At 39.9% G+C, this 282,465-nt stretch overlaps 2 protein-coding genes, 2 non-coding genes and 1 pseudogene across 5 annotated transcripts; 2 read left to right on the forward strand and 3 right to left on the reverse strand.

The window, feature by feature from the left end:
- Positions 1-14,550: 14,550 nt before the first annotated feature.
- Positions 14,551-14,612, reverse strand: LOC138388004 (U7 small nuclear RNA). The gene has a single exon (XR_011234032.1). It is a non-coding gene; the product is annotated as a U7 small nuclear RNA (small nuclear RNA).
- Positions 14,613-14,872: 260 nt separating this feature from the next.
- On the reverse strand, positions 14,873-14,928 carry LOC138387949 (U6 spliceosomal RNA; annotated as a pseudogene).
- An 8,385-nt stretch (positions 14,929-23,313) lies between these two features.
- Positions 23,314-222,162, forward strand: LRP2 (LDL receptor related protein 2). Its single transcript, XM_069471622.1, has 79 exons — positions 23,314-23,392; positions 60,538-60,645; positions 62,340-62,462; positions 69,242-69,358; positions 82,921-83,031; positions 83,369-83,482; positions 84,659-84,775; positions 86,014-86,166; positions 87,613-87,732; positions 94,267-94,395; positions 96,087-96,256; positions 97,020-97,243; positions 98,989-99,195; positions 101,369-101,571; positions 103,927-104,067; positions 105,532-105,735; positions 111,147-111,339; positions 112,910-113,035; positions 114,251-114,381; positions 116,889-117,026; positions 117,399-117,680; positions 118,836-119,078; positions 120,294-120,413; positions 120,518-120,634; positions 121,036-121,413; positions 122,594-122,842; positions 123,999-124,210; positions 125,006-125,190; positions 126,213-126,441; positions 127,720-127,897; positions 129,482-129,610; positions 134,461-134,627; positions 135,589-135,732; positions 140,269-140,378; positions 144,511-144,688; positions 145,758-145,971; positions 147,104-147,343; positions 150,057-150,245; positions 152,005-152,925; positions 153,043-153,208; positions 153,558-153,716; positions 155,550-155,836; positions 156,572-156,775; positions 157,597-157,839; positions 159,792-159,917; positions 161,297-161,416; positions 164,514-164,645; positions 165,996-166,197; positions 169,733-170,028; positions 171,867-172,383; positions 174,160-174,312; positions 174,778-174,948; positions 178,069-178,292; positions 179,649-179,826; positions 180,841-181,037; positions 181,759-182,004; positions 182,717-182,845; positions 183,792-183,911; positions 185,117-185,233; positions 185,964-186,080; positions 187,486-187,623; positions 189,546-189,668; positions 191,153-191,281; positions 196,414-196,545; positions 197,509-197,640; positions 199,342-199,485; positions 200,914-201,079; positions 202,675-202,803; positions 206,843-207,063; positions 207,842-208,018; positions 210,840-210,959; positions 212,907-212,997; positions 213,833-213,900; positions 214,078-214,198; positions 214,726-214,855; positions 216,011-216,112; positions 217,770-217,877; positions 221,747-221,818; positions 222,001-222,162. The coding sequence occupies exons 1-79, from the start codon at positions 23,314-23,316 to the stop codon at positions 222,160-222,162; spliced, it is 13,962 nt and encodes a 4,653-aa protein (XP_069327723.1).
- Positions 222,163-247,027: 24,865 nt separating this feature from the next.
- LOC138387996 (U7 small nuclear RNA) lies at positions 247,028-247,089 on the forward strand. The gene has a single exon (XR_011234028.1). It is a non-coding gene; the product is annotated as a U7 small nuclear RNA (small nuclear RNA).
- Positions 247,090-248,167: 1,078 nt separating this feature from the next.
- DHRS9 (dehydrogenase/reductase 9) lies at positions 248,168-265,498 on the reverse strand. 2 transcript variants are annotated; one of them, XM_069471645.1, is made up of 5 exons: positions 265,352-265,498; positions 257,966-258,343; positions 256,213-256,471; positions 252,874-253,037; positions 248,168-248,793 (listed from the first exon to the last, which is right to left on the reverse strand). In XM_069471645.1, exons 2-5 carry the CDS (start codon positions 258,276-258,278, stop codon positions 248,567-248,569), a joined length of 963 nt encoding a protein of 320 aa, XP_069327746.1. In that variant the 5' UTR covers positions 258,279-258,343; positions 265,352-265,498; the 3' UTR covers positions 248,168-248,566. The 2 variants fall into 2 exon arrangements, with proteins under 2 accessions (XP_069327746.1, XP_069327736.1); XM_069471635.1 differs by lacking the exon at positions 265,352-265,498 and adding an exon at positions 258,711-258,756.
- Between the last annotated feature and the right edge of the window lie 16,967 nt (positions 265,499-282,465).

Genomic DNA, 282,465 nt, shown 5'->3' on the forward strand with positions numbered 1-282,465 from the left:
TGAACTGACTTTTTTTCCCTAACAAGGACTTGTGGACGTTGCCCCTTTCTTTTACTGTGCTGTCTAGAAAGTCATTTACTTGCACCTAAACCAAAAGACAGGAGTGTTGAATGTCTCCTTTTTTCTCTCAAACTATGGGTCACACAGTTTAGCCTGCTCAGTGTTGTCCCATGTAATGTTTTTAAAAAAGCAATTATATTTATGGCCAACATTTAAAAATTGGGATGTTTCTCATAAAAATCCAGATTTCTGTCTTCTGTTACAAGATTAGGAGAACCGGTGAACTGGGATTAACTTCTCCCAGGACAATAACTGGCTGAGGCTGAGCAGTAGCCAAGTTACACGCTGTGGAACAATGTGAGTTTTTTTCTTCTATATGATCCATATTAACTCATTTGTGTTACCAGCCAGGCCCCTGTGGGTCTTTGAGTTTGGACTCCGGTTTAAGGCAGGGCTTGGGTTGGGTGAGATAAGACTTTTAAAGGAGCAAAAGAGTTTTGATGCTGTTGTTCAGAAAGTTAGAAGGACCCTAGAGCTTCATGGTCAAGAGTGTAAACTTCAAATCAGACAGGTTTGGGGTCAGTCCCCGTTCTGCCAATTCCCACCTTTTGGAACTTGGGGCAAATTGCTTAAATGTTCTTAAGCAGCTTCATCTTGTGTAATTTAAGCTATTAACAGCTCCCTCAGAGGGTTGTTATGGGGAGTATCAGACAGTGATTATTTCCAGTACAAAAAGTTTCATTAATTAAGAGATCTCTTAGCTACTTTTAAGAAATTGTTTATAGAACATTTACTAAAATTTTGAGAAGGGAAGTACATTTGTATATTTTAGACACTCATCTAAATGTTATCTATATTATCTGATTAGCTATAATCAATTAAGTAACTCAAGATTGTCCTTCTTAGTCTTGGAGTCAAAAATTTTTTTTTTGAGACAGAGTCTCGCTGTGTTGCCTGGGCTAGAGTGCTGTGGTGTCAGCCTAGCTCACAGTAACCTCAAACTCCTGGGCTCAAGCAATCCTACTGCCTCAGCCTCCTGAGTAGTTGGGACTACAGGAATGGGCCATCATGCCCGGCTAATTTTTTTTCTATATATATTTTTAGTTGTCCAGATAATTTCTTTCTATTTTTTAGTAGAGACAGGGTCTTGCTCTTGCTCAGGCTGGTTTCCAACTCCTGAGCTCAAGTGATCCTCCCGCCTCGGCCTCCCAGAGTGCTAGGATTACAGTCGTGAGCCACCTCGCCCGACCCCTTTCAATATAATTTTTCCAAGAGAGTCACAGCAGTGGCTTTCAGGCTGAATAAAGTCTCTTACATTGTTTGGCTAGATTTCTGCATTTACTATAAACATGCTTAAAAGTCACGGGACCTTCAGAGGTCATCCCTACAGTGGATAGTAAGAAAAATGTTAAAACAAACAAACAAACAAACAAACACCACAAGAAAGTATTAAGAATCCTTTGTTATGCTGGCAAACAATTGCAAGACAAAGAGAAGCAAAAACAAACAAAAAAAAAAGTAAGAATAGAGTAAAAAGTAAAAAAAAAAAAAAAAAAAGAATCCTTTGTGTGTGGGTCAAAAATAGGGTGAAATCAATTTCCCCAGACTAGAAAAATAGACCTGACCTAAAAAAAAAAAACCCTTTCATAGGTACATATTTTATAAATGAAACTCATAACAAAGCCAACAGGAATCTTACCAATAATTGTTTGAAAATTCAACCTGCTTCAAATCCTTCCTTTAATATCCTGTCTGCACAGCCCTATGAGGTTACTAATATTGTCTAAGCATCCCCCAAATCACAGTTCTCCACTGGCTGCACATTGGAATCACCTGGGAGATTTAAAAAATTAATACTTCTCAGGCCTTACTCCCAGAGACTCTGATTTAGTTGGTGTAGGGTGAAGCTTCTGCTCCATGGTCTTATGTTAGCATTGGGTGTCTGCGTGCGGAGGGAAGGTAAATTTTAAAAGAGCAGAGGCTTGTCCATGGGTCTGTCTCCTTTTCCTGACATTCATAAAACTACTTTTGCTGGCTGCAATAAACTGAGCCTTCATTTACTGGAGTGCAAAAGAGACAGATGATGGTGGGGCAAGTGGTCAGTCAACACTCCAGCAAGGCAAGGCAGGTCCATGCTAACTCTGTCTAAGGATATCTATAATAGCATAAGAAATATGTGAAGCACTCTTTACACTCTACACAGTACATCTCATTTTGCCATAACAAAAATTTTTGGGATGGATGTTATTATTATTATTCCCATGTTGTGGGGGAGTAAAAGAATCTATAATAGCTATGAATTTTTCCATAACAATTTGCCTCTTTGTTTTGATTTTTTAAAATAAAATTGAATCTGCCTCTGAATTTCAATTTGTCAAGGTTGACAAACAATTAAATATAAATCATCCACCTGCCATTGGCTTGCACAAGAACCCTGCCCTTATGGACATGGTGGGGAGAGCTAGGTCTTTGAATCATAGTGGTCACCATTGTCAATCCATTCCTTCCACTACTTGATGCCCCTATTATGTCCTGGTCCTTCACTGTTTGGCTCCAGGTAGACCACAGAGGTAGCCTTCACCAAGGTCATCTCTAACTTCTACAAGTTTGGCTATGGAAAGCCTCATTGTTATTCCCAAGGCTCGGGTCCATCCGTGTGCCCAGCCCCACCTTTCACATCCAGAGCACTGCGAGGAAGCTGGTGTAGGCTTCCCTGGCCCAGAACCTCGTTCCACTCTGCCAGTACTGCAAGGATCCAACTATACTTGAGAGTCCAGGGGAATAAAGCTTCCTTGGAAGCATAGAAGCTTTAACATTATTTCCTTGGATGGGCTGGGCTTTTCCAAAAGAATGTTTAGGAAATGCACAAAACACTGTTATCTCTTCTAGGGCAAAGGAACCCAAAACTCAAAACAAAGACCTGGCTGTATTTTTTAAATAGAAATCTTGAAATAGCATTCGTTTTCTTTTTTGTTGCTGAGTTTATGGCAGCCCAAAAGACACAAATTATTTATAATTTATTCTGATGTAGTGCTAGAAAGCTTTTAAAGCAAGTGAGACTGCTTTCTGGGAGGTTTCTCTTTTCATCAGAATTAATCCATTAACCCAAATGGATCTTTGACAGTTCATAAGTCCAGAAAAAAAAAAATGACACATTCACTGAAGAAGTTTGAAATGATGCTATATTAGGTCTCTGATAAGTAAGTATAAAACCTCAATCTTTAATGAAGCTCCTTTGAAACAGTTGGCTTTTTATGGACAATTCTTTAACAAATCTCCCCTGCCTGCTTTTTAGTTTTATTTTTATGAGACTTTTTGAGTATTAACAGTTAGTGGCCTCTGTCATTGATTCTTATTCAAATAGCCACATATCTAGTTTTTGAGCCAGAGGAATATCAGCTTAGTCACCAAGAGCTTAGAGATTTTGGGACCCTTGGAAGATCTGAGGGCATGTATGGTCCCACTCTCTGTTGTGCAGACCCCCGCTTTAAATATAATATAATTCAGATGGCCTCTAGCTTGACTATCCAGTAATAGATAGATAACTCTAATAATAGACTTCTAGTCTGTTCATCCTTCTTGCAAATTAAAAGTGTAGACCTTTGGAGTAAAAAAAAAAAAAAAAAAAAAGTGTAGACCTTTCCTGAGGCTGAAGTTATTACGTCTCACAGAGGACTCCATGGGGTTGGATGAATGGTGGTAAGAAAGAAAGTCCACAGAAATGGAAGTTTATACTATATGGTGAGACATGTGGAGTCACTAACATAATGGACCCTAGAGAAGACTGAGGACTCCTTGACAGGAAGAGAAGAGTGAGTACCTTGATTTTCTAAAGGCTTATCTGTTGAAGCCATTGATAATAACTAATACTTACAAAAACCCTATGGGGTAAGCACTATTACTATTCCCATTTCATAAATGAAGAGACTGAGTCACAGGGAGGTTATAAACCAAGGTTGTGTTGCCAAGGTTACAAAGCTGGGGTAGTTGAGTTGGGGTTGGAAGTTAGGTAGTGTAGCTCTTGATTGTGATGGTTGTCTGTGATAGGCTCATTGGCTTTATTATTGGAAGGATCTGGAGGAACATGTTGAAAATATCATCTTTCTATAACACCAGCAGGGCCCCCTGTAAAGTGCTGCCCAGCCCCAGCACTGGCAGAGTTGCACAGACAAGCTGGCCCATGAAGCCCTGTACACTTGATGTGCACAAAGGTAGCAGCAAGAGGTAAATATTGCCTTTTCTAACCTCCTTCATGGTTTATCAAGTAAAACAGTTACCTTAATCGTCTCAGGGTCCAAGGGTTGGAACTTTGCTTTTTCCCTAAGAGATGATTTTCTGGGAAGGTTCTTAACTAAGAAAAACACCTTGGCAAAGGGGTAAAAAATTGACTACTTTGTGACCATCAAACTGGAGGGGCGGCTCTCGACCTTTGGATTACTGACACAGTTCATCTACTTTGGCAGTCATGTAGGATTTCTGGAAACTAGCGCATTTTTATTAACTGTCTTTTAAGCCACCAGACATGCAGATCACAGACTTAACATACTAAAATACGATTATAATCCTAGCACTCTGGGAGGCCAAGGCAGGTGGATCATTTTCAGTTCGGGAGTTGGAGACCAGCCTGAGCAAGAGTGAGACCCCGTCTCTACTAAAAATAGAAAGAAATTATATGGACAACCAAAAATATATATAGAAAAAATTAGCCAGGCATGGTGGCACATGCCTGTAGTCCCAGCTACCCGGGAGGCTGAGGTAGGAGGATCGCTTGAGCCCAGGAGTCTGAGGTTGCTGTGAGCTAGGCTGACGCCACGGCACTCTAGCCTGAGCAACAGAGTGAGGCTCTGTCTCAAAAAAAAAAAAAAAAAAAATTTAAATAAAAAAATACGATTATAAAATGGTGGGCATTTTTTGGGTAAAGTGGAACATCTGAAGAAAAAAATCAGAGGTTCATATCCATTTTATTCAAACCACCCATAGTGTGGCTATCAACCAATCCAATCTAAGTACATCCTATTCTCAGACTATAGAATTTTCAATGTGCTTCGTTCTAAAAATTCCTAGAATGCATGGAATTCCAGATGATAGTGTTGAGTGAGAATTAAAGTGCTACCATATTTAACATTTGGTGTTTGTAATTATTAATAATTTGTAGCGTGCAATAAAGAGGGAGCAACAACTGGGCTATTTACATTCTTTGCTCCCAATAATTCCTTTCGACTGTAGAGTTGGGATGTCTTATGCCCAGAGCCTTTTCTGCCTTATACTTTTCCTTCTTCTTTCTCTATGCAAACTCTCCTCTTTGTTTAAAATCTTCTTTTCTGAATTGTCACTTACTGAAACTCTCTTTATTCTTCAAGGACCAGCTTCATGATGCCTTCTTTGATCACTCTGTTCACTGTAGGCCCCCAACACTCAGCACAGGGTGGGCGTCACTGACGTGGTGTTTACTGCATCCTCCCTGAATTTGCTGTTATTTACATATGCATTTCACTTCACCTTCTAGATTAGGGCTTTTTGTGTAAACAGCCTAATGGTAAATATTTCAGGCTGTGTGGACTATATGGTCTCTGTTGTATAATAAGTATTCAACTTTGCTGTTGTAGCGTGAAAGCAGCCACAGTCAGTGCGTAAATGAATTGGTGTAGCTGCGCTCTAATAAAATTTGATATATAGACATTGAAATTTGAATTTCATACAATTTTAAAATGTCATGAAATATCAATCTTTTGCTTTGTTGCAATCACGTAACATTGTAAAAACTATCCTTAGCTCGTCCGCTGTATAAAACAGGCAGTTGGTGGATTTGGCCCCATAGTTTGCTGAATTCTATTTTAAGATTATTAGTTCCTGGAAGGCAAGAACCACATATGAGACAACTTTGTGTCTACCCCTTACAATGCCTACCACAAAACCTTTCATTTCATAGCCAAGTCAATTGTTATTTGTTGAATTGATATGGGATAAAAAGAAGACACACCCACATCATTGAAAAAAATCAGAAAACTTGAGTTTTCATTTATTTTCTTATTTTTCAACTATATACAAGGAAGTTTGGAGAAATAAACAAAAGTAATGGATTTTGCTTGTGCCACTTTATATGAACAGAGTCAACCCATTGAAATACTATTGCCACTTAAAGAGCTTAATGGATAAGGTAGTCATCCTTGCACCTGGATGTTTACCAAAAAACCTCCTGAGTTCATTTGGAGTATAAATGTTTTAAATTACACATTTGCTTTTGAAAAGTGGGTGAGTATGGGTTTGTCTTAGTTTGCAGGAAAAAAGTAAGAAATTCTGAAGCCCATAAGGAGGACAAAAACATGAGAAGTTTCGAATGTACTTTTTAGTCTATGTTGATTGCCAAATAGATCCTCTACAAAAAGAAAGTAGGGTAAAGCTGGCTGTCTACTGTTGACTTCCATTTTATTTTTTGTTGTTGTTTGAATTGTTTTGATTGTGTTAAAGTATATCTAACATAAAAGTTCCCATTTTAAAATATGCAATTCAGTGGCATTAAGTACATTCACCGTGTTGTGCAATCATCACCAGTATTCATCTTCAATTTTTTTTCTCATCCCAAATCGAAACTACACACCCATTAAGCAATAATTTCCCATTTTTCCTTCCTTGCAGACCCTGGTAACCACCATTCTATTTTCTGTCTATTCTAGATATTTTATACATTGCCTAGTCTAGATATCTTATATATAAGTACAATCATATTTGTTCTTTTGTGTCTGACATTTCACTTAGCATAATGTTTTCAAGGTTTACCCATGTTGTAGCATGTATAAGAGCTTCATTCATTTTATGGCTGAATAATATTTCAAGTATGTAATATACCACATTTTTTTATCCATTCATCATGGACATGGGTTATTTCCACCTTTTGGCAATTGTGAATAATACTGAAATGAACTGCAGTGTACAAGAATTTGAGTCTCTGTTTTCGATTCTTTTGCATATATTCCTAGAAGTTAAATTGCTAGATCGTGTCGTAGTTTATGTTTAACATTTTGAGAAATCACCAAACAGTTTTCCACAGGGGCTGCACCATTTTACATTCCTACCAGCAATGCACAAAAGTTACAATCTCTCCACATCTGGCCAACAAATATTTTCTGGTTTTAATTCACTATTATATGATCATCCTAATGTATGTGGCAGGAGGTCTTGTTCTGTTGCCCAGGCTGGAGTGCAGTGGCGTGATCATAGCCCATCACAATCTCGAACTTCTGGGCTCAAGCAATCCTTAGCCTCCTGAGTACCTAGGATTACAGGCATATGCCACCACACTCGGCTAACTAAAAAAAAATTTTTTTTTGGAGAGATGGAGTGTCACTATGTTGCCCAGGCTGGTCTTGAACTCCTGGCCTCAAGCAATCCTCCCACCTCAGCCTCTTCTTTTTCAAGGTTGTTTTGACTATTTGGAGTCCCTTGCAATATGAATTTTAGGATTGGCTTTTGCCTTTCTGCAAAATATGTCATAGGAATTTTGATAGGGATTACATGGAATCTGAGGATTGCTTTGGGGAGTATTGTCATCTTAATAATATTAAGTCTTCTCTAGGAGTTCAAGACCAACCTGAGCACTATAGCAGATTCCATCACTACAAAAAATAGAACAATTAGCTGGGCGTGGTGATGCATGCCTATAGTCTCAGCTACTCGGGAGGCTGAGGAAAATAGGATCCCTTGAGCCCAGGAGTTTGAGGTTTCAGTGAGCTATGATTATGCCACTGCACTCTAACCTGGGCAACAGAGTGAGACTCTGTCTCAAAAAAAAAAAAAAAAAAGTCCTCTAATCCATGAACACAGAATGTCTTTCCATTTTATTTGTGTTGTATTTAATTTTTTTCAACAATGTTTTGTAGTTTTCAGTGTAAAAGTTTTTGTCTCCTTGGTTAAATTTTTTTTTGTCAGTACATTTGTGAATTTTGTCAAATGCTTTGTCTGCATCAATTAGATGATCATGTTGTTTTTTCCCCCCGTCATTTTATTAATGTGGTCTATTATATTGATTGACTTTTGTATGTTAAGCCACACTTCCATTCTGGGGATAAATCTCACTTGGTCATGGTGTGTAATCCTTTTAATGTGCTGTTGAATTCAGTTTGCTATTATTCTGTTGAGGATTTTTCTGCCTATATTCATAAGTGATATTAGCCTGTAATTTTCTTTTCTTATAGTTTAAGATGGCTTTGGTATCAGGGTAATGCTAGGTTCACAGATTGAGTTAGGAAATGTTCTCTCCTCTTCAATTTTTTGGAAGAGTTTGAGAATGATTGGTGTTAATTTTTCTTTAAATGTTGGTAGAATTCACAAGTGAAGGCTGAAATTGTCTTTGTTGAGAGATTTTAAATTATGAATTCAATCTCTTTTACTTGTTATAGATTTATTCAGATTTTGTATTTCTTCTTGAGTTGATTTTGGTAGTTAGTATGCTTCTAACAATTTTTCCATTTCATTCATTGCATTTTTTTCCAGGTCTAGGAAATCTACCAAATTTAGCAAGAAGCTAAAATGACCATAATATATAAAAGCCATTGCTTTAGGAGTCTCAAAGTGCTCTAATAATGTTAAAACAATCTCTTGAATAGGTAGGGAAATTTTGGACTAAGTAATATTCCCAGTGTATAAATATTTAGGGTGTTTTTAGGTTGCCATTTTACAGAACTACCATTTTCTAAGACCTTAACTTTTGGTGGTCTGTTAAGTATCTAGTAAATACTTTTATCAATGGAATATTTTTTGAGGGAATCTATAATATTTGTCTCCAAAAATATATTCAAGATAAGAACTTGGATATAAATAATATGTGGCAAACATATTGTGGATAGATAAAAATACCTATTACATAAGGTTGTTGACAACTATGATGCACTAAGTAAATGATTTTTATTATGTTCCTCCTTCCTCATTTTCAGCCATGTGAATTATTTATCTTTCAATATTCAGCTTATGGATATTTTTTTCTCCAATCTTTCTTTTTTCCTCCTATAGGAGAGTTAAGTGTTCCCTCTGTATGCTCCTATAATACTCTGTGAATACATTGATTATACTATTTATCAGGCTGTATTGTTTAATAGGTCATAAATCCTCAAAAAAGGGGGCAAATTTTTATTCATCTCTCTAACTTCAGTGCCTGCCACATAGATAGTCGGTAAATATATACAGGCTAAATGTAGGGCCAAACAACTTTAACCATCTTAAAAGTCCTTTCTAGCTTGCTTTCAGGACTTATTTATGTATTCTGTGAAAACCCATGTCTTTATGCCTTATGAAAGTTTTGTCAAAAATTTTTTTTTTCTGGGGCCGGGCGTGGTGGCTCACGCCTATAATCCTAGCACTCTGGGAGGCCGAGGTGGGAGGATCGCTCGAGGTCAGGAGTTCAAGACTAGTCTGAGCAAGAGCGAGACCTCGTCTCTACTAAAAATAGAAAGAAATTATATGGCCAACTAAAAAAATATAGAGAAAAAATTAGCCGGGCATGGTGGTGCATGCCTGTAATCCCAGCTACTCGGGAGGCTGAGGCAGGAGGATTGCTTGATCTCAGGAGTTTGAGGTTGCTGTGAGCTAGGCTGATGCCGTGGCACTCTAGCCTGGGCAACAGAGTGAGATTCTGTCTCAAAAAAAAAAAAAAAAAAATTTTTTTCTGAAAGAAATAAAGGATTTTTTATGATGAATATATAAAATGTACATACAATTAGAATGAAAGTTATAACACCCAAGCAAATGTATTAAAAACCCCAGATTCTTTACTTATTCTGAGATTGCTAATACAGTCTTTCTACTTCCTGTTAAAAGTGTGTTTCTGAAGGATCATAGGCCAGAGCATGCCTATATGTGTGGGTCCTTGGTGACTGCCATTTGTTGTTGCTATGAATTATGGAGTCAGGACAGGCATAAAATAGATGAAGAGGGTTAAGGGGGTTCTGTTACCAAGATCAGTTGTAGTCTATTGAGAATTAAATTCAGAACTTATATTTTTACTGTTCACATTGGTTTGCGTTCACTATAATGTGTCTATTGCTGAAGACTAGGGTCAATCTGTTATCTAATGGGAAAAAGAATACTCTCACCCTTTTCCTCCATTAAGGTGCCCCATATTTCATCTTAGGTGAGATTTAAATGACTTACATGTGACTTACAGAAAAATGACAAAAATTAGTAAAGTGAAGATGTTATCTTAAGGAGAAAATGTCAAGCCTATGGATCTTGTAAGAGAAGCTCTATAGTGTCATAAAATGTCAACCCAGGGACTTTGGGGAAGGGCTTATTTTTGTTTCCTTAGGGTCCTGGAAAAGTCAATTTCTGCAGTAATTTCTATTGCAGTGCAAAAACAAACACACAAACAAACAAACAAAAGAACAACAAAATAAAAAACCCAGTAGGAACATATTAAGAACCCCAGTTTAACTGCCAGAATATCTGTATTTGGGTTCTGGCTGTTTCACCAACTTGTTGGTGACTTTAGGAAATTCCCTAAATGATCTTGAGAGTAAGAGTAGGATAGATGATCAAACAAACTTTGGAAACTATATGATGGACTCTAAATGTAATTTAATTGTTTTCTTTTTTCATAAACAGAACAAGTATTCATTGTAGATAATTTAAACAATATAGAAAAGCTTTAAAAAATCATCCCAAATTCCACCATTTGGAGCTAAACTCTTATTGTTTCAGTGACCATTCTTTCATAGTGGAGCTCAGTCTTGGCCTCGATCTCATGCGCCTTTCTCCCTCTCTCCACACATAGACACCCCCACCCCCACCCCATTTAACAGAGTAGTGCACATAATACATGCTACTTTGGAAAATGATTTTTTAAAAGCATTATTATGAAGAGAAAATAATGTTTAATGTTTATAAAAAGCTAACCCTTTAAATTAATTTCTTTTTTTTCTTTTCTTTTTTAGAGATGGGTCTCATTGGAGTGCCGTGGCATGATCACAGCTCACTGCAGCCTTGAACTCCTGGGCTCAAGTGATCCTGCTGTCTCAGCCTCCCAAGACGGGACTACAGGTGCACACCACTGTGCCTGGCTAAATTTTTGTAGAAACAGGGTCTCTATGTTGCCCAGGCTGGTCTTAAACTCCTGGGCTCAAGCAATCCTTCTACCTCAGGCTCCCGAAGTGCTAGGATAACAGGCATGAGCACCATGCCCAGCCACCCTTTAAATTTCCAATAACTGAAATGACATGGCAAGAAAATTAGAGCCAATTTACAAATAAGGATTTTATAAGAAATAAACAAAGTTTTTAAAATTTTAATTTATAAAGTTCTAGTCTTAATACCCTTTCTCTTCTTTTATAACTGAGGCAATTGTCTAATTGCTGGTTGAAATAACTACATGAACAAGAAGGGATAATAGGGAGAAGTCTTCCCATGGCTGGTGAGTGAAGACAGGAAGCCAGATGAAAACCAGCCAACTCAGGCAGAGGAGGCAAAGGCACTCAGGTATGGAAAGTAGCCTTATCTTAATCTGCCCACTCAAAGGGGCTGTGCTAGAAGAAAAGAATTTGCAGGGCTCTTTTCTAAAACCTGTGTCATGAAGTATCTCCAGTTTTCCAATTTGAGAAATAGTAAGGATTTTCATTATAAAGAGTCACATAAGCAGTAGATCAGTTTTAAAGAATGAATTGTGGAGCTACTTGGTTAAAAAGTTTTCTGTCAATTTACTCACAATTACCATGGTCTGTGAGGACAGATGGCAGGAGGACCCATGTTCCTCTGTTACCCACCCTCCTAAACACTGTTAATGGTACATGGTATTTTATTTTTACTCTAATTTAAAGATCTTTTCTATGTAGCATGATTTGCCTTTCAAGTTGGGGTATTTCTAGGGTGAAATATTACTGTAAAGTTGTCACCTTTATGTTGATAGAATGTACAAATTCTATGATATATTATCCAAATGTTGTCTTGCAATATATTCAAATATAGCAGTTTTTTTTTTTTTGACATATATTTGTTACTAAAGAGGTTCTTTTTTGGGGGGTGGTGTGGTGGACAGTTTTGCTCTGTTGCCTGGGCTAGAGTGCCATGACATCAGCCTAGCTCACAGCAACCTCAAACTCCTGGGCTAAAGCAATTCTCCTGTCTCAGCTTCCCCAAGTAGCTGGGACTACACCACAAGTGCACGGAGACGAGGTCTCACTCTTGCTCAGAGCTGGTCTCGAACTCCTGAGTTCAAGTGATCCTCCTGCCTCAGCCTTCCAGAGTGCTAGGACTGTAGATGTGAGCCACCGCGCCTGGCCTCAAGAAATTTCAAATTTGTGAGTTACATTACTAAAATAAAGTGGAAACTAAGATGTTAAAAGGATTAATCAGAGCTTTAAGTAGTGTCATGATGCTGGTGAGATAAACACTGGAGTTCAGAGTCTACGAAGGAGGAGGAGCAGTCCATGTTTTCTACTGAGATACCCGAGGGATTATACCTGAGTAGAAAGGATGAACAGGAAATAGTTCAGTTCTCTGAAAGACTGAAATCTAGTCTTAAGACAACTCATTCTGATTGGGTCAAGGATTGATCTCTTTTCTAACTGCCTGCTGGAAGGAAAATAAATACTCTTTGGAGAAGATAGCATCATCCACGGCTTAGGTGGTTTTTCATATTCAATGTAAATTATTCAATTAAAATTTGCCAGGCATACCAGAACCTAGGACGAAAGGACTGAAAATAAAGACAAATAACAGACACAGACAATCTATATCTTAGAGTTTAAAATAATCATGATTGACATATTCAAGAAAATAGATGACAAAATGGGAGAATTTCACAAGAGTGCTGAGCTCTTTAAAATATATTTGAATAGAAATTCTGGAACTGAAAATATAATGACTGAAATAAAAAATTAATATAGATGGATTTGATAGTATTTTAATATACAAAATCCCAAGTGAGTAGAAAGAAGGACATAATAAAAGAGAAGATATCAATCAATATAAAACAAAAATGTAATTGATTGAAAACAAACCCCAAGTCAGTTCTTTCAAAAGACCGACAACACTGATGATATTTATAAAGATAAAAGAGAAATGGCAGCAAATAACCAATATAGCAATGAAAAGAGTGATAAGGTTGGACACGGTGGCTGATGCCTGTAATCCTAGCACCTTGGGCGGCTGAATTGGGAGGATCGTTTGAGCCCAGGAGTTTGAGACCAGCCTGGGTAACATAGTGAGACCCTGTCTCCACAAAAAATGAAAAAATTAGCTGGATGTGGTGGTGTGTGCCTGTAGTCCCAGCTACTTGGGAGGTTGAGGCAGGAGGATCTCTTGAGCCCAGGAGTTTGATGTTGCAATGAGCTATCATGATGCTCCACTGTACTTTAGCCTGGGCAACAGAGTGAGACCCTGACTCAAAAAAAAAAAAAAAAAAAAAAGAAAAAGAAAAAGTAAAAGAAAAAGGAACGCCAGAGGGATAATACTATAAATCATGTAGATTCCAAAAAGATAACATGTAACAGAAAAATTTATGGCACTGTATTTGAAATTTTGGGTGAAATGGAAAAATTCCTAGAAAAGCACAAATGTTCAAAACTGACATAAGAAGCAATAGAAAAACCAGCCTTTTGGTGGCATGTTGATTACATTGGACCCTTTCCATATGGAGGGAGAAGTGATTTGTCTTTACTAGAATCAACAGATATTCTGAGTATGTGTTTGCCTTCACAAGCAACTCACTTATAGTGAAAGAGGTGTAAACCTAGGTGTATGTACCTCATAATTAGAAATAGCCACTTAAATAAAACAATGGAATGATAAATTTTCATTTAAATCACCAGTTCAAAAACAAAACTGTGGGTGTCCTCTAGGATGTGGTATATGATGGTCTGTCTTCAAGAAGTGGAAGAGAGATTGGTGCCTCTCGCCATCAGCTCAGGAATTTGGTTACTACTCCTGCCATTTTAGGCTCTGCTGGATTAGAAGTCCTGATTCCTAAGTGAAGTGATTCCACTAGTAACAGTACCACAAAACATTAAGGGAAGACAATTGCCTGGCAAGTTGGCTCCTCATATGGGCTTCACCTCACCTTAGACTGGAAGCATTATGCTTCAGTTGCCCGTGGGATATACTTTCCTTTTCTGCCCAAGTGTGTCTCCATTGCTGTAGACAGTGGTGGGCTCAATAAGCACACATGCATACCCCAGGATACAGAGAAGCTAATGTCCTGAAGATAACTCTTAACCAACAGAGAATGGGAACTGATGAGCAAATACTTCTGGTTGATCTTCAGGTGGACAATTCTGAGAAGCATTCTTAGAACTAAGTACCATGAATATAGCACTCCTATCTAGTTTCTCCTCCTTCCCTATCTCACTGTATCTGGTCCTTCACTATTGCTCTTTGGTATTATTTCCCAAATAAATGACATCCACCCAAGTCTTTATAGCATGGATCTGCTTTCAGGGAAAATACAAGCTTCGATACTCTGGAGCTGATAAGACTGAGATCAAATTCCAGGCCTGCTACTAACTAGCTGTGTGACCTTGGGAAAAGTCTCTTAAATTCTCTGGGCTTAGTTTCTTTTTTTGGAGGGGGGGAGGTCTTCTGGTGAGGACTGGAAAACCTATTAGACAAATTCTAAAAGTGCTGTAACACTTGGGCTTAGTTTCCTAATCTGTAAAATAGGAGTTATCATGGTAACTACTTCATTGGGTTGCTATGAGGAGTAAATAAGTTGATATTCATGAAGCACTTTGAACTGTGTCTAACACATAGTATTAATAACTGGGTCTATTTTTTTTTTTTTTTTACTTCGTTGTCTGTCCCAACTTGTCCTAATAACTGGGTCTAACACCACATAAGTGTTAGCTCTAACTGTGTTTGCAGATCATTTTTCTGTTTTCTTTATTTATTTAATTGCTAATCTTCTCTGTATAGTTCCAATTTTAGTATATGTGCTGCCAAAGCAAGCACTGCAGATCATTTTTCTATTGCAGTACTCAATTTTTTATTAATTTCTGAGAACTTTTCTGAGTAAATATTAACCCTTTTTTGGTCATTGGTATAAAAACTATTTTCTCAGCTTGTCTTTCAACACCACACTGTTCATTGTGTTTTTTGCCTTACAAAAATCATTTGATTTTTACATAGACAAAACTAACAATCCTTTCCATTCTTGATTATAGCCTTGCTTAGGCAGGCTTTCCCATCCTAAGATTATAAGATAAAATGTTTCCCCAGGCAATTCATTACAAACAAGATCTCTCCATTACACTACTTAGCTGGAATTTTGTTTGCTGTCAGTAAGTAAGTATATCCATGTAAGAATCTTAGCTCATGTCTGGCATATAGTGAATGTTCAGTAAATTTTGGTTATTGTGTTCATGCTTCATAGAATGAAGAATAAAAGAAGACCTTGGCTGATTCTATGACTGGGCAGGAAATATACAAGATGAACCTGGAGAAAGTAAGGAAGTGTTTAAAAACAAAATAAAAGAACAACACAAAAACCCCACAATGATGAAGGTGTGTCAAGGGACATAGGAGCCAACTGAAAGATCTCCCAATGGCCAAGGCGGGAACAATTTGGGCAACAGAATAATGTACTATTGGGTTATAACTCAAACTAAAATAAATGTCCACAATTCTGTATTGATATAAATAAATGATTGAACAAATAAATAAACGGGAACAGACCGACAAATCTATCCATGCAGGGGAATTCCCTCATTGTGCTCTCAAGGAGGTGGAGCATAACTCTCCAGTTCTTAAGTGTGGCCTGTACAGAGCGACTTCCTTATGAAGGGTACAGAATGAAAAGGAAGAAAAAGGAGTGACTGTTCGGTGGAGAAACCTGACAAACACTACTTCAGCCAGGTGATCAAGGTTGACATCAATTTGTCAGAAGTCATGTTGATTATATGTACCCTTGATACAATGTAAGGAGAATGGCACTTTATCTCTGTGATTTTGCCCCCAAACCCTGTAAGCCCAGTCTAATGAAGAAAACACAAGCCAAATCCCAAGTGAGGGACATTATACAAACCACCTGACCACTTCTTTCCAAAGCTGTCAAGGTCATCAAAAAATAAGTAAATAAATAAAAGCAACAAAAGGGCAATATCCAAGAACTGTCACAGCCAAGAGGAGCCTAAGGAGACATGATGACTAAATGTAATGTGGTGTCCTGGATGGGATCCTGGACCAGAAAAAGGACATAAGGTAAAAACTAACAAAATCTGAATAAACCATGTACTCTAGTTAATAATCATGTATCAATTATGGCTCATTAATTATAACAAAGATACCATACTAATGTAAGATGTTAATAAAAGGCTAAATTTGGTGTGGAATATATGGGAATTCTCTATAATTTTTTAGTAAATCTATTCCACAATTAAAAATGTTATTTACAAAAGAAGACCTCAAGGAGTATCGAGTTTATTGGGGGAGACATGAATGTAATCAAATAATTTATTCCAGCTGGTGACAATCCTAATGAAGGTAAGTGTTTGGTGGGATAGAATTACAGAAAAGACAGAGGCTCTCTGGGAGAGATGGAGGAGGTTTTACCATCAAAGAGGAAACACTTGAGCTGGGGCTTGAGTTAAAAATAGCAGTTGGTCAACCAGAGAGGAGAGGGGAAAGAAGTACTTTTCTTGTTTGGTTTATATTTAAGTATCACTGAAGCGCAGAAACACACATGTGCCTTCTCCATTTTAAAATGCTTTTCAGCATGCTTCACCTTTGTCTGTTTCTTTTGACTGGACTTTGATCTATAGAATTATAGTTCTTTGCCATTGTATTGTCCAGTTATTAGAAAGAGGAAATTATCAGAAGTGGTTTTTTTTTTAGTGGGTTTTATGATTTTTTTTCTTGATCTAAAAGTCTGAAATACAACTGAAAGATTTTATTATCAAAATCTTAAAGATTTGATTATTGTATTTCAGGGTTTCTTCACCTTGCACTATTGAAATTTGGGGGCAGATAATTTTTTGTCCTGTGCATTGTAGGATGTTTAGCAGCATCCATGGCCACTTCCCACTAGATGACAGTAGAACCCCTCAGTTGTGACAGTCAAAAATGTCTCTGAATATTGCCAAATGTCCCCTAGGGACATTAGAGAAACACTGTTCTATTTCAACTCACATTGCACAGTTAGTTGTAGACCCTATAGGCAAGTATTACTCAGAAGAAATTCAAACTCTGAGATACCCTGAGGATGATTCTCCTGGTACTCAAGATCTCAAGATCTTTTCAGCATAAGTTGTATCCTGTAAGGTCCGTGAAATATTTAGATTCTGACTTGGGTGAAATGCCAGAAGCCAAATGCGGAGTTTATGCTGTTTCATTTCATTCGTTCATTGACAGACATTTACTGAGGGCCTGCCATATATCTGGTCCTATGCCAGGTTCTGGGAATTTGGTGGTGAACAAGACAGACTTAGCTCTTTAGACAGGGAATGTGGCTGAATTCTGGTGCATGTCCCCACACCTGTGAACGCTGAAGACTAGACTTACACGTAATGGTGACTTGAGGTAATTGTCCACATTGCTTTTACTCAAAGGATCATATACAGATCCTGACTTTATATAGTTGTTTTCTGTGTGCATATACTACTCCTTATCACATTACCTTTCTACAACCTCCAGCCCTTTCACAATCTCTGAGATAAGAGAGGAACCCTGGGACTGATGGAATCATATTGGTCTTCTGGCCCTCAAGACTCATTATCTAGCCAGGTGTTTCCACTGACCTTTACCTGCAGAAATTGCTCTTAGGAGAGAGGAATTTAAAAACAGTGAGGCTGACCATTTTGACCCTGTTATTGTATTGCTAGCCTTCTTCACTGTGCACTATGATGTCTTCCTGCACAGGTTCTTGACTTTAGTGCTGGTGGTACTGGCCTGATGGGAACATTTGTGCCTGCCTTAGCCCCAGGTGACTCCCAGGACTTCCTGCGATGGTGTCTTCAAGCCTGAAATTTCTTTTCAGGAAAAGTCCTAATTTTATTTAACTTTTTTCAATCAGTGAGACTTGTTAGAATCTCTGTGTTTCTTTAAACCTTTGCCAAGACTTTTCATGTGACTTTACTTGCAAATCAAAAGGATTCCCTTGTAATATTTGTAACTGGTGTCTTCATTTTTAGTGTGCAAAATATGGCTGCTGTACTGATTGTCCCTTTAGGTCTTGCTGTGGTTTTCCTGGCCCTGGCTACAGACCAGGAACATGCAGCTAACTTATGGCCCAGAAACTGGTCCTGAGGCTGGCAAGTCCAGAGTTATTTAAAAAATAAAAGGGCTTTAAGATTTTAAAAATAAGTGTCATAATACTGGGGCTGCCTAGTAGGTGAGATGCCTTATGATGTCTTTTTGGCATTTTTTGATGGTTTCAGTCTAGCTGCATTTTGCAAGGGGCAGAGATCCACTCAAGCTCACTCAAGCAAAAGGGGAATTTTTGTAAGGATATACTAGATTAGTATGTAGACCTGGAGAGCTGTTGGGAACTTAGGCAGCTCTGTGAATCTCTGCCTCTTTCTCTTAACTACCTTCATCTCATCTTCAAGGCTGGGAAAGCACATTTGAGGAACCAAGTGGAGGCCAGTGTGGCCGAACTGTCATGTAAGGTTTGAGAGAGTTTTGGATTTTATTGCAGAAAAATTGGAAAACTATTGAAGGGTTGTAATCAGACAAGTGATATGGTGTACATAATAGCTGCAAAAAAAATCATTCTATCTGCAGAGGGAGAAGAGCTTTGAGAAGGCCATAAGTACTCAACAAGTGCAGCAAGTGCTGGGTTGAGGGAGGTAAAGAGAGTTATGAGGGCATATCTGATTTTCCCAATAAAGTCCTTTCTAGTTCAAGATCCACCCTAGGGTCACCTACTGTTTTTAGTGGTCATATCTCTAAACAGGTTCCTCAGCCTTTCTTTGTCTTTTATGACCTTGCCATTTTTCAAGAAGAGAGAATATTCTTCAAATACTATACTTCAATACTAGAATGTTCCTCAGTTTGGACAGACTAAAAAATGAGAAAATGTTGGTTTTTCTGATGTTTTCTCATGATTAGATTCAGGTTATGTGTTTTTGTCAGTAGTACCACAGAAGTGCTAGTATATCCTTCAGAGTGTGTCATATCAGGAGGCACATGATGTCAATTTGTCTCATATTAGCTTTGATTGTTATGTTAACTTTGAGTCTTTGGTCAATGTGGTGTCTGTTATATTTACCACGTTTCTAGCTTCTATAGACTTAATGCTTTAACATCTGTCCTGCATGCATATGCCAGATGCACCTTGTTCTGGACAACCTGTTAATATGCCTCAGTCACCTTGCCTTGAACTCCTGCCTGTTTTTCAAATACAGATCAGTCAATCCTAAACCTGCTTACTCTGCCTTGTCTGTTCCTTCCCATGGAAACCACAGTAAAGGAGCTTGCCCCACCGTTCTCCTCTTTCCCTCTGCGTCCCTGCATGGTCCCCTGTGGCATGATGTGTATCCCATCTCTTGGAATCTGTGAGTATAATAAACTATATATTCAATGGCAGTTGTTTCCTGATCTGTTGACCTTACCACACTTAAAAAAAAAACTTATTAAAACATCTGCCAGATTTCACTGCTTAAAGTCACTTTCCCCCTTTTTTAATTAATAAGTAATTTGTGGTGAGATACCTCAATTTTTTTTGACTGAGATTCATATGAGAAATAAATTTTACATGGTGACACAGTGTATCACACACACTGAAACAGTAGTTTTATGAAGCAATACATAGCCTTTCCATATGAAATTTATTTTAGTTTCTATTCTGTTCTATTTCATTTGAATGTAATTCTTGCCCTGACCTCCTAAATTGATTTCATAATCCTCTAATGGGAAATGACCATTATTTGAAAGCAAAGCACTAGTCTTATAAATATCACTTTGAATCATATGGTTGCAGAATGGAAAAATGGGAGGGTGCAAAACTGATAGCAAGGAGCCTGTTATAAGGCTCTCGATATAAGTCAGGTGAGAGAGGTTGGTGGCTACTGACAATGAAGTTGAGAAAAGTGGGAGGATATGAGAGAGAAGTGAGTGGATCGAGGAATTTGAGTTAGTAGAATTTCATGATTGATTGCATATGGGGGTGAAGAAAAGAGGGAGGAGTCAAGAATGGCATAAATTTTGGCTTGGCCTCTGGGGTGGACAGTAGAAGCTTTATGGTTCAGGCTCCATCCTTTTGAGTTTGAGGTCTTAGGAGATTGTATTAGAGCCATTCAGGGGGCAGTTGGCTCTATAGCACTCAGGAGGAAAATCTGGGTTGGATTTACAGCAAGCTGAAGTTGGATTTTACTCAAGGAGATTTTACAATTTAATACCAACTGCAGGAAGTTGGTTCAGGATAAGAACAAATATTCCCTGGAAATGTTTCCAGTAATTTGGTGTTGAGATGAGTAAAATAATATAAAAAAGCAAAAAATAAATCAAGGAAGTCAATTAACACACATTTACTAGAATGAATTTCACTTTTCAGCATTTTCCTCTATGCCTTTTGGTTGACTACTCTGAAAAGTCCTATGTACATATCTGGAGAGAGAAACGTGAAAAATAAAGAAATTGTCCATTTGCATTACTGAGAAACAATGCTGGCTTAAATCGCAGCTGAATTCACCTGGGCTTTTCCAGATGCTGGTCTATGGATTTAATCCCTCAAATCTAACAACAGGCATTCTCAGGCATAGATGTGGGAGATAAACACATGCACGGTGGAGGGGTTTTCAAGTGTCACGAATTTAGGATTGCATTGAGAAAATGGGTTTTCTAGTGGGAAAGTGTGCGAGTCTATATGCATAGTGTTGAGAATGATGGACCAAGTTCCATTAGTGGTCCCCTCCCTCCCGTTCTCTCTCCCTCCTTTCCCCCCTTCTTCTGCGTTATTCTGGGATTAACGGCGGGGTCGGCCCTATACACAAATGCAGCTGGCTAGTACGGTCAGCCTGAGCCCTGCTGTGCAACCACGTCAGGAATTCCAGTAAGTTGGCAACACTGGAGCACAAAGACAACAACAATGAGGAAAACCCTTCAGTGCAGAAAGGAATGTTTGGAGCCCCAGCTGCTACAGTGAAAGGACACTCTCTCTCTCTCTCTCTCTCTCTCACACACACACACACACACACACACACACACACACACGCTCGCGCCTGCGCGCCCACGCGCACCCGGGAAGGAGCCCAGCCCCTCCCGCACACTCGGTCCTCCCTCCCGCCCGGGCGCGCGCGCCTCCCCGCCGCTCGCGGCGGCTCTTTGTAGCTCGGAGGTGCGGGGACGTTCTTTGACTGTGCAGTGCTGCCCCAGCGGGCGTCGGGCCGGCCTGACCCCGGCGCGGTCTCGTACCATCGCCCCGGCCGCCTGGAACCGGCATAAATCACCCGCGAAGACTGAAGGGCAGCATCGCGCCCCCTCGCCCCTTCTCTCCTCCCACCTGGGTCATCCCCTTCACTCCCCAGCTCCCAACCTCCCCACCTCCGGTCCCCAATCCTGCCTCCACCTCAGCGCAGCACATCGCCAAACACTGCAGGGAGATAGAGTTCCTGTGACTTTGGCCAAAGCACAGACCTACAGATTTCCCAATCCAGAAATCTCGAAAAGAAAGCCACGAAATCTCTCCCGTCTTTTCCCACAACCCTACTTTTTCAAAGTCTAAGTTGTTTCTTTCTGTATCTATTTCTCTCTTTTTGTCTTTGGAAAGTAGCACTTATCTTGTCCCTCCTCCCCACCCCCCAACGCTGCACCAACCACTAAAACCCACCGAAGCTTCGCAATCTGGACCGTTGAGGTCAGCAGAGCCCCAGACGGTCGGGACTCCGGAGAGATCGGGCTGGCAGTAACTGGCAGTTTCTCGCCCTAGGCGAGGGAGGCAGCGGGACCCTGCCCAGGGACCACGTGCATACAGGGCTTCGCCTCCTTGAGCTACTCGTCTTAAGGAAAGCGCTCCAGACTCCTTGGGTCAGGACCCGACGCCTGAGGCCGGCCTTCGAGCTGGTTCCGAGGCCGGGGCAGGAGATTACGGGACAACCTCAGGCCCGGAAACAGCCCCTCCTCATGCAGGGCTCCCAGTTGCATCAACATTCCTTTTTTCTGTGGACTCTGGTGTCACATACGGACAGAGGACCGTGCGCTGGGAGCGCGTGTAAGTTTCACTCGCAGTGCTCTTGGGGGCCAGGCCCCCGCCAGCCGGTCCAACGCGGCCCTAAAGAAGGGACCCGCGGGCTTCTCTGAACCCCTTGTGTTGCTCCCTCTTATAAAGGGTCAGTGTCACCACCGAGAAGACGTTCATTCCTTTTAATTTTTCTCAAAATGAACAAACTTGTAAGAAGCTCTACACCTGTAGATATGGTGCTTAAGAAAAGCTAAACAAGGATCCAACTCCCCAGTGATCCAACTCTCTCTCTAATTTGTAAAAACACGGAGCACTTCCTTCTCAGCAGCTGGTACCCTATTAGGGGAAACCAGGGGAGCCCAGAGAGTTCAGGCCAGGAGTGAGTGCCACAGATCTCTCCAGCAGGCTCTTTATCCCTACCCTTCCCCTTCCTCTTTCCTGTCCCTTCTCTTCCTTTCTCTTTCCTTCTTTTCTTATCTGTCTTGCTTTTCTTTCCTTTTCCATTTTTTATTTTTTCTTCCTCTTTTCTACTGTCAACTTTTCTCCCTCTCCATTCCTTTCCACTGCTCATTTAGTTTCTAAGACGATGCCGGTGGCAGATTTCGCCGTCAGCCGCCTAGTCGGCTTCTGTGCCGGGCAAATCCTGCGGAAAGGTGAGGGCAGCGCGTGTCCGCGTGCGTGTGGCAGTGAGAGTGTGCGCGTGTGAGTGTGCCTGGACGTGTGCGAGAAAGAGGGCCTGTGTATGTCGGTGTTCAAGCGTAGCTGTGGCATGTGCGCGCGTGTGTGACTGAGGAGTGTTTGAACGTGTGAGACTGTGTCAGTTTGTGTGACAGTAAGGAGTGTGTGCGCCTGTATGAGTACGTGTGAGTGTGGGCGCGCGTGTGGAGTGTGCTGAGTGAGCGCGCGTGTGCTCCAGGGCCCACTCCTCCCGGCGCTGCAAAGTTCAGGGGGCGGGCCGGGCGGCAAGGGGCCTGCCCTGCTGGATTCCCGCATGCTAGTTCCGGGGCGGTCGGGTCTAAAGGGCTTTATGCACTGTCTGGAGGGTGGGGACTGGCGCGGGTAGAAAACGGGATGCCTCGGGCGCGGGGGCAGGCTTTCTGCCACTAGGAGCGGGCCGAGACGCACACCTAAAGGAGCGCTCGCGAGCCAAGGCTGTCGGTGCGGCGCGACGCGCGCCCACTCCCGGGGAAGGAACGGCGAGGCCGGGGACCGTCGCAGGGATGGAGCGCGGGTCGGCGGCGGTGGCGTGCACGCTGCTGCTGGCACTCGCCGCCTGCCTGGCTCCGGCCAGTGGCCAAGGTAAAGGCCTGCCGGCCGCGGAGCGCCGAACTTCCTGGGCCGTGGCAGGGTCGGATCCGCGGGATGGCGGAGGGGAGCGTGGCCCGGGAGGGGCCAGGGCAAGGCGGCGGCGCCGAACCTGCTCCCCCTGGGGCGCTCAGGTTGCCCCGCGAGCGGCGAGCGGCAGCGCCCCTCAGCCCGCCCGGGAACTGAGCAGCCGCAAACTTGAGAAAGCAGCCCCGCCGGTTTCGGTGACAGCGCACCCCACGGGAACTCTTTCTTTGTTCCCACGGGCGTTTGTCCCGACCCTTCTGAAAAGCACTTGCTGTACGAACCGGGAAAATGAGGTTCTCCCCTCCGGTCTCCAGTCTGCTCTCTCCCACGGATTTCTTCCGTCCGGGGCTGTGGGGTCCCGGGCGCTGCTCCGAGCGCAGCTGTCCACCTGCAGCGCCCCGCCGGGGAGAGCCCTGTGCGCGCCCGGGGCCACGGGCCAGGGCACCCCCCTCCCCCGCCATCACCGGCGAAACTTGGTCCCGCGGTGACCCCCGAGAGACCGCATCTCATGATACAGATCGTTTACGAGCCAAGATAAGCCTGGGAGGTTGGATTGGCGGAGAGAGGGGTTGTTAATACCGGAGTATTTTTTTGAAGGGTTTCCCTTTCCAGCCGGGAGGTGGGGGGCTTTTGTGTGGATGAATGGGGCCCGTCAGACTTTTGGGGCTCGAATGCATAAAGTTTCTGGTGTGAAGTGCTTTAAACTTCACTCACGTTGTCGGAGAGTTTATGTTTTTACAGAAACAGAGACGAGGGAAAGAGGGAGGAAGAAGCGGAGAGAATAAAAACAGTAAGAGGGGAAGAGGAGAGGGAAAGACGAGCAAGTAGAGAGGGACGGGGAGAGGAAGGGAGAGCGAGCGAGTTTAGAGAGAGAGATCGAGTGAGCACGGGGTGGGGAGGGGAGGGGAGGGAGAGAGACCCCAGAGATGAATGAGAAGGGCGAGGCGGCGGCTGGAGAACCGGCGAGCTCTCTCCCTGGCTTTGCGTTGCTAGGTAGCGGCCGGGAGCTGCGTGTGACCGACCACCAGACAGACAGAGCGGACGCTGCTGCCACCGCGGGGACTAATCTGTCTGTGGGGACGGGAGAGTCCCCCCTGCTCCTTCCCTCTCTCCGACAACCTAATTGTCCTACAATGAAAATGAAACACCTATTGTTGTAGGATTAGCCAAAGCAATAAATTGATTTTCCTGGATCACATATTGGAGTTGACGAGTGGGGACTGCGGAAGCCCCTATTTATGGAGGAGAGGGGGAGGGCTTGTGGATGGGCCGTGGCATGTATTCAAATGGTTAATCTGCTTTCTTTCCTCAATTCTTAGCGTAAGCTCCTTAGAGAGAATCCAGTAAGTATACAGCAACTCCTAGCAGCACCCATTTCAGACTTCCTGGGAAGTTTGGAAACGCTAACAAACCCCACTGGTCTTGCAAAAAATCTTTGGAAAGGGAGGGGAGGCAGGGGGAGGCCGTTAACAATTCTTCCTTTGAACACCTTTTCTCAGTGTCTGTAACGCAGAAAGTTTATTATTATTGTGGAGAGTTTGCACAGTGCTTCGGGTTATATATATCTCATGTCCTAAATAAAGCGATAGGATTTATTATATGTTTTGGTCAGTGCCTGGCAAAAGGAAATCTTGCCTTGATTCATCTACAAATGTCCCTGTACAGCCAGAACAGATATTCTCTTTCCTGGGCTGAGAGTTTAGTCACTAAATAACCAGTACCTACTCTTCTCGGTAGTTTCTTCCGTCCATCTTCTATTCTAGGATAATAATATAATAATATGTATGTTAATAGCAACATATTATATACTTATATAATGTTATATTTATATAGGTGGCAGGCCCTGTTCTAAGCATTTTACTTAATGACTCAATTAATTTTCATAATATCCATTTGAAGTAAGTACTCTTAATATCCCTATTTTACAGATAGAAAAATGGAGGCACAGAGCTTAAGTATTTGCTCAAGGTCTTAGCATTAAAGTGGCAGACCCAAAAGATTCTAAATCTAGAGGTCTTAATTTAACTGATACAGTATGTGGCTCTTTGTGTTTCTCTTTTTTTGGACTGAAAATATCATGTCTCCTAAGTTACTATCTGTGTGTGAGGTTACTAAAGACGCTGAGGGGCATTTTCCAAGTCTTTATGGTTTAAGATAAAATCCACTTGCTACTTTATAACTGTGGATGTTTTGTCAGAATTTCTTTTCAGGTTTCTGAGACCTGGACCCAAGTCTCTTCATTTCCGTTTTCCTAAGATCATTTTTAGATTATTGTTCTCTGAATATGCTTAGCCTGGTAGGTTGAGGTTGTTTCTGGATTCCTGTTGTAATTATATCCTGACTTATATGAAGTAAAGTATGATGACATTGTAAATGCCTTTATTAGCACATTTTAGGTAGGACCCCCTGTGAACTTTGCATCACTAGAAATTGGAAAATAACTCTGTTGTATGGATAGTCTTTTTTTTTTTTTTTTTTTTTTTTTTAGAATTTACCACTTCTGTAGTTAAAAATTATTTGCATTTTCCTTATATTTTGTGTAATGTTTTTCAAGAAAAAATTTGGGAGAGTCTGAACTCTGGAGTCAAGCTTCTGGGTTCCAACAATGGCTTCACCACTTCCTAATTGTGTGAGCTTGAAGAAGTCATCTAACTTTGCATAGCTCAGATTGTTTACCGTGTCTCTAATTATCATGTCAATTGCAATATTGAGAGACCCTATCTCATGGTATTTAGTGAACATAAAGAAATAAGATATGTAAAGTGCTTATGATGATGTAGACAATGAAAATAAATTAATAGTTATTTTTATTATATTTATCAACACAGAAAGTAACATTTTTTTTGTTTACTATTTATATTTCCAATTTTCAAATGTCCATAGGAAAATCTTCTTAAAGCATTTTTCACTTATAGTTCTTTATGAATTCCCAGATCCCAGGGAAACTAGGATTTGATGGTTTTTTTCTTTTAGAGATAGGGTCTCACTCTGTAGCCCAGGTTGAAGTGCAGAAGCCTAGGACTACAGGCACACGCCACGAGGTCCAGCTAATATTTCTATTTTTTGTAGAGGCAGGGTCTTGCTATGTTGTCCAGGTTGGTCTTGAACTTTGGCCTTAAGTGATTTTTTTTTTTTTTTTTTTTACCTCAGCCTCCTAAAGTGCTGGGATTACAGGCGTGAGCCACCAGGACTGGCCGTAGTTAGGTTTTTTTGAGAAAATAGTATTGACCTGAAACAAAGGTATATTATTTATTTATTTTTTTTTTTTTGAGACACAGTCTCACTCTGTTGGCCGGGCTAGAGTGCCGTGGCATCAAGCTCATAGCAACCTCAAACTCATGAGCTTAAGCACTCCTTCTGCCTCAGCCTCCTGAGTAGCTGGGACTACTGGCATGCGCCACCATGCCTGGCTAATTTTTTGCTATATATATTTTTAGCTGTACAGCTAATTTCTTTCTATTTTTAGTAGAGACAGGGTCTCACTCTTGCTCAGGCTGGTCTCGAACTCCTGACCTGGAGCGATCCTCCCGCTTCGGCCTCCCAGAGTGCTAGGATTACAGGCGTAAACCACCGCGCCCGGCCAACATAGATATATTCTTTAACCCAATAAAATTCGGTAATGTCCTTAAGAGTTAGTATCTGCTTTTATGACAATTACATCTTCACATGAAGTTTATGTATTTAACAGGATTGTGGGAGCAATAACAAACATGAAACATTTTTGTTCCATCACACGTCTGGTACCTCGCTGCTGCTTTTATTTCATAGCACTTGGCTTCTCTCTCTTTGCTTGAAAAAGTTCTTTTCCAGTCTTTATAGGGCTCCTGCATGAACACCATGCGCCTGGTATGTGAAACTTAGAATTTTTACAGCTAGAGGGGAACCTTAGCTATCAACTAGTCTGCTTGCATTATTTTACAGATAAGCAGTTAGCCCAGGAGGGGGCGATGTCGGGGTGGGGGGATTTAAGGAGTGAAAGGGAGGGGAGTTAAGTGCCTTGCCTAAGGGCATATGGCCTGTGATAGAGCTAAGATATGAATTTGCAATTGACCATTTTTAGATACATGTCCTCTGAATGTCCCCAACCTCTTTGGTTGAGGAAATTTCTAGATTCCTTTTGGCCTATCTCGACTTATCAGATGAGGCACAGTATGATGAATAGATAAATCTTTAAATATAAATTGGATGGGTCTCCAGTCCCAGTCCAAAGAGGAATCTTGTGATAGGTTAATACAGTCATGCACCATATGCTTTCGGCTTGGGTTTTGTGGTGCAGTCTGTTATAGGACTAGGTTTTTAGTCTTTTATTTATTTATTTATTTATTTTTTGACAAAAAGTCTCACTTTTTTGCCCTGGCTAGAGTGCCGTGGCATCAGCCTAGCTCACAGCAACCTCAAACTCCTGGGCTCAAGCAATGCTTCTGCCTCAGTCTCCCGAGTAGCTGGGACTATAGGCATGCACCACTATGCCCAGCTAATTTTTTCTGTATATTTTTAGTTGTCCAGACAATTTCTTTCTATTTTTTCAGTAGAGACAGGGTCTCAATCTTGCTCAGGCTGGTAGGTTTTTAGTCTTATTCAAGGTACTTATTAGGTCATGGTTAATTGTTGTCCATGTTCTCTAGGCAGCTACTCTAAGAACATTGACAGGTTTTTAAATTCTTTTAATTAAGATTTTTTATCATTTTAAAATAATAATATCAAGAACCTAGATGTATTTCCTGTGTGAATAGAAGCAAGCACATTGTCATATTGGCTTTGGGATTTCTATTAAGTCATACTAGCTAGGGTAAGTTGAAAGTAGACCGTGCTTACACAAGATTGTTGAATTGATAGGAAAGAGATTCTCAAGGTTAACTGCATGAATATAGAGCAACTAAAAATGTATTAACTGTGAAGCCCCATTCTAGTACGAGGAAAATGAGTTTGACGGATTCTTCTTTGGTATAACTCAATGGTTATATCATATCTTACTAACTTTATGCTCTTGAGGAATTTTTATTAGACCACGCTCTAACCAACTGAGCTAACCAGCTGCCTGTAGGAATTTTTAAAAATTGTTACCACTATGATGTATTCCACATTTATTTTATTTTTCCATAAGTATTTGTTAAGTGTCTGCAGTGTGCTGGTGAGTCAATAGTATCAATACTACAGAAAGATTAAGGAGGATGAGAACTGAAAAGAGGAGTCTAGATTTCACAATTAAAAGGGACTGCAGTTTTGCCTTTAAGATTCTGAGATAGTCATTCACTAGTTCCTAATAACCCTGCCCAGGATCTCGCTAGCATTAGAAATATTTGACATGTTTTAGTACAGAGTTTTGGGATGCTTCAAAAGTGATCTGATTGGTAGCTTTAAAATATCAAGAACATTTCTTTGGGGCTTCATATGTTTGTTTCCAACGCAAATGTTTCCTAAGTAATTTCTTTTTTTTTTTTTTTTTTGAGACAGAGTCTTGCTCTGTTGCCTTGGTTATAGTGCCCTGGCGTAAGCCTAGCTCACAGCAACCTCAAACTCCTGGGCTCAAGTGATCCTCCTGCCCCAGCCTCCTAAGTAGCTGGGACTGTAGGCATGAGTGATGATGCCAAGCTAATTTTTCTATTTTTAGTTGCCCAGCTAATTTTTTCTATTTTTAGTAGACATGGGGTCTCGCTCTTGCACAGGCTGGTCTTGAACTCCTGAGCTCAAGCGATCCTCCCACGTTGGCCTCCCAGAGTGCTAGGATTACAGGTGTGAGCCATCATGCCCGGCCTCTAAGTAATTTCTTGACAATTACAGCATCAGAGACAAAGTGGGAGGAGCTTGAGATTTTGGAGTTAGAGGATCTGGGTTTAGTTCCAAGCTCTGCCATTTATTATCTGGGAAAACCAGTACTACATCTTCTGCGTGTTGTGGGTCAGTTTTCTTATCTGTAAAATGGGCACATATTGAACCTCACAGGGCGGTTATGCAGGTTAAATGAGGCAATCAGTGTGAAATGTTTGGTAAACTCTGAAGTCTCATATAGATTTATATTCATCATTATTACCTTCTTCAAGAATTTGACTTTCCAAATTTGAGGGGAGGAAGATATTGTAGTATCTTGGTATCTTCTTCAAAGTAGTTCTGTGAATGATGTTCCTGTGCATGTTGGTATATCCTTTTAGAGGCTGTAACAAATTTACATAGTATTCAGGACTCAGGTTTGTAACTGAAAGAAATCTAAGTTAAATTGGATGAAGCTAAAAAGGAAATTTATTGAAATACATAGTTGAAAAGACACAGACATTAGGTCGAGGTTCCCTTTTTTTCTAGGCAGAAATAGTCAAATATCAGCATTTCTGAGATGACTCCATTCTTAAACCCATTCTCCTCTGGTGTTGTAAAATGGCTGTCAGCAGCTCTGGAGCCACATCCTAATGTGTCATGTCTACTAGGAAAGAGCAAAAGCTTTTATCTTCACTGCTCCCCAGCAAAAGTCTCAGTTATATCTCATGGGCTCTGCTTAGGTCATAAGCTCATTGGAGAACCATTGAGTATCTCGGGTCATGAAGTGTCCCCATGTCTTGGGCTTGAGTTACATTCTCTGTCCTTGAGGTCATGTACTCAGGATGGACCCATACAGAGGGAAATTGGGTAAGGCTACCAGGAGAATGGTGAACAGATGCTAGGCTGCAAAAATAACATGTGTCCATTACACCTTATCAGATAAAATTGAGTGATGATGTTATTTTCATTTTATATGTGAATATAGGCTATAGAAATTTCACAAGAGCTGGCAGTTCTGGGATAACTCACAGAATTGAAGGGAGAAAAGTATTGGAAACATCAAGATAAAAGATTTTGTGTTCGTGTGATCACACTGCAACTTTTAAGTTTAGAAGGAGAACAGGAGAAAGAAGGGCTTCTGGAAGATGTTTGGAGCCTAAAGTTTTTCTTCTTTGGAGCAGACCTTTGTGATAGACAAGAAAGTTCTGGAAAATGAACTGAAAGCTCAGAGTGCAGGAACTCTTGAGTCCATTGTAGGTTTCGATTTTTCTTTCTTTCTTTCTTTCTTTCTTTTTTTTTTTTTTGAGACAGAGTCTCACTCTGTTGCCCAGGCTAGAGTGCCGTGGCATCAGCCTAGCTCACAGCAACCTCAGACTCCTGGGCTAAAGCAATCCTCCTGGCTCAGCCTCCTGAGTAGCTGGGACTACAGGCATGGCCACCATGCCAGCCTAATTTTTCTATATATATTTTTAGCTGTCCATATAATTTCTTTCTATTTTTTGTAGAGACGGGGTCTCGCTCTTGCTCAGGCTGGTCTCGAACTCCTGACCTCAAGTGATCCTCCCACCTTGGCCTCCCAGAGTGCTAGGATTACAGGCGTGAGCCACTGCACCCGGCCAGAATTTGATTTTTCTACGAATATTAAGCTCTTGTCCTTTTCTAACTTACTTCACTGCCTTGTTCATGTTGCTAAGACTTTGTCCCTTTTCCAAGCACTAGTCCTCGGCTGTGAGGATGGGGTAGAGAGAAAGAGTGAAGAGTTTGGAGATGGGTTAAGATGCCTTCCATGGAGACAGAACACATCTTGGTGCCTATCTGTGAGTCCCTAGCTCTTCTCCTAGGGACTTCTTCCATAAGTGGTAGCATAGATATCTTTCACACCTTACTGAATTACTTCAGAAATGCCAAATATATGCACTTTATGCTGATGGTTACTTTGTTCATCTTTCTTTCTTTTTTTTTTTTTTGCTTGCTTGCCTGCCCGCCTGCCTGCCTGCCTGCCTGCCTGCCCGCCCGCCCGCTTGCTTGCTTGCTTGCTTGCTTTCTTTCTTTCTTTCTTTCTTTCTTTCTTTCTTTCTTTCTTTCTTTCTTTCTTTCTTTTTGAGACAGAGTCTCACTCTGTCTTCTGGGCTAGAGTGTGGTGGTGTCAGCCTAACTCACAGCAACCTCAAATTCCTGGGCTCAAGCAATCCTCCTGCCTCAGCCTCCCGAGTAGCTGGGACTACAGGCATGCACCACCATGCTTGGCTAAATTTTTCTATTTTTAGTAGAGATGGAGTCTTGCTCTTGCTCAGGCTGGTCTTGAGCGACAGAGCTCAAGCAATCCTCCCAACTGGGCTTCCCAGGGTGCTAGAGTTACCAGCATGAGCCATCGTGCCTAGCCTAAGATGGTTAATTTTCATATTAGGGCACTTCTGATTTAGGACAGCACTGAAACACAATGCATGGAAACACAAGTGTCTCCCAGAAAATGACAGATTAGACAATTTGAAGTTGCACGTTGAAATCTCAATACTTCTGGTCATTAGCCCTCAGGTCATGCCTGACCCCAGGGTTATTGCAAACAGTGAGAAATGAATGAAAAGAGGAAATGTAATTACCATTCTGTGCATTGAAAAGTTAAGCCACTGTTACCATGGATACAATGGCTTGTTTATTGTCCAGACCTTGAGATCCAAATTTGTCAGCAATACCCAACGTCTCCTTTAAGTTTATATACCATCAGCCAATAACACATGAAGATTCCCAGTAACTTTGAAAATAAGCCTTTCCTCACTGATCTACTTATTCACATTAAGTAACAACATACCTACTTTTGAGGGCTCAATGGGTGTTGAGGAAACCTGAAAAAAGAGAAAAAGAAAAGTAGCTACAATTCTGTTACGCCAGACTTTCTAGAATTCCCAAATAAAAACACCCTACCTTATAGTGTCAGACATTTGCATGTCACTTTGGGCCCCATTCTTTGGTTTTTGTCTCATTAACAAGGTAAAACTTTTCTGAGTAAAGGCTGAAAAAATCAAAATCCTTTATTTCATAGGGAGATCCTTAAATAAAGTTGTATTTAAGAATGGAAGTATTTTATCTGAAATATGGCAATCTTACCCGCATTTTAATTTCACTAAAGGGGAGGAGGAAAATGCTAGCATGTACTTTCCACACTGGTTTAATTTTGACATAGGGAAGGGTGTGGAGGATACTTTTTGTTGCAAGAAACAAGAAACAGAAAACCCAGCTCAAACTGGCTTAAACAATAACGGGTATTTATTGGCTCATGTAAGTAGAAAATCCTGAGGCAGAGTGGGGTTCGGGTGAGGTGCAGTCAGGGCTCCAGTTCCCTTTCTTTTTGTTTTCCCTGACCCTGCTCCCATGGAGGGTTCACCTTTGTTTTCAGTCTGGATTTCCATATGGTTGTAATATGGCTGCCAGGGCAAATGGGGCTACATGTTTCCTTGACCATCTGTAGGGGGAAATTCAACTTTGAGAAGGTTCCAGTTATATTCTCAACAGCATTATCTTATCACAATAACTTACAAAATATTGTAATTTGTAAGGACCCTGGATGGAAGTTAGCTAGCTCCCCAAACTTAGCATATGATCATATCATCAATCAACTGGGAAGCTTTAAAAATGGAGTCTTAGGTCAACACCCATACTTACTAAATCAGGGCTATGGGAATCTCTATTTTTGAGAGTTTCCAGGTGATTCTAAGGGTCAAACAATTTGGGGACAACTAATCTAGGTAACCCCTTTTACTTTTTAGTTTGTAAACTGAGACTTAGAGATGAACTGACTTGCCATTGCACATTCCTTCAGTGGCATTTCAGCAAATTCTGTTAGATCTAGTTTTTCTTTTGGATGAGAGTGTTACAGGTAGCTACAACAAAAAGGAAAACTAGTATGTCTGAGTGTGACATGAAATACTGGCCCCATTCCTGCCCATCTCCTTTCCTGGCCAGTATGACAGGTCCTTAATCCCTCCCTATATGTGTCACTGTTTGTGTCTTAATTGTATTCTTTGCTCTTTCCCTAGACACCCTTGAAGCCCTTCCTCCAACACTGAGAACCTCAGATTCACTGAGGTGAACAACTGTTGGAGGTCTGATCCTTTCTCACCCAAGTCAGGAATTCATCTCAGAGCATCCCAACAGAGCCATCAATTCCATGGTTGGAATGGGAGAATTGAAAAACTTTATATTCTAACTCCAGCTCCTTTTTGGCCTGACTGGGACTTACAGTTCATTGATCCTACTACCTCTTCACTGCCTTCAAATCCCTCCTGTATTTACTTCCTCATCTTACATTGTATGGCCCCTCATTAATATCACTTCCTTGCATACACCCTCAGCAGCCTGGCTCCTTTATCTTGCTCTGTTGTGCTCTGCAAAACCCCATTCCTGGTTAATTGTAATTCTCCACGTCTGCATCTCTATAGCTAAACACAGCAGGAGAAAAACACAAAACTATGCTGACTAGTCTTGCTTTAAATTCATGCAGCTAATCTCAAGCTTAGGACTTGCTTCCTAGCTAGTCCATTCCCTTTCCTGCTTCCTTACATCTTCTCTTTCCTCAAACCTCTGACATCATGGGCTCAGATGTTGAATTTGCTTTTTATAAATGTGAAAATAGAAGCAACCAGAAGAGAACTCCACAAGCTCCCATAACTCAGCCATCATCACTTGCACTTCAGCCTCTACAGTCTATCTGTCCTCTTGCTGCTCTGGAAGCACTTTCCATACTCCAACCAGTTCTTTCATGTCCTTGATCCCATTCCCTCTCACCTCTCAGCAAGTGCCTTTACAAAATTCTCTCTTTTCCTCACATTCCTTTCTAGCTTTCACCCTATTTTTTCTGTTCCTCTTTACAGTAAAATTCTTTGACTAAAATTCATCTATATCCACTGTAATTTCTTTCCAAGTTTCCTCAAATCCATGCCATTCAGATTTTTGCCCCCATCACTGACAGATAATTCTTTTGTCAAAGTAACTTTTGGCCTCCGTGCTGTTAAATCCAGCAATCCATTCTCAGTCCTGGTCTTATTTAACTGATTAGCAGCTCCAGACACAGTGTATCCTGTCGTACTCCATGAAACACTTAATTAGGTTTCCAAGAAACAAATTCTCCTCGTTTCCTTCCTTCTGGCCTTTTCTTGGTATCTCCTTGGGATCTCATGCTAGCTGCTGTCTCCCTGACCTCTTTTCATCTCTAGCTACTCTACTTCCTTGGTGGCCTCCTTCCGGAACGGCCCTCTTTGAAGAGGGGAGTGGTTTCCCTACTCAGGGAGGTGGCATCGACTGGTGGAAAGAGCATTATATGTCAAGTCAGGACATTTGTGGGTCTTGTTCTTGAAGAATGAAGGGAAAATGGGCCAAACCAAAGAGGGCCCCAAACTGCTGAAAAATGCCCATGGCCACTTGTCTCCTGGGCACAGCCTTTCTCATTTCAGTCCCCATTCTTTTGAGGACTCCATATGTACCATCTGTATGCTGACAACTTTCAAATTTATGAATCTAATCCAGACCACTACCCTAAACTCCATACCCGTATATCCACCTGGCTGTCCAATAGTCATCTCAGACTTAACATGTCCAAAATTGAACTGATTTTCATGAATGCCCCAAACCTGCTTTCCCTGTGGAGTTCTTCATCTCAGTAAATGGCTGCTCCCATCCTTGCTTAGGCTCCAAACCTTGGATTTTGACTTTTCTTTTTCTTTTCTACCCCATGTCTAATTCATCCAAAAATCTAATTGTTTTGATCTTTAAAATATATCTAAAGTCCAATCACTTTTCATCATCTTCGCCTCTGCCACACTGATTCAAGTGACCACTGTCTCTTGCCTGGATTATTTAATGGCTTCCTTAGTGGTCACCCTGCTTCCCTCTGTCCCACTTTTGTCTGTTCTCAACACAGTAGCTGTAGCAACCCATTTAGAGCATCAGTCAGATCATGGCATTCTGCTCCAGAAGCTCTCGTGGTCTCTGTCACACACAGGTTGGTTGTCCAGAAACAAACAGAGGTGGAGCTTGGAGTACAAGATATTAAGATCAATGCTCGTGCAGGGAAAGGGAGAATGGGCAGAAGAAAAAGTTGAACTTGACAAAGCCTTGGTCAACCCTGTGGAAGCTCTGGAGTAAGAGTTGCCTGTCAGAGTGTCCTGTGTCAGACTGAAATGGCCTTGCTTAGTCACTGGTTGTGGCCTGCTCTGGGAAGGACATGACTTTGGATAGGTGGCTTTCTGCAGCTGAGGCAGACCCCAAGGGAGCTGAATGCAGGGAGAAAGTTCTTCCTTGCAGCTGGTCCTACCTTGAAGGGGAATTGAAGTGTTGCATCTCCAGGTGTATCACTGTTTCCCATCTCATGAAGAGTCCAAGTTCAAGTCCTCACAATGCTCTATAAGATCCTAACCATCTGACCTCCATATTACCTCCCTGACCTCATCTCCGCCTCCTCTCTCTGCTCACTGTACTACAGCCACCGTGACATCCTTGCTTCCCCCAACACAGTGAGCACTTTCAGGTCTGTGCCCGAGCCTTCTCCCTCCTGAGATCATGCATGACTTACTGCCTCACCTCCTGCAGGTCTGGGCTCATAGGTCACCTTCTCAGTGTGGCCTTCTCTGATTCTTTCCTGATTTCCTCTTTCCTGATTTTCTTTCTCCACTGCACTTATCACTATCTGACATAAGGCATATAACTTAATTAGTTGTTTGTTTATTTACTTATTGTCTTCTTTTCCCTAAGATGTAAATTACATGAGGGCAGGGATTTTCATATCTTATTCATTGCTTTATCCTTAGTGTCCAGAATAGGGCTAAATAAATAAAGTTGAATGAATGAATGGATAGATGCCACCATGGGTACTAAGAAGGGGCATCCTCAGCTCATCACCATGGCCCTGGAACTGCCAGCCCTTAATTCCCCCAGGCTTCTGGAGGCCCCGTCAAAGTCCTGATGTAGAAAAAAGAAAATTGCTGTCTCTATCAAAGCAAGCGGCTTAGCAACGCTGTTTCTCTCCGTTTGATTTCCCCTTTTTCTCCACCTCAGTGCCCCCCTTCCCCGCCCCACTGGTGATTCCCAGTGTGTTTGAGAGTAGCTGATTCTGCATCAGTCTTTTTAACTTCCATCCCAGACACTTGGTTACCCTGTGAGAATTCCCCTGTACATACAGAATGGGTCATTCTGCTATTTTTAGGACAGATTTGATACAGTAGCTTTTACAAAAAGATAAGCCAAAGTTTTTAGCCCTTATGTTAGTGGACTGTCATTCTGTATTTAAACAGAACACAAAAGAAAGCTGTCTGAGCCCACGGCACAGTGAAAACAGCCTGGATCAGACAAAAGGCCCTCTTTGAAGAGGGGAGTGGTTTCCCAACTCAGGGAGGCGGCTTGGACTATGGTGGAAAGAACATCACATGTCAAGTCAAGACATTCATGGGTCTTGTTCCTGATGAATGAAGGAAAAATGGGCCCAACCAAAGAGGGCCCCAGACTGCTGAAAAATGCCCATGGCCACTTGTCCTCTGGGCACAGCCTTTCTCATCTTAGTCTCCATTCTTTTTAGGACTCCATATATAACAAATAGGTTAGAGGCAGGGGAATGACTGCATTCCATGTGTGGGTGGGTAGAGAAGTTGGGGGAATGAGTTTAAAAATAATGACTAAAATTTTCTCAGCGCTTTCTGTGTACCTGGCATTGGCCTAAGTGCTTTACAGATATTAGTTTACCTACTTCTTTAACAGTGCAATTTTTATGGAGGTAATTTGCACAAAACCATTCAGTTAATAAGTGGCAGAACTAAGGTCTGCACCCAGAGCCCTCATTTTTACATGTTGTTACTGTGGTTAGGTAGGAGCAAGCAGAAGATAGTTCCTCTGAACGTAATCAAACAAAGCCTCATTCAATGGTTCATTGTGATGAAGCGACTTCATTTTAGAGGCTGGTACATCTGCAGCCCGACTCCTGGACATTTTTGTACTACTTTTGGAAGTTCATTCATTCATTTAATACATGTTGATTGAGGCCTTGTCATGCTTCAGGCCTGTTGTAACTAGGTACAACAAAGCATAGAGGGGGTCCCTTGACATAGCTCTGTCCAAAACAGCTTAGCGTTGGACAGGGTGCATTTCAACTTTAACCTAGTCTTGCCTGCAGGGTTTCTCCTATGCTGCCATTCCATTATCTGGGAACATTCTTTTCTCTATAATTACATGTCTTTTAATTCAAAGGACTGTTACCTAATCAGAGAATTCTCTTCTAACTTCGCATCAGGGAGGGAAGTGATATATAGATTTTTTTTAAAGGTTGTTGTTGCTTAATATTGATGGAAAAATTCCCAAGTTCTTTTATTCAAAGTACTTGAAGAAAATAATGAACAACAAAATGAGAGCTGAGTTTCTTTATATCCCAGAAGACACTGCCCTTGCAGAGATGAAGAAGATACTTCCTGTGTGGTGGGTGTGCTTAAAGGTCTCTTGGCCCCAAAGTATCTCTCAGTGTGGCCAAAGATGTCTGCTCTGTCTTCATGGAAGCCATTTCTTCAGAGTAAGACATTGTTTCCCTCTGAAATTCCAGTTACAATGCGGAAATATTTACTCCTGCAAAGTATTAATAAGTTAGTTGAAATAATAATGCACAGTAAATGTTTGTAGAAGAAACCAACTTCCTTTTCTGGGAAAAAAAGATATTAGTGCTTATACTTTTTCCTAGGATGGTTTCATGGGGAGTTTCTCCTGTGATGTGTTAAGTGGGCCTCAAAGATAGTACTTCTAACCCTCTAGTATGGCTTTCTTCCCTCTAGTTAGCTTGACTGAATTAGGTTTGTTAGAACAAATGGAGAGGTTGGCCTTAAGCAACAAGTTGTAAGGCTCCATCAATCATTCCTTAGGGATTTATCGAGGCCTAGTAAGTTTGAGAAAAGGCTCTTAGATTTGAATGTACATGGAAGTTATAATTTTTCTATACCATAATGATTACTGTTATTTTATAATTAAATTAAATTAAATTGAATTTTATTTTTTGAGTCAAGGCCTTACTCTGTCACCTAGGCTAGAGTGCAGTGGCATCATCATAGCTCACTGCAACCTCAAACTCCTGGGCTCAAGTGAGCTTCCTGCTTCAGCCTCCTGAGTAGCTGGGACTATAGCCCCACACCACCATGTCTGACTAATTTTTTTATTTTTTGTAGAGACAGGGTCTCACTATGTTGTTTAGGCTGGACTCAAACTCCAAGGCTCAAGCGATCCTCCTGCTTCGGCCTCCAGAGTAACTGGGTCTATAGGCACATGCCATGGTGCCTGGCTCTGTTTTTCTTTAAGTTAGTGCGTAATATAAAAAGAAATTGCAAATGAATAAAATCAAATACACACATGTCCCAAGTGAATTGCTAAATGGTTAATTTTTATGTACCAAAATTCTGAATTCTTTTTCCAGGTCACTTCTGACACACAAATTTACTTCTTCCCTAATATTTGGTGCAGTGAGGTGTTGAAAGAATTTGCTAAGTAATCATTGAATACTGAGATTCTGGTGAAAAACAAGATACATGGTTTAAAGATTGAATGTACTAACTAGAAGACAGTGAAAGTTAGATGCTTCTTGCTGTAAATAATTAAACTCAACAGTGCAGGCAGGAGAGAACATGGCACCAAGAGGGACTTGAGCTAAGAAGGATCATATTGTATTGAACATTTTCACTTCCCTGTAAAGGAAATCAAAAGGGTCTTTAATAATTGTTGCTGGTCGTGAATATGTACAAGAAAATCCCACTGTAATCCAGATTTATTTTTCAAGCATTTTGCAGGGATTGAAGGAATGAGAAAGGGAAGGGAAGAAGGATGGAGTTTTATTAAAGCCCTAGTACTCTATCCTTTTATGAGGTCTAAGTGTGACTTGTCATTGTGACCTGGGATTTTGGTTTCCTCGGGCCTTCCTGGTCTATGGGCTCATTGGTAGATCAAAGACAATGGGCTTTATTGTGTTTTAAGGGAAGTAGTGGTTCTACTAATTGAGAACTGGATCAAAAAAAGACACATAGGATATATTTCTGATCTTCTCTAACAGTACTTATTTTTTTAACCATCCCCATTTTTCTTTTGAGGCAGGGGCAAGTGGTTGGCCTTAACTTTTCTATCTGTAAAAAAGAGAATAAGATTTTAGAGTTCTCATAGGGGTGGGTTTTGAGTATTGGCATTGATGAAGTGCTTTATTTTAAAAATTAACATAGGCTAAAATTGGTGTGTGTGTGTGTGCATTTCTGTAAATTTTAATACATGTATATATTTGTATAACCACCACCACAATCAGGATTAGAACAGTTCAATCACCCCCTAAAAACTCTCCTGTGTTATTCCTTTGGAGTCACACCCTCTCAATAAAGTGTTTTTTAAGTTTCTTTTTTGAAAATTCACTTTCCCAGATGAAAGTCTCAATTGCTTTTCATTTGTTCATTTTTATTCAAGAAGTGTTTCTTGCTGATTTTTGAAGTAATTCAAAATGACAGGAAGGGTAAGGTTGCAAAGCTGCCTTTCCTTTATTATAATGGAGGGGAAAAACCTTGGAAAGATGGCATCTCTTTGAGTATAGCCAAACAAGAAAAAAATCTCTCCAAACTTGGCTTGTTGCTAGATTGGAGTCTACAGAGAAAACACACTCAAGAAATCTCCCTTGAAGAGGAGGACAGAGGTTTATTTTTTATTTAACGATTTACCCCTTGACACCTGGGAAATGATTAGTTGATGTTTTCAAAGAAGATTAAGTCACTGTGGTTAATTAACCGTAGTAATCAGGTGACTTAAATCAATTAACTCCTTGTTAACAATTTCCATCAATTTTGTAAATAAATGACTAAAACAGTAAATTGTACTGTTAAGATTAAAGGCTATTTATTTTATTGATGAAAAATTAGAGATTGTCTCCTTCTCGTCTCCTCCCCTCCATCACCCTTACTCTCAATAACAAGCCAGTTTTAGTTTGAAAGTTACACACCAGGGTAACTTTTAATATATGGTTTTAAGGAAGAGTCAGGCTTAAGGACACCTTTGCTCCGTCATCTCAGCACATTTTGAAAGAATGATTTAGGGAAGTGAACCTTAATAAGTAAGTGTGTACAGAGTAACACTAAGGGAGAACAGGGGTAGTAAGTAATGCTGAAACGCATTCTAGGATAAGCTTTTGTTATTGCCATTTAATGTTTTGTTTTCTTTCTTTTTTCTAAGTTAAGACTTGATGAGGGATATAATAAAATGAAACAAGGTTTGGCTCTTAGCTAAAAATAAACTTTAATGGATATGTTACATGTTGCGTTTAGAGGGAATTTAACAAAATACTGAGATCTATTGATTGGATTCATCGGTAAAGCTTGATTGCATTTTAACAATCTCATACAAGTATATAATTAAAATGTTGTTACTTTTTAGAATCTTTATAATTGAAAATTCTCTTCCCTGCTTACATGACTTTATCATGTCCTGGTCTCCAGTGAAATGTGAGCTGGCACATGACAAAACTTTATCCCATACCCTCAAATAATGCCACTGTACTTTCTGAGGATTTACATTATAGGACGGGTTATATAGGGTTGTTTAGGGCTGTCTCAAGAAGGAATATTTGGCCTCTCAAATAACTTTTGAGGAGTCAGTGTTAATAAATATTTACATATTTGTAAAGATTCTATGCTAAAATCACATTTTATAAAGAGAAAATTCCTACAGTTTCCTTTAGGTATGAAAGGTAGCTTAAATTATGGGAATGAGCTGAAGCCAGTGATGCAAATTTAAACCTGTGGCTGCCAAGCTAAACTCCGGGCTCTTCCTACTATATAGAAACTTCCTGCCCATGCCTCATTGCCCCTTCCCCACTTGCCCAAGGACAGCCCAGCAGGGTCTACCCTGGACATCCTTAACCTTTGGTGGAAACCTTTCTGGTACCGGGACAGCCTGGAGTTTGGAGATTTAGCTCGCTGCTTTCCAGATGGGTACCTCTGGGCCGCTTGACTTCTCTGAGTTTCAGTTTACTGGACTATACGATAGGTGTTAGTAAATTCTACCTCACAGGTTCCTGGGAATATTTAAAGGACACTGTGAACATTCAAGGTCTTGGCACTTGGTGAGCATTCTGTAAACGTTTGGCCCCACAGGGAACCTGGCACTAAATCTTTCATAGTTGACCAGCTTGTGGTTAGGTCAGTACAGCAGAGCAGCCACCATGCTGTGGCTTTTTGAAATAAAGAAACCACTTGTCAAATTCTCTATCCATAGAAATTGCTGGGGAAAAATACAGCTTTTTTAAGGAGATGAAACGACCAGACAAGGAAATGCTAGAAGACAGGCCTTGTAACCTTCCTCTCTACCCCCAAGAAGTTTGGGCCTTCACCTCCCTGGTGTTGAAGGCACAGATCCAAATGTCAAGTTGCTGAGAAGTTCAAACTTCTCGGTGGACCTGGTATTTCCATTTTATGTGCTCTGTGTACATGCTTCCTGTAAACTCGGTTTTATGCAGAGCTCACTGATGATGTGTCTGTAACTCTGAGAACAAGAATGATGGAAGCGCAGAGGTCAGGTGCGTCTTCTGGTCAAGGAAAAGGAGCTCCATAGGGAAGGGTACACTCTAGTTGATTTTGTGAGAGGTTTTGGGCAGAACATGTTAGAATCACAGTCGATGAAGGGTTATTTCTCTTATAAGAGCTCCCTATTATTTAATGAAACTACAGAAAAGTCAGTGAGAAGTTCAATAGGTGAGCAAGCTATCACGCTAGATTTGGGTAATAATCATGGTTAAAGTGATCATTAATGTGTTTGTTCCACAAACATTTACCAAAAGCCTATTTTGTCAGGAACTGGTTTTACAAAGACGAATAAGACATGTAAATAAACAATTGTGCCGCAGGGCGAGAGGTGCCATCACAGAGGCTTGGGAGCGTGGCAGAGGGAATGGTGGAGTTAGGGAGGCCTGAGGGAGCCGGGGAAGATGGCACAGATTTGCCACTGGAGTCTTGAAGGAAGGTGTGTTGCGGGAGATGGAGCTGGGAGAGTGGGTGGTAGAGGATTTTGTATGTCAAGCTAAGAAGTTTCATGCCTGTGAAGAAATGTAAGCTGGGGAGCACAATGATCAGACTTTCATTTTATAAAGATAATACTTGCTGCAATGAGGAAAAGCAGATCAACCCGTGAAGTCAGGGATTACTGGAATTATCTGGGTGACCCCTGATGAGGGTCGAACTAAACTCGTGCACCTGGAGGTGATGAGAAGGGGTGAGAGTCACCACGGAATGTGGAGAAAGCTTTTACGTGTTGATGTTTTTGATAATTCTCATTGTTTGTTTTACAAGTTGATATGTTTTATTTATAGGAATATTAGACATGTCTTTTCAATGTACATATGTTACATTCACAAAGACTCAATGGTATATTCTTAAATCCTCTCGTCTGAAAAGGTTCTAGCATATTGACTGTCTGGATCAATGGTACGTGACATTTTCTTTTGTTTAGTTCATTGATTCCTAGTTGGTTCAGCGCCCTTAAGGAGCATCTGGAAATGCGTAGGGGCATTTTTGGTTGTCACAATGCCTGAGTTTCACTACTAGCTTTTAGAGGGCAGAGGACAGGAATGCTAAACCCGTTGCAATACACAGGACAGTCCCACACTACAAAGAATTGTCCAGGCCCAAATGCCAGTAGTACCTCTGTTGAGGGCCCGTTTTGGTTGATAGGAAGTGAACAGAGAGGCAGGAAGGGATCACACTAGTTATAAGAACTGTTGTTTACTGAAACTTCCTATATGCCTGGTGTACAGTCACCCTAACTATAGCACTCAGTCCCTGTGACAGCCCAGGGGGGTGGGTAGTATTACTGTCCCCTTTTTACCCATGAGCAAACTGAGGCAGAGTAGAAAGTTTGGCTTAAGGCCTTGCATACTTAACTCTAATGCTCCATTATTTCTACATGCTTTATTCGCTTGATTCTGTAACTTTTACTGAGTATATGTACTCAATTTAATAAATTAATCAATTAAAAGAGGAAAAGGAAAACTACATTTCCTTTGTGCATTTATAGTTCTTTAAATATCAGGCTATAGCTCTTGGAAACATTTTTGCCAGTGCAGGAGAACATTGGCAAGTTGTCACCTCCAAGTGGTTTTTTTAAAAGATGGAAAATGTTTGATGACATTTGTTTAATATTAGCTTTGTGGATTGGGAGAAACTTTCATTTGATGGAAAAACAGTTGGTGCCCCATAAATGCCTGGGGAATTGAATTGACTCCAAGGAGGCACTCAGTGGCTTTAAAGGGTGTCATAAATCTTGCAAATTTGTTTTTTTACTTCACATAAAAGGGAATCTGCCTCAAGCACGGTCTTGTAATTTGAAGACATGTGTCAGTGACATTGGATCAAGAACCTGGGCCTCTTTCTTGGACATGCCTTGCATTTTCCTACCTCTGTGCTAGTTCCAGTCTGTTCCCTCTGGGAGGCAGCCCCTCTCCTCAGACCCACACAGTTGTTCCTTAAATATCCCTTCCTCTGTAGGTCCTTTCTTGGTCTCTACTACATGTTATCTGAACAGCACTTATCATCATACCATGAATTATAATTATTTATGTATGTATTTTATCTCTTTCTCTACAATAGGACCACTGATGCTAAGGGTCATGCCTGCCTCCTCTGGTCTCCTGTGTCTGGCATAGTGCCATGCATAAGCAGGAACTCAAGAAATCTTTGTTTAATGGAAAATTAAAAGAACAACATGAGTTATAGTAAAGCAACTGCATCACTTAGGGGAGATAATAGGCATGCTCTACTCTGGCCTGCTGTTGCAAAGAGAATTTCATTTGGCTTGAACAAGATAAATGCTTATTTCTCTCTTACCTAACCAGCAGTAGAAGGCTGGTTGTGTACTCCATAGGATCATTAGGGACTCAGGCACCTATATTCCTGCCCCACTAACCTCTGCTGGTGGTTTCCTTTCCTAAGGTCACCTCATTGACCCAAATGGCTGCTACTGCCATAGCCATTCCTTCTCCATGCCAGATGGTGGGATTGGAGGAGAAAGAAGGGCATGTTTTGTCTCTCTAAAGGAGACTTCAGGGTGGGTGCGGTGGCTCACATCTGTAATCCTAGCACTCTGGGAGGCCAAGGTGGGAGGGTCGCTTGAGACCAGGAGTTTGAGGTTGCAGTGAGCTATGATGATGCCACTGCACTCTAGCTGGGGAGACAGAGGAGGACCCTGTCTCAAAAAAAAAAAAAAAAAAAAAAAAAAAAGACTTCATAGAAGCCCTACATGACACTACTGCTTGCATTTGATCTCGTCAACCAAGACTTAGTAAGTCGTATAACCACATGTAGCTGAAGTTTGGGAAATGCAGCTTTGTAGCTGAATACATTGTTTACCTGAATAACACTGGGATTCTGTTACTGCAGAGGAAGGGGGAGGTGAATGTGACTGCATGCTACCACTGGTCCTGGCCACACATGTTCGGGTGACACTGGGCATCTTTTATTCAGCTTTGAGTACCACATTTTTGGAGAGACATAGAAAATGTGAAATAAGTTTGGAGGAGAGAAACAAGAATGATGAGAGAACTGGAAACAATGTTACGGGGGAATGATGGGAAGACTGGGGAGGTTTCTTTTGAAGCATAAAAGAGTAAGGGGAACATCGTTAGCTCTCTTCTCAGATATTTGAGGGACTGTCACAGCAGAAGGATAAAACTTGTTCTAAATGACTCCAAGAAATAGGAAGGAAATTGTAGGTATATAGCATGCACCAAAAGAATGCTGGAATTTGACGTTAAGGCCTCTTAACCTTTGACCTTTTATAGTATAGATGTATACCATGTAGATGCATCCTTGAGTCTGATTTTGAGATTAGAAATATTGCTTATTCTCTGGTTTCTTCATATTGGAATCCCTTTACTCAAGGGTGATGATATTATTAACAGCCTACATTTTGAAAACCTTGTGGGACTTTTCCTTTTGTGAGAAGTGGTCTCTATGTTTCTTCCATGGTTGGTGTTTTTCAAAATGTCATCAAGTCAGAAAGAATTCCCAAACTTAGCAGGGAGAAGTGAGGACAATTGTTAAATTATAGACACTAATATCAGGGTTTAGGAATTCCATATTAACCGAGTGATTCAATAAATATTGTCACTATCAACTTCTTTGCGTTAAGATAGTTGTGTTTAGGCAACCAGTTAATGCTATTTAGTTAAACATAATTCTTTTTTATTATTACTAAACTTTTTAAACACCCTTGAAATGTGAATGTTGAAAATGTCTTAAAAACAGAGCTATTATATTATCAGCCAGAGAAATAATCTAGCAAAGAGTTAATTTTTTTCACTAAGTAGTGGTATGTTTTTGAAAGTGCATGGAATGTGTGAACCAAGTTCCATTTTACTTTTTTTTCTTTTTTAGTAGAGATGGGGTCTCATTTTGTTACCTAGGCTGGAACTCCTGGGCCCCAGTGATCCTCCTGCCTCAGCCTCCCAAGTAGCTGGGACCATAGGCGCGTGTCACCTTGCCCAGCTAATTTTTAAATTTTTTGTGGAGACGAGGTCTTACTATGTTGCCCAGGCTAGTCTTGAACTCCTGGCCTCAAGTGATGCCTCCCATCTTGGACTCCCAAAATCCTGGCATTACGGATGAGAGCCACAATGCCTGGCCTAAGTCCTATTTTTCTACTTCAGTTTTATTTTGAATACAGACATGTTTTCCTTTTGTGAACCTCAGTTATACTTTATATATAGTTAGGAAGACAGTATAATTTAAAATGAAAGTGATAAGTTAGTAATATTACTCAAATTTCTGTATTAAATCAGCTTTTTGGGGAATAAGCTATCATTATAATTAGGTTACTTAAAAAGGTTCTCAAATTGAGCTGCAGATTATGAATATAGAAGAGCTAAAGTATGAGCAAATATGTAATATATGAAACAGAAAAATAACTGTTCAAAGGGAGACAATATTTAGAGTTTAAAGGATCAGAAAATACTTGCCCCAAAGTAGTAACAATAGCTATGATGTGCCAGGCCCATATTCTTCACTCTATCTTCACAGTAACATTATAAGAAGGAGCTCTTATCTCCATTTTTAAATGAGGAAACTGAGGCACAGAAATTAAAATAACTGCCAGAGTTAGTAAGAAGTGGAGCTATGGTTTGAACCCAGGGATTACAACTACAGGGACTTAACTCTGAAAAGTTACTTGACTTCTAAGCAGTTTTCCCATCCTCTTCGCCTTCCTGGCCCCACTGTCATTGTATAGTAAACTATCCGTAGTATGCAGACATCTGCTTACTGAAACTTTGCCTCTTAACCTTCTGTGGAAAAGCTGTTGGCTTTTAGTCATGCTGGGCTGAATGGAAGAAGGAAAATACTCTTATATGTGAAGAAATAATGATTTCATATGTAGCAGCAGTTGAATTGACAGGGGGCAAATTTACTGAAATGTCTTGAGTTAATCCAGTGATGGTGAACAAATGCACGGCCAAATGAGCACTCTATAAAGTGCTCCTTTAGGAATGAATATCAAGCCCATTCCTTGGTCAGTAGGCCTGGTAACACTGGGCTTCCTTGTGTATATGTGTACATGTGTGTGAGTGTACACGCATACATACACATATAGTCCACTTTGGGTGGAAATGGTGAATCCTGTATTTCCAGTAGAAGGAGTTCCTTGAGTTACAAACAGTAGAGTAAGGGGTTTCAGTTTATGAAAGAACCCCAACTGCAGTGTTTCAGTAAATCATGTTCATTTGTTAGTTGATTCTTTTGAGGCCTTTGGGGTCATTGCTTTTGCAGTATTTTCTTATGGCCTTTTTCTTTAGTCCATGTGAATCTAAAACACATTACACTGATCCAGAGATGTCACCAAATTCTCTTGGAAAGTCCTTTGACTATATTTTCAACTGGCCTGTGCTTTTATGGAAAAATGCTATCACACTGCTGATGCGGTTTCTGGCTTCAATAAAGATGGCCTTGTACACGTACCACAACCTGTGTGGCACGATAGTAGGAGCCCTGATAAGATACTCTGTTGCCCTACAGTCTGCTCCATCAAGCCGGTGAGGAAGGTATTTGGGCATTAGGAATGCCTCAGATGCCACAATTAGAAAATTCATTCCTTTGAGGGCTTCCTATTTTTCTGCTGAAAGTGCAAATACCCATGGAAGGCTTTAAAAATCACTTAACCCTCCCTGTGAATACGTTCACTTGGGAGCAGAGTTTGGGGGTCAGGCTCACGAGCCATGAACACCCTGGCTATGTTGTGGAGAGTCAAGGGAGAGAGAAGGAAAGGATTTTTAGACAGCGGTTGGGGAAATGAGGTGGAGGTGGGAACATTTAAATAGATAAGGCTCTAATCACCTCATTCCTGGGCTATCAGAGCAGCCTTTTAAGTTTAAGTTGCTTTTCCCCGGTTTGTAACTTTACCTAACAACATTAGTGAGGTGTTGAGTGTTCATAGTAAACAGAGTGAACATAACTCTTCTCAGAAAAAAGCTGGCTTACTTTAGTTTCTTGGTTTCCAGGAAGGAGATGGAATGGTTGTGTTGGCTTTCTTGAAGACAACCAAAATGTTGTGGGCAAGAGAGCTTGTTTCCTTGTTACCTGATAATTGTTATTCTGCCTCTCTAAGAGCGCAAAGATGAATGGTTGACCCTTCAATACATGTTTGTTAGACTGAATTGAGTTTGAAGTGTTTGCTGTGTGCAGTGGAGAATACTTAAGAGGGTGGTAAGATCTCTCTGTTAACTTACCAGGTAAGCATAGAGGTGAGGTCATGGCAACTGGATATTTCATGCCTTCCTTTGGAGGGGCTGGATGTATAAGTTTACGGAAATCTATTCTCATTCAACCAGAAGTAAGGTAACTTGAGATAATAAAGTTTTCCTTTGAATGTATTGTAAGGGCATTATCACATTATTTTAGTCAAACAATATTTTTGCATTTGTTGCATTTTTCTATTATATGAGAGAAAGTTTAGAGAACTAGGATAATGAATATTTTTAATGCTTTTAGGAAGAATTTGAAATTTAATTCTCTTAAACCCAGGAGCTGGAGAATCTCTGAACTTTCTAAATGAAAAACTTTTTAACTTAGTTTCAGTTGATTAAAATCATGAATTTCTTTATGTCCTCAAGTCCATGCCTTGTGTCAGGGCGTGAGCTGAGGTCAATAGGAATGCCTTTATGATTACAGAAAGAAAATCATGTCTAAGTTTAATGTGCAGTCTAATGATTTGAGGTCCACTCTGGGAAAGCCTTTATATTTATCACCAATTTTTTTGTTGTTGGAATTATATACTTACAGTATTTCACATAAAACTCTAGAAGATCACCTGAGATAGACTGATTTATAATAGACAAAATAATAAAAATGCTCATTGTAGGACAATAGAAAAATGCATAAATAAGAAAATAGGAAATTGTTGGTAGGCTTGTTTTGGCTCCAGCTTGACCTGTGTTTGCTAGAATAAATCTTGCCCTTGACCCAAGACTGGGCCAGTGGATACTTTGTTCATGGGCAAGAGGTAAGGCAACCGCCAGCATCTTTGCTGTCAGTGCTGAGCCTCCTGCCAAGCAAGGTGGCTTAGATTTTGAAAGTTGTCTGTCAGTCAGATGGGAGGGGAACAACTCTTAGAAGTCAGAGTTGGATGAAGGATGTGAATGCCTGGAGGGAGGGCTGTGCTTCAGGCATTGTGCTAGTGGTTTACAGGGACCTCTTTAATCCTCATCATAACCTGATTTTGTAGCTCAGAAATTTAGTAGGTAAGAAAACTGTGTACTGTATCAGTTGAAATCCAAGTTCATGAAGCCAAGTCAGTTAAATAACAAATATTTATTGAGTGAAGCTTCAATAGTGCATAAGATGAACAGTTCCTGACCTCATGGAACTGTTTGGAATGATAATAGGGACAGAGTCATTGCTATTGCCAGGGTTGAAAGGCCATGTGTCTCCTGGCTCTTAGGCCAGTATTTTTTCCATTGATATCTTCTTATTTTAGCCCTTATTGAAAAATCTGAAGTGCGTACTGAATTTAATTTAAATTTTATTTAATTATTACAATTCTATAAAAAGAAAAAGAAAAAATTATTATGATGCTCACGGACCCATATTCTAAGTATCAGCTCATTCTTTCATTAGCTAATTCAAGACTGTAACTTACTCAATTCCAGAATTGAGATGGCCACTGAAAACTTTTTTGACTAAATCTCTAATACCAGTTTATTTTCTTTAATTGCCTTTTAAAAAAGTGTGATATAAACAAAATTCCAGTAAGCAAATGGTTTTAATTATTTGTGTGTCAGTTAGTAGAGATTTTGTTGTCTGTATTTTCTGATATATTTTATTACTATGAAGCCATTACTTTTTTCCTAGCATTAAATTTCTAAGATTCTATTTTAATGCATGGTTAAAAATTTATAATAGTGACAATAGGTTTTCATTTTAATTACTTATGGTAGTTTTTTTTTAATTTCTTTTCTTTTTTTCTGTTTTTACAATTCTGTACTAAAGCCAATACTTATGGTACTTAAAACACAGATTAGGCAAAATCTTAGGAAATACACTCTACCTTTTTTCTTTCTGTTTCTGACAATTATTGCAGAGAAACTTATAATTTTATTTATGCTGCTATTAATATTGGGACATTATACATTCACCATATAGGCAGAAACCTGAATATCAGTTTATTACACATAGATATCAGTTGGTGACAATACAATATTGTTGATTCTGTGTCAATAAGCTATTGAGTTGTTTCAGGTCATCACAATCACATTATAACATGAAGTGATGACATTTATAGAGCCTGGAAGTGATTTGGAGACCTATAAATGCCATTTGAGCCCAGGCATAACAAACCAGGGCCAAAGGACTCCTGGTGCAATAGATAACCTGCTGGTCAGTCATGTTCTGAAGTTCTTTTGTTCAGTCTGTTAAAATCAATGTAGTAGAGGAGACACAGGAAATTTAGTATCAGTCTACCACGAGAGTCTTTGCAAATATGAGAGGTCCTATTTTATAGATTCACAAGTTAACAAAATCACTTTTACCTTTGCCTCTGTATAGGGAAATTAAAATCATTATTATGCTATGTTAGCAAACTGATTATAATAAAAATTACAAGTTTTGATTTGTGGAATCAGATGTACTCTTGTAGCATCTCTCCTTTCCCCCCTTTTTTGGTACAGAATGGTCTTTGCTCCAGAGTAATTCTGGATATAAATGCAAAGTTTTAGCGGTCCTGCCCTTAACTGAATTAGCAGAGAATGACCTGAGCATACAAATAGGCTCCGAAGGATGTATTGACTTCCTAGAGTCTCACTGGCTGCCCATGTAGGACAGCTTTGAAGAGAATTGTTGAATTGTTGATTAGATTGAAAGAAATAATGACTCTAAGTAAGCAGGTTTCATTATATAAGTTCACAAATCATCAAGATCTCTTTATCGTCTTTTGGAAATCATCTTGGCTTTACACATACATTCTAACATCACATTGTTCATTTATTAAGAGTCAGCTGGGTTCTAGGGGGTGCTGTGACAGGCACTGGGAATATAGAGGTCTTCATTCCTGCCCTTAGGAGCTCACAGTTTAGCATAATGCTCTGTTCATGATAGAATCGTCAAATTCCTATCATCTTATTATCATCCTTTTTTTGGTCACTTAGTATCATCTGTTCTTCTGTTCTTTATATTTCACGTATCAGGTCACCGTGGGAGCATTTTGAATTTCTGCTTATATTAATAAAATCCTTTCCAAGGCATAACTTGTCATAGAAAGGAAAAAATATAAAAATGTTGTGTAAAACATCAACAAAACCAATTTTTAAAAATAGGAATGACATAATACATTTTTAATAAAAAGGTTGACTTCAGTTTACTAGATGACTAATTGTCAGTACTTATTGCCCAAGAAAATGCTTTTAAACTTATTGTTGGAAATCTTTTGGCATTCTTGCTGCACAGTATTTCTTAATAGTTTAAGAAAATTCTTACTTTGTTAGCAGAAGCCATACATGCCCATAACTAAATAATCAAGGTTGAGTTATGCATGTGTGTGCACCTCAACTGTACATTTAACAAATGAACTGTTGACAAAGCTTGCTGTTTGTGTGAGTAACAATGTAATGATCCCCACCATTACCATAATCATAAACATTCCTGATCAGGGTCGTCATCAGAGTTGCTTAATGATGTTGAAGCATTGGTTGTAAAGTAATCTCTACTTTTCCGAGAATGTACACATTTAGAATGAGAGGTTATTTAGTTCCTAGCAAATTGGTGGCTAATAAACTGGTTCATTTAGCAATTACATAGTGGTTCAGTCTGGATTTGGGCCACAGTTAAATAAGGATGAGTAGCCAGTTTGTACCAAAGTGAAGTTAAGGTGCAAGATGCCAGGTGTTTAAATGCTTTCCTTTAAACAAAGAATAAGGTGCAACATACGAGGTCTCATTAAATTTAGTGTCTTGGACACTGATTGTTAACCTTGACATCTCCTTTTAGCTCTCTCTCTCTTCTTCTCTATCCTTTTTTCTTTTTCTCCCTCTCTATGTCTGCCTCTTCTCCCTCTTTTCATGTCTTTAGAGCTTGTTGTAACTATTGTGATAGTCAAGAACTAAATAACATGGAATTAGGGAGAAGGAATAGCAAGGTGTTTATATGATTCAGTCAAGAAGATCCATTTAGTAGTTAATTTAGCCTATGACTATGGTGAATTAACAAATCCACCAATTGAGAGTCAATTTCTATTCCTGCTGCTTTTGTAATAATTTGCAGTATCAAGCTATTGTTCATTTGATAAGCTGGTAGTCTAATCTAATTATTAAGATGACCAAAATAAAAGTGATGCTTGCAACGTTAACACATCCTTATCAGTTTGATTTATAGTTCAACATTTGGTCGTAATTAATCAGAAAAACCCTGGCTTGATGCTGTCTATAAATACTGTCTTTACATTGAGAACTGGTCTGTCACACCATTTAAAAGCCTTAAGCAGGAAAGCTGCCTTCCTGGAGATGTGTGTAACCACTTGTTTCTCATGAGTGTCAATGTAATTTTTAGTGTTTGACTCCATTCAACCATTTTCCAATAATTTATATTGTTAATCAAGAAGCCATATATAGGAATCCTTTGGGTGATTGGGATTGGAAATCAGTTCTTAAATGGGGAGTGATTTATAGTTTTTTACAGGGTATATTAAATCATTAGCTGCTGAAGGGCATTTTACTCTTAAGTACTTTGATTCATTGGGTACGTATTTACCTAGGCAGACAGACTATCTTAAATTTTCTTCTGATTGGATACTATTGTTTTCAACATCCTGTAAGTGTAGCTCTTTTGCCATTAAAAATGTAAATAAACAGTTAATTCCTAGAAGGGGTGGGGGGGAGAGCAGGAGAGAAGAAGGTCTTGGGCTTAGTTTTCCTCTGTGTATAGAGCAGTACCTCTATAGGAACCTCAGTCCTAGCTGGTAGAGAAAGCACCGTGTGAATTATGTGGAGGAAGTACAGAAAAGAGTACTACAGATGCAGTTTCAGTGTTTCATTTCTGCCTAGTAGGAAGTTTTCATTGCTGAGTGTTCTTGGTAAAAACTTGGAGATTCTTTGGAATGTTTTGGGCACTTAAGTGACTGCCAATTTATATTTTTATTTTTTGTGAGTGCATGTGGCAGGGTGTGGGGAGAGGACATTTGAAGAAATTATTTTTTTTCCTGATAATTAACCAGATGGGAAAAGTTTGCACCATAAAACAGGTGTGTTTATGAATTTGTTTTCCAGGGTAATGATCTTTTGCATTAATGAAGAACTGCTCGAGAATTTTAGATGTTCGCTTGTTTTTTTCTGGAGTGGCCTCCCTCCCCTTGGACGGGTAAGCCCGTGGACGCAGTGTGGAGCATTCCAGGGTGAAGCAGGCCTCCCTGGAACTTAGATTCTTTATCACACTCCCAGGGGAGTTCAAGCTGCTGGTACCAGCAGCTGCAGCGTGATATTGCCCAATCCCCGGTCTTCTTATTGATGGGTGAGAAGGAGTCGGATTGCTGTTTAAGAAATTTTATTATCTTTAGAAGGAAAGGATTTATTATAGGGGTTTTCTTCGATGATCTCTTTCATGTGGGTTAAGATGCTTTGAGCTCTGACAGTCTGAGCCGCTTAGAGATTCTATGTTGTTTTCTCCTGAGGGTGGTACTGCCACTCTCAAGGGGTCTTTGCACATGTATGGAAGTGTTTTTTGTTTTCACAATGGTGGGGCACTTTGCCCTGGACAGTTCCAAGATGAGTAATTGTCTCACCCTAAATGCTAATAGCATCTTCTCAAGAACCTCTGAGAAATGTGTGGCTTTGTTTATAATGCTCTAGTGCTGATTGACAGCCTGGTTGTAGGCAGGCCGGTGCTCACTGGAAAATAAGTGGGATGTAAGGGACTGTGGGCAAGGGGAGAAAGGCCAGTATCTAGTGTTTAAATGGAAATGGAGAAAAGTAGCTCTGTTATAAATGGTGCTAACTTAAATTTCTCATTTCTCAGAATTGAGAGGCTACTCTAACAGTGCATCCCGTTCTGTTAGCTTTTGGTCATTGAAAAGATACTTTATTTTAATTACTAAGCAAATAGTTAAGTAATCTTTGAGATCAACTGACTATCTTGAGAGCTGACTGAGTTCTGTGGGCTGGACACTCAGGCATGTTCAGCTTGGAGAGGATGGGGGGGAATGGTCACTAGGACGTTGTTGGTGATGCCCTGTGGAACCTGTTGGCAATTTTTCCTGCAAGTGGAGCTGCTTTGGCTCAGGTCTGAGGCAACTGGAGGGGCTGCAAGGTGAGATCCATCTCTGCTAGCAGCCTCTTGGTGAACCACCCACCAGCCTGCTCACTGGGCTTGTGCTCTGGGGGAGGTTCTAGGGATTAAAGTGAGCTCCAAGCTTTTCTCATGGCCAAAGCATGTGTGCTAGTTCTGGCTTGCACCTGTCCAGAACAACCTTTAGTTTTAACACAGTTATTGGCACAAGTGATCACTCTCACACCCACTTGATATTGTCACTGTTGCTTGGCACTCAAGGCTCTTTTTCCGGCCGGGCGCGGTGGCTCACGCCTGTAATCCTAGCACTCTGGGAGGCCGAGGCGGGTGGATTGCTCAAGGTCAGGAGTTCGAGACCAGCCTGAGCGAGACCCCGTCTCTACTAAAAATAGAAACACATTATATGGACACCTAAAAATCTATATAGAAAAAATTAGCCGGGCATAGTGGCGCATGCCTGTAGTCCCAGCTACTCGGGAGGCTGAGGCAGTAGGATCGCTTGAGCCCAGGAGTTTGAGGTTGCTGTGAGCTAAGCTGACGCCACGGCACTCACTCTAGCCTGGGCAACAAAGTGAGACTCTGTCTCAACAAAAAAAAAAAAAAAAAAAAAAAAAAAAGGCTCTTTTTCCTCCATCTTCCTAGCCTTGTTGTCTACCATGCTCCAAGAGGTTTCCTCTGCTTGGACCATGGAGGCCTGATCATTAGACACCCATGCTGGGCTTCTGTCCAGTTGTTTCATCCCTACACACAAGGCCTGGTCCCCCTGTTCACCCACCCAAATCCTGCTCATCCACAAAGACCCAGTGTAGCCCTATTCTTCTTCATGAATACTTCTCTGATCACTCCAGTTTACAGTGTTATTTTTTTCCCCCAAGGCCAGTTGTACCTTCTCAGGTAGACCAAGTGCTTGGAAAGACCAGTATGTGTAATATATAAAGATGATCTAGCAGGGAAACAGGATTTGCCATAGAAATTACCTTACTCTGTTAACTTTGGACAGTGTACCATTGACTACCACTTGTCTTTCTCTTCTAAGAAGAGAATTCATGGAAGGGAAAAGAAACTCATATAAGGAAAGGATAAAAGAATGAAACTGGTATTAATGTAATTCAACATTTTTTTTTGCCTATTTGAAACCAGCTTTGGAATCAGATTGCCTGAGTGTGAATCCCTGCTTCACTATCTACTAGCTGTGAGATTTGGTCAAGTCTCATTTTCCTCATCTATGAAATGGGCCTGTTAATACTATCGTACAAGGTTGTTGTGAAGATAAGCAAGATAATGAATGCACGGAAGACATTTAAAATACTGCAGGCAGGTTCTAGGTGAACAAATGCTGTCATTTGTTTTGTGGGAAGTGGCATGATGGAAAGAATAGAATCATACAGGTCTTGGGTCTGAATCAGACTTTGACATTTTCTACCTTTGTGGCCCTGGGGAAAGTTAGTTAATGTCACTGAGGCTCAGTTTCCCCTCTATTACATAAGTATAAATCTCACTTCTTATAGTTCTAAGAGGATCCCATGGATGTAAGGCTTTATGTATTGTCTAATGCATAGTATGTGATCAATAAATAGCAAATAGTCTTGTTGCATGGGCATTTAATATATAATGTGTAAGTAACTTTTGCCCCCAATAAACTTGTAAGCTCCATGAGTGAAAAGATCATATCTTATCTTTCTTTTTTCTTCTGCAAACCCTGGACAATGTTTTGCGCATAGCAGTTAAGAAGTTTTTTTGTGGCTTTAGTGAATCTGGAATCGTATTTTTTTGGTCCTTTTTTTTTTCAGTTGTACTTAAATGATGTATCTACATGACAATGCGTCGTAAATATCAGAAGTATGTTTATCAATACCAAAGGAATCAAAATTAAGTACAGAAAGAAGTGAAGCAAAAATTATGGATAAATTAAGGAATTGCCTCTTAAATTTGTTTTTTTGAATTCAGTGAAGGTAGGACTATTAAAATGTGATTTAGTTGTACACATTTTTAAAAGGAGCACATGTACCTTCTCAGGTAGACCAAGTGTTTGGAAGGACTAGTATATATTAAGAGGATCTAGCAGGGAAATAGGATTTGCCATAGAAATTACCTTACTCTGTTAACTTTGGACAATGTTCCATTGACTACCACTTGCCTTTCTTTTCTAAGAAGAGAATTCATGGAAGGGAAAAGAAACTTTTATAAGGAAAGGGTAAAAGAGTGAAACTTATTAATATGATTCAACATTTTTCTCTTTGTTTTTTTTTAAGACTCCTGGATATTCCTCTTATTTCAAATTATTCCAGGTTTCATTTTTCTGTCTATGGATTTGAGATTATAAATTCCTATTTAAAGTCTCATTGTTTGCTCTGGTAGTTTTATATATCTCTGATATATAATGCTCTCAAGAGACTGAGTTTTACAGAGAAGAATCTTCCTTACCTGATGTACTCGTACGTGCATTAGCTATCCCACGCGTGCCCAGTGCTGTGCCAGAGGCCATAAATGGGGTGTTCTCAGTTCACTGATAGTCCCTGCTCTGGAAAACAGACAAAGGACTTCTTCCCTCCTCTGGGCACTGTTACTCTAGTATCTTATCTTAACACATTCTTAGTCCAACACTTACACCACGAAGCTTGGGATATGACTCTGAAGAAAGGATTACTCTTTTTTTTTTTGGTCCCCCTAGCCCTGGTCTATATAAGGTTGGAAAACAAGTTTATCCCTATGCCTTAATATACATTTTCCTGAGGAGATCGAAACCCTTTCTTTAAAATTTTCTGCGTTGCTTTTTTGTTGCAATTTTTCCTAAGCCCAAGAATTTTCCACAAGTAGACTACTCTTTCTTCCCCGACTCCAGTATGTGAGCTATATGGATTCCATACCAACCCAATTAATGGACTCAATTAATGTTATAGCAACTTTGGAAAAGAATCAAATTTTTACATTCATTCTTGCGTTTAGTGGAATAAACGTTTTTATTTTTTGGCCAAAGGGAACATAGAGCAGTGGTCAATGAAGCACGGATGCTGGAACCAACTCTGTTGGCTTCAAATCTTTGCTTTGCACATATTTGCTATTGGATGTTGGGCAAGTTACTGAACTGCTCTGTGCCTCAATTTCTTTATTTATAAAATGTTCAGAATAATGGTATCTGTCTCATAGGGTTGTCATGAGGATTAAATGAGCTAATGTTGGCGAAACAGGATGGTATTTTTTTCATCTTTGCACCATCTATTCTGATTCATGGGAAAGGCAGGGGGTAGCGCTGGGAAGATGTGGTTCTGATGGTTCCTTTTCAATAACTGGCTGGTTCTTAACAAAAAGTTTTTATTTCAGTATGGATTATTATGTTTTCTTCCTTGTTTTTTATTAGAGGAAAAATGTTTTAAATTACATAAGTGATTGTTTGCCATATTACCTCTTGGTTAAAACTGGATCGGCTGACTATGGGTGTTTAGAGACTCTGTTGATGTTGAACAAAGTTTTAAAGCTTGTTCTACAAAAGGGAGAAAAAAATCTACATTTTTTTCCTACCTTGAATTCTGTAGGTAGGTGGCTCCACTGTATGAAATTATCCCCCCATTTTTTTGGTTTTTCTTCAAATAATTAAACAATAAAGCACAGATAAAATCCAGTAACCTTTGGAGGGCTTTTAAGTAAAGGCTACTTAATTAAAACAGAAAATAAAGTGCATATAGACCAGTTGAAGTCAGGGGCACCTGCAATCATTATCAGATCTAACCTAGACCTTTTCGCTAGCAGTTTGTTTTGAGACAACGCATATTCTCTTTATAACAGAATGAATGACAAGCTTTTGACTCCAGTGAAGCATTTTGGCTAATTGCTGGCAGGTCACCCAGCAATGATAAAGTATCAGTTTGTTTTTTCTGGAGAGATATTTCTAAACAATAGTCATCTGGGAGTTATAACAGACATGGAAGTTACTATTGAAAAGGTGAATTTGACAAATGAATTATCATGGATCTGTTGATAAATTGAGTACATTGACTTTGATATATTACTTTAGATAATGGAGTGATTGGGAAATCAAATGTGAAAATCTCTACCTATAAAATGTTACTTAATTGCAACATTTCCCCATCAGTTTCATTTTTTGTATGATTTTAAACAATTGACTTTGAAGTGTTTTAAAAAATGACTTTGGGGTCTCTATATTTTGTGCTTTTCGTGATGTATTTAACTGGTTTTTAGCAAAAACAAAAAAAAAAACCCCTCAATTTGACTTGCAATAAGTTGCTTAAGAAATAGCATTAAGTATGCATATTTTCAAAGCAGGCAGTATATTGTTCTCAGAATTTTCTTCTAAATACTCAGTTTCTAAATTTATGCTTTTCTTTTTCCCATAGCAATATGAAACACTGTAAGTGGTCTGTTCTTTATGATTGTTATAATTTTTCAGCCAGAAATTATTAGAAACTAAGAGAGACACATGCACTGAACTTATAAATGTATTACATTGGATTACTAACAATAGACCTAATTGATAAAAGTGATTTACTATATGTTGTGTTAATAGCTAAACCTCCAAAGCCCCTAATCTCCCATGGAAATATTGCTTTGTAGAACGAAATCCAATGAGAAGTTCTGGGATTCCAGAGTGAATTTGTACATTCCTTAGGGGCATTTTTGCAAGGGAGGTTGTTGTGTTTTAAAGGTAGTTGATAAGAGACCTGCACCACCAACCCCAGACCTGCACCACCAACCACCATCATGCATTAGTCTATAGAAGGTATTTGGGTGTACGTACTCCTGTACCACTCGGTACCACCATTTAGCCAAGGGAAGTTTCTGACCATTTGCAGCATACATTATAAATCAGGATGTCACTACCAGACAATCAGATTTGAACATTCCATGAACAAAGTAGCCTATATACCCTAGGAATAGATCACTTAACTATGTTTATGTCATGCTGTTGATATGCTGCATTTACACAAGTCACGATAGCACATTGTTTATTTATTTTAGGATTAGGTAATTGATTTGTATATTTACCTAATTTGGGGTTAATTAGCCAAAAAAGTGCTTAAATCCATGGGGAAAATACAATTATTCTTCCAACCCCGAAAATTGCTCCTTTATTGTTTGGTTTGTGAAAGAATAATTCTGAGTCTTCTCCAAGTTGGGCTGGTGTTGGCCTCTCTTAAAAAATTTCCTACTTGGCACATAATGCTTGGGAATGTCACTGGCCAGATATTTGGGGGAGCTTGGAGGATTTCCAACTGCCAAATTAGTCCCCTCAGGAGACCCAGGAAAATCACAAGATATATTTGTGCAATGAAATGAACTTGTTGAAGTTTATTCTCCTTATAGTATCACTAGGGGATATCACTGCCACTTGGGAATGTGGCAACCTTTGGTGCCAAGTTTGTACACTCCGGTTGGCTGCAGAGATTTTTTTTCTTTTTGACTCTTTTGTTTGAAAAAATTTGTTTGCAGAGATGAGCTTAAAGATCTGGTAACTTAGAAATTAGTTTCAAAAAATAAATGCCAAAATATTGGTCTGAATCTAAGAATGAAGGACCATAACTTGCTATCTAGGACTTAGTAATAAAAAGTCACTTCAAACAAATACAGGGTGGGGAACTCAAAAAAGCACAGTCAAGCAAATGAAAAGTTACTCATGATGTTATTAATCAGAAATAACCACTGTTAACATTCTGGTCTTTTTTTTTACACTTCTCTTTCTTTTTTGCATATGTTGTTAAGTAAAAACTTGCATCCTTGTCTTTGTTACATTATATTATAAACATTTCTCCAAATATTTAGAATTTCTGCATATGCATTTTCTTAAGTTCCTGGTATGTCAATATATAGATATAAGAAAATTTAACCCCTTTCTTATTATTGGACATTTAGGAGGTTTGCAGTTTCCTTTGTTATAAATAATGCTGTGATAAAAATTTTTGTACTACATACATCTTTGTCTAGTTCTCTGGCTAATTCCTTAGGGAAAAAAACCCTAGAAGTAAAAGTACTAAGTCAAAGAATAAACATTTTTAAAAAGCAAGATACATGTCAAATTGCTTTCCAAATCAGTTACCTCAAGGTACACTGTAATCAACTTTGTACGAAAATAATCTTCTTCCTGCAGACTTCCAAACACATTTTTGTTTTGAAGAGATGAGTTCTCGCTCTGCCCCAGAGCATTGTCAAAGCTCACTGCAGCCTTGAACTCTTGTGTTCAAGTGATCCTCCCACTTCAGCCTCCTGAGTTGCTGGGATTATAGGCGTGTGCCATCATGCCTGGCTAATTTAAAATTTTTTTTTTTTTTTTTTTTTTTTTGTGGAGACACGGTCTCTCTATGTTGCCCAGGCTGGTCTTGAACTCCTGGCCTCAAGTGATCCTCCCACCTCAGCCTCCCAAAGTGCTAGGCATAAGCCACATCACCTAGCCAAAACAAATATTTTTGTAGTATCATTATGAAAATGTTTTCCTAATTTTATAAATAATTTTCATTCCTTTGATTACTTAATTAGTCAAATAATTTTTCATTTTTATCAAAAATTTGTGAAATTTCTGTGTGGCATTTTTTAAAAATGTCTTTCTATTGCTTGTTACAGGATGTAACAGTCAGCAGTTTCGCTGTGGAAATGGAAATTGTATCCCGGCAGCCTGGAGGTGTGATGGGACCAATGACTGCTTGGATGACTCGGATGAAAGTGGCTGCCGTAAGTGAGGAGGGGACAGGCTAAGCTCTATTTTGAAGGACATAAGTGTTTCGTGGTGATTTCAGCTATAACAAAGAGAAGAGCTGCCCCTTTAGGGATAGATCCAGGCCTGAGCCCAAGTCTTTTGAGATCTGTGTGGTTGAATACAGAACTGATGGTGTTAGTAGTTGTTTTAACTCCTTCTGAGATAGGGGTTCAATTCACATCAGTTTCTGTCTCACCCTTATCCCTTGACTATGGCCTTGATATGAAATAAATGATCTGTAAACAAATTTGGTGCAATTTTCTGAAGCTTCTATTTCTGATACTCACTCTGTAAATTTTGTGCACCACCAAGAACAAACAAAATTTAAATAATTATAAAATCACTTGCACATACATTTGTTCATTTTGTTCTTTTATCAGTATTCTGAGGTAGGTTTCAGATTCAGAAACTGAGATGTAGAGAAGTTAAGTCATTTATCAAAGGCCTCACAGTTGGTGAATCAATGCACAAATCCCAGCCCTAAGTCCATTGCTTTTCCCAACTTGCCATTGGTAATCAATCATACCATCATAATTGTACTCATTCTGATAGGTGAACAGAGGAGGGTTATCATCCAAACACCAGAAAACAGCTGAAAAAATTAATTTCATTTTGTATTCGTGGCCATCACATGGCACACCAGAACAGTAAAACTTGGGTGTATTGTTTAGATGATGATGCATTTGAAAGTGGGAGACTGGGTAAGGAATAGGTCCTGTACGGTGCTTCTAAAGCTTTCATGCACAAATAGATCACCTGGATGCTTATTAAAGTGCAAATTTTGATTCCATATGTTTGAGGTGTGACCTTAGATTCTGCATTTCTACTAGCTTCCAGTTGATGCAGATGCTGCTAGTTTGTGGAGCACTTTGAGCAAAGGAGTAGCTACATTTGTAGAGACATGATCACGTGCTATTTGCTTCCTTAGGGCTCATTGAGTTCATTTTTGGTTAAACAATAGGAGCAAAAAGGCAAGAATTCTGGGATAAAGGAATAAATGAACAGTTATACCAACAACTATTCAGAGATTATTCCCTATTTTACATTTTATTGACCTATAACATTAATCACAACAATAATACCAATGACAATAGTGATAGCAACTGATATTACATGACACTTTCACATTTGTTATTTAACTTATTTTTTACAACAAACCATGAGATAAGTGTAGTCCTCATTTTATGATGCATGCATTGCGGTTCAGAGAACCTACCAAAGATCCTAAAGCTAGCAAATTATGGAAATAATAATTATTTGTTTCTGGGTCTTCTTTTCTAAATCTCATGGATTTTCCAGTTCATCATGATGCTTTACTATTAGTTATTACAAAAAAATAATTTGACAGTAACTCATGGTTAATTTTTACTTACATTAAAATTTTAATTTAATATTTTTGTTGTAAATTTGTATGTATGTGTGTTTGGGCTGTTGTTTTATTCTCTGTTTTTATACTGCTTTGGATTATCAGTTTGTTGTGATACCATTGCTGAGATTATTTGGCAGTACACTCTGATTAAGTCTACAGACTCTAGTATAATGGTTGTTTACTATTTGCCTTCAAATAAATTGAGCGGGAGTTGACATACATTCTTCTGAAACAAGCATTGCTTGCTGGTATAATGGGGTGAATGCTTGCCACAATGAGTCCTTTTTTGGTTTCTTTTAGCTCCTACATCCTGCCATACTGGCTACTTCAAATGTCAGAATAGTGGGAGTTGCATCCCTGACTCCTGGGTGTGTGATGAAGATCAGGACTGTGACGATGGCTCAGATGAACGTCAGAATTGCCGTAAGTGTTTGGAGACACCTAAAACCCCACCTGTCACAAACACGTTACACACAATGGGATGATTCTTTATAAATGCAGAGTGGGGCCTTAAATGACAAGGGAACCTATCTATGCCAGTAATCTTGTTCAGGGGTTGGATGATATTGAAAGTGTGAATGTACTGAAGAAATATAAATATACCCCAGCAATTTGGAAATGGCATAGGTTCCCAGTCTTTAATTTAGATTATGTTGTACTCAAGAAAGAAACAAAACATTGATTGTATGTAAAAGTGGGGGGTCTTCATTTGTGTGGTTGGCAGTTGGATGAGTCCTTCTGCTCTTGTATATTTTGCATTCACATCTTTCACCCCTTCCATCCCAGTACTAATTAGACTCGCCTCTTTTTGATTGAGTGGAAGTAGGTAGATCTGTTGGAAGCATTCTTGGTTGTTAACTTCAGTGACTGCTTCTACATCCACCATAGGATGAACTGCAGCCAGAAATAAAATGGTAGCAATGAAGTGGACCTTAGCAACTGCTGCATTCCTGGACATTGAGGGGGTCTGGGACAGTAACCTGGAAGAAACCCTTAAATTCTAATTTCTTTGGGATCAAACTAGAAAAGAGTGTTTTATTCATTCATTCATTCATTCATTCTTTTTATATTCTGACCCAGTCCCATCCCTTCTCTCATCTTTCTCCAACAGTGTTTTAAAGCTTTTGAAAATAATTTTAGGTAAGACAGCAATCTTGGGTAAACATGAGATGACATGAGTGAGCAATTTGTCTATCATGTGTATCATTCCATTGCTTTCTCTGTTAAGGATATTTGTATAATTTAAAATCATTCTTGTATCAATGTGGATGTTTTTGGCTGCAAAGAAAGAAAAACACAACTCAAAACAGTTAAACAAAAAGGAGATTTATTATCTCACATCATAAGAAGCCTGACTGTAGGATTGTTGTAGGGTTGATTAATTCCAAGCTCAATCATCTTATCCAAGTTTTCCCCACTTTTCTGCTTTGCGAAATTTATCCTATTGACTTTTCTTGATTGCATAAAGGCTGCTGCAGTCTTGAATTTTACATCCCCACAATGCAACTTTGAACATCTAAAAGAGAGAATATTAATATCCTTCCCCCATTTTTTTTTTAAATATATAAAACCAAAACCCAAACAAACAAAAAAACCCGACCTCCAAAAACCTTTCCACAAGTCTAGGCTGGACCCAGGTGGACCCAGGTGGATGCTGGAGAAAAGATACCAGGCTGGAATGAATGGGTCGGGCTCTGGACCCCAGTTGCCCTCTGGAAGAGTCTGACTCTGACCCGTATGGCATTCATCTTTGAGATTCACCACACTCTGCTTCATTAAACACACGTTAGACAGATTATGGACATTTATCCTCACTCTGTGCCAGTTTTAAGATGTTAGCCGAGATCCTATTAGCATTTTCACATAGTCATTGTTCACCAAGATCAAAGAAAAACAGACTTTTTTTTTTTTTGAGAGAGTCTGGTGCTGTTGCCCAGGCTAGAGTGCTGTGGCGTCACCCTAGCTCACAGCAACGTCAAATTCCTGGGCTCAAGCAATCCTTCAGCCTCAGCCTCCCGAGTAGCTGGGACTACAGGCATGTGCCAGCACACCTGGCTAATTTTTTCTATATATTTTTAGTTGTCCAGCTAATTTCTTTCTATTTTTAGTAGAGACGGGATCTCGCTCTTGCTGAGCCTGGTCTTGAACTCCTGAGCTCAAATGATCCTCCCGCCTCGGCTTCCCAGAGTGCTAGGATTACAGGCATGAGCCACCGTGCCCGGCCTAGAAACAGATGTTTTTGATGGCTGCTTCATATGGAAACTCATTTAGTCTTTAGATGCTGACACTGGAAATTCCATGGCCTTCAAGTGGCTCCTGGATGTGTTTGTAAAAGACTGGGAATTTCGCTCAGGACTTTTGAGTTCAATATAGAGTGTGAACTCTGTTCAGTTGGGCCAATGGATGCTAAGGGTCTTTCGAGAAAGAGAATAGAAATTTTCAAAATGCCTGTGAATTTGGCTTTGGTTTAAATCTACAATAAAGTCTGTGTAAATAAATAGCCATCAAGGACGGCTGTGGGGTCTGCCAGCAACAGAGGGATGGTGATCGTTGGGGAAAGGTGGTTAAGGGGAAACCAGCCAGCTATGTAGGACTGTGGAGGGTGTTGATGGTGACAAATGGCAGTCCTCAGGAAGACGTGGACAGACCACACAGGGGCATGGCATATCCAGATCAGGTCCAATTATGAGTCAGGATTTGAGGTGGAGTGACAAAAGCGGACGGCCACATCTGGAAGAGGGAGATGGGGGTGGTGGTTCAGAAGTACTGCAGGGAGGAAGGAAAAGTGCCAGGCACAGTAGGGGGCTGGAAGAAATCCTTCTTTCTAGGAAATCTTTCTGGCTGGGCTCTCAAAGGTCCTAGGGGGAAAGGTGGGGTGACCTGAAGAAAGCAGGTGCTCAGGCGGAACAGAATGGGGCTAGATTGTGAGTTTCTGGAGACCAGTGACTGCTTTATTCAGCTTTGCATCCCCAAGGTCTGGCGTTCTGTCCAGCAGTGAGTAGGTTCTTAATAAGTAGATTCTGAATGCATGAATGATGGGTTATTCATATTTTGGTTAGATAGGCTGCTTTGGTTGCATTTCCCCTTACTCCCCACACAGTGGGAAGAAAGCTGATCTTATTGTTATTAGAAATGATCCTCTGGCGAATGGTGGAACCACTAAGAGCAACTGTTTGGGAAAAGAGACTGGAGATAAGTTTATAGTAGTTATTTAACAGCAATGTTACGTACCATTTTAAATGAGTATGGATTTCATAAGGCAATTCTGATATTTTTAATAATAAAAATTCTTTATTATATATCCTTTAACTACATACAAAATATGCTACCACTATGCTCATCAAGGTCACCAGAGAACTACTGATTGCCAAACCCGATGGGCACTTTTCCTTCGTCATTATACTGGATGGACCTTTCTTTTGCACTTGACTCTGGTGGTCACCCCCTCCTCTCTGACACTACTCTCTTTTCACCGTGACTCCCAACTGTCCCTGCTCTCTTCTTAACTGCTTTAGTCATTCCATTTTATTTTCTTCTTCTACTCAGCCCTTGAGTATTGGTGTTGCTCAGAACCCTGGCCTGAGCAGTACACCCTCTCAGGATAATCTGCCATTCCCTTGATTTCAGTAACCTGTGGGCTGATGAGACTCAAGTCTATGCTTAGAACCCAGATTTCTTGCCCACACTCAGTCTTGTGTATTCAGCTGCCTGTTGTATTCACCTGTTGGCTGCTGAATATACAAGAGGCATCTCCAAGGTGCCTAAAACTCAAGGTGCTCCAATTGAAAATAATCATCTTCCCCCTTACACTGGCTTCTCTTTCTACATTTGCTTGTCTACATGTTTTACCTTATTAGTAGAAATAGCATTTATCCCACCATAAGGTATTGGGAGAAAATCCAAAATCAGTCTCAAACTATCAGAAATAGGCAGATTGAGGCTCTTTTACTTGTTAAACTAGAATTTCATAAAACATATTTCATAATGAAAGTATTTTATTAGATGAAAAAGAAAGATTGCTGCAAATGACATGAAAGATATAATCAATTAGCATGAGAAGGATGTCACAATCCCCCAGGCACCCTCCCTAGAAACTTGGAAATCATTCTTGATTCTTTCCTCTCCTTCACTGCCCACATTTAATCACCAACTCCTGCCTATTTGTGATATAAACATTTCCAAAGGTCATCCCTTCTTTTCCGTTTATGCTCCCACTGCCAACATCCCTTATCTGGTGCCAACATCCCTCGTCTGGACTGGCCTCCCTGGCTCATCCTGCACCTCCCGGGGCTCTCCCTGACACCTATGCTGATCTGTCTCAGAGCCTCGGGTAGCTCTCTGTCATCTCCAGGAGAAAGTTCCCACTACCTAACCCAGTTTACAGTGGCCTCCAAGATGTGGCTGGTGCTTCCCCCCATGTCTGTCACTTTCCTTTCCTGCCTTAAAAAAAAAAAGAAAGAAAGAAAGAAAGAAAGAAAAAGAAAGCATAGAAAAAAAAAAGCATTTAACCTACAGAAGAAGAAATTTTTAGATTGTGGTGGATGACCCATAACTGATGGAATTACAATTTACTGTGTTATACCAGATTGCCCCTTGGAGAGCCACTGATTTTAGAGCTTCCAAACATACAGATCAGTTAGGTTTTGCTCAAACAAAAGTAACCGTTAGACTTAATGATGGTAACTTTCTCTGACCCCCCTGAGGGCAAAGACTGTTTAATGTGAACTGTAGCACATAAAATAAAGCATCATATGTGGAAAAAACAAACAAACAAACAAACAAAAAACAAAAAAACCTGTCCCTTTGGGGTACAGCAGTGCTTACAGTTCCCTTGGGCATACCATGCTGCGTCCCAGCCTCCTGCCTCTAGGCATGCTGCCTGAATGCTCACTGCTTGCTGCTGGACAATCCTGTCCTTTTGGCCTCCCTGACTGCTACTTCTCCTCTAAGACCCAGGAGAGGTGTCACCCCGTCAAGTAAACTGTCCTGTCCATACTCTTATCCCAGAGTGAATTAGGCGCCTCTCCTTGATGTTTCTATAATTCCTGGGTGTCTATAATCCACTTTCATAGGTGTTTTTTAGTTATTTCTTAAAGTCTCCCCCAAAAGACTGTTTGCTCCTTGAAGGTGGGGATTGTGCCTTTTTCATCGTAAGATTCCCACGTTGGTATACTCTGTGGTACATAGTAGGCCCTCAATAGATGTTTGTGTAATGAATGAATAAATGGATCCCAGCATTAGATTGGCTGATAGGACTATATAATCTTAATTTATTCTTTGTCTATGTTTCAATGAGTTTTTTTTTTTTTTTTTTTGAGACAGAATCTCACTCTGTTGCCCCGGCTAGAGTGAGTGCCATGGCGTCAGCCTAGCTCACAGCAACCTCAAACTCCTGGGCTCAAGCGATCCTACTGCCTCAGCCTCCCGAGTAGCTGGGACCACAGGCATGCACCACCATGCCCGGCTAATTTTTTCTATATATATTTTTAGCTGTCCATATAATTTCTTTCTATTTTTAGTAGAGATGGGGTCTCGCTCTTGCTCAGGCTGGTCTCGAACTCCTGAGCTCAAACGATCCGCCCACCTCGGCCTCCCAGAGTGCTAGGATTGCAGGCGTGAGCCACCGCGCCCGGCCTTCAATGAGTTTTTAATTGCTCCTTCATAAACTCTTTGAAATCTTAAGCACAAAATAAAGAATTATTTGGGCTTGGCTTTAAGAAGAAAGCTGAGGTAGTTGAAATAATATTGGCCCCTGATTTCGTTTCTTTTCTTATTTTGTTTAAAACTACTCATGACTTGCCTTTTCAGGAATAAAAGAAAGTTCTTTAATTTTATGTGGAAATTGGCAATATATACTTAAATAAATTATATGGAAATTCAATCAGGAAGTATTAATATTTTTAACCTTATTCAGATAAAATTTCATCTCTGCTATGGGCAGAATTCAGACATTTAAATGTCTTCTAGAAAAATCTATTTATTCTGCCTTAACTAATATAAGTAAAATTTAACCCACAGATATAAGGTAGTAGGAGAAAATATGAAATCATATTGTCAACATGTCAGAAATAGGCTGACTAGAAAAATTTTGTTTTCTGTTCAAGAATTACATGACACATTCAAAATGAAATCATTTTATTGAACAGAAGGAAGGAACAAAGTGACATGAAAGATATAATCAATTAAGCATGGAGAAGGATAGTAATTATGGTTTTACGTCTTATCACATAATCTTTATAGATTTGAATTTTAAAGTACCAGCTCTGAAGCAATCATTGTCTACTTGTCTTTTAAGAAGGCTTTTCTTGCTAAATTCTGATGACACATCCCTTAACAGACATCTAATTTTATCAGAAAACCAAGTTTTGCTGAACCTAAGTATGTTTACTATGTAGAAATGTAGGAAGCACTATAAAAATTCAAGGGGAAACTTTTTTCTTCCATTAGAGGATTATATTCTTTTTTATAGGATCATATTTTCCCCAAATGGTTTTCTTTTTATATGGACATGTTCTAAAAAATCCCATGGTAAGATAATGTTACTATGTCATGGTAATTCTTGCCTCAGATTTATAAAATGGATTTTACATCATGCTTGTGTGCATCAATTCATTTGATTTCATCTGTTTTATCCAGAGGCAAACTTAATAAACTGCTGATGCTGTGTTTTCACCTATACGAATCAACATAGGATAAAATCAAGTTAGCTTAAAACTTTTTTTTCTGTTTATAAAATCGACACATGGTCAGTGTAGACAGTTTGTATACTATAGGAAATTATATAGAAAAAATTAAATTACTCATATTCCCACCACTCCGCTCTTAACCACTTGGTATATTTCCTTCTTGATTATATAAGGATTTCCATGAGGGGAACCTTACTGACCCTCGGTTAATACCTGTATCTACAAAATTTTTATTTCATTCATCCACAGCTTTCCAATATATATTGTACTCTTAACACACGTTGATGATGTAATTGTCTACACTAACATGGTTGAGTGTTGATGGTATTCTGTGGACATTTTGATAATATTATACTTTGGCAATGTAAGCTCAGCTTGGTGGCAGCTGGGTACTTGACCGTGTGTTCCCATGAACTTTATGCTTTCCAATATCCTCATTAATATTTGGTAAATGCCAATAGATTAGTCTGTGTCTGCCAGTAATTATGAATTAAGTAATATTTTTCCCTTTCATAGCTGGGACAACATGCTCGAGTCATCAAATGACATGCTCCGACGGTCAGTGTATCCCAAAAGAATACAGGTGTGACCACGTCACAGACTGCTCAGATGGAACTGACGAGAAAGACTGCCGTGAGTCTATTTCAGTCTTTGCACTGTATTTGGTTTCACCCTTGTCCCTTTGGCATTTTAATCAATTTGTTAGATTTGTTGATGGACAGAAATGCCTACAATACACCTCTTGTTATTGAAATCTCTTGGCAGATTCTTTTGTGGATTAGGGGTGATGTTCTGATAGGAGTCTATTTTTAATGAGACATTGTAAGTGTGTTCTGCCTTAGCACATCAAGTTTCTGTACTTCGTGAAGTAAGAAACTTTTAACATTAACAGAGAATCCAAAAAGATTATTGAATATATTGAGTATGGAATCCAGTTTGGTCAATTTTAACTTTTATTACACTGCTATGGCAAGTTTCTAGGTCAAATTTCTCATTAGTTTTTCTGCTCTGGTGGACTCAACATTTTCCGGATTACCTTTGGAAAAGTGTTACACTTTGAAAAGGTTTTCCCTGTAATGGCAGCATACTGTATCAGTTTGTAACTGTGCATCAAAAGATAAGGCATATAAGTCACAATACTTCATGTATAATGTATAAATATTACCCTACCGAAATAAGAAAGTACAATCATGGTACATTATGTATAGCAAATAAGTAAAGAGTAATCGGTCTGTCTTGAGGTTTAATAGGCTTAGCAAGAATATACGAATTAGTTGGCTGGGTCAGTCCTATAGTCCTGCAGTCCCTAAACCCCAGACCGTGGCCTAGTACCTGTCCTTGGCCGGTTAGGAAATGGGCCCATATGACCACCTGAGCTCTGCACCACCTCCCCTCAACCCATGACACCACACCTCCTCACCCTCGGCCTGTGGAAGAATTGTCTTCCTTGAAACCAGTCCCTGGTGCCAAAAAAGTTGGGGACTGCTGCTATAGTCCCTGTATCTGTCTTTTTTTAATTTTATTTTTGAGACAGTATTTCACTTTGTTGCTGAGCTTGGAGTGCAGTAGCACAATCATGGCTCACTGTAACCTCCAACTCCTGGGCTCAAGAGATCCTCTTGCTTCAGCCTCCTGAGTAGCTGGGACTACAGGTGTGTGCCACCATGCCCAGCTAATTAAGAATTTTTTTTTTTTTTTGTAAGCAAAGGGTCTGTTGCTCAGGCTGGTCTTGAACTCCTGGTCTCAAGCGATCTTCCCGCCTCAGCTTCCTGAAATACTGGAATTACAGATGTGAGCCACTGTGGCTGGCCTAATTCTGCCTTTAATCTCAGACATACACAGTGTCTCTTTTATGAATTTATCTAGGACTGCCTTGTTTTTAATTCATTTTTTTCCTGACACTCCTTTTAGCATACTACACTTCGTAAGTTTACTATGTGCTTCATAGAGGTACATTGATCGCTTAATGATGGGGACTTGTTCTTAGGCAATTTTGTTGTGCGACATCAGAGTGTACTTACACAAACTAGATGGTGTAGCCTACTACACACCTGGGCTATATGGTGCAGCCTATGGCTCTTAGGCTACAAAACCGGAACAGCATGTTATTGTACCGAATACTATGGGTAATTGGAACACAATGTAAGTATTTGAGTATCTAAACATAGAAAAGGTATAGAAAAGATATTGTATTATAATCTTATGGGACCACTGTTGTATATGTTGTTCATCGTTGACCAAAATATCGATTATACAGTGCATGACTGTACTTTTTTTCTCTTAAATTTATATTTCAAACTTCAAGGAGTTATTCCGGTATTGTAATAATTGGTTAACAGATTTTGTGTACCTTAGAAACCCTGATCATAAACTTTTCAGTTATTATGTTTCCAACTGGAGATTTAAGTTTTAGTCTGTTGTCATGGGACACCTCCTCTACTGTTTGATAATTTTGCTTTAATTTTAGTTCTCTGGGCTATCCCTAAATTCTTTCCTTTGAGCCAAATGGTATATTCTGTTCTTTTTGATGAAAAACTTCTTCTGTAAATGTTGATAAACTTCCCAATATGGTGCCATGCCCAGGGTAGGAGCTAACATAAATTGATTATGATGAACAAATTGTTCCTGTTTACTATACTGTTAAGACTGTACTGTTAATGGAAGAAATACTTGTATGTGGGAGAAGGAAAGACCTGTGCCTAAACAGGCCCAGAGTCACCCTGTAGCCATACTGCCATTACATGGCACATTTTTAAAAAATGACATTCTCCTCCAATGCTTTCTCCCCTCACATGTTATTTTTCTTTGAGAGAAGGGTCTGTGCTATTTTTCTTTGTCTCCCATTCCCTAGCAGAGTTCTTGATACAGTTCTGTTTTGGTATAATTTCCATCTTAACTGTTCACTTTTGAAAGAGATTATGATGTCTCCAATTTGGTTTTCCTTCACTTTGGAAATCATGCAGAGAATTTAGACTCAACACTGGCAAGTTTAGAGATGATAGCGTGTGTCTGGATGCCACAAAATAGCAAGTTCACAAGTCAAGGATACTCCGTTTAGTACTTTGTAAAGCAAACAGTAGGTTCCTCATTCATTGAGACAAATGAAGAAAATATATATATATTTTTTGAGACAGTCTTACTCTGTTGCCCGGGCTAGAGTGAGTGCCGTGGCATCAGCCTAGCTCACAGCAACCTCAAACTCCTGGGCTCAAGCCATCCTCCTGCCTCAGCCTCCCGAGTAGCTGGAACTACAGGCACGCGCCATCATGCCCAGCTAATTTTTCTATATATATTTTAGCTGTCCATATATTTTCTTTCTATTTTTAGTAGAGAGGGGGTCTTGCTCTTGCTCAGGCTGGTCTCAATAATAAATCATATCTTATGTTTTGTAGCATCTTCTAAATTTCAGAGCATTGTATAAATTCTAGTTGCTACTCTTAGGTTCGTCAATGAGAACAATAAGGTAGGCATAATTATACTCTCTTATAAATAAAGAACCTAAAACTTCAAAGGGTAGAGTGACTTGTTCAAGGTTGTAGGGCAGAGGTAGGGTTTAACCCGTCTTCTGGTTCCAAGTGTAGTGATTGCTCTTCATGAAGGACTTTATTTACAGAAGGGGAAAGTCCCACCTTGTGCAAGTGTAAGAGAGCACCAGAGGCCTGTGCCACCAGCCAACAGTCTGTGTCTTTATCCCTTATTTACAAGTGGATAAAAATGAGCGCTTTATTGCAAATGCAATGGGACTGAAGGAAATGCTGCTTTGGGGGAAAAAAAAAGGCAGCTGAAACAGACTGTTTGGATTTTTTCCATGTGAACACCCTGCAGCCAAGTCTAAAGTCACTGGTACAACTGCCTCATAACTTTGCCAACGGATCTTCCAGAAAAAAACCTGGCAAGATACAAGCATGCAAGTAGCTGTTATAAAAAGGAACGAAGGAAAGGAAGTGAGTTCTATAGATCATCTGGGCAGGAATTTTTAATCATTTTTTTATTAAAATATTTTTTTAGGTACAAGTAATTGATGAAATAAGAGTTCATTAAGGAAAGAGAGCCAGATTTCTAGCTCATTGCTTCTGGAATCATACAAGTCATGATCCCTTCAGGGCACATTTTGGCCCTAAATGAATGTCACACGTTAGAGTTTGCAACGAGACAGCCTTTCTTATTTCCCTCTACCTTGTTTACTTATTGCTATGTTTTATTTATGGCAGAGGGTGAAAAACAAATCTCAAAAATCAGAGGAATGGGGCGAGGGGAGGGGATGGGTGCACACCTACATGATGAGTGTGATGTGCACTGTCTAGGGAATGGACACAATTGAAGCTCAGACTCGGGGGGATGGGGAGGCATGGGCAATATATATAGCCTGAACTTTTGTACCCCCATAATGAGCTGAAAAACAAAACAAAACAAAACAAAAAAATCAGAGGAAATTAAGAAAAGAATCTTCATGCTTCCTGGTTAGTGCTTTGGTCTGCTCCCAGCCAGATACATACAAGAAGGAAATGAATGGCCTGGATCAAAGTCCTTAGAAAGTGCCAGTATGCAGCACTGGTGTGGGGTGTGCATTTTGTTTTCTCTCTTTGTTTCAAGCTTTGTTTAAAGCTCTTGTGAAAGTGGGAAAGGGAATTATCATTCACCCAACACCAATCACTGTCTTAGGCACTTCTCACATCAGTGCTGCTAGGTAAGTGTGGTGACCATCTCCTCTTCACAGAGATTGTAGAGATTACCAAGAAGCAACAGGGGAGAAGCCAAGATTTTAATCCAGGTCTAAAGTGTATGTGATGCTCTCAAAATACTTTTCTATAGCAATGGAGGATTTTTTTTTTTTTTGAGACAGGGTCTCTCTCTCTCTCTCTCTGTCACCCAGGCTAGAGTACAGTGACGTCTTCATAGCTCACTGCAACCTCAAACTCCTGGCCTCAAGCAATCCTCCCAAAGTGCTGGGATCACAGGTCTGAGCCACCGTGCCTCTCCAGTAATGGAAGTTTATAAAGTATTTTTGCCTAAAGTTTATTTAGCTGTTTTATTATTTTTAAATATTATTGCTTAAAGGTTTTTATTATGGAAGTTTTTAACATATACTGAAGCAGAGTGAATTGTGTAGTGAATGCCTTCATACTCATTGTTCAGTTATCAATTATCAACTCATAGCTAATTTTGTTTTACCTACATCCCTTTACTCTCCCCCCATTATTTTGAAATAGTTCTTAAACATTGTATAATTTAATCTGTAAATATTTTAGTATTTATCTCTAAAATATATGGTCTAAAACATAACCACAATATCATTATCACACCTGAAAATTTAAAAACTTTAAAAAAATAATCAGACATCCAGTCACTTTTTATAATTCCCTAATTGTCTTATTATTACTTTTTATAGTTTGATTATGTAAATCAAAATCCAAATAAAATCTTTATGTTTGAGTCAGTTGATTTGTCTCGTAAACCTTTCAATTTGTAGGGTCTTTAAAAAAATTTTTTTGTGCTTTACCCCTTGCAATCTATTTGTCAAAAAAACTGGGCTGGGCCGGGTGCGATGGCTCATGCCTGTAATCCTAGCACTTGAGAGGCCGAGGCAGGTGGATCGTTTGAGCTCAGGAGTTCGAGACCAGCCTCAGCAAGGGCGAGACCCCCCGTCTCTACTAAAAATACAAAGAAATTAGCTGGACAACTAAAAATATATAGAAAAAATTAGCCGGGCATGGTGGCACATGCCTGTAGTCCCAGCTACTCGGGAGGCTGAGGCAGGAGGATTGCTTGAGCCCAGGAGTTTGAGGTTGCTGTGAGCTAGGCTGATGCCACAGCACTCTAGCCTGGGCAACAGAGTGAGACTCCGTCTCAAAAAAACAAAAACAAACAAACAAAAAAACCAGGCCGGCGTACTCATGCCTATAATCTTAGCACTTTGGGAGGCCAAGGCTGGAGGATCGCTTGAGGCCAGAGGATTACTTGAGGTCAGGAGTTTGAGACTGGCCTGAATAAGATTGAGACCCCGTCTCTACTGAAAATAGAAAAAATTAGACAGGTGTAGTGTTGTGCACCTGTAGTCTCAACTACTCAGGAGGCTAAGGCAGGGGGATTGCTTGAGCCCAGGAGTTTGAGGTTGCAGTAAGACATATGATGCCACTGCACTCTAGCCCAGGCAACAGTGAGACCCTGTCTCAAAACAAAACAAAACCCACACTGGAATTCATATGAGCAAGAAACGGTTATTGTAGTAGCCCTTGAGCTTTGTGGCATTTATCAGTTGAGGCACCTACCTACTTGTCACACACTGTCCTTTTGGGATGCTACCACTTATGCCAGCCCCTCCTCCATTTCTCCATCCTGTGCTGATCCGTAAGAACTCTTGGGATCTTTTACCCATGATCTCCTCTAATGCTTCTCATTTCCAAACTCCTCCTCTCTTCAGTGATTTGATTAATAATAAGGTAGAATTTATGTTTAAAAAAAAAACCAAACCAAAACAACAACCCAGGTTGCTCATCTTGGAGTTTCCTACAGTCTGGATTTTGCTCACTGTATCCCCTGATGTCCTTTAACATGTTCTCTGTTCTTTGTATTTCCTGGAAATTAGTAGCTAGATCTAGAGAGGGTTTTTGAACATTTGGGGCTGGACAATTCTTTCTTGTAGGGAGGAGGCTGTCTTGTGCATTGTAGAATGTCTAACAGTATCCTTGCCTCTATCCACTAAACACCAGAAGCACTTTCCAGTTGTGACAAAGTCTCCAGACATTGTCAAATGTCCTCTGGGAGTAAAATCATCCTACCCCTCTTTAGTTGGGAGGAGGAATGGGGATGGCAAGAATACTTTCTATATAAACCTGTATATCTCTATTGGTAGGCACATAATGTCTAGCTGTTTCTTTGTGATGTTAGCAGCCATTGATGGTCATTGCTGAGATCCATTTAGTTATAGTGGTACTTAGCTATTTTAAATGTCACTTTAGATACATTAGCAGCTGTTGTTAGTTGCTTTAAATTAGACTGTTTCCACATGATCAAGGATTAAGTGAGGCTTGGCCAGAAATCACCTTCATGAGACATGACACTTTCTCCTATTGTTTCCAAAGTCGTGTTGCATGGAAATCATTACTTGTGGACAAACTTAGAATCAGCCTATGAATGCGACTTTTGTTTTGCTGTTTCTCAGAAATCAGGTTGTCTATAGGAATGGGTCTTAATATATTAGGCACCTGGAAACCATCTGAATATAGCAATAGATGTTGGAAAAGCTCCAAAGAAGGACTTTATTTTTTCCTTCCCAATATTTGGATCAGGGAGCTTGACCCTGTAGTTTGTAGTCCGGCCTGTTGGACCAGATGCCTGGGTTATAGTCTCTACCCTTTCAAGCCTCTAAAATCAAGACATTGAGCTCTAAGACAGAGCACCTTGTGTCCATTCCAGGCATTCCTTTACAGAACAAAGAGTGGTGTGTAAGAGTCTTCTCAAGGAGGCAGGGAGAGAGGAGGTGAGAGAATGGACGAGATGGTGAGGGAGGCAAGGGTATTAAGGTCCCAATGAAAAGATTATTTTTGAGATATATTGTGACAGATTCTTATTGCATTTGGTCTTTTTGTCTGCTGTGTCCTTATGTGCATAAGGTATTTTTGGGTATTCTACAGCTTAAGAAATATTTCTGAATATATATATACACACATATTTTAAAAATTTGTGAAATAAGTAAAAGCTCATTTTTTCCCTAAGTTATTTTATTATTCAATCTGGCCATCTATAAAACAGCACCTGATATTAAACAGCTTGTCAATTAATTTTTTTTTTTTTAAGAAACAGAGAGATTCAAAACTGTAGTCCATTTTACTTCTAATGGGATTAGCATCAAGGAAAAACCACTCATGCAGAGTCTAAGATAAACATCAGAACAATGCCCCAATTATGGGTCATTCAATTAATATATTGAAGTGACTTTCAGTTGTTCAAAAATAGTACAGCTTTTTTTTTTCCCCTGTGAAGTAAAAAGATTATTTTGTTTTATTGACTACCCTGTTAGAATGATTTTGGTGCGAGTAAAACTATTGCTAATTATCGTTGGTTTGCAGCACTTCTCTTTTGTTACTTAGGAATGCCGAAGAAAGGGTCAAATCCCTGTTACAATGAAGGCTTTCTTGCTGGTAATCAGCAGTATTTGGTCTGCTTGCAACTGGGCCTGCTTTGTCCCTGAAGTTTTATTTCTATTGACTTTCTGTTCTTTAGAATTTAAACATTTTCCTTTATATCTCTAACTGCTGAACCTCCAACTGGGGGAGCAGTTCGAAGGGAATACAGAAGATGGCTAACATCATTCTATGGCCGTGGGGGCTCACAAAGATCATGTTCTTCACACGCAGCTCCACGTTTAAGCTGCCCGATGGGCCTTGCCTCTACTATCCTCTCCCTACTTGAAGACAGAAAGAAGCAATGGAAGACCCTCCAAGGACCCCATCTGACATGTCACATCACAGACCTTTGTAGGATTCCCACGATTGAGATGGGATTCAGAGCCCTGAGATCTGCAGGAAAGGGAGAAAAATCTCTTTTATTTAGTCTTCATCATCCAAGTATATTATAAATATCCACCATCTTTAAAAAGATCCCTGTCGGCTGTTAGTTACTTGGCTCCCTTTGATAACAAAGTTTCACAGAGTTGTCTTTAAAGACTGTTGCCACTTACTCTCCTCCTTTCTTTCTTGAACCCTCTGAAAACAGTCCTTCCTCTCCACAAATCCCCTGAAAACGTTCTTGTCAATGCCACCAATGATTGCCATTGGGCTAAACCTAATGGTTCTTCTTCAGATATCACCCTATCATGGAACTGCTCCCTGCTGTCACTCTTTATTATTTTACTCTGCTCTATTTTTGTAACATTTTTTCCTATGGGACATTTACTTTAACATCTGTCTTGCCACTCTTCCACACAGAATATAAGTTTCATGAGAGCAGGGATTTCATTTCATTGCTTTATATTTAGTACCTAGCACATCTATAGGTGTGCAGTAATTATTTTTGAATGAATTGTTTAAGAAAAAGCTGTGGGAATTTCTACTTCACTTGCAATTTTGTTTTCCTTCTTATTCCATTCTTAGCACAATATCTAGGAAGTCAGATTTTAATAAATATGTGTTGAATAGAATGGAATTCTAACTGCCAGGAAGGCAGCACTCTGTAGAATAACTGGTTCCTAGCAGACTGACATTCACCCAGCAGTGCTTTGCTGATAACTACTCAAATGACCTGGGGCCAGGTCTCCGGCAGGGGTGCTGAGCCACACCATTTCTAGTGATTGCGAAGTGGCCACTCTCATAATCCTGGGGTGCAGCTTGTCTTCCTGTCTCTTTGCCAGCTTGTTCTGCCTAGGAGGTTCCCTGGGAATAATCCTAAGGAAGAGAGGGGAAGGAGACCAAGGTGTTGTGTGGCCCTAAATGCAAACACGTGGCCCCATAACTCCTAGTTAGAACCAGTACCACTAGATAAGGTGCACATTATAAACATCTGTTCACCCACAAGAAGGCATTTTACTTCTTTGCACTATTCCTTGGAACATTTCAGGTACATTTTTCCTTCTGGTTGCTCACTTTTGTATTAGAGCTTGTGTGAGATTTATTATTATTGTTTTTTAGGAATTTAGAACTATGATACCTCCCTTGCCATTTTTGGGACTAGCCCTGCATATGGGAAGACAGAGGTGCTATAGACCCAGAATCCTCGGTGCAGCCTTCCATTAGGAATGTGCCTGTTGGAGACCAGAGGAAGGCTGGTCTCCGTCAGGCACTTGGTCTCCATCAGGCACATTTCTTTTTCTTGACTTACTTATCTATTTATTTGTCCATCAGGCACATTTTTAATTTAGGTCTAAGATCCGGTCACTGCAGAGAGAGACCAGATAGGAATTTGGGGCTTAAGACCCAGCTAGTACAAAAGGGAGAGGGGTAAGGAAAATTAGATAATGTAACGTGTTTCCCTTTTTGGCTTTGGCTTCCAGAAAGCTGCTCAGACCAAACTTGAGGTTAGTTTGATTCTACTAGCCCTTGGCGGGGTGACCATATTTTCTTTCTCTTTCCAAGGTGCTGAATTTCTATTTTATAAATCTGATTATGTATAGCTTTTTATTAAAGCCACTTCAAATTATTTCTGGAAAGAGGCGGGAAACACCCCTCTGTTGTTCTCTTACATATGACTGCTGTCCCTCGGAGCTAGTCCATGGTGGCAGCCACTTCCGGGACTTGAAATTGACCAGGAGTGGGGGTGTGAGGAATGGGGGTGGTCTCTGCTACTCTATGGTCTGGTTTTTGGTATTGACTGTCTTGTTTATTCTGGTACTCATTCTGGAAAGCTACGTTTGCTAGCATAGGATTTCCTAGAATTCCTAGATTATATGAGATTAAAGTCCTTTGTAGAATATGTCATAAATTGTGGGAACCTAGAGTTGGCTTCACTTCTCCCTACTTCTGAAAGTGGATGGGAAACTGACTGGAAGAAAGAAACCCTTTTTCCCCCTCCGTTGGGTTACTTCGTTCTCTTTTCATACTCTCTTAAAATTTTTCTAGTCCCATTTCATTCAATTTCATTCTTTTGTAATTTTTCACTTCTTTCTATTACTCAGTCTGAAGCCTATAAATGGTAGTTATATCTATTGTAGTGGTTAATAACATGGGTTGTGGAGCCAGAGTGCTTGAATTTGTATTCTGGCTATTCAACTTTACCAGTCACCTGACCTTTTTCAAATTCCTTAGCCTCTCTGTGCCTCAGGCTCTTCATCTATAAAATGGGAATAATCATGGTATCTACTTCATGGGGTTGTGATAAGAATGAAATGATTTTATACATATTGAGTACTTTGACATGTTCTGGCACATAGTATTCAATATATGTTATTGATAAAGATGATGAAGATTACTGTTTCCTTAACTTGTGAGTAGGACTCACAAGAAAGTGCTGGTGGCCAAACTCGTAAACTTTTTCTGGCCAATCATTGCTTTGACTGGATTAACCTGTCTTGGAGCCAGAGTGAGCAATATAGAGTAACTTACAAAAGATGACTCTAAGACCTTGAAAAGTTCCAGGTTTCTGGGCTCAGCTTGGTATTAGTAACTTTTTGTTTTATTTTTCCCAATATTGGCTTAAGTTTCTTAAACTACCTTTGAAGACGCCTTCTCTTTCTCTATAATAATTTGTCTTCATTTCTATGTTCATTTTGGCCATTTTGTCAAATTGTGAGAATAAAACATATTTACAGTCTTCGTATCAAGACAGTAAAGAATAGTGTCTTATATTATATTTGTATTTACAATGCTGTAAATGATTTCTATTCTGGGAGGTCTACAAAGTCCTCCAACTACTTTCTACACCTTCCTCCCCAATAATGTAAACAGAACTATAGCATGAAGCTTTCTTGCTCCAAACCAAATTATGAGCAGGAAAAAATTTTTTAAATCTTGTGTGCATATTTCGGGGCAGCTCCCAATGGAGCAAACCTGAACATATATCATTTGGAACTGGGAAAAAATAAAGAAGGGATAAGGAAGGAGTGGTATGAAGAAGGGTATTCTCACATTTTTGTTTTGGATAAGGCTTAAAGGTCTAGGGCTTACTTAATAGATATTTGTTGATCTTCCACTAAAACAAAGCTCAGAAGGAAGAGTTTTCTTGGTGTTCTGGTATATGGTCTCTTCCCATATTACACTTTCCCTATACTTAAAGTCATGCAGGACATTTCAACCACATGATTGATTTGCTCAATGGGAAAACATTTTTAAGGTTAGACTCAGGCTTGTCAAGCAAATAAACTGAAAAATGAGATTTTAGATATCTCCCAATTGGGAGCTCAAAGGATTGTGCCTTCCTGTTTTCTGGGGATAGATTAAAACTCATTAATTAACATCTTTAGCAAGAGAAGTAGAATGCATTCATTTCTTCCTTTGCTCAGTGTGAGCAATTTGAACCTGTTCTGTGTTGGCCTCCATAGGGGGAGAACCACTTCGAAACAGATTTCTGAATATTTTCAGTATTTAGTGGAGCTCCGTGTGATCTTTCCTGTGAGTACGCACCTCAGCTTAAACATGCACAGAAAAGATCAGAAGGTGTGCAGGGGCTGAGGGGGGTCCTCTGCAGATTGAGGGAGATTCATTATCAGTGTGGATGGAGACAAGAAAGCTGTTCATTCGTCATTCCAAGTGTTGAACCGCTGACCTCTGGCCATCGCAATACCTTCTCTGATGACATCAAGCTGTCCTTGTTGTTTGTTAGGGGAATGAACCATGCCAGTAAACTTTTAGTCATGTCAGTGGATACTCACCTTAAATGAGATTATAGCGATTCAAGCCCAAATACATTTTCCTCCTGAAAGGTAGCTTATCTATTGCAAAGAGCTGGATTTTTCTATGATTTTTTTTTTCTCCTACTTGCTACTGTTAAAAGGCTAGATGACAGGCTGACTTTAAAAGGTGTCCAGCACACAGGGGGAGGGAATTGCTGGCTGGCCTCACCTGGCCTTTTGCATCTCTTGAAGGAGGAATTAATAAACAGAGTTGTGTGACCAATTTGAAGGCACATTTGTAAGGAATACCATCTCAATGATGAAAAGATCAGTAACCCTAAGCACTGGTTTATTTTTTGGACTATTAAAAAATAAAATAAAGTTCAGAAAAAATTTAAAATTTTAGTCAGCTATTTAAAAATACCTTCCATTTTAATATATGATTGACTATATGTAACTTTTAGCAATTTGGATATTTAAGGACACTTCATAGACTGGTTTTGAACTTCTGCAGCTGAGAAGATTTAGGCTGATTCCTTTATACAAAAAAATAGAAAAAAATCATTTGAGAGTCCATCTTTTTAAATGTGTGCGTGTCAACATGGCACAAGTTTAATATAGTTTCAGCACAGAATTTTGTGCGCTGCTTCTACTTGAAAAGACTTTGAGATTATTCAAAGAATTATCTTAAGTATCTTTATGTGTCTGTAATACCTCAAATTGGGTTCTTGAATGCAAAATTGAGCCTCAAAGTGGGACTGTGGTGTCTGGTCTTTGAAATCTTAACTAAGACATACCTTTTCCTTGGTTCAAAAAGAAATCTGAAGACAATCTGAGAATCACTATGAAAACAATGTTTATTGAAAAAGTCACACCAAGGAATATATCACACTTGTAAGAAGGAGGGCATTCAAAGACCATAAAAAGCAGAAGTTCAGAATATTTTTGAAAGCTGAATGAATTAAAATATTCACCTGTGATTTAATGACTTATTAGCAATCTTGAACATTTCTTGAGTACAGTGAGTAATGTCCCAGTCCCTGTATGAAGTGTTGGGGATTCTAAAATGAGTGAGACAGGATCTGTGATCTCGGGAGCTTCCACTATGCCATGAGAGAAACAGATAAACAGCCAATAGAATAAAGCCTACAGTTAGGAGTCATGAGGGATACGTGTTCTGAGTCTGGAGAAGCACAGAGGAGGGACAGACAGTATGTTATTCCTGTAAGGGACATCTTGATTTCCCTTTAGAAAACCAGGTCCAGATAAGAGCAATGAGATGACCGTATGTACATAATGTGGCAACAATAATGTGTGCTTGTAGAGCACACTATACTTACCCTGTGCAGCAGATTATCCAAATGTGTGGATAAGGAGGTGGTGACATAGAACCAGCAGCTCGAGTCAGAATAAATAGCTGCTGAGTGGCACCGCTGGACTCAGGCCCAGGTGTCCTGACCTCCAGGCCTGTTTTCTTCCTCCTCCTCCAGTGAAGGACATGGCCCTTCATTTCCCAAAGCATGTGTGGTGGTACTTTAGTTTCCTGGGATGTTCTTTGTGTTATATAAAAGAAGGTTCCATCCTGAATTAAATTAAGTTCTTTCTCTTCTTCAGCTGTCAGCTGAAAAGTCACTTCTTCAGGGGAGACTTCCCTGGCCCCCCAGCCCCCCTGTGCAGTCTCACAGCCCTGTGTACTTTCCACATTCGCACTTAACTCAGTTTGTAATTTGCCATTTGTGTCATTATTTGATTACTGACTCTGTGCCCTATCCAACTGTAATCTCCATCAGGCCAGGGACCGTGTCCCTTTTGTGTACCAATATATGCTCAGCATTTAGTGCCTAGCATATAGTAGTTACCCAAGAAATGTTTGCTGAAGGAAATTTAAAGTTTGTTTGCTATTTCTGTTCTGTTCTTTTTTTTTTTTTCATAGAATACCCAGTATGTGAGCAGCGTACTTGTGATAATGGAGCCTGCTATAACATTAGTCAGAGGTGTGACTGGATAGTTGATTGCAGAGACAACTCTGATGAAGAAAATTGCAGTAAGTAATGTGCACGAGATGGGCGGTGGTGTGCTGAAGCTGGTTTATACTGGCTTGGGAGAGCCAGTTATACACATTTGTTCCCAAGTTCATGTTCAGTGAATTCACATTGGTAATTTCAAGTCAGCCACTGGTGGTAGAACTTACACCATGAAAACTGGCATACAGTACAGACCAGGGCTTTTTTGTTCCAGGAGGACAGGTCTTTATGTACCAGCACACCACTGCCTAATCAGAATCTCTTTTTAAACTTGAGATAGAATCTTCCTATGAGATTAAATGGCTACAATGGAGTTAAATTCTCTCTTTTCTTTCCTTTCTTAACCTTGTGTCCCAGCTGAGGTATGTTTGCACAACGAGTTTCCGTGTGACGATGGAGAATGTATCCCAAAGGGCTATGTCTGCGACCATGAGCCTGACTGTGAAGACGGCAGTGATGAACATTCTTGCAGTACGGTGATTTCTTTATGCTAGGTCATATTGTTAGGAATGTTTTTGTTTTTGTTTTCCCACCAATGTACCACTTTTTTCAAAGAAAAGAGTTACTATGCTTGATGGCAGATGGAGCCAGAAGATCATTTAGGAGCCATGACATGAGTCTTTGTGGTATTGCTGGACCTGGGCTCTTTTATCTTACAAGAATTTGTGCAGAGTTGAAAAGTTGCTGATGGACAGTGTGCATTCTTTCCTTAGGGTCCAGGGTGTGTTCTATCACTGGACTTTCAAATTACCTGTATCTCAGGAATGGGTCTGGTAACTTTGATAGCCGAGTGAGAGAGTGGCTTGAAAGGGAAAGGAGGGTCCCTAGCAGCAGTGGGTCTAACTCTCCTCTTTGAAACTGCTACCACATTAAAGTTGAAGAGTCAGGGAAGTTTCAGTGTGACATAGGTGGCTTTTGTCACCTCCACTTCTTCTCTGACCCTACTTTTACTTCCATGCTGTTGCATGTAGTGCAGTCTGCCTCTCTTATTGGTGCCATGTCTCGACTCTTTTTTGGAATGTGTAAAGTTAGAAGACTCCATGAGGGTTTTACCAATTCCAGTAAGTTGGCAGCTTTTTTGTGATCTTTTATTTACTGGAATGTGTCATTTTTCTCCACACCTGTTTTGATTGGTTCATACCCATGCCTTAGGGTGGTGGTAAATATTTTCAATATCACCCCAATTTTCTGTGAGCTGTGCCATTTCCATTCTGGAACCTGGGCTTATTTCAGTGACTGTATTAAAGAGAATGTGACATTGTGGAATGGCTGACTCAGAATCATTTGGTCCTAGATTAGCAATTACAGTGCTTGTGGTAAAAGAAGAGAATGTTGGCCATCGGCATGTCTGTAGCATCTTAATTCAGTCTGCGGTCTCTGTTCTGTGTCAACCTATTGCATACCATTTTCTTTTTAATCTTGAGAAACAGAGACTGACACCTGAGTTCATTTCCTGGACCTAAAGCTTCTGGTATCCTCTCCTCCTCTTTCTCTTCCTCCTTTTTGTCATTTTTGCCAAGATATTTAAGGGATTAAATTGACATAGAAAGTTCAGTTTCTAGGAGCTCTGTTTGGGCAGTAAGGTGAGCACTTTGATTTTTTCCAAGTGATTTGTGTCTTTGGAGTGCAGCTGTTGTTTCCTTCCAGACTATCAGACCTGCAGTGGGAACCAGTTCACTTGCTCCAATGGCGAATGCATTCATCAAAACTGGGTCTGTGACGGAGACAGCGACTGTAGGGACGGTGGAGATGAAGACGGATGTGGTAAGGAGGGGAAGAGATTCCTATTGAAAAGTGTTTTCTTAAAGTGTTTCCCAGGACTTGCTTTTCCTCCTTTCTTTTTCAGAAATTTTGTGTGACAAGCAAGCCTCCAGGTTGGCTGGAGTTTAAGGAGTTGTTTAGGCACTTAGTGGGCAAGGACGAAGGAGATTATTCTACTAGCTTTTCCTAAAAAGATCCCGAACTCAAATATGTTGTAGATTAAAGTATCATTAAGGCAAAATAGGTAGGACCGTCCCCCGTCTGTATCCCACTCTGATGTTCCCCCTTTAAGACTGCCTATTTTAATTGGATTTACATATGTAAGAACAACAGGCTGGGCAATAAGGAAAAATAGGGGAAAGTGTGATTTGTCTTAGATCTTATAACCTTTAAAAATGACTTGGAACTTTGGTAACAGTTCAGGTTTTTTTTTTTGGGGGGTTTTATTTTGTCTTTTTTTAAATTTTATTTTGATTTTCAAATGAGTCACTGACATGCAGTGGTGAAAGAGAGGCCACATTGGGAACATATGGGATGGAGCTAGGGATTGGTAGGTGTAGGAGAGGCTACCATCCAGGGAAGTGTTTAAAGATTCTGAGAAGGAAATTGCCAGCAATATCCACCCCTTCACACTGCTGATACCACCAGCAGTACCACCAGCAGTTCAGGGGTCACTGACACCCACACCCTAAAGAAAGTTGCCTTCACCATTCCGGTCCCAGATAGAACAAGGGAGATGCTTGTTCCACTGGTTTTATGTTTTGGTGTTCCAGGAAGTAGTCTTCCTATATTTGGGTTATGGTTTTTCATAAACTATTGACATTTCACTAAATAAACAAAACAAATCAAACAACCCAAACACAAACTCAGGAGTCCTGGAGTTACCTTTATGGTTCAAGTCCTATAATTCAGGATTTAGATAACCGAATTTTCTCCTAGAGGGTTATGAATCTAGTTTGTTGACCATTCAGGCCAGTATCTGCTTCTTATTCTTATTACCTGGCTGAGGGCTGCCTCCCAGAAAGACTGGAATAATTCCATTGTGCCACTCCTTAGAATCTCAATAAAAGGATAAAGGTAGGGTTAGAAACTACTAGTTTATTGTAAAATGTAAGTCATTTGTAGATTTCTGTTGCCTACTTGGTCTATGTCCTCTCTTAACCATTGATTAAAACAGAGCTGGCTCTACCTCTCATGTGGCCTATAACTCTCTCTTTCTCTCTCTTTTTTTCCCTCCACAGAAAGCAGCCCTCATCATTTTCACAAATGTCCCCCAAGACATTGGGTTTGTCCAGGGTCGGGGCAATGCATCTCAATTTATAAAGTTTGTGATGGGGTTTCAGATTGTCCGAGAGGAGAAGATGAAAATAGTACCACTACTGGAAGATACTGTGGTGAGTATGGAAATCTGGGTAGCTTTCAGATACAGATATTTCTGTTTTCTAGGACAGATTCTCAAATACAGTGTTTTATCAGTTGGCATTTGCATAACAAACTGCCTCAAGAGTTAGTGGTTTAAACCAACAAACATTTACTATTTCTCACAGTTCTTTGGGTTGGCTAGATAGTTCCGCTGGCCTCTATTAGCTCACTCACATGTCAGGATGTTGCAATAAAAGCTTGGGCCAGCCCTGGCTTGTTTGCACAGTGGTAGCAAAAGCAAACCTTAGTGCTCAAGCACTTCTAAGGCTCTGTTATGTCATGTTTGCTAACGTCGTATTGGCCAAAGCAAATCACTTGGCCAGGCCCGGAATGGATTGAAGAAGTAGACTCCATCTCCTAATGGAAGGAGCTTAAAAATCTGTGGCAACCCTCCCATGCCCCCACCTCCGATACACACACAGGGAGAATTATTTCATTGACAATTTTGATGGCTCTAAAGGTGTTCCGGAGATTTTATTTCCTGGCTTACACTTATGCAAAAAGGCGTTGTCTGGCAATACTTAAAAAAAAAAAAAAATGCTTCTGGTTCCTGAGTTATGTACTTTTGAGTTATTCTCCAATGATAAAATTGAAGTAGCCATGAACAGTGTTATTTGATGATGTCCTGTCTGACCACACTCATTTATAAGGAAACTGACTAGAATTAGGTTTTTTTTCTTTTTTGTGGCTGTAGAATATTCCCCCACCATCATTCCATCAATTCTGTGGACAACTGACTATCTTGTAAGGGAATACAATTTACGACCCTGATTTCATTAGTAGTACACTCTCTGTCCAGAGTAGTGGTTGCCTAGAAGTGCCCATGTAACTGTTGTCCCCAAGGTTATTTTTTGTTTCCTTGACAAAACTTGAACATAATATTTAAATATGCAGAGACTAATATGGCATTCCTCCTCCCTCCCTATTTCATTTGGGAGTCATTTTAAAGAAGCTTGAAAAATTAGCAAGAGATATGTAGTCATAGCACAAAATTTAGAAAATAAAAATTAGCAGAAATAAAAAAATATAGTCACCTGAAATGCCATCACTTGAAGCTAACCACAGTTAACACTTTTAGGGTATATTCTTGGGCCAGTCACTTGGGAGTTCTTAGCCCTTTTATTATGTAGACACAAAGGCAGACCTATGACCTGATTTTTTTTTTTCATAAATAACACTTATAATGACTTACACTTTCACAGAGTTATAACTTTGGAAAAGAGTTTTCTTTTTCTTTTCTAAAATATGTGTTGAGCTTTTATTGCATAATATTGTAGTGAGGTTTGAATGGTGACAGATTTTTCTGTACCTCTACTACATGCCTGCACAGCTTTTACTTATGGAAAAAAAAGCTATTAGGTAAACCAGTCCTGTCCAGAGGTCACCATTCATTTAACAGAGTTCTTTTCTCTGTTTAGGTATTAGTATGTGTTCTACCTTGAACTGTGAGCACCAGTGCCACAAGACACCATATGGAGGGGCGTGTTTTTGTCCTCCAGGTTTTATCATCAACCGCAATGACAGCCGTACTTGTGTTGGTAAGTGACTGGTGGGGCTACTGGTCTTTCATCATGGTGCATTGATGGGTTCCGTAATCTGTGACATCAAAGAGCGTCGTGCACTTGTGGATAGGAGTGATGATCTGGCCTAATAAAGAGCAACACGGTCCTCACAGAAAACCTGGAAAATAAGAAATTTTAACTCTGAGGAGCTTTTGTGTGGTGCACAAGGCAAAAGAGTGGTTCTGTGATGTGTGAGTTGACCAGCTACGCGCGGAACCTATCCACAACCTGATGATGGAAGTCATCATTTTGTGTTTTCTTTTTATGTATTTGGAATCAGGGTCGGTACAGCCACACTGGTTACTAAATACCAAAGACTTCCATGAGGTTAGTAGATAGCTGCTGCTTTGAGCCCATCGAGCACCCCTACCCTGCTCCCCTGGCCTCTTCTCCAGGATGCACAAACATCCGCAGGATGCAGCAACTAAAGAGTTGTACCTGGCACAGTGGAGGATCACCAGGTCACTGCTTGGGTGACTATACTAGTGGGTCCTTGCCTGTGTTGTGCTGGCCGTTCATTCCACTGGTTTTTACTTCTACTTGGAACTAATGTTCAAGACAAGCAAATTCTTTATCATGATTCTGCCAGCTGATGGCTGGTATTGAACTAGACTCCAGTGCACCAAATATTTCCCCACATTTTGACTTATAAAAATGATTTCTCCCACTGGGAGATTTTTGATTCTGGTGCCAGCTTTACTTCCCACTGTGATGAGAATGGGGCCTTACCAAGGGAGAATTAGACATGGTCAAGTATCGTCAGTTTTCATTTTCTTAGAATTTGAACAGTGAATTTTTAATGTTCTGATTTCTTTTTTCTTCTTTCCGATTTTTAATACACAAATAACAAACATATTAACACAAAGATTTCATAAAAACTTTGTTTTTCTTAGTGTTGGGAAAAGGCATCTGGGAGGAAATTGAAACTATTCATTAAAATTTGTTTGGTAGTCATCTATGGATTTCTATAGATGATTCAGAATTTTCTCAGAATATTTGTATTCTTTTGCTATTCCTTAGAAATTTGAGATTTGTCAGGGCATTCTGGATAAAAACAAACATCACATGCATAAGAAGTATTTTCAGAAAAGTATTTCTTCTGAAATAATTTCTAAAATATTAATATAATTTGGCAAAAAGTATTGAATTTGGATAAACCTAATGAAGTTATTCAGTCCTTAGTCTTAGCTCATGGGCTTCCAGCATATCTATACTTTATCAAATATAGATGATCTTAATAACTACTCATAGCCAGAAAAACATTTTGGTACTAGAAATAAATTCTGGTTTGCAAATTAAACTTGGAATTCTTTTTTTTTTTTTTTTTTTTTTGGAGACAAGAGTCTCACTCTGTTGCCCAGGCTAGAGTGCTGTGGCATCAGCCTAGCTCACAGCAACCTCAAACTCCTGGGCTCAAGCAATCCTACTGCCTCAGCCTCCCCAGTGGCTGGGACTACAGGCATGCCCCACCATGCCCGGCTAATTTTTTGTGTATATATATATATATATATACACATTTTTTCTTTTTTTTTGAGACAGAGTCTCTCTCTGTTGCCTAGGCTAGAGTGAGTGCCGTGGCATCAGCCTAGCTCACAGCAACCTCAAACTCCTGGGCTCAAGCAATCCTACTGCCTCAGCCTCCCCAGTGGCTGGGACTACAGGCATGCCCCACCATGCCCGGCTAATTTTTTGTATATATATATATATATATATATATATACACACACACACATTTTTTCTTTTTTTTTGAGACAGAGTCTCTCTCTGTTGCCTAGGCTAGAGTGAGTGCCGTGGCATCAGCCTAGCTCACAGCAACCTCAAACTCCTGAGCTCAAGGGATCCTCCTGTCTCAGCTTCCCAAGTAGCTGGGACTACAGACATGCACAACCATGCCTGGCTAATTTTTTTTCTATATATATTTTTAGCTGTCCAATAATTTCTTTCTATTTTTAGTAGAGATGGGGTCTCATTCTTGCTCAGGCTGGTCTCGAACTCCTGAGCTCAAACGATCCGCCCACCTCGGCCTCCCAGAGTGCTAGGATTACAGGCGCGAGCCACCGCGCCCGGCCATATTTTTTTTTTTGAGACAGAGTCTCACTTTGTTGCCCGGGCTAGAGTGAGTGCCATGGCGTCAGCCTAGCTAACAGCAACCTCAAACTCCTGGGCTCAAGCGATCCTCCTGCCTCAGCCTCCCGAGTAGCTGGGACTACAGGTACGCGCCACTATGCCCGGCTAATTTTTTCTATATATATTTTAGTTGTCTATATAATTTCTTTCTATTTTTAGTAGAGACAGGGTCTCGCTCTTGTTCAGGCTGGTCTCGAACTCCTGACCTTGAGCGATCCACCCGCCTCGGCCTCCCAGAGTGCTAGGATTACAGGCGTGAGCCACCGCGCCCGGCCTGATATATATATTTTTAGTTGTCCATATAATTTCTATCTATTTGTAGTAGAGACGGGGTCTCACTCTTGCTTAGGCTGGTCTCAAACTCCTGAGCTCAAACGATCCACCCACCTCGGGCCTCCCAGAGTGCTAGGATTACAGATGTGAGCCAGCGCGCCCGGCATAAACTTGGAATTCTTGAGAACGATAATAGTGGGATTCAGTACCTGTCAAATGCCTGGAAAAACTGGATTTTTATATCTTGATAAAGCAGTCCAATCAAGGTTGTCCTTATGGTATTCTAAGTAGGTAATTTTAGGTTTTTTAACATCAGGACCATATCCTAAAGTTTGCCCATGATGTAATTGCTCCTCTTAAGTAACTGTATTTCACAAGGTATGTTAAGATTGAGATACAAGTCACCCTAGGAAATCCTGGAGACTGAGAGAGAACTCTGAATTATTTAAGAAAGCTTCCAAATTTCTAATCATTTCAAAACATTTTACAAATAAAATGTTATGGTCTGCAACTAACATTAGATTACAGGACACTTTTTGTGTTTTATTATTGTTATGATGATTATCATTACCTTAGGGATGCACTCAGGTCATTTACTAATACCTTTCACACAAATGTCCTTACTTGCTAGGCTGTGACTTTGGAGTCCCTGTCTGTGCTTCCTGGCATCCCTGCAAAGGCTGGTGCTCCTCTGTGGGTGTGAGGCTGCCTCTTTGTCTTTGGCAAATGTCAGGCTCCTCTGTCCCCCTTTACTGCACCCAGCTGCCAATCCTATCTCCAGCCTTTCAGTTCTCTAGGCATTTCCTTTTTCTCTTAGCAGAAAAGGAATTCCAAGGGAAATACCAGAAGCCATGTTCTCAGTATTACATCAGCTTTTCTCTCTTTTTCCTTTCTTAACCCTAAAGAGGAGTTGGGGCTGAGCTGTCTTGCAGTTGAAACTTGACAGGCTATGAAGTCTTTTCAGTAAAAGTGATGTGTTCTTCCAGAATTCCCAGTTCAGTCTTGTGATGCCCTGCAACTTGTTCTCTGTCTTTTTTCCCACCCTTAATCCCAGATAGCACATATTCCATCTTTTCGAGTATATAAGTCCTGATCAGCTTTGGGTTATACTTCCAAGTGTCTGGGGCTTCTTAAATGTCAGAGGTTCAGGCCACTTCAATTTTTTGCTGCTCCCTTAAGAAGTGAAAGGCTGTCATAACAAAGTTCTTGATTTATAAAATTTTACATTGAACCTATTAATGAATGTAATACAGAAAATTGCAATATTATACAAAAGATAATTTCAGGATGTAGAAAAACACATTTGGCTTATATCACATTGGAAGTAGTGTGGTCCAATATTGGCGACTAGTTTTAAGTTCCACAATGACATCTCCTTTCAATCCCCACGGTATGTTTCTGGGGCGTTAGTACCAACAACCTCATTTGGAGATTATCTCAGAAGTCTGCATTTGAGGGCCTTTGTGAATATGAGGCTCCCTGCCACCTGCCAAGACCTTTTCTGTGACCTTCCCTGTCCTTCAAGAATGTGTCATTTGCTCCTGAGTTTTGAAGCTGGGTTAACATTTATTTCACATTTGTGTCGAAGAAATCTATATTTTGCTCTCTTTGTAAAGAGAACTTAAATGCATGACATTATGAAACCAGTTACTCTTGTTTCAGCTGAGCAGAAATTTTAGGGGGAATTGTTTTGGTTTGCTCTCTCAAACATTTCAATTCAAAAACTACTCTCTGCATGAATGTAACCCTCTGCACGGCTGACTCATTACAGAGCTTCAGGTATTCCAAACCGATGCAACATTTGTTGTCTAAGACAGGGCTCCACAGGGAACACCTGGGTGGTAATGAGGAATAGCACTGAATAATCCTGACATGAAATCTTTGTCTTTCTACCATTCATCTGCCTCTGGTAGTCTTGACCTGGCGGTGGAACCTCTGCAGCGTGCTGAAGCAGTTTACCAGGAGCATTGTTTCTGATTGACAGGACATGCTGTTTGTTGACAGAATGACATCGTGGTGCAGAGTGAGGGCAGGGAGGTCATTCAGCTTGGTGGGGTTTCACACAGCCAGATGGATCAGAGGGTATCGAAGGGCATCTAAGCTAAAAGGGAGTTTTGGAGTATTTGTTGGTAGGAGGAGACAAAGAATAAAAAGGAAAGAAAAATGGGTAAAGGTACTAGAGTGAAAGGGGGCTTATAATGTAGTGTTTCAGTGTTTGATATGGTTTCTACTATCTTTTCTACTTTCACAAAAGTCCTCAATTCCACTTTCATTTTGCTTGTCTTCACTTTGGCTGATTATGGATATTAATTAGTCTTCATTTTTCTCCATAGTGATCTAAAGCATACAATCTTATTCGGTCATTACAAGTGACAGTGATTTTATATATTCATTTGGATCTTTAAAGCACTTGTAGCACAGGTGATAGGAAGGGCATTTGTGTCCAAGAATTCCTAGTTATGACTTTTCCACCCTTAATTTCCTTCTGGTTGACATCAAAACTCCTGCTCCCAGAGTTACTCCATACCCTTGGTATAGTCTCATGGAACTTGCATTCAAAATGAGGTCATGACATTCTGCGTGTTTGAGGGAGAATGTCCTGTACTTCCATCCCTACTGAGGCGAAGCCTTAGGTGCAGCTTTCTCAGGGCTGAGGTGAGGGCACAGAAGAGATTTCATCAACTGGTGCAGTTTATACCCACATGGTCTTTTACCTGGTCATGTCCAGATTAGATTGTTTTTCTGTGATTAGTCACAAAGAAAGATATGCTGGCTCATGTTATGTTTGGCCTGGAGGAAAAACTGAAACCATTAGTTTGATCCCAGAATCTTCTTGGGCTTTTCTAGTTGGGGCGTCATGGCATGGTGGGCCACCTAGCAGGGGTGGCCAAACCCAATTCAAAACTCTGACCGTTGCTGCAAATGTAATCAAACTCTAGAAGTCTGGAGAATTCTAGACCTGGGCTGCAATGGTTTCAGAAATTATAATCTACTGAAGAATTTGCTGAAGCCAGAGGGCATGGGAACCCTGTTGGTTTAGATGTATGATTATGAATTCACGCAGTGTTGTGCCATCCTCCCAGAGAAGAGAGCTGGGTAGGGATGATGGAGAGTAGATGTGGACTTGGATCAGTGTACCAAGGGTAGGTCAATTTCTGCACCCCTTAAGCCTTACAGTCTTTAAGAAAGACCCCTTTTATATATTGTTGTGTTCTCCCCACCCACCATGTTATATTGTTTATATCAATTATATTGAAACTCTTTTTCACACAGTAGAACTGGGCCTTTTCTGGGAATGAAATGCCATGCCATGTAAGGGACTTTCAATAAACATTTATTAAATGAATGAATAATAAGTAGAAGAGAGGAAATTTTTCATGTTTTGAAAATAATTTCAACTTAATTTTGCTTATGATTTTTTGACATCAGAGGAAAGACAGCTGGGCAAATAGATCTTTCCAAACACTTTATTGCCGTCAGACTTATGCCTTCTTGAGGGCCTGAGTACAAGGCAGGTCTTACTTTATTCTGAGGTAGTGCTGTCCAGTGGAACTTTCTGCAGTGGTGTAAATGTTCTATATCTTCGCTCTCCAATATGGTAACCACTAGACATATGTGGCTATTGAGCACTTGAAATATGGCAAGTGTGACTGGGAAACTGAATTATTAATTTTATTTTATTTTGATTAATCTATATATACATTTAGGTAGGTGCAGGGGGTTAGTGGCTTCCATATTGGAAAGCACAGTGTTAAAGGGAAGATTTACACCAAAATTCATTTATTTTGTAAGCCAACATTAATAAATGAAATGCAATACCACAAGGCTATAAATTCAAGCAGTGTTGTGCAATCTTCTGTAAAGTTATCCTTCATGTAGATTTAAAAATATGGTTTAAATGCTCTTTTCCCTTGACTGAAGATGGCTGTTCTGAACTCCTATTTTTTATCATATGCCTAGAACCTGGGCCTATTTCCAGAGGGTGCTTATTTAGACATTAACAACACCATATTCTTGGCCATCTTATCCAGGACTTTTGTCATGCTCAAGAAATGCTGGTAAACATGAAATATATAAAATACATAAAAATGTGTGTTTCCCATGTGGCAGAGTTTGATGATTGCCAGATATGGGGAATTTGTGACCAGAAGTGTGAAAACCGACTTGGCCGTCACCGGTGCCTCTGTGAAGAAGGATATATCTTGGAGCATGAGCGGAATTGTAAAGCTAATTATTCCTGTGAGTAAATTTTGGACACCTCTACCTCTGAACAGTAAACTTCTAATATCTTCCTTCCATGGCTGATGACAAAAGAATTAATCAGCATTTATGCTGGTGGCAGGGTTTTATCATCACAAATCAGGAATGGTCCCTGCTGCCAGGGAGAATGGATCAACATTAATTTCATACTTTGATTATTAAGGACCAATTTGTGTGTTAATGGTGACCACTATTAATATTTTTTATGGGTTGCTTATTTGCTTTGGCCTAAGCTGTTACGTCATTCACATTTAATTGTGAAATAAATGTTACGCCTACATTTGACTGACTTGGTCATTTAACTTTTGATTAATTTACCTACCACAAAACTAGGGGACAACCATCTATAGAAATAATTTTGGCATTGTTCCTGCAAAACTTAGGGGTGTTTCAAAACACACACGCTAAATTTGTATTAAAATTTGTGTGAATGCCCTCATTCTGGGTATTCTGTTGGAATCAATCTAAGGGTACTGCAATACAGAAAAGTTATAGGGAAAATCTACTAAAAAAAGATGAGCTCTCCAAAGCATTTTGTCATTGTGCATTTCTGGGTAAGAAGGGCTCAATTTAACTCCTTTTTTCCAATTTTTATTTCACACTTGATTTTGAAGTGCCTTTGGTGCCTCCTGAAACTTAACTGCTCCCATGATTGATGAATGGCCCATTTTCTAGTTGTTTTCACATAGAAATACCTGCTTTGCTGTGTACTAACTGTATAGTTGATTTTTAACAATTCATTTTATTTATTTTTGAATAGACAATAGAGTCATATGTTGAAAAATTTTAGATTATAAGAAGATATATAGTAAAATGTCTCCCTCCATTCCTATTCCCCTCTGCTTGGTTTCCACTTCCTCTTTCTCATGGATAATTGCTATTTCTTTATTTCAATTCTAGAGATTTTTAAATGCATAAATAAGAATGTACAAATATAGATATTTAATGCTATTTTTACATATGTGGTAGTAAACTATGTGCACAGTTCTACCTCTTGCTAATGTCACTTAACATATTTTCAAGAGCTTTCCATATCAGTATATAAAGCTCTTCCTTTGTTCTTTTTTAATAATGGCATAATATTCCAGTTTTCAGGTATTTGTAATTTATTTAACTAGTCCCCTATGGATGGACTTTTATATCATTTCTTATCTTTTGCTATTGCAAATAAGACTGAATAGATAACCTTATTCCTGTGTCATTTTGCATACTTGTGAGTATATAGACAGAGCAGATGTGGAACCACCATTGCCATGTTTTAAATGTGTTCTGTGTTTAACAAAGTCTAAAGTTGCACATGGAGGTAAGGTGCCCGTGTCATCAAGGAGTCTTGAAAATACCTGATGTATTCTCCTCAATGTCATTGAAAGTACTGGATTGGCAGTCAGGACTCGAATTCTTGCCAAACTCTTCTTAGCTTACTGTGTGATTTTTGAACACCTCGTTGAGCATCTTTTGTGCCTCAATTTGTCTTTTGTAACTCAATTCGTCTTTTGTAAAATGTGTAGAATGAGAGCTATCTGCCTGCCCCAGAGGTTTTAACATGTTAAAATCAGGCAAGATAACACAGAAGATAGCGTTGGAAAAAGCAGCAAGCATATCAGTTGTAAGATACTTCAGCATCCTTGCCCACTCTAAGGAGTGGTAACACCTTCCTTCTTCACATTTAGTTAGCGAGGCCTCCATTATCTTCTCCAATGGTCGGGATTTGCTAATTGGTGATATTCATGGAAGGAGCTTCCGGAACCTAGTAGAGTCTCAGAATCGTGGAATGGCTGTGGGTGTGGATTTCCACTATCGCCTGCACCGAGTCTTTTGGACAGACACCGTTCGACATAAGGTAAATAGAGATTTCAGGAGTGTAGCTTGGGAGCTGAATAGAACTCCAAGCACAAAGTGTTGATAGTTTTTCATTTTTGGGGGGAGTAGAGGGGAAAGTTCCTTTGTTTTCTAACAAAAAAGGCCCTTGAGATATTTTATGTTAATCAGCACCTTTTCCATGCTATACTATTACATGAGACCTATTAAACAAAGCAGTCTATTATATGGATTAGCCTTGAGCAACTTTTAATTTTATTCGAAATGGAGTCCAAAAGCTTAATTAAAAGAAATAGTAGACATTTTTTCAAAACTGGATAGATATTTGGTAGTAATTTTTGAAACTTGATCATTTTAAAATGTAAAAGTATTCTGCTTTCCTGGGTGATAAAAATCAGATTTTTACCTGCGTCTTCTAAATGGAACTGTAATTGAGGATTGGATAACAAATATTGACAGGATTTTGTTTAACAGCCAAAATTTTATTACACTGTCTGATTTGGAAAGTGTGATTGATTTAACTTCAACTTTGAGAAATGCAATGGAGATTTTTGAAACATAAATTTTAGAGATGCTTAAAGAGTTACGGAATTTTATTTATTTCTTCCTCTTACATTTTCTTGTGCCGTAAATAAAATTCTAATTTAGTTAAATGATAACTTGTGTAAAATTTCTAGAAGTTGAGAATTTGGATTATTAGCAATTCTGATTTGATTACAGCTAAAAATCAAAACAAACCACACAGTTATGCTTAAGAAGTATAATAATTTTGGTTTTTCTTTCAGGTTTTTTCAGTTGACATTAATGGTTTAAATATCCAAGAAGTTCTGAATGTTTCTGTTGACTCTCCGGAGAACCTGGCTGTGGACTGGATTAACGATAAGCTCTATCTGGTGGAGACCAAGGTCAACCGCATCGATATGGCAAATTTGGATGGAAGCTACCGGGTTACCCTCATAACTGAAAACTTGGGGCATCCTAGAGGACTTGCCCTGGACCCAACTGTTGGGTAAGTGATGTGAAAACATACTGATTCCTGTATTTTTAGTTTTCTCTCTGCCCCTATATATTGACCATGGGATTGATTGAAGGTTAATTCTGATTTCTTTTAGGCTTTGTATTTTAGAACCCATGTTTATATTATATCCTTATTCATAGAAGCTTTAATTAGTTAATTAATTCATTAATTTTGAGGCAGGGTTTTGCTCTGTTGCCCAGGCTGGAGTACAGTGGCACAATGATAGCTCACTGCAGGCTCAAACTCCTGGGCTCAAGCAATCCTTCTGCCTTAGTCTCCCAAGTAGCTAGGATTATAGGCATGCACCACTGTGCCTGGCTAATTTTTTTATTTTTGTAGAGACAGGGTCTCCCTATGTTGTCGAGGCTGGTCTCCAACTCCTGGTCTCAAGTGATCTTCCTGTCTTAGCCTCCCAAAGTGCTGGGGTTACAGGTGGGAGCTACCACGCCTGGCAATAGAAGCTTTTAAGGAGTTGGTTAAATATAATTGCATTTGAGAATATGTAATCCAAACACAACTACTGTGCTAAAAATACTTGATGTTTTTGGGATATGAATTTTATTCTTAGTGTTTGCCACATTGGCCTAGCCAAGAGATTGGATTCTATGTTCTGACTCAATCTAATAATATTATTACAACAAAACATTACATATGTTTCACCATTATTAAGATGAGCACTGTAACATTAATTAGCAGTAAAGTTTTTTAAGGAGGGGAATGGAAGTTAGAATGATTCCTTTTAGTGCTTTCTTGTTACAGACTAGGGTTGAGATATCAATGCCCATATCTTGTTACGAGTTGTTTGGCGTGAATCAACCCAGCAAAACTAGTATAGTGCTCTTCTTTAAGTTTAAATGCAAATTTTCCTGTTCGCCACATTTGAGAAGAGTTATAGGAGACTTAGCTTTCTTCTAGAATTTCACAGTTGAATCTTAGGACCCTTGAACGTACTTTAGGCTACCTTAGTTTTGGTGAATGATGATTATTCAGTTCTACTTCATTGTATCACCTGTCTTTCCTTCAAAATGATGGTGATGTTCTCTGGGCTGTGCCTCAGAATGGCAAATTGAGGAGGGAAATGGCTTCATAGCTTATTTTAAAAGATATTTGTAAGTTTCCATGGGTGTGAAAAAGAGAAGCAGCAGGCACGGTGGCTCGTGCCCGTAATCCTAGCATTCTGGGAGGCTCAGGTGGGAAGATTGCTTGAGCTCAGGAGTTTGAGGTTGCAGTGAACTATGATGATGCCACTGCTGTATAGCCAGGCTGACAGAGTGAGACTCTGTCTCAAAAGAAAAAAAAAAAAAAGAGAGGAAGCAAAAGACAGATAAAGGAAACACAGGATAAGTTCAGGATGTGAATGTGAATTTGTGTTTTTAAGATAGGGTCTTGCTATGTTTCCCAGGCTGGCCTCCAACTCAGGTGCTCCTGCCTCAACCTCCTGAGTAGTTGGAACCACAGGGATGCACCACCACAGCCGACGGAATATGAATGTTTTCACCATGTTAATGCATTTTAGTAGTTGCTATTTGTTCTTGTTGACTCTCCTGCTTGGCCCCCATAGTCTCTGTTTGTTTAAAAATACTTTTTAATTTCCCTGTTGTTTTATACCCCCAGGGTCCTCTAATGAGCTGGAGAAAATTTCCATTGATCCAAACATACTATTGATAAAAAAAAAATATTTTCCAGGAAGACTTGTAAAATAACAGATTCTCTCATCTTTTGTGTTTCTTCTGTAGTTACTTATTTTTCTCTGATTGGGGGAGCCTTTCTGGGGAACCTAAGCTGGAAAGGGCTTTCATGGATGGCAGCAACCGTAAAGACTTGGTGAAAACAAAGCTGGGATGGCCCGCCGGTATAACTCTGGATATGATGGCACAGCGTGTTTACTGGGTCGACTCCCGGTTTGATTACATTGAAACCGTAACTTATGATGGCATTCAGAGGTATGAACTATGTTTTATGGCTTTACACGTTTGGGGGAAAGTGCATAAAATGGCGAGGGATACCAAAGGACCAAACTTAAAATATCACTTTGTTGGTTGACATGATAGCTTGAAATGACCATTGTATTGACATTTGCACGAAGTGACCTGCTCTGAGTTTAAACTTTTCTTGAGTTCTATAATGACACTCATTAAACATTACCTCAAATGTTCGTTCTTTGATTTCTCCTCTCCAACCCCGTCTCCAGTCCCAGATGAAGCACATTATCTTCTTTCACTCCTGAGTCTATTTTTCTCTAGGTCCTTTATGCTTTATTTCTCAAGACCACTTTGCCTTTTAGTTTTCTAACTTTACCCAATAAATAAAATAAGTTTTATTATGTATTTGATGTTATCCACTGGGAATTAATTGGATTTTACTCTACTCTTACATATTTCAAATTTCAGAGAGAAATTCTTTGTATTGTATTTTTACCTAGCATACTTCAAAGGTACTTAAACAACAGTATTTCAATGTAGAATATGGTGTAGTTTTTTCTTCATCTTCTTAGTCTGATTAGAGCTAACTACCAGTTAGCTAACTATTTTAGATCCTCTCCTTTTGGTATTTTCAAAAATTGGGTAAAACACGTCCTTCAAATTTTGACCAGGAAAAATTACTCTTTATGGATTCAGCAAATAAGCTGACCAATTTAATTTTTCTAAATGACTTGATCTTATTATTTTCTCAATGAAAACAATATTATAGTTTTGTTTTCTCTTGTATCTCTGTTTTGTAAGGACGATATCACAGTTTGTTACTGGATTATATATCCTTAGAGCAACCTCTGCTTGGTTAAATGAAGTGATTGGGTATTAATACTATGATTTCTGTCAATGAAACTGGTTTCCATATGAATATGAATTAATTTTATTAAAAAATTTAGTCCATCATATAAGCCCAATTTTTTTTCTCTTTCAGTGGGGTATTTTGGCATTATGTTATATAGTCTCAGTATTTTTATGCTAAGGTTAAAGCAAAGCATAAAACATAAAAATCAGTGTCGTGTCAAAAAGATATGAGTGGTTTGCTGGCTGTGAAGAAACTTCAAAGAAGTATTAAAGCTCAGGAGTTAAGCTGAAATCATAAAGTCATTGCCTCTTGCTTTGCCAGCAGGTGGCATTCAGGATTCTGGAATTTACGAACTGAAAAAGAAAACCATTCTTTAATCTTAATGTACCATGGCATTATTGAGTGTTTCAAAGTGTGCACTAACTGGCCACCTTAGGTTTCTTTGTTTTCTCCCCGTCAATGTGTTTCTCAGCTTTAGTATCTTCAAATCTTTTCTCAGAGCTCTGTTGTGCTTTTTAGTTTTCAGGGGCTGCTGAGATTTTTCCTTGAGAACTTTTTTATTATGCCAAAAGAAAGAAAATAAAAGTTTTTCCTCATGAACCATCCTCTATGTCACTGTATTTGTGTGTTTAACGGAATCATTGTCCATGTGGCTGTAGTCATGGCAGGTGTCGTTGATTTCTTGCCCTTGCTTAGTGCCTTTTGCTTCTGTTTTCTTCCAGTTTAAGTAGCTCTGAGCACTCTGCGCTTCCACTACCAGTGTGATCAGTTGACAGTTTCATCAAGCAGATACATAAGAGTGGTAGCACTGCTTTTTGCTGTCTTCACAGTGACATCAGGAACTGATCTGGGTGTTCGCTGTGGGTTGAACTCTCTACCACTCACTGTCCTACTCCCTAATTGCTGAGAGGTGGTCAGTGGCACAGTGGGAAGTAATTGTTGAAGGCATTTCCACCAGATTTCCAAACCCTTGTTACACTCTTTCACCCATGAAGTTCAAAACTCTGTTTCACAGCTTAGGCTTTTTATATGTGGAGCAACCTTAAAGGAATGAAGAGCAAATGAGAAAACGGTAATTTCCAGAAAGGTCTAGGACAAACTGAAGTACTGGGACTAGGATTAGAATTTAACTCCCTAGGGTCTTTTTCAAGAGACAACATGAAAATTCTTCTATTAAATGTAGATGGAAATACACACACATTTGCATATATTCTATTTAATATATTTCTAGCAAGAAATTATTTAGCTTTTTCAGCATTTACTTGAACTAACTATACCTTTAATCATAACAAAGCAAAACAAACAAAAAATTGAATAATATATCCATATCTTTTGTAACAGGAAGACAGTAGTTCATGGAGGCTCACTTGCTCCTCATCCCTTTGGAATAAGCTTGTTTGAAGGTCACGTGTTCTTTACTGATTGGACAAAGATGGCGGTGATGAAGGCGAATAAATTCACGGATACCAACCCACAAGTGTACTACCGCGCTTCCCTGAGGCCCTATGGAGTGACCGTTTACCATGTCCTCAAACAGCCCTATGGTAAGCCTCAGAACAGTGGGAACCGTGCTTGTTACCAGACTTGGTATTAATATTAATAGAAAGGTTTTCTTAAAGTTATGGAAGTTAATAATGAGGGATCTCATGAAATTTGGATGGTGTTCTCAAATATACAAAGGGTTATCTAGAACGTTAAACTCTCTGAAATTGGCTCTGCAGATCATTGGGACTCTGGAGAAATGGATGTATTTCAGAGTTAAAATGCCAAAACTAGAGGATTTTAGAGATTTATTTAGGGAATATTTATTGGTATCTGCAATGTTCCAGGTCTTGTCTAGATGCTGGGGGTATAGCAGCAAACAAACCAAACCAAAATGCCTATCCTCATTCTACTGAGAAAAAATCTTCTATTTCAAACTTCTGATATTATAGTTAAGGAAACTGAGGGCCAATAGAAGAAAATGAGATGTCTAAGTGCTCATTTTAGGTAGTGTCAGAGCCATTTTTTTCCTTTTCTGTTGCATATATAGGGTACTTGTCCTTTGGTTTCTATTAGGTGTGTCACATGACAACTGGGTTTGATGTCTCTCTGGCTGGTCTCTTATTAAAGAAAAGAAATATTTAGATACAGACACTATTTAGTCTTCTGTTATTTTACAATAAGTTTTATTTGTGTTTCCAGGTTATAGATTAAGCTTTGATGCGTATATCTGGACTGCATATGGCTCTTTTCTGTATTTTCTTGTAGATCAAAGAAAAGAAATATGATAAACTAGATTATGTTGGTAGAAAGCTTAATATTGGTGAGCAGTAATTTAGAGAAAGACAGATTTGCTTTAAAATGCTCATGTTAAGTGATGGGTCTGTTTAGGATGGAGAAGACTATAAAGTAATTAGGTAAATTAAGAAAAAATACCTAATCTTTAGAACTGATACACTCAGATGAATATCCTACAGTGTCATCCTAGGAAAATATATACTTATCTGAAAATATTTTGGAAATATCTATTTGGGATAGTTTTTTATTTTATTTTATTTTATTTTATTTTATTTTGAGACAGAAGGTCACTCTGTTGCCTGGGGTATAGTGCAGTGGCATCCTCAACCTCAACTTCCTGGGTTTAAATGATCTGCTTGTCTCAGCCTTCTGAGTAGCTGGGACTATAGGCACACACCATCACATCCGCCTAATTTTTTTATTTTTTGTAGAGATGGGGTGGGCTGAGGGTGTCTTGCTATGTTGCCCAGGCTGGTCTCAAACTTCTGGCCTCAAGTGCTCCTTCCATCTTGGCCTTCCAAAGTGCTAGGATTTCAGGCATGAGCCACTGTGCCTGGCCTATTTGGAATAGTTTTTAGACTTAATTCACAAGCTACTAAATTCATACCTGCCCTTACTCAGTTAAATCATCCGAATTACTATTTCAGTTATTTGGCTCAGAATGATATGTCTGTTGTTTTCCCAGGTCAATCCACCTGAGAAGGTGAAGAGAATATTTTAAAGAATATTTGAAAGGCTAACAAAACAATTTCAAAAGCAGATATAAAATTTTTAGCTGTGGCAGCCTTGTGTGCAGTGTACAGTGAGCTTCCTGAGGTCACTACTTTGAGGGTGGCCTTTGGAAGTATAAAGTGGTTTGCATTGCAGACATGTATGATTTTGGAATTAGATCCGGATTTGAATCCTATTTTAGCCATTTAGCTGCTGAATAATCTTGGGAAAGTTGTCTAACCTTTGAAGCCTTCATTTCCTCTTCTGTAAAACTGGGAGAGTAATACTTACCTCTTAGAGCTATTGGTTGTTAAGTTGGCTTATTTACAAAGTAAGCATTCAGTGAGTAATGTTTACTTATTATTGGGGAGAAAGAACTCCATAGTTATCCAGGTGTAGGAGTCCCGTTTTTTGCTGCCATCAGTTTGAGAGTGGATGGGAGAGTAGCAGTGAAATTGGGAGGGTTGGCGCAGGCAGATGTGGATGTACACAGTAGTAACTAGTAGTGGTGTCTCCAGCGAGTTGCAAATCCATTACTCTATTTCTTTTTTAAAAACTTATTTCTTAAAAAAAAAAAAAAAAAAAAAAAAAAGAACTCTGTCACCCAGGCTGGAGTGCAGTGGCACAATCATAGCTCACTGCAGGCTGAAACTCTTGGGCTCAAACAATTCTCCTTCCTCAGCCTCCTGAGTAGCTGGGACTACAGGAATGTGCCATCATGCCTGGCTAATTTTTTCTATTTGTAGTAGAGACAGGATCTTGCTCTGGCTCAGGCTGTTCTCGAACTCCTGAGCTCAAGCAATCCTCCTGCCTCGGCCTCCCAGAGTGCTAGGATCACAGGGGTGAGCCACCGTGCCTGGCCTATACATTTCTAATTGCAATTTATCCCTGTGCATTTTTTCCTCCAGTTAATAATCCATGTAACGATCTCAATGGGGGCTGTGAGCAGATCTGTGTCCTCAGCCACAGAACAGATAATGATGGTTTGGGTTACCGCTGCAAGTGCACATTTGGCTTCCAGCTGGATACAGATGGGCGCCACTGCGTTGGTAAGAAATGTTTTGGACTTTTTTGACAGGCAGCACAGGTGTGTTTGTGTTCCTTCCTTTACCCAGACTAACTGTTGCTCTTGGACTGGGCCAGCTCCCTGTCTGACATCTTCACAGCAAATAAGCTTTCTGTAGCCCATGGGTGTCTTCTTGGTAGGCACCACTTCCTTTATATTCAAAGCTGTGTCTGAAGATGTCCTTTAGGACTTTCCTTTAATTCCACATTGAGGGTTTTCTTGACTCCCTTTCCTCTTTGTTTCCTGAAACCGTTTCCCCTATTAACTATGATCTCAAAATTCCATATGATTGAATTTTGAGCTCCTTTCTATACTATGTATAGCTTTTTCACTTTCAATGTTAGCCTTAACTTTGGAGGAAAGGGCTGTACTTCTCATGGTTTCTGATTTCTCCTAGACCACAACTCATGCCCCTTTGGGCCAGGTAATCACATCTTAATCCCAACTGGTTTTTGTGCTATATTCCAAAGTAAACTCCTGAGCATTTGGGTGGCTCAATTCCTCATCTAGTTTTTCACCTTTCAGTTCAAACTTTATTTATGTCTATCTGCCTCTGTGCTCCTGGTTTCATTCTTCCCTTGAAGTTTCCTTTCTTCCTGTTTGGTTGCCTACACATCTATTCCTACTCAGGCCATTGCCTGGCCCCCAGCTGATGATGAGATGCATTCCTACAATATATTTCTCTTATTTTCACTTGTACTCCTCTCATTTTTATGCCTTTGACAAATTTTTGCTTCCCAGATGTTACTGTTTCTGGCTTAGTTTTATTCTAACTTATTTTAACGCACACAGATTTTTTTACTTTGTTAGGTAATCTTAGATTCAGAAAAATCAGGCTCATTTTAAGAAAAACCATGTACTTATAACTATTACAGCAAGAGTACATAGTCTAACAATTTTGCTTTTAAATTCTTTCCTGCAATTTTTACCTTTGTCTTGGGCATCCTTCCTCTATCTTTTTGATTTCCTGACATTCATTCCTACCCTCCCTTCCCTTCTTTCACTTCTTTATTTCTTTCTATTTCTGGTTGCTGTTAATTCTTCTCCTCTTCCTGCTCTTGATACCTCAAAAACTGCAGTAGGATTCTTGGTGTAGATCTTTATACAAAAGTTAATCTAAGTTGAGAATTTTGATGGAATTGCAGTGGAGTTTAGTTAATACTATTTTAGAAATTAAGCACAGAGACATCATTTTTTTCTATAAATAAATGTTAGAGATAAATTTGTAGGAAGAAGATTCTAATACTGTATCACCTTCATAGTTACTTATCTTTTTCTTCCCCTCCATTATGTCCAGCTATGTTTTCCACTCATTTCTTTTTTATGTTTCAGAATTATATTTCACAATTGTAAAGTTTGCTTTATGGATGTCTAAGTGATTTCTCTGGAGTTTGTGGGGAGGACAAGAACCATGCTGTGGCTGACTGCTCTGTCTGTCTTCCCACAGCTATTCGGAGCTTCCTGATCTTTTCATTCCAATCAGCTGTTCGTGGGATCCCATTCACCTTGTCTACTCAGGAAGATGTCATGGTTCCAGTGACCGGGAGTCCTTCTAACTTTGTTGGGATTGATTTTGATGCCCAGAATAGCACTATCTTTTATTCAGATATATCAAAACACATGATTTTTAAACAGAAGATTGACGGCACAGGTAAGAGAGAGAGAGAGAGAGAGAGAGAGAGAGACTGTGTGTGTGTGTGTGTGAGGGCTTGTTTTACCTGTTTTCAATAATAATACTAATAATTTCCTCAGTAAAACTTTGTATCCACTTCTTAAGCAGTCTTGACTAAGCTTCCTAAATACTTTTATATTGGGAAAAGTAACCTATTGCTTTTTTTATGAATTAAGTTAAAACAAACTTTTCTTTATCTTCTAAATAAGTTATAAATCAGGATTATTTTAACAATGACAAATATTAACATAAAAGAAATGTGAAGCGTATGGAAGCCATTAATAGATTAATTACGTAGAAGCTGTTCTGCACACTCAAGCAGCCAGATTGATTCCATGGGATGACCTCTCCTTCCGGATGCTGGACTGCCTAAATGCCACTGATGGGCTTGGAATAATAATGAAATTGGTAGGCAGTATAACATAGCAACCAAGAGGGCCTGCTTAGGAGCTAAACAGCCTGGTTTTCAAACCTGGCTTCCCACAATTCCTAGCTGTGTAACCTTGGGCAAGTTATCTAATTTCTTTATGCCTCAAATTCCTAATCTGTAAAATAGGAATAATGATCCAGGTAATATTAATACATAGCTCATAAGTCGTTGAGGGAATTTTAGGCTAGTACAGGTAAAGCACCTAGAATAATGGCTGGAAAATAGTAACTATTCAGTAAATGTTAGCTATCATTATAGCTGCTATCAATAAAAAACCATATTACTCCCCTTTGGTCTTCCCCAACACAGACATGCTCTCTGGAGCTCATTGCTCACCACTCTCTTAGTTGTTTCTTGTATTGTTTGTCTCCACGTTTCTAAATGCTTCACTTATACTATTTCTTAAGTTATCATCTTAGATGTTTACTTCCTTGTTATAGATGAGCATTTTGTTCTCTTACGTTCCTTCCTCTCCCCCAACTCTTTCTTCCCTCTCTCTATTCTCCCTAAAAAGCTAGATTGCAATTTTTGATTAAATTAATACTAAGTGTTTATATTATTAATATAATATAGATATAAATATTGGTCACTGCTTAGCCAAGTAGTATTCTATATGACACATCTTGACAAGTTTTGATTTTTTTCTGGAGTTAACAATTGCTGCATATTCATTTAGTTACTTTTCTATATACTTTTCTATATACTTGGTGCACAGGTCTTGTCTTCAGACTTCCCTTTGTCATCTTCCTGTGCTGCATCTCCTGCTTGTGACAGGCCATTTATTTCTCTTTCTAGATTTATTTCTTCATTTTCTGACACACATTATATAATATTAATAGCTTCCTAAGGAGGGTAAGTAGGGTGGTATATATTTTGAGTCTTTGAATGTCTGAAAGTATTTTGTTTTGTTCTCCATCTTGACAGTTTGGCTGGGTATAAAGTTTTAGATTGCAGATTAATTTACCTTAGAAATCTGAAGACATTGCTCCAGCGAGTTCTAGCATCCAGTGTCGTTCTGAGTACTATTTCTATGTGTATGAGCTTTTTTGGGTTGCTACTATTGCTGTTTTGTTTTCATTTTCCTCTAGATACTTTTAGGATTTTTTGTCATCCCTTTAATCTTGAGATTTATGTCCTATTCTGGGAAATTTTCATGCCTCTGTTTTTTTTTCCTATTCTCTGTTTCTGTAATTCTTAAAGTTAAATGTTAGATTAATCACCTATTTTTTCTTATCTTTTCTAAATAAAAAATTTTAAAAATTCATGACAACCTATGGCATCCTCTAGTTTTAATCTTTACCATTTTGTTCTACTTTCTGTGAGATTATTTTGCGCTTTAGTTTTCAGCCTTTCTATTCAATTTTTAATTCAGTTTACATTATTTTCAATTTTGAAGAGCCTTTTGTTCTCTAATTATTCCATTTTTCATAACCTATAATTTCATAAATTGAATATCTTATTTCTCTGAAGATATTAATTACATTAAATAAAACCCTTTGTGTCTGTTTTCTTTCAATTTCTTTTTCCTTTTGGTTTGTTTTCAACTTTCTCTTTTGTGATGGAGGCTTTCTCCAAATGTTTGTGACCCTTGCTTGGTACTGAGGGTGAGGCTACAAAAACCTGACCGGAAGGTCTGCACGGTGGGTGGGCCTCATCAGCTGGCGCTTGAGGTGGTCGGCGGCTTTGTTGTTGAAGAGCTGCGCAGTGCCAGTGAGTCATTTCTGGAGATTCAATTTCTGCTTAGTAGATGCCTCCATTCTCCTTCTTCAGGTAGGGGGCAAGATGCGGGGAGCTGGCAGTCTATGTTCTGAGAGCGGGGCCGATGCAAAGGAGCTGAGGGCTCTTCTGTTCAGTGTTCATGCGATCCCCCTCTACACAGTCCTGTGTCCGTCTCGGTTCTCGGTTATGCATTGTGCCCCGAGCCCACAGCCTTTCTGCTTCAGTTCCTCCAGAGAAGATCATCTCTGGTCCCTTAGAGGAGATAGGCAGAGGGGAGTGACATGATGCTCAGGATCTGGGAATGACCTGAGGGTTTGCTCTTTATTCTTTTTTTTTTTTTAATTTCGTCTTATTATTACGGGGGATACAATTTCAGGTTACATACGTTGCCCATGTACCGCCTGTCCCCCCAAGTCAAAGCTCCAGGCGTGTCCGTTAACTAAGCCCCTCAGTCCCTGACCCCGGCCTTTCTCAGAAGCAGCTGCCTCTGGACGTGAACCAGCTGAGGCTGCTGCGTGTGTGGGTGTGTGTCTCCCGTCTGCTGGTGCTTCCTTTGTAGTGTTCTCCCCCCCGTTAGGGAGTTACCAGTCCTCCAGTCCCTTACTCCTTTGTGGAAATTGCTCATCTGCTCTTCTTTTACTGTCATGTAAGTAGAGGTTGGGAGGAAGAGGAGATAAACATGTGTGGTGGGTCAATCTGCTATTGAACCAGAATTTATCTTTTTTGAAGAGTAGAATTAGGTCCACGGAGCCTGGAGAAGTCCAGTCAAGCTTAGTTCTCAGCAAGAGGCAGTATTTGGTTTCTCAGCTGCACGCAGGCTAAGTCTCTGTAGGTGCTGCCACAGGTCAGCTTCGTTTTGTTCTGTGGATTGCAATTCTCATCATCTTCTTGATCCATTTCGAGTCCACATGCTAAGCGAGTTACCTTTTAAAATATTCTTATAGTAAGTGGTTAAAGTCGCCATGCTGTGGTGAAGGAGTCATTACATTGTTCCGTTTCTCAAATGAGTACACAGTATATGCAGAAAATGAGTTGTCAGGAATCAAAGACAAGATTACAAACGAAGCCATAGGGAATCGTTTTCTATCAATTATCCCTTTTCTTCTCCAACTTCTCTTCTTGCACTGACTGTCATCAGGTGTGCTAAAGCCTCTCCCATTTAAAAAAAAATGCAACCCACCCTCGACTCATGTTCCGCTCTAGTGACAACCTCTCTCTCCTTCATTTAGTGGACAAGCTCCTTGAAAGATTGATCTGCACTTTCCTGTCCCCTCTCCCATGCTTCTTGCTGATTCCTCACCTCTTTGCAATCCACCTGCCACCTCACTGACACCCCTCCCATCCCAGTCACCTCCAGTCTCTTTGTTGCTGAGCTAAATCACGCTTTTCAGGCCTTGCCTTTGGCACTTTGGTCATCTTCTTCTCAAAAATACCTTCTTCCATGACAGCGCATTCCTGGATCTCTTTCTGTTTCTTTACCATTTTTTCTAGTACTCCCTGGAGGTCTTTTCTCCTTTGCCTGTCCTATAAATAACTGTCACTCTGGTGTTCAACATTGGTTCTTTCCTTCTTCTGTATGTCTACGTGGACACCTCCATCCCATTTCTCACACAGTGAGTCACAAGTGTGACCATTCTCTCTTTCCTTGGTGACCCTGTCACCTGGTGGTCACTGTGAACTACTCTCTCTGCTTTAGCTTCTTTCATTGACTCCTTAACCTCCAGCCATGCTTCCAGAACACGTGCAGTTCTCAATCTGTCTCCCTGTCCACGTCTCACACCTCCACTTTGCCATGTGCGGCACAGGGAGTCTGTGCTGTCATAGCATCCTATGCAACCTCCATCCTAGCACCCATCACTCTTTCACTTTTGTCACTTGGCCTAATGGCCTCCTCCTCTCTCACCACCTCATTATAAATTACATTGAGGGCAGTGTCCACACTTCTTCCTAGATGCTTTACTTTTCTTTGACTCAGTTCCCTCATCTGTAAAATAGGGACAATAATAATGCCTACTCCATTGAGTGGCTGTGAGGATGGATGAATCCATGTTAAGTACTTGGTCCAGTTTCTGGCTCATAGTAAGTGTTCATTTAATATAAGCTATACTTATTAATGCTATTGGAAATATTATGTTTTCTAAATATGTAGTAGATTGTCTAGTACATAGAGGACTTTCTTTTCACAATTTTCTTTTTTTTCCTCTTTTTTTTTTTTTATCTGTGCTAGTTTAACTTTAATTCACAGCTAGGGTAGGAATGGCTGAGTGAAGACAAGTAAAGAGATGATGAGCCACTGTATGACTTTTTTTTTCCAACAAAAGTTTATTCTTAAATGTACAATAGGCTCCAAGACAATACTTCATTTTAGCTATAGGTGGCAAAAGATGTCATGGCAGGGAATATAGATGTTTAAATAGGGATCCAGGGCCACCATCGCCTCCGGTACGAAGAACAGCTTACTTGCTGCCAGATTTCTTAATTTCACTTGTGGCCAGGAGGCCCTTCCCCATGGCCTTGGTTTTTAGCTCCTTGAGTTTCTCCTGCTCCTCTTTTTGTTTCTGCTTGTCTTCCAAAGGCTCTTTTCACAATTTTCTGAAAAAATGAATGGAAAAAGTGCTAGAATTTTTTTTTCCAACTGTAAGAGAGGTGTGATTGTTTATTTTGATTCAGATTTTCTTTTAATGAAAAAAAGAAAAAAGAGAGGAAAAAGGCACAACAATTCCAAAAAGAGGAGAATGATCTTTTTCTCCTGTACCCAGTTCTGATTTCCTTTCTGGTATCTTTGCTGGTCTTTTCCAAACTTGGCAACTTTGTGGCTGTTGATGAGAGGGTTGGGCAGTGATACCTCAGGGCTGCCCTGCGGTCGTACCTGGTGGTGTCAGCTTATCAGAGCCGTCTCTGGGTGGTAGTAGGTGAACTCAGGTATCTCCTCTTCAGATGTTCCGCAATGAGAAATCTTTTCCTGGAAGGTTGAACGAGGGAGTAAATCTGGGCCATACCATTGCTGGTCCTAGTTATCAGTATTATATCTATTCTTCAAGATCCAAGGTTTGGGGAATGGGTAGATTCTAGGTTTATCTCATGCTGTTGCTCAGCAGTTCACAATTTTTAAAAAAAGATTTCCATGTGTTACTGAAATATGTTCTTAACTCAGCTACAAACTTTAAATATACAGTAGTAGGAAAATGTATGTCATATAAAATATGCTTAGTTGAAACCATGTCCCTATATTAACTTATAGGAAGAGAAACTCTGGTAGCTAACAGGGTGCAAACTGTTGAAAGCTTGGCCTTCGATTGGATTTCAAGAAATCTCTATTGGACAGACTCTCAGTTCAAGACTGTCAGTGTCATGAAGCTAGGGGATAAATGGAGACGCACAATAGTTCGGTATTTAAATAACCCACGAGCAGTCGTCGTTCATCCTCTTGCTGGGTAAGTGTGTTCGTATTTTCCTAAGAACCTGAAACGTTTTTGTCTTTTACAGTCACTGAAAAGTGATGCCGTAAGGCTTTGGCAAGTTCAGCATATATAAGATTGAACTGTATAAGTTGAAATCACCTTAAATTTTATCCCTTTATGATAAACTTCAGTCATCACTTTATCTTTTTCAAAAAACTTTATTCTGGGGGAGAGGGATAAAAAATAGTAATAATAAAAAAAGACTTTCTTCTAAGTTTTGGTTTTCCTAGTCTTCACTGATGTGTGTGTGTGTGCATGTGTGTTTCCACAATTGCAGAGGACCAAACAATATGATACAGATTTAGCAGGGAAGGACTCAAATTCTTTCCCTGCTTTAATGTGTTGATAGAAAGTTTAGCAAAACTTGCTTAATGATTCAGTACTTTTCAGAGAAAAAAGTTTTTCAGACCAAAGTTTCCTGTCCTACCATTCTATAATTGGTGGGGCCAGATAAGAAAAGATGACATAGTTCATAGTATTCTTTTTTGGTTCTTACATCTTGTATTTAAATATGTTTAATAGCTAACATGCTTGTTTAGAACAAGCCTGAGCTATGAGATTGTATTTGAATGGAATAACTAAAAAGATGGCTAGTAATTCACTGAAACCCAATTCACTCAGAGCACATAGTGAGCACTTTACATATATAATCTCATCTACTCCCAAAACTAGTTTGTGAAGGAGGTATGTATAATACGCATTTTCAAGATAATGAATCTGAATCTCCGTAAGGTAAAGTGACTGTGGATGGGCCCAAAACTATTAAGAAACAGTCAGTATTCAAATGCAGGCCTGACTCTGATGACTGTGTGCCTGACACAGTCTTTTTGCAGCCCCTAGAGTGTCTGCTCTTTGTAACATGAATTAAAAAAACATATTTTAAAACTGACATTATTGATAAGAAATTCTATTGCCCTATAGAGAGTTAAACAGTTGATTTTCTAATGAATGTATCTTAACCCAAATCTTTGGTGTTTGGTTTTGAAAAGGTGTTAAATTCCTTTCCTAATGACTCATTCATTTGAAGTGATGTAAAGTAATTACATTTCAGAAAGTTACATTTTGGAAAAGATTAATTTTGATTCTTAGCTTTTTCTCACTCCTCAGAATGTAAAAAAATATCTTGGTAAGATATTGTTTAATCTAGAGAGAAAGAGAGAGATTAAAATCTGTTTTCTTGCTCATGGTTTATTATTTGATTTCAGCAACATGGAATATTTAATATGTAACCTGAATTGTGTCTTTCTAAATAATGTATTGGGTGAAAATGGTTTTATGTCCTAAAGTCTAGGACAGTGGTTCTCTGCTCTGGATGCCCATTTTAATGCCATTTGTATTTGTGACTTTGGTTGCATGTTAATAACGGAACTTTTAACTAAGAGTTAGATCAGTTATATGTATACTAATTTTGCTAAGCTCAATAGCAAACACAGAAAATGAAATTAATTGCAGTCTCTAGAGAATCTGTGTTTGTGCTAAATCTCTCTACGTCATGTCATTTGTCTTAATGCTAACATCCTTGATTTATTACCTCTTTTTCTAGGTATATATTCTTCACTGATTGGTTCCGTCCTGCTAAAATTATGAGAGCATGGAGTGATGGATCTCATCTTTTGCCTATAGTAAACACTACTCTTGGATGGCCCAATGGCTTAGCCATCGACTGGGGGTAAGTGGGAACCATCTGTATTCCTGAGTTCCCTCTTACTGTGGAACACACATAGGACAGGTTGGGTTATATGATGGAGGAAGGAAACTGGTATGCTTGCCCTCAGAAATTTTTTAATCACTAACTATTAATGGGAGAAGGATGTTGAACATTATTTTCACACAAAGAGCACAAATATAGTTCGCCAGCTACTGCTGGTAGGAAAGCTAATGCATTTATGAATACTCTGAAGAAATTACTAGAAGAAGCAGAATGACAGGGTTAAGTCAAGCTGAAGGAGGTGGGTCCCAAACCCCATTAAAAGTACCCCACTGATTTGATGAAAGGCAGGCTGTATGTCTTGAGTATAGTCAATCTGTGGAGTCAATCAACAAATACACAGTTGCTTATATGTACTTTGGGAGAATTTTTAAAGTATAAGATATAGTTCTCAAGAACTTGGTGATTTATCTAGGAATATAGGAAAAGGAATAGGGTAAATAAGCTTATAAATATGATAATGGAAAAATAATTTATGGGAGAGAAAAAGAGAAGAAATGTATTTAACCTTTTAAACATAAATTACTACCAATATTTTTCTTTTTTTTCTTTCTTTTTTTTTTTTTTTTTGAGACAGAGTCTCACTTTGTTGCCCAGGCTAGAGTGAGTGCCATGGCGTCAGCCTAGCTCACAGCAACCTCAAAACTCCTGAGCTCAAGGGATCCTCCTGTCTCAGCCTCCCGAGTAGTTGGGACTACAGACATGCGCCACTATGCCCGGCTAATTTTTTTTCTATATATATTTTTAGCTGTCCATATAATTTCTTTCTATTTTTAGTAGAGGTGGGGTCTCGCTCTTGCTCAGGCTGGTCTCGAACTCCTGAGCTCAAACGATCCGCCCACCTCGGCCTCCCAGAGTGCTAGGATTACAGGCGTGAGCCACCGTGCCCGGCCTATTTTTCTTAATTTGTTGATTTCACAAGGAGAAAAATAAAACTCCTAACTCAGAGACAGCAATATTTCAAGTTTGCAAAGACAATTAATTGAAAGCCACATCATGAAAGTAGCTGTATCTTTCTGGGGGGCATAAAGCTGTTAAATTTGTAATGAATATATATTAAATTTAAAAAACTTTTTTTATTAAATGCGTCAACTGAGCCTACAGTTTTTGAATGGCTTCAGTGTAAAAGATGCTGTGCGAGTTTGTGGATAACAGATAACTGTTTTATTGTTTTAGTGCTTCACGATTGTACTGGATAGATGCCTTTTTTGATAGAATTGAGCACAGCAACTTTGATGGTTTAGATAGAAAAAGACTGGGGCACATACCGCAGATGACACATCCATTTGGACTTACGATCTTTAAAGGTATGTTTTGAAGCTATAAAAATATATGTTGTTTTCATACTTTGCAAGTTGCAATAGTAAACTTATCCTCATTTGGCATTCTCACACTTTCAGAAAAGCTAGTCACTTTAAAATAAAAATTATTAAAATGGTGCTGTTATATATAGACAAAACATTCGGTTGGTTGATGGAGTATTTCACTTTTAGAGTGTTGTTTTTCTTTTGAACACATTTAGATAATACTATTGACAATTTACATGGGTCTAGCACTTTGTAGATTACACATACACAATTCAACATCCCGAGTACTCAGTTATATACGTATCACATGAAGAAATAGTATATTATTGCCTTCATTTTGAAGAATAAAATAGCAAGAGCTGTTTATAGTAACTGTTGTATCATTTTATTGTTCTCTGGTGTGCCCAAGAATCCCATCAGAATCCTTGTGTAAAAATGGTTATGCATATTCATCAGCTATATATTCACTAATGACCGTTAAGCTTTTTAGTTAAAATGTTGGATTACTGTCATCATCTTTGTTATACAGAAAGTGTTAGGTTCTGGCTTATGAAGAACAGCAAGACATAATTGTTTTTTCAAAAACCTTTCCAAATAATTTCATGCTACTAGTAAAGATTGCTGGGAAGCATGGAATGCTGGGAAGCTGCAATCACATGATCACAGCTAGTGCTTGCTTCCCCTTTAAGTATAGGCACACCACTGTGAGTTTGAGTTGCTGGGAATAAGAATGTAATCCGGCACCATGAAACAGGTGGTTTGTTTAGGCTTGAAAATGGGGTCTCTGAAAATGGTTGGGTAGCTTGTATGCTGCATAAAAGTGCCAGGACAAGAGGGTGAGGAGAGACTGTTTTGCTTGGTAAACCATAATTAGTCCAGTTAGAGGGGTCACTTTTTGTATAGGGCTACCAAAGGACCTATGTCTGTGATAGTTGTGTCCCTGGTTGAAACCTCCTACTTTGATTATTAGCATAGTACTTTTTTAAAAAGCTAGACATTGAGTATAAATCAAAGATGTTCTCATACACATCGAGTGTGGAATGAATAGTTAGTAAGAATATTGCATATTCCATCCTGCTATCTGTTTATCTGTGGAGGAGTGTGTGGTATTTAAAAATGTTTTTAAAATGCTCTTCTGAGATTTTTCATGAGTTAATTATAAATACTCTACCCCCCACCCCCCACGAATTTACTCCCTTTTCACTAATGATGTCAGACACACACTATTTGCTGTCACATAGAAACATTATAAGAATGTTAAATTTTCTGTTACTCTGTGCTGGAATGTTTTGGGATTGAACAAAAATGCAGTTTCAGTACGTTTTGGTTTCATCAGTATGAAAAAAAAAATTGAATTCATACCCCCTGAAAGCAACACAGCATTCCCCTAATAATAATTATAATAACAATAATAATGATTGTAATAATAAGTTTCTTTCAACTCTTGCCTTTCATTGTGAATTTCTTGTGGAAAGTTCTTTTATTGTTCAACACCATAGAAATTATGCACATTTTTACTGAAGATCTGTATGTAACACATATGACAGAAACTTTTATTGAAGTCGTTATCTATTTAAGTTTATTAAGAGACCATCATGAGTAGTGGAACTGAGATTGCCAGTCTGTAGAGATAAAATATAGTGAGTCCAATTATTGAATAGTCATTGATTAGACCACAGATAAGGAAAACCAGTCTAATGAAAAAATTTGTCACATCTTAAGCATTTTCTGACTAATTGTGATTTCTAGTTAGTTAAACTATTGTTAAAGAGAAAATCCATTACTCCCCTGATTCGGTCATTAGTGTAAAGTGGACATGAGTAAATTTTTGCTGTTTTAAATCTTACATTGCCTCTCTCTTACCATTTTGAGAAGCATGAACATTAGTGTGGTTGTAGGTGTATGTACACTTGTGTTGACATTTTTTATTGATCCCCAATCATATACTGAAAGTTCCTTTTTGGACTAGACATATAATTTTCCTTCTCAATAACTTCTCATTAAAGTTGAGTATTAAAAAAATTTGTGTTCTCATTAAGACATAGTATATGGAATGTTTTTCCTGGAAGGGATCTTGGAGATGATTTAGTCTATTTCCTTCAAACAGTTAAATATTTGCCTGAGAGCACTCAACAGGTTAATTCTTTAGTTGGGATAAGAGTTCAGACTTACGAGGTCTCATCTCACACTCTATAGAAGAATCCTAAGATTCTTATTTTTATTACTACCTATGGAAGACTAAATCTAACTGTTACTAAATGCCATCGTGAAACTCCATATATGCCTGCCTGAACTTGAACACTGGTATTATTAAAACATGGGCTTCCAAAGAGCATTTCTAGAGAGTATCATGTTATGGAAAATGGTTATAGAAACGTATTGGAGATATTTATGGGATAAGATTCTCACATTTGCAAGAAGCATTACAAACCTATTGCATTTTCCCAAGTGATTTATTTATAAATGAGTTGCAACTGAAAATACTCATCACCCATGTTTCTTCTTAGAGCATATATTTTTTACTGATTGGAGACTCGATGCTATTGTTCAAGTCAGGAAAACAGATGGTGGAGATGTCACAGTTATCCGAAGTGGCATCAGTCATCCACTGCATGTGAAATCATACGATGTCAACATCCAGATTGGTGAGTGGGATTACCAAGTTTTTTAAATATGGGTGTATTTATTTGATATAATGGCTCTTCTTCTCTTTAAGTACTTATTTGATATAGCTTCTGGTAGTCTTATATTCTTTTTCCCACATAATATAATAGTGTAAGACCCTAAATCTCTGTTCAACACTGCTAACCCTAAAAGTGTTGTCAGGAAAAACACATTTTTACGACTGTATCTAAATGGAATGTTATGTTTGGCAGGTTGATTTCTAAGAGGAAGCTACTTTTTAGTATTGGGTCTGAAAAATGTTTTTTTCCGTTTGTCTTTCTTCACAAATCAAACCTGTGATCAACCTCATGGGAAGGTACATAATTTACTACCTTGGTGCTTTGCTTTTGCAGGCTCTAACTCCTGCAATCAACCCACCCATCCCAATGGTGACTGCAGCCACTTCTGCTTCCCAGTGCCAAATTTCCAGCGAGTGTGTGGGTGCCCCTATGGAATGAGGCTGGCTTCCAATCACTTGACATGCGAGGGGGACGCAACCAATGAGCCACCCACGGATGGGTGTGGCTCATTTTCCTTCTCCTGTAGCAATGGCAGATGCGTGCCCAGTTACTACCGCTGTGATGGATACGATGACTGTCATGATAACAGTGATGAGCTTCAGTGTAACACACTTAGTAAGTAGCTATGCACTGGAGATATTTTCTGGAATGAATAGAGTTCTATTGGTGGTCATTTAAAAGAGTAAATAAAAGCTTGGATTATTTATATAGAAAAAATATCTTTTAGAATTTTATATTTTTAACAAGTACTCCAAAGACTTTTAGAAAGCTAAGCAATAAGTCTCATTCATAATGGTACAGATGGTTTCTAGCATCGATTTAGACTATTTTCAACAAAGTTTCTTTTTAACATCGGATGTTTGGAACAATACAGTCATTACGTGTTGGCAAGCTCCTTAAAAAGTTGAATCAAAATAAATTGGACATAGTCTTGAGTATCTGAGAAAATAGTATCACAGAATAGGTACTTGCAGTCATAGTCTTTGAAAATCTCCTGTGTTAGATTCATTTTCTCCCCATTTTGGAGTAAAATAAATTAAGGATGAAATGGTAGTCTTAACCTTTACATTCTTCTTTTCATGGTGATCAAGTCTAGTAAATGCTATTGCAGAAAGCAGAAGTATTACATTAATATGTAAAAGAATAAAGGTAGAGGACAGTTGAAATCTCAGAAGTCTCTATCAAGGTGAGATTAATAGTGATAATACATGTCTTTTTATAGAGAAAAAATAACAGATTTCAAAAATGAAAGGCCCACTTGTACATTTTTCTGAAATTTCTAAAATTTCCAACTTTTTACATATTTTCTTCTTGTTTCTAAGAACACATATTTTTACCTGAATATTTTATCTATTTGTGTTTTTAATATGACACATTGTCAAGGTTTCTGTAGTCTGGACTTGAAATTGTGATTGGCGGGAATTACAGCTTAGAAGTTAAAGATGAGATTTAGACTCACTCCAGCTACAGCTTGAATCTTAGGCAGATTCTTCAATCTCTCAGAGCCTCAATTTCCTTATCTGTAAAATATAGATAATTATATGTACTTCATTAGTGTTCTTGTGAGGATTTAGAAAAGTGCCTGATATACGATCAATGCTAAATAAATGTCAGGCAATAATGATGATGATGATGATGGCATCACTTGATGCACATTTCTCCTTATTTTGTGTAATGCTCCCTCTGAAAAAGGAAAAGAACCGGGCCTTTCCAATGCTTAAAAAGGCTGTAAAAACAAATGGCTTCATGACTAGTTTGTTCCTGTTATAGATCAAACCTGTTCACCTTCGGCGTTCCCCTGTGGCCATGGAGGAGGGTGCATCCCTCAACACTGGCGCTGTGACAAACGCAACGACTGTGTGGATGGCAGTGATGAGCAGAACTGCCCCACAGAAGAACCGTTTTCCTGCCCTGAGTCCTACTACACCTGTGATAATAACAAATGTGTCCCAAGGCACTGGCTCTGCGACACAGACAATGATTGTGGGGATGGATCTGATGAGAAGAACTGCCGTAAGTTTTGAACTGGTGTCTCTTGTTTGATCAGCCTAGTAAATAGATTTGAACCACCAAATGGCCATATAATCTTTCTTCTAAGGCTCACTCAATTTTCATTGCATTTTAGGCTCTTCTATTCCACCTGTCAGTCTTTGTATCAATAGACATGTGCCTGCACATGGGGCTCTTAGAGCCCTCCTGCAAATATGGAGTTCTATGGAAGCAAAACAAGGACTGTCTCTGATGCCAAACATCCAGATAGAAACTGAAAAAACAAAAATCCCTCAACAATCTATTCAGATACTTAAAACAATTTTTTTAAAAAAATATAGAAACATCCAGACACTTGGCTATTGGTTTTTCTTTTCCTTTGATGCAGGCAAAAAGGCAACAGAATAAAGAGGCACAGAAAACCAAAATTTCCATTAATCTTACCGACCTGCTTTTCATCTTGCTACCGGTTCTGATTGCCTTTAGGTGGTTGTTTATTTTCATGTATTCATTATTCGATAATAGTTTAAGGTGGAACAAAGTTCCCTGGACTAAGTTCTAGCCCTAGTTGCATGACTAGGCAAGTTACTTCTTCTGGATTAGATGATCTCGAAGATCCCTTCCAAGATCCCTTCTATTTTTCACATTCTATAAGCCTCTAATGTAACTTCATGTTGCCGATGGGGCAGCCAGCACCTCTGACTCCAATTCTGTGGTCTTTATTTAATATAACTTCATGTTGCGGATGGGGCAGACAGCACTTCTGAGTCCAAGGCTGTGGTCTTAACAGCAAGGTAGGACCCTGGTTTTTAAAATTGTTCCGTTTACACTTTGGATTAAATCCAGTCTTCGTGATCTGTCTACATGCGGTTGCTCCTAGGCATGTGGGTCGTGCCGCCTGCTTGGTTTTGGTCTAGAGTCATGGACTTCATGGTATTCATGAGATGTAGTCAGTCCCAGTCAAAACACATGATCCTCACTTTCTAAATGTAGTCTATTTTTCAAGGTATAATCACAGTTTCTGACTCTGCCCTGTAATCTTTTTATTCCTGATTCGAAAAACTATCCTAGGTTTGTTTTCTTGCTGGGCTGACTTTGACGATGTGGCTGTTTTAAAAGAATTTTGAACACGTGTACAACTGAGATAACTTACGTAGCTACTTAGCCTTTTTCTGTTTGGCTCTGGTACACATTGAACAAGAAATAAACTTGTTTGGTTTTGTTTTTGGATGGCATTAGAATGGACAGAGACATGCCAACCTAGTCAGTTTACTTGCCCTGACCATCGATGTATTCACGTATCTCTTGTCTGTGACGGGGATAAGGACTGTGCTGATGGATCCGATGAGGTTGGTTGTGGTAAGTGCATTGCTTTGTTTTTATTCATGATGTTTAGAAAAATCTCAATGTCTGGTCATTTTTCCCCTGAGCTAATTTCTGACGCTTTTCTGTTTCATTCTTAGTATTAAACTGCACTGCTTCTCAATTCAAGTGTGCAAATGGGCATAAATGTATTCGCTACATAAATCGCTGTGATGGTGTTTTTGACTGCAGTGACAACTCTGATGAGGCGGGCTGTCGTAAGTATCACATCCCCAGCGTGTTTCAGATAAAGGGGCCATGTCATTTTTACCAGTCTTGATATCAGCACAAATTTTCTCTAACTCAGACAAACTGGGGGAAAGACAGCCTGAATTGCAAAATATTCTCAAAATGTGCATTGCATGCAGTGTTGAACATACAGTAATACTTGACTAGTACTTAGGTGGTTGTGAGATCTATTAGTTAGCCACATAGAAATATTTCTATGTACCACAATATGGGAGAAGAACCTATATTATTTTAGCCTTCAATATTAATTTTGTCATAGTCATTATTATAAACCTACTATTGATCCAAAGTCATTTGCTCTGACTCTAGACTCTAAAAGGGATTATTAATTGCACTCACAAGCTCATTTTTTCTCATGCTTTTCTTCTAGCAACCAGACCTCCTGGGATGTGCCACTCTCATGAATTTCAGTGCCAAGAAGATGGTTCATGCATCCCAAACACTTGGGAGTGTGATAGGATTTCAGACTGCCCCTCCGGGTCTGATGAACACAATGGCTGTGTCCTCACGACCTGCCCTTCAACTCATTTCCTCTGTGACAATGGAAACTGCATCTACAAGGAGTGGCTCTGTGATGAGGACAATGACTGCGGGGATAGGAGTGATGAGAAGGACTGCCCTACTGAGGCCTTTCACTGTCTCGGTTGGCAGTGGCAGTGTCCCGGCCATAACATCTGTGTGAATCTGAGTGCAGTGTGTAACAACGTTTTTGACTGCCCCAATGGGACAGATGAGTCCCCACTTTGCAGTAAGTTTCCTGACCGTAGTTTAATGGCCATAAACTCATTTTGAGCAGTAGTCTCGTGTGTATAACCATTGTCACAGTCACTGTATAGCTTTTTAGGAAGGAATTTCAGTTCCTCTATGCATTCAAATCTGTGTAGGGATAACCATAATTGAACTCAAATAAATCACCACTGGATAATACTTCTCATTAAATCCTTTGCACTTGATTATGTGTTTTTTTTTTTTTTTTACTTCTTTTTATGTCATTGTTTAGAAAAATGAGGCCATTAGATTGTCAGATTAAATTTGGTTTTGTTGGTAATGTGCTCATTAATTTTTCTAACTTTAATATTTTCTAATTTCAATCTGAATTGCCACAAAACAAATGAAGTCTGGGGATTTGTGTTTGCTGTGATTAAAATGCTGTGATTGGCATGTAATCCTAATTACTGTCCTTTCTTTCTTTCCTCTTTAATCAATGCTCACTCTCAGATGAACCCCAGCCAGGTATGATTGTGAAGTATTTTAGATTCTTACCATTTCGTATGTGTTATGTTTGTTCTGAAAATGTCCTAACTAATTTGACTTACTTCCCCTTGTAGTGCATGTTCTGTATTATGACTCTTATAAATAAGTTAGGGTACACATGGAAATAGGGTATTTTCCTCCCCAGCCTTGTGAACTGTCTTTGGGTGGCATCAGGCATTGCTATTTTGGCTCTGACAGTAAGGCATGATGGTATGTTAGTGGATCTGTGCCCTTTAATGTTCTAATTACCTTTCCCCTTCCATTTATTCAGTTTCATAGATCTTCTAGCCTTTTCTCTTAGATGTTTGTCACATCTTTCAAGAATTTCAGAGTAAGCAAGTGAGAAGCATGCTTTATCAATGACAATTTTATTTCTTAATGTCAACAATATTTCCCCAAGATTTCCTCATTGCACTAAATGGAGTTATACTAGCGGGTTGTAGTGAAGAAGGTGTCCAAGTCTAATGGATATGAAGGATGGTAAATCCTCAGGCCAGTCAGAACAGGCACTGCACAGCCTGTGGAACTCATCCAAGTGAATGCTGCTCTTAGCTCTTGTCTGGGCATCACATTGAAGGTGGCACGAGTCTACATGATGAATATTACATCAGAGTAAATCAAAGAAGCAAAGTTTCCTGACTTTTTCTTTTCACGATTCCCTTTCTTTTTTCTAGATGAGGACAGCTGTTCACATTTCAATGGTGGTTGTACTCATCAGTGTGTTCAAGAGCCCTTTGGGGCTAAATGCGTATGTCCATTGGGATACTTACTTGCCAATGATTCTAAGACCTGTGAAGACATAGATGAATGTGATATTCCGGGCTCTTGTAGCCAGCACTGTTACAATATGAGAGGTTCTTTCCGATGCTCATGTGATAAAGAGTACATGTTAGAAAGTGACGGGAAGACTTGCAAAGTTACAGGTAATTAATGCACTTGAAAGTGAACTAACCCCAGCCAGTTTAACAGCACACACCAGAGCATAAGATCAAATGTCCCATGTAGGCATTTGACAATGTTTATTAGGAGTCAGATTGATTTGAATCCTGGACAGGTTATGAAACCTCTTTAAACCTCAATTTCTTGTGAAGATGAAATGAGGTAATATATATTAAGATATTGGTGTATTTCAGAGAATAGAGGTTAAAACATGTATAGGTAGAAGATGATATTCTTGTTATTTAAAATAATATCAAAATGGTTTTCATTATATATTATTTAAAAATTATTTCTATATTATATTTAATCATCTTTACATAATGCTTAATGAATTCAATTTATACTATATGAAAGTGATTATATTATGTATTAGGATATTGCTTTGGCTGCTTTCAAAATAACCAAATAAAGGAGGCTAAAACAAAATAGCAAGTTTTTTTTTTTTTTTTTTTTAATAAGTAGGAGTGTGGATGTTAGTCCAGGGGATAGAGCTTGTCTGTTACCCTTATCACGTGGCTTCCATCAAGGGATCCATCACTGTTACTCTGGTCTTTGCCTTCTCTCAGAAAGTAGGAAAGGGAAATAGAAAGTGGATTGGCAAGAAGCTTCCTTTTAAGAATGTGACCTGGAATTTAATTTCTACTCACATCCTACTGGTCAGAACTTAGTCATGTGGTCACACCAAGCTTTAATGGAGGCAGAGAAATGTCTCTAGCTGGTGGTCCATGTGCCAAGCTAAAATCTGGCATGCTTTATTACTGAAAAGAAAATAAGGAGAGGGAATATTGGGAGATAATTAGAACTCTGTGACACAGTTGAGTGCCTCAGGGAAAACTGCTGTCAAGAAGCCTACAGTGTAGTAAGAAAGATATGCAAAGCATAAAAATATAGTAAAAGGAAGAATATAAGTATAGTTCACTACAAACTGGCATTTAGACATGTATTGAAGTATAATTCAAGAAAGGAAGTCTATTTTAAATACTCATGAAAATCAGCTACCTATTAAGGTTAAGAACGAAGTGATTACAATCATTTTTATGGGGCTTCCCCCCACCCCTGCCCCCTCTGAATATTTCAGAAATGCTTTAATTGTGTTTTCTCCCAGCATCATTGACATTTTTGCATTTTGTTCTTGGACAGGATCTGAAAGTCTGCTGTTACTTGTGGCCAGTGAGAACAAAATTGTTGCCGACAATATTACCTCCCATGTCCACAATATCTATCCATTGGTCCAGGATGGTTCTCACATTATAGCAGTGGATTTTGATTCAGTTAGTGGTCGTATCTTTTGGTCTGACGCGAATCAGCGTAAAACCTGGAGTGCATTTCAAAATGGAACGGACAGAAGAGTAGTAAGTACATTTCTGCTGACCTTTGGTCCTGACTAGTTCCCCTGTTTTGGGTTTATTTGCTGTTATTCACCAGTGAGAGAGAGTCCTGTCTCATCCTGGGTAGTTCTCATATCTTCTTCTGGACCACGTTATGTCCAAGAGGCCTGGATGTTCATCACTCCTAATTTTTGGGTGTTTTAGAGAAGAGTGGCCCTGAAGGCAGATTCATGATTCTGAATTTCAGGTCATGTGATGCAGAGACTTCACAATGTCTCTGAGGTCCCTTTTGGAGTTTTTTCTAGTGGATGTGAGCAGAAGAAAATGCAGGAGAGTGAAGGCGTTGCTTTTCTTAACTTTAATTTAGTTATAGTTCTCAATCCATGTCTCAAGTTTCAGTTTCTGGACCCCTGCTAGTTATGCTTCCTCTGCTTCTTACAACTTTATTTTGTAATTGTTGATGCTTAATCAATAGAGATAGTTTTCTTGGCATGCAAACACACTATAAAGTTACATAAGATTGCCAGCTTAATGAATGGATAGAGTTTTGTTTAATTGCAAACCCTTTTGAATCCAAAATGAAACTACACACTAATCCAACAATAGAGTTATTTTAAGAATATTCAATGCTACAAAATCTTGTTTACTTTTCCCAGAAAATGCTACTGTATGCTAGCTACATGGGAAGATAAAATTTCCTAATCCCTATAATTAATTATCGGACAAGTTCAATAGCTTACTCTAGATTTTCATATAATTTTCATGTTTGCTTTCATTTATTCTCTTTAGAATTCACCCTTTATTCACTTTTGTCTTTAGGTATTTGACAGTAGTGTTGTCCTGACTGAAACTCTTGCAGTAGATTGGGTAGGTCGTAATCTTTACTGGACAGACTATGCTCTGGAAACAATTGAAGTCTCTAAAATTGATGGGAGCCACAGGACTGTGCTGATTAGTAAAAACATCACAAATCCAAGGGGACTAGCATTAGATCCCAGAATGAAGTAAGACTTTTTTTAAATTTTTAAAATTATGTTGTCTTGGCATGGTTATAATGTGGGAAAAACAACAATAACATGATGTAGCTGATATGCATATTGCTGATATGCAAAATTTGAAATGATCTTTTGTTTAAACGTGGTAGGCTTCCAACTGGTTGTTGCTATTCCTCCTTTATCTGAATAGTTTTCTTTATAAAACACATAAGAGAAATTGATTATTTATTTTAAGACCACATTGCTTTATTCGCTTGGCAATACAATTATTGAAATGATTATTGTATCATTATAAAATTAAGTTTCTAATTAATGCATGCAGTAATATTGCATAGATGGGCCAGTTTGCTGTAACTCTTATATCTCATGGTTTTACAACAAAAGAGCTGGATTTTTCTGTTTCAGTTTCATTTTGTTTACTAGAGCTCCCTTTGAAGTTATATAAGAAAGAAAATATTTGCCTGCTGGTTCTAAGGGGAAGAAAGAGAAATTCTCTCCTGTGTTTAGAAACCTTTGAGGGTTTCCTTCCTTGAATTTGCTTAGATTCTATAACTTAGATTCTTTTCTGCAGGCTGGTAAATTGGGCAAGTTATATTGGATGTGATGCTGGCTTCTAGCTACTGTAAAGTATTACACACCAGTGAAATTTATGGTGAATCTCTAATGAAGAATAAATTGATTCCCTTATCTAAAACATGACAGCTTAGAAAAACAAGGACAGAAGGATTTTTCTTGATCAAACTATTTGTTGACTGTACACAAATATGAATTGGCATTGAGACATTTCAGTGTCATAATGTACTGCATGTTTTATGAACATTCTAAAAACATCCAGATGGCTTGTGATTGCATTATGATTACAGTTTTACTTTGTGATACTCAGAAGAAATAATAAACTCTATGTGGATATTCTGAATTGGGGATAATTTATTTTAAGCAGATCATAAACAGGACGTTGTATTATTTAAAGTGACAGTATTTTTCATATTGAAATATGTCCCCTGCGATTGGTAATTCCTTTCTTTTCACAGTGAACATGTATTGTTCTGGTCTGACTGGGGCCAAAACCCTCATATTGAGCGAGCCAGCATGGATGGCACTTCACGAACTGTCATTGTCCAGGACAAGATCTACTGGCCCAGTGGCTTGACTATTGACTACCCCAACAGACTGCTCTACTTCATGGATGCCCATCTTGATTACATAGACTTTTGTGATTATAATGGACACCATCGGAGGCAGGTGATGGCCAGTAATTTGGTAAGTTGGTAGTGAGGACAACCAAATGAAAACTACTCCTAGCACTCTGGGAGGCCAAGGCGGGAGGATCGCTCGAGGTCGGGAGTTTGAGACCAGTCTGAGCAAGAGTTAGACCCTGTGTCTACTGAAAATAGTAAGAAATTAGCTGGACAACTAAAAATATATAGAAAAAATTAGCCGGGCATGGTGGCGCATGCCTGTAGTCCCAGCTACTCAGGAGGCTGAGGCAGGAGGATTGCTTGAGCCCAGGAGTTTGAGGTTGCTGTGAGCTAGGCTGATGCCACATCACTCTAGCCCAGGCAACAGAGTGAGACTCCATCTAAAAAAAAAAAAAAAAAAAAAAAAAAAAAAAAAACTACAGTAGTGGATAGGTAGAAAGTAGATGAGTATCAAGAAAGCTAAGAAATTAATTTTTGTGTCATAGACATTATCAGGTCAGTCTAGGACATACCAACAACAGTGAGGAGCCACCTATCCTCTATTACTAATAGAAAAATAAATATTTTTATTCCAGTTCCTGGTCAGATTGTGTCATGTCCAGGAAGGATTAATATTATAGGTTGTGTGATGTGGTTGAGCTGTAGATGTGATTCTGTTGCTTCTGTACCTTTAAAAATTGCATTAAGCAAAATATACATTTAATTTTTTTTATTCAGTAAGTTCTGTTGAATTTATGTTCACAAGTGGGAAAATGCAGAAAATGTGCATTTTACCAAAGAGCTGTTGTTGACTTTGATTTAAAATTGACCTTGTTTATAGTTCCTGGGACTTGAAGAGACCCTGGGAGGGCCTCCCTACCTTCAGGAAATAAGCACCTAAACTGTAACAGATTGGTGTGAATCAGAGAGTGGCCGAACAAAAGGTTGGAAACAGCCTTGGACAAGGAGTGGTCGGAATGGGGTGTGAGCTGGGGTTTGGCGGAATGAGGAACCTCTAACTAAGTTCTCTAGTTGCATCTAACCTCTGACTAATAGGTGATGCAGATACGTCACCTTACTTTCTGTGCTGTAGTTTTTCGTTTGTAAAATGGATGCCCAATTACCAGGGTAAACATGAAGAGTAAATGACAGGTGTATGTGAAAGTACTTTGAGTGCAATCATGGGATATAGGACAATGGGAAAATTTTTGCCTCTTTCTTGCACAGTGACTTCCCTGTGTTTTTATTAAATAATGACATGCTAAAGGAGACCATCTTCTTGAGGAGACATCCTGTTTGACTGGGTCCACCTTGGCTTCTATTTCTGGGTGAGGGCTCAGTGTTCCATTCTGCCTCACAGGTTCTGCGGCATTCCTATGCCCTAACTCTCTTCGAGGATTTCGTGTACTGGACTACCGGTGCTACTCAAAAGGTTATGCAAGCCAACAAGTGGCATGGGGGCAACCAGTCAGTTATAATGTACAATGTCTACCGGCCCCTTGGGATTGTTGCGGTTCATCCTTCGAAACAACCAAGTTGTAAGTGATACAGAGATATTACCTGCCTGGGAATAGCTTGGAAACATTTATTCTGGGAATGCTAAGTGCACACTATTGCAAACTCATTTGTTTGGGCAATAAATTTTCCTTTTTCCCTTACCGCCCTACTCCAGCCTTTCCCCAGTCCTAACATTGCCATTACTTTTATTTACCATGGAAAGCAAACCTTGGATGTAACAATAGCACATCTGCATTTTGTCATTTTCTTCAGCAGTTGGCTAGTGCCTCTGACTTTTCTGAGTCTCAATTTCCTCAGTTGACAAACATAATATAGACCAGATAGTACCTTAGATGCTCCTATTGCTACCCCTCTGTGGTTTAAAGCAGCTTATTTTTAGGACTCATTTATTATGCACCATTACCCTGTACGTGCTCTGCTATGGGCCCCCTGAGCCATCCTAAAGTGTGTGGTGTGGCGATGTAAAGATTTGGCCTTAGTAGTGTTCTTTCTAGTGGGAGGGAGTGGTAAATCACTTAATCTTCCCTTAGTCTTCTCTCCTCAAAACTCTCCTATCATCTTTTATCACACTTCAGAATCTGGCTCCTTCTACTTCCCTGATCTCTTTTCCCTCTTATTCCCACTGCATCGGACTTCACTGTGGTCTGGAAGCACACCGGCTGACTTCCCATCTCTGAACTTCTGTATTGGCTCTTCCCTCTGTCTAGAACATCTCTCTTCCAGATCTCTGCATGAGTCTCTCCTTCATGGCATTTAGGATTCTGCCCAAATGTCACTTTCTCAGAGAGGCCCTCCTGAAATTGCCTTACCTAAAATAGCTACCCCTCATGATTCTTTTGCTCTTTACCCTGAGGTCCTGAAATCAGACACACACGCACATTCTCTCTCTCCCTCTCTCTCTGAGTGTAGTTCTGTCTCTTTTTGCTAGAGTATATACTCCACTTTTATAGCATCCTCTGTGCTTAGCATGGTGTTTAATATGTAGTGAATACTTAATAATTTGTGGATGAATGAAGGGATTGTATGTAATAAGAATATATAGGATCTAGGGAATACCCTGTGAACATGGTAAGGGGATGTTAAGAGCATGTGTACAGGGTCCCTCTTTTCAAGGAGCACAGACACATGGAGATGTCGTCAGGAGAAAAATAAAAGATTATTATCTAACCCAAACCTGGGCAACACGAAGTAAATGCCAAGGTCACACAGCAAACACACAACTTTGATTTAATGCAAAAAGACCTCTTTTAGGTCAGACAAGGAGACATATTATTTAGCATCATATTTCTATTACTAAATTCTGGATTGCTCAGTGGCTGTTTGTTCATAATCCAGTTATAGATTGGATTGATCTGTGACCTTGGGTAAGTCATTCCTCTCTCTTGTGCCTCTTAGGAATTGTATGCTGAAAGCATAATTTTAGGGCTGGGTAAAGTAGTTTAAGGAAGACAAAACAAAAGAAAACAACGGAGGTGACTTAAAGTACTTGAGTCTCCAAATATTGTGGGCTTACAGGAGGACGCTAAGAGCATGACTGTGTTTTAATTTTAACGCAGGAGATTTTCCACTCACCAGTGCTTACTTCTCTTCTCTTTCTCATATAGCCGTGAATCCATGTGCCTCAGCCCACTGCAGCCATCTGTGCCTGCTTTCCTCACAGGGGCCTAATTTTTACTCCTGCGCTTGTCCTTCAGGATGGAAGCTCTCTCATGATTCTGTGAACTGCTTGAGAGGTACAGTACGCTCCTTCAGTGTGCTCCGAAGATGGAGCTTGTCATAGTTTGTGCCAAGCAGCAAAAACGCTAAACCCGCTCGCGACTGAGCGCGTGCTGTGTTCCTTTCGATTGCGCAGGTGTCTGTGGAAGGTGTGCATGTGGGGCGGTTTGACTGAGTGCCTCAGTTGTAACATAGTTTCTGTATGCAGAACTAATGTTGTCTGTGCATGTCACTAGACAATCTGTGCCTCATATTTTCATTCACCTGGCTGCAGTTAGACATTGCTGACCAGCTATGGTAGTGGGAAGTTCCACAAAAAGTTCTCAATATTTGTGTGCGCTTCATTTTTTCATGTCTATTGCCTTATTTTTATTCTCATAACCAATAGTCAGTGATGAGTGTTCTGGCCTGGGTCTTCTGACTTAAAGTGTGATACTTTAAGAAGGAGAGCTGTCTCTGTATGAGATATTTTGTGGTTATTTGAGCAATTTAATCGTCATTTCATCCTAGAGACATTTTACTGGGTCAATTGTAGAGCATGTGGAGAATTATACCAAGTACATTAGGGAGTAAGAAAGGAAGGAAAAGATGCTATTTCTTTTGGAGTGTGTATTTGTGTATAATAAACCCTTCTTAAAAATCTCCATTGATCAAAAATCTAGCAATTCACTCTAAACCCAAGTTTCTTTCATTTCTCAGTGAAGAGGATTGAATGTGTTTTGATGCTGATAAAAATACCTGTAGGCAAGTTAAAATGAAATGTTTAATGATCTCATATTCTGAAATTAAGAGATAATAGAGTACTAATCTAGAGGGAAATTTAGTTTTCAAGTGGGAAATATATACTGTTTCTATAGTGTTTACAGATTATAAACACTATAAACACTTCAGATATAGGCTTACTGAAAATCAAATTCGATCAGCATGTAATGTTGTGCAATGATACTTTCATGATGAAAGATTTTAATTATTTGTAATGCTTACAAAGGGATTGGCATTTGCCATTCTTCCTCAGAGACCTATTATGAACCTAATCTTTGTTGACATTGTTTAATTTAGTATGTCCTTAGAGTCTTTCAGGAGAAGATTAAACTGGATTATAGACGTCTTGGATACAAAGCATTCATTCACTGCTCAAAGATTATTGAACTGTGCATTGGGGATTGCTGTAATCAATATTACTATCTGATGATGATTGATAAGTGTTAATTCTAAATAGTGTCTTTTGTTGTTTCACAAATAATTCCACTAGTGGTTTTTCCATGGGTTGAATTCTCTCAGGTGGAACTTTTGCAGTATTTCCCAGTTGAATTCTGAGCACCAGTTGGGTAACTGAGTGCCAATATACGCTACCTAAAAAAAGGTTACACATTTTTTCCCAACAAGAAGTTTAGAAGAGTTTTTAACATTTATAGATGCAAACATTTTACTTGATTTAATTGTCCAATAGCCTTTAAAATGGTGTGTACTAACTGTCTGGAATATATTTGGAAGTGCTTGTATGATACAGTTAAGGGAAAAAAGCAGAATTGTCCAATATCAGCTTTATAAAAACATGCAGTCAAAAAGTGGAAGAAAACACAGACAAATGCCAACAGTAGTTACAGTTGGGATAAGGATGAGATATTTCTACATTTTTCTAATGTTATACAATTTTAAAATGAGAGCTTTCTCTGTATGAAACATTATTTTTATTCTTGAGAAAACATGTTCCCCATAATGCCAGAGCCAAATAAACAAAACTTGAGCCAAACATCTCCTCAGCACCCCCTAAAATAACATCAAATACAATATAGGTTTCTGACTCAGTCTAAGGGACGAAGGTGCTTGCTTCAGTGATTATGTATGAAATAAGAAGAAAACACTCCTTTCCCTTATTCCAAGAAAGGGTGCAGTGCAGGTCAGTTATGACTTAAGGGTGGCCTAGGCTGGGGGGCAGGGGTTGGTCATAGATGTTGCCCTTTAATTACTACATTGATCTCTCATTCCTGGCTATAGTCTGTTTATTTCTCTGCTCTGCTAACACTAATGTTAATGGGATTATGACATGAAAAATAGAAAAGGTGATCTTTAATTTCAAAAGACTGAGACACACTGAGCTAGGACAGCTTAACTGTCACCTCCTCCTGAATGCCTTTCCATCCAACTCTAGATGCTTCTGTGCCTACTCCATGCCATTATCATAGTGAATTGTAAGGACCTGATGCCCGGTCTTGCCCTCTAGATGCTAAGTCCCTTGAAGGTAAAGCCTCTGCCTGATTCCTAGATGTATGCTTATTGCCTATGACACTTTGTGGCACACGATGTCACTCAGTGAATATTTAGTGAACGACAAGCTCTGCAATATCTATTTTTGCTCCTTCCCCAGTCTTCTGTTTTTCACCCATTTGCTTCTTAGAAAGGTGTACAGTGTCATAAAATCAGTTCTCATTTTTGCTTTCTCATATAGCACTTTTCATGCACCCTCCTGTGCTACCTGTTGTCTTGCTGGTCCTTCCAGGGCTCCTTTGTCATCACCCCCCACTGTGGCTCTCACACTTTCAGCCAGTGCAACATTCAGTGATATGCTGCTCTCTGGTCTGTTGCCTGCAAATGCTCATTGGTGGTAACCTTCTCAAAATACACCAGCAGCGATCAGATAAAGGGCCTGAGACCATCCCCAGGATGCAGGAATGGACAAGGAAGAAGTAGAGCTGGGTGGTGCATGAGGGAAGAGCTCATCAGAGGAATCAGGAAGGCCCGTGTATGATGGATGAGAAATGTAAAGTTTTTAGATCCTAAACAATGCTTTGGTTGAGGATTAACTCCAATTAGGCAAAAGGAAGATTACTCATTAAAGAAGGCAGTATCAGGTTTTGAATGAGTAAAATTTCAAGCTCCCCTATAAAATGGGGAAATAGTTCCTGTTTTTACTGAAGCAATCGGCATTTATAACATATAATCAATAAATAATTAAAAATCATCTCCATGTAATTTCACGGTACATCTGAAACTCATAGTGTTCATTTTTTATTATTGCAATGAAACGAAATGAAACGAATGGTAAGTTGATAACCAGTAAGTAGTACCTGGCCTGCACTTTTTGCACAGTAGTAATGAAGAATATAGATTTTGGAGTCCAAGAGATCTGGCTGTGTGACCTTGATTAAATTGCTTAATTTCTTTGTGTCTCATTTGCATGTTGGGGAGATAACTATGTAACAACCAGGATTAGGAAGCTTCAGGAGATAAATTAAGTGAAATAATATTTACCTGGTGCATGCTGTATGGCACATATTCTCAATAAATAAGGAGTGATTATTATGGCAGTTGTAGTTGTCCAGAAGTAAGGCAGTGTGGAGCAGTTGAGAGAGCAAGGGCTTGGAATTTCATGGCCCTGGGTCCATCCTGTAATAAATTGTTCCTGCAGAAGTCATATAGTGCCTGCAAGTCTCATTTGCCCCAGCTGCAAACAACCTTGTCAGCTTGTTTTTTTTTCTTTTTTTTTTCTATTTTTTTTTTTATTTTTTTTATTTTTTTTCTTTAATTTTTCCTGGGTTTGTGCAATCCAATGCAGGCTTGTTGTGAAAGACTGGATGCTATATGTTGTAGTACTTGATAAAATATAAACCATTAATAGTTGCAAAATTTACGTTAAATTAAATTTAAATTTGTGTTAGGTTAATAAATGCTGAGTTATTTGTCAGTAATAAAAATGACAGGAACAAGGAAAAGTTAATGAGATGTGAAAATAAATAAAGTTGTCAAAGTCATCCTGCTGAGGATGTAAAGCTTCCCAGATTATCAAAATAGTGAAAACATCATTTTTATCTCATGAAAGTTATGCAATGATTCATCTTTTTATACTTTGTCTTGATATGTGATATCTTATATTGTATCTTAATAACACAAAAGTTATATTGAAAAGTTTTCCTTTACTCAGAGAAGAGTTTTAAAATAAAACTCCACTCTTGAATTTCGTTAATTTAAATGTTTTGATCATGGGACTACAGACAGGATAAAGATTAAATTATTTTTGAAAAAGGTACTTATCTATTAAGGAGGCTAAATGAACTAATAGTTTAAGTGGGATATTATGGGGATGTTTAAGTTGCATTGTGTAGATATTTTTGAGAACTTTAGAAGACATTATTTACATACTCACTTATACATCCATCTGTTTATTGTCATGTGGTCATCCATTTAGTTAGCAAATATTTATTAGGCAGCTATTTTATGCCAGACTCTGTACCAGGCCCTGGGGGCACACCAGTGAGCAAACTAGATACAATCATTGCCTTTTGGAAGTGAGAATCTAGTGGGGAAGACAGATACTAGTTAAATAACAATTGATGGGATTATAAATTGTATTTATTAAAGTTTCTAGGCAGCGCTTTATGGTGTTGTTTATTTTCTGAATGTGTTTAAAACTAGTAAACTGCTGTTCACCAAGAATAGTCTAAAAGTTTTCTTTCAGTTTTTTCCTTTTTTTTTGGAAAACCCAACTCTCCTTTCCTCGAGTTCAGTATTAGTGAGGTTTGTCTGTGTGTAGAAATGGAAGAACTTCCTGACTGTGAAGTTTAGCGAACATGGATGGTATATCCATGTAAGTAAAGAACTGATGAAAAGTAAGAAATGCCAATCTGCCTTGGAAAAATCCAGACAGTATCATATGTGGGGTTGGAGGTCTTGTGACTCAGCAACCCACTAAAACCCTATGGAAGACCCGTGATTGCCTGATGAAATATCTACTATACATGTATTTATCACTACAAGGCTGCAATGGCATTTCAGCCTGTACAATGGTAACAATCTACTACCTTCCTTTACTCTAAATGTCTTGGAATAGTGGGATACAATTTTGACTGACATTCTGCTACTTTCACAGATGATCAACCTTTCCTAATAACTGTAAGACAGCGTATAATTTTTGGAATCTCCCTTAATCCTGATGTGAAGAGCAATGATGCCATGGTCCCCATAGCAGGGATACAGAATGGTTATGATGTTGACTTTGATGAATCAGAGCAATTCATCTATTGGGTTGAGAATCCAGTAAGTTCTGAATAACATCGAAGTATATAATTTATTCTTGAAGAGCCTGTCTGCACTGATAACCTCTTATAAACAAACTTTTGTTGGGTGGGTAAAAGGGAAATAGTCCAGAAATGTTTTTTGGTCCAACGACGGATGTAAATGTGAACTTGGCCTGGAGCAAAGATCAAAAAACTCTTTAGCTTTAGAACAATAAACAAACTTAAGCTATCTGTATTATTTATTCATTCAGCAAGTATGTAATTAGTGCCTGTAATTTGCCCTGCATGGGACTCCCTGCTCCTAACTGCAGAATACATGCCAAGAAGCAGCAGTCACAAAGCTTGCCCAAGATGAGTTTTAAGCTAATAGAAAATATCAGACTAACAGGAAAATGACCATAATGCAAGACAAAAGTAGTAGGTCCCTAAGGGAATTCCAGGAAAGCATTTGATGTGGCTGCTGGGCTTTGTTCAGAATCTGCCTCCAGGGTAAGAATAAACACTCCTCCAATTCCCTTCGTTTGGGACCTTTTCTTCCCCCTTCCAGGGATGAGGAAAAGGCAAGGAGAATATAAATGAGGAAGAAAGGAAAGATTTTTGTGTTTGACGTTTTTCACCCTTCTGCAAAATATACTCCTGGCTTCTGATCCACATCTGTGACTTGGGTTTTGGTTTTTTTTTTTTTGTTTGTTTTTTTTTTTTTATGATTCTTATGCCTGTGGTTGTTAAGAAATATCTCTGTAGTCAATACCAAAGGTAGCCTGAATGGTAAGCTTTGTGTATTCCTGTGACACACTTAAAAATCGGTGTTTTTAAAATGTTGCTGGTGTTAGCATCGTGCACGTTGAGTCTACCCAACAGTGCTCAACCTTTGTTTGCTAAAGAAACGCAGCAGCTGGCGGTAGCCACCATGAAGCAAGTGCTTTTATGCAGAAGCTGTGATCTTGAAGCACCTCCCCTCCTCCTGTCTTTCTTCCCAGGGTGAAATTCACAGAGTGAAGACAGACGGCACCAACAGGACCGAGTTTTCTTCTATATCTATGTTGGGCTCTTCTACGACCCTGGCCTTAGATTGGGTATCAAGAAACCTTTATTCCACCAACCGCGGAACTCGGTCAATCGAGGTAATGATTCCATAGTACTATTTACACACATGCTGGTTTGAGGTTCATATAAAACCTATTCTCAGCAAATGCTCTCATGGATTTTGGGATTATTTTTGAGCAAGAAGCAGAAGGTAAGAGATGTTAGTGTTAACTGTCAAGGTGTCTGAAGCTAAGAAGGAAAACCACCTTAAAAATGAATTCTTGAAACTTGCTGCTGCCTTATTGTGTTGCCTCCTAATTATCAATACCACCTTGTTCCTATAAAACTACAAAAATACTACAAAAGTATTTTAGGTAATTTATAAAATAATACATAGGAAAATAAGTAAGAAATTATGTAAGGTATTCAACATGAAGGGAAGATTATGGTAGGCAGAAATTTTCATTATTTTCCCTCATCTAATCATTATTTCAGTTCTCAACCAAATGTATAAGTTACCTCTGTTCTTAGATGAAAACATTTTTATGACTGCAATATAGTTTTTCTAACAGTGAAACAGAAAGTAGAAACATGATTCTAATTTCATTGATACTCTCCTCTTTGAGATAAGTGTTCTTTTTACTCTAATTCCCAGAAGAAATTCTAGATGAGATGCAAGTATGAAATCACATGGAGAAAGTAAATCAGAGGTAACTTGATTAATATGGGTTTGCTCCACTATGGGACAAGGATAAAACATGTAAGGGATTATTAATTCATAATAATTTTGAAAGTGAAACCTCCTAAAACAAGGAGAGGGTTTTGTGAGAGGGACAGTAAAGCCCTGTAGAGTGACAATCCACTGCTTTAGGTGGGCACCAGCACATAAGCTGGTTGTTCTTTGGGACATTCAGGCAGATAGATCCTGAAGATGAAGAAGGTACACAGAAGCCTGGTGGCTGATTTAGAGTGGTTTCCACAGGAGGAGCTCACACTGGAACAGGTGCTTTACAAGGGTCTTTCACAAACAAGACGCCATTTCATCTTCACAACATTCCTCAGTAGCCTACTCACGATGAGAGGGAATTTGCAAGATACACAAATGCTAACTCACGGAGTACCTGAAACTAGGTAGAATTGTCAGGTGTTAACACTGAGGCTGACCCGTGGAGGCTGATCTGGTTCAAGCCCTTATTTTTTTATGTAAGAAACTGAGGCCCACAGAAGCTAAGAAATTGGCTTAAATGGTCAGCTTCACTGCCCTTATTCCTGGCCAGTGTTCCCTCTTTGCTCTGTTATAAACTGGTTTGACCCTCTTTGACAGGGGCAGAAGATGTTTTTCATAATTTCAACTAAAAATATCATCCTCCCATCAAAACATAGGCAATAGTTGCTGCCTAAGACCTTTAATACCAAACTCACATCTCTGTAGAGTCCCTTCAGTGCAAAGCAGCCCTAATTCCAAATGACCGTTAATATGTTCTCATACTGTCTCTTAGTCTCTTGCTTGGTAAATGGGGTTTTTTTGTTTTAACTTGATAGTTTTCAAAATTAGAAAACATGTCTTACCGTCAGTGTTGGGTACAGTGAAAAGGCAGCCAGGTGGAAACTGAGCGTGTATATATGGGTATGTACTGGTAAGGCCACTTTAAGCACATAAGCCACCAGTCTGCATTTGTGCCTCCATACAATGTCATCCAGAGAAAAGATAATTAGATTTCAAGCTCAAAGACCTGGCTTTGTGTCTGCCCATTTTATTCCTTCATTTAACAAGCACCAGTAAATGCTTTCTATGGATCAGTCCCATGGTGGGTCCTGGATATTCAAAGATGAATAAAACATATTTCTGTCTTTAAGTCGCTCACACATCTGAGAGACAGACATATAAACAAATACCTGTGCTCCAGTGTGATAAGAATGGTAAGAGCAGTGCCTAGAAAGTGCTAGTGATTTGGGGCAGAGGTAAAAATGAGGGAAGGTTGAGAATGCAGGCTTCCCACTAGTGGGTATTTGTGAGCAGAGTCTTGAAGGCTGACTAATAAGTCCCCCCTTATCTGAGGGTTTTGCTGTCTGAGGTTTCAGTTACCTGCAGTCAATTGTGGTCTGAAAATACAGTACAGTAAGAGATTTTGAGAGAGAGAGAGAGACCACATTCGCAAAACTTCTGTTACGGTATATTATCCTTGTTCTATTTTATGATTGGTTATTGTTTATAAATTAAACTTGATCATAGGTGTGTATGCACAGAGAAAAAACAGTATATACAGAGTTAGTTCAGTACTATCTGAGGTTTCAGGCATCCCAGGGGGCTTGGAACATATCCCCCATGGATAAGGGGGGACTGCTGTATTTATTTCTGCCAGATAAATAAGTAGGGAAAAGGTATCCCAGGCAGAGAAAAACACTTGAATAAAGTTCCTGAAATATGGAAATGCATTTTGTGACTGTGGAAAGCATTGTATTTTGTATTTTCTACACTCACGAGCTACTTGACCTTGGACAAATTACTTAACTTCTCGGAGCCTCTGCTTTCTTATCTGTAAAATGGGATTAGTAGCTCAGTAAGTAAAAAAAAGTACATCGTACTGAGGTGTCCTTTAAATACAGAGCACTGTTTCCCTCAAATTATCAGTATATTTAGATTATCCATAAAAGACCTATGGGAATAATGATCCAAGGGTAAATTGCCCTCTTAATGTTTTACTGGTTTTTCTACTAGGTGATATAAATTGTAGACAATTCTTCCAGGTGATTTCTAGATTAATTAAGAAAATAGGAATAGTGTCCACTCACTGTTTTCCTGTATAATATTCCTACCAGCGTAAGAGTAATTCACATTTAATTCCTTGAAAATAAAATCCACTTTAAAATAAAAGAGAAACATTGAAGAAATTGTTTTCCACTAGGGGTAGCTGTGTGCCCATTCACTAAAAGAAATTTTGTAGCTGAAATGTGAAGCCTGCTGAGTGGCTGTGTGTCAGCAAGAGCTTAGTACATTCCAGAAAACAAGGAAAGGAACTTTCCTTTCAACCAAAGAGATCCTTAGGCTTAGGAAAAGGAGAAAGCTTGTAGCAGAAAGAGGCAAATCAAAAAAAGAAAAATTATCTTATTCCAAGTGGGAGTGAAAGGTGCCAGAAAGGCTGGCTGTGGTGGCTCATGCCTGTAATCCTAGCAGCCTGGGAGGCTGAGGCAGGAGGATCGCTTGAGCTCAGGAGTTCAAGACCAGCCTGAGCAAGAGTGAGAGAGACCCTGGCTCTACTGAAAAAATAGAAAAATTAGCTGGAGTCATGGCAAGCGCCGGTAGTCCCATTTGGGAGGCTGAGGCAGGGCAGGATCTCTTGAACACAGGAGTTTGAGGTTGTAGTGAGCTGGGATGACACCACTGCTCTCTACTTGGGGCAGCAGAGTGAGACTCTTGTCTCAAAAAAAAAAAAAAAAAAAGCACCAGACAGGCAGGAGAGAGAAAAATTTAGAGAGAAGATATGTAGAGAAGAAGGTTGTATATGTGTGTATGAGAGAGAGAGAGAGAAAAACACAGACACAGATACACAAATAATCTATTTGCATTGAACTGTAATTTTATAGATAAACCTTAATGCAAATGAACAGGCATTTTTCTGATATCTTATTATTTGTGTCTTTGTCTCAGGAGCATATTGAAATAGCCTCATTCCTATAAAAAACTTGCCCCTTGTCCAATAAGCCATATTTCTATGTGCTGTATCAGGGTCCTGTTAACACTGTGATTATTATAATAATAATTACAGATAGATAATTGGGAAAGCCATAAACCTCTTTAGGCCTGTTTTTCATCATCTGTAATACAGACATAGTAATGGTGTCCACGTCACAGAATTATTTGTGAGGATTAAACACAACAATGCTTAGTCTAATGTCTGGGACATAGTAAGTGACCAATAAAAAAAAAGGAGACATTTATTGAGCACAGTTGTGCTGGGTGCTGTGCTAAGTGCTTTCTCTGTATTACCTCTTAGTCCTGTGAGCTCTAGGCAGAAGGCACCACTATCACCCACACTGTACTGATAAAACTTAAGTTTCGAGTGGTGACTTTAGTTGCCTCAGGACATACAGTGAGGACCTGGCAGGGAGGAGATTTGAACTCATGTGTCAACAACTCAGGTTGTTGACTTCGAGCAAAATTCGCTGTAACCCTGAGTGAATTTGTACAGTTTTGATGAACTGTGTTGGCAGTGATGGGTCCACTGAGTGCCGTGGCCTAGCGGGTGGGGTGCAGGAAGGCTAAGGGGTTCCCATTTGTCTTCTGGGGGTTTTCTCTTAGTTTTTTCTGGGGGCATTTTTTGCAGTTTCTTCAGGCAGTGTATCTGTTTGAATCTTTCTTTTATCTGTAAAATTCTTCTCTCCTGAAATTTTAGCTGAATTGGAAATAGGAATTTGGGAGGTGATTTTGCTTTTCTTACTCTTATTTTCTATTGAGCTGATTTCCTCATAGCCCTGAAATGCAATTAGAGATTATCTGCATCTCATGCAAACTCCCTCTCATTCATCCCTAATCGTGCTTTGGAATTTGTTGTGCATGTAAGTTCACCTTCACCTCAGCTTTCTTTGTTTCCCCATTATGAAAGTCAATTCTAATAAGTGATTTTATGCTATAGGTCACAACACTCCGGGGAAATATCAGGTACAGAAAGACACTGATCACCAATGATGGAACAACTCTTGGAGCTGGCTCTCCGGTTGGCATAACTGTTGATCCCGTTCGTGGGTGAGTGTTCGTAGTGGCATGTGTCTTCTATGCAGCACCGTTCTTGTTAATGCTGTGATCTGATACAATGGAATATTTCAAGCTTAGGACATTTTCTTATTTCACATGTCAACATTTGTAAAATATCAATCTCAGTGAGAAAGAGAAATAGCTCTGAGCTGTATTTAATGTGAAAGATATAATTTGCATCTTGCTTTATGTTCTTCAATGTAATAACACTGGACTTAAATTTAATTCCAAACAAGCTAGAATTTCAGGAAATTTAAAATAGAATTATAAGAATGAGGCCATGTGCGGTGGCTCTCAGCTGTATTACGAGCACTTTGGTAGGCTGAGTTGGGAGGATTGCTTGCAGCCAGAAGTTTGAGACTAGCCTGGGCAACATAGGGAGACCCCATCTCTACAAAATATTAAAAACTTAGCCAGGCGTGGTGGCACATGCCTATGGTCCTGGCTACTTGGGAGACTGAGGCAAGAGGATTGCTTGAGCCCAGGATTTTGGTGTTGCAATAAGCTACAATGACACCACTGCACTCCAACCTGGGTGACAGAGCAACTCTATCTGAAAAACAAAATTATAAGAATGGACATTATATTCTGACTTTGAAAAGACACAGGAAGCTCTTAGGGAGGATATAACATTTGCAGATAAACCTTGAAGGATGAGAAGACGTCCAGTAGGTGGAGAATGGGTTGGAACCAGGGAGGGGTACTGGAGGCCAGGGGAGCAGTGAGGGAACAGAAGCGTGGTGGTGTTGAGCACGACTGTGATGCCTGTGGAGAGGATCCGAACCAGAGGCTCTGAGTAGGGGCAGTTGACAAGATGGGAGATATAGCAGCTAAGGTCATTTGGGGACAAATCTTGGAGGATCTTTAATGTCATGCTGAGGAGTTGGACTTTATTCATTGGAGTAATACGGAGCCAGCAGGGAATTTTGAGGAAGGGAATAATAAAACCAAATCTGTATCTCAGAAAGTTTGGTCAGGATTCGAATGGAGAGAGGCAATAAGCAGGGAGCCAGTTAGGAGAAAATGGTCTTAATGGATATAGGCTAGCGTCCTCTGGTCTGTTTGATCAGCTATTCATTTTGTTGAACTACTATACTGTATTATAAACCAGAATAATAAATTGTAAAATAAGAGCATTCATTTTTTTTTTTTTAAAAAGAGATTGTCATGTCATTCCAGGTGGATTTTGACTTTCTGTTTGAAAGTCATTAGATTCTTAGGCTTGGAAGGGAATTGAAGGAATAATTTTTATGAGCTCTCTGCTTTAAATAAGGATGACATGCAAACCAAATCCAATTCTTAAAGGGTACACAAAGCAAAAGTTCCATCCTATTCTTGCTGGCTCGTCCTAGTTTTCAGTTATTCTTTCTAGAAGAAGGAACATCTTAGATTTAAAGTTCCACTTTTGAAACTTAGGGTTGCTCACTATTCATTTTTCATTCAAGACATTTCTTTATTGTGCTTCTGTTGTTGGGTGGTGTATTAGTTAAGATAGGTTAACTGTTGAAGCAAATAACCTGAAAATATGTAATGGCTCAAAGAAAATAGAAATTTTTATTTGTCTTTCATATGGGTATAGGGTTTGGCCAGAGGATGGGAGGAAGTTTTACTCTACATAGTCATTTGGGGACCCAGGCTGATGGGGGCTCTGCTATCTTCAGTAGGAGGCTTCTGAGGTCATTCTGAGTGTCAACATATTTTGAGTGGTAAAGAGAAGAGCATTCAGGAATTTTCTGGGAAGTTTTGATGGGGCTAGGCCTAAAAATAGTCCACACCACATCTGCTCACATTCCTTAAGCTAGAATTCAGTCACATGACCACAACTAATTGCAAGGAAGGACATGCAGTCCAGCTTTTTACCCAGAAAGAAGAGGTAGACATTGATTTTGGCATGTGGAAGCATTCTTTTTCATGGAGCCACAGTGGGCAATTTAGGGGGTGGATACAATGATGATTAAAGATCCAACTTGTAACCTCAAGAATTTATACCTTAGTAAAAAGGATAAACCCTAGGTATGAATAACAATAGTACAGGTTCATATATGCTTAAGAGCTATAAAGGAGTCTTAAAAAACTGGGATGATAGTGCTACAGAGAGAAGACTTTTCAGCTTGGTGGAAGTGATGTCATTTGGACTGGATCTTAAAGCATACACAGAATTTCACAAGGCAGAGCTGGCTTTGAAGATACCACCCATGATACGATGATAGGAAAGTCAAGAGCAAAGGGGTAGAAAAATAAGGGTTTGTTCAAGTAACTAAGAGCAGCCCCATTAGGCTGGGAGGCAAATGAAGAGCTTAGAATTTTGTCAGAGGAGGTAGGAGGAGAAACAGGACAGAGACTTGTGGATATAATGTCTTGGATGCTCAGTAGAGAGAAAGTCTTGAGAAAGCTGTGATCAATGCTAGGGAACCAGTTGCTGCAGAAAAGTATCTCTGTAGATGATCACTAATAAGGGGTTGAGACAATTATAGAGTCTCTGGTGACATTTGAGAGAAGATGTTCAGTAGAGATAGAAGAAGCTAAAGAGTGAAAGGAAGATGACGAAATGTGACTACTCTTTTAATTGAAAAGTTAGGGAAAGATAAACTTGTAGATCAAAATGTAACAGAAAAATACCTTTTAGAATAGGGAAATCCGAGCATATTTTTAGGAGCAGATGAAAGATCAATGATGAGGAAATAATTGATTGAGTGTGAAAGTTATGGAGAAGGAATTAGAAATTTATGAAGAAATAGGAAAAATTTGAATGAGCCGATTTGGGGAACATTAAATAAAGTCAGCTGGGGATGAGAATGCTCAGCTAAGATTAGGGAACTTACCTTTTTAGTGAACTCAGAATTCACAAGAGTTTTGTGCTATGTGCAGCAAACACTTGGTTGCCTGGAATGGGAGAAGAGAAAGAAAAAACACAGCAGGAACTCAGGGTTGGAGATTAGCAAGTTATGCACGGTGGGAACCCACAGGAATAAATAAGAATATTATTGAAATGGTTACATATGGTATGATGTCCAGATATAGAGGGATTGGTGGTTTGGGAGCTCAGGCAGGATTTTAGGGCAAAGAACAACTTTAATAGGAAAAATAAAATTGGAGCAAGGAAGAGATGGGAGACTTTGGTCAAAGCAAAGAATTTCAAAGTTTGAGAACTTAGAGGCAGAGAAGGTTAGAGTTAAAGATGAAGTTCGTGGGAAGAGTGTGTTGATTTGGTGGTGGAAGAGGTATATGAATAAAGACTATTTGAATTAAGGAGTTTGAGGACTTTTGAGAAAAGAGAGTAGAAGGATTGTCTATTGAAGCTGTAGCAGGAGGGGAGATCAAAGGGAATTAAAACTTGTCTTCAAGTCTAGAAGTTATACCTTTAGTGGAAATGGAAAGCAGCTCTTTGTACGTTTTAATGAATTTTCATATATCGTGGACTGGGCAATGCTGTGCGGTGATTTATGGTTCATGTGTACATATGTATTGAGTACAGTTCATTGGTATCACTTTGAAATAGAAAGGAAAAAATAAGTCATACATATCCCCTGTCAGCTTGCTAATGGGATTCCACTCTCTTAGTGAGGTGTTACTCATTATTTCTCCTACTTTCTGCATTAGTTTTCAAAACTCTGCATTTTTCATCACAGAAATCAGGTTAGGTCATTAAGCAGCAGGTCTTGTGGTTGCTGGTGATTTGGAGAAGAATTAAATAAGAGATCTGATAAGTGAACAAGGAGGTACTTGACAACTTTTCACATTGGCTTTGGCCTTCCCAGTGTAATCAGAATATGTGATTCTCTGAAGACGTTGCTGCAGGCTTATTCTTTGTAACATGTTTCCCACATGTCTGACCAAACTAGAGGTTCAGCCGCCAGTGGAAACCCGAGCTTCTTGTTTAGACACCATTTAAAATGGTCTCTACCCCAATAATGACTAGGAAATAGATGTTGACAGAACACTGGTTAAGTTCTCCTCCACATTGTATGCAACAAGGCATTGATGTTTCAGACTTTGTGTATTGGATGAGAAGCATCTTGAAGACAAGAAATACAAATTTTTGTTTAAATGTTTACCTTATAAATGTAATTCACTCTAATCCACCTTCTGTTTTGTTAAATGCTGATGTTTCTCATGGTTGTAGGAAACTGTACTGGTCAGACCAAGGAACTGATGGTGGGGTTCCTGCCAAGATTGCAAGTGCTAACATGGATGGCACATCTTTAAAAATTCTCTTCACTGGGAACCTTGAACACCTGGAGTTTATTACCCTTGACATCGAGGAGCAGAAACTCTACTGGGCGGTCACTGGAACAGGAGCGGTACGAGCACTCTTTCGGTCTTTTGGTCTTTACCGCTGAGCTTGTGTGATTGATACTCAGTGTTCTGAGTTGTCTGGCAGTGGTTCTTGAACAATCTTACTTGGCAACATGTACCGATGTTTTATTGCCGTTTCTCCAATAACTTCTCTCCCTTGAGCAAATCTCGCTGTAGTTGAAGTCCAGTTCTTTATAGCACATGCACAGTTCCCTGTAGTGGAACTACAGAGGAGTAGCTCACAACATTCAGCTAAACTGGTCCCGGTCACCCCTCTTTCGGCAGCTCCCCTCCAAATGCATTTCCCTATGCCGTAGCCTTCTGGAACTTCGGTCTGTTTCTAGGGCATAACACACTCTTGGAACCGCTGGGTTCCCTTGTCGAGGGAGGCGTGATGCCAAACCTTGCTTGTCTCTTTCACCAGGACGCAGCTCAGATGCTGGCACAGGGGAGGCACTTGAGACAGGTTTTTGGAGTGAAATTAAACCAGCTACATCTACATTTTGTTTTCCTTCCAGAAGAAGACTACTTGTCATTTCCTTCAGGAACTTTATTCTTGTGAATTCTTTTCTAGTTTACTGAAGTCATTTGGACTAAAGTTTGTTACGTGTTCTAATATAACAGCGCCATCCTTGGCCCACTTCCAGCCTTGCTGTCTTCTGTGATTGTGTGGGGCATCTTTCCTATCCTCATTACAGAAATTGTTGGTCAGGATGTTAAACTCAGGGTCAGTCAGCTCCTGTGTAATGGGCTACACTCACACATTTAAGTATATCCTTGCCGAGACTATCACATGCAAGGACTAGTGGTTTAGTTCCTTTTTCTTCACCATGCCATCTGAGTAAGTCAACCGACTGACTTGAGCTCTATCTTCCTTATCAGTGAAAGGGGCATAATATTTTCTCCGTGTAGTTGTATTTTCCTATCAAATCAGAGAATAGGTACAGAAAAATCTCTGTAAAGGAGGGAGTGATATGTAAATGTGAGGTATTATAATTACGAGACTATTAGTTTTAAAATGTTCTCTTCTTTCACTACGAATCAGTAAAACTAACGAAACTTCTGATTCTTTAGATTGAAAGAGGAAATGTGGACGGAACAGGTCGAATGATCCTGGTACACCAACTTTCCCACCCCCGGGGAATTGCAGTCTTTGGTTCCTTCCTTTATTATGCTGATGCACAGTTCGAGGTCATTGAAAGAGTTGAGAAGGCTACTGGGGCCAACAAAGTAGTCTTGAGAGACAATGTTCCAAATCTGAGGGGACTTCGAGTTTATCACAGACGCAGTAAGTATTTGTCACTGAAACACATTCATGGATGTATAATGCACATTCACACAGCTACACACATCTATAAGCACACACCCACACACAGTCCCATGTACACACACATGCATACAAACTGAAATTACCCCAAATATTTTTGAAAACAATAAGCACGTCTTAAGCAAGATTAAGTGTCAAAGGCTGATCCGGCATCGGAAAGGCCAGATTCAGAGTAAGTTTATTTTCTTTCTTTTCCCAGCACTTTTAATTCCTAACTTTGCTTTTGCTTCAGAGCACTCCCTGACATATGATCTACTTGTTTGTTTGTTGTCTGTGTTGCTTATTAGAATATAACCTGCATACAGGCAGGCATTTTGTCTGTCTTGTTTATTGCTCCATACCTAGTAACAGGAATAGTGCCTGGCACAGAGTAAGTGTTCAGGAAGTATCTGCTGGACATGTGCTAACAGGATAGGATTTTTAATCTTAAAAGGAATACTTTTGGATGTTGCCTCTTTCAACATGGTATTCTTTCAAAGGTGATCTAACTTTTGCTTTGCCCCCTTAAATTAGCATTATGATATAGGAATTGTTTTTTTACAGTGTTGACATATTTTACAGCTTTTAGTCTCGAACCAAAGATTATCAATTTGTTTCCTGTCCTATAACCTAGATTTGTCACTTGGTATTTATTTTTATTGCATGTGAAAAAAGACATGTTATAAAAATTAGTATCTTTATTCTTATAAAGAATATTCTTTCAATATTCTTATTTTATATACTTTAAAACAAATGTCTATCACATTGTTGATCATGTAATTAGAGTGATATAATTTTAAGTGCATAGGTCAAGAGGGCAAAAATGAACAGATTTGTATACTGACCTCCCAAATCCTTGCATGATTTTCAGAACAAAAACAACTGAAGCCCCATTCTCTATTATAAAATAATTAGGGTACTGTTTTAATACTGTTAAGTGTTATTGTATAGGCTCTAGTCTCTCTAACATAGTTTTTAGTTTGTTAACTCAGCTACGAAATGTTTGTTATTAATTTTTGTAATGAATTATTTGGCAACCAAATTTTAAAAATTTGAGATGGAGTGGCAAGTAGGTAGGGTCAAAAGTTACAAACTGATTTTTGGTTTCATTTAGATGCTGCCGAATCCTCAAATGGCTGTAGCAACAACATGAATGCCTGTCAGCAGATTTGCCTGCCTGTGCCAGGGGGATTGTTCTCCTGCGCCTGTGCCACTGGATTTAAACTCAATCCTGATCATCGGACCTGCTCTCCATATAAATCTTTCATTGTTGTTTCAACGCTGTCTGCAATCAGAGGCTTTAGCTTGACAGTGTCAGATCATTCAGAAGCCATGGTGCCAGTGGCAGGCGAAGGTATGCCAACTCCAATAAAAGTGGGATTTGACTCCAGCTGGTGCTAAGTTGAAATCCTTTGTGTCATGAAAGCATTTCTTCATGTTTGACTTCAGCAAATAATGAGGCTTGTCTTTGTCTTTAAATCAACTGGCTCAGCTTAAAGTGGTTCTCAAACTTTAGTGTGCATTCAAATCACCTGGAGGGGTCGTTACACCACAGCTGGAGACCCCATCCCCAGATTTTTCTCATTTAGTAGTCTGGGCTAGGGCTAGAGAATCTGCATTTCTATTATAACAAATTCCCAGGGTGATGTTGCTGGCCCACAGGCCACACTGAGAACCACAGGCCTTGAGCAATGTAGAATGTGGCATGAGTTTGCAAGAAGTGTTACAGAGTTGGTGTTCAAAAGAACTGTGTTCTGACTGTTCAGTGTAGATTTAGGGTGGAAGGTGTACTACTAGTTAATATAGTAATGCCATAGTCCATATTTGGGGAATTGAAGTAAGAGTTCATAGTATTGCTGTCTCATTAATAATCATATTTGTGCAGCACTTTATGCTTATGAACTGTGAGTATATAAAATGATAACTTGCTTCCTAGATGAACCAAAGTTTTTAGGTATATGTTACCCTAAGAGGAACTAAGAGTTTTCTAGCATCACAACGAGTATGTCACAAGCTAAAGACAGAGAAAAAAAGAAAGAAACAGAGAGAGAGAGAGAAAGGAAGGAAAGAAGGAAAGAAGGAAGGAAGGAAGCAGAAAGGAAAGAAAAAAGGATGAAGGTATTGAAGGGATGGAAGGGATGGTCAGAAGAGTCAGAAATGAATCTGGAGAAAGGAGTCGGCTTCTAGCACCATACGTGCTTCTGCTTGATGGGCATATTAATATTTACATGTACTCATTACTCATCTTTATTTTTCCATACCTAAAAAGTTATGGATCTAAGTTATCATTTTGTAAAGATACTAAAAATTCAGTGTTTTTTTCCTCCCAACTTTTTATTTGAAAAATTTTCAAACCTGGAAAAGTTGAAAGGTACAGCAAACATTTTTATATCCTTCACCAAGATTTGATAATTGTTAACATTTTGCTATATTTTAGCTCTCAATCTGTGTATACATACACACTTATTTTTTTTTTTTTTTTTTTTTTTTGAGACAGAGTCTCTCTCTGTTGCCCAGGCTAGAGTGAGTGCCGTGGCGTCTGCCTAGCTCACAGCAACCTCAAACTCCTGAGCTCAAGCGATCCTCCTGTCTCAGCCTCCCGAGTAGCTGGGACTACAGGCATGCACCACCATGCCCGGCTAATTTTTTCTATATATATATTTTTAGCTGTCCATATAATTTCTTCCTATTTTTAGTAGAGATGGGGTCTCGCTCTTGCTCAGGCTGGTCTCGAACTCCTGAGCTCAAATGATCCGCCCACCTCGGCCTCCCAGAGTGCTGGGATTACAGGCGTGAGCCACCACGCCCGGCCCACACTTATTTTTTATGAATCTTTTGAAAATGAGTTTCAGATATCATGACACTTTACCCCTTCATACTTTAGTACACAGCTCCGAAGGGCATCATCATCTAATATTCATATGCGTATTTCTCCAGTTGGTCTCAGAATGTTTTAGTTAGCTGTTGTTTTGTTCTAGCCAAGATCTAATCAGGATCCATGCGTTGTATTGGGAACATCTCTTTAGTTTCTTCTAATCTGGAGTAGTCACCCCTAGCTTTTTGTTTCAAAGAGGCAGACCTGTTGTCTTTTAGACTCCCACACTGAGACTTTGAGTATTTCCTCACAGTGTCATTCAACCTTTCGGTTTATACCCTGCATTTCCCATGAAATGGAAGTTAGGGCCAGTTGTTTGTTAGATAAAGGTTAAACACATTTGGCAAGAATACTTCATACGTGATGATGCTATGTACTTGATACAGAATCTTATCAGAAGGAACATAATGTCAGCTTGTCTTGCTCTTAGTGATGTTTGAGTTTGATCACTTGGTTAAGGTGGTCACTGCTAAATCCTTGCTTTGTAAAGGTATATTTTTCCCTTTTTTAATTTGTATGAAATCTGTGGAGTCACACTTTGGTCCTGAAAATATCTTGCTTCCCAAGCACCTTTATCCACTGGTTTTAGCAGCCATTGATAATCTTTGTCTGAAATGATTCTTTAATTGGGGGTTGCAAAATGGTGATTTTCTTATTCTATCATTCCTTCTACATTTATTAGATGATATTCTTTTATAAGGGAAAACTCTCCTTTTTCCCCAATTTATCTTTTAAGAAAATTTATTATTGTGGACTCAAGTTTTTATTTTTCAAATTCAGTGTGTTACAATCAATTACTCTTTTGGTGTTCCAATTGATCCATTTGGCCAGGGAGAGACTCTTCATTTGGCCGCCTGTATGCTTCTGACTCGTTCACATCCGTGTTTGAGTGCTTCCTTGCTTCTGTGTACATAAGCTGTTCCATGCTCACTTGGCACCTTACTAGCCCAAACCTACAATCCACCATTTCTCCCAGGAGCCAGAGGTCCTTATTGTGGGAAATGGCATTTAGAAACCAGGATCTGGGTGGTAGTGTGCTCATTGCATCTGGGAAGAAAAAGAGTTTTATTTTGTAATGGGAAGATGGTCAGAGCAGGGGGTTGGGAATGAGGGTTTCAGAGGAAGTTCAGACATATGAAAGTTCTAGTTCCAGCCAGAGCATTGTTTAATGATCTTTCCTTATTCGTTCCAGGACGAAATGCACTGCATGTGGATGTTGATGTGTCTTCTGGCTTTATTTACTGGTGTGATTTTAGTGTGTATGTTACGGCTGATAATGCAATTCGTAGAATTAAACCAGATGGGTCATCTTTGACAAACGTCGTCACACAGGGGATAGGAGAAAATGGAGTACGGGGTATTGCAGTGGATTGGGTAGCAGGTACGTAAGCTGTATAGTGATTTTATTGTGTTATCATCTCTGTTGTCTTATTTTATGCTAGAAAGTTTAACTTAACTGCATGTGTCATAGATTTGTTTTTCTAGACAATTATTGAGATCATTTAAGATAATTTGAATTGTACATTTAGATTAAGCCATGTGTCTATTGAATAAATGATAAGGTGTTTCACTGACAAATTCATAACTGATTAATTATTTTCTTCTATTATTAACATAATGAAAACTATAGGCAAAAATAGCTAAAAATATTAAATTTTGTGGATTTTCTTTCTACTCTTAGATTTGCACACTTTCTCTATCAGTAGTTATAGTGAAATGCCTGACCCAATACTGCATTAACTTAGTTGTATTGATTCATGGACACAAGCTTGAACTACCACTCATTTTTAATGACACATTGGGAGAAAAATGTATTATAATTTTTGGAATGTAATCTAATTCTATATAAAACAGTTATTGTATGTTATCAAGCTTGGTAAGTAGGCATCTCTTAGAAATATTAACATGTATTATGAAATCTAGATATTGTAGAAGAGTTTATTATTGCAAAATGTAAATATGGTAGTATGGCTAAATAAGGCTTTAATTGGATTTCCAAACCCCATTCCTGATTACACATTTACTATTTCTGAGGGTATAGATAAAGCAGAGGTCAGCACACTATGACCTGTGGGTCAAAGGCAGCCCATTGCCTATTTTTGTAAATAAAATTTTATTGGATCACAGCTATGCCCTTTTGTTTATGTACTGTCTATGGCTGCTTTCATATTACAATGGCGGAGTTGGGTACTTGTGAAAAAAAATGTATGCTCTGCAAAGCCTAAAATATTTACTGTCTGGCCCTTTACACAAAATGTTTGCCAACCCTGAATTAAAGGATTGGAAATGAATATATATATGTGTATATATATAGTGTTCTCTCTATGTGTGTGTATGTGTATATTATATATATGTAGCAAGTAGAATTAAGTTATGAAAAAAATGTATCAGTAACATTTCATATTGGCCTGATTTCTCTAGAGGTGTTTTGAGTCAGATATAGGAACAAAATATGTAGGCCTTGGTAGCAGTATTGATAGTTCAACAACATACTTTCAACTACATGGAATGAATAATTTTGGATCAGTCTCTATTCAGTATACCATTTTCATACCATTATCTTTGTAGTCTAGCATTTATATTGTGCTATCATGCCCAAAGGGAAATGGACTTTTGTTTTGGTGACTTTTAGAAGGTCCACGGAATGAAAATGTCTAGAATGTCTTGTCTTAGAAAGACTAGAGAAGAACCTCATGTCAATCTTAAACTCAAAGAGCATTTGATAACATCACTGCAATCTCAGATTGTGCCAGCTCTCCCTCTTTGCTACTTTCATCAAGTTATGCTATGATAATGTATATTTAGAGTCTTTGGAGTAAACATTTAGTGCTTCAGGTAGAAGAAGAAGGACATTCTGGAAAATATTTCAGTAGAACAAAGGCTATGAGATTTTCTATGAATTATAATCTACTTTAAAAGTTGAAGATAGGCACATTCTGTTTAAATTTGAAGAAGCAATCTCTTTAGTTCCTAAGACTATTTATCTAAGCCTAAACTGAGGCTTTTATTTATCACCTTGGAAAAGACAAAGTATAGAGACCAAACTTCAACCTTACATATTTTGTGCTGAATTTCAAAAGGTATCCCCTTTTTTCTTCTTGGTTTTCCATCCATTAGTGTGCTCTTTCATTTTCCCGTAGGAAATCTTTATTTCACCAATGCCTTTGTGTCTGAAACATTAATAGAAGTTCTTCGGATCAACACTACCTACCGCCGTGTTCTCCTTAGAGTCACAGTGGATATGCCTAGGCATATTGTTGTAGACCCCAAGAACAGATACCTCTTCTGGGCTGACTATGGGCAAAAGCCAAAGATTGAACGTTCTTTTCTTGACTGTACCAATAGAACTGTGCTTGTGTCAGAGGGCATTGTCACACCACGGGGCTTGGCAGTGGACCATAGCAATGGCTACGTTTATTGGGTTGATGATTCTTTAGATATGATCTCAAGAATTCATTTTGATGGACAGGAATCTGAAATGATTCGTTATGGCAGTAATTACCCAACTCCTTATGGCATCACTGTTTTTGGAAATTATATCATATGGGTGGATAGGAATTTGAAGAAAATCTTCCAAGCTAGCAAGGAACCAGAGAACACAGAAGCACCAATAGTGATAAGAGACAATATCGACTGGCTAAGAGATGTGACCATCTTTGACAAACAAGTCCAGCCCCGGTCACCAGCAGAGGTCAACAACAACCCTTGCTTGGAAAATAATGGTGGATGTTCCCATTTCTGCTTTGCTCTACCTGGACTGCACACCCCAAAATGTGGCTGTGCCTTTGGAACTCTGGAAAGTGATGGCAAGAGCTGCACCATTTCGACAGAAAATTTCCTTGCCTTTGCCTTGGCTGATTCCTTGAGAAGCTTACATTTGGACCCTGAAAACCATATCCCACCTTTCCAGGCAATAAATGTGGGAAGAACTATCATGACTTTAGACTATGACAGCATAAATGATAGAATCTACTTCGCAAAAAATGTAAACCTTGACCGTGGCCAGATTTCCTATGTCAGCCTGTCTTCAGAGATGCATACCCCAACTGTCATTGCTTCAGGTAAGTACACTCCAGGTGCTGCTTGTCTTAGAAATAGACACAATGGGGTCAGCACACACAGATGACTGCATTTTGAGACTCTAATGCCTTTGTGTGTGTCTGCTGGTGTGTGTCCAGATATAGGAACTGCTGGTGGCATTGCCTTTGACTGGATCAATAGAAGAGTTTATTATACTGACTACATCAACCGGACGGTTAATTCCATGGCTGAAGATGGGACTAAGTGGACTGTGATAGCCCGTGCTTCAAAACCAAGAGCAATTGCGTTAGATCCTTGCCGAGGGTATGCCATCATCTTCTTTATTGTATTTCTGTCTGCTTATTTCTGGAAAGAATGGGGCCTGAAATTATTTTATGTTCATAGAGAGACAATGTTTTATGGCTATAGATTCAAGGGTGAAAGAGTATTGAGTGATTTTACCTGGGAAGGAGGGTGCAGTACATATGTCACTCTGACTCAGTAAATCCCTTTTGGGCCAGTTGTGTGGGTGGGAATGCAGTAGGGTTTCTTTTGCCTTATTAATGGCAATTTGCAATTAAAGCATGCTGCCTTTTTTTTTTTTTTTTTTAAAGTAATGAGGTCTGTGAGGTTCATTGTGGTGAATTAAATATGATTCCTCTTTTATGGCTAGGCACCTATACTGGTCTGACTGGCAGATTAATGCCAAAATCGAGAGAGCCACACTGGGAGGAAACTTCCGGGTACCCATTGTGAACAGCAGCCTGATGTGGCCCAGTGCGCTGACCCTGGACTATGAGGAGGGCCTTCTTTATTGGGTGGATTTTGGTCGGTACGTGTCTTTGATTACTCATGTAGATGTTGATGAGAAGAGTTTTCCTCCCATTTCCAAAGAAGAGGGATTTGCGTAATGTAATGAAAATATAATATGCCAGATAGACTTTGCTAAAATGTAGAATCACACTTTTAGGAACTATGTTATATTCTTGCTTGGTGAACATACCTGTGAAAATTTATCTATATCATAAATTGAATAATTATGAACTGAAAGACATCTAAAGATGCATTACTAAGTACATTTATAATTTTAACCATAATTACAAATGCATTTACTCAATTTATAATTACAAATGTAGGACAGGTGCGGTGGCTCACCCCTGTAATCCTAGCACTCTGGGAGGCTGAGGCGGGTGGATCGTTTGAGCTCAGGAGTTTGAGACCAGCCTGAGCAAGAGTTAGACCCTGTCTCTACTAAAAATAGAAAGAAATGATCTGGCCAACTAAAAATATATATATAGAAAAAAATTAGCCGGGCATGGTGGCGCATGCCTGTAGTCCCAGCTACTAAGGAGGCTGAGGCAGAGAATTGCTTGAACCCAGGAGTTTGAGGTTGCTGTGACCTAGGCTGATGCTATGGCACTCTAGCCCTGGCAAAAGAGCAAGACTCTGTCTCCAAAAAAAAAAAAAAATTACAAATGTAATTACCCAATTTATAGTCTGCAGGACCTAGGTAACTACCATAAAATTTGAATGACTTTTATACGTTTTTATTTATTTATATTTTTAAGAGACAGGGTCTCACTGTGTTATCCACGCTAGAGTGCAGTGGCACAATCATAACTCACTGCAACCTCCAGTTCCTGGGCTCAAGCAATCGTCCGGCTTTGGCCTCTTGAGTAGCTGAGACTACAGGCACACGCCACCATGCTCAGCTAATTATATTTATTTTTAATTATTTTAGTAGAGATGAGGTCTCACTATGTTGTCCAGGCTGGTCTCAATCTTCTTGCCTCAGTTGATCCTTTTGCCTTGGCCTCCCAAAGTGCAGGAATTACAGGAGTAAGCCATTGCACCTGGCCTGAATGACTTTTAAATGCACACTGATATTAAGTTTTTTCTGAGCTTTAGCATTCAATGTCTTTTGAAAAATGCTTTTCTGTAGTCTTTTTTGGTTATCTTTTCAAATAGACTCCTCTCAAGCAAGCTTCTCAGCAAATTTCTTAATATTTTTCTTTTGTCAACTCTAATTTTGTATGTAACTTTTCCAAGTAATGCCAGAATGTCACACATTCCAGTCATCCTAAGGGATTTTTTTTTAAAAATTATGATTGGTGTCTACATGTCAGGAATCTTAACTTTTCTTGCTTATTTCCCCATAATTTTGGTCTTGTGATGCTGTGCAGCTAACATCCTGATCTTTTTGTTATTCTCTCATTTGAAACAAAGCAGTGATGCTTTGTTTCTAAACTGGGGTCATTCTAGGGAAACACCTCTAGTTACTCAATAAATGTCAGATCCAAAAAGTTACTAAAGGAGTGAAATGGAAAGGTAATTAACATTTATAGAGAGTCTACTCTGTGCCCAACACTGAGTTCCGTGCATTACATGGATCATTTCATAGTGTTCTCCTATTTCTAATGTCAACCTGATTTCTTTTGTAGGATTACCATTAATATTTGGAGGTCAATGATTTATATATGCCATTATTTGATAAGCAAACAAGCCCTCTCATCACCAGAAGAAACATTTCTAGCTGTCGTATGCCTCACTGGAAAAGAAAATTGGGGGCTTGTATAAAGCAATGGTTAGGCCCAGGATTGGGCTGCCAGTTGAGAAACTTATTCATTCTAGATTTCAGCCTTTTAAAAATTTTTTTTTATTTTAGGCAGAGGATTGAACGCAGCACTCTAACAGGCACGCAGCGCGAAGTCATTGTCAGCACAGCTTATTATAGTTTAGGCTTGGCTCTCTATGGCCAGTACATTTACTGGACTGAAGTGGTCACAAAAAAAATGTACCGAGTTAACAAATATGATGGGTCAGGTCAGATTGCAATGACCATGAAGTTTTCTGCCCCGCCTACGGGTATCAGCGTTGTGAAGAACAAGCAACAGCAATGCAGCAATCCTTGTGATCGGTTTAATGGGGGCTGCAGTCACATCTGTGCACCAGGTAAGGCATTGACCGTGAAGATTAAAACGTGGAAAATGATGATCTTGGTAACAACTGGTAAGGAAGGCTGAAGGAATATTCGGTTCTAACAGGAGGAAAGAAATCCAAATCCTCCTTGTTTTCAGGATAATTTATAAAATAGATATGGGGTTGTATTTTGAGAGGAAGGCTTTGACAGGTTTCTATTCTATTCAATATAGAGCCTTTTATGAAGGCATTTTAAATTCCTCCTTGGTGGTTGTATAAAGCAAGATAAGAGATTTGTCTGCCCGTCTTCATGAGTTGAGTAGGAATTCCATCAATGAGCTTACCTTCCTTAGAAAGGGGTTTAACTTTTCTGCTTAGAAGGTATTATGTATAGCTTGAAATATTTCCAGTGATATCTGAGGTTGTGATCTTGTGTGTATCGTGGTGTATTTTACAGTAAATTCATGGGAAGATGTGCCTTTTGATATCATTGCTTTGCAAATTTTGCTCAGAAGAGAGATTCGTTGCTATTTCAGATGCGAAATAGTTGTTTAAAGATTAGAGTGAGTTAGAACATTTGTTAGAAATTGGTGGTTACTTTTCTTGATGGGAAAATGACTCAGAACATAGTTTAAAGGTTAATGGGCAGAATTTCCATGGCTTGTCTTAGCATTTAACGTGGAAGCCATTGTAGGTGTTATTCTAGAGGAGACAATGTAATGATTGCTATGCTAATCTTTTGCTTCTTCTGGGCTTACTTTTCTTCAGGTCCAAATGGTGCCGAGTGCCAGTGTCCACACGAGGGCAACTGGTATCTGGCCAACAACAATAAGCACTGCATCGTGGACAATGGTGCACGATGCAGTGAATCCCATTTCACCTGTGCCAACGGACACTGCATCGTGGAAGAGTGGAAATGTGATGGCGAGGATGACTGTGGTGATGGCAGTGACGAGGCGGAACGTGTCTGTGGTGAGCTGGGCTCGGCACTTTTGTGAGGAGCTAATGACATCTTTATGCCATGTTTTTGGTACAGATCCTGCTGTGTGTAAATGGGCTTTAAATTTGTGCCTAAGCATCTTATTAGAGCTGAAAAACATTTACTCTGATAATCCAAACTGCATTTTTTTTTTTAACGCCTTGCTCTGTCACCCTGGGTAGAGTGCAGTAGCATCATCATAGCTCACAGCAGCCTCAAACTCCTGGGCTCAAGGGAGCCTTCTGCCGCAGCCTCCCAGAGTGCTAGGATTACAGGCATGAGCCATTGCACCCTGGCCTGCATTTCTGTTAAATTATCTCTGTAGTGGTTAAGAACAAAAGCACTGGATTAAACTAGTTATTCCATTTACAGTCCGTATAGCCCTGGGAAAGTTACTTAGCCTTCCAATCCTCAGCTTCCATCTGGACAGAGTGAGTAAAGCACAGTGGACTCAGGGAGTTCTGAGTTTAGTTACCTTTTTCCAACAGACAACTATAGGAGCCAGGAGTTTTTATTTTCTCCAATTAAAACTGTATTTGCATGCTTTTCTGTGATTGAGAGAAATTGAGATTATAGAGAAACAGAGTGACTGATTTCTGCTTAAATACTTCATTTATTTAAAGAAGGTATGAACATATTTTGCTTAATCAAACTAATTCAAAGTGTTATCTCACTTTGCATGCAGTTCGATTTGCAACTGTTTTTGCCTGGAAAGGTAAACACAATGTGTCCATTTTATTTAATTGTATCTTTTTAGAAGTTAGGATAATGCTTTAATGAAGGGGGATTTTTCAATATTTTTTCCTTTTCTTAGCACTTCACACCTGCTCGCCGACAGCCTTCACCTGTGCCAATGGGCGATGTGTCCAATACCGTTATCGCTGTGATTACTTCAATGACTGTGGTGACGGCAGTGACGAGGAAGAGTGCCGGTTCAGGGACTGTAACGCCACCACAGAATTTACTTGCAATAACAGAAGGTGCATACCTCTTGAGTTTGTCTGCAATGACAGAGACGACTGCCACGACAATAACACCTCAGATGAGAAAAACTGCCGTAAGTTTATCTCAAATGCTTGTTGTGCTTTTGGGTCTGAAGTCTTAGATCATGGGAGATGAAATTTTTATATAAAAACAAAGGCTTTAAATTAATTATTTATCTAAAATATCAATTTTCTTTTACTATGTTCTACTAAATGATTTTACAAACAACTCTACCTAACATTTGAATTATTCATTTAAACTAATGGGTCTATACAACCGTTGAATATTTTAACCTTGAGTATTTTGTCCTTGGCTTGTATATCTGCTAGATTAAAAAATTCTCTTGATAAAATTTTTGATTATTTTAAAGCCTTGGCAATAGTTACTGACAAATGATTGTATAAATGCATTGTGGTTAATGTTTGTTGTGCAAAAAGCTATATAATACTGTGTTGATCAAAATAGTTTTTCTCTTTAGTTTTTCTGGTAAATAGCTTTTTAATTAATTGATTTTTCCAAACTTTCTGGGATTTGTACCTTAGCATCTTGGGAAAACAAAAGAGTGGATTTAGCCACTTATCCAAGGAGACCTCGTTTTGTGGTATTTAGAAATTACAGTGTTGGGTGCTCATTCCTATCTGACTTTCATTAATTCTAGGCCTTTCCCAATGGTCAGAGCTAGGAAATACAGTTTTTAAAGAAAAAAATAAATTTACATTGATATTTCCGATTTAAATTTAAGATTACATGTTGTTTAATTTTTAGATTTTATAATCACATCTCTTCTCATGCTTAAAATTTTGGGTCCTAATGACATTACCATAGTTATTTGTTTTATTCTACAGTAATTTCAAAATGCCTATAATAATTTTAAATTATTATGACCACACAGATAATACTATTAATAATACTCAATGCAAGGTTCTTGTTTTTAGATTACGTCCCCCTACAGATATGCAGTCAAAATACAGGTTTTAAAGAATTCGAATGTTTTTCCCTGTAGGGTTATGCTATCAACTTGATACACAGTTGCTTTCATTTGTTACTTTTTCCAATTATAATTTTTTTTCCATTTTTATTTCATTGAATTTTATTTGTACAAAATAATGTACATGTTTCCAAAGTTAAAACTATATGACAGAAGTACATATCCTAGGTCACATGCCTGCCCCTGGTCTGTTCCAGAATGTTGTTAGGGAGCACCTACAGCCCAGGGTTCCAGGACTCTTTCCATTTCTGAAGTAGGAGGGCAGGACTTGTGGGTTACCGACCTACAAGGGCCACATCATAGTGGGAGATAATTCCTCTAAAAGGCATTTGGGTTTTTGTTATAAAGGGGGAATAGAAAACAGGTGAAAAGAAAAGAAAAGAAAAGAATTAAAAAAAAACTATACAACAGGTGCGTTTGCAGAAGTCTTTCCTCTTTTCCTCTCCTCTCTGCTCCCTCCATGCTCTTCTCAGTCTGTCTAGAGGGGTAACAATTTTATTCGTTTATTTCCATTGTTTTTAGTAGAAACTTCTCTGTCTCTTTCTCTCTCGCTACACACATACACACAATTGTACACGCACTCATATCATCCTTTTTCTTACACAAAAGATAACTTAGTGTTTTGAATCTTGCTTTCCTACCATTAACCATGTATCCTGGAGATAATACTCTGATTACTTATCAATATATAGAGATCTTTTTATTCCTTTAGCAGCCACGTATTAGTCCATTGTGTGGACATGTCAGTTTATTTACCCAAAAGTTGGGACTCTTGTTGTTATCATTAATTAATGAAATCAGATGATTAAAGTTACAAAGCAGCCCCCATCTCCCCCCACCCCCTGTATCAGTTGGAGACATCTCTTTTTGCTATAGAACCTATAGGTCCTGGATCCTGCCTCACTGATAGCAAGATCTATGAAAATGCCTCCCTTCCAGGGCTTTGAGTTCTGCAATAGATTTGTTAGCACAGACATTGTTTGCCATACATATTTGGTGGATATGTTCTCAGTGATTATCTTATTGTCTTTTTCAAGCTGATCGCACTTGCCAGCCTGGATACACAAAATGTCAGGGTACAAATATTTGTATTTCTCGCCTTTACTTGTGTGACGGAGACAATGACTGTGGAGATATGAGTGATGAAAACCCTACTTATTGCAGTGAGTAAGATAAAACTACCTCTTTCAGTCATGCCAGAGATGCACGTCTTGGGCTAACACAAAGATGTATAGCATGGGTATTTGGGCTATTTTCAATTGTCATCTCAAATTGACCTTGTAAGTAGATGCAGTAGGCAATTGCTTTAGGATGTGACTGCAGGGTTATGAGAGATTCCTTCTCTCTGTTCCCTGGCTGGAATTCCCAGACCCCAAATATTTCTTCCAGAGATCTGCTATACTCGGAGACTCTAGGCAGAATCTGCCTTAAGCCCTTATAATTTACTCCTAATATCATTGTAGTAGCCATTAGGAACTGAAAATTTAAGAAACCTCTATTTGGTTTATTCAGACAATTTCCTATATTTATAGCTCAAATGAAAAGGCCTTTATTAAGCTTGATAATTTTGAGACTATTAGTGTAAATAGATGCATAAGTTAAGAATTTAGTAATTGCTCTTCCCTGTTAAGGATATGTGTAATTAAACTCTGATCACTGGTCCCTTCCCAAGGAAACCAAATGGCACGACAGTAATTTGTCACCAGGCCAGGCTACAGTCCAAGAAGAGGAATCTGTTGTAATAACAGCAGCGTGAGGAAGCAGAATTCAGGTTGCAGTGATGAGATAGGGTTAGGCAGATTGGAGTTATTGCAGACCTTTCAGGGACCTCTGCTTCCCTATCCATTTCCCCCTGGCAAATCATCAGATACTGTGAGGCAGAACTAGAGAGCCTTAGAGACCAGAATAATTACAAGACTTGATTCAGGTTTGTACTTGTGTAACAATTTAGAAAATACGTATGACCAGGGCTCCCTAAGGTTACTTGAGGAAAGAATCAATGTTCAAACATAAACAGAGTCCCTCATTTGCTCAAATAAAAGTACCATATTATAAGGATGAACAAGAGGAAAACTTTGCTACCTCTCTAGAATCATGGTCTAACATGGCTAAAAAGTTGTGTGTGAGGTGTGCTCAGATATGGTCATACTATTGTTTTTGCTTTTAATTATTATTTCAATATAATTTATTTATTTAATTTTATATTATAGTGGGAAAAATAAAATCAAGACTACTTATACATAATTTGCAATTTCATTTATCATAATGATAGCTCTTCAGTATTTCTAACAAGTACATTTTATTTTTTGGATTTCTTGAATCCAGAAAAAATTCCTGGAATTGGGGCAGTATTGCCTTCCTTCTTGCTCCTGTATTCCTCCCTCCCCACAGAAAGCTCACACAAAAGTCCATTTTCCAGCCTCACTCTTCCTCCCTTGGTGACTATTATCTAGTTCGGAGATACAGGCAGATAGATTGTTAAGACTGATGAGGACACACTGTGTGTTTTGTTCATGGATTTTATCTTCTTTCTCTCCTGCAGACATGCACACGTGCAGGAGCTCTGAGTTCCAGTGCACATCTAGGCGCTGTATTCCTCACTTCTGGGTCTGTGATCAAGAAAGAGATTGTTCTGATGGCTCTGACGAACCTGCCTCTTGCGGTAAGAGAATAAGCAAGCATGGAAAGCATTATGATGCAGCTACACAAGCTCAGTCTCTCCCAACCACTTCAAATGCAGATTAGTGTTGCACTCACTGCCCCAGCTCTCAGCTGGGTTGCTGAAACCACTCAGCAGACATTTATTAAAGACCTGTTAGTGCAGGGTACTGTGTGGGGAGATGATCAGGATATGGAAGTTGCTGATCGATGCTGATGAAATGATATTATGTTGGTGATACAGCCAATACAGTGCCTGGCTGATGTTAGTTGACTCTCAGTTGGAATTTCTGTATTTGTCTGAGTTGTAAGACTATTGGAGAATGCAAAAGTGATTGGAATCATCACATACACGGGGAACGGGCATATTACGGGCACCCATCCTCTTTCTGTTGTCTCTGTGCCAGCTTATGAAGTGAAATCCCATGGCCATCTGAGCTTCCCAAGAAGTTCCAGGGGCCCTCTTGTTATACTCCTGGATGCAGTTGTGCCCCGTTTGTATTTGGAGGCTGCTCTTTACTTTTGCAAATTCTAATCTGCAAGGGCAGTCTGGAAAGTATCCAGCCATTGTTAATGTAATGAGAATGGTTACATGGCTGGATACTTTCTGGACAGCCTTTACATATCCATGCACACTTTTTTACATTGTTGTAAAAATATAAAGGTACAATTTTCTTCATTGATTTTTTTTATCTGTCAATAAATCATATTGCTATGTAGGGGTCAGAAAATTATGGCTGTGGGCCAATTGCCCATCTTTATAGGTAAAATTTTATTAGAATGCAGCCACGTATAGTCTATGGCTGCTTTGGTGAAATGTCAAGTAGGTGGGATAGAGAACATATGGCCTGTAAGCCTAAAATATTTACTATCTAGTTAAGAAGTTTGTTCACCCTTGTTATGTAGTCTTCATATTCCTTTTTAATGACTACAATATTCCAATGAGTGGTTACATTATCATTGAGTTAACTGCATCTATTATTAAGCATTAGGTTGCTTTTATTTTATTCCTCTATTATAAATATTGCTGCTGTAAATATCATATATAAAGTGTTTTATTTTAGGAATATTTTCTTAGGACCATTATTCTAGTTTTGTAGCTGAAATCAAACTGTTTTCTATTCCTGTTTTTCCTCAGGTTTAAATTCTGTGGCTAATAGTTGGAGAGTGGTATTTAGAGCTCTCCATTAGGTTCTTTTTCCCCAAACTGAAAGTTTTGTAGAAAGCAAATGGCACATAGAGTTTTGAGGGTGTGTAAAGGAAATAATAACTGTGAAGTGAGTAGAATAGTGTTAGAGATTCATTCAAATAAATGAATTATTGGTTTAAATATACAAAGAATGAATACAAATTTCCAAACTTCTCCATGGCAACCAAAGTCATAATAATAGCAATTAGAACTAATTGCCTGACATATTTAAATAAAAAATAAACAGAGAACCTATATATGAATACATTTGCATTGTAGTAATTCAAGCAATAACATGTGCAAGTGTGTGTGTATGTGTGTGTGTATATATATGTATATATGTATGTGTGTGTATATATATTTGAGACAGGGTCTGGCTTTGTCGCCCAAGCTAGAGTGCAGTGGTGTCATCATAGCTCACCGCAACCTCAAACTCCTAGGCTCCAGTGATCCTCTTGCCTCAACCTCCTGAGTAGCTGGGACTACAGGCGTGTGCCACCATGTCTGGCTAATTTTCCTTTTTTTTTTGTAGAGACAAGTTCACATTCTTGCTAAGGTTAGTCTTGAACTCCTGGCCTCAAGCAATCCTCCCACCTCGCTTGCCAAAGTGCTAGGATTACAGGTGTGAGCCACCAGGCCTGGCCCACAGAAGTATATTTTAAAGGAATAAGATGTATACAAAAAAGTAAAATTCACATTTCTTCATCCTTCTCCAATTCCCTCACTCCTCAAAGATAATCAGAATTAAGGATGGATGTGAATTCTCCTTACCTTTAGCTATATATTGTGATATATAGTTTTTAAAAACACAAATGCAACCTTATTGTACATATTTTTCTGCAATTAGCCCCCCATTTTTTTTTAGCTTAATAACATCTTATCAGCATGTCAGAAAATACAGTCCTACCTCATTCCTTTGCATTGCCAAAGGCTCTGCCAACTGCATCTAAAATATGGATGTTCCGTGTGTTTTTATCGTTTTCCTAACTATTGGACATTTAGATTGTTTCCATTTTTTCACTATGAAAAATAATGCTGGAACGAACATCCTTTTAGAAACCTCTTTGTGCATATGTGGGACGATTCTTATAGACTAGATTTCTATAAGTGGTTCTTCTGTGTCAACGGGGATATGTCTCTTCAAAAAGTCTGGCTCAATGTACACACCTTTCATTCTAGCTTCTGAAAGGGCCTGTTTCTCCTTACTGTTATTGTGCTATGTCTTTAACAGCTACGGTTAAATTTTCTTTTGTCTGGGCTAATTTCTGGGAACCCTGGGTTTTTGGGCCTATGACAACTTGATTAGTTAAATAGGAACATGTGGGGTTAGGATTAAAGGATTTCGATTAGTGATGGCTAATTTACAGTAGAAGAGTGACTTACTTTAATTCAATAAATACTTATTAAACACCTATGTTCTAGGCACTTTGGGGCTGCATCAGTGAGTGAGAGAAAGATCTCTGTCCACATGGAGCTAAATATTCTAATAAGGGGAGACAGGCAGCAAATAGGTAAATTGTATAGTGTGTTGAAAGTAGAGATGGTTGCACAAAACAAAATGGTTTTGGATGAAAAGTAGATTTTATTAATAAAATAGAAACATGTGAAATAGTAGGTAATTTATATCATCCCTGGGGAAAAGACTGTTATTTCTCTCCCATACCCAATGCAAGGGAATATTGAATCTCATCCTAGTCACCAAAGATAATTAAGGCTTTGCACTGTCAGTCAACTAATTTTACCTCCAATCATCGGTCACTGGTACGAGTATCACTGGAGGACCTGCCCTACGTGTGTACAACTAGGTAATGCTCTGTCTCTAGTTTTCTAGACAACCCATGTATGGCCAGCTTCCTTCCAGATTCCTTGACTACAAACCACTCTTCACTGAGTGTGCTTTTTATCTTTTCAGGGCACCCTGAGCGAACCTGCCTAAGCGATGAGTTCATGTGTGATGGTGGGAGGTGCATCCCAAGAGACTGGATCTGTGATGGTGATAATGACTGTGGGGATATGAGTGATGAAGATAGAAGGCACCAATGTGGTAAGTGAAGCTGACAACTCCTCTACAGAGTCACATTCCAGGGAAACATAGCACAGTTGCTTTTCTGTGTTTGGAGAGTCTGATGGCAGACAGCTCTTTAATTGAATGGACACTGGCAGAATGTCACTTTTATTTCTTCTCTCTGGAATTGTTTGATATCATCCAGTTAAATGCTTTAGAATGATAAAAAATGACTTTATATTTGCTTTCTTTCTTCTGTGTTTGGCTAATGGAAATGTCCTACATTTCAAGAATAAATAAAGAGAACATGGTTGGTCACTCTTAATAGTAGCTTTAACAGTGAAACAGTTAACTGTGCTCAGTTTCATCTGTCACCTTAAAGCTGTTATGGGGGGTTGCTATTCCTCTTCAGTGGATTATGGAACACCATTTCCGTTACCAACAGAGTATGGAATTCTTAGCTAAGGTGTCTTAAAAGAGTCATTCCATGATAGGACAATAAAATCAATGGCTCCCAATGTTTGCCTTTGATGGTAGCCTCATGTGTTGTTACTTGGTGATGGTCCATAGTGCTGCATATGCTCTATCCACTGAAATGGATGGGTAGTGGTTGCACATACATGGTTCATATTATGTACTTTTCTTCCACCTCCTCTTACCAAGGACATCCCTCCTTCTTTTGTCTCCTATGCACCTGCAATGAGATTGGATAAAATACCTTTTCTTATTCTTTGTGGGCATTAATGATTCTATGTCACATCTCATCTCTTTCCTCACAGCATCATGGTTTCTGACAACTCTTGTTGACATATGCCTCTCTTATGTACCCTAATTCTGCTTGGGGTGGTAGCTATAATGTAGTTGAAAAAGCACTGAATTTGGAGGGAGCCAGGTTTGAAACCCTAGCTCTTTCTCCTTCTAATTCTTTGACGTTCAGCCATCTAGCCGTTTTGAGCTTCAGTTTTCTCATCTGTAGAATTGTTGTAAAAATACCTTTCTCACTTTGTGTTTGTGTGATTAGACTTTGTAAACTAAAAAATGTTACCAAAATTTAAGGCATTTGGTATCCAATTAACAAAATTGGAGTAGTTTTCTGAAGCTCTAGAGGGAAAAAATATGATCTTACATTAATTTTATGGAAAGCTAAATGAGGTGTTTTATTATGTTGATTTCTCACTTTGAAAAAGCGTAGGTCCAAAGCAATTAAAATGGAACTTTTGGGAGGTATTTTTATTATGATCTGTTATTACCATAGCAATGTGATTTGTTTACCCATTTTCCTTTCATTTCCTTTTCATCCCTCAGAATGTTAAATAACATAAAGCAAGAGAATTGACTGCTACACTGAGCTCTCATATGGTTTTTGATTCCTGTGTGCTTTGGTTTCAGAGAATCAGAACTGCTCGAGTTCCGAGTTTTTCTGTGCGAATAGCAGACCTCCGGCCAGGAAATGCATTCCCCAAGCTTGGGTCTGTGACGGTGACGCGGACTGTTCCGACGCCTACGATGAACGTCAGAACTGCACGCATGGGCCCTGCTCTGAAAACGAGTTCACCTGTAGTTATGGACTGTGCATCCCGAGCTCCTTCAGGTGAGTGGTCCATGCGGGCAGGTCTGACTTATCTGTTAGGCACAGTAGCCACAGTGCCTAGGGCCCATGATGCTTCTGGTGGCCTATGAAAATGTTTGGATTCCTTTTAAAATCAAAAGAAAAAAAAAAGAACTTTTAGGTCAAAGGAAGTATTTTAATATATAGTATTAATATATCTGGCTTTATACCAATGTAGTCATTCAATATAATTCTTAATATTTTTCATGGAGGAAGCGGCCCAAGAAGACATAAATGCCTAGAGCTTATGGAAGGCTTAGTGTGGCCTTACACAGAGGGCCCCGGAGGTGGATAGAGTGGGCTGCATATAAGAAAATTCTTTCTTAAGCTGGTGACCTTCTTAGTTTTCCATTTGGAGTAGAGACATGGGTACAAGAAATATTCCATTTGCCTCTCTCTGCTATAAGAAAAGTAGCAGTTCAAGCATGATGATAAATAGAGCTTAGGCTCAGGATCAAGGAGACAACAGGGAGAAGCAGGTGGGGTGAACTGAGACATATGTTCCAATGAAGGGTGCAAGCGTTGTTCAGTATCATGCAGGAGAGCCAGATGTTCTGGTGCTTTGTTTTTTGAGAAATGTTGGAAATGTGGATTTTGATATGAAATATTATGATTTTAAATGCTGGCAACAAGTTTTAAAATTTTTTAAGCACTGTATGTGTCAAACAGATTCAGCTCACAGGCTGCCAGTTTGAGGGAGCTCTCCTGCAATGTTCTGCTGTTTGATTCCTTACCTCTTTCTTCAAATGGACCACTTCAAATGGTTTCTATGCTTTCTTAATGCCCGAGCTTCTCACCTCGACTTTATAAATGTTTGGATATAGAGGGAGACAGAGAAGGAGAATGATCTGTAAGTTTCAATCCTGCTAGACTGGAAGAATAGTAAGAGCATTCACAAAATTAAGGGAGCTCAGAAAGAAGTTTTCTGCAGTGGGAAGTGAATTCAATGTAGTAGGACTTCCTAGGTGAAAGTATGTCTTAGGCATTTGGACACGTGAAATTGAAGCTAAGAAGAGATATCGCATGTGCCAAGGACTGTCAAAGGACCCACAGGCATGCTGAAAGCAACAGGACCTGTCAGCTACAGCCTGCCAGCAAAGAAGATGGGAAGAGAGTATGAAGCAAGCGCAAGAGCAGAGCAGCAGAAGCTGGGCCATTTACTTTAGGGGCAGGCAGCCCATGAGCAGGTGCTGAGGTACCACTGGAATACAGTGTGGTGTAGAACTGGGTGATTGTGGTGTGGTCCTGAGGAAGGAAGAGGAGGCTAAGTCGTGTTCTATGAAGGCTGCAAAAGGAGCAGGGACTCAGCATTATGACCAAAAAAGGACAGTGATTAAAGAAGTTTAAAGATTAAAGAAGTGATCAAAGATTAAAATGTTACCAAGAAAATGTCCTCTGTGGAGTGACTCACGACCTGATGAGGCCTGAGCAGACAGGGCAGAGAGGTAGAGTTTGTGCACTGACAGTCCAAAGGTGCCCAGGAGCTGGGGCTGTCTCCTGGCATACTCAAGTTGCATTTGAATATGCTTTGTCTGTGTTTAACTAATATGGATGTGAGCTGCAGATTTATATTTTTGTAGTGAAAGTGAATAATCCTTTATGTATGTTTTCTCCCTACCTGCTCAAGAGTTCTATCATGTTATACTTCTATTTAGTTTTTCTGAATTCGGTAAATAGTTGAAACCATTAATCTTAGATATCAATATATTCTGAAAACCTAGGCATAGACTCTGGGAACTAGACCTGGTCTTAATTTCGATCAAACTCTAGGTTAGATCTCATTGCTCCCTTTCTGAGCTTTCTGAGTTCTGCCTTCATCATTACTATGATCTCAGAGCTGCCTTACCCCTGCCCGACCAGACTTTTACTGACGTCATTCATCTTTTCTTTTCTTTCTTTTTTTTTTCTCTTTCCTCCCCCCCTTTCCTTATATCTGTCTCTCTTCTTTTCCCCTGAGCTTTCCGCATTGCTTTTGCCAAGGGCTATGGCAGAAGAGGAAAAAAAAATACTGTTTGTATGGAAACCTGACCTATAGGGGTTTAAATAACCCAAATTCTGTGTCTCTGAAGTGGCCACCAGCCTTCACTAAGTGAGTGTGCTGTTAGCGCGTGTCCTCTTGCTTGCTTGGCAGAACGTGTGCTCCCCCATTTGGTTCAGTGGGACAGGAGATCATTTTTCCTGTTGACTTTTTTCTCCTGGCTCATTACTGATGCTGCTAAAAAAAAAAAAAAAAAAAAAAAAACAAAACATGGGTGATATGACTGAGTGGCGAGCAATTCTCTGCAATACTGCCATGCAATTGTGCCTGAAAGTTTGGTGATTTCCTTGCCTAATTGACTTTTTTTCCCCTTTGGGCTGGATCTAAATTAGAGTAAGGAAAGCATTGGTGTCTCAAATCTTTTGGAAATGAGTTAAATAGCTCCCAGGAGACTGAGTGGGGCTGAACCAGCTTGCTTTGACCATAGCTTTGTTTATAGTTATGTGCACATATTTTGGTGTACGTCATGTTGACAATGCCCTGGGTTTAGGGATGGCAGTGCTGGTGAGACCTGGTGTAGGTCAGTTGTAAAACTGACCACACTCACCTTTGATGCCTTAACATGTTGTAATGCTCTATGTCCCACTCGTATGCCCTCTATGGTAAATTGTTCCATGAATTGTCAAGTTAATGCTTGTCCATCCTTAGCCAAGATTTGTTTATACTTTAGATGAGTTTTGTTTCTGTCAGCAGGTCACCCTTCAGTCATCCTGAGTTTTATTTATGGGATCTTGGAATAATGTAGAGAAGACAGACCAGTTTGGCTCACAGAATTTCAAGGAACTGTATTGTCCTGATGATGCCTGGGAATGTGGGGTCCTAAGATAGCTTCTAGTACTATAACGTGCGTCCTTCCTTTGCCAATATTCCATGCTAATCTACTAGTTTGCGCTCCTTCCCATCACTGTAACTCACAACAGATGGCAGGAATATTATAATGAAAGATGGAATAAGACTGCCAGTGCAAACATTATTCCAATGGAAGATATCTGTTGTTAGAGGACACATGCAACAATCTTATCATTTCTAATATAAAGCACTCACCCTGTGAGTTTCCACTTGGGTGTGGACACTTCTATCATATGGTTACCTAGAATATGGCTAGTGCCTAAGCTGTCTCATTAACTGACGAAGAGATCTGATGTACACCAAAATTGCCAAAGTTGTATTTAATTAGTTTATCAACTAGGGGAAAAAATGAGTGCAATTATTTCTAGTAGCTCTAGCACATTTCTAATGGTAGCACCAGGACCTGGGAAAGTTGTGTGGAATGCTAAATGTTGAATTCCACTAGAGCTTGGGACTAGTGGGGTAGGTGTAGATTCTGGGGGAGAGAGGAATAAAGACACTGGTGATCTTGTTATTGAAATGGTTGACCTGGCATCCAGCTGGATAGAGAAGGAAGTGAAGCCCCAAGTGAGGGATAGTTGAGGTTTGTTGTCAACCCCCCCAAGAGTGGTACTGGGTCTCCCAACACAGGTGTGACCGGCGCAACGACTGCGGTGACTACAGTGATGAGAGGGACTGCTCGTACCCGACCTGCCAAGCGCAGCAGTTCACTTGTCAGAACGGGCGCTGCATTTCTCAGGACTTCGTCTGTGATGGTGACAATGACTGTGGGGATGGCTCTGATGAGCTGGAGCACTTGTGTCACACCCCGGAAGCCACGTGCCCCCCTCATCAGTTCAAGTGCGACAACGGGCACTGCATCGAGATGGGGAAACTCTGCAACCACCTAGATGACTGTTTGGACAACAGCGACGAGAAAGGCTGTGGTGAGTATAATGGAAGATTTAGGAAAAGGAAAAAGGGGAGACTGAATGTGGATCCTGAACCCCTTACCACTTATCAAGACTTCCCCATCTGTCTTCTAACTAGAAAGTTACCAGAAAATTACTATTGCTGGTATAGCAAAAGGCAAGGATTTTTTGGTACATCAGATAGGTATGCAAACATTTTTGGACTAATTCTTTGGTTAGTCTGTCACTAGCGAGAACAAAAGGTGAACAAATATTCAGGTCATCATTTAACATCATTGCCAAATAAGGTGCCCAAGAATCTAGAGAACGGCACTGATTCCCTTTGAATCCTTGGGATGACTTGTTACCCGAAGCCTCCCTGTGCTAGGACTCCTTAACCTGTTCTTCATTTTCTTCCTCGGGTGATTGAATGGGAGAGTTTTAATCTCTCTCTCACCCCAGTCACCACAAGGAAAGCAGTTGTGAATTTATAATACAGGTACTGTTTGCTTAGCACCGTCTTGACCTCCGTAATATTGGCAATTCATGCTTTGTGGTGTTTAATCCTTGCCACCATTATTTCGTGTATGTTGTCATTGTCTCCATAATAAAAATTTAAGTACTTGAGGGAGAGACCATATGTTTTTATTTATTCCACTGGTTCCTTGTCATCAGCGCCCATTAAATTCACCCTAATTGACCCAGAAGTGCATGGTGGTTTCTGTTCTTATAGGAAAGATCAGACTTCCATGAAACAACATTAAAAATCAAATGCTAGACAGAGAAACTCAGACAGACAGTGCTATGGAAATTGAGAGAAAGGAATATGTATGTATAATATTTAAAAAATCATGTAAAAACTGGTTATTTGCTCTACTACACGGAAAACTTCCATAAGTTTCTACCAAAGTTTCAAAAACAATAAATAAATTAAGAAATATAATATGATTACTTATACTATTCATTTATAAAAAAATTATAGAGAACTTTCTTATATTTAGTCCTAATTAAAATAGATTTTCATTAGGTTTTAATTTTGCTTTATCTAAACTATAGGAATTAAATTCTTACTTCTACATAATTCAAATTTAAATTTTTAGTTTGTAGAGAAACTGATCTCATTAGGTTTCTTTCAAACCTACTAAACCTCCACTCTTACAACCAGAAGGATTCCTAGTGATCTTGTAAACTCTCTTCCTTTTGCGAATAATAAGACTGTAGCCCATAGATGTGAAATGAAATGTAAACTAGTGGCAGAAGTAGGCCTGATATTTGGATCATGGATTTTGCAGTGCATGAGGTAATGTTTAACCTATTGCTCTTTGCTGAGTAGAGAATTAATAAGAACATGCTCTCTTCCTGCTGTAGGTAGTTTTGGGTCAGCTTGGCCATGTGTCTGAGGACCAGCCAGAGGTTCACCTAGTGTTGTATTGCACCTGGTGTTGAGCTCATGCCATCTGGTGAGAGGCAAATGTGTGCATCTCTTTGCAGCTCTGTGCTCAGTGATGTCACTCTGAAAGCTTGAGATTGGCCATGGTGTGAATCGTCACACCACTGAAATGGAAGATGCTACAAATCAGAGCATTTTCTTTTCCGTCAAAGACCTGTTTTACCAGCACACTGGCTAGGCTCTTTTCTTCTCCTCTTCTTTCTCCACTCTCCTGTATTAGTTGTTAAAGCCACTGGTGAAGAGAGGAACTTGAAAAATAGAGACTTCTGAATAATCTCCAGCCTTTGGAAATCACCATGGTCTGTTTTCTTTTAGCATGAGTCATTAAGAACTGGCACTGTCCAGTAGCAATATTGACTTCGACCATTATGGTGGGTGGGTTGCTGATATTTTAGGCTCTCTGATAACTGCCTTTTATCCACAGGCATTAACGAGTGCAATGACCCTTCAATCAGTGGCTGCGATCACAACTGCACAGACACCCTCACCAGTTTCTATTGTTCCTGTCGTCCTGGTTATAAGCTTATGTCTGACAAGCGGACTTGTGTTGATATTGATGAATGCAAGGAGACGCCCTTTGTCTGTAGCCAGAAGTGTGAGAACGTAATAGGCTCCTACATCTGTAAGTGTGGCCCAGGCTACATCCGAGAACCAGATGGAAAGACCTGCCGGCAGAACAGTAACATCAGTCCCTATCTCATATTCAGCAACCGTTACTATTTGAGAAACCTAACTACAGATGGCTACTCTTACTCCCTCATTTTGCAAGGACTGGGCAATGCTGTGGCACTAGATTTTGACCGAGTAGAAAAGAGATTGTACTGGATTGATGCAGAGAGGAAAGTCATTGAGAGAATGTTTCTGAATAAGACAAGCAGGGAGACAGTCATAAGCCACAGACTACCAGGCGCAGAAAGTCTGGCTGTAGACTGGGTTGCCAGGTAAGAAAACACTGATGAGCTTTTTAAAAGTTAAAATAAGAAAATTGGAACCATGATTTCGTCTTGATAGGAAATTAATCTTTTCAACTTGGGTTAATATGCGGGTGCACTTAATGCTTCTGCATGCTTTTTTTCTGCTTTGTATTTAATACTCAGATGGGATACCATAGAACTTAAATCTAGTTATTTATAGTATTCTTTTTATGGAGAGAGGCATCACAGGGGAGGAAAGAGCTCCGTTACTGCTGGCCATTCAGGTAACTAGAGATGATATTGAGGGATGACTCATGCATTCACTGGTGCATTCAGTCATTCAAAACTTCTTCCTGAGGCTGTGTATGGTGGCTCACGCTTATAATCCTAGCACTCTGGAAGCCAAGGTGGGAGGATCACTTGAGGCCAGGAGTTCAAGACCAGCCTGGGCAATACCGTGAGACCCTATCTCTAAAAAGGAAGAAATAAATAAATAAATAAATTAGTCAGAAATTTTGGTAAGCACCTTAAGTCCCAGCTACTGAGGAAGCTGAAGCAGAAGAATCCTTCAAGCCCAGGAGTTTGAGGCTGCATTGAGCTATGATGACACCACTGCACTGTACTCAGGGCAACAGAATGAGATTCTGTCTCAACAAAACAAAACAAAAAAAGTCCTTTGTCTAGGGCCTGGCATTTAGTAAGTGGTCAATACATAGCTACTATTATTGCTGCTATTCTTAGCCTCTACAGTGATGGAATCTAAGTTTGTAGCCATCTAATTACTCAAGATTTACTCAGGTGAATTCACTGGCAGGGCGTGTACATTTGTGCATACTCATTCCCTCTTCGTCAGGCCTGGAATAATGCTACTGTCCTAACAGTTAAATATTCAGATACCCAGCATGGTTGGATCAGGGCTCACCTCTTGCAGAGAGACATTGAAGCCTTTCAGAAGGGAAATCCTTCTCCTTCCAGTTGGAATCGATTATCAGATCCTACATGACCGTCTCATTATAGGGGCATTGAACCCTTTGTAAAGTTATGGATACTTTAAGACTCTGGTGGAACCCAGAGATCCCTTGCTGGATAAGAGCATTTATATATTTACACTGTCACAATTATATATTAGTTTTAGAGGGTTCACAGGCTTCGTTGATGTCAAATAAGGACCTGAGGTTAAGAACACTTGCCTTATAGAAAATAAATGGATTTTATTGACTAGCAATATATTTAGAACTGAAATATCTTTGAGGTAGGAGTGTCTAACAGATTCTAATATATTTCTAAAATTTCTTAAGTTTAAGTAAAACATGTCACAGGGTAAGAAACTCACTTTGACAGCCTTGTCTGACAGAGCCAGGGATGGGGACTTTCTCTTTACCTTAAGGATGTCATAATTCAGAATTCCTTTGGGCAGTATCAATGAGACACTTAGACAAATCTGTTTCTTGACTCTACCATTTAAACTGAAATTCATGAGACACATTTCTGCTTCCCTGTTCCTCTAAGCTTTTGCATTACCTGGAGAGGATTCTTTATGCTGCATGAAGAAAGTAAAACCAGACTCCTGGTGTGAGGTGTGGCCCCAGAATTTCCTAGGTGACAGCACCTTAAAGTGGGGATTGCAGCACACACTCCTGCATCTTCTGTTGCCTCATTGCAGGAAGGCTAACTTCCTGTTTCCCCCTGCCTGGGGAAAGGTGTCTGTGTGATTCTCATGTAGCGTGGGTAGGAAATCGGGTGGCTAAACAGGTACCATTTCACAGAGTGACCATGTTGGTAACTCCTGGCTCTCCATTTTAGAAAGCTCTATTGGTTGGATGCCTACCTGGATGGCCTCTTTGTCTCTGACCTCAATGGTCAACACCGCCGCAGCCTGGCCCGCCACTGCGTGGATGCCAACAACACCTTCTGCTTTGATCGTCCCAGAGGAATTGCTCTTCACCCCCAATATGGGTATTGTCTCTCTGTGATCCCGGGCTTTTCTTTCGTGCCCTTATACTGTTCATGTAGCTATCTCAAGGCTGCTTTTCCTTCCTGGTAAATGGTTTAGTGTAATGGGTAAAAGCCTGGCTTCCTCAGATGATATGCATCAGCTATTCTGCTGCCTTTGCTGTGACACACCTTTTCACTTTTCAAGTCATGGTGTTTTGGCTGCATACAAAGAAAACTGTGGTTTCAAAAGACCCACTTCTTTACTGGACTTTCCATGTCAAAGCCACAGTTAGTCATGTTCATTCTTGAGCATTTTCTGTACATTGTCCCCTTTCCTCTTTTAGATTACTTCCTACTGGTTCTCTTTCCTTTCTGAGAGTCTCTGTAGAATGTAAACTCCATTTCTTTAAATAGAGAAAAGTTGTGTCTTTTGGCTACTGACTTCTTTGGGCATCAGGGACTGACCCTTTATGTTTGCTCCAACAGGTACGTCTATTGGGCAGACTGGACTCGCCGCGCATACATTGCGAGAATAGGCATGGATGGAACAAATAAGTCTGTGATTATCTCTACCAAGATAGCGTGGCCCAATGGCATCACCATTGATTACACCAATGATCTACTGTACTGGACAGATGCCCACCTGGATTACATCGAGTACGTACAGAGAAAAGAATAAAAAAATGGGTAGCTATTAACTCCAAACCTCAGGGCTTATGCTTCCAGTCTATTAGTCCCATGCATCCTCTAACTGGCCTGTGTACTGGAAGTCACTCCAAAGTCACTTCTAACTAAAACTCCTGGGCTGTATAATATGGTGCAATATAGAGAAAGTGTGAATTTTAAAGTCATACGGATCAGGGTATGGCCTGGTGCTTTCCCTTATTATTATTTTTTTCATCTAGAAAATGGGGCTAATAATCTCTTCCCTATGGTAGTCAGCTTAGCAGTCAACTCATCTTAATTTTCTTATCTCTTTACTTCATTCTCCCTTCCCAAATATATGATCAAATATATGATTAATAGATTTTAGTGTTTGAGAAAGAGAAAATAGCAAAAGTGTTGGTAAGAATTTCCCTAAAATATTTTGGTGCATCTGTGGTTAAGTACAAGGTAGTGTTTTATGAAGCAGTAGAGTCTGTTTGCATAAATTCAATATGATAATGCATTCACATCTTTCTGGTGATAGGATAATTTTTAAAAGTATGTTAAATATACTATTCAATGAAAAAGTTGTTGTAAAAATGATAATATATTTTATTAATCAACCAGTACATGTTTATTTTGGGGCATTGCTAGTTATGGCTTAATTGGACCATAGTAATGTCTTCTGGGAAGCATTTATGAATGCATATCCCGGTACAGCCTATTGTGTTCAAATGCATAGAAGTACCGTTAGTTCAGTAGAACTATTTCAAAGGCTTTTAGAAATTCTGCCATTTTATTACACTTATTTTTCTGCCAAAGTCACTGTAGAAAGTTTTGAAGTTCTCTAACCCTATACTTTTTTGGAACATGCCACTGAGAAAGAAGGAATACCTGGCACACAATGCTAGTACTCTTTCTTCCTGTGTTCATAGCAGACATGGTTAATCCTACAACTCTCTTTTGTTGAATTGGTTCATTTGATATACTAAGGTAGCCCTTAGCAATCTCACTGCAGAATTTACCATGGCAGATACAAACTCACTCTTAGGGTAGAGACCAACTTTTGTCAGAATCAGCAGAATATTACAAATTTCTTCTAGTTTATTTGTATCATTTTAATGTGATACACTAATAGTGAGACCCTCAGCCCTTCCCCAATGTGTGTTATCCTCTCTTGAAAGGAGTATCAAAGAGCTGAGTTAGCTTCCCATACAATTTCATATTGAATTAGAATTATCAAGATGTTTAAAGAAGCTTCAACAACTTCCTCTTTGGACTTTCATTGTTCTTTGAGTCTTGTAGACTATTCTTGGTTTTGAAAGCTTAGTAGGTTTAACTGAAATGGACAGTGTACATATAGACAGTGCTTTTGAAAGCATTAGAGGCAAGAAAATTTTCTAGCTGCTTAATATTCTGTTCACTTATTGATAAGATCTGATCCAGATTGTTTGCATAGCTGGATTCTAAAATTCAGGCAGTTAAGTTTCAGTCTAAAAGTAAAATCATAATATTGGGCACTGCAACCCGGGAATGAATGATCCTTTGATATTCATGTACCCATGTTGACTTGACCACCTCTTGGAGAGGTAGCAATGCGTTCAGAAATATATTTCACAGGCCAGGTGCAGTGCTCACACCTGTAATCCTAGCATTCTGGGAGGCCGAGGCAGGCGAATTGTTTGAGCTCAGGAGTTCGAGACCAGTCTGAGCGAGAGCAAGACTCCGTCTCTACCAAAAATAGAAAGAAATGATTTGGACAGCTAAAAATATATATAGAAAAAAATTAGCTGGGCATGGTGGCGCATGCCTGTAGTCCCAGCTACTCAGGAGGCTGAGACAGAAGGATTGCTTAAGCCCAGGAGTTTGAGGTTGCTGTGAGCTAGGCTGATGCCACGGCAATCTAACCAGGGCAAAAGAGAGAGACTCTGTCAAAAAAAAAAAAAAAAAAAGAAGCATATTGCACAGAATACATAAAGCAATACACTTTTATAGAGCATCCAACTACTTCCTTATACCTCTTGGGATGCACTGACATATCATTAGAGCTGTGCCTGTGGTTCTACTCTTTACAAAAAATAATCATAGAGGTGTCTGAGATCTCTACACAGATCATGCAAGGACTGGAAGGGAAGGTCTCAGGACTACTTTCTGGTCTACGATTTTAAAAAAGACAGTTGGTGACTAAATTCTGGTCATTTACCTGCATTCTTAGCAACAGAGGCCAAGCAAGTCTTCGCGTTTTCCTATGGCTTCTATAAGTTAGCATAAATTATGATGTTTTGGGAAATATTTTTAACATCACATAGCTAACATTATCAAGTTTCTTAGTTGCCTAGCTCATTCTACCTTTTGTTTGAGTTTTAGGTTATGTTCCAAAACTTTTAAATATTAAAATGTCAGTATTTTAGAAATGACTTCTGACGTAGACTTGTAGTAATGAGACATTAGGACTTGGAAATTTGGTTGTGGATGTTCTGTATCGTCTTGAAATCAGAGAACCATCCCTGGAGGTTTATTCATCTGGAAAAGTGTTCGTTAATAGTGCCCATGGCATGACTAATAATAAACATGCTGCTGGTGTATGCAAAGTTAACTCTCTGTAGGCCTGTAAGTTGTGTTCCCCTCAGGTTGTACTGAGAACGCACCTATCCTAGAATAGCTCCTCTCCTGAAATCTTCATAAGAAGTTGGCATTCCAGCTCTATATTGCTATCCTCTGCTTTATTCCAGTGACTTAGGAAACAAGAATGGTGTTCACCCCACGATTTCAGAAGGGTGCTTATTGGAGAACATCAGCATAAGCACTTATAAACCTTCAACAGCCATACTAGCTGCATCTGCAGGAAAGCAGCTGTGGTTAGGAATTAGAGATTGTTGAAACTCCTGTGGCTACTCCTATGCATTTTGAGCACCCTTTCAACTTTTGCGTCTTTTGTTCAGTTAAAATAAATCCTTTAAGTTTAGGTTTTGTTTTAATTAAAGACTAGGAGTTTTGGGGAGGATCTGAACTTCAGTTATCTCTAGGAGGTAGAATTTTATTAATTGATTTGTTCATTCATTTGTCCTGAAAGTCATTAGAGGAGAGCGGTTGTCTTCTTCATCGAGTGACTATTTCCTCCTACTGCCACAGGTACTCCGATTTGGAGGGCCACCATCGACACACGGTGTATGATGGGACACTGCCGCACCCCTTTGCTGTTACCATTTTTGAAGACACTATTTACTGGACAGATTGGAATACAAGGACAGTTGAAAGGGGAAACAAATACGATGGATCAAATAGGATGATGCTGGTGAACACAACGCATAGACCATTTGATATTCATGTGTACCATCCCTACAGGCAGCCAATTGGTGAGTGGATGATTGAGGAGACTGGCACAATTGCCTCAGGTTATGTGCATGTCATTCTTGTCTCTATAAGCACGAATATTGTTATTTACAAAGGGTTTGTTGTTACTTGTTAGTGTTTTCTTTAAAACATATGCTGAGAGTTGAGAGTATGCAAATATCTGTAGAATTTATTCCTCTACTCCTAAAAAGACTGCTTAGAACTCTTTCTTAAATCTTGCCCTGTTCTTAAAGATCAATCTGTGGGGTTTTTTGTTTTTGTTTTTGATAAGATTTAACACTTTTTATGTTGTCATGTTTACTTTATCCATTTTGGTGGGAAGACTGAGGTGTTTTAAAGTATGTTAAAAATATGACATTTCAGCCCTAAAGACTTAAGAGAGCACTTTTGAAAACTAAGGGCATTTCCTTATATAACCATAATGCAATTATGACACCTAAGAAATTAATAATCATTTCTTAATACCAAGATCAATCTGCTTTAAAAGAAAATTACAGCCATTCTAAAACATCTATTAAATGTCTATTTGTGTATGACATTGCATTATGTATCAAATAGACGTTATTCTCAAATTCTAGAAGATAATAACATCAAGAGTAATGCATTTTAGTGTCTCATAAGTTAGAGAATCTATTTTTATTTGTTTGTGAACTTATATTCGCATTCATGCAATTAAAGCCATGTTATAAATTTAGAGATAATCTAGCAAAGGTCTGGAGTGTGTGTTGGGGATAGACTGGCTTTTGTGGGTCTGCTTTGCTGTGGTGTTTTGCTAAAACATATGATAAACTTGGAAGTAAGGAAAAATGAGAATTAGCAAAATAGAGATGTCCAGTATTTCTTTCTGGACATTAATATTCCTCATATTATTAGAAGTTCAAGTTAATCTTCACCTCTAAGTGGTGACCCAGAAAATGAGCATAGATGCTACTTAGTTTATGTATTCTTATTAATCTTGGCCAAACTTGTTTCCTGTATCCTTAGAATGAGGGGATGAATATAGCATCTGCTGGAAATAAAAACTTTCACTTAGATTCTGGGCACATGAATGTAAGCTAAGTTTACTACTTGCTCTCCCAGGACTTTAAGATACACATCTTTTTTAGTCAAAAACACCAGTGGATGTGCTTCACTTCTGGTAGCACATAAATGAGTTTTCTCAAAGCATAAGGTTGTTGCTTATATAGCACTCTCATCTGTCCTGTTTATGAGCTTTTAGAAAAAGCGTAAAACTAGGATAATTATTTTTATTTTTCACTAAGAGGTGATGAGCATCATGTCAAGGTGGGTAATCAGCTAATCTGTGCTTGATACTCTTTTTAAGCAAATGAACACATATTTTCTTTCTTTTTCGCCAGTGGACAATCCTTGTGGTACCAACAATGGTGGCTGTTCTCATCTCTGCCTCATCAAAGCAGGAGGAGGAGGCTTCACCTGCGAGTGTCCAGATGACTTCCACACCCTCCCGCTGAGAGGCAGCACCTACTGCCTGCCCAAGTGCTCCAGCACCCAGTTCCTGTGTGCTAACAACGAAAAGTGAGGCTCTCTTTTCCTTCTCCCCAGGGCCTTTTTATCCCTTGGACAGATGTTGAACTTCAAGGCTCCAGGGGATGGGAGTTTTATAATGAACCAAGATTTTGGATTAATTAATTCAGTTCATGTGGAACACATCAGGACTCTCAATCTCCAATTTCAGATAATTCTTTCCATGTATAGAAGGAATTTGTTAACTAAACTGTCAGTCCTATTTTTGCAAGCATCCATAGAGAGGAAACAAACTATGTTTTTCTTCTAATAAATTGTCCTGAGTGTCAGGGCCAGAGTATATATGTGTGTACGGAAAAATAGCCCTTAGGAGTGATGGAATTTCACTGTCTTTTCCACACCTATAGGGTCCTAGCTCCCTAGTTACCTGTGCCAGAAAATCCAGGGTTTCACGTTCAAGTCCATTTTTGAGCATCTGTCTTTGCTATGAAACATGGCCACAGATTATTTCTCTAACCATGTCCAGAGGCCATTATAGACTCGGGGAACTGAGTCAGAGAGTGGGATGGAGAGAGACATTACTAGATCATAGCATCCAAGATGCAAGGTAGATTATTGTGGTGATGAAATATCGGAGATTAAGAATCTAGCATGCACCTATCATGACATAGGCGCTTAAAAATTGTTAGTGCCCTCTAGTTTCCCAACCAATACCCATACGTCTTTGATAATATCACTGTGCAGACAATCTCAACCAATCACTGCTTCTAGAACCACAGCTCAAAATACCAACTCCATTGTTTGTTGTAGAAGGAATTTAATCATCATACTCAACACATATTTTAAGTATGTATTTCGGTTTTAGCAAACCTGTTCTATCTCATCAAATTATGTTTTCTCTGAAAATACACCACAGTAATCGAGATTGAATCGGTCCTCTTCTAGGGTCATGAGGGAACTCATGCCATTACTTGGAATTCTGTGTTGACTTCTTCTCTTCAGATAGCTGCCTCCCCCCTGCCCAAACCATGCTTTGCTAGAAAGTGCTCTATTTTCTCTGTGTAGGTGTATTCCTATCTGGTGGAAATGTGATGGACACAGAGACTGCTCGGATGGCTCTGATGAAATGATCCTTTGCCCGCAGCGCTACTGCCGACAGGGCCAGTTCCAGTGCAAGGATGGCAACTGCACCAGCCCACAGACGCTGTGCAATGCTCACCAAGATTGCCCCGATGGCTCTGATGAAGACCCTTTTCTTTGTGGTGTGTTGAATTGCTTTATGCCTCCTTTGCCCACTTCTGTCTCGATTGTGTACAATCACGATTCTGAGGGGGGATTTCCTGAATGTCATAAACCAGAAACAAGTTCAACGTCCTAGGAGAAAACTCACGGTCCCCTCTATCTCTATTTTTTATAAAGTGTTTTAAAAATCCTAAGGTCTTTACAAGGCAGATGGTTGAAGTAGATCATAAGTTGTCTGTATTGGTGGTTCTTCACCTTGTGCTAGGCATTGAATCCTCCTTAAGAGCTAACATTGAGGATGAAATGAGGGTTTCCCAACCCCATTTTACACAAGGACTCTCAGCTGTAATATTGATTTATGTTTCCATTTTAAAAGGCACCCCTCCCCCCCAAAAAACCCTCCAAACTAAAAACCATATATCAACAACAACAATAAACACAAAGTTTGAAAACCAGGTCCAACAGGGGAACAGGGACAGGACAAGGTGTATTTAACAGAACAGGGGATTTAATCCTTATCCCTCAATTATGTATGCAAGAAAAAGATACTTAAGAATTTGGGAGACAGTAATAATCAAAGGAATACCGGCCCATGTAGTAGTACTGGTTGATAATAAGCACATTAGGTCTGAAGTCCTCTAAAATAAATTACAGTCAAGTTCTCTAGGATTCATCAGCATAAATTAGGGCCTTCTATTCTGGATGGCTTCGAAGCTGATAACCAAATGTCCCTGCTTGCAGAGAATCACAAGTGTGAGTCCAATGAATGGCAATGCGCCAACAAACGCTGCATCCCAGAATACTGGCAATGTGACTCAGTGAACGACTGCGGGGATAACTCAGATGAAGACAGTTCCCACTGTGCCAGCAGGACCTGCCGGCCGGGCCAGTTCAGATGTGCCAACGGCCGCTGTATCCCTCAGGACTGGAAGTGCGATGTAGACAATGACTGTGGAGACTACTCGGACGAGCCCATTCACGAATGCAGTAAGTTCTTGTGGGAGGGACAAGGCATGACTGGGGCAGGGAGATGTGGAGAACCTTCACGTGGATTGAGAGAGGACGTGGAGTCCCCTGCTTCAGCCCCATGGGATGCTCTCTCCTGGCTCTCTCTGCAAACTCTGGCACTGCAACGCAAAGTGTAGCTGTCTGGCTGGCAGGTTGAACAAGACCTGTTTCAGAAGTGGCGAATACCTCCTTCTGAGACACGAAATGTCTAACCGTCCACAATATGATGCCAGGAACGTACATTTTGTATATCTAGTGCTTTGTCATTTGAGCCTCAGAGAAACATTGTGAGGTAGGGAAGGTGGTTACTAACCAATTTCCATTTTGCTGACGAGAAAACTGAGGCTCCCATTAAGTGGATGGTCCTATTACTATTTAGTGGCAACACTAACACTTCAGCCCAGACTTTTTACTTCAAATCCAGTCCTTCCTCTCCCGGCAAAGTTACACTGCAAAACACATGAGTGGTGCTGGGATAGTGAGGAGGCTCAGGACTCTGTTTTTCTGCTCGTGGTAAACAGATCACATCTAAGACAGACACGTGTTGCCAGAGTCAATTTAACTGGTACCAGGGTAATTGTTACTTGTCAGCACCATGTCCTCGATATGACAAGACATGACAACTGCGGTGCCTTCTGTTGCCTTCCGTTCTGACTTTTCTGTTTTTTTCATTTTTTTGCTCGCTTTTCAGTGAGCCCTGCCTATCGCTGCGACAACATTACGGAATTCAGCTGTCGAACAAATTACCGCTGTGTCCCCAAGTCTGCCCTGTGCGATGGTGTCAATGACTGCAGGGACAACAGTGATGAGCAAGGCTGCGGTAGGAGGGCTGCAGGGGGTGGGGGAGTGACAAGCAGACTATTAAATGAGAGAGGAGAGTGGACTTCCTTTCCCATGTCGTCTTTTCTTTGTTTACTTCTATAAAAAAAAAAAAAACCCTTTTGTTAATTCTTCTAATAACATGTTATATTTTTGTAGCATTTTGCAGGATTATTGGGGGAATTTAATTTATATCATCTTCAATGACATTCCACCCCAAAGGATGCTATAGTTGAGGAAGACACTGTTAAGATGTTAGAAACTTGTGTAATTTCTCCCAAACATAGGATTCTTATTCATACTTGACAAGTTTAAATTGTTTGTCTAATCTTATGGATTGATTGAAATTGGTACAAGAGAGGTAGAGAAAAGACTTGGTATCTGTCTCTAAAAAGGATATTTCTAAATCAGAATATTTGTTATTTGGGAATTTTCATATTCTGAATGTCTTTCCAACTTTCCATATCATCTATTGGATAGCTGTAGTCCCTCTGGCAACATGGGAAGATTTTAGGGACAAAAGACTAAATATGGAATTTGTCAAGATTAGGCATATACTCGAACTTAAAACCAAAATGTGAGTGTGTGTGTGTTGGGTTTAATTGGAAGAGAGACAAGGAAGATGATGGGTTATTTTAATAACACTGAGTTTAATCCACTGAAGACAATGTGATAGAGAGGTTCTATTTGTTGTGGCATCAATTTAGCCTGTCTTCCCAGGCCTTTGTTGCAAATTACAAATCAGATACCAATTCGTTTTTTGAACAGTTTCTACAGAAGGGAATGAATCTAGTTTCAAGCAATAAGATAGGTTAGGAATATTGGCAATGAGTCTTTCTGGCATTCCTGGTGACATAATTCTCAGACTGTCTCATAAGGAAGCCAGTGCCATTTTGTGCATTTCTTGACCATTGGTTTATGAAGTCTTTGCAATGACTGCTTTGCAGAGGAGGTGACATGCCATCCTTCAGGGGATTTCCGCTGTAAAAATCACCACTGCATCCCTCTTCGCTGGAAATGTGATGGGCAAAATGACTGTGGAGATAACTCGGATGAGGAAGGCTGTGGTGAGTGTTCAGAGTTCTATGATCCTCATGTGTCCCCAGAGCTTTGACGTTTGCTGTTTGTACATAGTTCAACTGTCTATGCTCTTCATCCTTGGTGGCCAAGATGACAGCTCTTTGGACTCTTTTTGCTGGTTGGTACATTTCTACTTTCTCTTCCACTAAAGACATAGTCATCTTCTTCTCAGATGCTTAAAATCGAGCTTTGGGAGGAAAATATTCACAGAAGTATATCTTTTGTCTACTGAATTTGTTTACAGCCAATTTTTTTCCCCAAAAAGAACTTGATGTGACTTACATTAAGGGACAAATATAGTAAGAGAAATAGAATAGAAATAGAAAATCAGGATCAAAGACCCAAAGACCCTGATTCTTCAGCTCTTTCCCCAAAATGACCTTAATAGCAGAAGAGAGAACTTGTGTTTGGATGGTTATCCTTCCTGGACTAGCTGACTATTTTAGGAGGGCTAATGGTTAAATAACAGGACAGCTTTGGTTCCTCTCTCCCAGTTGAAGGTGCCGACTACAAAGCATTGGACAGGGAGCTTGAGAAAAGGAAGCCAAAGGTCCAGATCACACTAAACCAGATGGACAGTCCTGAATAATTGGGTGTGTTTTGGAAACAACTTTAATGAAGTCCTGCCCTGAGCATTTATCATTGACTCATGCTATGTGTCAATTTCCAATGGACTAATGTGAAATCTATTCTAACTTAAGTTACCTTTTGGAAGTAAGAAGTGATCACCATTTGCTTTAAGCAATTGAGAGAATTAGGATGCTGATTATACCTGCAAATATCAGTCAGCTAAGAACATCTTACACAAAAGTGTAATCCAATTGGCATTTTATTTTTTATAAGGAAAGGTTCATGTTGAATCCTATGAGAGGTTATCTAGAATTTTGTGAAATAAATTATCTTAAGGGAAGCGGGGAGGGGGCACAAAAAAAAAAAAAAGAAGAAAAGAAAAAATTATCTTAATTTAAGATCAAATCACCTTGGGACAAACCTTATAATAAAGGCCATTCATTACAGACTCAATTAAGGTGGAAGGTCTAGTTTTGGAGGACGAATGATCTGTCCAAGCATAGCTCTGGGGCTTGGGACACAGGAGTGCATTGGCCACTGAGTGCTCTTTGGCCAGCTGGTAAGGTGTCTCCAGTGTTGGATTCCTGGTGCACACTGATGGCCTGGTGTTTTTCTTTTCCAGTCCCCCGGCAGTGCACGGAGAGTGAGTTTCAATGTGCCAGTCACGAATGCATTCCCTCTCGTTGGCTCTGTGACCATAACAACGACTGTGGGGACAACTCAGATGAGCGGGACTGCGGTAACTATCAGAGTTTTTTGAGACGCTTACCGTAGAGTCTTGTACTGTGACTGAATGGGGACTTCAAATTAGTGTTTATACAATTCTTTACAGTAAAATTATATTCATGTAATTTTTATAATATATAGCCTTCACATAACACAGTATCTTCTGCTGCGTACTTTCTATGCTTTATTCTTAACTCCTAGCAATTCTAGATCAATCGTAATAGGGGAAAATAGTGAGGAATTTTTAAAAATCTGATTTTAATGTCAACATTTCTTAGGAGCCAACTTTAATTTGCATTGGCCTTGTAAACAAGTAAAGACATTGATCTTCCTGCCATTCCACAGAAAAGTCGCCCTAAGAAATACACTACTGTAGCTCCAGGATGTAGAGGTCCGAGCACTGGGATAGGATTCCTAAACCCCAAGTGATTTTTATAGCTCCTTACAGATTAAGTGTTGGGTCTGAGGAAAATCAGGAAACATTAAAAATTGGGGAATTCTGATTTCTGAGGAAAAGTTTAAGAGCTGGATATTATTGACTAGAGGGGAGATAGGTACTTCATCTCCGTGTGTTGAGTGGGGAAAGTGTGAGTTTTCAGAGTTTGTTCCTTTGCTAACCACAAGCTGTGAGCCAGCCATAGGGCACAGATAGGAATGTGATGGGCCACTCACTATACTCCAGGTACCTAATACCTGTCTGAAAATGACAAAGCCTTCCAGGAATGACAGTCTTTTCTCTTCAGAGATGAGGACCTGCCATCCTGAATATTTTCAGTGTACGAGTGGACACTGTGTGCCCAACCAATTCAAATGTGATGGAACTGCTGACTGCCTTGATGCCTCTGATGAAGCTAATTGTCGTAAGTCCCTAGACACCTGTAGTGCTGCTTACCTGAAAGTATGGATATGGTAATTTAGACACCAGTCAGCTACCAGTTCTTAGATTAAAGGGCCACAGGTATTTTCTGTTTGGCATCCATTGATAATTATCAGTTCACCTGGGGTCTGAGTCATCACATCCATATATTTCACGATGGTCATCCAAGTGCATTTCATTAACAGTATTTTAAACAGAGAATGTATTAAGTAGTCCAAGCTAACAAAAGTATTTATATATCATCAGCTAATATACAAATCATTAATTGGATAAAAAATATTTCGGGTAACAAAAAGAATATTCAAGCCATATATAAGCTAGTATAAAGAACTTGGGTTGGGTATTAGAACATGTTGAATTTATGGCATTAAAAATTTTCAGAATGACATGATGGCATACAAAAATTATGAAAAATGTAAAGGTAATATGATCACTCAAATTTTGGTCTTTATGAATCACTGAAAAATTAACTGTTGATGATTATCCATGATGATTATTGTTGGTGGTGTGGTTGCCACGTCTTAAAACCTGGTTTCAAAGAGACTCTGAATGTGTGTGGGTAAATTCAGTCCTGCCACAGCTGAAGAGTTGCACTTGCTTGCAGAGACAAAGTGCAGTGCTGTCCATGGGATGATTCATGTCATTGAGAAGCTGAGCCTGGACGACTGTTCTTAAGACATAGTCCGGGCCGGGCGCGGTGGCTCACGCCTGTAATCCTAGCACTCTGGGAGGCCGAGGCGGGTGGATCGCTCGAGGTCAGGAGTTCGAGACCAGCCTGAGCAAGAGTGAGACCCCGTCTCTACTAAAAATAGAAAGAAATTATATGGACAACTAAAATATATATATACAAAAAAATTAGCCGGGCATGGTGGCGCATGCCTGTAGTCCCAGCTACTCGGGAGGCTGAGGCAGTAGGATCGCTTAAGCCCAGGAGTTTGAGGTTGCTGTGAGCTAGGCTGACGCCACGGCACTCACTCTAGTCCAGGCAACAGAGTGAGACTCTGTCTCCAAAAAAAAAAAAAAAAAAGTGAGACCCTGTCTCTGTTAAAAACAGAAAAAATTAGCCAGACATGGTGGCACATGCCTGTAGTCCCAGCTACTCAGGAGGCTGAGGCAGGAGGATAGCTTGAGCCCAGGAGTTTGAAGTTGCTGTGAGCTAGGCTGATGCCACGGGACTCTAGCCTGGGTGATAGAGCAAGACTATGTCTCAAAAAAAAAAAAAAAGACATAGTCCGTCAGACCCTCAGAAAGGTTAAGACCACAGTACATCCTGATGAATAAGAAAGAGCAGCCTGCAATGGCAAGAGCCAAAGGAGAAATAGTCAGAAAGCTTTCCAACACTAGTCAATTTGTACAATAATTTGAATGTGTCTCTCTCCCCGCAACAGCCACTCGCTTTCCCAATGGTGCGTACTGCCAGGCTACTATGTTTCAATGTAAAAACCATGTCTGTGTCCAGCCGTTTTGGAAATGTGATGGCGATGACGACTGTGGCGATGGTTCTGATGAAGAACTTCATCTGTGCTGTAAGAGGGAGAGAAATGGAGTGAATGGGAGCATGTTGTCTGGCAAAGTCTCAGTGTTTCTTACATACAGCAAATAATCCTGGGGGCAGTTGTGTAATTTTTGAATTATTAGCATTGCTGTGGTTTTACTTGGTCTTCCCGCTTCGGTTCTTTCTCTGTAATTTGAGAAGGTTGGGCAAACTGCCATGGTTTTAAATATTTTATAGCCTTAGAAAACAATTTATTCTAGAGAAATTTTGCTTGGAAACCCAGTGTGCATACATGGGGGCAGGTCTATGGTGGTTGAAGTCCAAGGAGGAATTTGGGGGAGGTTGTACCCGTCCTGCTCTGTCCTACTTTTGGTATCCCTTGAAGTTTCCTATCCAAACCCCTGAGCTTCCTGGAACACTGTCAGAAAATTGCAAGACTGACTTAATCTTTAAAGTCACTTCTCTTTAACATCATAATTTAAGGCCATCTAACTGCCTCTTGTTGAATGATGCATATTTATTTTTTAAGCCAGTGAATCTCAATGTGGGTACACGTCAGAATCAGTAGGGGAGGAGTGTCTCAAAATTACATGCCCTGGCCTCACCCTATGGTTAGACTTAAAGAAGCAGAGTCTCTCTCCAAGGATGGGGCCTGTGCATATGTATTTTTAAAAAGCTCCTTAGCTTTTTAGTTTAGTCCCCTGGTCAAGAACTACTGATTTTGACAAAGTGAAAGAAAATAGTTTGTTTCAATCATTTTGCTATATGCTTTGAGTCACTGGAGAAACTCTGGTGCAATATTCTCAGTGGACTAGCAATACTGGTATCCTCTGGGAACATGTTAGAAATGCAAATTCATGGGCCGTACCCTAGATCTACCCAGTCTGAATTTCTGGCAGTGGGCCCAGCAATCTATGCATTAGTGAGCCCTTCAGGTGATTCTCATGCAAGCTAAGGCTTAAAGATTTTTTATAAGTACAAGCCTTCAACACAGGAGAAGGGACCTCTAGAAACAATGCTGCCGAAACTCTTAGCTTCTGAAGTTCACATTGCCTTTTGCATTCCCTTTGCTAGATTCATCACTACTCATTTTTAGCCCAGAGACTTGACTCATGAAAATGATAGGTCAGAGTATTTCCCTTCCTTCCCAGAGAACTTGAATTAGTGCACACTATATATTCACCGTGGCATCCCAACATTTTTCTTGCCACCTCTTTATTTGTTAGGAACTAGCCTTGTTGTTTTGTTTTTAACTTAATGAATCTTGAAAAATATCTTAGGCATGTTTAACTTTCAAAGAAATACTTAGGAAGTTGCTTCTGTCCATAAGATAAAATGCCCATATCTAGTAAAAATAAACTTTGGAGAGTCAGGGACACAGCCATGTTAAGAAATGACCAACACTGTTTTATAATGTTGTACTGGGCTTTCATAGCAAATAATTCTTACGGTAGTAGTTCTATTAACAATATTTCTAAGAACCAGCCCTTGGATCTGATGTTTCATGCTAATCAACCCAAAAGTCCATGTCTAGTCCTGCCAGCCTCTCTAGTCTCATGGCACCCATTGTCCTCCTCACTGCAGCCACAGTGAGGTCCAGAAACCTGCCTTTCTGACTCAAAATCTATAGGAAGCCTCTTCCAACCCTTCCTCCCCTGATCTATATCAGATCCCCCCAGTAGGTGCTTCACAGCTATAAATGGTTAATTTGTAAAGTCTGTTTCTCTGCTACAATGAAAGTTCCACGAGGATAAGGAACTTTCTTGTTTCCCATCATATCTAGTACCTACCACAGTGCAGTGGTGTCTATGAGATATTCAAGATGTATCTGTTGGTTGATCAATCAAATGAGTGAACGAATGAATGAATGAAGCAAGCCTGGGAGTATTTCAGATATTGACACTTGTATTCTACTCTTAATTTCTAATTTCATTTTCCTGTCTTTCCTTTCAGCGAGTGTTCCCTGTGAATCACCAGGCCGTTTCCGGTGTGACAACAATCGCTGTATTTACAGCCATGAGGTGTGCAACGGTTTGGATGACTGTGGAGATGGAACCGATGAGAAAGAAGAGCACTGTAAGTAAAAGTCAAAAGGGAGACGGAAAAATGAAGGGCCCCAATTGTCTGCAGTTTGCAGAATATACTGCTGGGATTTCAGTTTGTTCTACAGAGGCTTGCGTTGGACCCATGACTGCAGATCTCTGTTAACATAACTGTTTACAAGACCATAAAAACACATGCTCTACTCAGATACAACCCCATCCACTTCTTCCTATCTCATTTGAGTGGAAATGTTGGCACATCCCTTACTTTTTAGTCTTTGTCTAAACATTTACTTTGCTTTTTCCCCTTCCTTTTTTATAAGAAAATGAGAACAAACACTTAATACTGGTTCAGTCATACTTGACAAATGAATGGTTTGTTTTCAAAGATGAGGTTTGGTCATTATTCAGCCTAGACTTGCTAATTGCTTATCTAGGCATGTGAATAGATATTCCTGCTCGATGCCCAGTTGCAAAAATCATGTTGAGTAAGACAGCAATGGTGTTAACAGAGCTTATCAAATATCCTTCTTGAAAATGAAAGTTTATTTCCCAGAAGAGAAAAATGATAAATTAGTTTAAGATGGAAATTTCAAAGTGGCTGCATTTAATATTTTAGGTATTAAACTATCTGCTTTTCCTGTATGTTGAGAATATTTTAAAGTCTATCCATTGAAGAGGAGACTAGTTTTATCTGTGCCACCTGCCCCCAATAGACAGTGGTAGAACTGGGGCGACACAATAGAAATAAACACTCCCAATAGAAAGAAAGAATTAGAGACACATTGCAGTCACCAGTCCATAACAATTCTGAAGTGCCACTGGGCTAGGATGACACATGTTGGCATAGGACAGTCCTGGTTTATGTTTGTTGTCCTGGTGGAATAATTAATAGCACTGCCTTCACTTTCAAAAGCATACTGGATTGGAGATAAATTATATGGTCACCCTGTGCAGCCATTGTGAAGGCCCCTACTATGGGGAGTGGAGGAAATTTATTGATTAGGTCATGATTCTTCTCTGGAGGAGCACCTGTGTCCAAATGTCCCTCATTGTCTCTTACTCTACCCTCTGAAAAGTTTTCCCTTGTTTATCATTCAGAGTAATTAATACTAGCTCCTGCAACCAATAAATCCCAAAGTGTCAGTGGTGTAACATAGCAAAGACTTATTTCTCACTCATATAAAGGCCACACAGGTTGCACAACCCTCCCCCATCTTGTAGCTATGCCACCTGGAGCACATGGCTTCCAAGCTTCCAAGGTTGCTGTGGCAGTGTCAGAGACATGGACGAGGCATGTGGGCATTCAATGTTTCAGCCCAGTAGTGTCACATGACACTTCCAACTCAACAGCCCATTGGCTAGAACTAATCACATGGTCCTAACCCAGCTGCAAGGGAGACTGGGAAATGTTGGGAAGCACTTGTTCATTTGGTAAGCAATAACCGTCTTTGTCACAGAAGAAAGCACGTTGTTTCACAGAAAAGGTTTTGATGTTAACTTTTTCTTACATTACAGGTAGAAAACCAACCCCTAAACCTTGTATAGAAGATGAATTTAAGTGTGAAAATGGGCGTTGCATTCTAAAGGACAGTGTATGTGATGATATCAATGACTGTGGTGACTTTTCTGATGAAATGGGTTGCAGTAAGTAAACACTTATTTTTATACGACATGGTAGGAACTCAGGTTTACCTAATTAAAGTATTCAGTAATATAGAGTAGATAATGAACCCATATTTCTCTTTAATTTGCTTTGTGCTCTGAATTTCAGTCAAGCCCATAACTATCTGTGATTGAGCACTTATTCTATACCAGACATTGTGCCAGATGTTCTGTGTAGGTTATTGCACTTCATCCTTGTGATGATCGTATGAGTTAGGTGTGTTATTATCTTTTTTAGTATATAAATGAGGAAACTGACTTAAAGGTTAAATAAATTGACCAAGTCTTACTGTCATTAAGAGGTAGAGTTAGGATTTGAACTCTGGTCTGCCTAACTACAGAGCACACCCTCTTCCCAGTTCACCAGGTGTCTCATAGCACCTTAAAGCTACGTATTTTACTAGTCTGTACATTTGTTAAATCTTAAGCCAAATGCAGTATCCTTGGCACTTGGAAAATCTTCTGAGTTGATCAAGATGGGAATGCCACAGGGGACCTTAGTAGGAACATTTATTTTTATTTTTAAAGTAGAAGGAGAACGTTGTGTAGGAAAAGGATGATGAACATGACCGAGGAATAGTTTCAGCTCAATATTTTGATGGAAATGTTGGAATGACATGGTAATAACTCAGGCCTTTGTAGTCTATTTATGGCTCATGAAGTGCTTTCAAATACATTATCTAACACGTTACCCAAGTTAGCCCCACTGGGTTGCTGATTTTGCCTATCTATATAATAAAGCTCAGGGATCTTAAGTAACTTGCTTGAGGTCACCCAGAATGGCAGAGGCAGAACTTGAACAGTCATGTGAGTCCAGGCCAGGAGAGCTGGTCTCTAGTCCCTCTGCCACTAGCTGTGCCACTGGTGACCTCTCCAGGCCTGGCTTTCTTCACAGGAAAAAGGAGAGAGTTCTTCAAACTCTAGAAGCCTTTGACTTAGTCATCTTAATTGGCTCCATGTGCTTTCAACTTCTCGGGCTTTAACCTATTTTTTCTGAGACAGCCAAAGGATTTTCTGTCAAATTTTCTCCTTCATGAGTTACAAAGGGGTGTGAATAACCAGCCATGCTGAGTTGGTTTGCCATTTATTTTATATACCTTCTGGGGCTTGGAGTTATTGACAGAATGAAGTGACTTAATTAAATACTTTTAAAGCATGAACATGATAGCATTTGCAAAGCTGGATGGCAGATTTGGGTTCTGACACCCAGAGACTGATATGTGAAAGATCCCAGGAGTTTGGAGTATTTCCAGATTGGACTTGGGTCAAACACTGGTTTCTCTTTTAGTTGCCTGTGGCAGTTAAAAGGCTTAAAATCAACTACAATACTTTCTATTCAAATGGCATTTAATTAAAAGCAAGGTTTATTTAAAGGAAATAAGTAACACACATATTAGTTCGGGTATGGAAGTAGCTTATCTTTTCAGGTATTAAGTGGATATGTGATATGGAATTCAGTCTTCTGTGGGCTAACAATTTTTTATTTTTTTTCTTTTTAAACCCAGTTTTAGCAAAGAATGTGGGCTAATAATTTGAGGCATAAGATTCTTATTTAAAATACTGGTTCTTGGGTGCTGTTAATCTATTTGCCCTTTTTTTTCCTCCTTCCTCCTCTTCCTTCTTCTTCCTCTCCAACAAGATTACTGTGATGTTTGGGACACATGTTTGATTTTTTTTAAATTTAAGTCGTACAGCATGATATTTTGATACACATAGTGAAGTATTACTATAGTCAAGCAAATTAACATATCCTTAATCTCACATAGTTACCTTTTTATTTTTATTTTATTTGTGGTAAGAGCACCTAAAATCTATTCGTTTAGCAAATTTCCAGGAAGAGAAAGACATTAACATTTTTCTAGCACGATTCAGGTATACAAAAATGCAAATCTCAGGTTACAAATATTACTTATGTATTTATAAAGATATATCGACTTGCTCTTTCTCTGTCTAGTAGTTGTTATTCCTTCTTCATAAAATGAAAAATAGAGCATTTCTTTTATAAACAGTGTCTTATATCTGGGCTTGGGGAAATCAGTTGTTATGTGGATTAAAATGGTGATTGTTTTCAAATGAAAATGTTACAAGACATTCCTCAAATTTGAGGAAGAATCCCACAATGTTATGTGGTTTCTATTCTTGTTAAGGATTTTTGTTTCACAAGATTATAACTCACTCAACTGTATCCCCCATAACAATAAGATGAAATAAAAAAAATAATAAAATAAAATTATATTTGGGAAGTTAAAAAAAAAAGAACTTAAAAACGCTTTTTATTTATCACCCAGATAATACATATTTACTTTTAGAAAAATTGGAAGATATAGATTAAAGACAAAGAAAAATACCCATTATAATACCATCTAGAGATAGCTGCTATTGAGATTTTGGCATGTATTCTTCTACACTTGTTGTAATTGTACAATAAATTATGTAAATTTACAACTAGGTATATAATTTTTTATGAAATTGGAAGCATACTATGCATACTTAAGTATAATCTTTTTTGTGAATATCTTTCCATGTCAAAAAATATTATATATACCCCATGATCATTACTAAGGCTGCAAGACATTCCATTATATTGATGTGTAAAATAAATACATTTATTTAATAAAGCTCTTGCTCATGGAAAAAAAAAAAAAAACCTCACTCAAGGGAGCACTTGGTCCAGGCATTTTTGCTTCCTGGGACCCTTAATCCTATTGTAGATTTTAGAGCTGGGAGGAGATTACCAAGTCTAATTGTGCACACGAGAGCCAGAGAGGTTATGTGGCTGGCTCAAGGATGTCCAGGTTAATAAAAATAGGTCACATTTATTTAGCAAAGTAGAGATGACATCACTGCCAACCTTATAGAAATGTAAAAGATAATAGGGAATACTATGAAAAACCTTATGGCAATAAATTAGACAACTTATGTTAAGTGGGCAAATTCTTAGAAAGACACAAAACACTGAAACCGGCTCAAGAACAAATAGAAAATCTGAATAGACTTATTTAACAATGTGTAGTTAAGAACTCAGACTAGATCTTTATAAAGCTTTCACATGTACAGTTTTGAAGTCTACTCCCAGGGCATTATTCCATTAAATGTCTTTGTGCTTATTTTTCTTTATTAAACTCAATGTTTTTAGTCTATTTAAACCACATTACTGATACAGTCATGGTGCCCTAAGGGACTCTGAGACGTGATTAAGTTCACCTTGTTGCATAGTATAGAATTGTGGTCTCTGACGCCCACCCTGGGCTGCAGCCCAGTACTGGTCTATGGCCTGCTAGGAACCTGGCCACATATCACTGCCTGAGCTCCAACCCCCACACCCCATCCCACCCCGATCCATGGAAAAACTGTTTTTCATGAAACCAATCCCTGGTGCCAAAAAGGTTGGGGACCACTGGTATAGAAGACAGGTAGATATAAATCTATTTTGATTTGAAAGAATTGCATTGGGAAATATCACAGTCTCTTTGGCTAAAATATTCAGAAGCTTGTGACTAGGAGACATTTCATTCGAGAGGTAGATGAAACTTTAGTCCTTGTTGGAGATAACCACTTCCCATCCCTCTCCCCTTGATCACTCACTGTCTATTAATATGTTCATCTTTGTCAGCTTCTCTGTAAGACCTAGGTTTGGGGCTAGATGGAGAGTGAGGATAAAAGAAGCAAACTGATAAGAATGACAAGAATGAAAGCCAGGTGGCTTGTATAGATATTGGCAGAGACAAGAGCTTAGGGCAATGATGAGCAATGAAGTGTAAGGGTAGGCTCTGAGCTGTTAAAAGTCTACCCTGGAACATCTGGACCAAAAGAATAGCAGGGATAACAAGGACCATTCATATGGGTCCTACAAAAATAAACTATTGATAGATTTTTTTTAACTATGAAAGTTATAAAATCTAGAAAACACATGAACACTTGAAAGTAAAGATCATTTGAATTCCATCACTGAGAGAAAACTAATCTTTAAAGTGTGGGGTATTTTTGCTGTCTTTTTTTTTGAATATGGATATACAAATATTTCTTAGTATTTAAAAAAATTTAAGAAATTTTTCATACTAAATGGAGAGGTTTTCAATCTTTTTCTTCCTTTTATTATAGATATTTCCCATGTCAAAGTATCATTTGAAATCATGAATTTTAATGATTGCATAGCAATCCATCATGTAGATAATCATACCTCATTGCTTCTAAGATACATATTTTCACATCTAAACATCTCTGAAACAAAGGTGCATCTTATAATTGATAATATGTCATAATGTGAGTTCTGAACATTTCTATTTTAGTGTTACATAAAATAATGGTACATCTGTGGCATCTTAGAGTTGATAAAATATACTATAATATAATTGATTCCCCATTATTAAATGTACATTCAATTTGTTTTCAAAATTTTCTTATTCTATTCTAAATAATGTTAATCCTTAAACATAAATCATAGTGCATATTTTTATTCCTTCCTGAGGGAAAATTCATTAACACAGAATAATTGGGTAAAAGAATAAGAATATTTTTAAAGCCCTTGATACACACATTCATATTATAAAATTCTTTTCCATGTATACCAACTTATGGCTGTAAAAGCAGTTGTATGACTTAGGACTCTAGGCATTTTACTGCACCATGGCCAACGCTTGACTTACATATATATAATCAATTGGTGAATGTTAGACAAATTATAGTCTTCTTACAACCTTATAATTTCCTCCTATTTATAACTTTGTTGTAACCTGTGTCAGTGTCCTTTATTTATACATGTGTCTGTTTGTCTATCTATCTACCTATGTATAATAAGATTAAGATAGTAGAGCAGGTGGTAACAGTTGTAGAGGGTCTGGCTTCCTAGTCCTAGAGTCCATAGGATGCTCTGAAGGTGAGCCTATCAGTGGTGTATATAATGGGAAAATTGCCTCAAGGGCTTAACATTACATACATTTGTGTCATTAGCAGAAATCAGAATCCAGGTGTGCTCTAGCCTCTCAAAGGTTTATGAAGAGAGGTCATCTCAAGATGTCCTATGGTTGGTCATGGCTAGGTGTTCCTTTTGATGTACCACTCGACTGTTCATTTGTGGCTGATCTGGTTTGTAATGCTGATATTGTGTTTTTCAGATCTAGGAAAAGAGAGAACATGTGCTGAAAATATATGTGAACAAAATTGTACCCAATTAAATGAAGGAGGATTTATCTGCTCCTGTAGAGCTGGGTTCAAAACTGATGAAACTGACGCAAACTCCTGTCTCGGTAGAGTATATTTCCTTCGATTCCTATTAGGAGAATCTGATACTATTTAGGTTCTTAACCCATTCCCTTTTATTAAATAAATCACTATTTAATTCCCTTAATGGGGCTACAATCAGGGTTCTAGGTCATTAAAATACTCAAGAATGCCAATTGCTTTTGTTTTTCTCTGCATATGTGCTGTCTTACCAGTGCCTGGCAAAGTGCTTGGCAGATAGTGTGTATTCAGTAATGTCTGTGGAATTAACATGAATGATGAAGGCTGCTTATTGTACCAGTATGTGAGATGAAAGTTTTTAACAAAACAAACACAAGATTTACTTTCCTCATTTTAAGCCAAACAACACATATTTATTATACATCAACCGATGCAGACATAAATTAGTTCTAAAGTATGAAGTTGGAGACTAGCTTATCAAGATCGTAAGGGATGAGTATAATTTTAATTATGTTTTATTATTTGAATTTACTGTTTCTAACTCATGATGTGTTTGTACCCGCATGATTATAAGAGTTCATTTGGGAGCGGAAGCTTAAGAACCTCACTGAAAAACCAAATTGACGAGTCTTGTTCCTGAGACTAGCTAGCAGAAGGGAGGTGGTACCAAACACCACCACAGCAGATGCGTTCTGAAAGGGCGAGTTTGCCCTGCTGTTGCCCAGAGCGATAATGCTTCAGTTTAAATCCCGTCTCCATTACTTACCAGCTTTGAGACACTGGGTTTAATAATAATCCATACGTCTTATGAGTTTTTTGGGAAGATTAAATGAGGAAAAAAACATGGAAAGCATGTGAAAAAATATCCGAAACTTAGTAAGTGTTCCACACATGTTAATATCGTTGCTTATTTTCATCTGTGCTCTTCTCAGTCCTCATTGCTTGTGAATATGGGTTATAACAGAAGCAGGGTCTCTAAGGTATGGATGGGAGCAGATGTTGCATATTTGGTTTTATTTTGCCTACAGACATCAATGAGTGTGAGCAATTTGGGATTTGTTCCCAGACCTGCAAAAATACCAAAGGAAGTTATGAGTGTGTCTGTGCTGATGGCTTCCGGTCTGTGGGGGACAAATATGGAAAACGATGTGCAGCTGAAGGTATGATGGGTTCATGTAGGGATTAATCGACTTTTGGGGATATATCAGGAAATAAACTTTAGACTCTTAGAGTCTTATTTTAACCCACTGGCTACTTCTCTTCCAACACCTATTCAGTCTCTCCTCTCTCCTCCCCTGCCAGCTTAAAACAATGGCTATGTCCTCCAAAAAATATGTTGGAATTAAAACAAGAGTCAGATGTTACTATTCTGGATTTAGCCTCTTGTCAACCTTGATTAAAACTTCAAAAAGTGGACAAGATGTCACCCTCCAGAAGGTTCAAACAACAAAAGCTTCCTGTGGGATACTCATCGGCAGAGGAAATTTACAAGGCCCTCTAGCTCCCACTCCACTGAGAACAAGGTTTGAGCCCTGTAGTCCACGATGGCTCACAAAAACCAGTCATATTGAATCGGGTCAAATCAAGGACACTCTGCTGACATACCCCTTTTTAGTTTTCATGGGTTACTGATCACAGACAGAAAGGAGTCTGGTGCATTTATGACTTCAATCATTAGTTTTACATTTTAGGTTAATGCCAGTATCTGATAATCAGGCCTGATAAAAAGCAGTAATAAGGACTAAATAGAAATGACAAAAGAGAAAGAACATAAGTGATAAATATTATACTCCAAATTTAAGAGGTCTATTCTAAATCATCATATCCTAGTTAAGGGGTATAGGTCTTTATTTTGAATTTGAAGTTTGTACTAGAGTTTAAGGAACTTGATAAGGAAATAGCACCTTATTTTGTAAATTACAGGTAAATGGACAAAACAGCTGTTCAATTTCTTCATACAAATTGGGTTTTTAAAACATGTGTTTGACTAGCATACTTAAATATTTTACCTTCCAAACATTGTTGACAGTGAGTGAAAACTAGGGTGAAGAAAGTTGAACAGTTGGTGTGGTAATTAAGCAGCTAATTTAAAAATGTTTAAATCTTTTAACTCTAAGAAGTCGACTGAAATAAATTAGAATATTCATATAAAACATAATGTCAGGCTAATGGAAATATGTAAAATGAACTTTTAAAAGTTACTTAAATTGGATTTTATTGGCATTATGCAAGTAAATTCAAAAAATTCTAGATAATACATCTCGGAATGAGTCAACACTTGGAATAGCTGCTTTAGGTTAAAAAAAATTTTTTTTTTTTAAATCAAGAACAAGCTGGGTTTCATTGTCACTAACTAGAAGATAAATTGGGTCATGGAGCTGATTACCTGCTAAAAGAATCATAAAATTTGCCAGTAAAGAGTGAGGACTGAGACATTCCTGGTAAACTGTTAATAAGGCTATAAATGTTGTATTTCTTCTGTACGACTGAATGTCTACATTCTTGTCTGTTTTAATGTCAGTGATTAAAGAAAGAAAAATTGAGTAAAAATGAAGACTCTATGTAGGGGTCTCAGTCTTGCTTTGCTCTAAACCACCACTGAGGACAAAGAATAAAGAACTGACAATATCCCTAAGAGAAATGTTAGTTTTCCACTTGAAATGGAGACAAGAATGTTAAGTCATGGACTTTGCAACCCAATGGGAAAGTCAGCTTTATTGATTGGCAGAGTCAGATTCCTGCAAAAACTCATCTTTTTTGAAAAGGGGGCGGGTACTTGCTGTGAATTTTATATCATACTGTATACACAAAAAGTTCAGGTAAAATTCAAACAGGTAAAGTAGCCCCTCTTTTGTTTACAGGTAACTCTCCTTTGTTGCTCCTGCCTGACAACGTTCGAATTCGGAAATACAATCTCTCCTCTGAGAGATTCTCAGAGTATCTTCAAGATGAGGACTCTATCCAGGCTGTTGATTATGATTGGGATCCTGAGGGCATAGGCCTCAGTGAGTATACACTTTGGCATCTTTCATTGACATGAAGTGACTTTCTGGAATTTTAAGGTGTTGAATTTTGAAGAATTTAACTTTTAATGCATGAATTTTGTTGCAAGAGTGGAAGAGGAAGGAAGTTCCTTCTCTCCAGAATGCTCCTGACACATTAGCATGCCCTTGTGTCCCAGCCAATCTTTCCTGACTTCTCTCCAAACCTCCTTCCATCTCCGGGGTTTATCCTTTCGGGATCACCTCACATGTGCTTGTCTATGCTCATGTAGATCCTGTTCTTCCCTCCCGTTGTACACTTGGAAACTTTCTACTTAGGCTTCAAAGATCCAGTTCAAATGTCACCTCCTCTGAAACATCTATAATTCCTCCTGGCAGAGTTCCATGATCGCTCACCCCTGACCCTGTAGCATTTTATACATGCTTTTAGTAAAGGACACGTGACATTGCCCACATTTTTTTCCTCCCTACCTGCTAACCATGTGCTTTTGGGAGACAGAGACTGAATCTAATCACCTCTACATGTCTAGCACCTGACCCAGCATCTAGTACAGTATATGTGGTAGGTGATCAAAAAATTTAGTTGAATGAAGGAAAAAATGAATAATACTTATTGTTGAGTCTCTCATGGCTCTATGTGGTATGCTAGGAGTCAGAAAACTTGTCTTGTCCACCTATAAATTTATCTTCTATGCCTGCCTTCCTCATTGACTAGCTTTATAAGGTTAAATTTTTGTAACAATTCTCTGAATCTCAATTTTTCATCTGTAAAATAAGAGTAGTAATCTTGTTCTATCTGCCTACCTCTGAAAGTTGTTTTCAAGACTGAATGAAATAGTAGATGTGTGAGGCTTTGCAAACTATCAATAACTATGCCCACATAGGATTTATTATTGTATTTTCACACTTAATCATGCAATACAATAAGCTTTGTGTTTACCTAAGAAAGCAGCAAATTCCCAATATATGCCTTCAAAGTCACAGTCGTCCTGTGCTTTTAAAATGCCTGAGGTCCACACTCCTTCAGTCTGTACGTAAAATAGGCTTCTCATCGATACGGCTGCTTTATTGCCATTGATCTTGAGTGTGATTTTAAATTCTTAACGGCCCTGCCCTCTCCTCATTTATCTATATGTTCTGTTTCAGCATAAGAGTAAATAAGCTCTTGGCCAAAATATATTTAAATGAATTACTTTTAAATAGAGATGTCTAAGTAAATCTCACTATCGGTTGAAGCATTTGTAGCTAATAGCTCAAGTATAATAGGTTTTAAGGCTTGATCATATTGATATAATTGAATAATTCATATTATAAGAACAATGAGGAGAGCGAGATGTTAATAAATGAACAGTACTTCACCCTATTAGACCCCAGTTCCCCCATTGCCTGATGCTCTTAGCATTCAACTGACCTGAGTGTCTTCCCTTGTAGGTGTTGTGTACTACACTGTGCGAGGGCAGGGCTCCGGATTTGGTGCTATCAAGCGTGCCTACATTCCCAACTTCGAATCCGGCAGCAATAATCTTGTGCAGGAAGTGGACCTGAAACTGAAATATATAATGCAGCCAGATGGATTAGCTGTGGACTGGGTTGGAAGGTAAATTTGCTGCACATTCCCCTCTTGCCTATTCCGTTTTCTTGGCTAGAGTTCTCAAACTGCTGGGCATGGCACATGAGTTAAGCTGGGCCTAGATGTGGGTAACTCAGCTGCTGGTGCCACTGGGCAATGCCTAGGCTGGCTCTAGCCCCAGCAGCTATCTCCACTTACCCCAGTGTGTCAAGGAGACACTATCATTTCCTGTATTATATGCATGCCAAGGAAAAGTTTAGGAAAGCACCCAGGTCAAGTTTCCCTATTATATCTAGGAGAGCATTCTTGCCAACAGAGTTCTGGATTCCAAAATTAACTTTCAGTGTGCCAGCACTGTTCATTTTGTGAGTAAATGGGACAGCCTCATAATTCTCCCAGCAAAGCAGTCGAGATGAAACATTTTTCTCTATGGTAATGATTTTGGGAAGAATAATCCACATCTTATGTTTTTAGCAGGCTACATAGTTGGAATAAGTTGAAATTTTACTTTCCTGCTTAGTCTTTGGGGTTAAGTTAATAGAGTTGTCAGCTCTGGTCTGTTCTCCCAGACCTTCTGATGATCCCTAAGTAAGAACCTTACATAGGGTCATCATCAGGTAGGTGCATGAGAGGCAGACTAATGAGGAAAAGTTATTAAGCTTCTCCTTCAAGGAAGAGCTTTGCACTGCAGTGACATTGGTGGGAAAGTGATTCCTTGCAAATGAACTAATAATGGAAAAATACTTGAGAGGGAAGGCACAGGGACCCTCCTGGGGAATAGAGATTTATTTGCAGTATAAATTCATTTTCATCTTTTAACAAACTTGTCTGGTGTTACTGGAAGACATGAGTGTCTCTGAAGAGGTTAACTGGGTCCCACTGCACCTGCAGGCTAACAGGAAACTCCTTTCAGTGTTTTCTGTCGGGAAACAGGGCCTCAGACAACTGTTAGTGGAGTCAGGAACTTGAAACTCCAGACATTAACACTTCCTTCTGAAAGCCAACCAAGCAATGGCAGATCTGTCTTCTTGTTTGAAGTTTTACCTCTTTCTCAGCCTTTTTGAAGGAGAGAATTAAGAAAGTGATGGAACTTTTTCTGCTTGAAAGAGACTGAGACCTGCAGCCTTAGAAGTGGAAGTAGGGGCAGGATGGCCTTGCCGAGTTCATTTTGAAAAGCTGTTCCCACTCATCTTTGGAATTGATGCCAGATTCCTGTTGATTCCAATAGGGCTGTTTGCTGAGGAGGAAATAGACTCCTGGGCAGTCAGATTTAAAGGACTAGCCCAAAGTGCAGAAGCACATCTCATAATCATGCCAGATGTGAGCCAGTCTCACTGCTCTGTCTGCCACCTTCACTGGTTCTGGCCGACTCAGCTGCTTTGGCTGACTGGGCAGGAGTCCCCTCCATCCCTGACTCTTCCAAGTGTAACCTGCCAAAGATGTCCCTTTGGCCGTAGAGATTGGGCCAAAGGAGAGAGGGGCCCATGCTCTAAAGACAGGTATCTGAGTAGCTGTGCCACCAGCCAGAGCTTTCAAACAAAATGCTCTCCTCCTCAGACTTCTTCCCCAGAAATGACTAGTCTAGACTTTTCAGTTGTTTAACCTTATCCCTCTGAATTCAGGCATATTTACTGGTCAGATGCCAAGAATCAACGCATCGAGGTGGCCAAACTTGATGGGAGGTACAGAAAGTGGCTGATTACCTCCTCTCTGGATCAACCAGCCGCGGTTGCTGTGAATCCCAAACTAGGGTAAGTACTTGAAGGAGTCTTTAATGTTCTAGATAATTTCTATGGGATTCTCATAAAATTTCATGTCTTTAATGATTTTTTTCCTAATTGTACTGAAATTGTCCTTAATTTTTTTTTTTTTTGGAATAGCATCTATGACTATTTCAAGAATTATAACATGCCCTTGAGATCATTTAGGACCAACCGTTTCTGATGGAGAGATTCCTTTGAGAACATACCTGAGAACCTTTCTGTTTACATGGATTCCTTGTCAAATCCAAGCTCTGAACTTGAAAGTTCTTTGTGGATTTAACTTTTTTTTTTTTTTTTGAGACAGAGTCTCACTCTGTTGCCCGGGCTAGAGTGAGTGCCGTGGCTTCAGCCTAGCTCACAGCAACCTCAAACTCCTGGGCTCAAGCGATCCTCCTGCCTCAGCCTCCCGAGTAGCTGGGACTACAGGCATGCACCACCATGCCCGGCTAATTTTTTGTATATATATATTTTAGTTGTCCATATAATTTCGTTCTATTTTTAGTAGAGACGGGGTCTCACTCTTGCTCAGGCTGGTCTCGAACTCCTGACCTCGAGCGATCCACCCGCCTCGGCCTCCCAGAGTGCTAGGATTACAGGCGTCAGCCACCGCGCCCGGCCGATTTATCTGTTTTAAGTGAAGGTTTCATCAGAATTGTTTTTCCTTTCATTTGGATGTTTTCAACTAACTAATTCATTGAAATTCAGCTAGGGATTTGGTCATATTTCCAAACATTTATATCCAAAATATGCAAGTATTTAAAATACTGCAGATAAATACATATTATCCATTTGTAGGAATGTTTCAATTTATAGTTTATCTTTAAATCACCTCAGTGTAAATGAGAACTAGTTTTGTCATTTTTCTCTATATTTCGAGACATTTATTTGGATAATCACTAAGCTGAAATGACTGGGTACTTACATATTCATTTAGTCTCAGAATAGTGGCACTTTATTTTTTAAATTTTGAATAACCCCAAATACTTCACCTATTCGGGTAGGACCAGTATGGCCCTTTGTAGATATGCCAATATTTGTGTATAGAACACTATGAGCTATTATTACTGTGATTCTGTTATTTCATATGTTAAATCATACTCTTCAGAAACTCAGGAATGACACTTGAAATATACTTGCCTGATAAGATTAACCTGTGATGTGGACTTGTCCTCAACCTATACAATATCTTAGACGCTAAGAGATGCAAAGTGTTCTATGGTATGAATGATGTGACTATTTTCTGTATGCCGTTTAATTCTTTCCTCTGTAATTAATGTTTATACCTATCTTTTTATTATGATCACATTCTGATATCTCTCCACTGTTCTTTCAGAGAAGATCTTCATTTTATTCTTTGTAAATTCCTTTCTCTCTGGAATGGCTCAGTGTAGTCCTGGGAGAGAGTGGAAATAAGAAAGGAGGTAGGAAGGGTTTAACTGCCTAAGGCCTCAAGACCTGCCCTACAAAACTTCTCATTCCATGATGCATCTGAGAGGCTAACCATCCCTAAGTCTTAGAAAGCATTTGTGATATGTGAAACTTCTCATAGCTTCTATGGTATCAGATTTGCCACTGGCTCTGAAGGATGATGATGATGATGACTGTAATAATATTGACAATGACAGTAAAAAGAGCCACCATTTATTATATTCTTACTATGTGCCAGCTACTGTGCTAAGTGTCCTACATATATAAACTCATTTGAATCATGCAACAGGCTTATTAATTAGTTGTAACTTTCTATGCCCTATTTACATAGGTGGATAAAATAATACCATGTTCCTTTGTTGACTATGATGTAAGGTAGAAAAGGAGGATTGTCATGAGGACACTACTGAATAAACACTGTGAGAGTTCTGCCTTGCAGGGGTTCTGGGGAAGCTGTGTGTAGAAAGTAGCATTTGAACTGAACACTGAGGATTGGGATCTATTGGTAATAAAATACATGCTAGATCAGTGTAGGTGTGAGACCACGTCTTGGAGAAAGACCTGGAAGGATGTCTTGGGTAGAGATAGACAAAGGGGACAAGTTCATAAGCTCAGAAAATAGCATGAACAAAGTCATGGCCAAAACAAACAAAAAAAAAAAAACAAAAAAAAAACCCCCAAAAAACCCATTCTGTGTACTTTTTTTGAGTTTTGAGTATTTATTACCTTTTTAAAAAAACAGCTTTACTAAAATATAATTCACATACCACACAATTTAGCCATTTAAAGTGTACAATTCAATGGCTTTTAGTATATTCAGAGTTTTGTATCCATCACCATGATCAATTTTAAAGCATTTTTTTACCCTAAAAAGAACCCTGTACCCCTATCTATCATCCCCCAACCCCCATGTCTCCCCAAGTAACCACTGATCTACCCTCTATCTCTACAGAGGTGTCTGTTCTGAACATTTCCTACAAATGGAATCATACATTATGTGGTCCTTTGTGACTGGCTTCTTTCATATATCTATCTTTTTCTTTCTTTTTTTTTTTTGACATAAGGTCTTGCTCCATCACCTGGGTTGGTGATATCATTGTAGCTCACTGCAAACTTAAACTCCTGGGCTCAAGCAGTCCTCCTGCCTCAGCCTCCCAAGTAGCTGGGTCTACAGGCACACAGCTAATTTTTCTTTTTCTTTCTTTGTTTTTTTTTGTAGAGATGGGATCTCACTCTTGTTCAGGCTAGTCTTGAACTCCTGACCTTAAGCAATCCTTGTTCCTTGGCCTCCCAAAGTGCTAGGATTGTAGGTATAAGCCACCACACCCAGCCATGTCTATCATTTTTAATGAAAACAAAACAAGGTAGTATTTGCCAACTGTTAAGACTTTAAAGGCCTTTGGCCACATTTTTCCCAGAGCCTAGTTTGTCTGAAATCCACACATTCCTCCATGGAATTTAAGGATTGGTCTACACCTGATGATTGATTTAGACAAGAGACTGCAAAGTGGTGGCCAGGGGACTGAATTTGGTCTATAGACATGTTTGGCTTGAACTACACAGAGCTTGAAGTTTTTTTCTTGTTGTTGCTGGTTTTTGTTTGTTTTTTATTTTTATTTTTTTTTTTTTTTTGAGATGAGGTCTCTCTATGTTGCCCAGGCTGGACTCAAACGCCTGGCCTTAAGTGATCCTCCTGCCTCAGCCTCCTGAGTAGCTGGGATTACAGACCTGTTCCACCACACCTGGCTCAAGTTTTTTTTTTTTTACTTAGTTGCTAAAATTTCAAATTAAAAAAAAAAAGAAAGAAAATCTATATTTCTGGCTTGGAAAATCAGAGGAACTGATAACACTGGCACTGGCAGGGACTCTCCCTCGGGGTCTTACTCTCCCCATTGCCTGATTTTTTTTTTTTTTTTTTTTTTTTTAGACTAGTCAAGTGCAGTAGTGAGGAGAGGGGAAAGCAGTAGAACAAGGAGTTCAATCTGTAACTGACTGTGAGCAATCAAGTGAGATAACTCACTACCTTCGGACCAGCCATCGCCTGGTATTCATAATTGGGCTGCTCTCCTCCTTTATCTTACCTGCCTGGTCCTTTCTAGGTATTTCAAGTGTTGTCATCTTTGGCTTAGGTAATTCTTCAGTGTCAGGTCACCTTTGCTTACACAGACTCTTTCTCTGTAAGTAATTCTTAATTGGATGCAGAGCATACATTTAAAAAGAGTTAAAAGTAGCTCCATGAGGGTAGAAATCTTTGTTTTTTCCTCTGATGTATCCAAAGGACAGGACAGTGCCTCTCACACAGTAGGCCTTCAATAACATCTCTTGAAGAATGAGCAGCTTTTGTAATGTACCTTTTAAAGGCTTCAAATGTGCATCCTTCAGCCAATTTCTGTTAGGAAAGTACAATTTTCAGGAACCGAAAGCACACATGCTCCCCCATTTCGCTCCCTACCTTCTGTAAAGTGTAAAAACAGTGCCACTTAGCTCCCAGATCTCTGCGAAAAACACTTGCTTACCCTGTTGGTAATGCTCCATGTTCTGCTGTAGTGGAGAGGTCCCATGCGGTGAGATGCTTCAATGAAAAAACCTTCTGTTACAGGCTTATGTATTGGACGGACTGGGGAGAAGAACCTAAAATCGAATCTGCCTGGATGAATGGGGCGTCTCGCAATGTCCTGATTTCTCAGGACCTTGGTTGGCCAACTAGCCTTACTATTGATTATATGAACAATGACCGGATCTACTGGAGTGACTTCAAGGAGGACGTTATTGAAACCATGAATCACGATGGGACCGCCAGGAGAGTTGTTTTACATGAAGGTTAGAAATGAGTTAGAAATTAATATATTAAATAATTTTACCCATTTTCTCGAGAAAGAAGCCTGATCTTAGAAGACACTCTATATAGTTTTTTAGATACCCACCTCCCCTCCCAACTCTCAGTTGCTGAATTAAATGCATATGAATGCATCAGCAATAATTAAATCCTTTTTATCCTTTTTTACATAATTTTAAAAAGTGCATCTCAGCAGCAGATATTGAAATAACTGAGACTTCTGTTAGATCACCCTTACAGAGGTGGCATTCAACGTACCAATGTTAGTATCGTCTAACCACGTCTGGACACATTCATTTTCACTGTGCTAGATAGCTTATTATGTATAACTGGAAACATCTGGAAGGAGAAGAACATTTTGTTTTCTTATCCAGACTCTGCAGAATTATAATGATTCAGCACATACCACATTTTTCTTATCTGACCGATAGTGTCTTATGTTCAAGGGAAAAGATAAAATCTTTGGCATACAAATTGTTTTCCAATGCAATGAAATCAGCAGCATGAAAGTGAGCTAGGGCCCTATAATGGATGTTAGACTGTATGCATTCATCTGGTTTAATTTCCGTCCTCTTGATCTATTCCCAGTGCAGCACACTTTCATAGTCCCATGTGCAGAAAGTCTGCCTGAATGTTCCTGGAGTTTCAAGGCATTGTATTAGGGAATAATTCAAGCAGAATAATATTGGATATAGAAGTGGTACTAGGGTATTTTCTTATCAATAACCTTGTTTTGTTTTGTTTTCCTTTGTGGGTGAGCAGCAGTGCGCCCTTACAATCTGGACATCTTTGAAGACCAGATATACTGGATATCTAGGGAGAAGGGAGAAGTATGGAAACAAGATAAATTTGGACAAGGAAGAAAAGAGAAAATGGTGGTAGTGAACCCTTGGCTCACTCAAGTTCGAGTCTTTCATCAATTCAGATATGATCAGTCAGGTAATCACCAACTTTGAAATAAGATGTTCCTCACTGTCTGAAAACTTTATTTCAAAATAATGGCTATATTGTTGGAGAATGCAGTGAATAACAATAAGCTAATCTCTTGGTACATGAAAGTGGGGTGTGTGTGTTTGTGTGCATGTTGTGTGTATATGTGGGGGGGTGTTTTAGCCATTTTGAGCAAAGAAAGATAAAATTAGAGGTCGAATGAAATTATGTAAAATGCCAGCAGATATGAAGAAAAATATTTCAGTCCTCATTGTTTGGAGTTGTGAATATGTACTTCTAAGCCATAGGATCCAGTAGGCATTAGACCCCTGCTAAGTGTGCACTGGGTTAACAAGAAACAAAACGTGTTTCATGGACAAAAGAAATCTTTTTATTATTTATTTATTTATTTATTTTTTTGAGATAGAGTCTCACTCTGTTGCCCGGGCTAGAGTGCCGTGGCATCAGCCTAGCTCACAGCAACCTCAAACTCCTGGGCTCAAGCAATCCTTCTGCCTCAGCCTCCTGAGTAGCTGGGACTACAGGCATATGCCACCATGCTTGGCTAATTTATATATATATATATATATATATATATATATTTTTTTTTTTTTAGTTGTTCAGCTAATCTCTTTCTGTTTTTTTAATAGAGATGGGGTCTCGCTCTGGCTGGTCTTGAACTTCTGAGCTCAAACGATCTGCCCACCTCGGCCTCCCAGAGTGTTAGGATTACAGGCATGAGCCACCACGCCTGGCCTTTTTACCATTTTGAATACTTTCCTTTTAGTCAATTTTCATCTATCCCATTTTTTAAAGAAATGTATAAATTAAGTCTGTAACTCTTTCTTACTTATTTTATATCTGATATGTACAGAACTCATTTCTTAATGAAAATTACTAATGCAGAAATTTTTTTAATGCTAAAGAATAAATAAAATGATTAGTCATATGCATTTCTCTGCCCTCCTCTTGTTCTCATTTTCTTAGTTTTGGGTCCTGCTTCATCAGGTTGCCTTCAGCAGTGTATGGAGCACAGTGAAAGGGAAAGGAAATGTTTTAAATGAGGAAAGGAAATAGACTTTTACTAAGTTCTGTATGTCAGATTCTCTCTTCAGTGCTAATCTGGACATCTGTTATTTCAATTAATCTTCTGAAAAATCCTATAAAGACATTTTATTCTCATCTCTAATAAGGAAACTGAGGCTAAGAGAGATTTAGTAACTTGAGTGAGTTTTAAACTCACAAATGAAATGATTTTTATTTTCAATTCTATCCAACCCAAAGCTCGGCGTCTCTCTGGTTTGGCCCAGAGGTCAGTATGCCTAAATCCCAGGTTGAATTCTATGGCCGTGTGGCCTTTGGCAAGTCCTTCCCACTCCTGTACGTGAGTCCAGGTTGCAGCCTGAGGTCCTCTTGTGTTCACTGATATTCTGATATTCTTGGCAAATTGCAACCCAGAGCTGACACCCCGAGGGGAGTATACTGGTGGCAAATGCCTTTTCTAGGGAGTAGCTCCCTTGTCACCTCTCTCCAGCCCCTCTTCAGAATATCCCAGGCCCTCCCAATGTAATAGCTCTTGTGTGCTAAGCGTTCTTGAGGCCCTCACACTTGGCAGTTTTAAAGGCAAGAGAGGAGAGAATGATTTACCTGGAGAGGCCCCCCTGTGGCCCCAGTGGGGAAGTCTGGAGACGGCCCCCTAGGGAAAGGCTTCTTAGCCAGTGGATGCTCTGGGGGCCCTTTGGAAAATAATAATGGAGATGGAGGCCAGAGCCCCAGCCCAGCTGGGCTAGATTAGCATCTACTTTGAACCAATAGTTCTTAAATTGTAGCATGCATGGGATTTCTGGGCCCCATTTGTGGGATTTCTGATACAGTATGCTGAGATGGCCTAAGAATTTCTGTTTCTAACAAGTTCTCAAGTGATATTGTTGATGCTGGTTCAGGGACCACACTTTGAGAATCACTGCTCCAGTCCCTTGCTATAAGATGAGTATCTCGGTGTGTTGCATAGGCTGATCTCAAACTCCTGGCCTCAAGCGATCCTCCAGCCTCAGCCTCCCAAAGTGCTAGGATGACAGACATGAGCCACCACACCTGGCCCTGGTGGGGGAGGAGGATTTTAATGCTAACGGTTTAGAAATAAGGGACTACGAATGACTGTAGACATCACTATCCAAGAGAACTTTTTGTGATGGTGGAAATGTGCTACAAAAGTGCACTGTCCAATACAGTAGCCACTGGCTACATGTGGCCATTTTAATTATTCACAAATAAAATTTTTAAATGAGTGTAAGATTTTTACAAGAACAAGAAAGTGAGGTTCAAAATTTTTGTCAAGTCTTTTAAGACCAAGTCAGTGCCTACGGAGTCTGGGGGCCCTGGAAGTAAACTGAGTGAGTGTGATGGTGATGGGTAGCCTTTTATTAAGCTAGTGAGTTAGAAGAAAGAGACTGTTCTCTCCCTGGCGTTTTGAGCCATCTCAAGTTGTTTAGCACTGATTAGATTTTGAGGTTAGGCGGTGAACCAGGCCGATACCCACTTTCCAGACCTGCCAGGGCAGTAGAGCAGAAAAGTGATGCCAATAGAAAATGTGAACGGTACAGACGTGGGAGGGAGGCCAGAGGAAGGGACTGGGCTACTTTGATGGGGTGCAGGCTTTGTAATGTAAATGAGGATGAGTAGCCAGGTGACATGGGGCCTAGAGGTGTTGGGGTGCTGCCTGGGCTCTGCTGTCACCTGGCAGAGCCACACCCAGTTGTTGGGTGTCCCCTTGGTCGGTGTGTGCATTCTCCCATCAGGACCTAACTGCTGTTCCCATTCTTCTTTCCAGTGCGCAACCCTTGTAAACAGGTCTGCAGCCACCTTTGCCTGCTGAGACCTGGAGGATACAGCTGTGCCTGTCCCCAAGGCTCCAGCTTCGTAGAGGGCAGCACCACAGAGTGTGATGCAGGTAGGGGCACTGCCCGGGCAGCCCAGGGGCCTGACGGGAGCTCCTCTGCCTCTTCAGGAGCCTGAAGAATCCCTGTACGCTGGGTCCTTCGTAGAAGAGAGTGGGGATAGCTGGAAGGAGGGATGAGAGGTGTGGGAAACAGAGCTGAGTGGGGCTTCAAGGGCCAAACAGAACTCCTGTTCCAATGATTCTGAGTATTACTTGCTAAGATTGCAGACATACAGATCTAGTGCTCCCAAATCTACTGTTGTGTGGTTTTGTAAAGACATTTTAAAGAGTGAATTTTCCATGAGGCCCATGACGCCAAATGCACTCAATGTAACCGGAGTCCCCCAGGGGGAGACACATGTTCCTGAGGTGGGAGGGGCTTATACAGTGAGAGGGAGGGCTGGAGGAGGTTCGCTGTTTCCTCACATGCTCGTTTCAGCCTTTGACAACTGAAAAAGGGCCACCTTTTGAAAGGGACCTTATGTTGTTGGGAGATGAAGGCTGGATGGCTCACATCCTTGGGCCCCAGTTTTAACTGCCAGGGAAATGAAGAGGCTTAAATTATCTTCTACCTACAGGGGGAGCAAGCACTTAAACAAGGCACAGCCCTTTGACTCAGGTTTAGAGATAGAACTCAGAGAAAAGACTACTTCCTTCCCCTCTTTTCCCCTACCCCACGCTCATCCCAATGCTACTGGGGAAATGTGGCAAGATTCCAACATTTTGAACAAATGGCAGTTTCAAGCTTTTGAGATTTGTTCTATGCTATAGGTAGATCATTCCGACAGTCATTGGAATTTCACATCGTAGGAGAGATGATGTCAAAGTTGTCACCTCATCTACTCCTTTTCTCCTTTAAATTTTTTGCCAAGTGGATTATATTAAGATTCTTGTTTAAAAGAACTTTAACCAAAGTAAGCACACTAATGAAGGTAATCATTCCATATAGGGCCTTGGGTTGATATATTAGTTAATTAACCAATTAGTTCACTTAATACGATTTACTGCGCACCAGCTATGTACTAGGCACTGTTCTAAGTGCTGGAGATAACAGAAGGGAACAAAACAGACAAATCCCCTATGCTCATTGAGCTTATATTCTAGTAGCACAATCAATAGAGAAGCCAATAACTATGTAATAGGTCAGGTGGTGAAAGCACTATAGAGAAAACTAAAGCAGGAAAAGAGGATGAGGATGGGGTAGGTGGAGTTGCTCTTTTCAGTGGTGTTCAGGGAAGGCCTCTCTGATAAAGTGAACTTTGGCTAAAGCCTCAAATCCAAGGACTGTGCCAGGAGAATATCCAAACTTCTTAAATAAAATGCACGTGCCAAATACTTACTAATCATCTTCAAAGTATGAGACATTGGAGCACTAATGACCCTTCAAGCACATCTAGGGAGTATGTGTGGGGTGGACGGGAAGCAGGGACCCAGAGCAAGGGGCGGTTTTGGAGGACTTAAAAACTGAGACCTGTAGCCAGCCGCCTACGAAGGCAGCTATGTGACTGCCCGGTGACTGATCAATTACTGATGCTTTGGAGCTTTCAGCTGAAGTTTCAAGATGTACCTATGTTAAACTCTTGATTTTCACTGGGTTCACAGAGGAGAATTCTAAAGACTTCAAATGAGAATGGGAACATCTTTAATTCTTTTACCACAGGTTCTTATAACTATTAATATATGCTCTGGAGTCTAGTACTTCTCCACTGTTTTTCTGGGGGAGACTGCTATAAACTGCCCCTGTCTTTCCACTAAATGTACGTTTCTCTCCAAGATCTTATTGCTGATAAGGAAATTCATTTGACTTAGGGGGAAGGTGACGTTTTGACAGGGAGACTAATTAGCTGGCCTGCCCCCACCCCCACCCCACCCCTACCCCCACCCCGGGCAGGTTTGCATGGTGTGGGTGCTCTGCTGAGCCCGGCTGACTAACACTTGCATGGCTTTCCCTTTCTGCAGCCATCGAACTTCCCATCACCATGCCCCCCCCATGCAGGTGTATGTACGGAGGAAATTGCTATTTTGATGAGAATGGCCTCCCCAAATGCAAGTAAGTCTGAATGTTGAGGTCCAAGCTGTAGGCCTTGCCTCTTCTGGGGGAATTTGAGTCCTTAAAGTAGCCAGGAAAACAAGTATAGGAGCCTTGCCAATTCACTAATTTTTACATTTTAACCAGCTTGCCCTCCCTTGGGGGAGTCCATAGAGAACTAAAGCAGTGCTTCTCAAGCTTCTCCTGGGGGTCTGGTTCAAATGCCCATTCGCTCACAGAGATTCTGCATTTCTAACGAGCTCCATGTGATGCTACAGAGTCATGGACCACACTTTGGGGAGTAAGGAATTAGAGAAAAGGCAACAGCATTTTCCTATTTACCTGGTATTGTTAATTTACAACAGCACTGTGGGCGAACAGCTGTCGGCAGAGCTGTGTTAGTACAAGGCAGCCTTGACGAGCGGAAAGACTGGGTTAAAGATTTGGAAAGAAGATGACTGTACTGAGAAAGCTGTAACACGGAGAGATAAATAGATGTCTTTAAAAACTATTTAATGAAAGCATAACAAAAGAAAGGACACAACCATGGTTTCCATTTTTCCTCTCTGAAGAAGAATTGCATAGATTAGGTAGAGAAGACACCAAGTGGTTTATTTGATGAGGCTGACCCTGTAGGTACTACACCTACTCTGCTGAAAGCAAATTTCTAAAGTCAGATCACTGTTCTTTCTGCTCATCGTCTTTTCGTAGAATAAACAAAAGTCATGCAGGATACAGTGTCTGTTCAACATGTAATTTATTCAATCAAAGCTCTCTACCTCAGGATGTGCTTAGAAAATTGCAGTAGAAGTCTAAGAAGGTGACAGCTAGTGAATGATTTTCCTTTTCCTTTCAGGTGTCTTAATGGCTACACCGGAAATTATTGTGAAATTGCCTTTTCAAAAGGCATCCCTCCAGGAACAAGTAAGTTTTAAGAATATGAGCAACTTGGAAATATTCATGGCTCCTAAATTGCATGCTGTCCTAGATCTTCTATTTAACCCAGTCTCTTCTTTGAAGAGTGAATGGTTCTAGCGCCCAGATTCTACCAGGTTTTTGGTCTCGCGTACTGATAAATTCGCTTCTCTTCCTCTTCTGTAGCCGCAGTGGCCACGCTGTTGTCAATCCTCTTGATCATCATAATTGGAGCTCTGGTAGTTGTAGCATTTTTCCACTACAGGAAAACCGGCTCCCTTCTGCCTGCTCTGCCCAAGCTGCCAAGGTCAGTTTTATTACATATAATGTTGATGTTCAAAGCCTGTGTGACGGGACCATGTGAATAACTTTCTTTTCTTTTTAAGTTAAAAAAGTACAATGCACACTTCACCTCTTCTGCAGTTCAGAAACAAAAAGGAGTGTGGATTTAGAGCAGTCATTTCAAATCACAACTTCTTAATTGTGTGCTTCTCTGAAGCCTGAATGACAGTTACATTTTATAGTCCAAACGGTTGTGCCTGCTGGTGGGCACTCAGGCGAGACTAGTCTAAAGTTGGCTGTGCAGTGGTCTAGGCTTTACTCCTGTAAGTGCCTGATGGGTTTTCTCTTAGATCTCAAGGGTTTCAGAATGTGCATTAATGTTTCCAGGTAGCTAAGGGAACTTATTACCATGTTAGACGTGTAAATTTAGAATGGGAATTGAGCTTTTCATTTAAGTAAGATTTGGCAATATGGAGGAAAGGGTACTGTTGCAAAAGTTTTTTTTTTTTTTTTTTTTTTAAATAAGGTACTGTTTTGGTTACTTCCTTCCAGCTTAAGCAGTCTTGTCAAACCCTCTGCAAATGGAAATGGAGTGACCTTCAGATCAGGGGCAGATGTTAACATGGACATTGGAGTATCTGGTTTTGGGCCTGAGTCTGCTATTGACAGATCAATGGCAATGGTGAGTATGGTTCAAAATGATTATTTGAAGGTTGTCATTTTTACTATTTTATAAAAGAAACACTTTTTATAAAGAACAAAATTAACCTAGAGTATATTGAAATACAGTAGTAGGCCTTTCAGAATGACGTCTACACTACACAGGCCAAGTTAGAAAACATTAGGTTTGTTGCAGAAATGTGTCTGAAAATGTTAGCTCTAAGCCACATTGTTGAATTGGAATCATAAATAATCTTAAGTTTAATTGGAATCTTAAAGAGTCTTATGGGTTTTGGGGGGTAGGGAAGAACATGATATTTTTGTTTTTATTTGATGACTTTTGTATGTATAAAAGGAGTGGGAAACTATATTTTTCCACCAGTGTACAGTGATGCAATAAATAGGATTTTAGAGTCACTGTTGGTTCAAACCATGGCTCTACCACATACTAAGTATGTGACGATAGGCCTGGAGCTTGATAGCCAACCCTCACTGTACCTGTCTGTAAAATGGGTATAATACACCTCCTGTGAAGACCAAATGAAATACTGTATGAGGGGACTAGCACAATCTTAGCACAGAAGGAGCTCTCTACAATCAGTATTGAGAAACCACTTTCAATATTTTGTCTTCCCCAAATCTCTCATTTTTTGTCTTGCCCAAAAGTACAATATTTTCCATTCTTTCTTCTTCCTTTCTCTCCTTATTCTTCTTACTCTTCTTCCACCACCACCCTTTTCTTGGTTACCCAGACCCAATCCCCAAGTGAGTTATTTATATTAAAGGGAGAATTAAGTAGAGAATTTGGATATAGGAGGAATGTTTCCATCTCCTTGAATTGATGAATTAGTATAGCGGTCTCCAACCTTTTTGGACACCAGGGACCAGTTTCATGGTGCGGAGCTCAGGCAGTGTGATAACGTGGCCACAGACTGGTACTGGGCTTTGGCCCAGGAAGGGGACCACAGAATTAGTGCATTTATGTTACTTTAAATGTTGATTTGCCATATGGAGGCCTTGTGTCTTGCTGGTTTTTTTTTTTTTTTTTTTTGCAAGTTCTCTTTTTGGTAAGTGTGGCATAGCAACTAGCAAACCTCCAGGCAGGAGGAAGGGACCTTTCTCTGTGTGTGAACCAGATTGGCATGGTGTGATCTCTCTCTCTCTCCCCCCTGGCCAGAGTGAAGACTTTGTCATGGAGAGGGGGAAGCAGCCCATAATATTTGAAAACCCAATGTATACAGCCAAAGACAGTGCTGTTAAAGTGGTTCAGCCAAGCCAGGTGAGAAATCACTCAATTACTGCTGTTGCTGGATCTTGTTCTATTGAGTAATGTTCTCTTAGAATCTCTTAACCTTCCCTCCAAATGGAAGGAAGCTTAGTGAGTGGTCCATGCCTCAGCTTCACTATCTGCAGTAAAAAGACCGACCAAAGGACATAAGGCTTGAAAACAATCAGAATCCTGCTTTGTTGCGCAGTTGTTGAGGTTTGGCAGCTGTGCTGGGGGCACTGACCAAGAGCCTTTTCATTCTGAGTGCTGTCAGCAAGAGAGCTGAGTCCATTCAGAGGCTTGGTAAACACAGTGCGTGACACACCACAGGTTCTTGATAAATACTTAGGAAATGAATGAGTGAAGGATTGTCAGGTCATTATACAGGCATTTTGGGGACTGGATCTACTTTCTGGTTCTTACTGGTGTCACAAACATGTGATAGGAGGTGGGTTAAAGGACGAAGGACCTCCTATGCTTGCTTTTCTGAAACTTTTCTGAAAAGTACAAAGGTCTCCAAAGGTGATGGGCAGATATCTAAATATCCTTTGGTGCAGGTCTGTTGGTCTTCTTTAAGACGAGCTGGGAGATGAAATAGGAATATGGATGGAGGGAAAGAACCTTTCAGTAGGTCTGCATTAGTAGCCCGAGCACCGCTCTCAGTACTTGCCCACTGTGACCCTGTCTCCTTTGTCGAAACAATTGTGGCATCAGTGACAGTGAATAATTTTCATTGTTAACACCTAAACTTCTTTTGAACTCAAGATATGGCGCATTTTAACATATAAGGTAGAAATGTTTATTTTACAGATAGCTTTCTTAAGATCAGAGATGTTTGAATCTTGAAAGCATTTTGCCTTATCCTTTGATAACCAGATAGCAAAACTTTAATCACATGATGAAACAGGTATGACATTTCATTTGACAGTTTCACTTGAAATAAAATGAGGGCAAGTATACAAATATATATGCAAGTTTGAGAAGAAATAAAGTGGTGAATGTAAAAATTTAGGAAAGGGAGTGAATTGTCTACCTTGTAATTTATTATATATTCATGGTAATTTGCGTTTAACAGGGAACCTTGGAATTATATGAATGTTATAGAAAAATGTGTAAAGGAGTATTAATTCTATTATATCCATTGTTTCAAAAATTTAACCTCTATTTTAGCAGGCCTATGAAATTATTAATTTCCAAAGATAGGATTTATTAATATCCAAAGAAATTATTAAGATCCAAAGATAGGATTCTCAGTTCACCAATGAGTTCAGGGAATTATTTGTGCTGTTATTCTAGGATTTGGCTGCCAATATATAACCAGAGTATCTTTTATCCAAAAATGTGATCAACAGTGGGAGTAAGGAGGTACAGAGAATACAATAGAAATTGCTCTTAATAAATAAAAGTGTGATTAGTGAGGGATTTGTTTGCTTCCCAGGATTAAGACATGAGATGACTTAATGGCTGGTGCTCTTGGTTTTGGGGAGGTGGGAGTAGTGTTTGGTCCTGGCGTACCGGGTTGGCTCCTACAAGAAAAATGGTACCTGGCCATGTCTGTTGGGAGAAAAAGGTGGTAAAAAGAACCAAAGAGTTGATACAAACTTTATATCAAATCTGTTTATTACTGAACTCTTTCAAAACTGGATAAAGACCTTCAATATGTCCACAGGTGACTGCATCTGGAAATGTGGATAATAAGAATTACGGAAGTCCCATAACCCCCTCTGAGATAGTTCCAGAGATAAAGCCAACTTCCCCGGGTGCTGACGAAGCTCAGGTAAGTTGCTGACTGCTGAAATGATGTGAGATTTGGAAAGAAGTTTGGAATGGCTGGGTTGTCATTAACCCTCAACAAACTAGGGGAGACCCCTACAGGCTGACAGATCCCAAGATGTACAGGCAGTTAATAAAGATAATTTAAAAAAAATCATAGATTGAAAATCTTTCTACCAAGTAAAGCTACATTCCAACATTGAGTTGGGTATAATGTTCCTTGTGACTTGGGAGACTGCATCTTAAAGAAGAGCAGACAGACTTCTGGATTCAGTATCTTCAGACCAGGGACATTTAATATGAGAGATTGGCTTAGTATGAATAAAGAATTCACTGTGTCAAAGATACATGAAAAAGTCCCTTGTCTGTGTGATGCAATTTTTCTACACTGTGCATCTTTATTCATTTAATAACGTGTATGTTGTTCATAGTGGTTACCTACGTTTACCACTAGATGGCACTAATTTACCTCCTCTTTATCCATCTATCTGTCCGTTCCTCATCCACCTAATTGTCCAGCCAATCGTTACTGCCCTCAATGTGCCAGGCATGCTGTTTAATACTGGAGATTAAAGAAAAAAACACCACTAGATGGAGCCTCTCTGCCATGCTTGCAGGCCTTTTGCAATTTGTAGATTATTTGGTCTACAGAGAGAAATTCAATCAATTTATCTGATGTAAAACTCTGTATTAATGTATAATATTTCATTAGTTTTAATGCATACATATGCAGGTATTCTAGATCTAGCTGTATGATTCTGGACAGACTGTTTTACCTCTGAGTGCAGGAGTCCTTAACAATGTTCCTCACAGGGGGAACTACTGGCGTACTGGGCAGGGCCGTTGTTTGTGCTCGAGAACTGTCCGGTGCTGGGATTTCAGTATTCCTGGTTCCTGCCCACTAAATTCCAATCACATCTCCCTCGATTCAGTGTGAGCCCAGAAATCCCATCCCTACACACATGCACAAGCGCACGGGGACGTTGAGAACACTAGGATCTGGAATGTCTCAATTCTAAGATTCTATGACCACTTTTGTGAAGTAATGTAAAGAAACAAAAGTCTAAGGGTAGTTAGAAATTTTCCCATTTTATACAACCTTATTTCTCAAATTTCATAATCTATAAATACATTGGTGTCTTCAAGATTGACTTGGAAGTCTCATTAGATGTTAAGCCATTAACCACCTCAGACGTTGGTTCCTGTTCTGCTCGTTTGGATTAAAATAAAATTTGAACTAAATTGATGCTGATGAGAAGAGCTTATATCAAGGTCTCTGTCCACTTTTTCACATTCCATTACTTATTCCTTGTATCGCACTCACACAGACATACACACAAACACACATGAATGTTGTCTAGAAAGGAATTTTCAGTTTCCTATTTTTCAAGTGACTAAAATTTTTTTCTTTAAAAGCTACATTAAAGGCCGGGCGCGGTGGCTCACGCCTGTAATCCTAGCACTCTGGGAGGCCGAGGTGGGCGGATCGTTTGAGCTCAGGAGTTCGAGACCAGCCTGAGCAAGAGTGAGACCCCATCTCTACTAAAAATAGAAAGAAATTATACAGACAGCTAAATATATATATATAGAAAAAAAATTAGCCTGGCATGGTGGCACATGCCTGTAGTCCCAGCTACTCGGGAGGCTGAGACAGGAGGATCCCTTGAGCTCAGGAGTTTGAGGTTGCTGTGAGCTAGGCTGACGCCACGGCACTCACTCTAGCCTGGGCAAAAGAGTGAGTCTCTGTCTTAAAAAAAAAAAAAAAAAGCTACATTAAAAATGGAATTTGAAGATTAATTTTCCGTAAACAGCTGAATGCTTGAGTGTCGTATATTTGGTTTCCCAAATCTGAGAACCCCAAGTCAGTGCCAGATTTATTTTACACTGTCAACATGTTTTCTCAGTCCCTGTCAAGTCTAGTGATCTTCGCTAGAGAGAGCCCCCTCCCAGCCGAGCAGGAAGGGGAATGTGGTAAGGAGGCTGTGACCTCTGACCGGCACATTTGTCATCAGAAACAAAATGAACATTGAAAGGCTTTTTCAGAGGACAGCAGATCTTCACCAATTGTAGTCCTTTCTCATCCCATCTATGCAATACCTGGGTTCTTCCTCTTACTTTTCAAATCAGGTGAGGCTGAGACCCTCTAAGATTTGTCTTCCATGGTATGTCCAGGGACCCTCCAATGTTTGTTGCCTCCTGGGCACTGAGGTAACAGCCAGTGGTGGCTTAAAAGCGGTGGAGGCGCTTGGGTAAGATCACGTAGGATGACATTAACGTGCCTATGAGTCTCACAAATGTACCTTTCATCAGTAAATATGCTCAAAGGACTAAAAGTTAAGAACATGAACTCCTGTGACTCAGTTCTATTATTTTCCAAAAGTTTCATTGACATACATCTCCCAAGGAGACAAAAACGAGTCACCACACCCTTTCTCTTCTTAGTAATTGCTTAACTCCAAGTAGCCATTCCATCCCGAAGCAATGACTCTTGAGAATTCTGGCCTTCCCCGCTCAACTGTAAAGCTCTCAGGGGCAGGGCTCTGGCTTGAATGTGTCTTCGTCTTCCCCTTGGTGGCACCAGCTACAGAGTAGGCACTCACTTAGATGTGGGTCAGAGTGGATGACTTCTGCTTCTCCTGCAGTCATGGGCTCCCCACTCCTTCACCTGTTGGTCCCTACTATCAGAGAGTAAGAGACACCCCATAACACCTGGGGGCTACCTCCGCTCCCTGTTGGAGTCAGCTGTCTGTTCCCTTTGGCCAGGTTTTACCCGGCAGCCAGGGCTGTGGCCAGCACTGCAGGCAACTTTTCAGTAATGGGGCTGGGGGGCACACACCAGGGTCCAGGGTGATTCTCTTTGGGTTCTTTGGTTTAGGGGCCTCTGAGTCCCCTGAGGAGTCACTGCCTGCTCTTCTGCCTACAATTTAGGCAGTTATTCATTTTGCTGTGACTCAGCATGTGTAAAATAGGGATAATAATTGTACCTACCTCAAAGGGTTGTTAAGAAAGCGCAGTCAGAAACCTGTAACACCCTTAGAGTAATTCCTGACACAGAGTAAGCACTCAGTAAATGTTAGTTGTTTTTGTTATTACTATTATTATGATTATAGAATGGAAGTGATGAAGGGAGAAAGGATACTCCTGAGTTGACCAAAGGTTAAGACATTACTTTAGAAAATCAGAGTTACTATTTGGCTTTCCTCCCAGTTTTCAGGCAGCCCTAGAAACTTCTTTTTCTCCAGATGCATCTTGCGTGTCTCTGTTTTATTTGTCCTCTTTGTACTGAGGTAGTCAGAGTGATCTGCCGGTCAAAGCTTGTAGATACTGTGGCACAGATTCTGTGAACTATAAATTCCAAATCAAGGGCTGGGAGCGGTGGCTCACGCCTGTAGTCTTGGCACTTGGAGGGCTGAGGCGGGAGGATGGCTTGAGGTAAGGAGTTCGAGACCAGCCTGAGCAAGGGCATGACTCTGTCTCTACTAAAAATAGAAAAAAATTAGCAGCGCTTACCCGTAGTCCCAGACACTTGGGAGGCTGAGGCAGGAGAACTGCTTGAGCCCAGGAGTTTGAGGTTGCAGTGAGCTATGATGATGCCACGGCACTCTAGCCCAGGCAACAGAGTGAGACTCTGTCAAAAAAAAAAAAAAAAAAAAAAAATCCAAATCGAGGAAGTATTTTTAGGTGAAAAAAGCCCAGAGAGTTTCTGTTACTGCTGTTCAGGGACCAGCTTACCACATGGGTCAAATCACACAGGCCCAGGCCCCAAATTGCTTTATCCTTCAGTGGGAAGAAATTTTAAAATCTACACGGGGGAAAGAAACCCACAAAACATTCCATTACTGAAAATTTTTTTGTTTTCTCCTTTTCATTTAGGCGACAAAATGGAATATCTTCAAACGAAAACCTAAACAAAGTACCAACTTTGAAAATCCAATCTATGCAGAGGTAATTTTTAACAATTTTTCTTAGCACAGACATTCTTTCATAGAAATCATTTGCTTGGCTAGATTGGAAACACACTTAGATTTTTCTGAGCAGATGAACCACAATTAGCCTTCTTCATGAAAAACTGTCTCTGATCATGTTGGGGGAATAAATGGCTGATTCCTGTGTTGTTGTGGTCCTAGATGGAGACCTCGCCAAAAGAGAGCGTTGCTGCGGCCCCACCTCCATCACCTTCTCTCCCTGCTAAAGCTTCTCCAAAAAGAGACCCAACTCCCACCTATACTGCAACAGAAGACACTTTTAAAGACACCGCACATCTCGTTAAAGAAGACTCTGAGGTATAGCTATGCCAGCTACTTAGGGAATAATTAGAAACACACTTTTGCACATATATTTTTTACAAACAGATGAAGAAAAGTTAACATTCAGTACTTTATAAAAATATATATATTTTTCCCTGTTTGCTTGTAGTTGGAAATGTCTTGTGTGCCTTTTTTTTTTACTTACGCCGTCTCATATTTTTACAAACAATTATCACGATGTACTATATGTATATCTTTGCACTGAAACTGTCTGAAGGTAATGCTATAAATACATTGTACATTTGTAAATTTTGGAAAGATTATCAGTTACTGAATTTGCTAATAAAAGTGTCTACTGATTTGGTTGGTGATCATTATAGTAAATGATCTGATGAGGAAAGGAATTGACTTGGGGCCTTTAGCTATGTCTAAAGAAGAGGCACCACTGCTATTTCCTATAAAATGATCCAGGAAAGGAATCCAGGCCTCACTGTTGGGTCCAGTTTTACACATGAGCACTTAATTAATATTCAATATTACATGTCAACTCAATTCATAGGTATATTGATAGGAGGCCACTGTGTTGCATGGATACCTTGATTTGACTGTAGACACCTCAGACAATACAGAAGGTAGAAAAAGCAATTCATTTTCACCTTTCTGCACATTTGTGGTGTTTAACCAGAATACTCCATTTCATATGTGTTCTCACTAGCTGCCAAGTCAACATTTTTACCTGTAATGTCTGTGAGGAAATCCCATGTCATTAAGTGCAAGTGTTTGTATTTAATCGAATGATCTTCTTCTCTTGATGGACCCCAGAGCAATTTCTGCCCTTACCTGGCATCTCAGGTGGTCACCTACCCTAGTAACTGGATCTCTGTAGCTAAATTACTAAAACCAAATCTGTGTCTTCATAAAGTAAGGTGCAAAACAAATACCAGTTGAACAAAGCCTCAACTGGGTTCTTGTTTCTATGTGTGAAAATATCATTATAATGACTATTTATTTCCTAAGTTGAACACGAAAGGGAAGCCGCTCTTATTGAGCTTATTTTTTAGGTCCTTTGGCTAAATCTGTGCATTTGTATCGGAATGTACTGTACAGCCCAGCTCTTCTCTTGAATACTTGCTATAGTCTCCACAACAGGAACCATGGCAGGAATATACGATTTCCATAGCAAGTAGCATCCCTGGTTCTCTGTGCTAATATTGCACATTGGTGAAACAATGAATGAATGGATGGATGGATGGATGAATGAAACATGTACTACTGATTATTTTATTCCTGAGTTCTCAAAATATTTTTTGCTCATATTTTGAGTGCTGATTATGATCACTTTGAAATGTACTTTGATTAGAAAAGCAACTGGAAATGATGCTGCTGAAAAATTTCTAATAAAAGTGTATTTTATCAGATGTCTCCTGTATGCTTCATAAGCCCTGCTCTTAAATCAATTGTATTTTGCCATGTAGAAAGCTCAGGGCTGTGATTGCTCTCAGTCACAACAGTTCTGTGCCACTCCTTCCTGGAAATGAATCCAGAGCAATTTGTTTGAAAATCAATGAGCCTCTGTATTCATTTTGTTTGTGTCCATGACATTCTGGAATAAATTTTAGGAAAGAAAATAAACAGGTCTCCAGAAACTAGCAGATGTCAGAGTCCCACGTGGCTGTCAGTATGGCCAGCCCTTAATGCTGTGTGTGGCTGATGCTGCCCAGGGAGGAAAGGTAGCTGGTCCTGTGCCTCTGATAAGTGTTCCCTAGTGATGGTCATTTGCCAAGAGGACAGTTTCCCAGCCAGCTCCTTTCAGCAAAGGGGGTAGGCCATCCTCCTGCTGTTCATCCTCTGAGCCTCACTGCTGCTTCTGTAAAATAGGGAGGTTGGTTGTAAGAGTCCAATGTGAAAAGGTGTGTAAAGAGTACAGGCCGATGCCTGGCATAAAGTACACCCTCAGTCAATAGCAGCCATGACTAGTATCATTTACAAAGTAGCAGAGAAATGGAAGAGCCATCTATGTTTTTAAAAACTCCTCAGGTGAATTTAATGCACAGCCAGGGTTGAGAACTACTATTCCAAATATTCATGGAAATGGCTGCTCTTCTTCATTTATTTATTTATTTATTTTTATTTTTTTTTTTTTGAGACAGAGTCTCACTCTGTTGCCCAGGCTAGAGTGAGTGCCGTGGCGTTAGCCTAGCTCACAGCAACCTCAGACTCCTGAGCTCAAGCGATCCTGCTGTCTCAGCCTCCCGAGTAGCTGGGACTACAGGCATGCACCACCATGCCCGGCTAATTTTTTCTATATATATTTTTAGCTGTCCATATAATTTCTTTCTATTTTTAGTAGAGATGGGGTCTCGCTCTTGCTCAGGCTGGTCTCGAACTCCTGAGCTCAAACAATCCGCCCACCTCGGCCTCCCAGAGTGCTAGGATTACAGGCGTGAGCCACCGTGCCCGGCCCATTTATTTTTTTTTTATTCAATATTACTATTTTGTTTGTTTGTTTGTTTGTTTTTTGTTTTTTGAGACAGAGTCTCGCTGTTTTGCCCTGGCTAGAGTGCCGTGGCATCAGCCTAGCTCACAGCAACCTCAAACTCCTGGGCCCAAGCAATTCTTCTGCCTCAGCCTCCTGAGTAGCTGGGACTACAGGCATGCGCCACCATGCCTGGCTAATTTTTTCTATATATTTTTAGTTGTCCAGATAATTTCTTTCTATTTTTAGTAGAGACGGGGTCTCGAACTTCTGAGCTCAAACGATCTGCCTGCCTCAGCCTCCCAGAATGCTAGGATTATAGGTGTGAGCCACCGTGCCCAGCCGTACTGTTTTTATTTTTATTTTTTATTTCAATAGATTTAGGAGGTACAGGTGGTTTTTTTGATACATGAATGAGTTATTTGGTGATTAAGTCAGGGCTTTTAGTGTACCTGTCACCCAAATAGTGCACATTGTACCCGATAGGGAAGTTTTGATCCTTCCCCCTCCTCTCACCCTCCCCACTTCCAAGTTTCCAAAGTCCCTCATACCATTGTGTATGACCATGTGTACCCATCATTCAGCTCCCAGTTATAAATGAGTACATGCAGTACATGTTTTTCTGTTCCTGAGGTACTTCACTTAGGATATGGTCCCCAGTTCCATCCAAGTTGCTACAAAAGGCATTATTTCATTCTTTTTGTGGCTGAGTAGTATGTTATGGTTCCTATATAACTCATTTTCTTTATCCATTCATCAGTTAATGGGCACTGAGGTTGATTCCATATCTTTGCAATTGTGCTGCAATACACATAGAAGTGCCTATGTCTTTTTGATATAATGACTTCTTTTCCGTTTGAGTAGGTACTCAGTAATGGGATTGCTGGATCGAATGGTAGGTCTACTTATAGTTCTTTGAGGAATCTCCATACTGTTTTCCATAGAAGTTGTACTAATTTACATTCCCACAAACAGTGTATATGTGTTCCCTTTTTACCACATTCGCACCAACTTCTATTGTTTGTTTTCTTTTTAAATAGTGGCCATTCTGACCAGAGTGAGGTGGTATCTCATTGTTGTTTTAATTTGCAGTTCCCTGATGATTAATGATGAACATTTTTTCATGTTTGTTGGCCATTTGTATATCTTCTTTTGAAAGATGCTTGTTCATGTCTTTTACCGACTTTTTAATGGGGTTATTTGTTTTTTTCTTGCCAATTTGTTTGAGTTTCTTGTAGATTCTACATATTAGTCCTTTGTCCAAGGTATAGTTTGTGAATATTTTCTCCCATTCTGTAAGTTGTCTATTTACTGTTATCATTTCTTTTACTGTGCAGAAACTTTTTAGTTTAAGTCCCATTTATTTATTTTTGTTTTTGTTGTATTTGCTTTTGGGGTCTTAGTCATAATTTTTTTGCCTAGGTCAACGTCCAAAAGAATTTGTCCTAAGTTTTCTTCTAGAATTTTTATGGTGTCTGGTCTTACATTTAAGTCCTTAATCCATCTTGAGTTATTTTTTGTGTATGGTGAGAGATAGGCATCCAGTTTCATTCTTCTGCATGTGGCTCTCCAATTTTTCCAGCATCATTTATTGAATAGGGTGTCCTTTCCCCAGTGTATGCTTTTGTCTGCTTTCTCAAAGATCAGTTGGTTGTAGGTATATGGCTATATTTTTGGGTTTTCTATTCTGTTGCATTGATCTATGTGTCTGTTTACATACTAGTACCATGCTGTTTTCCTTACTACAGCTTTGTAGTATAATTTGAAGTTAGGTAATGTGATGGGTCCAGATTTGTTCTTTTTGCTTAGAATTGCTTTGACTATTCAGGCTATTTTTTTATTCCGTATGAAATTTAGGATTTTTTTTTTCTAATTCTGTGAAAAAAGACATTAGTATTTTGATGGGAATTGCACTGAATCTCTAAATCACTTTGGGCATTATGGACATTTTAACAATATTGATTATAATGGCTTTTAATACCCAAGCCCTTCATTAAAAGAAATCCTAGGCCAGGTGTGGTGGCTCACGCCTGTAATCCTAGCACTCTGGGAGGCCAAGGCGGGACAATCACTCAAGGTCAGGATTCGAGACCAGCCTGAGCCAGAGTGAGACTCCATCTCTACTAAAAAAATAGAAAAATTAGGCAGGCGTGGTGGCACACGCCTGTAGTCCCAGCTACTTGGGAGGCTGAGGCAGGAGGATCGCTTGAGCCCAGGAGTTTGAGGTTGCTGTGAGCTATGGTGATGCCACTGCACTATAGCCCATGTGACAGAGCGTATGGTGACAAGCTGATCTGTGAGCTGTGCTCCGATTTCTGCATTCCTTGGCCAGTTAAGTAAAGCCTGACCTGCTCAACACCCACTTTCGGTTTCATATATGGGCTTTGTGACATGTAACAGGAAAGAAACCCACCTTTTGGGGAAAAACTGGTTATCTTGGTAACACCTTAACTTGCCTTGTGGGGAGCCCTATGAGGTCTTTAATATGCAAACAGAGCTCCACACTCTCCCACACCCCCAAATACCAAAACAAGCCCCGATTTGTCTGGATTCCAGGACAGGGCACAGAATGAGTTTCATTCTGAGACCTGTGCCATTAATCATCTGTTTGGAATTGAGAATGAATTTCTCATAGGAACGACGTGTCAACTAGTGGTTCAGATCTTTTTCCAGCTAGCAAGAGCCCATTGAATCCAAAATGTGGCCCTGCTGTAAAACTAACTATATTAGGCTTGGTTCTGTGATTTGCTGACAGAAGGTCACACGATCTGGAGAGAGGAGGAAAAAGAAGAAAGAAAATGAAAACGTCCTCCTCTCCTGGGAACAGGGCTGGTCCTGGGAAAGTTTCTGAAACAAACAAAGCACGTTGTGTCTCTGGCTTCCCGCCAACTCCCCCATGCACCCCTTCGCCAGCACCCAGCGGCTTCTCAAGCATCCAGGACCCCTGCTGTATGAAATCCCTCAGCCGGCACCCCACCTGGGCCTGGCCTGCCCTCGGCAGGATCCACTCACAGTCAGAGCACCAACATCAAGGGCTCTAGGCACCAACGCTCTAGCTGCCACATTAACCCCACGGACCGCCCAACCCCCCCCCCCCCACACACACACACACATGCATCTGTGTAAGGGCTCCATGCAAGGACTCCAGGTGGATGTCCAGATGGGGATGGAAGCAGAGTGCAGGGAGCATCTCTGGCAGAAGTACGTCAGCCGTGCTGCTAGGAGCACGGGCTCCGGCCCTGTGCTGAGTGGCTTCCCTACACCATGTGCTAAGCAAAGATTTGAGCACCAAGAACAAAGGTGTGGGTGCTAGAGTTACAGCACAAATGAAACAAACGTCCCTGACCTGACGGAGCTCACACTCTACTGCACTCTCCCAGCTGGTTCTCAACAATAACCCCAGGGGCTGGCCCTGTCATTTCCCAATCTCACTCAGTAAAATAACCTGAGATTAAATAACTTGCCCCAGGGACATAGCTAGTTAAGTCATGAGACCAGCCCCACACCAGGCTCTCTGTGACGTTCGAACTCGTGACTTCTCCACGGGGCCTGCTCACCAGGAGCCAGAGCTCCAGGACTCCCACTGCCAGCACAGAGGGGGTCAAAAATGTGGTCCCAAGTTGTTCTTGATTTTCTCAACTTCTTTCTTTTTTTCTTCTTAACTTATGGATTCTTGAGACCCCAGATTTCCCTCAAGCCAAGGGGAGGGTGGGGAGGGGCAGGAAGGCTGGAACCAGGGTTGTGTGTGACTTGGGGGCTGTCTTTATAATCACAACCTCCACGTAACTAATTAGAGGAGCCGCAGGAAAGTGTACTTGTCAAAGGGATGAGTCATAGTGCAGATAACTCCATCTTGAAATAAAACATTTAGAATAATAAATTCCTTCAATGGTTATTACCTGGAATCTGAGCAATTGGTATATTTTACATAAAACATTATAAAGCATGAATTCCCCTTTGCAATCCAGTGTGAGACATGGGGCACTCAGCAGCCAATGAGTTAGAGACGCAAGTCGAGACATCCGAAGGGGGCCAGGTTCTCATGAGGTCTGGAAAAGCAGGCTCGTTAAGTCAAGGCCAGCACAATCTCAACCGCCCCAACCTTTCCAGAATTGAAGATCCATGTAGTTCTTCAGGATGACTCCCTGTTCTGTAGAGACAGGTACAAACAGCCCAGGATGCTCACCTTCCTCTGCTAACGACGGAGCTCAGAGAAGTGCCGTTTTCATCTGCACGATCAGAATGCCTCCCTTTCTGCAGGAAAAGCTTTGGGTGCCCCTGGCTCAGTGTTAAGTTCTGTGTACTCAGAAGACTGTTGTCCATCTCCAGCTATCACATGTGCAGCTCTGGTCAGCAGAAGGATTCTGACTCAAAAAGAGGACTCCCCCCTGCATCTCTCCATCCCTCTAAGACCCCCAGTCCCCACTCATCACCCCAGCCCCAGCCCTCCCTGCCCCCTCAGCCTCCTACTCCAGGGCAAGGCTGGAAAGACCAACCTCACGCCCCGCAAAGGCTGCCTCTCCCAGCTTAGCTCAAGAATACAACTAACAGAGAAGAGAAAAAGAAAAAGAGAGAAGGTAAGAAAAAGGAGGAGGGAGGACAGGAGGCAGGGAGGGGAGGGTGAGGAAACCTTCTTCTAGTGCTTAGTCTTGGGGTGGTTGCTCTATCAGAAAACCTGGCTATTGAAGGGCCGAGGCATGTTTATTTGTAGGGCAATTCCTGCTTTGCTAAATGCGACGCAGTTGCAGCTAGGCAAATCATGCTGTTCTGTTCCATTCTGGCAAATCGAGTATTCTAGAGTATGGTAGCAGCATCAGATGAAAGTTGACGACTTACCGTGATGCTCCTTTTGGGTTTCTCTAGCTGCTGAGGGCTCCTGGCTTGCTCCCTGATGGACACGCCCCCAGCCGGGACACTGCCTCACCTCACCCAAGGTTATGGAGTGGTCGGTGGCCAATGCCTGGCGTGTGTGGACATACACAGGCTTGACCTTCACTTTAATTTTGGACAACTCAGAAGGGTTATTCCCAGTTCCAGAGCATCCTGTAGGATAGGCTGAGGCCTCCATGGCAATAGCACCACGATTCAGCTTTCCCTTTGCCTTATCCTGCCTTCCTCCTACCTTTACAGCTGTATGCATAGCTTTCCCGAACATTCTTGAGGTCTTACAAAACTAATATTTAGCTTCACAAAGGAATAGATCCAAATGTCATTCATATACATACACATACATATATGTATGTATATGAATGAGAGGGCATGAAGAAAGCCTTCAACTTCTGCAACCTGCACACTGAGTAGAAAGGGTACAGGCTAACAATGGCACAGTAAGTTGACTTCTTATCATCAACTGGGATCTTGAGAGAAGTTCTGCTGCCTAGAAGTCCGTCCATCGTGAATACAGTTAAGCCACCTGGCCATGAGGGTTACCCCATCTGGAGTCACATGGGTGTTAGCAGGTGGCACCAGAGTATCCCCCACTCATGATGAATTGCTTCAGTGAGAAGGACAGTTGGGAAACTTTAGCGGTTTTTTCCCTTCTCTTTTCTTTCTTTCTTTGAACAATATTTCTTTAGTCTTGTTATCTAGAAGCACAGATGCTCAAGGACACCAGAAGGCCGAAATGCTACAAATAGCCACGTGACCCCCTCTGCGAATGCCATAGGTCCAGACCTGCGCAAAGTCGGTGCAGACCAGAGCAGGGACCTCCAGTGACCTTTAACTCTTCAGGCAATACAGGAAGAAGCAGGTACGTTAACTGCATCTGCGCGTCTGAAACTCCACCCTGCACATGCTCACACACCACCTCTGCCCTGTTTCTAGCTCTTTAAAACTCCCACATCTCCCTTTGCTCAGGGAGAAGGTGTTTTAGAGCATAAGCTCCCCCTCTCCATTCTTTAGCGAAAGAATGAAAAACCTGAATGCCTTACCAACCGGGTGTCCTTTCTTTGAGGCTGATATAAAGTAAGCAAAGAACACAATTTTTCAGTAACAGAACAGACAACTCTGACTTGAATTAATTAGTTAAAAATGGAAAACAAAGTAACTGTTAATAAATACAATTCTTTTGCTAGATGATACTTTTCAAAGTGTGGGACCTATGGAATTAATAAAAGGGTCCTTCCTTTATGAAAGAGTTAAAACCAGTGATCTAATTCAGTCTCCCATTTAAGAAACACAAAACCAGGCAAGTTGTTTTGTAGAGACCACATCACTAATCTTTGGCCAACCTGGAATTAGACTTGGGTCTCCTACCCCTTAGAATGGGGCTCTTTCCATTCTCAAGTCACAGAGATGACCCGGAAGCAGTATGGATCACAGGGAGGGCGAGAGAGATGTGGCTCTGGATTGAAGCTTTCTGGGTAGCAAGCTTGGCTCTGCCCCTTATTAACTGTGTGATCTTGGATAGGCAGTTTTATGCCTCAGTTTCCTCCTCCATAAAATGGGGATGCTGATAGCAGTTCCCACGTTGTTGTGCTGCCCAGTGAAGGACCGGCAGCCCTGGGACAACTGGATTGATCTGTAGGAGGAGGTGAAAGGGCGAAGGCCAAGGGCAGTAAACACATGGCCCCTGCTCAATCAGGAAATAGCTGTGGCCCACGGGGCTGGGAAAAGAAGATCTTGATGCTGCAATGTTGCTCTGGTACTCTGTGTCCCTGGGAAGGTCATCTGTGGTCCCTGGGCCTCATTTTTCCCTTCTGAAAAATGTGACTCCTACTACCCGTCCCCATCCCAGTAAGGGATGATAAAATCTTTCTGTGTTGGGTGTAGGGGTGGAAAAGTTCTCCTCACCCATTGCTAGGTTTATGGCTAAGGCATCTAAAACAAAAGACAGATTAACAAGAACAAGCATACAAATTTGTTTAATACAAGTTTTATGTGACATAGAAGCCTTCAGAGATGAAGACCCAGAGAAACAGGGAATCGTGCATATTTTTATGCTTAGGTTTGGTGAAGAGTGGACAGTCATGGAGAAGTGTGATTGGAGGACAAATGGGTATGTCCAATGGCAATGAACCAGGGGGAACTTAGCAAGGCCTGTTTGTTCAGTTTCTTCTCGGTGTCTCTGGGTCTTTGGCTCCTTTCCTCTGAGCACAGGGAGGGCAGCTCTCGAATGAGGATCTTACCACCTGCTTCGGGGAAGGTGAGAGTGACCTTCCTGCTTCTGCTGTGTCCTCAAGTAGCATGGCGTGGCATGTCGTGAACCCCAGCAAGGGGCAGTGTCCACAGAGGCAGCAGGTGCATGACTGTTAGCGTTTCATACTAGGCCAGATATCAAAAACAGGAGAGAGTGCAGGGCTGGGCAATAGAGAACGTGCTGGGTGGGTGTGCGTTAGTGGCGTGGAGGTGGTCGTCTACCAGCCTGCAGAGATGGGCCCTGGGAAGGTTTTGTTTTTTTCCATGTTAGCATAGTCATGGCATCACATTGACAGCAAGGCTACCTCTTCCTGGTTCTGCTCCGTCGGATAAACTATAGCCTTTGCCTTGTCTCCAGCCCTGTATTTTATGACACTATCCCTGTAGCAAAAGCTTGAAATCCACTGCTCACCAAAGAAATGTCTGTGGATTCTGATTCCTCTTCTAGTGTGTCAGGAGTTTTCAAAATGGTTGTAATTCATCTTCTAAGGACTTCAGTTTTGTTTGTTTCATCATCATTCAGCTGTTTGCATTCGGTTTGGGTTGACGGTTGAGTCAGGTTTTACTTAAGTGCGTCTGTCCCCACTGGCTGGGTGCTTTGCCATCCGGCTGGTCAGTTAACACCTGCTCTGCGCTTGCCCTTGTCCTCAGAGTGGTAGGGATGGGAGCCTCACCACTCACGGTTGTGTCTCAGAGAAGCAACAGGTAATGATGCAAAATTCTTTTTTGATAATTACGTTTAGCCAGTGAATTCTCCAAACTCATTGTCACATCTTATTATAGAGGCAGGTTTGCCTCTGAGGTGCCTCTTTGCAGCCCATCTCTGGGGATCGGGCAGACAAAGGAAGAAGCAGGGAAGGCGGGCTGGAGTCTGTAAGGAAACGATGCGCACAAGGTCACCGCCATCCGCCCAGCAAGCCTCCCCGCCATTTCCTGAATACCTCGGTGGGGGCTTTGTAGCGAACTTTAGCTTTTCATACATTAGCAGCAAGGAAAATAGAGCAACTGAGGTTGATTGACAGAGCTGAGTAGTGCCTATTATCCCTCCCAAAGCTTTTGTGAGAGCTGGGTGGTGAAGAACTGCTTAGCACCAGGCGCTGTGGGGTCCTAGTCGAGACCCCAGCCATCTTTCTTTCTCTGGTCTGAAAAGTGCTTTGGCTCCAGCACAAGGAGGTCAGTGGGAGAAACCATGCAAAGATCGTACCAGTTTTTCTGTGTCCTTTAGCTTCTGTTAGACATGGTTAGTGGCTGAATTTTTTTAAAAGATCCGAAAGCATGAAGTGGGAGACTTGAGTATTCTTATTTGCATATTAATGCCAAACTTGTGTTGCCAGCACCCAGTTATTTCAAAGGCTGTTGCCAAGAGCCCAGCTTGAAAGGCTTCAGCACAGAGGGGGCACCTGGGACCTCTGCAGGGGGCTTCACCAAAATGGGCTTTCCTGGAGATTACAGCGTCTCCAAGTGGCCACCCTCACCTGTGCAGCCTCCCTCTGGGAGCAGGAGCTGCACTTTGGAGATGGGGCTATTTTTTCTTTTACATCTTGGAGATTTTTTTTGGTCACGTGGCTTTTTATTACATTTTTCATTGATTGATAGTGTTGTGTTTACTCTGGGTTATCCTAGGGCCTGGCAATAGCTGGGCTGGGAGGATGGTGGTGGTTCTTTCATTGTGTTCTCAAAGTATCAAACAAGGAGCATGTTGGATTTAGGTTGTCCAAAGAAGCTTTCCTACTGAGAATCCCAGTGATGAAACTAGGTTTGTTCCAAAACATGGTAGATTTTGATCCATGTAAGCAGTACTTCTCAGGGGTAACGCGATGAACTGTGTTCCTTCCCACTATGACCAAGCAGGCGGGGCAGGACCCTGGCTCGGGAACCCAGGGATTTTGTGAGCATCCGGCGCCCTCTAGTGTCCAAGTAGCAGTACTGGACCTGCCTGCTTTAATCTTGGCAAAAAATTGAGCGCCGGTGCTGGGGCTAGGCGGGGAATCACATTTCATTTCCTCTCATTCCCTGAGCCGGGGAATGAGTTGTGGGGAGGGATGGACATGTAGGGAGGTAGCTCGCTTCAGGAAGTGGCTTGTCAGTCCCCTAGAACTTACAGTGTCCTGCATTCAGGCCACAACCCCTTGGAGGAAGGGCACACTGTGTCCGGGACTTCCTTATCCATCTAGTATCACGAGGAGATCAGCTTCGTAGTGTTAAGGGGTTGGATTTGAAAGCGTTTCCCCGGCCCCCCCCCCCCCCCCCCCTTTTTGGTGGTTTGTTTAGTTACAGGATCTTGCTCTGTGGCCTAGGCTGGTCTCAAACTCCTGGCCTCAAATGATCCTTCTGCCTCGGCTTCCCAAAGTGCTGGGGTTACAGGCATGAGCCACAGCTCCCGCCCTGAATATGAAAGTTAAAGAGGCTACAGTTCAACTCCTAACTTAGCACGAGCTCAGTGTAACTTAACCTTTCTGATGGCGGCACCTTCAAAATGGTGGCAGGAATAAGTGTATTTCAGGGTTTTTATGAGAATCCTGTGAGAATGAGAACAACATTTGTGAAGTGTCTGCCTCTGCCTCTCAGTAAATTTTAGGCCCTTTCGCCTCTTGCCTGTCATCCCAAATTTGAAATAGCTTCCATGGGCTATGTTCATGAATATGCTATTTCTGTCTATAAAAGTCTACTATAGAGAATTTTTTTTGTTTTTTTTTTTATTTTAATTGATTTTAAAAAGTAAATCTTTCTCAAACTTTACCCTCAAATAGCTTATGCAGCTACTTCCAGCTTAGATGTGGCCATTTGCTCTTTGACAATTATGAGAAATGCTGAGCTGTAGCCCTGGAGCCCGAGCTGCTGGTGAGGCTGAGCGGCATAGAGCTTCTGGCTTCACTGAAAGTCACGAATCAATTTTCCTAGTGACCACTCCAATGTAATTATTATTATTATTTTTTTTTTAGACAGAGTCTCACTCTGTTGCCCAGGCTAGAGTGCTGTGACTTCAGCCTAGCTCACAGCAACCTCGAACTCCTGGGCTCAAGCAATCCTCCTGCCTCAGCCTCCCGAGTAGCTGGGACTACAGGCATGTGCCACCATGCCCGGCTAATTTTTTCTGTATGTATTTTTAGTTGTCCATATAATTTCTTTCTATTTTTAGTAGAGACAGGGTCTCGCTCTTGCTCAGGCTGGTCTCGAACTCCTGAGCTCAAACAATCCACCCATCTCGGCCTCCCAGAGTGCTAGGATTACAGGCGTGAGCCACCGTGCCCGGCCCAATGTAATATTAAACTTTTTTTTTTTTTAACAGACCTCAAATCTTTTTAGCTTCTAATTTTCTTTTACCTTCGATTTATTGGGGACCACTTTTCTATCACAGAAGAGTTTAGATTAATTAGAAAATACTCTCTGGGTTCTATTTTTGCTATAGAAGGAGAAAAGAGGGATTATTGGTAGCCTAGGCAAGTGTGGGCCTATTTAAAAATGCAAAATATTTTATAGACTACCTGCTTTTACTGTAGCCTTAACTACTTACAAGAAAGGAGTAAATTCAAACACATAACTAGGTCATTTTTGAAAACTTGCCCTTTGTGGGGGAAGGGACAGGAGTGGGGGAGACACCCACAGTGTCTGATGAGCCAGGACTGAGTCCCAAGTTAGTCACTTGCATGCGTGTACATGTGTGTCCTTGGTCATGACACCTCTCTCAAATCTCTGTTTTTTCCATCTGTAAAATAAGGCATCATCATGGCCACATGAGGTTGTTGAGAAGATGATATCAGATAATGCATATAGCACACACATTCACATAAAATGTATCCAATAAATGATACATCTTTCTGCTGTTATTCATTCACATTTTCTTTCTGTATTGACTTACTTTGGGTTCATAATGTACCTTTTGCAAGCTTCCTTGGCAATTTACAGAAGTACAGTGGTCTTACTTCACTTCCTGCTGAAATGGAAGAGCAATCGCTGGTTTAACCATCCAGGGATGAGATGTAGAGATCTTATGCAATCTCTACTTGTCTCTGAATACAGAAGGTGCTCAGGATAAGCTTGTCACCCAGCTTGGAGCCGGATAAAATGCTAAGTCTAGGAAATGTGCCAGTTCTCACAAGGGCAGGCACCCTTTTGCGTCCCCTCCCCAGCAGACTGCTTCTGGGAGCCACGGGCATCTGGGAGGAGTGCCCTGGTCTTCTCCTAGTTCGGGTTTAAGTGGAGACGTCTGCAACCACGAGCCATAAGTCAGGTCCAGTCTTCCTCTAATAGTGTTTCTCTTGTCATGCCTAGGCTTCTTTGTCACCTAAAGAAGGACCAGGACCTCTCCATTATGTCACCCCCTCCCTTTTTTTATTCCACGGTACCCTTGTCGCAGTGTTCAGGTTGAGGGTGACAACTGAAGTTCAAAACCTGACCGCAGTATTTCCTGCGGTTTCCACTGCATTTCATTACAGGGTGCCAGAAAAGTACAAGGAAATGCTGCTGTCATTACCCAGGGCGGAAGCAAGGATTTCTGCAAGTTTATAGTACAACAAAAGCAATCAACACCAGACCCAAATTCACCAAAGATTTTGCAGGAGAACCTGTTCTTTCACCAAGCTGATTGTGGTAGTTATTTTTGATAATGGTAGTTTTCATAGTTCAAAACTTCACATGACCAACCGAATAGACTTCACTGATAAAACATAAAACTCATTGCTGTGGCTCATCTAAAAATATATAATCACGAAGCAACAAGGGCCCTTAGCAGCATCTGTTGCTGGCGGCTGCCTCTAGGGGGCTGTCTGGAGTAAAGACCGGTGGTTCCAACTGCTACCCGCTAGCTCTGAGATGCTGGGTGAGTGTGTCCTATCCGAGCTCTGCTCTCCTTCACAACCATCTTGCAAGGCTGTTGTGGGAAGATGAAACCAGGTAACCATCCATGAAAACAACCAACACAGTTTAATTAATAATTAACCAATTAACACACAATGAACGCTGCTCCTTAACAGTTGTTCAACATCTGATAATAATCATTATCATCATCTTATTTCTGCAACTCTTCAGGGGTGAGGATGTTGGGCCCTTAGTTCTCTATTCTGGTCAGTCTTCCTGCTGCGTAACAGAACTCTGCTCTTTCTTCCGACAGAGGAAGCTCGTTTCTTCTTATCTCAGTCTTGCTCTGTCTCGAATCTGACATAGTGTTATTTAAGTCTCCCCATCTTTCAGGGCCTGTGTTCTCTTGTCTTTGAAATGACCTGGGGGTAATGTCTTAGAAACTAGGAGGTGGGCCTGGCAGCTCTGCCCCTCTGGACACAAACATCCCTCTGGTAACTGAAGGCGTTGCCAGGGCAACCTCCGTTTTCAGCTGTTCATCTGTAGTCACAGCACCTCAGGTTGGACTCTCCGCAGAGCAGGTGCTGAGAAATGGTGACAAATGGATGTTTTGTGTGGCTGGGTTTTTTTCTTCCCCCCTCACAGGTCTTGGTTTTTCTCCCTTTCATCATTCTGAGCGTCGCACTGTGGACCTAATCCTTTCTTGTCACACTAACTTATAAAATAGGGAAGAGCAAAAGTCAGAATATTGCTCTTGTCCTTGTCTTCAGCCAATCCATTCAAATAACAGATCAGGAGAGCCGATCTGTTAGTGTGTTTGCCGTGAGCCTAAGCTAAGCTACTTTGAAAAAGTGCCAACAAAGTGGACAATAACAGCTAAGACTTATTAAGCACCATGCAGTGCTTTGACATGCACTCAGTTGGCTAAGTCTTAAGACTGTCTGCAGTAGGTACTCTTCTTATCCCCATTCTACAGATGAGGAAACTTAAGGTTTAGAGACATTAAGTAATTTGGCAATGGTCAAGCCCATGCAAAGGGCAGAGCTGGGCTCTGACTCTGGCAGCTCAATTAATGAGTCTTTGTTCCTGACCACCTATGAAGCACTTCTAGACAGATTTCTCACAGTTAAAAAAGGTCTCGGCCGGGCGCAGTGGCTCACGCCTGTAATCCTAGCACTCTGGGAGGCCGAGGTGGGCAGATCGTTTGAGCTCAGGAGTTCGAGACCAGCCTGAGCAAGAACGAGACTGCGTCTCTACTAAAAATAGAAAGAAATTATATGGACAACTAAATATATATATAGAAAAAATTAGCCAGGCATGGTGGCGCATGCCTGTCGTCCCAGCTACTCGGGAGGCTGAGGCAGGAGGATCACTTGAGCCCAGGAGTTTAAGGTTGCTGTGAGCTAGGCTGACGCCATGGCACTCTAGCCGGGCAACAGAGTGAGAGTCTGTCTCAAAAATAAATAAATAAATAAATAATAATAAGAGTTCTCATTTGGGAAAGAAGCTCAGAGGTTAGGTGAGCTCCTGAGGGTTGATTTCACTCCATGGTCCTGCCAAACCAAAGCCACGTGAATGTCACAGCGCTCTTGTAATAAATTAGGGCCACAAACTGAGTGGCTTAAACAACAGCAATTTATTGTCTCACACATCTGGAGGGTAAAAGTCAGAAATCAAGGTGGTGGCAGAGCTGGTTCCTTTGAGGGCTGAGAGAGAAGGATCTGCTCCAGGTCTCTCTCCTTGGCGTGTGGATGGCTGTCTCCTCCCTGTGTCTCTTTGCATCATTGTCCTTCTATGTGTCTCTGTGTCCAAATTTCCCCTTTTTATAAGGACATCAGTCATATTGGATTAGAACCCACCCCAATGACCTCATTCTGACTTGATTACCTCTGTCAAGATGCTGTGTCCAAATAAGGTCACATCCTGAGGTCCTGGGGGTTACGACCCCAACATTTATTTGTTTTGTTTTGTTTTTTGTGAGAGGGATAGATTTCAACCCATAACAGCTCCCTTCTGTCATTTCAAGGTAATAATCAACATGACGACTCCATTTCCCCACAGCAGGGAAGTGGTTTACTTAACAGGGAACTGTCAAAGAGGTTTAGCTTTTAGAATCAGACAGGACAACTTTGTGAATGCCTCATTTGCTACTTTTCACCAATAGTGAAGTAAATGGATCTCTGGGTACTCATCTGCAAAAACAGAAAGAACAGATTTAAAAAATAAAGAAATAGAAGGAAAGTTGCAATCAATGTCTCACTTTTCGAAGCCCTGACTGTTGATGTTGTGGAATTGACTCTCAGTGAATCAAACACTCTTTGGGAATTGGACATTAATTACCAGGGGAAATGTAACCTTTTCTAAATAGTTTCCTAAAAGAATTAATTAGCTTTACATAGAGGAGCAACTTCCTGTTAGAATAATTTATTAATGGACTGGTGATTTCACTTGTAACTGCTGTTGTTGATAAATGACATTATGCTCTGTAAGAATTGCTTACAATCAACACAATTATCTCCTTTCTTATTTTATACAGGGCAATTGCTGTAGTAAATTAGACAGGAAACCAGAGTATAGGGAATACTAATTTCAAGATGTATTTAATGAAAGAACAACAGCATCATTATTAATATTTAATGACTTTATATTGTGAAGGTGTCAGAATTAAAATGGAGTCACTTGTGTTAAAACAAAACAAAACCCTGGCAAATAGAGATATGAAGGCTATGAAGAGAGGGTTCTCTTGCTTGTATGCCTGATTAAAAAAAAAAACTATCACAAAAGATGCCACAAAAACTGCAACCTTGCACAAAGGCCATTGCAACCTTATAAAAAAAAATACTTCTGTAAGGACATCTGCCCAGCAACTAACTGCCTGCCCAACCTCAGACTGGCATCACCCTTGTTACTGATCTTTGAAGCCTAGAATAATGATTTCAAAGCAATTATGTAATCCTCCTTATTTCCTTTAGACACCTTTACCTTCCTTTCCCTCCCTGAATATGCACACAGTTTTTTATGGCACATGTATTCCCATCAGAGAGCCCTATCCTCAAAGAAACATCATTTTCTTTTAGAGAGCCTTCCTCTGTTTGTTATTTAGGTTGACAATATGTTGGTCTGTTAAGTCAAGCACTGAAGAAGTAAAACTGATGGAATCATAGCCGTCTGTTGCCTAAGGTGGGCCAGATTTGAAAAGGACAACTGTGAACATTAATTTTTGGGGTTTCTAATCTTTTGTTTATTAAAATTTGAACATGTTATAGACCAAAATAGAGAAAAGTGTATACAGTCTAGCTCTGCTGCCATTTGTGTAAAAAAGTGTGTGATGAGGTTATGTACACATCTTTAGCTGCACAGCTCCGAAAGGAGACGGGACAAACTCCTGGCTGGGGACTAGAGTTCTGGTGAGAGGAAGACTAAGTGTTCACTGTATACCTTTGCAGAGTTTGATTACTCTGTTTATACCACATTCATTTATAACACCTATTTGAACAAGTCAGCACGTGTTTCTGATAACTGCACAGGCGCACGCGCACACACACACACACACACACACACAGCTAAACTAGCTAAGGATGTCCAGGTTGCTCCAAGAATCCTCCCAGCCTCCTTTTTCCTGTGCTAGCCCAGGGGCTGCCTCTGGGCAAGGTCTGAAGTTTAACTTAAGTTCATCTTGATGTCTCTTTCTTCCTCATTCAACACCTGCCTCCTTTACCCTTGTCGGAGGCTAAGGCAATCTTCCAAGTCTTGAAGAAATAAAATTTCATGCCTCGTGAGAACTGGGGTGAAAGACTTTTAGCTTGTTGTTTCCTCAGACTTTAGAAACTAGAAATGCTTCACTGTCTATGTACTGGTATGTGCCATATCTGAGGAAAGCCCCTGTCCCCAGTCATAGCATCTGAAGGCTTTAAGAACCCTCAAATGTCAAGCAAGTCAGCAAGCTCAGCCCCATATTGCTCGAACCCCTGCTCTGGCAGCCCCTCCCCAAGGGCTGTGCTTCCTGGGCTTGCCTGCAACAGCGGCTCCCCTCAGTCAAACTCCTGCTGGTGCAAAAACAGTCCTTATGGGGTGCTGAATTTGAACTCTATGTAACTTCCACCCAAGACCCTGTCCCTACCATTCTGTGCTCTCTGATGTGAGTTCAATTCCTGTCTCCCCACAGCCTCTTCTTTTCAGTAAACCACCCCCCTCCCCCACTTCTTCAGCTCACCTGGTCTTCAGACAGCCTGATCTGCGGCCCACTCCAGAATGCCTGTGGCCATACACGGTGGGGTTCCCAACAGTGAAGGCAAATTCTACCAGTGCTCTGAGCAGCTGGGAGTAGACATAGCCATCACTATCCCTACTCTCTATGCTGTCAATTTAAAACTTAAGCCAAGGTCAAAACACCATTTGCTTTTTTTTTATTTATTTATTTTTTATTGATACATAATAATTGTACATGTTCATGGATAGATCTGGACGACATTATTTTAAGTGAAATAAAGCAGGCACAGAAAGACAAATATTTCATTTTCACCCTCACATATGACACCATTTACTTTTTGTTCCTTATTGGGGGAGAGGGGTGGCAGTTACATCACATGGTTACATCACACTGTTGACTTACTTTGAGCTGATTATTGTGTAAAATACCTCAGTTATTTTCACAGCGTGGCTCTAAATCCCATGCTTGCTTTTTTTGGAACCACAGTAGAGCCTTGCATCTTTTCCTACATCATTTCATCTTGTTAGTGCATGGTTGGAACTTGCAGAAGCATTTTAGATCCAGATTCTGCTTTCTCATGTATTCCCCTGGTGGGTTAATAAACCCACCTTTGTCTTCACCTAAATCAATGATACAAATACTTCTCTCGGGGACAGAACTCAGATCAGATTCCATTCCACTTGGGAGGTGAAAGAGTGGCCAGAGGCAGGGGGTCAGGGGTCCAAAGAAGACTTGTGTGCTTGGAGGGTTTTCTGAGCAGAATACTTTTATTTATTTCATTCCGAATGAACACTGACATTTATAAAGCATGGAGATACCTGTTTGTATTTCTGCTCATGAAAGAAAGCACTTCTTAGAGGGGTGCTCACGGCAGGGGGTGAAGAGTGAGTGGGACACTGAGAAGAGCCTGCCCACGCCGGCCACCCTCTCTCTCCAGGCACTGAAGGCCTAGGGACGGGCATGGGGTCGCTGGCCAGGAGGCTTGTCGTACACTTCCAGCACTCGGAGTTTTAGAATTTCTCATTTAGAAGGGCTCCAGACTTCCAGAAAGAACTTTAAAGAAGAATTTGGGGTTTTAAAATCCATTGTCTAATTTTTCTTTTCTTACTTATTTATTTTTGAGAACTAGCATTTTCTTCCAAGTGGGAATTTAGGAATCTTAGAATATTAGAGATTTCATCTATCTCTGAAGCTTGGATATTAGTGTCCTTATTGGTAAAAGGAGATGATAGGAATACCTGTGGTGTAAAAGCTGTAACGACCTCATGAGAAAACACAGCTGGCACTCTGGGTAGACTCTGGCTCGTTTTAAAGGCTCCATGAATGTGAACCATTATTATCATGAAGGCAGCAGAACAACGGCCCTTCCTGCCCTTCTCCTCTCCCCTATAGATCTGGGGTCAAAAATTATAAAGAATGTTCTGGTAACAAGAGCTAATCAACAAGGTAATTAGAAGGTAGTGACCTTCCATTCTTCAGTGGTATTGGAGCAGAAAATTGTCATATTGGGCATGTCCTTAGTGGAAGTGTCTCTGGGAGACAGACACAGGGCTATATGACCTCTTCCAGCCAAAGCAGAAAGTCCAGCCACTTTCTAGTATTTTCTGAGATTGCAGCATGGTAGTGCTGGGAGGCCCTGACCTCATTCTGGCTAAGATCCCCTCATTTTTTTCATTAGTGTTCCCAGGACTAGCCCTTGACAGAGTGACTAGGACAGTTTGCCCCATTATTTGTTGGAAAAAATGCAGCCATCGGGATACATAATATTTGTGGAACCCTTGTCTTCTGTCCTTTTTCTTTTTTCTGATCTCAAAAGCTGAAGGATTCCAAGTATTGGTGTTGGGTCAGGACAGTTGATCTAAGACCTTTATTGAGATTAGAAAAAGGTGATTGCAATTAAATTCCTAAAACAACTAATAACAAATAAAACCCCCAACAACAAAAAAAGAAAAAAAAGGGGGGAGGTGGGAAAGGAAGGAAAGAAAATCCAGAAATCTAGTTAGAAAACTTCAAGAATCTGAAGAATGAAGTATAAATGCTTTTGTTATTTTATAAGTGAGAAAAATTTAGAGAAAATACAGGAAAACAAAAGAGTATATCTTTGTACATTGCTCAAAATTACACATCACACTTGTGCATAATTATTATTGGTTAGGCAAGACTAATGTTGGATTAATTTAATAAAGGTCTTATTTTTATAGAATCAGAATCAAAGTTTAGAGAAATATTCTGTAAGACTCAGATTCTTTATAATATAGCATAGAGGTTCTGAGCATGGGCTCCAAAAATAGGCTGTCTGGGTGTGAACCCTGGCCCACGTTCACCAGCAGTATAACCTTGGACAAATTGCCCACTTCTCTGTGACTTCATTTCTCTATTTGTAAAAAACACACCCAACTGAGATGTGGTTAGGGTTAGACAAAATGATTCATGTAACATAGAGTAAAATGCAATTGGAACCTGACCTAGCCTCAGTATTAAATAACCATTACTACTATGTTTCCTATCAGACTTACGGGAAGCCAGGTTGTTTGGACTATCTGGTTCATTATCCAGGCACCAGCATGCACTGGGTGGCATCATATTCAAGTTATAGTTGCCGTATCTAGGAGGGAAAAACAGACCCAGAGGACTGAAAGTAAATATTTTGGCTATATATGGGACTGGATGGTTTTGCTCAGAATTTATGCTATGTATCCATAGCAGAATCCTTTCTATTTCCAATTTCTCAAAAGAAAATGAAATGGAACAGTTCAGGACAGTTGCCAGTGGTAGAATGTGACAGAATGTTCTATTGCCCTGGCCTGACCTACTTCAGGCTGCAGTGCTATTTCCAGGGACCAATCAGGCAAGGGCTACGATCTGGCTCTTTCTTGAGCAGGTGATATACGCAAAAAAGAGTTTGGACCCTCTGCTAAACCGAATCTGCATTAAAGCCCTGGCTATTTTACAATGGAAATTACTCATGTTTTCTTTTTGAAAATGAATCACAGAGGTAAGGAAGAATGTTAGTATTAGGAATATCAACAGAATTGTCTTAATTTTCAACATGCAATAAGTCACAAAACTGTTGGCTAACTTTGTCCTTATAAACTGTGATCTCTCGTGTTCTTGAGAACTATTGGGATTAACAGTGTGGAGAAGAGCCAAAATTGATCATTTGTCTTAGAAGTTTTCTACAAGTTTTCCTCATTAAATATCAGTCTGGGCTGCTCACAAAAATTATGGTGTTTCTGGAGAGATTTTAAATAGGAGAGATTCTCTTTCAGCCTCGATGGTTTAGACATGTCCTGCCAGCAGGCAGAGAAATGGACTGAACGATTTCTGATGTTCTTTTTGTTCTGTGACCACTGGGCCCAGGATGGTTTAACACGGCGATAAGCTCCTTGTCTCTGGACCCACTGGTCATGGGGAATCCCTATGGCAACACTGACCGGTCTCTGAGGGGAGGCTGACAGTAGGACCAGAGCTAGGAGCCTTCAGGAAGTACTTAGAAGTTCTGGAACTTCCTGTGAATTGGAACTAACTGTGAATTGACACATGAATAGCACAACTAACGGGGTTGGCAAGCTTGATCTTCAGTAACAGATTGTCCCTTAGTTAGAAAGGCTAGTGTAGACTGATTTCTGCATTCATTCCACAAATATTCATTGAATGCTGATCTATGTGCCAGCAATATGCTAGGTAAGAGAATACAAAGATAGGCAAAGCATCATTGTTCCTGATTTCACTAAGCTTACAATCTGATACAGGAGACAAATATTAACTCATTAACCACACAAATATATAGTTAAAGCCTGTAATGAGATTCCTGAAGCAAATCATAGGGCTCAGAGCAAGCGTACAAGATGGTAACCTACTTGGGATGCAAAGGTGGTGGCCAGAGTTTAGAACCGTGTGGGCTTCCCTGAGGACGTGGTGAGAGCTGCAGAGTGAGCAATCTGGACAACCAGCCAGGATGGGAACTTGCTAGGGAGGAGGATGCGGAAGGTCCTGAGGTAGCAAAGTGAAGAGAACAGTGGTCTGAAATGAGGCCAGTGAGGAGTGCTGGGGCAGCTTGACTCGTGTCATGCCTTTTAGTCTTTAGCCAAGGTGCAATGGGAATACACTGAAGAGTTTAAGAAAGCAGTGGTAGGGAGCAGAGTAGAATGATCAGATTTCAATTCTGAACAATTCTGACTGCAGTGAGAAAAAATCGCTGAAGGCGCACAAGGATGAATATGCTATAGTTGAGATGAGATGGCTGTCGGTAGCTTAAACAGGTGATTGCAACTGGAGATGAAGAGAAGTAGACGGACCCGAGGTCTCTGTAGGACATAAAATTGACAGCAGCTGGTGTGGGATGGGGAAAGGGTAGATGGGGTGTGGGAGATAAAAATTCTAGATTTGAATATCTTGTGAGCACCCAGATAGAGCCATGGAGAACACAGTGGAATTTTAGATCAGGTCAGAGGGAAGATTTTGAAAGTTCTCCTGGTCCCTCCAAACTAAGTGAGAAAGAAGCCTTCAAGCTAGATGTAGTAGAAGACAACATCTCAGTTCATCTTGGCTGTGGATTCCTAGAGAAGGTCCTCTCTAAGGTGTCCTGAATATTGACCTCAGCCTTTGGATTTTACCCGAAAAACTGAAGGAAGGGATCAGACCCAAATCCTTTTTATAGGCCAGAACTTAGAGGAAGGCCCAACATATTCATAATATGCTTCCTCAAATATTTATAGATAAAAATGTGATAGATATTTTCCCAAGAGCACAGAGAATAAGTGCTAGCAATGTGGAGAGAAGTGCAGGAACCCATGCCTGGGATGTCTGAAGCAGTGACTTCCTGGTGTCCCTCCCTCCTTCCCTCCCAATCTTGTGCCTTTGTTGAGACTTAACATCTCAATGCTTCCAAATACCCCTCCTTCTCATTTAGTTTAAAAACCTTTTAGGCCGGGAGGCTCATGCCTGTAATCCTAGCACTCTGGGAGGCCGAGGCGGGTGGATAGCTCAAGGTCAGAGTTCGAGACCAGCCTGAGCAAGAGTAAGACCCCGTCTCTATTAAAAATAGAAAGAAATTATATGGACAACTAAAAAAAAAATATATATATATATATATATATAAAATTATCCGGGCATGGTGGCGCATGCCTGTAGTCCCAGCTACTTGGGAGGCTGAGGCAGTAGGATCGCTTGAGCCCAGGAGTTTGAGGTTGCTGTGAGCTAGGCTGACGCCACGGCACTCTAGCCTGGGCAACAGAGTGAGACTCTGTCTCAAAAACAAACAAACAAAAACCTTTTAAAGTTGCTTGGATGAATATATTTGGTTTTATTTTGGAGCAATTACCATGCTTCACCACATTTTGTTTTAAGGAGAGAATTTTTTGACTGGATGAAACAGGGAGTCACCAAGTTGTAGCTATGTGAAAGAATGAACAAAGAACTCAGGTCTAGGCAAAATAAAGGAAATAATACAATTAGGTAGGCCCAACAATATGTCTGGAATGGTGGAAGTTCAGCAAAGAAGGTTTCTTCAGATTCTAAAAGTCTTGGTAGTTCCCGGAGCTCTGGAAAGTCAGGGGGCAGCTTGTCATAAATTCCAAAGCAGTGAAAATGAAGCCAAGATGAGAACGAGGGGTCCCAGCAAACAACACTGGTGAGTGTCAGCTCTAAGGATAGGCTGTGAGATGGTTAACTGTAGCCAGATCCACAGGTGAACTCTCCCTGGTGCCAGGACCAAGAAGGGGATGGCTTCACAGGTAGGTAGTGACAGTAGTGTAGCTCACTTTGGTTAAGGATTCTTCTGTCTCATTCGTGCTGTGACTTTTTTCATTCTGATGCAAAAAGGATGAGCACATCTTCTCTCAAAATTATGAAACATATGTCCAGGTAGACTGACACCACTGGTAACTTGATTTTTCAGTCATCAATACGTGGTACACTTGGAAGGAGGAAGTTACCTCTGAGCAGATGTTTCCAGAAAGGTGAATGAACATGAATAGAATTACTAATACCTTCAAGTGGACATGGTTTCAAGCAGCAGATATTAAGCATTTTCTTCACAATACATGAAGTGTGTGTGTGTTCACATGTGCACTACATCATCTCTCTGGCTCTTTTTATACCACATTATTCTGCAAAAAATGTTGAATTTTGCCACTCCAGCCTTCTTCCTGTAAATATTTAACAAATCTTTGCTAGCAGTACTGGCTGCTAGAATCTGGGGAAACATCTGTTTGGGGAACTGCTTCTTTGGATGGAGTGTGGGCCGAGTCAATGCAATCTGAAACCACGAATATAAAAAAGACATGGAGTGTTATAGCTTTTTTAGAATTTGTCTAGCAGGTTTTCGGTCCTCACTGGAAGATCCCCCCCACTCCACATTAAAAAAAAAAGAAAGAAAGAAAAAAGAACAAGACGTGGATCTAATCTCACTGTAAATGTAGGCTAAAGAGAGCCTTTTAATTTAGCTCCATATCTTCATGGGGCATCAGAGACATTCAAATGCAGAATTTCCAACCATCTCAGGTGTAAATTGTACCACATATTCTGGGTCCTGTGACTTTTACAATCACTGGAATCAACTAAATACTCTACATTTTTCTTTTTTTGGAATGATTAGTTACTCTGTTATTACATCTTTCCACCAAAAAACTGTGTGTGCATCACTGTTCACAGTAGCCATGAATAAGGTATTTATCCTCTATAGCTGCGGTCCCCAGTCCTCGGGGCTCCACCGCTGGTCCGTGGCCTGTTAGGAACCGGCCATCACCGCCTGAGCACTGCCTCCCCCGACCCTCCCCCCAACCCCTTCCGTGGAAAAATTGTCTTCCATGAAACTTAGGAAGGGGGGGCTGCAGAGCAGGATGTGAGCGGCAGGTGAGCTAGCGAAGGTTTATCTGTATTTATAGCCGCTCAGCTCCCCATTGCTCCCGTCACCGCCTGAGCTCCACCCCGACCCTCCCTCATGTCTTTCATGAAACAGGTTCCCGTGCGGAAAAAGTTGGAGATCGCTGCTCTATAGCGTTCCCTAGAATAGGAAGGCTTGTCTTGGAGTCTCTCCACTTTCATATATATATATATATATATATATATATATAATCTTTTTTGCAGTCCTCCTATTTCTTTTCCTATCTTTTTCTTCCCTTGCAGTTCTACCTAGTGTTTTTCTGCTCCTCTTAGCTTATGCCAGTGTCACATAAGGCTTTATTGCCCTTCCTTTTCTTGTCCCCACCAAAGGTTATCAGAACAGAGCTCCAGGGGGCTGGGCCTGGCGGCCCACACCTGTAATCCTAGCACTTTGGGAGGCCAATGCAGGAGGATCACTTGAGGCCAGCATTTCAAGATCAGCCTAGGCAACATAGCAAAACCCCATCTCTACAGAACAGAGCTCCAGTCCTTGGAGTCTTATTCTCAGCAAGATAACAGAGCGTGTCTAAGCTACTTATGAAAATATTCTACTTATCTCTTAATGTTTTGAAAAGGGACAGTATTTAACGTCCAGGAGTTATTCTAAACGCTGGGGACTCTAAGCATGGGGCAGGCAGTGGTGGAAATCATCTTGGATGGGGAAGTCTTTGAATTTCCCTTACATCATATCAAGCAGACAAAGTCTAAATATTGGGCAGGACTTGCCTAAGTGATGTTCATCCTGGCCCTTCTTTTGAAAAAAAGGCTTGAGAAGGAACCCTGGGACATCACCAGTGATCATGGGACCTCTTCTTCTATCCAAAGAAGCATGATGTAAATGAGTCCAGGTTGGATTAGGCAAGGAATGGGACTGAAAAGGAGATAAGTTCTTGAAATCAGCCCATCTCATAGCCTGGGGCAGGCATTTGTGGTCAGCTGAGTCACACTGCCTTGGGATTAGCCAGTTGAATTTTCTGTTTCAGCAATAAAAAGTCTTGCAGAACTGTTGGCATGTGAGACAAAGGTATCCAGAAAGTCTTGGCATCTTTTCCAGCAGCATAACGAGTCTTAGGGAAGAGACTTGTTAGAGCATGGTCCATGCACTCTACCACAAGAGAGAGGTCCACATTCAAAAAGCATGTAGTATTGACTTTCACTTTACTGAGACCTATAAAAAGAGACAAAAGCACTTTTACTCTTTGGGGGGGAAAAAAGAAAAGCAGAGTGGGAGGCTAGGGTGCAAAGCAAAGGGTGCATGTGAGGGAATTTATTTTGAATATGCCATTATAATAGAGGACCATCATGATAGTTTTCTATCTATTCCTCAGAAGAGGATGCAGCAGCACTTTCTTTAGACCAGCTTGGGTGGTCAGCAGACTCTTTCAAGCTTGGGTGGGCAACCGCTTGTTAAAACTCAGATTGCTGGGTTTCACCTCCAGAGTTTCTGACTCAGTGGGTGTGAGATGGGGCCCCAAAATTTGCATTTCTAACCAGTTTCCAGATGCTGCTGGTTCAAACTTTGAGAAGTACTGCTTTAAAACAGTGAGAGACAGATACTACATAAAGCCCATGAGGCCCCTGATCCTGGAAAGTTACAGGTTTTACTTCTAATTTGTTTCAGGGGATCACTGTGTTTGTAGAAAACATGGATATGGATGTGTGCTTATGCCTGTGTGTGCATGTGTGGATGTGAGGGTGCACTCATGTACCATATGCCTCTACAGTTCTGTGAATAAAGAGAGAAGCATCCCCAAATGCCCTGACTCAGGAAGCTTGAAATATCTCGGTTCTCATGCAGATAAAGTGATTGAGTAATAAGCCAAGATACCTTTACAGAGGCAGATGTTCTGCAAGGGATTGGTAATGGTTTAGGACCTCAGCCCCTTCAATAAATGCTGTTGGGAAAACTGGATATCCACATGCAGAAGAACGAAATTAGACCTTTATCTCATACCATATATAAAAATCAACTCAAAATGGACTAAAGACTTAAATGTAAGACCTCAAAGTATAAAACTATTAGCAGAAAACAGAGGGGAAAACTTCTTGATATCAGTCTGGACAATGATTTTTTTGGATATGACCCCCAAAAGCACAGGTGACAAAAGCCAAAATAGACAAATGGGATTACATCAAACTAAAAAGCTTCTGTACAGCAAAGGAAACAGTTAAAAGAGTGAAGAGACAACCTATAGAGTGGGAGAAAGTATTTGCAAGCCATTATCTGATAAGGGGTTAATATCCAAAATATATAAGTTACTCAAACAATTCAATAGCAAGAAAATAAATACCTGATTAAAAAATGGAAAAAGGTCTGAATAGACATTTTTCAAAAGAAGACATACAAATTACCAACAAGTATATGAAAAAAGATGTTCAACATCATTAATCATCAAACGCAAATTGAAACCACAATGAGAGATATCACCTTACACCTGTTAGAATGGCTACTATCAAAAAGACAAAAGATAACAAATGTTGACAAGGAATGTGGAGCAAAGGAAACCCTTGCACACTGTTGGTGAGAATGTAAATTAGTACAGCTGTTGTGGAAAATAGTATGGAGGTTCCCCCCAAAATTCAAAGTAGAACTACCATATGATTCTCATATACTCTTAAAACATACCTGAGTTTTATCTTTGTAAGAGAAAATCTATGATTTTCGTTCTTTCTTTCAACTTCAGGCCCCACTAGCTATAAGTTGTTCAAAGAATCTAGTAAATCTTTATGACTATTTTAGACTTCAGTCTGGGAACTGGAGAAAAGGTGACCTTAAATTTGTGGTCTACTTTGGGGCTGTGAATTTGGCAGATCTCCAACTGTTGATTAGGAAAACACTAATAAGAAGAACCAGTATAAAACTGGGCTCAGTGCCTTTTGGTATTTCTGAGACAGAACACCTGAACCAGGGACCAAGTCAAAAATAATTTGAGATGGAAGTTGGTAATATATTCACAGGCATTTAAAAAGTATCAATGTCAATATCAAAGAGAGAAAGTTCTTTTAAATGAGGAATTTTGTTTCTGAAGTATTAAGTCTGAAAGGTTAAGTTCAGTCTTAGTACTGAAATAGAACCTTCAGAGTTAGTGAGAATTAGGGCATTTAATGGCAATGGTTCTAAACCTACTGTAACATGTTAGCATTAAGAGATTTGTCAAACCAGACATTTTAGTTGATATATATATATGATATATATAATGTGTGTACCTCTGTGTGTGTGTGTGTGTGTATAAGTCAGTGTGTGTTTGGAGTATAGTGGTGAGTCCGTCATTTTAAAAACCTCCCCAGGTGGATCTGACTTAGCTGTTAGCTCTACCTTGAAAACTCCTGACCTTGAACCTTGCCATAGTTGACTATCTTTTCAAGTCCACTGATGACAAAGCAGGATCATAGTTTGGAGGGACAGAGTGACACATAGTTAGGTGGAACCCTGCTCAACTCAAAGCAGGAGTTCAGTAAGTGTTTGAGGAATATCAAGTAAACTTTAATAGGGCCAGGAAGTTTGCAGTGGACGGAGAGCTCTGATTCAGGAAGTTTGACCAAAGTCCTTAATGCTTTGTTCACATTATAGTGCAGTGGCCAAGAATAAATGGCAGTTAGGCTGCCTGGGTTCAAATTTAGTTCTTTCATTCGCTAGCTGTGCAAGGTCAGGTAAGTTATTTCTCTGTGCCTCTATTTCTATAAAATGAAGATGATAATACTATCTACTTCATAGAGTTTATTTGGGGATTTTAAATGAAAGAGTTCATGGGAAGCACTTAGAATGGTGATAAGTACCTAGTAAATGTTACTATATGTTAGTCATAATTACGTAACCTTTGTTATTATTCTTCCATCACTGACTCAATCTCTTAATTTATGTTACCTCTCCTTCCTTCTTCCCGTCCAAGGGTTCCTGCTCCAGAAAATTTCCACCCAAGTAATTCGTCCCTGTCCTTTAGGCCTTATTCAAACCTGATCTGTCCCAGGAAGGCTTCTTAACCAGCAAGGCTTCTAGCACCACTTCTAGACTGTTGGGTTACACTGAAGTAAAGGATCAGTTTTCTTGTGTGTCTCACAGTCTCACTTGGTTACTTTTTGTTGTCAACTAGATTGTAAATTAGTTAAGAGTCAGAGGCTGAATCATCTCTCTTTTTTTTTTTTTAGGAGACAAGGTCCTGCTCTGTCACCCAGACTGGAATGCAGTGGCATGATCACAGCTCACTGCAGCCTCAAACTCCTGGGCTCAAGTGATCCTCCTGCCTCAGCTTCTCAAGTAGCTCGGACTATATGCATGTTCCACTATATCCAGCTAATTTTTTTCTTATCTTTTTAGAGATGGAAGTCTTGCTATGTTGTCCAGGCTGGTCTTGAACTCCTGAACTTAAGCATTCCTCCCACTTTAGCCTCTCAAAGTGCTGGGATGACAGGGGTGAGCCACCACTCCTGGCTTCCTTTTTTAACCTCCAAAGATTTTTGAACAATGCTGAGTGAGTAGCTGATGCTTAACAAAAACAGGAGAGGGCAGGCGCGGTGGCTCACGCCTGTAATCCTAGCTCTCCGGGAGGCCGAGGCGGGCGGATTGTTTGAGCTCAGGAGTTTGAGACCAGCCTGAGCAAGAGTGAGACCCCATCTCTACTAAAAATAGAAAGAAATTATATGGACAGCTAAAAATATATAAAGAAAAATTAGCCGGGCATGGTGGCACATGCCTGTAGTCCCAGCTACTCGGAGGCTGAGGCAGAAGGATCACTTGAGCCCAGGAGTTTGAGGTTTCTGTGAGCTAGGCTGACACCATGGCACTCTAGCCCGGGAAACAGAGGGAGATTCTGTCTCAAAACAAAAACAAAAACAAAAACAAAACAAAACAAAACAAAAAACAGGAGATATGTGCAGAGATGAAGACCTTGGGCTCTAGAGTCAGTCTGCCTGGGTTCAGGTCCTGGTATGACCAGGAAGAGTCATATAACTTTGGGTAGCACATTGCACCTTTCTGAGCTTCTACTCACTACTACAACAGTTTTTGAGGAGTAAATGATACAATTCATAAGACACTTAGCATAGAACTTGGCACTTAGTAAATGCTCAGTAAATGTTTATAAACACTCAGAGAAGCAAGAGATGACCCTGAAATTAATAGGGATCCCAGAGCCATATTTGAGATCCCTATTGGTATATTACTCTGGGAACCTTGATTTTTCAGTTTGTTTGAACCTCCTTCCTGTTGCCTAGGACAATGAATCCCAGAGCACATGGCCCAGAAACTCACTTTTTTCAATGTAATCTTCTCCATATTGCTGTTTAATGTCTGGAGACAGTTGCTTCCAAATGGCGAGTTTTCTTTCAGTTGCCTTTACTGGATCTGACAATTCTGTTTTGAACAATCCCGGTTCGATGCATGAGACGTGCACACCAAAAGCTTTCATGTCCCGTCTGTGAAAAGAACCCATTGAAGATGTTTAATCCAGGTTTGTTTAGAGAATGTTTGCTATTTGGATGACTATTTTCTCATGAATCTTTTCATGCAATCACAGAATTGGACATATTGGAAAGAAGCATCTTCTTCTAACTTCTCATTTTGCAGATGAGGAAACTAAAATTCAGGGTGGTGAAGTGAGGGTTGGGTTAATGGCAGGACAGAGGAGGAATGTGGGTGGACCCACTCCTAGGCCAGTGTTCTCCCTAAGCCATCTTCTCATCATTGACTTCATGAGCATTCAGGTGAAAGGTAGGTTTCTTCTTAGTACCTAAAGTTCCTTATGGCGAAATGGACTTATGACTGGCCTGTATGGACAAGTTGACCCCATTCTAGCAATGCGAGGAGATTGCAGCACAGATGAGGTTATGCTGAAGGACACAATGTGACAATCCCAGATGTGACTAACCTGCTCCCTATGCTGCTGAGCAAGCTTTTCATCATGTCACTGCAGAAAACCAAAAGTCTACTCATTTACCGGACATCAAGTTTTTTGAGGAATCATGGTGCCCCTTTCTTTAAAGCAAACCAATGAACCGATGCTCCTCGACTTCAGATGGGGTTACATCCTGATAAAACCATCAAAAGTTGAGCATATTGTAAGTCGAAAATGCACTTAGTAATAATACATTTAACCTACTGAACATCATAGTGTTCAGAACATTTGCATTAGCCTTAAATGTGTTCAGAACAGTTATATTAGTCTACAGTTGGGCAAAATCATCTGGCAACACAGCACATCAAGGTAGAGAGATCTCATGGCTAACTGCGAGCTGTGGTTTGTTGCGCGGCCCAGTAGCATGAGGGAGTATCTTACCACAAATTGCTAGCCCAGAAAAAGATCAAAATTCAAAATGACATCTACAGAATGTGTCTCACTTTCACAGCATTGTAGAGTAAAAAAATCATGTAGAACCATTGTAAGTCAGGGACTGTCCATACTGCAGATCAGTAGGAATAATCATTGCCTAAATTCAGTTTATATTTCTACCAGGAATATATAACGAAGTAATTATTCATTTTATAGAAGTCTTTACCATAAGATTTTTTAAAAAGCTCTGTTAGTGAACTTAAAATATGATTTAATTTACCTTAGATTCTGCTTTCTAGCAACATAACTATTGTGTAGTTTGAAATACATTTTAGTAAAAAGGCAGATTAGCTTGGCCTAAAAAGATTTCAAAAGGTATGTCACTTGCACTAAAATAAAAAGATTATTTTCCAACTTAATCATATTTTCTTCACCTGTTGTCTGATCTCCTTTGGATCTTGTAAGTAGCAGTATCAAGAGGGTATTTTGGATGACTTGTCTCCTCACCCACTCATGACAATAACACACAATCTATGGACAAGTGGCTTTAACCCCATCTAAGCTTACTAGGTAAGTTAAACCAGTATGAAATCAACATGTTTGCTGGGCAAATACAGCTTTAAAGAACCCCAACCCTCTCTAAAACCAACTGCTGCCCTTATACCTTCCTATATATAGAAATTCTGGAGCTGCCACTGGCTCGTGGTCTACATGCGTAATAACTTTCAAATACTAGTTCCATGATTCATAACAAAATAAACACTCTTGATTGATTATTCTTAGGCATGATATAGCTGCACTGCAAATTGCACAAAGCCTTCCGTTGAAATCTCTTTTAAAAGTGAGCAAATGTCTAAGTCTGTGTACTAAAATTTTATTATGATACTGCTGCTTGTAGAGTGGAACCAAAGGTCAACAAGGAGACTAACAGAGGTTCTATATGACCAAAGCTTGATCTCTGGATCATGGGCAGCACCTGGGAGCTTGTTAGAAATGCAGAGTCACATGCCCCGCCCCAGCCAAACCCACTCAAGCAAAATCTGCCTGTTAATAAGATCCCCAGGTGATTCAAATGCACGTGCATGGTTTGGAAGCATTGTTCCAATATCACTGTGTTTATTTCCTAGGAGAATCAAACTTGGCAACCTGTTCAAATGGCAAAACAGAGTTGTTCTATCTTTATCAATCTAATCTTTAATGAAAATTTTAAAAAGTAAGGTAAAAAATAAAAAAGTAAGGTAAACCTAGATCCAAGGCATAGATCATAAACTCTAACACATGCCTTCAACGAATACTAGTTGAAAAAGCAAATGGATGAAAGACTGTATCTAATGTTTTCTTCTCTCTTGCCTATTGCAGCACCACTCAGCGGAGTGTCTCTGTTTGCGTCTCCTGTCCCTTTCTCCACCCTTCTGCCTGCACCTCATCCTGGGAGGCTGACCCGAACTATACTCTGGCTTCTGTCAACTACAGAAGGTACAGTCAACTGGAAGTGCCGGTGGGAGATCAAGAGGAGAGAGGAGAGGAAGTCCGGCTAGTTCTCCTCCTGTGGTGTCAACACTGGTTATTTTACCCCTCAACTGAAGTCAATAGCCTCTATGTCTCGGATCTGGAAACTGCCCTGTCTCCTCGTCCTTTCAGTCCTGTGGATAAAAATGCCTCTGTTGTCATTAGCCCCTCGATTCTACACTATCCTTTGGGATTTCCCTAAAAATTTCCCACATGTTTGGAAATAGTCCTTTAAGCAAACTCTGTTTCCTTTACCCAAGGTTAATGTGCCACTATTTCCTACCAGAACGCTGACTGAGAGAACTGCTTGCAATTTAGAGACTTTGAACTGACAGTTAGTTGTAAGTTCTGGTTCCAGGTAAGATGGATTAATCACACTCCACCCGCCATGCCCCATCTCTCTCATTGAATGCAGCTGTAAAACTCGGACAGATTGCATGGAGCAGCTACTGAGTAACTGATACTACAGTGTCTGCAGCTGACAGTAACCAATGGCGAGACCTACCCTGATTTAGCCTCTTCATATGATTCCCTAACTCTTCGCCACACTGAGCAGTTGAATATAAATTCACTGTCACTATCAGCATCACTCATTAATGTGAAAAGTAAAAAAAGAGTTAGATAGACTTGGGTTCAAATCTGAGTTCTGTCCCTTATCAGTTGGATGACCTTGGGCAAGTTACTTAATCTCTCTTAGTTTCAGTGGTATCACCTATAAATTGGGAATAAAGTACTAACTAGTGTCCAGTACGTAAGAATTCAATAAATGTTGGCAGCTATTATTTTCTAATAAGTCAATTAATTTGCTTTACCTTAAGCAGTCATTGAAGCCTTCTACTGCATATTTGGATGGGATATATCCCCCACCACTGAATGCAAGCCGACCCCCGATGCTGGAGACATTGATAACCCTCCCTCGAGCTTTTTTGACCAAGGGAAGCATATTTAATGTCACACTGATGAGTCCAAACAGGTTCACTTCAATAGGTTCTCTGTAGTCCTCCACTGTCAGCCAGTCTGTGGGAGCCAGCACGCCGACAACGCCAGCGTTATTGATCAGGCCCCAGAGACCTAGGATAGAGAGGAAGGAATGGAGGCATGGTAAAAGCTGGTGCTTATTTGGCATCTTTGCTGAAAATACAGCACCTGTTCTACAAAATGGTGCCTTCTCCTCCTTGTACTCACATTCCTACTCTGAAATTCTTTGCAGTTTTGGGAGTATAGCAGAGAAAGTGGGAGGTTACATTGAAATAATTGAAGGTCTCATCGTTACTCTATTGCTGGTTCCAAATGTCAAATACTGATACTCTTTGAGTGAATCTTTCTACTTTTTAATCTCAGATGTAGAGTAAATTGGTCTATTTTTCCTACGTTGCTTGATAGCAAGACCAGAGAATACTTATGAAATGTTCTATGTGGACAAAGAGTGATATCAATCTACTTCATGTTTATTTTTGGTAAAAAAAAAATTCAGTCATTCACTTGGCTTGTTTTATGATGGGAAACATTTAATGTTGTTAAAGGTGTTTGGAATTCAAGCATTAAAAATTGTGTGGAACCTTATCAAGTCACTGATTTTGAACTTCAGAGTCTGAAATATATGTTGAAGATGTATTAGAGAAAAATCACATGCATTTTTTTTCCTTTGAGGACTCCAATATCTTAATCCATGAGAATATTTCAGGCCAGGCGTGGTGGCTCACACCTGTAATCCTAGCACTCTGGGAGGCCGAGGTGGGAGAATCGCTCGAGGTCAGGAGTTGGAGACCAGCCTGAGCAAGAGTGAGACCCTGTCTCTACTAAAAATAGAAAGAAATTAGCTGGAAAACTAAAAATATGTAGAAAAAATTAGCCAGGCATGGTGGCACATGCCTGTAGTCCCAGCTACTCGGGAGGCTGAGACAGAAGGATTGCTTGCACCCAGGAGTTTGAGGTTGCTGTGAGCTATGCTAATGCCATGGCACTCTAGCCCAGGCAATAGAGCGAGACTCTGTCCCCCCCCACCCCCCCAAAAAAAGAATATTTCAAACTTTATTCAAAGCCAACAAAAATCTGCAATCATTTGGATTTTAGCAGAATCTATTACAGAATGAACGCCCAACTACTGTGACTCTCTAAGACACTTATACTCAAATTCTCAGGCCGTTTTCTACCTTGCCCATAGAAAATGTGTGAGCTTTAGAACAATTTTGTAGTGAGAAGTGGGTCTGAGGTAACCAGATGGCAATTTTGTCATTGCCTCCATATTCTTCTGTAAATTTTAGTCCCAAGTTTTTTTTTTTTTCTGTGTCTGTGACTAGAGTAGCACTTCATCAGAAAAGACGAGAAAGTCAATACTTTCCTCTCAGCTCTAAAATCACCCACTGGGACTTAAGACTAAGGATAACCTGGGCTGTGTTTCTCATGTACACAGACAGCCTGCAATTGGAACTACCCAGAAGCTATCCTAAGATTAGACAAGCACACAGCTGGTATTTAGGAGATGTTTTCTCGAAAGGTCATTTATTTAGCTTCAGTTACTTCTCTATCCACTCCCTCCATCCTCCCCACTTCCATATCTCTCACCTTTCTCCCCAACGTGGTTCTTCACCCACTGGGCAGTCCTCTTGACATGCTGTGCGTCAGTTACATCCAGCAGCACCGTGTGAAGTCTCTCTGAGGTTTCTGCCTTCAAAGCTGTTGATCCTGATTCGGTCAGACAGGCAGCAATTACATGAAATCCTTTTTTATCAAAAGTTCTAGCTGCCAAGTTTCCAAAGCCCGAGTCACACCCAGTGATAAAGATGTACTTATCAGTGATGTCTGTAATCTTTAGCTGTTCTTTATAATTCCACAGAAAACCACAGAGGATTAGGAGGACTAACACCCAAAACAGCATCCTTTTTTTTTTTCCTGTATGTGACAGGGACACTCCTTTCCTGTGCAATAAAAGAAGATGGTATCCTGAGTGTTCAAAATTAGAAAGAAAATTCAAATTAGAACCCTCAAGGCATTATAACACAGGATTGATGAATTCGAAATATTTTAACGTATTTGAGTGGATAAATAGAGAGTTAAATAAGATAACTCTTATTTAGTTGTTTGTTGGGAAGATGGCTATTGAAATGATTAACTGCCCCTCTCAAGAAATGCAAAAACTAACCAAGTAGTATTCAGAGAAATTAAATGTAAGATGGAGGAGAGCCACCGCAGAGCTGACAGGGTCGTAAGGTTGATGTGGGCAGCTGAAGTCATGTGCAGTGATGACATTACTTTTTTGAGTGAATTAATTCATCCATCTGAAAGATAGATTCTCATGGCAAAATCTTACCTCTTGCTACTTCACGAAATTCAAGAGCAGAATAGGTTCAAAATCTATTAGAAAGAATAGTTCAATTGTAATTGTTCTGTCAGACTCCCAATTATCTTCAGTCAGGAAAAGGAGAGCATTTTGATATTGCCCCTAAGAAAATATTCCCAACTTAGTTTCTATTTTCTTGTTTTAAATAAAATGAGAATGAAAATGCAAATGTGGTAAAATGTTGTTAACACTTCAAGAATCTGGATTGTACTATTCTTTTAACTTTTCAGTAAGTTTGAAATTATGACAAAATAAAAAGTTAAAACTTTGGCAAAAGGAAAATAAGGAATAAAGATTTTTTTTTTTTTCTGAGAAAATGCTTCATTGGATTGCTTTGTGTTCCATGCACAAAATAGGTAAGAACTCCAGGATTTTGGAGTCTGGTAATCTTGGATACCAAGTTGCCTGTCTTCTACTCTTTGGTAAGCTCACCTCCACAACCTCTGGAGAAAAACAAAAGCTTAAACCAAAGCAGTTGGATCCCTCTTCTCTCTCATCCTTTCCACATCTCCCTCAATCTCCTCCTTAACCTAACCAAATCCATTTCCCTCTTGTGACAAGCAAACAAAGAGGAGCTTTTTAATTGTTAAGGAAGGGCTCAACTTAGGGAGGGGAAGGGGTTGAAAAAAAAAAAAAAGAAAGAAGAAAAAAGGATGGGCTCAATTAAAATGTGTTGTCCTCATTAAGCACAGCTCTGGCTGAGGGTCATTCAGGCTTGTAGGCTGAATCCTAGGGACTGCTAATCCTGCCCTAGAATTTTGTCAAGCCTGTCCTTACCCCAAATATTATTGTCCAGAAATGTTGGTTCTTCTTTAATTCCTAAGGTTCACATTCCTCTAAATCACTGGACTAAGTAACAAACCAACACATGTCTTTGACCTCTAGTGGCATTTTAGCCAAGATACCAGTCTGAGCAGCAGCCTCTGGTTAGAGCCACTGGGGGCATGACCTGTGCACAGAAGCCAATTGATGGCCAGTCGTTTCCTTGACACTGAGGGTAAATGAGTAACAGCCACTAACAGGGCTGCTTCAACCACACTCTGCCAGCTGTGGTCACCTTTGCGTGGCTGCCCAGTCCCAACAGTTCAGAGAATCAGGTCAATGACCTTGGTAGCTTGTGTTGTTTGCCTACCTGCTGTGTCTTCCAACTGATCTCACAACAAACTGCTTGGCTCAAGGGAGTAGGGCAGTGTTGGGAGCCCAGACCTCAGAAGCAGTCAGATAGAGTTCCCATACCAGTTTCACTACCATCAGAGGGCCCTTGGTCAAATTACTTATCTTTTCTGAGCCTCCATTTTCCTACCTGTAACACAGAGATATAACATCTACATTGGAGGTACCTGGTAAAATGAAGTGACTCCATGCCTGCTACACGGGAAGGACCTTGTTACCTTTATGGCGGGATCAATCACTTTCACTTTGTATTGCTCTTATCTTTAGTACTTTTTAAAAAATTTTCAAAATATTATGGGGATCCAAACATTTTGGTTACATGAATTGCTTTTGTACAGTTTGAGTCAAAGTTATAAGTGTGTCCATCACCCATAGTGTGCACTGTACCTGTTAGGTATGAATTTACCCAACTCCTCCTCATCCCTCCCATCAATTGTAGTACTTTTGATATTTTGGGCCAGATAATCATTTGTTGTGGGGTCAGTCCTGTGTACTGTAGCATGTTTTAGCAGCAACCCAGGCCTCTACCCACTAGATGCCAGTAGCATCCCTCCCCCAGTTGTGACAATGAAATATGTCTCTAGACATTGCCAAATGTCCCCTGGGGGGACAAAATCGCCCCAGTTGAGAACCACTGGTGTACAGCTTCCTTGTCACGGTGAATCTAGAACTTCATAGCTTCCAGAACTACTTCTCTGGAAATGTAGTCATTGGTTCCTTGGTAGTATCACATTGATGAGAATTTATTTTTTTATGGCCTTAACACAAAAGTTTTGTTCCTTATAAAAATTATTCATATCCTGCTGCTGCAAGCATTAATTTCTATAATTTTTTTTAAAAAAGTCTTTTTGTCATCAGGAGAATAAGAGGCAGTGAACAAAGCCAAATTCATGTATGACACTATTGTGAATTTAGAAATTACCATATTAGCACTCACAGAATTTGTGAGGCCTGGATTCTGGCTGAACCTTTTGAGTTTGGACCACTACAAACTCTTCTGGGGGTGCCCTTTAGCTGGGTGGCCAACTGACTCTACAGAATTCAGAATACATTCTTAGAAAATCCATGGTCCTTTGGATTCCTGTTGACTAAGCCAGGCAGGAGTGGTAGTAACTGCTATGGTTTGTAGAGTGCTTACCTAGGATCTATAAACACTTATCTTATTTAAACCTTACTGTAAAATTATCTTCATTTTATAGATGACGAAAAAATTCAGAAACGCAGTGTAATTGGCTGAAGATATAAATGTAGTGGTGATTCTGGGACTGACACCCAGCCCACTGCGGTTCCATCACTGTTGTCTGCATTCCCACTCAACTCTGGGAGCCTGGGCTATGCGTACACCTCTCTGCATCCCCCGTGCTTCCTTCACATGATACTTGGCATTGAGCCGATGTTGAGCAAATATGGTGGCAGGAAAGGAGGAAGAGAGGAAGGGAAGAAGGAAGTCTCCACTCTAGCTCCAGGCTTCTGTTGATAATTGGTTAGTCTTTGACACCTCTGACTCATTGGGGCAAGATTATTATAGTAATTATAGTAATACTCATTCTTCCAATTTTGGTAACTTCAAAAAGCTTTGAGAAGTGTTCCTGTAATACTTATTTCACTGGCTGGGCGCAGTGGCTTATGCATGTAATCCTAGCACTCTGGGAGGCTGAGGCGGAAGGGTCACTTGAGGTCAGGAGTTCAAAACCAGCCTGAGCAAAAACCACTTTCTGTCTCTACTAAAAATAGAAAAAATTTGCCCAGCATGGTGGTGCGAGCCTGTAGTCCCAGCTACTCAGGAGGCTGAGGCAGGAGGATCGCTTGAGCCCAGGAGTTTGAGGTTGCTGTGAGCTAAGCTGATGTCATGGCACTCTAGCCTGGGCAACAGAGTGAGACTTTGTCTCAAAAAAAAGAAAATACTTGTCTCATTTAATTGTCAAAATATTTTTGGTGTAGTGTTGGGTAGGTATCATAACCAAGGTCATTTGCCAGATAGTGGGCAGAACTAAAACTCTGATCTCCCAAACTGTGTGGAAAGAGAAGGAAGAACTGCAAAGAGATGAACAGATTATCAGTGGAGAGCAGGAATAAAAAACACTTTATCAAAAAATGTTCTACCATGACACAAAGATTCAAAAGAAACCAAAAGGAGAGAACTAATTTTCTCTTTCATCTGCCAGAATGCTTGATAGTAACTGTCTGCCAGAAGCTGTGGGAAAATATTGCAACTTGGTGGCTGTCCTTGTTCACTTCTGCTTCTTTTAACTTTCTCTTTCTGGATTTCTTTTCATTGTAAAAAATTTTTGAATAATATTTTTTTTTTTTTTTTTGAGAAAGAGTCTTACTCTGTTGCCTGGGCTAGAGTGCTGTGGCGTCAGCCTAGCTCACAGCAACCTCAAACTCCTGGGCTCAAGCAATCCTACGGCCTCAGCCTCCTGAGTAGCTGGGACTATAGGCATGCGCCACCATGCCCAGCTAATTTTTTCTATATATTTTTAGTTGTCCAGCTAATTTCTTTCTATTTTTTTCTTAGTAGAAATGAGGTCTCGTTCTTGCTCAGGCTGGTCTCGAACTCCTGAGCTCAAACGATCCGCCCACCTCGGCCTCCCAGAGTGCTAGGATTACAGGCGTGAGGCACTGCACCCGGCCTGAATAAGATTTTTTGATTTCACTTCTCTTATTTACCTTCCTCTGCTCTTTAAAAATAAATGATGACAGTTAAAAAGAAAAGGAACAGAAAATGTCTCAATGTTATTGTAAGGTATGCTTTTTATAAGAAATGTAGAGTGCTTTCTAGATAGTTCCTCCTTGCCCACTAGATTTTATTTCCTCATAACTTCACGAGGGTTTCCTTTTAGAAAGCAATACTAAAGCTAATCAACCACACTGACAGGTGTTTGTAGAATCTTTATTTACTTCCAATCTGTTGCAATGGTGGCCTAAGTTGAATCAACAACTATGTTGTTTACCAAAATACACCAAATAGAGAGCTTTGTGCAACAACTTTCTAAAATATTCTCTTTTTGGAGTTCTCTTGCACAAACTTTCTTAATACTGAAAGCAGCTGAACGTGTATGCCCTTTGTACATTTAAATATTATAAATCTGATTAACTTATACAAAATTCCTTTTCATTTTTACCTCTTCCTTGAAATAAAAAACTCTGTTTCTTCTTCACCCAAGTGGCCTTTTATAGATTAGTGCTGCACTTTAAGGAAAATAAGCATTGGAACCTAATGATACAAACTAACTCTTGTGACTAAAGAATTATGTTTCCGTGGAAAAAATATTCAAGCTGGCACCCAGAAATCAGCAATTAAAAAAAAAAAAATGGAGCCAAGGAACCCTCCATGAAATGTCCTTGCATTAAGCAACAAATGTTCTTTCGAGAGTCTGATTAAATAATAACTATAATGATTATGATGCTGATGATATTATGGAGATGGTATTCTTCAAGGGAGGGTGAATTCCCTCTGTCAATGGGCTGAAGAAGCTCCTCCACTGGTTAGTCACATTTCTCTTCAATCCTGCTTCCCGGAAGGAGGGAGGCAGCCCTCGGTAGCCAGGCTGTGCTTTGCTACCAGGGAGGCAGGAGAAGTGTGTGCTTCCTCTGCTCACTCGTTCAGCCACCCTTCCCCCACAGCCGCTCTCCCTCCCAGAGCAGCTAGAACACCTTATGCAGGGAAGACCTGCCACATGTATAGTTTACATTTTTAGTTTTAAGGGTAACATTATCTCTGGTTTTTCTTTTGTCTTCCCACAAATCTTTTAAACTATAAGTCACCATAGCATTCATAATTATTATTTGCCAATATGTTTCCTGACAGTATTGGCAGGGTAAGAATTATTGGTAAAGCCATAGTTACTTTATTTATGGTCACTGAATAAAAACTGCTAGCCAGAAAAGATTCTGTGTTGGGTAGAATTGTAGCTTGTAGTCACAAGGCTTTAAGGAAAGCTTAGAACAAAGAGAGAATGTATGTATAGATGCCAAAAGTGTGTTCAAACCTTTGGTATATTTCTTTCAGCCATAGTTGTCTGTGAGCAGAAGAAAAGGTTTGAGTTTTTAAACATCGTCCCTTAAGAAAGTAACATTTGTTATAAGGATTTTAAAACCAATTCCTATATCCCCCATTTGAAATGTATGAGGTAGTGATTTTTTTTCCTTGTATTTAAACATTGAGATTTGTTCTAAAATTTGAGCACCCCTTTTAAATCTTAAAAAATGCGGCTGGGTGCAGTGGCTCACGCCTGTAATCCAAACACTCTGGGAGGCCGAGGAGGGAGGATCGCTTGAGCTCAGGAGCTTGAGACCAGCCTCAGCAAGAGCAAGACTCATCTCTACTAAAAATAGAAAGAAATTAACTAGGCAACTAAAAATAGAAAAAAATAGCTGGGCATGGTGGTGAATGCCTGTAGTCCCAGCTATTCGGGAGGCTAAGGCAGGAGGATCGCTTAGCCCAGGAGTTTGACGTTGCTGTGAGCTAAGCTGACGCCACGGCACTCTAGCCTGGGCAACAGAGCAAGACTTTGTCTCAAAAAAATCATCTTATAAAATGCAATGCAACAATGATATAACATTTAACTTTCATTTTAAGCAGTATCTAGCCAAGGATATTTTTAGAGCACCTAATATATGCCAAGAGATACTAAGATAAACAAAACATAATCCCTCCCTTGGGCTAAAAATGTAGCAGGACATTTCAGAGCCATTTGTACACACCTAAATTTTTAATTTAAAAACGTGCTTTCTTTAAATTTTGCCCCCCATCTGTGAAAAATCAAGTCACCGAGAGAGAGAACCATACCACCATTTGAAATACCAAACCAGTGGATCAGAGCACGGGGAGTAAATATCTGAAGCACGTTTTTTGCTGTCAGCTCAGGACCCGGGGGTCAAATGTGCAGTGGAGAATTTCCCTGCTTCCTTATGACCTACAGGGCATTTTCCCCCGCAGTTTAGTGTGTGCGAGTCCACATACACTGACATCTGATGACACTGGTAGAGCAGGTAGACAAACAGATCAGACCTGCAGTTGGTGGCAAATCTGTTGCTCCAGTAAGAAACTCATCTAAGATTCCTGTGCTTTTTGGAGCACTTCCCTCTCCAGTTTCCAATTAATCATAACATTCACAGATGGTGTCAAATAGGCACGGAGAGAATAACAAGACATAAGTTTAATTGTGACTCTAGGGAGATGAGGGACATTCAAAGAGAGACCTGGAAGAATTTAAGGCAAGATCCCAGGTCACACTGAGATTTCGGTGGTGAGACGGACAGAAAGGCTCCCATCACTACCTTCTCATATATTACATTAAAAAAAACCAAAAATCGACAGTTGACCACAGCTGAAAGACAACTTGATTCCTTCTGTAACAGGGAGGAAAATGAAAGAAATTTTAGATTGACTTGGTACATGAAAGAATAAATGACAAAACTCAGTCGTCAGTTACCTTATTAAAGACGGACACAGAAGCTGCTGGTGGCCTCACACGGCCAATGCAATCTTCCTGTGTGCACGGAGGAAGGAAGGTTGTGCCACCCTGGCCACGCTGGGCCTCTCGCAGTCCAGGTGCTGGGGCTTCCGTGGAGCTCTGAGTACTGTGTGTGTGAGGAGTCCTCAGCTGCTCTCCTTGCCCTGCGAGTCACACCCACTGTGAAACGCAGCGATGACTAAGTCTCTCTTCAGTGGATGAAAGAAGCCAAGAAGCTGGAGGAATCAGCAGCATCTTCAGTAAATTAAGTTCAGCAACTTTTAGAAAGGACTTAAAAATGGCCAATGGCATTCATTTTACTGTGAGTACTATCTCTTGACCAGGTTCAGCAGCTGAAATAATGTCACCTGGAAGCGTTTTGTAAACCGTCTGCTGCGTTGTTTTGATAATTTAATTTTCAGATTATGATTATTGTTCATGATCTCCAGTTTTTTTTTTTTTTCTTCCTCTTAACCTGCCTTTGTTTATTTAGTACTCCTTCCCTTCTAAGGGAAGTAAGGGAGTAAGTAGGAGAAATCCATCTCTGAGATGCATTTTGCCATTTATTTAAGATTGTTGAGGAAGGAGATCAAAACAGTTTAACGAAATGAGGTTTTGGAATTATTTATGGGTCTTAATTTGTGTCTTAAGGTGTGACAAGGAGACCTTACTAAAGTGGCCTCTGGAACTGAGATCAGTGAGAATAGGAAAGGATACTCTTCCTCTCCTCCCAGAGCTGGTCTGTTTCAGAGTTTGTCACAGCTGACCTGGCCTATCCTGGGACTGAAATGGAAAGTACTGAGGCTGCAGGTGAGGGGGGAAGGGATGGTGCTAAAGTCCCCTCTCCAGACTGCCATGACCCCGTTTAGTCACACAGACACATACAAACTCCACTTCACTGATTTTTTTATTGTCATTTTCTTGTATATTAGTTTATTGCCATACTCCTTGAATTTCCCAGACTCTGAGTTCCTTCTTTGAAAAATGCAGTTATTATGTATGGTTCAGGTGGGGTGAGCATATGAATGAACATACCTGTCTAGGTAGAGTCCAGACACTGCTATCACTCTTTAAATTAAGTGGGGGGTCTGCAAAGGCATAAAAAACCAAGACTGAAACTTACTCAGGTAAACATTTAGAGTGCTCAAATATACTTTTTCCCCTTTTAATATTCCCCAAGTCAAAAAGTAAGGCTTAAATATAAAACCTCTTAGAAAAATAATACATTGCTTAAATCCACATAAATAAAGCTATAAATAATTAATATTGGAACCTTCCTGCGTGCAGGTTGTTGTCATTGAGAGGTGGAAAGAGCCTCAGGCAGGTGGTTGAAGGGAAAAGGGCAAAGGTTATAGCAATAGCAAGTTTTTCTTACTTAACATTCTTGCCTAGTGTAGCCCTGTTTAAAAACTTCCAAGTAGAATTTTTTAAAAATCAGAGGTTTAGACTGAGTTGCATGTTGGGAATTAGAGTTCTTGCCATCTGTCTGGTGTGTCCCTCTGTTCCAGTGGGCCCAACTCAAGGGTTCAGTTTCAGTGTATTGGCACCAGGGTTAGAATGCTCCCTCCCTTCGTCACATGGTCCCATTTAGGTGATCAGTTAATGAAATCGTTGGTTAGCAGTATCTTATCCAGACCATACCCATATCCACATTCAATTTCACATCTTAAGTGCTAAGTTGCCTTTCATTCCACCTCTTTAATATGCAACCTTTGAAAGTGCTACTTCGTTCCGAACTGTCCCTACATTGAACTTCTGGTCATCAAAGGTGATGTAAAAAAAAAAAAAATCAGAACCAAAAAATTGCTTTTTGATTTTTTTCCTAGTTCCTTTTTACAACAAAAGGTTGCACTGTGAATTTTATTTTAATGTTGATAAGTAGCCTATAAGTATATAGAGGTAAGGCTAGCTACTACCATAGACAAAATAGCTAAGATACGGCTTTCCTTCTTTTTCTTCTAAATCCATATGCTCCCCTTATTTCTGCCCAAGAGTGTCCTCTCCACCCTTTTCCAAACACCAATACCAAGAATACCCACATCCAAGGCTGTCTCAGACAACATACACCAGGCTTCTTGCAATGGCACCGTTCTGGGGACGGTCTAAGTCACAGATAATGCTAAAATGGGAGTGAACAGAGGAAAGCACTTACCCCAGCACTGCAGGCTGTGGTGGATGCAGCTCCTGGAGTAGGTCTGATGTCACCCTTGTAAGGCTGGCCAGGTGGGTGAGGCTGGTTATGGAGCACACATGGGGACCTCTTCCTTCCCGGCATAATAACAAAATCCCCTCTCCCAGGTTACTCTCAGTGGAGAGTGTTTCCCTGAATGACTATGAATTAGCATAATGACTTCATGTTGTAAAAAGTGTATTTTGTATTTTCTTTCCCCTCCCTTTGTCAACACACAGTTCTCTAATTTCCACTATGGACAATCTGTCCCCTTGTTCCCTTTTTACACCAAGAATGCCTTTGACATGCAAGCAGCTTCTGTGTTGCTAGGCTTGGTCAAAACTAGGAGCTTAGCTTCTCATTTGGCTTCTCATGACTCTCTCAATTGTAAGATGAAGCTGGGCTCATCTTTTGTTTCCCTACACTGTAAGGTCCTTAGATATACTAATAACTAGAGACTGAGTCATGGGAACGTTGGGTAGTTTCTTTGAAGAAAGATTTACCATATTTGCAGAACACACATGCTTTTAACTTACTCAAACAGAAGGTCCTGTGTTGGAAAGTGGGGTGAGGAGTATTATATTGGGGGTTATTGTTCTGGAAAGGTAGATAGAACAAGAAAGAAGATGGGTGAGAATGGAGGTAACGAATGATCAGAAACACTGGGGATTCCCAGCAACATGGACACTTTCGAGAAAGAAAGGTGGAGGCTTAGACAGAAAAGGTGACTCCCACAGAGGGAGGGAGGTGGGTACTCCTTTTGGTATAACCATCTTATGCAGAGGATTAAGACGAAAAATTTTCCTGGCTTAAGCATGATTCTCTTGCTAAGTTTCCTGGTTCTTTTCAATCCCAGGCAACTTCTTTTTCCCAGAATCCAACTGAGATGGGTAACATATCAAATGAAATTAAGAGCAGATGCTAGGTACATCTGATTATGTAACATGCAAGTACTAGCCAGAAAGGACTCGCTGGGATCCAGGAGGTGGGGAGAGATGGAGGTAACTCTCAACAATTAGAGAGTGTTGTCTGCAGACCCTGTTTTGAGGTATTCTGTACTACTTGACTTGGAAGGCTTTCCATGACTTCATTTTTGTGAAGCAAACAGGGAATCTCTGTGTGTGCATGTGTAAAGATATTTGAGTAAGCATAGAGAAAAATACGGAGGGATATGCACAGTGATGTTAATGTGGGTAACCTGGAAATAGGAGGTGTAGGCAAAACAAAGGTGAGGATGAGGCAAGAGAAAAAGGAAAAGATATTTTAAAAAGACTGCACAGAAAATGATAGAATCCAGCACAATGTCAGCAAGGAAAAAGTCCTGTTTTCTCCCTGCAAAAAACAAAACAAAAATAAACCCAACACACACACACCCAAAAACACCCCTGAATCTAACAGAGCCTTTAAATCCAATTGCCAATTTATAGGAAATACAGAAATAAAAACAGAAATAAACAAAATAAACTATACTCTGGGAATGTGATCAGCAAATCAATGGGGAAATCTAAAGGACAAACAACTTGATTTGTTCAACAAAAATAAATCACACACAAAATGGTGAGGGAATCTATTGATTAAAGAAAACAAAAAATATAACGGCCAATTGCAATAAGTGGACTTTATGTGAATCCTGATGCAAAGGAACAAGCTTTAAAACAACAACAAATCCATTTATGACAATTCTTATGAGACAATTTTAAATTTAAATAATGGATACTTGATATTAAGTATTTATCATCAATTTTTCAGATGTGATGATAGTATTATGGCTATTTAAAAAAGAGTCCTTATCTTTTAGGTCAATTAGTTACCTAATTAACCTAAATAGTAATGAATGAAATATATGATGTCTAGGAATTGGTTCAAAATAGGAATGGATGAGGGTGTGGACAGGGAGAAGGAGCCGTGGGTTGGTGGTGGGGCTGGTGATGGGTACATGGCTGTTTATGATCCTGTTCTGTCTACTTTTATGTATGTTTTAAATATTCTATTATAAAAAGTTTGAAACATGATATGACTACACTGTATTATTTATAGAAAATATTTTATAAATATGTATGTATTTTAAAAGAAATTAAGTAAATTAAAGAGAAAGACTGATTTTGATATATTTTTAAAATTAACGTTCTCCTGAATTAAAGTTCAAAACTGAATTAAAGCATTGGAGGGGAGGAGGGGGACACATTGAGATTAACTTTAGGTCCCACACCTGTGCCTGGGATGAATGTCTTGTTAAGACTAGGCCGCCCACTCAATGGAAGGTATAGTTTTGCTATCAGCTTCTTACACTTCTAAGTATCTATTCAAATTTTCCCTGCTCCTTTGCCATCTGGTATTAAAAAAATGAGATACCTCATTACTATTTTGTAAAATGCATCAAATGCTTTCCTATGGTTATGGAGCTGAGCCTGTATTTGCAAGGCAGCACCCCCTACCCAAATGTCAATTCTATTGTGTTTGGATATTCAGCCACAAAACCAACTGGGCCCCAGGGTGATCTTATGCAAAACACTTTGCCAGGTGTTATGGGAAAGACAGACACTAACTTGGCCCTCAACAAGTTTGCAATGTCTCCAACAGTTGATGGTTTTAAACCCATATATCTTTCCTTGCTTGAATACAATTAAGTAAACTTGAGTTTATGATGGTTGCTTACTTTATTATAAAATGTGAATTATTATATTAGTTTGAAAGCAAATTGCCCATAAACTAATTTGAGTGCAAAACATCTGACGAGGTTCAGGACATGCTACTCCCAAATACAAACTTTAGCATTTGAGAAAACAGCAGAGGCAGAATGGTCACTTTCACCTTCCTCTTGCCATTTCTCCCGGGAAGCATGCCATACAATGTAGCTGACCTTCCCCTTAGGCAGGTCATAAAACCCTCATTCCACAGGTGCCCTCCGTATACCTGGAGGAAATGAATGTCCCTGTCTCTGAAGACACAGGGTCAGAGAAAAATTTGAACAAACAGGCCTTGCTAAGTTCCCGCAGGTTATTACCATTAAAGAATAGCCCCTTTGTCCAATCACACTTCTATACAGCTATTCACTCTTCATCAAACTTAAGCATAAAAATACACAGGGTCTTGGGGTCTTCATTTCTAAAGGCTCTCATATTACATAAAACATACATTAAAGAAATTTGCATGCTTTTCTCTTCTTAATCTGTCTTTTGTTATAGGGGCCTCAGCCATGAACCTTGTGATGGGTAAGGAGAGAAATCTTTCCTCCCTTGCACATCACATTCTGGGAATGGCAATGTGGTTGATGAAATCTATCAAAAATAAATCTACCAGAACATATTGTTATAACTACCCTGTTGAAATTGGTTGGCTGTAGAAAAGGGCCCGTAGTTAAGTAGATCTGGCCTAGTATTGGTTAATTTCCCAGCTAGCAGTAGCACTCTGCGTGATAGCAAGGCATTTGTTAAGTAAATGTCCCACATGAACTTTGTACTTCATCTTCACAGTGTACCAGGGCACTTCCTAGCTGGCAGCTTCTCAGTGCAGGGGCGGTGGTGGGGGGGAGGGTACTGTTTTTCCAACTTCTCTCCGAAGGGAGGAGATCCTCTTTTCTTTGCTGAATCAGGGCTGCAGCACTGTGGTTTTGGCTCAGTCCATATTTATGGGGCTTGTTTGACCTTTAAACAAAATCCCTGGAGCCAATAATTCCAAGAAATGTTTTTTGCTGTTCTTTCTAATTAGTTTTGTTATTAAACAAAAGTCATTTAGTCTCATCAAAGAAGAAAGAGGGAAAAAATAGAAGAAAAATTAATCCTCATTTAACAAATTAGACTTGTTAATACTAATAATCTTTAATTTAGGTTGCCAAGCACTACTCTACAAGCATTATTTTACTTAATCAGCACAACAATCCTGTGCCATTGTTCTTGCTCTAATTTATAGTTGAAAAAACTGAGACTCAGAAGGATTAAGTAACGGATCAAACTTACCTAGTTATTCAGACCCAGGCCTATCTTACTTCAGAGTCCATATTATTAAACTCTTAATCACTATTACAATTTAGAGTATATCCATTTACTCTTTTTTCCCCCTACAATATACGTCTGTGTGTCTACATATATTTTTTTTAATAAAAATATTGTATGTATTGTAGGCTGCTTTCTAGAAAAATTACCATAAGCCTTTCCCACTTTCTGATATCAATAGATATACTTTTATTCAGTAATTTTTAAAAAATGGTTGTGGTACATTCCATCATATGAACTTGCTCCTATAATTGGGCATTTAGATTGTTTCTAGTTTTTCATTATTATGAATAATGCTTTGATGAACATCTTTGAATGAACATCTTTGTGTACATCTAATTGTTTCCTTGGGATGAATCCCTAAAATTTGTACCATTTAAGCATGTTTACGTGGCTGAAGTTTGTGTTGGATTGTTTCAGTAATGGGCAAGCCTCCCTATATCCATGTCCTTGTGTGTAGTCTCTTCCCACATTGACTCTGGGTTTGGCTATGTGACTTGTTTTGGACAATGTGACATCAACAGACATGATACAAGCACATGCTTTAAACAAGACATTGGGGTTTGGCCTCTTGGAACACTGCCATGATATACAGAAGTGCGGGGTGGGGTGCTAGAGACCTGGGGCCCAGCCAACAGCCAGCACCAAACCACCAGCAAGGCCACCTCAGACCAGCCAGCCCCAGTTGAGTTGCCAGATGTTTTCAGCCACCTGTGTGACCCTCCAGTGAGATCCCCACTTGGGCCCACCTTAAGTCTTAACCCATCGATTTGTCAGTGTTGGGGCTCAGAACATGATACTTCAAAATATGACACCTTGGCACACTTAATATTTTAGGCTGGAAGAAATTAAGAAAACTGCAGAAGCAGGAAGGTCATTCTATGACCTTCTCCTGCCTTCCTCCTCTGAAGTAGGCCATAAAGAAATCCTCTGACCTACCTTCCCTAAAAGTGGTTCATAAGACCCTCATTCCAGAAGGGTCTTGCCTTATACTGAGGGGCCAAGAAGAATCTGAACGAACAGGCCTTAGCAAGTTCCCGAACGAACAAGAGCTTGCTAAGTTCCCCTGAGTTTATTACCATTGATCACACTTCTGCATGACTGTCCATGAAAGTACATAGTTTTCCCTGGGTCTTTGAGTCTTCATTTCTGCAGGTTCCCATGTCATGTAAAAGTTTTTTTTTTTTTTTTTTTCTTTTTTGAGACAGAGTCTCACTCTGTTGCCCAGGCTAGAGTGAGTGCCGTGGCGTCAGCCTCATGTAAAAGTTTTATTAAAAATTTGTATGCTTTTTCTCTTAACATGTCTTTGTTGTAGGTGTCTCAGCCATGAACCTTGTGATGGGTGAGGAAAAGACACCACTTTTTCCCCTTATTTCAGAAAATAAAATAATTGTTATTTTAAACCATGAAGTTTTGGGGTAGTAAGTTATATAGCAAAAGCTAACTGATATCAGCTTACACAGCAGATGCTTATTTTTATATTTTGTTATTACAAGGTCATTTGATGAAAAATGACACTGAGACCACTTGACAACTGAGTATATCTGTGGGTGGTTTATTAGTCTTTTCTAATCAACTGGTCATTTAATATGGATTCTAAAGATACAAAATATCATTTCTCAATTTCCTTGGCAGTAAAAGCCCTCATTTATTCTGCATAAGCAACTGTTTATGTGCTTGAATAATAAAAAAGCAAATATTTAATGATTCCCTTGGCAAAGACAGTGTTTTACATTTGCAAGGAGTCGAAAAATTATTTAATCATTGCTATCAAGTTTTTAACATAGCAGCCCCAGTAATTTTTTAAAATGACTATCAAAATGGTAAGTGATAATCTTAAAGTTTGACCATAGTGGCTGTACAATTTTACATTCCCTCCAGCAATGTATGAGGGTTTCAATTTCTCCATATCTTTGCCAACACTTGTTATTATGTACTTTTTTTATTTTGGCCATCTTATCTTCATCATCTAGTGGGTGTGAAGTGGTATCTTATTGTGGTTTTGATTTGCATTTCCCTAATGGCTAATGATGCTGAACATCTTTTCATGTGCAAATTGGTTGTACATATATCTTCTTTGGAGAAGTGTCTACTCAAGTCTTTTGCTTAGGTTTTAATTGGAATGTTTGTCTTTTTGTTGTTGAGTTGTAAGTGTTCTGTATATATTCTAGATACTAGACCCTTATCAGATATTTGATTTACAAATATTTTCTTTCATTCTGTAGGTTGCTTTTTCATTCTTTTAATAGTGTCTTTTTTTTTTTTTTTTTTTTTTGAGATGGGCTAGAGTGCCATGGCGTCAGCTTAGCTCACAGCAACCTCAAACTCCTGGGCTCGAGCAATCCTCCTGCCTCAGCCTCCCAAGTAGCTGGGACTATAGGCATGTGCCACCATGCCGGGCTAATTTTATATATATATATATATATATATATATTTTTTTTTTTTAGTTGTCCAGCTAATTTCTTTCTATTTTTTTAGTAGAGATGGGGTCTCGCTCTTGCTCAGGCTGGTCTGGAACTCCTGAGCTCAAACAATCTGCTTGCCTCAGCCTCCCAGAGAGCTAGGATTACAGGCGTGAGCCACCGTGCCCGGCCTAATAGTGTCTTTTGATGCAAAAAAGTTTTGAATTTTGGTGAAGTCCAATTTTTCTGTTTTTTTTTTTTTTTTATTGCTTGTGGTATTGGTGTTATATTTAAGAAACCATTGCCAAATTGAGGTCATAAAGATTTGCCCATATGTTTTCTTCTGAGTTTTAGAGTTTTACCACTTACACTTAGGTCTTCAATCTATTTTGATTTAAATTTTATAGATAGTGTGAGGTAGGGGTCCAGCTTTATTTTTTTTTTTTTTCACTTGTAGATGTCCACTTGTCCCAGCACCATGTGCTGGAAAGACTACTGTTTCCCCATTGAATGGTCTTGGTACCCTTGTCAAAATCAGTTGACCATAAATGTGTGAGTTTATTTTATTACTTTGATCTATATGTCCTTCCTTGTGCCAGTAACAAACTTTCTTGATTACTGTAGCTCTGCAGAAAGTTTTAAAATCAGGGAGTGTGAGTTTGTAAACTTTGTTCTTTTTCAAGATGGTTTTGGTTATTGAAATTCCATATGAACTTTAGGTTCAGCTTTATTTCCACTTCTGAAAACAATGAAGAGGTTGGGATTTTGACAGGGATTGTATTGAGTCTGGGGATCACTTTGGGGGAGTATTTCCATCTTAACAATATTAAGTTTTATAATCCATGAACACAGAGTGTCTTCCTATTTATTTGTGTCTTATTTAATTTCTTTCAGCAATAATTTGTAGTTTTTAGTGTACAAGTCTTGTATTTCCTATATTATATTTATTCCTAACTGTTTTTATTTTTGGTGTTTTCGTAAATGGAATTGTTTTTAAATTTTCATCTTAGATTGGTGATTGCTAGTGTATACAAATATAACTTTTTTTTTTTTTTTTGAGACAGGGTCTCACTCTGTTGCCCTGCCTAGAGTGCAGTGGAATCATCGTAGCTCACTGCAACCTCAAACCCCCAGGATCAAGTGATCCTCCTGTCTCAGTCTCCCAAATAGTTGGGACTACAGATGTGTGCCATTGTGCCTAATTTTTCTATTTTTCTGTAGAGACAGGGTTGCTTAGGCTAGTCTTGAACTCCTACCCTCAAGTGATTCTCCTACCTTGGCCTCCCAAAATGCTAGAATTATAGGGGTGAGACACCATGCCTCCCTAAAACTGATTTTTACATGTTGCTTTTGTTTTCTGCAACTTCGTTACACTTCTCTCTTAATGATAATAATTTTTTTGTGTGGATTCTTTTGGGTTTTCTATGTATAGGATCTTGACATTTATAAATAAAGATAATTTTATGTTTTCCTTTCCAATTTTGATGTCTTTTTTTTTTTTCCTTGCCTAATTGTCCTGGCTATAATTTCCAGTACAATGTTGAATAGAAGTGGCAAAGAGGGCATGCTTGTCTTGTTCCTCATCTTAGGGGAAAGTTTCACCACTGAGAATAACATTAACTGTGGAGTTTTCATAATGTCCTTTATCATGTTGAGGAGGTTCATTTCTTTTTCTGTTTTTTTTTTAATTATAAAAAGGTATTAAATTTTGTTAAATGCTTTTTCTCTACATTAGTTGAGATGATTATGTGATTTTTTTCCCCCTTCATTTTATTAGGGTGATTTATTACGTTGATTTTTGTGTATTAAACCACCCCTACATTCCTGGCATAAATCCCAGTTGATCATGATGTCTAATACTTTTCATATGCTGCTGCATTCAGTTCTGCTAGCATTTTGTTGGCAATTTTGCATTTATCGTCCTAAGGGATATTGATGTATAGTTTTCTTTTCTTGTGGTGTCTTTGGCTTTGGTATCAGGGTAACGCTGATCTCATAGAATGATTTAGGAAGTATTCCTCTTTTATTGTTTCAAAGAATTTGGGAAGGATTGGGATTAACTCCACCCTGAGAGAGTTCCAGGTTAGGCAATACAAAGGCAGGCTCGTTGTATCAGTTCTTGACAGGTCAAAACAAATGTGATTCCTTGGGAACAAGGTTTTTTCCATTCCCTTCAGGACCATGTTTCACACTGGGACAGGCTGCCAAGTTCAAGGCCATTGTCACACCAGGGAGGTGGGTGGGGAAAGGGTAAGTTAAAATTCCACAAAATTCTCTTACTATGTCCTAGTGATCATTGTCCTGGCTAAATGTTCTCTTGGTTGCTGTAAACCTTTTTCCCATCTTCTAGAGTTCCAATGAGGGTGGTCTCAAATTTTTTTTTTTGGTGTTTCCTGGGGAGGCACAGGCCTCTTAAGGTCTCTACTCTGCCATCTTCACTGATGTTACCAAGCCACTTGGATGATGTTTAAATTTCTTTTGTATATCTCCAATTGGATAGCAGATTGATCCAAATACTATTAATTTAACCTCTGCTATCCAGCATACGTCCTTCTTTGATGATGTGGAGGACAATGGTGGGTTGTTTTTTTTTTTTTTTTTCCCTGGCTCAATGTCTGGCTGTCTGGTATGCTAAAAAGATAGACTATCTAAAATCTTACCTTCCAGAATTCATTCCTAGAAGCTCTTTTGGTTTTCATTCTACTTTTCTAGAAGCCAATTTTTAGTCTCCTTTGCTGATTACCCTCCTTTGGCCCAGCCCTAAATGATGGAGTTCTTCAGGGATCAACTGTAGAATTTCTTCTCATGCTATACTGTCCTAGGAGATTTTATATTCTCCCAAGACCATAAATGCTGTAGTACTCCAATGAATCCAAAATTAATACCCCTAGCCCAGAGTTACTTGCTGAGTTCCAGACACAACTGCTACTCCACATTTCTGCTTAGCTGTCTCACCATATTTTAAAATAAACATATTTAAAAACTGAACACTTAGTTTTTACTTTCGCAATTATTTTTCTCCTCAGTTCTTCTCCATCTTACTAAATAATACTTCTACCTATCCAGTTGTTTAAGAATTTTGGAGTTGTCCTTGACTCTCCACTCCTTGTGATCCCCAGATCCTATTAATTTTAGTAATTAATAAGTGATAATAAATCCTATACATATTTCTTGAAAGTAGCTGTTTCTTGCCAAGTGCACCACCAGCACTGTAAGATAAGCTGCCACAGCATATTTTGCTTGGATCACTCCAACAGGCTTCTACCTGTTTCTCTGCTTCCAAGCTTGCTCCACTCAAACCACCCCACAATCAGAGTGAATATTACAAAATGCAAATCAGATCACATTACTCTTCTGCTGAATTAAAACTCATAATGTGGCTCCCAAGGTCCTATATGATCAGCCACCACCTGTCCAGCCACAAGCCATACTGCTTTCCCCCTTTCTCAGCACTCTCCAGCCACAGTGGGCTTCTTTCAGTTACTCCAAGCTCTCACCTGCCTTAGGGCTTGTGTATGAACTACTTTCCCTCAGTTGTACTCCTTCTCCCATCCTTTTCCTGGCCAGCTCCTTTAGCATCCCTTCCTTAGGACAGCCTTCTCTAAATCCTCAATCTAAGTTAGACCCCTCTGCTTAACTCTTCCATTGCCTCTTGAACTGTTTCCTATTAGACCTGCCACTTTTCTCATCATGTCTATGGTTGTTTATTTACTTATTATTGGTTCTCCTTTGGACTATAAGCTTCATGAGACCATCTCTCATGGTGTTTTGCTCATATTCTTTATCCATAGTGCCTAGCAAGTTGCCAAGCCAACAATCATTGGTCAAAAAATATTTGTTAAATGAATAAATGAAAAAATGAATGGTCTAGGTAGCAGAAGTACTCTTGGTCTACTTCTTCCTAAGGGGTAGTGAGCATTAAGTGTTTCGTGGGCATCTGCCCGCATTTCAGTGATGACAGTGAACCCTACTTTTCCTTGTTCTTTTCTCCCCCATGTTTTAGCAGGACATGTGGGCTACTTTCCAAAGATTGTGCTCTGGAAAGGAGGAATTGAATGCCAAGATGGGCCAAGGGCAAGAGGAACCAAGAGTTTCCAATGAAGAAGGAAGCTGACACATTGGATTGTTTAAGAAATTCAAAAGGCCATAGGTTTGTAGGAGGAATTCATCAGAAATGTTATGATGATGTGAATAAAATAAAAATGAGAGCAAAGGACACTGGAGTTAAAAGAAAATCTGACAACTATGTAAAAAAAGCACAGCTGCAGGCCCTGGCAAGGGAAAATAAAAACTATGAATCCATAGGGAGTGTGAAAAAAGAGGAAGTGGGTTTCAGAGTTGAGAGTTATAAGGAATTTAGGGGCTTAGAGATTTAAACGTGATGATTGAGAAGCAGCACTGGAGATTATGAGGAAGGATGTACAAACTTTGCACTGCTGTAAAATTTACCTTTATTTTAAAATGAAAAATTTTAATGTGAATGTTTGGGAATTTAGGATATAGTAGGAGATATCAGGGGTCTTATGCATGAAAAATGTATAGAATTTTTTTCATACATTATTTGACATTATATGTAATCAGATAGCAATCTGATTACACATGGTCCAAGAACACTCAAATAATAAACCAAATAATAATCAGATGTTAAAGGTTGGTCTTAAACATTACAGCCAATGATACCATGCTTGCTTGTGATCTCACTGATAGAAAACCACATGCACACCTCCAGGTCAGTGCCCACCAACCCATTCAGCACAGCTTCCTTAACTGTGAGCTGTTTAAAGGGATCAGTTTGAGCTCTATTGTTTACTTTTTTTCTAGGCTGTAAGTAGCTGCAGGGATTTCAGCAGGGGTTGGAGGATCCAGCTCAACCTTGGCATAGTGTCAAAATGTGGCCAGTGAAGGTTTCTAGAAACCCACAGCAGTGTTTACCAGCACCAGGCGCTTCTCAGTGAGGTTACAGACAGATTGGACCATGGTTCTAGCATGGGATGTTTGTCACTCCAAAGGGCTGGCTGAATCCGGTGTAGATATTGTATAAGACTGATAATGAGATAAGGGTTCCAGGAAGTAGAGGTGTGGAAGAGAGAAAAGCTTAATGCTCTAACAGAGAATTGGAATTGGCAGTGACACATCAGGAAACTGGGGGAGGGAAGAGAGGGAAGTTGATAATCATTGAGGTGGCGGATCACTCAGAGAAGCCATTGGAATAAAGATTTGAGATGAGTCATTCAAGAGTCACTTAGTTGGACCGTTCGTTCCTTTTCTTAGTTTCCTTAGCTGGACTTCCTATTTTGCTTTTCATACTTTCTTGGTCATTTTCTAAATTCCCTTTGACAAAATCTTCGGAAGATATGAAATTGTATGTGTGTGTGTGTGTGTGTGTGTGTGTGTGTGTTTGCCTATGCCTACTTGCAAAATAATAATGCAGTTTAATTTCTGAAGCTATCTAGGAATTCAGGGATATCAATTGGCATGTATTCAGCTGCATATGAAAGACTATCTCGGTAACGATAGCTTAAGTAGTAAAAGTAATTATTTCACATTACATAAAATAGGGTAGTATTTGGTTTCAGGATTGAGTCAGTGGTTCAGTCATAACTTCAAGGCCCAGGTTCTTTCTGTCTTTCACCCTGCCATCTTCAGCATGCTGGTCTTGCTTGTTTGCTGTGTCACCTCATGGCTGTTGCATCTCTTGATATCATATTTGCACACGTGAGTGTTGAAACAGGGAAAAATGTAAGGGCAAAAGAATTTCTCTTGTTAAAACTCCATCTTTTCATCAGGAAAAACACTATTTCCCAGAAGGACCACAGCAGAGTTTCTTCTTCTGTTTCACTGAACAGAACTGAGTCACATGTCTAACTCCGTTCCTTCAAAAGGAGAGGGGAATGGAATGACCATGACTGATTTAGACTTTGGAGCTGGGGCTGGGTCTGGAGCCCACCTTCCAGAATGTATGTCTGCCCTAAACCTGTACAAACTTAGGCTTTTGTTAGTAAGGAAGAAAGTACTAATAGCAAACAGTGACTGCCAGACAAGGTATATTAAGGCAATTAGTAAAGATCTTTAAGAAGGGCAGGGCGCAGTGGCTCACGCCTGTAATCCTAGCACTCTGGGAGGCCGAGGCAGGAGAATCACTTGAGCTCAGGAGTTTGAGACCAGCCTGAGCAAGAGTGAGGCCCTTTCTCTACTAGTATTAGAAAAAATTAACCAGGCGTGGTGGCACGCTCCTGTAGTCCCAGCTACTTGGGAGACTGAGGCAGGAGGATGGCTTGAGCCCAAGAGTTTGAGGTTGCTGTGAGCTAGGCTGATACCACGGCACTCTAGCCTGGGCAACAGAGTGAGACTCTGTCTCAAGGAAAAAAAAAAAAAAAAATCTTTAAGAAGCAACTTGACTTTGTGGAGAGGGCATGAGTTTGGAGTCTGACAGACTTAGGCTTAAATCCTACTTAGCATGTGTGTGTCTTTGGACAAGTAAATGATTTAACCACCTCTGAATCTCAGTTTTCTCATTAACTAGAGAGATGAATCATTACCTTGGAGAGATGAAATAAATTAATATGTAGAAAGCACTAGCCTAGAGCCTGTCAAGCATACATTGTTATTGTTGAGGTTATGGTTATGGAATTTGTCATTGGTAAGCACCATGTGGTAAACATCATGTGACAAAGAAGCAGAAAGAGATAATTTCTTGACATCCGACTTGATATGTCTATATCTATATCTATATCTATATCCACACACACACTGAGGTGTACTAAAAATAAAGACATATACAACAATCAAGAAGAAAAAGGAAAGAACTAATGGCTGTCATTAGCACATACCCATAAGTGACATGTGAGGTGCTGAAATGAATTCTTGAGAACGCAAGAGACTACCCTGCCATACTCAATAAAGAGTCTTGTGAGCATGTGACAAGTCAACTGGTGTGGAGTGGGCTGTGGTCTGAAGGTAAGGATGCCTAGCCGCACCCTGGGAGAGGTAAGTGTGGACTCTGACATGGGATCTGCTGAAATCCTGAGCTGAACTGGGAGGGGGTCCATAGTGTCATGGCAGCCACCTCAACATGTCTATCAGAGTCAGAAGCAGGCTGGACTTGGATGCAAGACCTTTATTTTGTCCTACCTCAGTTTGAGGTTTGGTGCTCAAGACTAGGGTCCAAACGGTTAACTTCTCTTAACCATTGTTGTTTAAAATTGTGACCTTCTCAAATGTGTGCCCAGACAAGTGTCAGTGAGAAGCAAAGCATTAGTGACTCAGGTCTAGGTGGCTCACTGCTTCAGAGCAGTGTTTCACAATCGAAGGCTCCTGGTGTCTTAAGGAGTCACCCAGAGACAGCAAGGGTAGAAATGGGAAGCCCTGAACAGCCATTTACAACATAGCAATAAAAATAATGTGTCTGCTTTCATTTTTTTCCCCCTTCAGAGCTAAGCAGATTAGTTTACCAACATCTCCCTGGATTGAAAGGCTCATATGGGAAACAGGATCTTGATTTCATGAGGGTATTAGATTGTTATGCAAAGACATGTTTGACTAATTTGGTAAAACTGGTTCCTTATTACTTAGGTATGTTACATTCAGTATGAATGGCCTTGCTTTAAGCTAGGGAGCAGTAGACGCACCCACACCTTATTTATAACCACTTGGCGTAGGTCACTGTGAGCTATGCTTGACAAGCACACTTCTTACCACCTCCTCTTCCCCCTCAACAAAAGAATAGTTTCCAAGACTGATAGAGCACTTTAAGAAGGCAGGAGTCCTGGTGAAAGCCAAGACATGAAAACCCAATCTGTCCAAAGCCTCAGGCAGATGTGCCCCTCTCCAGTGATAAACAAATTCATCTGACAGTTGAAATAAGTATTCAACACTGTAGGCACAACTACTTATTTAGGACTTTGGTTCTGTAACAGAATTCTCTCTGATTCTGCTCTTCTTTATGTATTTCACCTATTCCTTTCCATTCTGCAATCACTGATGTTCCCTCATACTTTTTATAACTGTATGCACAACGATGAGCCTTCAGGGAAAGATGAGAACCACTATACTCGATAATATGAGGGAAAATGTGCTCATGAATGGAGTCTCTATTTTTGTGTTGGTTTTCCCAGTTAGAGAGGGAAAAGAAAAATAGAAATCTGACTGAGAACTGAGTGCCGGAGATGATATATAGCTTGGAGATCAATGTATTTCATTTAGGTAATTATAAAGGACAGCTGGCTAAGATTGTAATTAAACAGTCTTATTTGGTGCTAGTAATTCTACAAAGGGAGCATAAAACGTCTAAAAATATATTGAGGCTACTCAGCTCACTATTTCTAACATTTGTCCTCAAGATCATCTTAAAGGAAGCATGATTTGAAGACCGTAACGAAGTGTGGCATGTGTTGGCTACTTTATTCTGAGTGCAAACCGGTGGGGCCTGGACAAGTTCCAGGAGCCTTGCCCGGACACAGTGCAGGATTAGGACAGACTGAGCTCTCAGCCTGAGGGGATCCCCAAGACTGCTCAGCCGAGAACTGGCTT

This window comes from Eulemur rufifrons, chromosome 1, assembly GCF_041146395.1.
Source record: "Eulemur rufifrons isolate Redbay chromosome 1, OSU_ERuf_1, whole genome shotgun sequence".
Taxonomy (NCBI): domain Eukaryota; kingdom Metazoa; phylum Chordata; class Mammalia; order Primates; family Lemuridae; genus Eulemur; species Eulemur rufifrons.

Bases quoted from the DNA above. Each gene is read 5' to 3' on its own strand.
- DHRS9 (XM_069471645.1), bottom strand. From the start codon at position 258,278: ATGCTGTTTTGGGTGTTAGTCCTCCTAATCCTCTGTGGTTTTCTGTGG. The intron at 253,038-256,212 runs GTAAAGCAAATT...TTCTTTTCACAG, and splicing joins GGCTTCAATGACTGCTTAAG to ACGGGACATGAAAGCTTTTG. The intron at 248,794-252,873 runs GTGAGTTTCTGG...CTCTTTTTATAG, and splicing joins AGAAGATTACATTGAAAAAA to GTCTCAGTAAAGTGAAAGTC.
- LRP2 (XM_069471622.1), top strand. From the start codon at position 23,314: ATGGAGCGCGGGTCGGCGGCGGTGGCGTGCACGCTGCTGCTGGCACTC. The intron at 157,840-159,791 runs GTAAGTTTATCT...GTCTTTTTCAAG, and splicing joins CTCAGATGAGAAAAACTGCC to CTGATCGCACTTGCCAGCCT. The intron at 170,029-171,866 runs GTGAGTATAATG...TTTTATCCACAG, and splicing joins CAGCGACGAGAAAGGCTGTG to GCATTAACGAGTGCAATGAC.